This window comes from Achroia grisella, unplaced genomic scaffold, assembly GCF_030625045.1.
Source record: "Achroia grisella isolate CSIRO2021 unplaced genomic scaffold, CSIRO_AGI_Agris_v1 utg848, whole genome shotgun sequence".
Taxonomy (NCBI): domain Eukaryota; kingdom Metazoa; phylum Arthropoda; class Insecta; order Lepidoptera; family Pyralidae; genus Achroia; species Achroia grisella.
Genome location: NW_026713041.1, coordinates 370,792 through 584,749, shown reverse-complemented (window position 1 = coordinate 584,749; position 213,958 = coordinate 370,792). Strand labels below are relative to the sequence as shown.

General features: G+C 32.8%; 13 protein-coding genes and 1 pseudogene across 16 annotated transcripts; 7 read left to right on the top strand and 7 right to left on the bottom strand.

Moving 5' to 3' along the window:
* The first annotated feature begins 214 nt into the window (after positions 1-214).
* LOC131852391 (BAG family molecular chaperone regulator 2-like) lies at positions 215-3,480 on the top strand. Its single transcript, XM_059203067.1, has 3 exons — positions 215-356; positions 1,466-1,578; positions 2,547-3,480. Exons 1-3 carry the CDS (start codon positions 242-244, stop codon positions 2,796-2,798), a joined length of 480 nt encoding a protein of 159 aa, XP_059059050.1. The 5' UTR covers positions 215-241; the 3' UTR covers positions 2,799-3,480.
* Positions 3,481-6,460: 2,980 nt separating this feature from the next.
* On the bottom strand, positions 6,461-35,154 carry LOC131852387 (ras-related protein Rab-23). Its single transcript, XM_059203063.1, has 6 exons — positions 34,945-35,154; positions 13,852-14,055; positions 11,813-11,975; positions 8,613-8,692; positions 7,380-7,552; positions 6,461-6,659 (listed from the first exon to the last, which is right to left on the bottom strand). Exons 2-6 carry the CDS (start codon positions 14,004-14,006, stop codon positions 6,550-6,552), a joined length of 681 nt encoding a protein of 226 aa, XP_059059046.1. The 5' UTR covers positions 14,007-14,055; positions 34,945-35,154; the 3' UTR covers positions 6,461-6,549.
* Positions 9,624-10,869, bottom strand: LOC131852388 (uncharacterized). Its single transcript, XM_059203064.1, has one exon. The coding sequence runs from the start codon at positions 10,346-10,348 to the stop codon at positions 9,776-9,778; it is 573 nt and encodes a 190-aa protein (XP_059059047.1). The 5' UTR covers positions 10,349-10,869; the 3' UTR covers positions 9,624-9,775.
* Positions 35,155-36,548: 1,394 nt separating the features above from the next.
* LOC131852370 (ubiquitin carboxyl-terminal hydrolase 14) lies at positions 36,549-48,562 on the top strand. The gene is made up of 11 exons (XM_059203043.1): positions 36,549-36,696; positions 38,053-38,231; positions 38,831-38,938; positions 39,343-39,457; positions 40,397-40,673; positions 44,413-44,569; positions 45,022-45,087; positions 45,615-45,797; positions 46,256-46,367; positions 47,066-47,245; positions 47,934-48,562. The coding sequence occupies exons 1-11, from the start codon at positions 36,681-36,683 to the stop codon at positions 48,062-48,064; spliced, it is 1,524 nt and encodes a 507-aa protein (XP_059059026.1). The 5' UTR covers positions 36,549-36,680; the 3' UTR covers positions 48,065-48,562.
* A 1,675-nt stretch (positions 48,563-50,237) lies between these two features.
* On the top strand, positions 50,238-60,744 carry LOC131852383 (protein sneaky-like). Its single transcript, XM_059203058.1, has 12 exons — positions 50,238-50,856; positions 51,227-51,346; positions 51,588-51,759; positions 53,146-53,286; positions 53,691-53,943; positions 54,882-55,004; positions 55,601-55,852; positions 57,321-57,536; positions 58,063-58,271; positions 58,537-58,641; positions 59,181-59,338; positions 59,711-60,744. The coding sequence occupies exons 1-12, from the start codon at positions 50,625-50,627 to the stop codon at positions 59,878-59,880; spliced, it is 2,151 nt and encodes a 716-aa protein (XP_059059041.1). The 5' UTR covers positions 50,238-50,624; the 3' UTR covers positions 59,881-60,744.
* Positions 60,745-61,134: 390 nt separating this feature from the next.
* Positions 61,135-65,970, bottom strand: LOC131852405 (uncharacterized). The gene is made up of 5 exons (XM_059203082.1): positions 65,848-65,970; positions 64,909-65,018; positions 63,625-63,770; positions 62,509-62,623; positions 61,135-61,269 (listed from the first exon to the last, which is right to left on the bottom strand). Exons 1-5 carry the CDS (start codon positions 65,954-65,956, stop codon positions 61,135-61,137), a joined length of 615 nt encoding a protein of 204 aa, XP_059059065.1. The 5' UTR covers positions 65,957-65,970.
* A 1,271-nt stretch (positions 65,971-67,241) lies between these two features.
* Positions 67,242-87,311, bottom strand: LOC131852389 (protein wech). The gene is made up of 2 exons (XM_059203065.1): positions 86,977-87,311; positions 67,242-74,497 (listed from the first exon to the last, which is right to left on the bottom strand). The coding sequence occupies exon 2, from the start codon at positions 74,467-74,469 to the stop codon at positions 72,118-72,120; it is 2,352 nt and encodes a 783-aa protein (XP_059059048.1). The 5' UTR covers positions 74,470-74,497; positions 86,977-87,311; the 3' UTR covers positions 67,242-72,117.
* A 356-nt stretch (positions 87,312-87,667) lies between these two features.
* Positions 87,668-99,126, top strand: LOC131852377 (DNA replication licensing factor MCM4). Its single transcript, XM_059203053.1, has 17 exons — positions 87,668-87,942; positions 88,833-88,949; positions 89,590-89,753; positions 90,281-90,448; positions 90,805-90,903; positions 91,147-91,279; positions 91,660-91,902; positions 92,350-92,578; positions 93,125-93,319; positions 94,005-94,181; positions 94,418-94,505; positions 94,965-95,125; positions 95,750-95,873; positions 96,516-96,622; positions 97,457-97,591; positions 98,228-98,438; positions 98,951-99,126. The coding sequence occupies exons 1-17, from the start codon at positions 87,810-87,812 to the stop codon at positions 99,044-99,046; spliced, it is 2,580 nt and encodes an 859-aa protein (XP_059059036.1). The 5' UTR covers positions 87,668-87,809; the 3' UTR covers positions 99,047-99,126.
* Positions 99,127-102,001: 2,875 nt separating this feature from the next.
* On the bottom strand, positions 102,002-131,986 carry LOC131852376 ((Lyso)-N-acylphosphatidylethanolamine lipase). Of its 4 annotated transcripts, XM_059203049.1 has the most exons (9): positions 131,794-131,986; positions 131,562-131,665; positions 130,334-130,381; positions 123,422-123,498; positions 111,428-111,634; positions 106,216-106,390; positions 105,478-105,750; positions 103,272-103,458; positions 102,002-102,520 (listed from the first exon to the last, which is right to left on the bottom strand). In XM_059203049.1, exons 2-9 carry the CDS (start codon positions 131,642-131,644, stop codon positions 102,359-102,361), a joined length of 1,212 nt encoding a protein of 403 aa, XP_059059032.1. In that variant the 5' UTR covers positions 131,645-131,665; positions 131,794-131,986; the 3' UTR covers positions 102,002-102,358. The 4 variants fall into 4 exon arrangements, with proteins under 4 accessions (XP_059059032.1, XP_059059033.1, XP_059059035.1 ...); XM_059203050.1 differs by lacking the exon at positions 130,334-130,381; XM_059203052.1 differs by lacking the exon at positions 131,794-131,986 and having other exon boundaries at positions 130,334-130,376; positions 131,562-131,579.
* A 482-nt stretch (positions 131,987-132,468) lies between these two features.
* LOC131852379 (Bardet-Biedl syndrome 2 protein homolog) lies at positions 132,469-142,006 on the top strand. The gene is made up of 11 exons (XM_059203055.1): positions 132,469-132,597; positions 133,355-133,532; positions 133,875-134,104; positions 134,900-135,082; positions 135,826-136,030; positions 136,787-137,034; positions 138,095-138,280; positions 139,117-139,497; positions 141,255-141,418; positions 141,492-141,640; positions 141,906-142,006. The coding sequence occupies exons 1-11, from the start codon at positions 132,469-132,471 to the stop codon at positions 142,004-142,006; spliced, it is 2,154 nt and encodes a 717-aa protein (XP_059059038.1).
* On the bottom strand, positions 139,737-140,891 carry LOC131852380 (SUMO-activating enzyme subunit 1). Its single transcript, XM_059203056.1, has one exon. It carries the CDS (start codon positions 140,795-140,797, stop codon positions 139,778-139,780), a length of 1,020 nt encoding a protein of 339 aa, XP_059059039.1. The 5' UTR covers positions 140,798-140,891; the 3' UTR covers positions 139,737-139,777.
* A 247-nt stretch (positions 142,007-142,253) lies between the features above and the next one.
* Positions 142,254-147,581, bottom strand: LOC131852384 (origin recognition complex subunit 1). The gene is made up of 9 exons (XM_059203059.1): positions 147,473-147,581; positions 147,161-147,401; positions 146,057-146,984; positions 145,611-145,707; positions 145,056-145,228; positions 144,593-144,690; positions 143,596-143,858; positions 142,917-143,115; positions 142,254-142,551 (listed from the first exon to the last, which is right to left on the bottom strand). The coding sequence occupies exons 1-9, from the start codon at positions 147,568-147,570 to the stop codon at positions 142,294-142,296; spliced, it is 2,355 nt and encodes a 784-aa protein (XP_059059042.1). The 5' UTR covers positions 147,571-147,581; the 3' UTR covers positions 142,254-142,293.
* Positions 147,582-148,025: 444 nt separating this feature from the next.
* LOC131852400 (protein AATF) lies at positions 148,026-150,226 on the top strand. The gene is made up of 2 exons (XM_059203075.1): positions 148,026-148,966; positions 149,332-150,226. Exons 1-2 carry the CDS (start codon positions 148,116-148,118, stop codon positions 150,218-150,220), a joined length of 1,740 nt encoding a protein of 579 aa, XP_059059058.1. The 5' UTR covers positions 148,026-148,115; the 3' UTR covers positions 150,221-150,226.
* Positions 150,227-181,989: 31,763 nt separating this feature from the next.
* Positions 181,990-182,731, top strand: LOC131852394 (uncharacterized; annotated as a pseudogene).
* Positions 182,732-213,958: the final 31,227 nt, after the last annotated feature.

The following is a 213,958-nucleotide window of genomic DNA, read 5'->3' as shown; positions in this document are numbered from 1 at the left end:
AATTATATATCTATTAATCGCTGTCTTTTATAGAATATATACTGAAACGGAAAATTCGAACGCGTTTCGTTAGGACAGTATATTTATAATGTGTTTCACTAAGAATATTCGTGCTAAAGCAAGCAGATGTAAATGTCTGGCCGGGTGGTGACGGATGGAATCTTCCAAAATGGAAAGTAATAAGAATGCTAAATGTGAAAGTACTTCGCACAGACTGATAGCTGTTCTGGACCAAGTGGAGATGCGTCTAGAGCGACTGCGACGTGACACAGTGCGCATCGAGGAAGAAAGGGACTCCCTACTCTTCACATTGGACAGTGTCAAGCATTCAGACCTGCTAAACGATGTCAGCGAATGTAAGTTTCCATTTAAATAATTCTTCTCTAAAGTTCTCAATATCAGTTAGATTTCAGTTAGATTATCAGTTCAGAAGAAGACTGAACACTCGTCTGCGTGGGTACATAAGTCTCACCTATTTCTGCCGCCAAGCAGCTTCATTTATAAGCTGTATTTCTGTAGGACAGTGTAGATTAAGCAGTGAAACATGAAATAAGAGGCATTACATCTTAGTCTTCTGGAATGGCAACGCACATGTGGTATCAGTGGTGTTGTTGACATGTTAACACGATGATCGTAGCGTTGTTCATGCATATAAGCAACGGTTACTGCTTACCTTCAAGTTTACCGTCAGCTTATTCGCAATGCTAACGGTCTTATTCTAATATTCTTAACGGTAATAAAAAAGAAAATTATAGTACTATCTGTATACCGTGCATAAATGAAATCAGGTAAAAATATTCCCTGTGATAATTTAGAATTAGATCTCATGAGTATATAATGTATATGTATGTAAAATTTTATTCGAATTCATCTAACACTTAGCATGAAAAAATATCAAATTATTATTTTACAAAATTTCTCGACTAGTAATTTACTAAATCATATAAAATTAGAAAGAATAAAATCGTACCGTGTGCTAGAAGTCTCTAAATTTATCAGTGTTTCTCTACAATATTATGAATGTATTAAACATATAAACCTTCCTCTTGATCACTTTATATTTTAAAAAAATCACTTCAAAATCTGTTACGTAGTTTTAAAGTTTTAAGTATACATGTGGACGGACAGACAGCGACAGCGACTTTGTTTTATACTATGTAGTGATATGTAAACATTAAATTCTTTATCACAGGGAAATCTTATCAAAATAACAATTCCAGTAATTTTTAAACATTATCTTCATATTGTGTTTTCCTACAATCTAGTACAGTGCATTAGTCACAGAGATTGTACGTGGATTTCAAATTAAAATTCGAAACAAATTAAATACAATTAATATTATTTAAATTTGAATATATTCCTTTTTATTTATTACTAGCTACCCGCCCCTGCTTCGGGCGGACGTAAATGTATTATATAATAAACATAATAAAGATAATATGTAATTAAATATATTTGTTTATAGGCGACAAGGATGAAATAATGCAATACGCAGAACGGATCCTGGCGCGGGCGATGACCGTCGAGGTAGCAGTGAGGACCGACCGGGATTCGCAGCAGGAGGAGGCACTGCATCAGGTAATATTCAAGATAATTAATATATATTATACTATTTATTTTATTGTACAGGCCGATCGTCCCTGGAACTCCTTCACGCTCGATTCAATGAGTATTTGCAGAATATAAAAATCTTTTCAAATCCCATTACCGCTCCTCTGTAATTCCAACTATACATAAATTTCTTCTTGTTCTCTATCAATATGAACAAAATAGCATGTCTGTAATATGTCTATATGTATATTATTATTTTCTTTATTTTGATAGCCTTGGTGGTTTAGTGGTTTAGTTTTATTTCCTATGGTCGCGAATTCAATTCCTCGCACGGTATCAACATTAGTAATCATGAGTATATTTATTATTGTTTGTATCAGTCTGGGCGTTTTCTATATATATTATGTATGTATTTTTTTTTAAGTATCTATCTATTTATATCAGTAGTCTAGTAACCATAACACAAGCACTGCTTAGCTTGGTACTAGATGACGCTGTGGGAATTGTCTAGAGATATCATTATTATTATATTATTTTTAAATAGCACATATTTGTCAATGCCCAATGTCAATTCTCTGTATATAATTACACTTCTCTACCAGATTATCTGTAATTGCTTTGAGCGATAAGACCGTCTTTTGTATTAGTTAATGTAAATGAATTATTATAAATATTTATTGAATGTAGTGCATTAGAGAGTATAAATAAATAATAAATAAATATAAAAATACTATAATAATCTAGAAGAAAGAACTACGGTTTTGCGGTTGACATGTCATCTCGACAATTGACATGTCTCTGACTATCCCGTTTGATATAATTGTCGTGACGGCACTGAGGTCTTATAGTATTCAGTATATAGTAGTATCTTTAATTTAATAAATTTTAATGACAATAAAGTAAACAATTCGATAACATCAAAGTCTTCTGCGAGAGAGAGTAATTTCGATATTTGTATTCAAGTTAGTAATATATTATGTTAACTGTGCTTTCAGGTAAACATATACATAGATCAACTGGTAGTGTCCGTACAAGAAGATGCAGTGGTTGCACACACGCGTTGTCAGATGTATATAAATGCGTGCTCCTCACAGCCGGACCCCAGTACCGGTACCGACAAGAACTTCGAGACCGCCATCCTGGGCTGCACGCTGGACGACCAGAAACGTGTAAAGAAACGTCTGCAGGGCCTCCAAGATTATTTCGCCAAATTGAAGTTACTACGTGTTAGTGAGTCGAGGACTTGATTCGTAACAAGCTTGTCAATATGTTGCAAATAGCCTAATTTTCTCATCAAAATTATATTATAAATATTTGGCTATAAGTTTCATTCAGTGGTAAATTATAAGTGATAATGTTAGTGTAAGAGAATGTATTATTTGTGTGTGTGTACTTTCTATTCAATAACGAGGCGGCCACCATACTCGCTCATTCGTAACACACACACACAGACACACACACACACACACATTGCGTACACATTCATAAACCCATACCCCACACAAACAAAATATTAAATAAAAAGCAATATATATTAATTATAAGTAAATGACTATTAAATTTAGATAAATGAATATTAGATATAAATAAATGAATACTAATAATAAATAAATATTTAATATCGTTTAAAGCATGCAAGTTTTCCATCAACGTTTTATTCTTGAACTAAATAATTGATGTAAGGTAATTAATCGACTATATATATCTTGTTTTAAGCTTGTATGGTGGACATGTCTCTGTTTGGTGTTCTCTCAGTTCCATGACAGTGGTTACTAACTTTAACAATTGTGGTAGCTAAAGATAAACCATTATAGTAATTCTATGGATTTATATACCTTTATTCATAAAAATAAAAAAAACGTGGACTTACTATTTTCATATGTTCTTAGGTGATTCTGGCTTCATTTAATAATATATTCCTGGGTTAATAATATATTTTTTAAATTACTAAATACATATAATGTAAGTTTATTAATAGTGTTTCTAGTGATAATGCACTTTTGTTTGTCAAAGTTTCTAATTACTTCGTTATTCGTCCACCTTGTCATACAGGATTAATCATAAAGCCTGTATACCAAGCCGGCAGTCAGAACAGATTTAACTGATATCACATTCACTAAGAAAATAAGTCAATCGGAAAAGAATACTTACTCATCTCATAGATAAACTATTTAAAACTAGTGATTGAAAATATATAGGTAGGTATTATTAAAATTTAAATAAATAAAATAAGCCGATTATTGTTTTTAAAGTTACCAATTACAAAGTATAATACTTTGCCAATATATAATTGAATCTGGTCATAGAATATATTTATTAAACATTGAGGTCTATATACTATAGACATCATATTTGAATTAATTCCATCTTTATTTTAAAAGAATTGTGGAATATATATAAAAACATTATAAAGGAAATTATTTTCCTGCAAATAAAGTGCCTATTAAATCTCGTGTCTGGAGGTTATATCATGAATAGCAGTATAAGCTTGTTAAATTCACTCTTAGTTTGAATTTCTTTTAAAAAATATATTTTAAATACTCTCAGTCTCATAATGGATGACTAGAATAATATAAGTATGACAGTAGAGTGATATCCATCCTTACTTTCCATAACTATCCATGTACTTTCGATGTGAACAATTCCTAATGCACGCAAACTAGAAAATCTATATAATGTTTGTTACATAAAAATATCTATGTTTGAAATAACTATGTAAATTACATGTTACGAGCTACAAAATGTACGTGTATTAAAAAAAATATCTTTTGTTTTATTTTAATAAGACTTGAATTTCAATGATTTTACTCATATTTTATAGGTAGGTATCAATAAATTAATATTTTTTTAAAATTTTAAGTTGAATATTTAAAATGCTTAATTTATAAATACGATATATTAATTATGCTTTTATTACATTAATTAGAACCTAAAATCTCAAGACGATTTCTTATATAGAAATTCTACTTTTTTAAATGTCTGCCGTTTTTAAAATCACGCTATTATGGACGCACGGGGTATGGAAGGTCCATTTTAGTTTGTAACTTTTCTGAAAGATCTTGTCGACAGTTTCAGTTATGATTTTATTGAAATTTGTTGAAGTATTTTTTTTGATATAAATTAATGGCTAATGTATGTTTGTCTTTTTGTTACTCTTTAATCATTACATAGTAAAAAATAAAGTTGCTATCGCTGTCTGTATGCCCTATGTATGCTTAATATAATCTTTAAAGTTTAATAGAGTGACTCTAGAGGAAGGTTTGTATATATAATACATGTACAGCCGGGCTAGCTTAAAATTATAAATTTGGTAAAATCTTGATTGAAGAGGAGTATAGATATAGATTTTTGTTAATTCCAAAATATTGAAAACGTTTTTATGCGATTCAAAAAAAGTCAAGTTTAAAAAATAATTTATTTATTTATAATAAATGGATTATTCTACATTATATTTACATAACTTCGTTGTTATGATCATTTCACATGTTACATAATAATGACTAAAATATTATAATATCAGTTGGTCGTGTTATCACCAACACCACTGATTTATTTTATGAACTCAAAATAACTTCAATGATATTAGTGGGCAAATTAATATATAATTAAAATATATACCGCACCCGCTTGGTACTGTTTTTACCATTAAGTGGTATAATAGAAACTGAGGTAATTTACATGTTTATATTGATAAATTTACCTTGAAAGAAATACAATTCAAATATGTGAAGGAGAATGGTATGTCCTATAAACAATTTTTGTAAATAGAATATATATTGTTAGTTACTAAATTGATTGCACTTTGCATATTATAATATACACTAGCTTTTGTCCGCGGCTTTCATCATGTTGTTTATCCCAATTTCCAGATGTCCTTTTTTAATCATAGATTTATTTAGGGACTTTTATCATAATATGATAATGCCAGTCCCAAGATGCTCCTTCTAACGGGTTGATTTACGGACATTAAAATAATGAAAAATCTTTAGATTATCATGTATTTAGATACATGACATTGTATTGCGTAGTTTTCCATCTTTCTATACCTTTAACATCATACACTAGCACCATATTCTGTGCCCAATGAAAGATTACTATAGATTATTTTTCACAAAACTGGATTAGATTCAAATCTGGATAAAATAGATATCGAAATTAGATTTCAAAGTATATAGTATGTAGACCTGCTGATCTACTAGATATACACAGAAATGTGTCTATAACAAATAGCTCTATGACTGCATGGAGCGAACGCAAACCGCGTCAGTATGTCGCATCTATTTCACAGATGGCACTCGTCTTTCTTCCTTCTTATTATTTATAATCGGTTAAATTTGTTCAGTGTTTGTATACATTTAACTAATTATAATATTAAGTCGTATCCCCTGCATTATTAAGATAAATAACCCATGATATGTCATACGTAAAGTTTAGTCAGAAATTTACCAGAGCTTGTACTATAGCCACTAAGCAACTGATAGAAATCATAATATAGTGTCCGATTCGAATTCGAGAGCTTCGTAAATAATGTTATTTATGAAACCTCAACCAACTATATCGTCTATTAGATCCAATTATTACTAAAGGCGATCCTATCGGCTTCAAAAAAGGCTATGCTTGTGGCGGATGTGATTTATAATTATATTGAACATCTTAAATGTCATTGAATTCCGATTATATACTCATGTATGAGCGCAGTTGCCTTTCCTTTTAAGGATCAACAGAACCAAAAAAAATATATACCCATACTTGGACAAAAGTGAATATGTGCAGTAGATACCTTCACTTATTTAAAAAAATCCATCGACTACAGTATACAGCGAGCGTCACATTAAAAAATGTCTTATAACACTTCATTAAAACACATTGCAATTAAATAAATGTTTAGCACAGCACTGTCCGCACATTCACATTTTGCAATCAAAATGTAGCTTTATTAACTACGTTATTAAAGGCCACTGTTCCGTGACATGGTAATTTGATGTGGATGGCGATCAATCATAGTATCCTGCAAGCATTTTTGAGCACGTTTTTCTTCTTGCCGCCCGGTCTATGCTTCACAGGTCTCAGGAGTATGGTCCCATTGCTGTTTTGGTTTGTGAATGTGCCTACAAATAGTAATAATATTAGAAAGTTAGTTTGACAACAAATTCTAATTCTATACATGTAATAATCGCTATTACGGGAGATATATGAGAAATACTATTGTTAGGGGATTTTATCAATGTTTGTGCGAAATATTCTCAGAAACGGATTAACTAATTTGGGACCAGTTTTGACTAATGTACTATGCTAAGCTTCATTTAAAATATAGAGTTTATTCTAATTATTTCCAATCGGTTTACAAAGAAAAATTAAAGGTTTTGTATACCTTTAATTTGTCGCGGTCTGAGCTAGTTTTTTTTTATAAAAATGAAATGACCCTGGACAGTTCATACAGCGCCGTCTAGTCCCAAGCTAAGCAGATATTGTGTTATGAGTACTAGACAGCTGATATAAATTAGTTAATAATATGGTTAATCAGATCTTAACATGTATAGTTTTATTATGAGTTCTTATCTCAACATACCACATAAAAATATTCATAAGATACAATGACAACGTCAGTATTTGTTTCGTATAATATTTTAAGGTCCATTACATGTATTCTAGTAAATAAATATATAATTTTTGGAATTATTTATAGGTACTTTACTATTTCTTTTGTAGTTTAATTGAGGATTGACTACATAAGTCCAATAAGACCGTATGCATACACAAGCCTAATAAGTTCAAGTGGCATATTCCATGTATATATAACTATATTCTATATATAAAAAAATATGTACCAATGACAGGCGAAACGCACGGTGGTGCAATTTCATCGGAGTCCTCCCGACGCATATCCGCCAGGCACCTTGCGGCGAGCGCGCGGAATACCGCGCCCACATTCACATCTTCTTTCACAGATGCCCTCATCAGGCGGCAGCCGAGCGCACGCGCCACCAGCTCCGCCTCATCACTAAGAATACAACGGACATGAAGAATTGTTCGACATGATGTCCACTGATACCTTTTATAATTGCACAGCTTGCCATCGACAAAGTAGAATTTAGTCAAAAGGTAATAAGTATTAAATTGTGTATTGGATAATTGTACTATAAGTACTCGTAGTTTCGTACATACTGTTATGGGAAACATATACTAGTAATATCTGTAATAATTATAATTGTAACCTTCAGTGAGTAAACAAACAGATAAACCATTCGTATTATCGTTTATTGTAATATCTAAAAAACATAAGTATGAACTTTTATCTAATGTAAATAATAAAGAAATTCAAAGACCAATCATTCCACATTCACTAGTAAATTGTACCTATATCAAAATTCAATTTGATATACATAGATACAATATACTAGTGAAAGGAGATAGGCTATCATTTGCGAAATAGTGATAGTCCATCTATAGACTCTTCTCGTCAATATCTATTTGTATGTATGGTTTAATGTAATATTATATTATCTGTGGTGTCTATAAAAAAAATATACTTGTGACCAACATACCAGCATATTTATGGTATTTGTTTGTGTATATTTTCCTTTTAGTGCAAATCCATTTCATCAATTTTATGGATTGATATTATTGAATGGTATCGAAATTAAACTAAATAATATACACACCCAGTAATTAACAACTAATAATTATTTTTATGTATTTCTCAAGCAGGATAATCACGAAATAGGAAATGAGATAAGTGTTAATTCTAAATGAGTAATGGGTAACGTTATTTTCGCTAACAAGAATAAAAATTGTATACAAAGGTTCATATATATATATATAAAATACAGAACGTTTTAATTAATTGTTCATACCCAATAAATAGAAATTTAATAAGCAAAATGGATATTAATACACACACATATATAGGTATACATTGATATAATATATTTAACTTAAAGCAAGTACCTATATTTTTTTAATACCTAAACGTCAGCATATAATTTTCAGTAGGTATATTTCCAACACTAAATTTAATCCTAATTATTAAATGTTTTTTTAAATAAAATATATATACTTACGGTCCCACGACGCATTGATCCATCAAGTCTATTTTATTTTGAACTATTATAGTTGGAATCTCCCCACATTCGTTCTCCACCTGAAAAAATAATTTACTTGAAGAGATGCAATATTCAGAATAATAATAAATCATGCAGATAGTCAATTATGATACGTTAATTTTGTCTATGGCTATTAGTATCTAGTAGTTTTTTTACATATTATTATACCGTGTTACATACATTTTATAATAAGTTAGCTATTGATGTAGGTATCTCTATAAATAATATACAAATTTCCTAGAGCTGTGTTCTTTTATAATGTGAGATATAGCTTAAATATTACAGGTACAGTGTTATAAGAACCTTCTATTCATCAATTCATGAAATATCTCGAGCGTTGCAATGTACCTATTATAATGAGATTAGCTTTATACACTAGACGTAATATTCAATATTGTTAAATAAATATTAAATCACCCTGAACAATTAATACAGCGCCATCTAGCCAGGGTAAGCAGAGATTGTGTTATGGGTACTAAACAACTGATATAAATACTTAGATATTTTTTTTGGAAATACATATATTATATACATATAATACACCCAGACCTATACAACCACCAATTCCATGATTTTAAATGCTTGCACGGAAACCGCTAGACCACCGAGGCCATATTTAGCAAATAAATAATTTGATTCCATTAAATTAATTTATGTACTTCTAAGATTTGGGATGATCATATTAGATTTATTGGGATGAGCCATGACATTAGTTTTAAAAAATAAGTTCTGAGCTTCTTTAAAAATGATGATACTTCCATATAACCTTTCGTCTCCCTTACAACCAATTTTTCACATTAAAACGTAGCCCATATCCTTTCTCAGGGTCTAGACTATTTGTGTAACAAATTTCATTTAAATCGGGTAGTTAGTTGTGAAAGTGCGACAGACAGAGTTATTTTTGCATTTATAATATTAGCAAGGATGAATTTTAAATACTATATATACATTTAATAATTATATTGCCTCTATTTTATTAGTACAGCACTGTTGACCATATAAGGCCTTAATAATTTCACCGGGCACCATTTATTGCCTCTTTTATTTTAATTTGTTAAGGGAATTACAAAATCAAACATTATTGTTTAAAAGTAGATGGTATATATTACACAAGGTATAATTCAAAACGGTCTTAAGTTGCAATCTGATCCCCCTTCACGGCCTGCCATGAAATCCGTACTCTTCACGATTGACTGCACTTCCATTGCTGAAGGTAAAGTACTAGACAACAGCATTCCACGCCCTGCGGCTGAACAGTTGATACCTAGCACGTAGTTATCATTCAGCCTGATAAAAATATATCTTGAGATACGATGGCAGGACAAATACATATATTTCACTTCTTCGTTTCCATAATAAAGCAGTGTAACATTCTTCCCAAAAGTATTCACGTATTTCGCTTGTACCACTGAAGTGTTTGATGGCAATGTGTTGTTGCATCCGCTTAGTGCATTTTCAATGTCATATTGATTTAGTATCTTGAAGTTATACAGCGCACAGCTATCTCTATCTCTTTGCATCGGAGGCCAGTAATAAACTGCATAATGTTTACCTTCCAGATCAGCTAAATTGAAATTATCTCTGGTTTTGTAGTAGTCTATACAGTGTTCAACATTCCCGAACGTTCTAGCACTATTTGGTCCATATATTAAGACAACGTAAAACAATAAACTGACACTTCTCTTCTCCGGCATTATGCGAAAGTATTGTTTATTCGTTAATTGTTATATTGTCCAAATACACTCGTATATAACACAAAATAATAGAAACAGTGTAAAACAAGATAACGTTCGTTTATTATGTTTTAAATGTGTGTGCGATCACTGCGTATTCGGATACATATGTGGTCGAAATCGGAGTCACGACCTTTTGCATATCATAATTACCTACTGTTTCAATACTATCGCATCACGGAAATATAATATTGGAACGCATTAAGCTAAGTTCGCATAAAATTGCATTCTGTATAAATATAGCATAAATGCTAGAATATTTACAAAATGAATGAATCTCATCCTATATTTTTACCTATGTCTAATTAAACGTTGATAGAACATATGCGTATATTAATAGGTACTAATTGCTAAACCAACTATAAATTTGAAAAAAAAAATTGTTTGTCGAGCAAATTTAAGCCACAAGCATATAAATAATTTTATTTCTATACAACGACCATAGACGTGTCTCGGTCATTCACTGTAGAATATTTGATAAGGTTGTATACCTACAGGTATTATTAGTAATCTGTCCCGGGTTCACCCCACAGCTTTGTGAGTTTTATATATTTCAGCATAATATATAGTGTATGTTACTCTGGAATAATATGCCTTTCAACTACTTAAATTTATCAAAAAAGTGTCATGTAGTCAAGTAGTTACACTTATTTGATAATTCAAGATCGCGAAACGCGAAATAAGATCACGATTTTACTTTCCTTTTAAGAAAATCTGTACATATTCTTATAAGAAACAGTAAGTAAGAATAGTAGTCTGAATTAGTAGATATCACAGAATACATTCGAATACTTTCTTGATGAGAAACAATAATTATTGATGAGATAGAATAAAATATTTTTTTATGTTACATAATCACAATAAACTGTGTTTTTTTTTATACCACGTAGGTGGCAAACAAGCATAAGGCCAATCTGAAACGGTTACCGTAGCCTATGGACGCCTGAATCACCAAGGATGTCACATGCACGTTGCCGACCCTTAAGAAACCTTAATATATCCTTCTTGAAAAAAAAAATAGTGTAGAAACGGTAGACCACCGAGCTAGGCCACGGTGTATGTTGTATAAAAATATTATTTTATCTCTTAAAATTATTCTTAACTCTTATTTGACGGCCTCGGTGATCGAGTGTTTTTTACACAGCTTTACTTCCGATGGTTTTGGGTTCGATTCCTCGCACGGTACAAACATTTGTATTCTTGTATACCGTATTATGTATGTATTAAAAAAAAAACAGTATATATATCAGTTGTCTAGTACTCACAATATAAGCTCTGCTTCGTTCCATTGGCATTATTCCATATTAGCCCATAGATAAATTGACTACATATTTTTAATTTTCTATGCATGCTACCGGTATACAGTATACCATAAGATATACTGTATACCAGTAGCATGCATACCACAAGATATATTGAAAATACCTTAAGTTTCCATGAGTGTAGGGCCAAGAACGAATCTCGATCCGTGGTAGAAAAGGCTAGCACGCACGCATGCGCACCCCTGTAGTACGCCTTGGTGATTGCATCGAACTCCTCCTGTCCCGCCGTGTCCCACAGCATCAGTCGCACTTCCTCAGCGTCTATTCTGGAAATCATAAGTAAGTTATTTAAGTTTGAGTTCCACTTTTTTCTGAGGAAATTTAATCCATATCTACTAATATTTTCTGGAATGATAAACAAGTTATTTAAAACTGAGTTAAAAACAATTCTGTTGAAATTGAATCCATACCTACTGTATTTTAAATTCAAAAGGTGGACGCCTTGATTATTAGCTTTTCACGACTAAATAAATGAACGGATTTTAATAAAATATTACGTGTTGCGTGTAAAGTAAAGAGACGGCAAGTAACTCATGTTTTGTTAGATTTTTCTAATGGAACAATACACTTGGCTGCGTTAACGGTTTACGCTGAAAGAGCACCAGGGAGGATGATAAGATGAACGTAAAATAAAGCCCATCGTAACAAATTCACCACGAACTTATCGTGTGATATCCAGGGGGAATCGCGTGGAAGTCAATCTGACATGGTACATTGGCAATGGGAAACTACTAACAACGGGAATACTAGCAATGGGATTAACAGTTCATGTTACTAACAAACCCCTTACTGTTATTTGGATTTTTTTATTGATGTTAATAGAATGATGCAACGTTAACGGTTTACGCTGGCGGAGCATCTGTGGAGGATTATTAGATGCGCATGAGGTCAGGTCTTTTAGCCCATTGTGTTAAATTCACTAGAAATTTAACACAATGGTTTCCAGGGGAACCGTGTGGAGGTCAACCTGACTTGGTACATTGTTAGCAATGGGGTTATTAGTTCACATCAATAACAATCGCTTCTCCTATTAGTTGGATTCAAATATAATATGTAAAATGAGCTACACAATTAACTATCGATTTCCTATGCAATTCCAACGGGTAATCGATATTATGACGGGCTCCTGTAGGATTTGGTTTTCGGCGCATTCTCTAAGTTCTTTCATGGATTTGGAGTGCCCTCTGCACTCGCACCCATTTTCATCCGGTACGGTGTAAAAGCCAGTTACAAAAATCACCATTAGAATACTTGGAAAAAAATAAACGCAGAACACAGGGCAGGGCAGGACAGTGCTCTATCCGCTGGTATTTAATTTTTATTTCATTTATTTTACTTTTTCTGTAAGCCCATTGCGATGTGAAACATATATTTGTCTAGATTATTAGGGTGATGTGGTGCGGCAGTGAAATTATATAGAATTCTGTACGGAAACGTATTGCGGAGAGGGTTTTGAAAAATGATCCATTGTATCCAGTACATACTAATTTCAACAAAATACCAGTATTAATTTCAAGAACATAACTGATTAATGATAGCTAATCAACATTTACCTTTTTCTATGTGAAGTACAATCTGTTTGACATTCTCAGTATAATAAAAAATACTTGTTTGGCCAAACTTTGTGCAACTACTTATTTATAAAAAAAACTAGTTACGTAGGTAGGTATGTAGATGTACCTAAATATTTTTGTGTGCCTGTCGCAAATATGTGCAACAAATATCAAGCGAGTATTTACTTTTTCATAAATTGTTGATTTTAGCTATTAAATCATATAGGTATTTTCTGTGAGATTTTTCTTTGTTGCTTCCAGTATATTGTAAAACGGCTTATAAAGTATTGTATGGCAGTAAAATTACAAGGAAGAAAATTGTATTCAAATTTAGTTTTGCTTTATATTTTAAACGTTATTTCATGAGCAATTATTGTTGTGATAATATGCAATTGCCTTCACATATTAAACAGTTAGAAGTTTAATTCATATTCATGTATATTTTTAGTAATAAGTATAAGTAGAATAAGTACAGGAGCCAAAAAACTATCTGTCATTGGTGAATTAAGAATTTATCTATCTATCAATCAAATAAATTTATTTTAAAACTAAAACAGGCGGTAAAATTTCTATATATAAGTGTACTTACTCAATTTGACGTTCAAGGAAGTCAACGCCTATAGTCTTTTTATAGTCTCTGGTAAAGGTCCCACGGCAGTAGCGCTGAATCATGCTGGACTTGCCAACTCCACCGTCCCCCACGATCACCACCTTCAGCGCCACCTCCAATTCCTCCTCGCGCATCCTCGCACCATTAGCGACGTCCACAACATTAGTCCTCACTATACAGATCCTGTAAAAAATATCTATATACAGACTGTGAGGCTCAAATCATTACTATTCTACTAGTGTACAACATAGCTTGAGAAGGTATTGTTAATAATTGTCAATTCTTAGTGAATTCACCACGATCAGCTAACTGGCCTAACTTCACGGTGCCCTTTCACTTGTGCCCCGCCAGCGAATACTGTTAGCGAAGGCGGGTGCACCATTCAACTATCACCATTAAAAAACAGTTTGTATATAAGATGACCGCCCCGTCGTTCATCATCATCATCATCATCATCTCTCATACCGTCGTTCACGTGTATGTACGTCAATAAAAAGAAGTAACGAATAAGGTTAGTATGATTCATTATTATTTTTTATGCAATCCATATTAAATAGAGTAGATACTGTACTTGACAATAAATGCATTTGATAAATTAAACCCTTAATGAGATTAATTTCTGAACTATATACTGACAACATTAGAATTACGTTTATTAAAAACTATTTATTATATACGTATATCTTGAGCTACGTTTATATACTGTGAAATTGAGAGAAGATAAGATAAAGTTATTATTCCTCGAAGAGATCTTAAAACCTGTTTTGTTATGAGACAGCTGGTTTCTTGAAAATCTTGCGTTTGTTAAAATACCGAATAATTATTTACGCCGATTAGAATATAGACAACATTTAGTTAATGGCCATGAATTATTGAATGTAATAAATTGGTAATAGCTATCGTGTTTGTTTGTGTAATGCTCAATTAAAATTGAAATATTATCTTCGACTTTGTTATATACCGAGGTAGACTGTACTGAGCCGGGTTTTTTTTTATAATGGATGATAATTGAATGGTGCACCTACCTGCTATGATGATGTAGACTTGCGGGGATCTAGTGGAGGATGATAAGATGAGTATGATGTCAGGTCAGTTAGCCCATCGTAGCAAATTCACAAGGAATTTAATATGATGGTTTCCAAGAGGAGCCGCTTGGAGGTCAACATGACATGGTACATTGTTAGCAATGAGTTTATTAATGCCCATTACTAACAATTCCCTTCTCCCCTACAAAGTACGTGGGTACGTCTGTCATCTGTCTCACCTATTTCACCCGTCAAGAAGCTTATTTTGTAATGTATGTTTCGGTTGAAAGGTGAGATAGGGCTGTATAATTATAGTGTACATGGACATCACCACCACTTCGCAGAATATAGTGACATTAATGAAAAAAGTGAAACTGTTTAAAAGTATAGGCCACGGTTACCACTTACCATCAGGTGGGCCGTCTGTTTACTTGCTATTTCAGTTGCATAACAAAGTATGAAGAGGATCCTTGGTAGACATAGAACCTTTAGGTTTATATTCAATTTTTCATATTCAACAACATTAACTTTTTAATTTAATATTTTCCATGTGTAACTATGGCTTGATTTTTGGTCAAACGTGCAATAAATGTGTCATAGTCCCCCATGCTCTCCTAACTTGTTTATACAATGTTTATCAGCCTTATCTCTTACAGTTTAGCGTTAGTAAGTTGAAAACAACCATACACATTGTTTAATAGTCTCGGACACTCGCGGGGGCCCTTAGCGATGGGAAATTCATGGCCAAATTTTTACGTAATAATTATAGACCAATGACCGAAACGTTCCCATGAAGTAGCGAATACATCTACCTGGTAGTAAGTAATAAGTCATAAGCGTGTAAAAATTGTGGTCACTTGTGTATAGAAATGAAATGAAACTGCTTTCAATCTGTCGCTCGGTAACATTAATATTAATGACTTACAACGCGACGCGGCGTATCTATAATTTTAGGGTTCCGAAGCAAATGGTAAAAGCAAACTATCCTAAAAATATTATAAACGCGAAAGTTTGTTATTATATAATTATTATTTACGCGTTTCTCGTTGTATATGTTTGTTACTCTTTCACGCAAAAACTACTCAACAAGTTTTGAAGAAATTTTACAGTAATGTAGCTTAGATATACATTGGAATATTTAAATTTAACGCGGGTGAAATCGCGGGCAACAGCTAATATAATATATACGTTCGTTCAACCATAGGTCACAGTGGTGTATTATTATTATAATATTATTATAATATATATTTGATATTTTTATTATAATAGTATTACTATTATAAAAAAAATATCAATGACATGTGAAACAAAAATAATAAACTAAATATTTTATTGATCTATAAAAGAGGTTTAGTAATATATGTTTATTACTGGAGTGCAAAGAATTCATTGACACATTCCAAAGCCGGTTTTTTAATATAAAGCGTAGTATCAGAAAAAATGATTGAAATAAACAGGTCTGTTTATCTTTATCTCAAAATTTTATTTATTCAAATAATTTAACTTCTGTGGTTGATTAAATAACAATTTGGACTAACAAAATCATTTATAATTAGAAATATATTTCTTATAATATACATTACATAAGTTGACTGTATTTAGTCTTATGACTAATTATTGTTCTAATTTAAATAAGACTAATTAGAGTTAATAAATAGAACTCTCTTTTGTACCAAATGTGTATATATCACAAAGAACATAATATAGCAATGTGGTAATTACAAATAGAGATGTATGGTAAACATAAACGTGCATATATTATTTGTACGGAATCCTCGTTGTGGTAATCCAACTTCCATTGACCGGTTTTATTATTAAACATCTGTGATCAAATATGAAGAGTCGAAGTTAACAGTGAAGATTTTTCATTATATATTATCGCTATCGATTGATGTGAGAAAGTTTCGTTTCTAGTTAATAATGCGGTCTATTACGTAGTGCGAGCAATAAGTAACAATGACTGAATAGTTTTTTAAGTATTTGTCGGTGACCCATGGCTCATCAGTAATCATTGTTATAGGGTCTTCATTAGAAAAGAGGAACGGAATACATAATAATAATTTAGACGAAGCGGAATTATAGCTAATAATATAAGTACTTTTTAATAATATAAGTAAGTTTGGAATGTGGTGGTAGACTAAAAAATGTAGATAGATATAAGTGAATTAACTTAGTATAAAAGTAATGTACATTATTATACACCAATTACTTTTATGCTAAGTATATTCACTTAATTAAACTATTTTTAACCATTTACAAATTATTACTACCGACACATATTAAAATTATAGACATAAGTATTTTATAAAATATAAAAAAATAATAATATCTAAATTAATGAAGTTTCAGTAAAACTACAGATAAGATATTATTACACAGTAAAACTTAATTCGTAGTAATTACTCACGTCTTATATAATTAAAAACTTAAAACACTAAATTATTCTATTTGTATTTCAAAAACTTCACATTACCGGCAGCCCTACAGTTTGGGTGGTACCTCTTCACAATGATAAAGATTTTACTTTCGTCGCGTTTCTCTGTGTTCGAATGTGGACTCGCCTCGAATTCCGTAGCGTCATCTCACCACATCGTGTATTGCAATCATGTCAACATCTATTGAGATATGAGATTTTTAATCTTTGTTTCCTTAAATGTTCGTGGTATGTACCTACCTACTCACACCGTGAAAATTGTGAAAGTGTTTTGTTTAATTTTGCTTTTTACGAAGTAGTGGTCATCCATTTGGAACTAAGCAAGCAAGTTTATACTGACTTTAGATTTTTTTAATAACTCTCAGTTACTAAGCGTAGTTTTTCCAAAATTTATAAGTTTAGTATGAGATATCTTTATTAATAGCGAACATTTTAATAATGTGGTCTAGGTACTTAATAGATAGACATTCATATCACTATAGTAACTTATCAATTCACACCACCATCCAAGCCAAAGGGCGCTTGTACTACATTTAACTACTAAAAAAATACATACATAAATATCAGATCAATACAATCATACTCATGAATACATAAATTTTAATCCAAAATAAAGATCAAAATAATTATTTGCTTTGAAGAACCAACTACTGGCGGGAAAATGATTCTGAAGTGGTTTCAGATATCTTAGTATACTTTTGAGCAGTATGCTTTATCTATGGAAGAAAGGGCAATGTAACTCTCTTAATGTAATCTTAAATACAGAGAGGTACTCAGTCGTCCGGAGAAGCTGTAAAGGCCAGCTACAGTCAACCGGAGAAGACTTTACTACGACTTTTATCTCTATTAAAATGGCAGTCTTTGGGATAAATTTGAATTCAGAAGCAGTTAACATTTTCTTAGGCTGAAATGGAGATGGCAATACTTTATTATAATGCACGCATATGTCTATAAATGTCTATGTCTTAAAAGTTCAAACTATTTTCAAATAGTCTATGAAGATTATTAGTCCCTCCGAGAAAATGAACAAGACTTTCTTCGCTTGTTAACTCTATATCGCTAACGGCTATGACCAAATGACGAATAGTGCTTTCCAACATTGACATATAGCATTTGCTGGCAAGAAAGTGTGTCGAATAATAAAACTTGACTAAAATATGATTTGACTAGATGTTGTGTGTAAGTAATTACCTGTAATCTGGAGGATTTATATACCGTTTGTCTTATACGGCGGTCTAAGTGGCATATTTTTCACTTGGAATTTCGTCTTAGCGCAAGTTGCGAGTGATACTGAGTGAATTCTGTCTATTTACATACTGTCCATACTATTCAAAAGTAGTTATATTAAGATTATCTTTTACTATTTGTACATACTTTACATGAAATTTTTAATATCCGATTCATATTGATCATAGTTTTATCATCAATAAGTAATTGGTATATTTGGTTTGTTCAACACATAGTCCGAAGTTAAGCAAAGTTAGTGTTATGGGTACTAGACAACTGATGTAAGTACAATTTTTTTTAAATAGATACAGTATACAAACAATCATACTCATGAATACAGATGTGTTTGCACCGTGCGAGCAATTGAACCCGCGACCATCGGAAGGTAAGGCGAGGTGCGAGGCGAGGCTACTAGACCAACGAGCCCATCAATATTAAATTACATACATGGTCCCACTATAGTAATAGATAGCTATGTATTGATATGCGGGTCTAATCAGGTACTTGGATATTTGTACGATAGAGTCGGCCTGTCGTTCTCTGTTGTAAAAATCTGTTCAAATTCTCTACAATGCATAATATCAAAAAGCGTATGACAATAAAATATTATTTATTTATTTTGTTCATATTACCTAAACAGTAATGATTTATATCCGGAAAGTAGTAATATGTAATACATACCTTTATAGGTACATTAATCATTATCATTGCATTGCCTTTATCTAATTATTTGGTTGGTTTCATAAAAAAATATTATTTCCATTTTTCTGCAATTTATAGCACACTCGTCTAGAATATACTTATGCAAATTTTGTGCAATATATCAATCCGTGATTTATGTTGAATAATAAGAAACTATTATACAACACCTATAATAATTGAGTTGTCACAGTCTAAAAAAATAACCATTTGAAAGCTATTTCTTGCATAAGCTATACGTTAAATTCAAGTTCAAATGTTGTAGTAAGTTGTACAGAAATATCGACCTTAAAATATTATCTTATATATAAAATTCTCGTGTCACTAAGTTAGTTACCATACTCCTCCGAAGCGACTTTGACCGATTTTTATGAAATCTTATGTGCATATTTAGTAGGTTTGAAAATCGACTACTATATATTCATAACTCTAACTGATAAGGGTTGTCCACTCATAACATTTTCTTTTTCATTTTTTTATAATATAGTATTGAAAAATATATACAACCCTAAATTAAAATAGCGATTTTAATTTATATGGCAAAACAATGTTTGCCGGAACAGTTAGTATTCTATAAAAATCAAAGATGTATCAGTCTATCATGTAACTTTAATAATATAAAAATGAGAAAAATAAGTAAGTACATAATGAATATTGAATAATTGAAATATTAATAGTAAATCAGTAGAGTAATATATCTTATTGCCACCGGTATTTTATGGAGACATCACATTCTCTTCATAAAATACTATATGGTTGTAAAGTGAAGAATTTTAATTTACTACATCAGAAACTTCACAGTTCGCTTCAAATTTGTTCATAAGGTTGAATTTCGTGTAACATCGGTAGGTGACATGAGTTCCTTTATGATTAACAGAGCGAAGCCAGAGCATGCCAGTTGATAGAATGCAATACGCTTTAATTGTAAATCAGAATAAAATCCAGTTGAATAGAATTAGGTATGTACATTATTAGTTATCAGAAAGTATTAAAAAACAATTTGATTGATTGCGATAAGATGTAATATAACCTTATGTTACAGCCTATGCAGGTGGGTAGAGTCGCTCAATTACGGTCTACTCAAATCTTATTTAAATGACTGGTACAGTTACTGGGGTATTGAATAACAGGTTCAGCTTCTTATACCTAATATTAAACGTTATAACGAAGTCTCAAATATTTGGAGCGACCAATATAATGGCGGAAAAAACAGTTTGTTATCACGTACACAGTGCAATAAAAACAGTAGGTACAAATAATACCATATAAGTACTTAGGTAGTCTAATTCGACTTGTAAAACCTGTATATTTAAATGTATATTACTATTACTACTAATCACATACTACGCTTCGTAATTCATACATTGTTTACTGTAATTTGTATACGTACATTTATCGAAAATCTGTATTTAAAATTGCTAAATGATATTTACAATAAATACTATGAAAAATTTCATAGGATTTATCCATAGGTAACATATTAAATGCGAGTTATTAATATAAATTATTAAATTCTAAAATTTTGTTCTTAAGGAACCGAATGAAAACCTCCAGAATTATACCTACATTATTTTTGCACAAATTATTTTGTAATTACTACTTACTTTATGAAATTAAATTAATTTAATAATTAAACACTCACTTAATTTACATTCAACAATGAGATCTTGCTAATATACTTAATTACATTGAGATTTTGCGAGATTTAGATCTGAAACACTTTTAGCTGACTTTAACAAGGAGATTCTTAATTCGACCGTATTTCTTATGTAGAATGGATTACTCCGCCGTTGGTTTTAATATATTTATAATGAATGTATTCAATTATTTAACCTATTAATCAATAGGGTAAAAAATTGAATACTTGATATTAATTATAATAGGTTAGGTACAGCTTCGGAGTGTAAATCTACATACTGACATATATAGCCCCTTTTGTTAAGATATCTATATTTTGCAATTACATTATTTTATTTGATTCGGCTACATAGACCATATTACAAATACCTTATAGACTAATATACAAAAGGAATAATAATAAAATATAAATTCAAAATGTATCTATGGTTCCGGCAATGACGACGGCAATCTGCCACGCTAGCCCCGATACACTACCCCCTTCGGCCAGTAGTCCTGCTTCATGAAGGTGGACAGCATGTTGTTGGGGACCCGAGTATACGAGGTGTTTAATAGTGAAATATTTAGTTTACATGCGTCTTCTGTTATATAGTAAATCCTTTTGTATGTAATTGGAAGTGTAAACAAACTGACAGCCTACTACTAATGGTAAGTGGTGTTGTTTATATACATGACAAGCACCACGAAGATCACGTTAGCATGGGTTGCCATTCTGGAGGACTAAGAAGTTATGCCTCTATATCTTGTACTTTCACTGTCTTAACTTCAACTGGTACAGCTTATAAAGCAAGCTGCTTGACGGCTGAAATAGCTGACACCGAAGTACCCCTTACGCTGACGATTTTTTTCTCAGTCATCGTCTGTTAAATTCAGGCAATTTCGTACACGATGAGTGAATTCATCTACATAGATAGGTAAAATTTCATCAAGCAATATACATTAGCAAATACATAATCAGAGTTCATAAAATTGTAATAAAGGTACATTAATATGAAAATAAATGTAACAAAAGGTAAGAAAATTACTGTTCATGCAATTTCAATACTCATTTAAAAACTAATATGTTTTGCTAAATGTTTCGACTGCACATTGTTGCATGCAAACCAATTATTAGTAAGTTATGACATATAACTAATTGATTTTTATGTACTTATATAATAATAAACATGTAATAAATTGCAGTTCTTTTTGTAATGTTTAGCAATTTAAATATTGGAATTGCTGTCTTTGATTGAACAGTGTTGTACCCATAAAAATGCAATTGCAAAATCAATTAAAATCTTAGACTATTATATTTATAAAAGTATATTGTACCTATATAAAACTCGGAACATTTGATATAATAACAATATTGTAATAGCTCAGCACAATTCACACAACCCCATCTACTCCCAAATTAAGCAGAACTTGTGTTATATATATTAAACAACTGATACAAATACATAGATACAATTTTATGTTTCTTAATACATACAAAACACACCTATACAACAATTATACTCGTGAATACAAATGTTAGTACCATGCAAGGAATAGAAGCCACGACCGTCAGGACGGAAGTTAGGCGGTGTGCTAAAGACCACCTGCTAGACCACCGAGGCCGTCAGATATACGAGTAATAGAATAAAAATAAAATTAGATATTGTTTTCATTACATATATTATTACTTAGTACTATCACAGATAACATAATAACTATTCTCTTCATATTTTATTAGTACACAAGATTCTACAAACCAATTAAAAAAATAAGTGTTTTTTTTTCTTTATATAAGTGAGATTAACATTATAAGATTTATCCAAGTTGGCTGTTGCTCTATCAAAGTTTATTGGCATCAATCTTGTCTAATTGCTGGATAGACTGGTTTAGTTCGCCGCGAACTATATCTGCCATGAAATACCTTGGCGTACGATGTAATTAATGCGTCTAAAGCAGATAAGTGCGATAAATCGGTATTTTTGAGCAATTTTAAATTGATAGCAATATTACTTTTAGATTTTTTTATCGTATACCTCATGAGTTATCTCTGATACTATTAAAATTATGTAGCTTAGTATCAAAAGAAAAGCATCTTCCAAGAAATAGACATCGTAATGTTTTAATAATATCATTTATAATTATGTGCATTCTACTGACATACCTACCATAAACCGTAAAAATATAACAAAAATTTAACTTTTAATATCTATTTACAACGAAAGTCCTAAATAGTAATATTGTATATTGAAAGTGAACCTTTTTATTTAAAATAACACATATTAAAAATATTCATAAATTGGTTGCTATTGTTGTATAAATATAGTACAATATAAACAAATAGTTAGGCACTTTTAGACATTTATTTTATATTAAAATCAACACATAAGACAAAAAATTCTGCGTGGCCTCACCAAAAAAAATATCATCAAAATCTTTGCCTCATCTATGTGTACCTGCTACAAAATGAAATTTATTGTAATATTATGAGAGAGAGTGAGTATTAAAACAATTTGATGAGGTATTTTTACCCAGGAAAAACTATTTTTTTTACACGATTTTTTATAAAGAAAGTAGACTCCGTAATCACTGCACCGATTTGAGAAATTCTTTTAAAGTTTAAAAGTTACATTATTTTAGAGTAATGTGGGCTATATATTATGTTAATATATCTCACGATTAATGCAAAACTGCAAAAAACATCTAAAATCAAAATTGCTAATATTCGAATATCTACTCTGAAATTTTGTGTTTAAGGTTCTCTAGTTCCATAAATTTATATATTTTCTATTTAATGCAGTATAATGTTAAGTGTAACAGTGTACAAAAGTCACAAAGTTATAAACAAGTGGGGTAAGCCGGGACGGACTATTGGTCAATAAAGAGATTCGTGTCGACTGATTTAATAGGCGTATTGAGCAGCTATTAGCTGTCGTTCACCGGTAAAGTGATATCCATCGAAGCAATGATCGGAAGTCAGCGATGAACCCAGAGAGAGCCATTGTTTGCTACGCGGAACGTCGTGTATCTGTTTACATAACCGCATTAACTAGTACGAGTCGTATTCTTGTGCATTTATGATTCTTTGATATCATTGATATCAATTACAGATGACTAAATTTTGGATACTTCAAAATATAATTGTCTTATTTTTTGTACTAATGTCGTAGGTCAAAGTAGTAATAGAGTTTAGATCACGAATTTATTAAATTCGTAATCTAAAATCTAAACCTAACTTTGTCAATACTAATCAGGTAAATGTATAAATTGTGACAATATTGCAGAATTCTTAAAAAGAAACCATTCAAAGATAATTTAAGTTTATTTAACATTAAAATGATCACTAGATAATATTTTAAAGTCACTATTACTGTTAGTTAAATCTCATACAGGTACGGCATTGATGCAAGAATTTACAGATAACTCGTAATAAAACTGCATTGGCTGTAGACGACAGCATTATTTGCGGAAGACTTTAATAATATTAACAGAAATCCCAATGATCTCAATACACAAGGAATATATTTATCAAAGATGAAGATAAGTTTTATTATCGACTTTACTGTTAGCTATATAAGCACCTACAATACAACGTTAGTGTAAGACAATGCACGAGATCTGACCTCGGCTCGACACTTCCGCACCGTAATAATGTTTTGTTTTATTGTGATACATTTGTTGACTGACAAATTTAATTGACCTTCGGAATCATTTATGCACTCTGTATGTATCCAATTAACGAAAATTTATAAAAAAGGTAATATTACAGATAAGATAATATTACACAGAACAGAAACTGATAAAATATTATTATGTTGAGAGATTTTAAATGCTATTCTTATTTCTAAATGCATGTTTACTTTAAAAAAAAAAAAAAAAAAAAGGGAATTGTAGGTAATTATGCATTATTATAAAATATATTATAAAGTAAATGTCGGGTAGGCTGAATCAACAATAAAGGCAGAGAGATTCAGACTATCTACTCTGAAATTTTGTGTTTAAGCTTCTCTGTGCTGTAGTATCTATGTAATGATGATAATCATCATTACATAGTATAAAATGAAGTCGCTGTCGTTGTCTGTCTTAAAACTACGTAACGGATGTTGAAGCGTTTTTTTTTAACAGATAGAGGAATAGTATATAATAATACATATGGGTGTATATGTAAAGCGAAGCCGGGGTGAGTATAGAAAAACAATATACATATTAGGGATTTAGGGTACGAAAATCCCACTTGTCAATGCACCCATCCGAATTTGAGAAAACTCGGATTGAATTAATTGTGCATTGCATTCGTTATTGTGCATTGTTCGTTGCATGCTATTACGATAGGCATATTTGATATAGGTTGGTTTAAATTTGGATTTGCCGCGTTAGGTAAATGACCTTTAAGAATAGTCCAATTTCGAGATATTCTAGATTCAAGATTATTTATTTGTAAAACATGCGTGATTACATAAGTAGATGATATACATACAAGGAATTTGTCCGACATGTTTAGCCTAGATGGCATACAATATATTTAAATGCTACAATAAAATATTTTATTGTATTCAGTTTCGGAAAATGCAACACAAACGTCTCAAACTAATGCCCAAGTATTATATTTATTTATAAAGGGAGCTATTATATGGATATATGTAGATTGTAGTAGTTGTTATATAAATCTATGTTTTCTCTTATTTGTTTAAGTAGTAGTTTGAACACTATTAATTCTATTGTCAAAGACTATACTTTGATGCGTGTGTATGTCAAATATAGTGTGTGTTTTATTGATTTAATCAATTGTTTATGTTCAATTAATAAAAAAAATATTAGCATTCTGCATTCCTCTATATAAATGATAAGATCCCTCCGCGCCATTTTCTAAAAAAGATTTTGGTTCACGTATTCATTATGTAGATTTACAGGTACAGAAGCAATTATGTTACTGACAACTAGGTGACACTCAGCCATATGTGCGTTGATTAGCTGTGAAAATCTAAGTATGCAAGGATGACATTAGTGGTATGGTGTGAAGGCACGCAAATGGTCATTCAACTTGATAATAACGGAATGTGAGCCCGACGCCGCAGACTGTTCCCTGCCATCACCCGATCGTACGCACATAATTGTTATAATTTTATTATTATCAGCCCCACCGTCGTCAACGCAAGAACCATCAACCGGCAACCGTCGCGGACAAATGTTTGTTGATCAATTCGATCAATGTACATTTTAGTTGTTAAACAATAGACAGTATTTAGATTATTAGATTAGACTTTTAATTGCTAGCTGTATACTGCGGCTCTACCATCGTGAAATCCAGACCACGATACTCACTGATATATGTAATATATTTGTCTATAGATGAAAGATGATAAAAAAAAATATATTTTTTGGTGAGTTTATATCATACAAGAAATGAGATTCTTCCTTTTTATAATATATGTTTAGAAAAATAAAATTCCTAGGCGTAAATTTATGACTTATTAATTCAATTCGTTAAAAAGTTCAAAATATTTTGTATTTAAATATATTACACTCATTTTTATAGAAGTATGTTGGATTATTCTGTTTAGTCTTATTCATGAGTTATTTTTTACATTTACTATTTAGTTAATACATAATTACTATTTTAATATAATACATATATTTAAATATTATTTGACACAATCATATTAACCAGATTATTATCGAAGTTATCTTTGCAGCAAAATATTATTTAACTGATAGAATGGCACAAATTCTGTCATTCATTACGCTCTGCCGACTTTTATAACTGGCACAACATGTTTATGAATGGTTCGCGTCCTTGCTGTTGCCAACAAGAAAATAACAACTGAAGTATTACATCAGATCGTATTAGCTAATATCTAACTCATAATTTATAATATTGTCGCTTTATTATAGTCTTTAATATAAAACCACAGAATGCATGTAAATTTCATTGTTATCATATATTTTTTTATTATTCATTTTTTTTCCCGGATCTTTCCCTTCCAGTCTTTTTCCTTTATTTTTTTTTGCTTACAAGTTTATTTATCTTATTTGGACTTCTTTTTTCATAGTTAGTAGTAAATAGTGTTACTAGCTGTCCAGTCTCACGGAACGAAAAGTGCGCAAAGCACTTCAAATCCGCTGAAGAACTTATGAAGCAACTGAAACCCAACTCCTGCTTGACCGAAACGACGTTAGTCTGAGAACAAAGCTACGGATTCTGACTTCTAGGGAATATGACAGGAGATTCTTCAGAGAGACAACGCTTATAAAAGTTTATATGTATGTATATAATTATAGAAAGAAATATGATATACTAAATTTCTTTTCATGTGAAATTCACCATAACCAACACAGATGATAAATAAATACTAATGTCACTGCAGCAATTATTATAAAGTTGCTTTTCCTCTAACTAGTAAATCACAGTCGTAGGTTTGGCGTCAGTGCAGTTAAATACTAGGTTTATATACCCTTGCATACTAAAAATAAGAAACCAATGAAGGTACACACTATTTACAAAAAGCCGTTAACCTGTTACATTACAAAGTCTTTTAAATGCATGAAATTTTTCCACATACAGCGAAGACCGTGTCGCCATATATTGGAAGCTATTAAAATCTGTAATTACAATAAGTTTATAAGTGCACTACATTGTCTTTCGCTCTGACATTTACCATAAAAAGTAGATTTAATTTCTGAATTTAAAATCTGATTATTAAAATGTTAGACCTTTGAATTCTAAAGTACTAGTTTACCTACTATACTAACTAAAAAAGAAATATATCATGTTTTATACATGATATATTTCTTTTTCCTATTTATTTACAATCAGATTTATTATTATACCTACTTTCACACGATAAATGCTATCTTTAAAATTGAACCATAGTTTTGGCGGTGGGAAAAATTCATAGAAGTCTTTAACATCGTATGTACTTATATGTACCAATATACATTTCCATGGGTTTGGAGCACTTTTACAAGTCACCTACAATTTCGTCCGGTGATGCATAAAGGCCAGCGGCACGAACAGTATTAGAATAGTTCGAAAAGAAACTATGTAACGGAGTCAAACTATTCGCATGACAAATGTAAGCGTACGAGAAAGAACCGTCATTTGTTTTTTCTGTTCACGATTATATGTGTTGCGGCGCCGAGTTAAGCTTGCAAAATATCTCTCTAAACGGGAAAGCTAAGTTAATGTGCATCGGTGCATTACTGGTATCGGTTCCGGGACTAGTCAATAGTAAGAACTTTCATTTAAGCACAGTTGTATATAAGTACGTAGAAAAAAGTATGATGATAGTGATGATGAAATCCAGTTATATAGCTGGTAAAGATGGCTTTTAATAAAGTGAAACTAGTACTTACTACTAAAACGATAAAGGTTAGTTGTGCATGCTTCCCACCACCTTTGTAAAGGGGTTGGGGTTGGTGCGTTCAAAGATGGGGCATACTCTACACCAGTGAAGGTAATAGGATGCGGATGAAGTCATATCAGGTAATTCATCAGGAATTAGCCACGATGGTTTTGATCTGACTGAGTACTTATCACAACAATAATCCCATCGTATCCTTTTCGTATAGTAACAGATGTAACATCAATTTTAAATAGACACTATTAAACAGTGTCTAAATTAAAAAAAAAATATCCTCCTTTTAAAACTTGCGAAAAAAAATATTTTAACAAAATAACCTCAATAATAAAATTACACGGTAAGAGTCAATCGTCGGGTACGACAGGTGCTTGAGAGCATCTGCCGCGCCGTCGTGATCGGATCTTTGCTTACATCCAAGACGCGACGACCATGTCAGGCACGTGTGTAAACTAACTAACTATTGACTTAACTAACCACAGAAAGAATTTATTATACTAATATATTATAATATACTTATTTTTATAGATATGTTTTCTATTTATTAAGAAATTCAGTGTAGAAAGGTAACAGGGAATGAAGAACATTAGAAAACATCTTTAAATATGATAGGATTGAGAAGACGTTTGATATCATTATTTGACTTAAATAAGAACATCAAATCCCATGACTTAATATTTTTATTTGACTCAATAGAATAAATAACATTATTAAAATTTAGATTCACTTAATAAAGTTCTATTTCAGGTTGTAAACTTCTATATATAAGAAATTTCTCTAATTTCAACAGGAATAACGGAAAATAACAGATTCCGCGTGGGCGAAGCCGCCTGCGGTAAATAGCTTATTAGCAATAAATATTATTATAATTGGTTAAATAGATTCAAACATAACTGCTATGCTACAGACTTTATAATGTATCTAATTAGTATTTAATATACATTAAATCATTCATAGTTACTTTCATATATGTAAATTTATTATGTGATCATACATAGCTGTGAAATGTAGATGTATTTTATACAAACAGTAGGTAAAGAATATTAGATCTTATTATATGATAGTATTTCAGATAGGTAACAAATTTTAGTTTTTTTAAAGTCCCTTTATTAAGCTGAGATTCACACGAACACACAAGAGTTGCCCCACTTTTACTCAATGCCCAATAAATATGAGAATCGACTAATGTTCCACGCGTTTTCCGTGTTTCTAAACTGTTTCAGTGTATTTCCGTATACGTAACTCCGTCACTAAGATACGATTTTATTAAATCCGCCAATAGTGGTATGTGATTACGTAAACCAATTTACTGGTTAGAAGTTTTTATGTAACGATATGATTTAATTAAGGTTTCAAGGTGTTCAATAAAGAAATATGATGTTAGGAAGGATTAATAAGTTAGACTAGATATTGCTATACTATAGAAAATTTAGATATATAGTTACTTTTTGACTTAAAGTAGTATTTTATAAAGAAGTTTACAACTTTTCTCCTCTCGAGTTTGGAAAGAGAACATCAAATTAATTGTTGGGATCCATAAATTCTTATAGAACGATATATAACAGGAATTCTCTTTACTTTTAGTTTCTCAAATTATCTAATATACTAACTGAACAGTCATGATTCCCAGTATTGAACAAAATATTCCAAATGCAAAAAGCAAAAAAGTGTTCCGCGTATTATATGCGATCTGCGGAATGTAAATAATTTTGCAGTGAAATCTAGAGGTGGCGGCAGGTGCCACTTCGAGGCCCACTTCAGTCGATAAACAGGTTGCTTTCAACCACTCTATAGCGGGAAATAATAAGAACGTACTTCTATTTTCGAGTTTTAACTTGTTCAAGGAATTAAAGTAAAATTAGAAATAGGGCGACGCGCGTTGAAGTCTTTTGTATGCGTAGTGCTTTAGCTTTTTTAATCGTTCATTTATTTTGAGGCTTAAGTAAATATGAAGTATGAGGGGTTTAAAAAAAATAATAGCGTAATACTTAATATAATATTAATTTATATGTATATAATACTAACACCTAATACTAAAAGCGAAAATCTCTCTGTCTTTTTGGTTTACTTTTCACGTATAACCGCTGAATGGGTCTTAATGATTTTTTTATGAGAATAGATTTTATCACGAGACCATTACCTTGCATATATATGAATAGGCTATCTTTGAACTTAAAAATAAAAATAATCCATACGGCTTGAAATAGAGGATGAACTTTTGTGCAAAGTCGTGGGAAAGCTAGTAAAGCGACAGTGACTACAATATTGCAAACCCAATGTACTCAGTTTTACGGTAAACATAAAACTATTTAAACATTACATAAATCCATTTAAATGAGAGTGGTACAAGCCGATCCCATGGTGACTTACGATGCAAAATTGACGTCATTGCGTGTCTTATGATGTGTAAGTGCTCTTAAGTGCCATTCACGTCTGTCGGCGCCGGTTATTGCTTTCCATCACGTGGGCCAGCTTGTTTGCCATTCGTAAGCCATACAAAAGAAAGTATGATAAATTATTATTTGATCTGAACAAGTGGAGATGTGTGGGCGCTGCGCGCCGACGCGCCTGCGCATGAACCGTGACACGGTTCGCTGTGGACAACGACCCACCGGGAGACTGCCGAATTTAGACTATTAGTCCAGTTACACACCCACCGAATTATGTTCCATATATTTTATACTATGATGGTAGCAAACGAGCATACGGCTTATCTGATGGTAAACGGTTACCGCAGCCTATGGACGCCTGAAACACGACCATTAAGAAATCTTAATATACGCTTCTTAAAAAAATCCACGTTGTATCATAGTAGGTATAACACAAAGTCGCTGCCGCTTTCTGTCCCTATGTGTATCTTTAAAAGTACGCAGCGGATTTTGAAGCGGTTTTTTAATAGATACGAGTAATTTAAGAGGAAGGTTTATATGTATAATACATGTACAGTGTACACCCGTGCGAAGCCGGGGCGAGTAGCTAGTCTCGGAATAAAATTATTTTTATATTTATATATATATTACTTGATAACTATACATTTAGTAGTATAGTTAGTTATAGAACATATAGCTACAATATACTTATTGTATTTATAATATTAGGTATGTATGAACACTGGCAGTGTTTCCAGTATACGAGTAGGTAATTGTTACATTTTATTTTTTCTATGCCTCATCGTTTGTGAATTAGGTTTTTCATTTTAAACCTCTACATGACTTGCTTATTAATTACTTTGGACATATCTGATTCAGCTATTCATACATTATTTTAAATCACACATTCAGTTAGTTAATTTAATATCAATAGTTGCCATGTTAAATTATTTTTATATTAAATGAATATCGATGGAAAGAATAAGGGTAAAATCAAAACCAGTAGGTATGTGCCTGGGTTTACATACGGTCGTTATACTGCTTCAATAATTTCGACCAACGGATCGCAACGCCCATATATTTAAAATTTAATTATGACATGTAAAAAATAAACATTTCATTGATATGTATGTAATATATGATATAAACTTATGGCTCTTTCTGTTTTTTTAATATTTTATAATCTGATTACTTTATCTATGCCTATATTCCGATTTGTTCACAGGTATATCGTTTTAAATAATACTCACAGATATATAATTTAAGAATTTGTTAAATATATACCGTACTTCAAATGTGACAAAACAACTATTGAACTTCTGAAGAATTTAATAACCAATCGATTGAAAAAATAATAATATCGAGAAAAAACATTACATCACGTAGTTAAATAAATCATCTGTATCTGCATTAAATTAAAAAGTTAAATATATAACAAATTCAAGACATACAATAATAAATATTGATAAGCACGTTTCAATTTCATAGTAACGCCATTTTACGATCGATTGATCGTATCGATACGTATGTTTGAGAAAATATTGTTACTATCATGATGGAATTTGTAATAAGTTAGCTACAAAGAATCGCTTCTAAAGATATTTGTTTATATGGGTCCTAAATCATTCATAAATGTAGTCTTAGAGATGAAATGAGTTGAATGAGAAAATATGTAGGTCCTGGGAAAGAAGCACTAAACTTAAAACATCTTTATGCATATAGATCTTGATATAAATATTATTAGTCAGTTGTTAGCTTGATAGTTTTTTCTTAATACCCAAATGTACCGACAGTTCACAATGTAGTTGAATCAGAAAAGAACTGACAAGAAACTCATTAACGGTTCAACTTTAAATCATGACATAACAAGTAGGTATAACCTACACATTTTAACACTTTTAATGCTTCTCACATAAATGTAATCTAATAACTAAAAACGTTAAAGATATTACTATGACTAACAACTAATAAGTGTTTACATGATAGTGCATGTTATTAGTATTTGAGGAAGAAGTGAAGAGTCGTCCGCCGGAACCGGCCAGCGATGTCTAAGGAATGAGACCCGTAATGAAAGTGAGACAAATATGTTATGAAAAAGTGGTTTGGCACAATCATCTTTGCTTACATCTTAGGAAACCAACTACAATACAAATTAGATGTATATAGAAAATAACATTTCATATTTTCACACTCTACCAAAAAAGACTAACTGTCTTATGGTTATAAAAAATAACGACTGGCAATAAACATGACGCCTTCCATATTGTATATGACCGCGAATCGAAGTGAAGTAACTACAATACTAAACTTGAAAGTAAAAATAATGCTATAGATTTGTTGGTCCGCCGGCGAAATGGTCGCAACCCACATACAATGTTACAGTTTTAATACCACGATCGAGATACTCCATAAAATATGTTTCACATTATAAAAACATGTTTAATTAGCATTCTTTCTACTTTAAGTAGCAGTGTTATGAATAATTTTGACAAGTAAATTTTGAGAGAAGTTTTGAAAGTGAATTAGCTCATTTGTAGAAATGTACGTAATTTTCTTTTGTACAATTGTATACTTTTCTTGTATGATTTATTGTTTTCACCTAGATTACTCGATGTCGCGAATAGAAGTCGATGTGAAAAATAGAAGTCATCTGTCATAAAAACGGTAAGCATTCGTTAGTTATCACGATGGATGTGTTTTAATAAGTGAGAAAGTATCAGATGAAGTTAATTACAGTTTCATGGCGACTAAAAACCTGTTGATTACGGAACTGGTTGGGGAGGAAACGAACTGTTGACTGGAGCAGGTGCCACGTGTGGATACAAACGACCTTCAGAATAACCACTTTAAATACTATTTTGCAAATGAACTCAGTACGCAGATAAAAAATGTGCGAGATATTTACGACTATTAATTAATATGATCTAGATGCAGTATACGTAGAAAGTTTTTTATATTATTTTTTACTTACAATTTTTTGTTACTACGATTAGTTTTTTGTTAGTGTTACTTATAATGTGTATTATAATATTATAACTGAAAACCATAGACAAGGTAAAATTATATAGTAGAATAAACTTCACTAACTGGTAGAGTTCTAGCCAACATTATTTAACTAATGAAAAACCTATTATTATATTACTTACTTTTTTTATAATTACACTTTTATTATTATAATTATATTACTTTTTTTAAAGTACAAAGAGTAATTAATATTTTTATTCTTAAGTTAAATTACTTTTACAGTAAACTGGAATTACTTTATGATTCTCAATCAGTAATGTAGTTAGTTTTTATTTCAACTTACTATTGTTATTTTAAATTTATTATTGCATGTAGCTTTAGAATCATGCAATCAATTACTTTATTTAAACATTCCTATCAAAACTTTTCGCCTTATAAATGTTTGAAATATGCAAATGTAATTATTTTATTCTATACACCAAGAGCTAAAAATAACAGGTTAGCGTTATTATAAATATAGGTAAGTTGTTACAATATCTTGAAGATTTGCCCCGGTGTCATTATCGTCAGGTAGATGAATCCTTAGCCCACCATTATGAATTCCTTACGCGATGACGACCGCGTCGCAGCAAAAACTCTCGGAAAACAACATCAGCTTTGCAAATACTGTTCCAAGTGGTTTGTATTCAAAGGGCGTAAGTAAATACACCAGTTGGATTTGTCCACTTTAGATTCGTGACCTCGAAGAGACCGATAAATATGTACCTACTAATTCCTCTTGTTTTTTTCCTTCATGTGCGTATGAAATATTTGCCGTATATGAAATACATAGGTGAATACTTACTTTTTACTTTGTTATACAAGCTTCTAATAAATATTTAATCATGAGATAGCGAGATATTTAGATAAATTCGATAAACCAAAATTTCATATTTGTTCTATACTTTGGTTTGATTCGGGGAAAGTGAAAGAATTTTCGCCGACAGTCCAAAAATAAAACATATTACTTTAATGCCTGTACCAAGTAAATTTTATCTCAAAATAGGAACATATTAAAATATTTTTAAATGCATTTATTTTCAAGTAGCATTAGAATCGCGAAATGAATATTTAAGTAGGTAATATCTAATTAGAACAAGTTTTATATCGTTCATTTATTATGTAAATAAACGAATCCTATATTTAACTAGTTTTATAGCTACTTAACGGGTTTGAATACCTATTTAGTATATGCAAAATAGATGGTTTACATAGTTGATGAGTTTTACAATATAATTGTAAGACGCTACAGGACGACCGGTGTGAAATTATGTTTATGGATGAAGATTATTGATCATAACTTTCAACTGAATTACTAGAAACCACAAGCTCGATGAACTTACAGCGAGCTTCGGAAGTCCAACAGCAGGTTGTAATGTCATCCCTTATGAAGATATAGTAACATCAGATGTATTGACACTTGATTGATACACCCCGATCACTACACTGGCACGCACTTAAGGAGATTTAATATATCGTCGTTAGAAAGTAGCGCGTTCACAACGATCGGCGTATGGACACAATGGAGTGTTCTGAGAGACTGGTAGGTTTGAGACATAGAGGTGGTGTCGGCAGACGCGGCGCTTGCGCAGGCTTCGAGTTCATCGAACGTATACTTACCGCGGGGAGACGCGTTGGACACATGAGAAAATGCTATCGAATCCTTTGGAAAATTTGATTTACGATTACACGAGGAATTGCATATCAGAAAAATAATAACACTAAGATTACACTCATGAGTAGATACAGTTTTTTGTATATTGTCGTTTATTATGGGATTTGATACTTTATTCTAGATTCGACTCCGTTGCACTCTTGTGCAACGATCTATTCAGGAAAATACCTAACTAACCAGCTTACCTTATCATCACCAGCTAGCCTTAGTGGGGACAAGTTTTTTAAATCTCACATACTCATCGCTGGGATCTCACAAACTGAATAGATGATATAATAGATCTATGGAGGAAGGAGTCATGTGATAGTAATTAAGTTAAATTAAATTTTTAAGTAAGTTATCCGAACTGCCTCGTCGTCCCAATAGGTAGTCCAAGTGTAAGGGGATCATCTCAGTAGGTATTATAAATAAGATAGGTACATACACTATGATAGAATGAAAGTTGTGCCAGCGCTAATGACAGGTTGGCACAACACTTCTGAAAGTTGAGAGGATGGGTATAAAATAGGGTCAGTTAGCCCACTATGACATGTTCTCATAGTAGTCTGAACTTGGCCAGCGATTAAACGCTACAGAGACATTTTGATGAAGATATTTTTATGTTTTCGGCGTTATTATAGTGGTGTCAAATTTTTCACCTATATTTTTAAATTTCTATCAGTTATACCTTCTTCTTTTCTAAGGAGACATTGCTAGCAATAAACCTTTTATCATTAATAATTCCCTAACCCCGTTAAATATTTTAGAGACAGCATGCGTTCAATAAACGCTAATGTTTGTTTCTGTAAATCTTGGTATAAGTGGTCTGAGTTTATTTGCTGCGTAAAAAATTTAGGGTTTCTTCCTTCCGCGTATTGCTGTTTGCTTATTTTCCTCAGTAATACCTATCTGCAGATATCTCTAAATTCTCATAAGGCAGATTACATTAAAAAATCATAAACCATCTGGTGATTGAAAACACCGATAACAATCCAAATTAAAGAAAGACGGTAGTAATAAAATAGTTTTGTTTTCTGTCACGTTAGATTTATACATTTTCAACAAACTGTAACATGTTATGACCATATATACTTATAAAAAGAACAAAATAAGTAATTATAAATTGACATTAAGTAATTAGGGATCCCTTTTTCTTACGTTTACTGTAGAATTTGCGATTAATTAAAGAAAAATGTCATTTGTATTAAGTAATGACGTTTATTTACCGAAGTCTGAAGTTTCTGACATCATTCAATCCTGTGTCATAAACTGTCATGCTGTGTCATGTCATTGTCATGAATCTGTCTGTCTGTTTGTCATTTAGTCCCACGGATGCATATCGTGACTTTCAATTTCAAAACTTTATAATTTTCTATTTAATTTACTCAAGTAAGTCGTCAAGTGGTAATTTGGAGATCGCCAAATATGCCGAAAGTTTCAGGTGAGTTATTCAGAATATCACATTTATGACTTGGCTAATTTACAAATTTCTTAGGTTATATTTGTTTTTTTAAATGTCAACGAATTATTTTCAAGCTACAATATCTAAATTCTTAAATACATTATGCATGTTAATGTAACTATAAGTTTACAATTAAATTAATTACCAAATTCCACAACTCAATATTTGCTACGTCATGGCGATACCTTGTAGGAAAATACGACCTCATACACCGGCATTGTAAGATTTTTCCATAAATTGACACTGAATCAACTGGATCAAGGTCCTAATATAGTTAGAAATATATGGAAATGTTTTTTGTAACTTAATAAGAGTTGAGCTTGAGTTGCTACATCCAAGATCTGTCTTTAAATATTTAAATAGAATGATGTATTTTCCATGAAACATTAAATATATATATATAATTTTTTAAAACTTGCTCATTCTTAGGCTGGTATGGTAAATGTAAAATTATTCACAAAGTCAAATTCAGTAAAGAAAGAATCCTTGTCATAGTTAGCAATTAATTCAACCTTTGTATGATTTTTTAGAATCATAGTGGTGAAATTTGAAATTTGAAATTTGAACCCATTTCTGATGAAATCTTGATGAACTCACCATGAGTTCATCAAGATTTCATCAGAAATGGGTTCTAAGTGGATTAGAAGTTGAGGCAGACAATGAGTCTATTCTAATATTATCAGTCATCAGTGTTGTATTTTCCTAGATAACAACAATGATAATAAATATTGCTAATTAGCTATCATGTCATTATATGGAAAATATGAATCATGGAATATAAGAATAATATCCTAATCTCTTGCTTCTGTCAAAATTTTTGCTTTATATTGTAGTATTATTGCAACTATTAAGGTCTTATCAAAATCTAAAAAGACAAGTAATATGTGATGTGTAATTAAACAAAATAATTTACAGATTTAAGTCAAAGTATAACATAGAAATGTATATTTGAGTACATATTATCAACTTTTTTTTTGAAGAGTTTCGAATTGTGAAGACAATAAATGGAAAAATATATAATATGAGAATACTACCTAAGACTATGGCTGCATGGGCTGAATCATTTTGCCTTTCCCTGAGATGTGAAAAACTGAACCAACAAAAAGTCAAAAAATAAATAAATTTATATATTTAGTTACAGTTTCTATATATTAACAGTTGTTAGAAGAACAAAGAAATATTGAGGAGTTTTAACTAAAATTATGTTACGATAATCAGTAGTTATTATATTTTATAAGATATAGATTAATTATTTTTAGAAAATGAATATGATAGGTACTTTATATGTATAGATTTTTGTTTACTTGTATTAACAATTGTTTTTATCTTAAACAGTAAAAGTAAAGTGGGGCAAGGAGACATACCCTGGCGTGGAAGTGAATACTGAGGATGATCCTGTTGTGTTTAAAGCACAGATATTTGCTCTAACGGGGGTGCAACCTGAGAGGCAGAAAGTGGTGTGTAAAGGTGTCACATTGAGAGATGATTCATGGGCAAACTTCAAATTGACTAATGTAAGTCATATCTCTATACAATAAGGGAGATTTTTTAAAATACTTCTAAACTATTATTATTCTATAACTTTGCTTTTGAATTGGATTATATTCTGTAGCTTTCTGCCCATAGCATTCAGAATAATAATATTTTCATATATTTCTTTTATACAAACCGTCATTCAATCAAATTCATTACAAAATAAAACATGTAACTTGGACAATATTCTTCGTATTTAGCCTTTCTCATCTGGGCCGTTGTGCCTGTAGAGCCAAGACCACTAAAGTAACCAGCCAAACTCCTCCATGAAACACCTATTGTAAACATACACTATAAATTAAACCTTACCACAACACATTAGAGAAAACTGCATGTAAATTGGTTGACTGTCTGAGATTAGCACTCACAAACACACAAATAAAAATTGTAACAATCGGGTTTTCGATCTATTATATTATTATAATGCTCTAGTTAGTTTTTCTCCTGCATTTTTCATTTACAGGCAATGATCAGTTACATTTTAATATATATAAATGAATTTTAAAACTGTCAATCATAAAAAAAATAATCACTTAGTTGTATTGTTGACTATTGTTTTACTTAATTATGTATGTTATAGAATGCATTAGTGCTAGTAATGGGGAGCAAAGAGGAGGATGTACCTGCTGCTCCCGTGGAGAAGACCAAGTTTGTGGAGGACATGAATGAGTCTGAATTGGCTACTGCCGTAAGTTACTTTCATATAACAATTTAACAATAATTATTTTTTAGAGGAATAGACTAGCCTAAGTATTCTGTTCAAATATTTTTCATTAGAAAAGTACATATGTTGAAAATAATGTTTATTTTCAACTTATGTACTTTTCTAATTTACACTTTCATAATTATTAGAATTATGTCAGATAAATATTTTCTTAATATTATAAATTTGAGTTACATACTCTTTCTTCTTAGTATGTTATAGTGTAAAAATAAGTATTTATTATATATGTATGTATCTTATGTAGTAAATATTGTATATTAGGAGTATCTCTAAACTTCTAAAAAGAATGTAGACACATCTGGGTCTATTGTATATAAAATGTAATTTATTTATATATTTGAATTATTATTGTATCATTATTGTTCCAGTTGGATATGCCAGAGGGACTAATCAATTTAGGAAACACATGTTATATGAATGCAACAGTTCAATGTCTCAAGACTGTTCCCGAATTGAGGAATGCATTGATTAGTTATGACAAATGTGAGTAATTAGTAAGAGTTGCCATAAGTAAATTTTACTGAGCATAGGATAATTGATACTAAATTAGTTTTGGATAAAAAAAGGTAAAATACACATCCTATTATAAAATATAATGCATGTATTCAGCAACAGTTGCAAATGGGAACTTTATGTGTATGCACACAATAGTTAGATTCTCCCTAGACATTAATCAACACTTGTGTGAACCACGGGCTCACATCGTCTTCTGTAACCCTTAACCAATTTAATGAATAGTTGAGTGTCTAAGAGATAATTTGAGAATCCTAGACTTCTTCAATTCAGTATAAGTCTAATATTTTTCCAGTTTACTAACTCTTGGGCCCATAGTTAACTAGGAGTGTATTTTGCCTCTGTCCATACTTATGGATGATAATGGAATGGTGCACCCGCCTGCGCTAACGGTTTACGCTAGCGGGGCACCAGTGGAGAATGATAAGATGAGCACCAGATCAGGTCATTTAGCCTGTGGTATATTTACCATGAATTTATCAGAATGGTATCCAGGAGCAACTGCGAGGAGATTGACTAAAATGATACATTGGTAGCAGTGGGGTTACTAGTCAATCCTCTTCGCCCTTTAAGAGTGTATTTGGACTCAAATTAAATTAAAATTAATTGATTCATGTAGGACATTTTAGTTTAAGTTTTTTGTATTAATATTTTTTTGCTACACCCACTTTAATATACAGATTCAATTGAAAGAACTGGCAAGAAATTCAACTCATATTTTCTCTCTACTCTTTACTCTTTCTTATTTTTAAAAGCCAATTTAATTACTTCGTAAACTTATGTATGTATCTACGTCTAATATTAAATCGTGCATGAACAACTAATGCTAAGACTATCCATGCTGCGAAACGGAAGATGTGTAAGCTATGTAATTGTATGAAGTTGGTAATATTTTATGTAATATGGCAGCGTCCGGCGGCGGCACGGCGGGCGAGCTGACGACGGCGCTGAGCGAGACGATGGTGGCGCTAGAGGGCGGTGGAGCGGGCGCGTGTGCGGGCGCGGCTGCCAGACTGCTACGGGCGCTGCATGCGACCGCGCCGCGGTTCGCGGAGCGTGCTGCCGGCGGCGGGCTCGCTCAGCAGGACGCGTCTGAGTGCTGGGCGGAGATCGTGCGCGCGCTGCAGCAGCGGTTGCCGGCCGGGCCCGTCGCAGCGCCCATCGACGCTGCTGCCGTCAGTGACAGGTTAGTTCACCCTCACACGTACACAGGACAACGAACACGACATATACACTTGTTCATATATGTACATCCAGATTATTACTCTTATAGACGAGTCCCTCACAGTCACAGGGTAAGTCACAAGTCACAAGGAAACAATTTACGCTTGTTCATGCATACTGATAATTACTTATAATTGAGAAGTGGTTTTACAATGTGTCTCATAATCTAAATTATTACTTAATAGATTTATATTATCTATATATTAATACGTACAGCAAAAACTTTGTACCCCTTTTTGCGAAAATTGCGCGGATATTGAGGTATATGGAATTTCCCATACTTATAGTTTATATAGAGAAGGAGTGCAGAAATATATTTTTTTAAGTAATGCATAAAAATACATTAAAGGATTAAAAAATCATTACGCAGACTACCTGTATTTACCTATACCACAGATAACATAATATTACATACCCCATCCCATACAAGAAAATGGTTCCTTCCTAACTCGGGCTATTCTTCGGGCTATTTTATTTCGCCACCGTAGCCGCTAGATGTCTCTAGATCTGAAGCAGTTCGGATTACTAGTGGGTGCTTAGTAACAAAGCATGAAAATAGATGGCAGTCAATTCAGTCTACATGACATCTGTTTTGCAAAGATATGTATATAATAGATATGTAGGTAACTGTATCGTGTACCTCATTAGGGACGATTCAAGATTCAATGTAAATGTGTAGGTATAATATCGTTAGCCGACACTCTGCAGATATGGCTTATGTGCCAATGTATATACCTATTATGTTATGGTTTATTTTACATTCCATGCCTATTTTTTTGATATGTTGTAACGCGTCTGCGCTATACGTATAGCCCAATTTTGATACTTTTATACTCGTACGTATCAAAATCGGGCTATATGATTTTTTATTTCAATCGTTATGTGTAAGAGACTGGTTTTAGCTACAATTAATTTACTGGTATATACCTCATGTATTCTACGATGTACCCCTCTTTTTCCTAATGAGAATTCCGCTATATCTTATATATAAATTTTGTATCACAGTGTTAGTTGCCATATTTCTCCCACATTTTGATGAAATTTGATATGTATACTTGCCAGGTCTGAGGTAGGGTTGTTATCTATTTTTTATACCCCTAAGTCATAGGGGTGGCCTACCCCGAAAAAATATTGTTTTGTATTATGGACATTTTTTTATTTATTTATAATGTTACATTGAAAATACATACACGCCTAAATTTTCACCCGTCTTTCACCAACCCCTATTTTTAATAGCGATATTCTTACAAATATTATAAATGCTAAAGTAACTTAGTCTACTACGCCAAAACTACTGAACTGATTTAATTGAAATTTGGTAGACAGATAATGTAGACCCTGAGAAAGGCTACTTTTTAATGCGAAAAAGTATTGAAAGGGGAAATGAAAGGCTATATGAGGATATCGTAATTTTTAAAGTCAGATCTTGTAAGATTAAGTGAACAGGGTTGGTCTAGGTTTTTCATTATTAGAAATGTGTAACGGGGTAACACGTTATTTAGTGCGAAATTGTGTATATTACAATAAAATTTAACGAGAAAATATTATAATGATGTCACTGGGACACTCATTGCCTTACTACTATATCGTCCGTTAGTCGCGAACTTTCTGGAAACACGAGAGGCGCGCTCCTATTGGTTAGTAGATGAGGTAGACGAGTCTCACGGCGCCGCAGTGTAAGTAATTACTATACATACGTAGTATACATATGGGTGTTACAAATGTTTTTATTACGAGTAATATTACTCTGTTATCTAAAGCAAGTAATGTGTGCTTATTTTGAACTTGATAACAGCTAAAGATATTGAAAGATATACGAGTAATTCAGTACTCGTATATCTTTCAATATCTTTAGCGGTATAAACCAGGTTATGTACTACTACTAGTATTGTTAGTGAGGGATAAAGTTGATGAACAAAAATAAAACAATATTCGTATTAAAAATATATTCATCTAATATTTTTGGCATTATTTTTAAGTTTCTTCCAAATACAAGGGGTCTGACATGGGGTGTTATGTACCTACATTAAAAGATACTTTTTGAAATGTACGAAATGTATGTACCTACATTAAAAGATAATTTTTGACATGTATGAAATGTATGTACCTACATTAAAATATAATTTTTGAAATGTATGAGATGTATGAAAGAAATGTATGTACCTACATAAAAAGTTCATTTTTGAAATGTATGAAATAAATGTATGTATGTACCTACATAAAAATATAATTTTTTAAATGTATGAGATGTATGAAAGAAATGTATGTACGTACATAAAAAGTTCATTTTTGAAATGTATGAAATGTATGAAAGAAATGTATGTACCTACATTAAAAGATAATTTTTGACATGTATGAAATGTATGTACCTACATTAAAATATAATTTTTGAAATGTATGAGATGTATGAAAGAAATGTATGTACCTACAAGTTCATTTTTGAAATGTATGAAATGTATGTACCTACATTAAAAGATAATTTTTGACATGTATGAAATGTATGAAAGAAATGTGTGTACCTACATTAAAAGATATTTTTTGACATGTATGAAAAGTATGTACCTACATTAAAATATAATTTTTGAAATGTATGCACCGTACAATAACAATACACGTTAAACATCATACCACAGAGTCATACGCAAGTTAAAAACAAACTGCTATGATATATTAATGAGAAAGGAAAATCAACTTTATGGTATTCGAGTTAGGGTCGATTTCTCTCTTTTTTTTAAATACTATTTTAATCTTACCAGTTGCCAGTATTCGAAGACAGCTACGATTCGTACTCGATATTTTAAATTATTATGTAATCGATTATTCAGTACAAATGTAAATAACCAACGACACTAATAATGTACTACTATATTCCGTTCTTTGAAACGGAACACTGCTATAATACATAATAATGAAAATTTACTGTTCACAACGACTCATTAAAAGCATCATCGAATAATGCGCTGTAATAAAATCCTGTTATCGATTATTCAAGAAATCGATAATACATGTATTTATTTTTAATATGACAACACTTCATACATAAGTATTATTGGAAATAGTATTACTTGCTTGTTCGGCTATTTTTAATTTACTTAAAAATTTTTTATATGTTTAATTTACAATAATAATATATTAAGTGCTTATTATTGGAAAATATAAAAAAGACATTTAATTAGGCCGATACAAATGACGACAATGCCATCTATGAAAGCATTTTGAAAACATTGAGCCCCATATTAGCACTGATTAAAGTGTAATTAAGTACTGGAAAATAACAAAATGAGTAAATATATGAAAATTACTTTTCTAAACGCATTATTTCATTTTAACATGTATATATAACTTTTTAAAAATTGATTAAACATTTTTGAAAACACAGTTCTGTTTTTTAAAACGTTTGCAAAACTATGAAGAATTCCATCGATACCAATCACGCCATCTATATGCAACTTTTAGCAATAATAATGGCTACTTCCTCATTGAGTGCCACTGCCTATACCTACCTGATACAAACACACAGAAATATGGTATTTGACAATAAAACATTTTAACATTTTACATTGAACGATAACATTATGATTCATTTAAATTAATTATGGTCAAATTTCGACCATTAGTTTTCTTTAAGTCCGCCATCATTAACATGTCCTATTATGTAATAACTGATAATATTAAAGTTTGATTTTGATCTTTTTTTTCAGAACATCTGTTATAGAGCAATACTTTGGTGGAACATTAGATGTTCAATTAGTATGCTCGGAAGCTGAAGAGCCTCCTACTCGCAACACAGAATCTTTCCTACAATTATCCTGCTTTATCTCCCAAGATGTCAAATATCTACAATCTGGTCTGAGATCGGTAAGTAAATATTCTTATTAAATAACAAATTATAGGACTTATTACACACTAATATTATCTAGTGTCATATTTAATACTAATATTATCTAGTATATGGTCTAGTCTACTAGACCATTGATTTCCTACCCTGTTAATACCTAAGAGTTCAAATCTGTCTTGTCTAGTCTGAAAATTATATTTTTGACTGCCCTTTTTCAATGAGGGAATCACTAATATCAGCCTCATGTTCATCTTATCCTCTACCTTTGGTGGCCCGCCAGCGTAATACACCATTTATTAATAATTATAATGTGCCTCTTGCAATTTTATTTTATATATTTAATCGAATTAGGTGTTATTTTGCGGAAGTCCATTTCACTACTTGATGGATTTCTATTATTTTATTTTAATTTCACGTGTGACTTTATTTGCAATTAGAAGTGATATATGTACAAAAATGATTTTCTTCACAGAAAATGTCAGAACAAATCACGAAGTTGTCGCAAACATTGGGACGCGATGCTATTTATACAAAAACTGTAAGTATTTATATGACTTTTTATATATTTTTACCACTATGTATAATTGTAGAAATTGGGTTGAAGATGTAAATCAGTATTTTGATATCTGAACAGTCTACCACACTGAGCTTATAACATTTTTGTATTGCTGTGGTTCACACATAATAATATAAACTTCTTAATATTATATCGAAATATGTATTGTCCGCATTTGTGTAAGTGTACTTCAGTATATTTTTTGTTAATCAAATAAAGGATTTGTCTCTATATAAAGTATTTTATATCTTTGTAATTATTAGGTGATAATTAATCTTTTTAATTAACAAAGTTGCAGTTCCATGTGAATATAAACATGTGTAATGTTTATATTCACATGGAACTGCAACTTAAATAAAAAGTTTAGAGATTCTTGTCAATCCTTTTCAGCTCACACTTCACATCAGAATAGCAGTAACTTTGACTTATCCTAATTATCTGTACTCTATGTATACTCGTATATATGTTTATGAAACATACACGTAAAAATATATTTGATTTGATTTCAGAGTAAAATCAGTCGGCTGCCCGCATATCTCACTGTGCAGTTTGTTCGCTTCTACTACAAGGAAAAGGAATCTATCAACGCTAAGATCTTAAAGGACGTAAAGTTCCCCCTCGACTTGGACGTATACGAACTATGTTCGCCGGAACTTCAGGAGAGGCTTGCACCAATGAGGGCGAAATTTAAGGTAAGTGAATATGAATTACTAAGGGTCAATTAAGACAAATAGAGCGACTATGAAAATGTGTAAATCAGTGATAATGTAAAAAAAGAGTGTACGCACTTTTTATCTCTATTACTTGACATATCTCTATGATTTAGAAACTCAGAGCGCTGTCGAACGTAATCGTTAATTATACCAATTTCAGCTTTATGCTTCCATGTAACTTAAGTCCATTTTGAAACAACGTAGTATTCTCCCCGCATTTTCTCCTTAGATTTTCTGTCTAACTTTGAATTTTAATTGGAATGTTAAAATAATAATAATAACCCTGCACAATTTACACAATGCCATCTAGATCTAAGTTAGAGGAATGGAAACCGCGACTAGCGAAAGTAAAGCTGTGTGCTACACTGCTAGACCACCAAGGCCGTCAAATTTTGATATTATGTTAACATTCTACAGTGAATTTCCTAACTTTACAGGAATTGGATGATGCTACCGTAGAGTCGTCACTAAATGCTAGAAATAAAAACCATGGCGACAGTAAAAAGGTGATTAAAAAGAAGACAGTTGTGCCATATTGGTTTGATAATGGTGAGATTTAATTCATTTCCACAAAACTATAATACATATGTTATTAAGTAAACAACTATGATATGTGAACAACAAACAACACAAGCATTATAGACCAGAGAAATTTCATACACTACAGTTTTCATGACCATAGGTGGAGCTAAAATTGAAAAAGAGGAATTCTTGTATAAGTATAAAAGATGTATGAAAAAATTCTGCACAAATGTCTACATTTTTTTATATATGTTTTTGACTGTAGAAATTTGTTAATTACGTCTATAGACTATTTATTCATATCAGAGAAAGAGTTTATGAAAATTTTCTTCATCATGTTTTCGGATGTACCCAGAATCATGCATTAACTATTTATGCAAGCTCGCACTACTCCTTGCATAAATAGTTAATGCACGATTCTGGGTTTTTTGTTTTATTTATTTAACTTCTATGCATATTATACATATCACAGATATAACACTATGCATTATTTTCTACTAGTCGACCATAGATAGTGAAGAGAATAATGGTTGGTGGTGCAATATATAAGTTCATAAAACTAGAGCTGGGATAAAGGAGTTTGACTACTCACTATAGTACATTGTATTGTGTTTATTATTAATTAGGAAAACTGTAATACTGAGAAAATGTGCAACAAATTCAGATAATAAATAAAATTATTTATTGATTATTATTAACAACACCTTCCCCGTCGCCTGTTACAGATGTGGGCAGCAACAACAGTGGTTACTACCGTCTGCAGGCGGTGTTGACGCACCGCGGGCGGTCGTCATCTTCGGGGCACTATGTGGCGTGGGTGGCGCGCGGAGACTCCTGGCTGCGCTGCGACGACGACACCGTCACCCCCGTCTCCGAGGAGGAGGTGCTCAAGCTCAGTGGTGGAGGTCAGTACCAACTTAAGAGCAATTTCAGTGCTGTAAGATTCTACAATTGAATGGTTATGGCGTTAACCAGTGAGGCACCAGTGGAGGATTATAGATTACAATTTAAATTTAAATTAACTGGGATGCCTGCAGGAAGGATGATCTGACATAGTATATTGCAGCATTTAAGTATCTCTGTACATCCCAAAGGTTGACTGGGAGAGGATGCTATAGCATTAAGTCCACCTTTTGTACCAATTTTAGTGGTCAATAAGGCAAATAAATCTTTCTTTATTTCTACCCCTTTCCTAGCCATTATGCGCGCTCCTACTTAACCTCATCATTAAAAAACTAAGCTATCTTCTTTTTACTCAAGTTCGGGTTCCAGGTTATAAACGGAGGCAATCCTTTTCAGACCCGATCAAAATAAGTCACAAAAATTAACTACGACTCGTTTAAGGGGAACCGCATAAAAGTAGATTTGATAAAAGTAAAAGTTATGAATTGCTGTTCATTATATATTTATCTATCTAGCCGCCATCCTTTTACATAATCTATAACAGGCTTTAGAATATTATTAAAGTGACATTACTATAGGTTAAAGAAAAATATGTATGGTGCTTGTCGAAATATTTGCATATTTATTTACTTTATGAAAACACAAGTGACTTAAATATGAATTTAAATTGTATTTATATCGTTAATACAGGCGACTGGCACTGCGCCTACCTACTGTTATACGGACCCAGGATCCTGGAGTTACCTGAACAGGAGGAAGAACCCATGGTGACGGAGGTGACCGACGACACCGCCGGAAACCCCCCCACAGCGCTCGCGTAAATACCGAGCACTCTCTCACAAGGCTGACTCGATGCTTCTCGATGTTATAAATTTCCCCGTGCGACTACTCTCTAAAGAATTTGATAGTTATTGATAATACCAAAGACTTGCATATACATCAGGTGACATGAATGAGAAGAAAATTTTTGAAGAAATTTATTGATAGAAAAAGTTATTAGAAACGGGTTTACACTTACAATTAAAATTTTATACATATATTAATACGTGAAGCAAAAATTTTCGCACCCTTTGCAATGCAATAAAAAAATATGCATAAAAATTAAATTCATAAATAATTACACGACTGATAACAAAACATCAATGTCAATATTTTTAATTGTCAAATCAGCTAATCGAGAGGTGTTTCTGTGCTGTTATGAAATAATGTTTAAACTTATACTTTAATTTATTATGGTCTAATTTCGGGCACTTGGCGACCACTAGTATAATTATTCATATGGTTGTAATAGTCTGAACACCGTAGACTTTATATAAAGTTGTCTACATCGGCACTGTTGTCTCATATCTCTTTCCGTTATCAATCAGCTTTGTAATAACTTGTCCAGACTGCAGGGTGAGAGATGGTAGTGAAATTTAATAGCGCATTAGACCTCGGTAATTGCAACCAACGAGAGGTACCCCGGACTTCATATGTTGAATGTAAACGTCCTGTTATATATAGGCAATTTATACCACTTTATGTATCGAATAACCCATTCGATCAACTATACATTATAGTTGTATAAAGAAATAATGCGCAATATTTGTAGTAATATATTTAGAACATTATTTAAACCCAAGTGAGGAAATAAAACCATTAAAATAATTTATTTCCACATCGTTTATAATTGTGAATTTATTTAATATACCGTTATACATGTCTACCTTTTGTGCATATAGAAGTTTTTAGGTAAAACACATTTAACGAAATGCAGAATAAACTTAATAACAAAAATGTATAATTTTGCTAGGTATTTTGAAAGTACTATCGTACAAAAGTGTACTAATTATTGTACTATGTTCTTTATCGTTATAATATCAATCTGATACCTCTTCATAGCACAATTTGTTTACTTTAATAGTATAATAGCACAAATATATGCAGATGTAATCTGCAGAGAACATATCTCTCTAAGTAACTAGATACTTAATTTTTAGTCTTTTTACTTTAATCCAAAAATTCTATTTGACAGCAATAATGGCGTAATTTGACAAGTCTGATAAATTCCAAGAATCAATAGTAATAATAATATTTATTGATCATGCATAACTATATATTATATATAATATAATATTCAGTACTTACTAACGTCTAAACTAGATTAGATAATAAAAGATACGGATACAAACAGGATTTTAGTTACAAATTTGGCCAATAATTATGTTTCAGATTGAGTTGTATCTAGTTACACAAAATTAAAATTACTGTTAGAAAAAATATAAATTTGGAATAAAGTGTTAATGTTTTTCGTTGACATTGTTATATTTTATAATTTGGGTCGCACGGGGGACTACGATCGTTAATTTATTCTTGTAAATTGGCATTTTAAATGCTACTGTTGTTTTCTTAGAGCGCTTTAATTTAACTCTTTCAATAAAATATCTAAGTTCTCTATACAAGACGTATTGAATTTTATAAGACTAATTATACTAAACAATGATCGATACATAAACTGATTGATTATAAACTGACTTCTTTGTTTTAATGTACCTCATTTTTTATAGCTAGAATAACTTATTTTTCTTTAGGTTTTACAACTGTATTTGTCTGAAAGAACACCTGACGGCATATAAACTATTAGACATACATTTATATAACGTTTATATTCTGAGTTTATACGCATGTATAAAACTTGAATTTATAAAAAAGCTAATTACATTTTCCAATATATGCGATATGTATTTTGGTATCTTAACTAAAAGACATCGATGATTTGATTTAAAACATAATTCGGTAGAAATACGAAAGTTAAGTTAAAGTCTGATATATAATTGCATTTAAGTTATCTCAATAAATATCTACGGGTGTCTTTTAAAAACTCTAGATATATAGTAAAAGCACGTTAGCCCCCTACAGTCGTTACTTTTGACAATCTTCCTAATATCCTTGTCAGATACAAAAAACATGTATTATAGTAAATGAAATAAACACCATGCTCATTATCATAAAAGTGTAAAAGTACTATCAGCTGTTTTCTTAATAGTATATATATGTTTATTCGTTAGAAAGCTTATATCATCTATTAAGTGATGATAGTGTGTATTTAAACAAAATAAATAAAAATGTTATCTGTGCCCATAGACTGCATTATATAGGTACTTAATATCTTTTTATGTGCTATTTCATATTTCTTTTCATTAAAAGATCTAATAAGAATAATATAGTACTTGACAGACTACGTCAAAACGATTGTTTATTGCGTTAATAAATTTATTATTTACTTACTAACTCTATTATGACTCTATAAATGCCGAATATCCATATAAAATAATAAATAAAAGTCCATTAATCTTATTTATCGGTTTAATATCCGCTTGCAAGTTCTATTTATTTTATGAAATGAGTATATTCGCACTGTTGTATATCAATTTAAAAGGATGCCTTCATATATTTTGTCGGCCCATACATAAGATAATAAGTGAAATTCGTGATAAACAATGCATAAGACATACTTTGAGTTTCATAGGTGGATTCATGTTAGCTCAGTTTTATTATCTGTACATGCTGAAAAGGATTCCTCTACCCTATTATTTTGAGATTTGTTTGTCCTTATTAATAAGCGTTTTGTTGGGTTAGTTATTAAATATATATTTTAAAGATATACTTAACTTATAAGCACTACTTTGAAATTATTAATTGTACTAAGCATAAAATATTAGCAATATTATAGTCTATGATCTTTTTTTTTGTAATTGAAACATGTCGAATTCGACACCGGCCCTTAATTATGTAATGATACTATTACCAATTCTCAATTGTAATATTATGATTGATGGGTCGCTCTTTTCATTGAAATTTAGTGTTTCAGAGATGCAGATACGAGCTAAGATGTATAATTCGCAATTGCAATAGTTAAATGGTTCATACATATCTATTAAATACATTTTAATACTTTATTTTATTAATAAAAGTTACTATAGTTTCTTACGTATCTATTATAGGAATAGGTAATACGATTTCGACACAACTACGATGCATATCTCTGCTTACTTTTCCAATGTACTGCGGAAAGCCCGGACGTGGAGTATTAAAAGCTATTGTCCTCACTTATGTGGTTGCTGGTAAGTAACTTCGTATATATATCTTAGTACCTATATTATATGTACTGTTATAGTTTTGGTTCGACAAAAGATTTGAAAAGGTTTTACTAGAGTCATAAGTTATTCCTAGGCAGTCCTTTATTTTAATTTGTACTAGAGATGCTATATACTTTTTGCCTAATTTATGCAATATTTATATATTTATTTTAAATCGTCGCTCTCTTTTTCAGTAAATCTGATTAATTTGAAATTGTTTCCCTAGGACCAATAACTAATATGGGATTGAACGCGAAAGAAGTGGTACGAGTATTTGCGTGTTCTACACAGCTTTCATACAATTTGTCTAGAACGAAACACGCTCTCATATCCAAACCGTTACGGAACGCTATGATTGATTTGCAAAGCGATATAAACCAAATGAAGGATGCAATAAGGTTTCTTTGTGTTAATTGTTTTTGTTACAGTAAATATTTAAAATCAATACAGGTCGAGACGTGATAAAAAAGACTAATCTTTCAACATAATGAATATTGGTAGAGCCATTAAAAAGCCGAAAGTCACGTCGGGATAAATAAGTTAGTAGGGGCAGTATTTATATTCGGTGTACAAAGTAGTATATATATTATAATAAAAGTAAATTGCAGACATACAAAATTATGTAGAATAGTGCAAAACAATTAAAAATAAATAGCACAACAAGTTAGTATGTCTGCAGAAGAAGACTTTTTGTAGTCTTTTATTTTCCCGCGCAAACGTAATGCGCCACAGATACAAAATATTGTACGGCATACAGTCGCAGTAAGATGACGTGTGCGTCATGGCTGCATGAGATGTTAATATTAGTATTAACATCTTAGGCATGAGTATTAATAAAAGTAAAATATAATTAACAAACCTTACCTCATTTTCTCATATAATAATTATATATGTACATGTTTTCTCGAGATACATGCATCGAGTTTTTCAATAAGGGTATATTAAAGTTTCTTAGGGGTCGGTAACGCGCACGTGACTCCCCTGGTGTTTCAGGCGTCTATAGGCTACGATAACCATTTACCATCAGATAGGCAGTGTGCTTATATGCCAACGTCATAGTATATAAATATTTATATATTTATTATTGTATGAGTATATATATATACTCACACAATAATAATTGTCCAAAATTACAAGCATATCCGATATGCTACGTCAAAAAAATGTTCATACAAGGTTGATCCCGTTCCCTCACTCGGCCTATAAGAAAGTTGCCTGTAACAATCGCCGCGCCGTTCAATATATCTCTATACCGAAATTAATCATAATCGATTCAGCAGTTAAAGCGTGAAAGCGTAACAAGCAAATTCACTTTCGCATTTATAATATTAGCTGGTTTTGCTCACAACACATTTCATGATTACGGGTCTCCGAAACAAGTAGGTATTTTAGTACCGAATAATAATAAAATTGAAATGTCTGTTTGTAATTTTAGATTTACAGATTTTTACTAAATGCATATGAATGTACATATTGTATATGGTATTTACATTAAAAATATAATTTAGAATTTTTGTTCTTACTAATTTCTGGTGTATACACTGTACTTACAACAATATAGTTTAAAAAAAATCTCTGTCTAAGAAGAAACTTACTAATCTCTGAAATGACTATTTTGACTGGGCTTTCACTCGTACAAACCTAATATGTAAAATAAGAAAGTTACTTAGGCCACTTTTATTTTAGACAATTTTATTTAATTTCTTATAGAAAAGCTTAATATAACTTGGACGAAGTCGCGGGTAACAGTTAGTACTTTATTAAATGGGTCATATTTATTTCAGGTCCGTTAAAAATGTAATAGATCCAATTGAAACTGAAATCGAAGGCACCAATGAACTCTCCAAAAGTCGTGAACAAAATGATATGGTTGATGATTTCTTTAGATATAAGCGTCGTTCTGAACATATTGATAATAAGTATCTGTAGGTATTAAATTTTACTTTTGGATCTCGAGGTTTTTTAATTCGTTGAAAGGTTCGTTGGTAGGTCGTTGACGACCTCGGTGGTCTAGCGGTTTAGGACATCGCTTTATCTCCGATGGTTGCGGGTTCGATTCCTCGTACGGTGCAAATGTTTTCAAACGTTTGTATTCATGAGTATGGTTGTTTGTAGCGGTCTGGGTATTTTCTGTATATATTAACTTAGTATTTACAAAAATAATATATATATATATATATATATGTGTGTATTTATATCAGTTGTCTAGTAATCATAACACTAGCTGTGCTTAGCTTGGGAGTAGATGGCACTGTGTCCTGAAATATTATAATATTAGACAGAGTCATATTAGTGGTACTGTGGTCCTGTGATATATCATTACCTACAGATATATGAAAAACGAGCAAGATTCGGAAATATACCTAAAAGATTATCTCAAAAAGCTGGAATACCGATGTGAAAATCAAATTTCACGAGCAGCTGCTGTATGTTCTAATGCCTTTGTGACTGTACACAACATGTGTTACGAATCCGCCCCGCCGTATGCTGCGTGGTCTCTATGCTGGCCGATGAAGCTTCAATATATTTGTAACATCAAAAGTATTCTACAAGAATTTGATATTTGTAATAGTAGGAAACAGGTAAAAATGTTAAATAATAATAATTAAAGTAAGGTATATTACTGATAAGGTAAAATAATATTAAGCTAGTCTAGCTGTACTCGCGACTTTGTCCGCGTGGAATTTAACAAAAAGTTAATTGATAATTTTTCTAAAATAAAAGTAGCCTAAGATACTCCTTATTACGTCAGCTACCTGCAAATAAAAAAACTACCTGTCAAAATCGGTCCAGCCATTTCATAGATTAGCCGTAACAAACAAACAGACAAAAATTGTAAAATAAAAATATTTTGTTGTATGTACCGTACATATATTCATATGCATGTAGTAAAAAAACTGTTATTTCAATATTACAAACAGACTCTTCAATTTTATTTATATCTATAGGTAAGGAAAGCGGCTAAAATATCCTACATGAATAAATGATGATTGATTTGAAGGTACATGTTATCTCAGATGATAGTCCTAGTCAACTCTCTACATCGTGGGTGAATGATATACCCACATTTCGCTGTGTATATTTTGTTAGCAATGACGTCGCTAGTCCTCACTACTAACAATGTCCTTCCCTCTAAATCGGAGTTAATTTTATCTATGGTAGTGAAATGTTGAATCCACCTGGGATAATGGTATACGCTGACCTATCATACCAGTGGAGTTTGATAAGATAAATGTTTGTTCAGGTCATTTAGGACATCGTAACAAATTTGCCCGGAATTAATCATTATGATTTCCAGAGAATTTACTTGATATGGTACATTGTTAGTAATGGGGACACAAAGCATTACTAACAATCCTTTTCCCTGAAATTAAGGTAACAGGCCTGGAATTTAATATCCAGAGCTAGTTATAATTATTTAAAAAAAAACCATTCCCCTTCAAGTCGGGTAGTAATCTGGTTACGATGCTCTTAATCTTTAATCTAGAATATAGATTAAATGACGAATAATAATTTTTAGATTGATCCTGGACTAGGAGAAGGTTATGTATATTTAAAAAAATCTAAAAAAGTATTGACAGATTTAAAGGAAATCAATTTGCAATATAAAATGCCAAATTTTCAGGAGTTGTTCGATATACAGGTAGATAAATTACTTCTAATAACTTTGTAATTTCATTTAACTGTTTGTACTTATATTTCAGTATTTTATTCATTTACCTGGCTTTTGTTTGTTGAAAATAATGAAATTGTGATCAAGCTTACGCTAATGATTGACTAGGTCTACGCTGGTGCGGAAAGATGAACTCTTTCTCACTAATAATGAAGAATGAAACAATGAGGGGAACGAAATGGTACAACAGCATAATTATAAATAAAAGAATATACTGTTGTGTATGCCACTATACTCCTAAGACGCTGCACCGTTTTTGATAATTTCTTTATGACGACTAAACCTGTAGGTATCACTAATATACATCCGTGCGAAGCCGGGGCGAGTAGCTAGTAGTTATATAAAAATATGTATTATTTTTACGTATATCCCAAGGCAATACCTTTTTTGCGTATTGCGTTTTTTGCGTATGTTGTTCAGTTTGTACTTATATTGTATATTGTATAGTTTTGTGTTTACTTTATATCTTTTTATTTATATTACTGTACCTTGTATGTGTGTGTTAACACCAATAAAAGATTTATCTATTATAGTAACATTGTACTATTATACCGATATGGTCTTAGGATGCCGCAGAAACTGGAGAACAAGTCATGCATGCTTTCGAGGAAAAAAACATAGTAATGCGGACCGCGATCGTTATAGTTAATATATGCATGGCACTTTTATTTCTTCGAATCTACATGGCTGCTGTGACGTATCACGATATGTACTTGACCGAAGTAGAATACGATAACATTTATATCACTAGTTACTTCAAAACCATCGATGCAAGGCGAAGAAAGAAGAAGCAATGCACGCTATTGCCTTTGAAGAAGGTAAATATTTCAATAATATGCAATGCATTCAACAGTAACTTTAGAGTTTTCGTTAATTACTTTCCTTTTATATTATAATAATAATATTTCGGGACAATTCACACAACGTCATGTAGTCTCAAGCTAAGCAGTGCTTGGTTTATGTATGTACTGAACAACTGATTTATTCATAGATATATTTTTTGTAAATGTACCCATATATATACGTAATATACATAGAAAACACCCAGACCCATACAAACAATCATACTCTTGAATAGAACTGTTTGTTCGTGCAAGGAAACGAACCTGCCAACATTGGAAGTAAGGCGGACTACTATAAACCGGTAGTCCACCAATGCCGTCATATTTATCATGCAACAATCCACCTTTGTTTTTTTTCTTTCAAATATTAATCTATGTCCATATGCTCGAAATTTGCTGGCGTTATGTGCATAGAAACTTAAAAGCGAGATTTGCTCTATTAGCTTATGGTATGTGTTGAACTTGCCTTGTATTTTAATCTGTGGCTACGGGTCGTGGGGCGTCTAACACAGTGGCGTAGCGTTGGGGCTGCTGAGCCATAGCCCCGGGCGGCATGCCAGAGGAGCGGCAAGCATCAAGATCTTATTTAAGTAAAACTTAAACTGTACGGATAAAACCTATACTATTTTTTATCCGTACAGTTTCAGTTTTACTTATTATTAATTGATAAAAATTAAAGTATATAATTAAGCTACTTCATTTGAAACTTTTTGACATATAATTACATTAAGGGGCAGCGAATTTTCCGTCGCCGCCAGGTGGGAAAGACAACTCTACACCAGTGCTCTACAATACGTTTTTAGATAGATAGATAGAATAAGCTTTATTTGCATTATAGAAAGGTAGACGATAGGTACAATTAATGGTTAAAATAAATATAGGTACGTGTATAAATACCATAAGGCGGCTTTATTCTAAGTAAAAACATGTGGCCTTATTGCTGAAAGCATGTTGTTGCATAAAAATATTAAATTATTAATATTTACTCTTTGGTACATAAAATAATTTAATAGAGAAATGCTTATATTATGTAAGTAGGTGAGGTAAATTATGGTAGATACGTCCAGTAGACATAAAAAAACAAAAGATCTAACTTAAATTTAATTTAGATATCATCATCATCATCAACATCTGCTTCTTCCTTATCCCATTTATTTGAGGTCGGCGTAATAATTTAGATATATTTTACTATATACAATTCAGTAAGTAAAATGTTAGGTACACTTATTTATTAGTCTGTCCATTAGAGGTATGAACCAATGCGTCTCTGAACTCGCACGCAAAACAAGAGTTGTTACAAGGACACAGTTAGCGTTTTACAAATTAATATGAAATTAACAATATTCCAACTGAAACAGTCGAACTAGAATATCGAAATTGGGACACTGCTCACTATATGATTGGTATTATGCGTTATTCATCTGCTAATCCTTTACTATTTTAGATGGAAAGGTATAAATATGTAGATGTTCACTCATTCTCATACGTACCGACTGAACGGCACATTCTTATTACTCACATTCTAAAGGTGATGTTGGAAGTAATCACAGCCACCACATTTGTGATGCTGGATAGACTTTTCTACGAAGCATTGGACGTGGTAAGACAACACGCCGAAATAGAAACCAACTTGCAAGGGACACGTGATTTGGAAATAAAGGTAAGAGAATTTTATTTTCTTTTTATCAAGTGGTTTCGCTGAAAATCAGCGCAGTGACAAGCTGCGGTACCAGGTAAGTGGAGACCCTTTCAGATTATTGCGCAATATTAGTTTTTATGCTCTTTTATATTTTCCATTCTGTATTATGCTACGATGAATAAATGTTCTTTATTATTAGTATCATATTATTATTGTTTAAACTGTAAATAGATATAAATAGTTTTAGCGCGGTAGACTTTGTTTAAAGTCGTCTTTACGGTACGGTACGGTCGTCTTTACGCTACGGTTTTAATAAATATTTATTTATTTATTAAAACCGTTCCGCGCATATATCCTTAATTACAATCAATTAAAACTGCATAAAATTCAATAATTTATGAAAAAATGAAAAAACCCATCACCTATGTCGCAAGCATGGGGGGAACTGTTCCCAGGATTCCGTGTCTGTTCCGACGTGTTGGGACAGTTGATGACATTGTTATAATCTATTTGAAATATTGGTTAATCAAAATATGCTATTGTGTAGGTGGAAGGTACAGGTACATTGGCGTCAATGGTACAGAAGATACTTGATAATTTGAACGAAAGAAGTCCCACTCAGTATTCTATCAACACCAGTCAGTGTCTACCGCGACCACGGCTCATGCCGGCTTCATATTTTATCAAGATATATGGTGGATACCTGTGGATTATTATACTGCTGTATTTGAATCCATATACGGTTCGATTGAGGAGGTATATTTTACATTTAATTGTAAGTCTTTGTTTGCCTCAGACGTTAAAGCAAACATAATAATGATAAGGATAGACATCCAAGCTCTGTTCTTAATTTTAAGTAATTGGATGAATGCAAAGATTATATGTTCCTTTACTAAAAGTTATGAATATATTAAACTATGATGTAGATATAACAAGAAATATTAAATAATAACCAAGTAAGCATCCTGTCTATACTCGATAAGAATCAACAAAACTAAATAATCTAAGTTTTGGTGTTCAGGCTAATTTGTAGCTACTTTTACCCGAGACGTGAGAAGCAACGCATATTGCATCTCTACAATGACATTCTAAAGAATCGCCTGAAGATGCAAAAAACTTTACGAAGGTGATATATTTTTTAACATTTTCCAAATAATGGCCTATAGGTATATGATTATTATTTACTATATCTACATATAATTATACTTTGACTGTTTAGTTACTTACCTAGGTGTATATGACAAGAAATCATCGCAGCGTCTAAACTAATGGCTAAAAGAGTATATTATATATATTATACATTATATATATTGATTATAAATCTTGTATATAAAAAAAATGTACTTATGTCAATTTATATTCCTCTTTGATTATGTCATACCGGTCACTATCCAAATTATTCTGATACTAGTATCAGAATAGATAATTTGTATTGTTCGCCCTCAGCCTGATTATAAGAAAATTGTATCCTTCGCTGGTATAACACTTCCTTCCGATGCAAATATTTGAATTCATGAGTATAATTGTTCGTATTAGTCTAGATGTTATCACTTACATTATGTATGTACCTACCAAAACAATGTATTTAAGTATTTCTGTCAGTTGTCCAGTACCTGGCCGATCACATTGTTTGTCATTCTGATTACATTAAAAGAACATTTGTAGAAAAGCGGTGCAGGCAGTCCGTGCGCATTATCTATCAGGAGAGAATTTGTTAAGTATGAGAATGAAGTTTCCCCGGCTTTTGGGTTGGCTGAGTGTATTACCAGCGGCCAGAATGACCTGCCTCATTTGCGGGGAAACCGAACCTCGGAATAATACAGGTAAGTACTAATATACCTACTATAGGAGGGGGCAGGGAGGTTTATCTAACACTAGCATTTTCGCGACTTAGTCTGCATTTTCTTTCAAACAAAAGGTTCCACCCTGATGTGATATACTCTCTCCATTTTAATTTTCATTCAGATATTTAGTTGAGAAAATGTAACAAACAGAGAGACAGACACACATTCGTATTTATATTACCTATAAGTGGCTGCGTTGAAACTGGTTGTGCCACGGTATCGCACTTGCTTGAAATTTAGCATATATGGTATATTAATGTAAAAGCTTCATTAAAATTCGTTATCCATACTCACAAAATTCCGCGTTTGTAATTTTAGTAAAAAGTATAGCCTAGTATGAACTTATTGCAGGGAATCATCAAGGCGAGTTATGGCACTCGTGTATAGTACCGAAGTGTCCATTTGTTTATTGTGTGGAGTGTTGGCGAGAAGTAGGAGCTCGATGCCTCGCTTGTGACCCGAGCTTGGCAGAACTCAGCGACATCGATTCTTTGAGCGAGGAAGAAATGCCAAGATTTTAAAATTTAAATGTAGTAATGAGTATACGGCCCATATTGTGGTAAACGTTACCATAGCCTATGGAACGAAATGAACGCCTGAAACATCAGGAGGATCATGTGCGCGTTGCCGACCCTTAAAAAATTTCAATATCCTTTCCGCTGGTAGGTTGCTTTTTTTTAATGGTTTATAATGGAAAGGTGCACTCGCCTGCACTAACGGTATACGTTGGCGGGACATCAGTGGAGGACGATACAACGGGAATAAGGTCAGGTCAGTTAGCCCATCATGGTGAAATTACCAGGAATTAACTACGATGGTTTCCAGGGGGAATCGCGTGATCGACCTGAGATGGTACATTGCAAGAAGTGGGGTCACTAGTCCCCATAACAGACAACCCTTCCTGTCAAACAACTTACCTTTTAAGCTGAGTTTGTTTTAGTTTTAAGGTCTAAGTATGGTATGGCAAGGTACGGATGCCCGACATACTCAGGAATAGTAACACATTATACGTGATGCTGTTTATATGTAGGAGACGGTGCTATCAAGGGCACGCTGACCACCAGAATCTCCTGTGTACAAAACCTCTTCGAAACGCCTCTTTTTTATCGTCAACTAGTGTGAAGTTTATAACCAAAGGAGTTAATTTATCTTAGAAGACCTGTACCTACTTGTTGTTGACTTACAGTTGAGTCACTCGACTATAACGAATATTTGTTGTTATGTACCAAAAATTACGTTAATAATTGGCGCTGCCATTTCATCTGGCGTCCCTATTGCCTTGGCGCCTATGTGGGCCGCACTTCGCACAAAGGGGCGGCACGACTCTGCCTATCCGCCATTACGGAAATGAAACTAACTGCCATTCCTCTTAAAAAAAAACTAAAAGTCCGAATTATCTTTTTCTAAAACTTTTTACGTCTCGTATACCTACATAAGTTGTATTGATGAATAGTTGTAATTTGCTTTTAAAATAAATACTTAAAATTTTTTCTACAAAATTAAAACTGTTCTATAATAAATTATTATTATTATTCATAGTTAGTATTGCCATCTTGGTACCACTTTTTGTTGTACCACTTTCTTTTCTCCTGTACCCAAAGGTTTTCTGGAACTGATTGCTTATGAGATAATCACCATCTTTAGTATCTTATTACTTCTATTTATATTCTTTATCATTTACTTCTGGTGCAGTAAAGGATAAATAAATAAATAAAATCACTACATTCACAACAAATAAAATTTAATTTTATATTAATATAATTTTATTGTATAGTTTAAAACAATCCATACTCTAACTGTTCACCGACTGTTAAATTACTAACGAACTGTATGTTCTCTGCAACCTCATTACACAGTAAAGCCAATCCCGATATCTGGCCATTTTCTTGCGGGCTGAAGTTGTATACAAGCTGAAATATATTTTTTATGTAACAGAAATAGCAAACAAGCTGCCGGCAAGCAAAACTAATGTTATTGTAGCTTTAAGATTGGTTGTATATTATTTTTAAAGAGTTAATTATTGATCGTCACATTTATTACATATTATTTTCATACTGTTATATGTTTAAAAAGACTTATTTGTCTGTGTAACGCTAAAAAACATGTTTGTGTACCCTTAGGTGTATATCTATTTTTATTGACTTTGTTATACTTAAATAAAGAAGAATTAAATAAATAAAAAAAAACAAGCTGCGAGGTCATCTGATGGTAACTGGCGACAGTTGCTTTTAAACTTGATGTTTAAATAACTTTAATACACTTAATTTCAAAGTACATCTAACGGACTTCTACAAGTCAACCGTGGGTAGAGAGAATAATTGTTGGCGGTATAAATATAATATAATATAATAATAAATGATATACTGGACAATACACATACACATTATGTGTTCCATCAGAGTGGTAACTCACGCGTTGTTATGCTGCAGGACTAAGTCGCCTCTTGTGAATAACTTACAAGATGTACCTATCCATACATAGGTGCATACATCTAAGCTAAGGAATAATAATATGTATGGGATTACGCAATGAATACGTCATACATTGTTTTTTCTGAAACATTTGCGACCAGTCCCAGGACTATAAGCGAATATATTCTGTGATGATAACCCAGAGCTCCAGGATATGAAGGCGTTTTAGTCGTCTTACATGCTGATCTATAGTCAGTTGTCGAGCAAGTTTGTTAGGGTGATGGATCAACCGTTCCTTAAATTTGGCTGCCAAACTCCGGAACGTCATACATATTGACGCGTTATTGGTTGTAAGTTGATTGTTAGTAATCTGAACAAATAACTGTTAGGTTGACCTCGACGCTTTGCCCTGGCAACTATCTCGGTAAATTCCTAGTGAATTTGCGACTATGGTCTAACTGACCGGCCTTTAGGCACATCTTATTATCTCCCACCGGTGTCCACCAGCGTACCTAATGCGTAAGCGCACGAAGATGCACCCTAGCATTTATTCTTTAAGTATTTTATTTATAATTTTATTGTGCATTTGTATCGTTGTTTCTAATACTTCATGTATTAGAAACAACGAAACAAATCCATTACAATTCATTAAAAAATATATACGAGTAGGTATGCATAGAGGCGACCATTACCGCTTACAATTAGGTAGAACGTCAAACAGATATATTGGAGACAAACCGATAAAAACTCATCGTAAGTAATCCACCCGTCGTTGTCACTATCGGCCTCAGTGAATTTCTCTTTGCGAATCTCCATGGCAGTGTCGTCACCCAAACTTTCCAGAACTGCACAACTTTGTAACATTTCCATATAAATAGAGTCGTATTAATTTGATAACAAATCAGTGAAGTTCACTCATGTATAATAATAGGATTGTTATATTCTAATTTTGTTCTGAGAACCGAAAAGTGAATAATAAAACGGTATAAAGAAGTGTCTTTTTTTGTATATTTTGTTTTCACAGATTTTGTTGTGACATGTGAAATAAATGTATTATTGATACTCTACACACACACATACTCCTAAGAATTAATTATCATATTCAAAGGTCATATTTCGTACAGCTCCAACTAGTTCCAAACTAAGAGCTTTTAATAGTAAAAGCTCTTAGTTTGGAACTAGTTAGTACTTATAGAAGTACTACATATAATAAAAATACTTACATACAAACATAACAACCAACATGGTGAAGAGGGTATTGTTAGTCAACCATGACTCATACATAAATATATGTAATAAATGTTCGTATTGTGCAAAGGTGGGATATCTGATGTACCTATATATAGTTTCATCAAAATCCGTTCACTAGTTTTTGCGTGAAAGAGCAACAAACATCCATCCATACTCACAAACTTTCCCGTTTATAATATTAATACAATGTGACAAATGTGAAAATGTGTCTTTAGTTTTGTTACCTTTTCAAAACTATACGGCTGAACTTAATGAAATTTAACGTGAATATAGGACGAATATAGATGCCCCTCCGATCTACCATCTGTCCTGTTCAAACGGTGATCGAAATTACGACGCCCTGAACCGAGGTTCGAGCCCGTAGCGGTGCCTAACTGAACTAACTGAAGTCGTATCCGTTAGGCAGAAGTTGGTATTCAGCCGCTCCATAAGTCCTTCCGTTGGTTTAGAGTGCCACCTGCGGACGAGTGCCTGCTATTGTTCGGCGACGCTGTAAAGGCAAGCTGCGGCGAGCGTTAGAAAAGTTCGTGGACATAGACTATATTTTCTCCTAAAAAAAGCAGAAGGCCAAAGGCTAGTTATTGAAATTAATACAGTACTAACAAGTCATCAAAACCAAGCATCCCATTAGAATAATTGTCAAACAGAAGGAATAGACTGTGGAGATTTGCAATGGTCACTTCGTTCCACCCTGGGAAACGCTTCACCACCTTTTGCACGCTCCATCTTCTATCGTGGTCTTTCATTTCCTGTAATTTGAATCGACGTCTATTTATGGTTCCAAATGATTTATGTAGTAATTTTTCATTATTTCTTATTTTGAAAACGTTGAAATAATTACTATTTAAATTTATAATATGCCTAAATACAAAAGTAGGTATCTATGTTTGACTCTTCGTTACCTTTTTAAGACTAATCAAACGGTTGAACAGATTTTTAATATTAGGTGAAGATAGATAATCGACAAAATATCTATTATTATATTTTTTTACACATATTACATTATGGTGCACTATTTCGGCATTTCTTTTGTTATTAAATAATATCAAGTAGGTACGTACTTACAAACGCCGGTTGCGTTTGTAAGTACGTACTCGTTGCCTGTACATGGAAGACACATGATATAATCTATTATTTAGAGACCTTAAAATACTTTGGGTATTTGAACCCAAAATAAGGATTGTAAGAATTTTTGCCTGTTCGTGAACAAACGCAAACGCATGAAACCGAGTACCTAATGTCCAGAAAGGATTAACTGTTTCGCATAGCTTTCTCTAATGTATTGTGATAAACATGAACTAAAATTTAGTTTTTATTTAGTATACAATATGTTTACAAGTACTTAACATGGCCACGATGATAATCATTAAAATTTATAACATTCCAGTCAAAGGTAATACTTGAACAGTGAGTAGTGCTTGCAATTAAGCCGTGTTCAGAATTATGATTAGCATGTAAGTATATATTGTACATATACAATTAATACCTAAGCTATTAGTAATTTATTATTGTTATCTGTGCTTGTCTCGCCAAATAGGCCATCTCCATCTCCGTCTTTTGCCGCAATATTGTAAAAATGTTATTAGGACTGCTTACATGTGTGATTTACTATTTACATACAGGAGGGCGTTTATTGGTATGGGGGTTAGTACTTTTTAGCAATATAAAGAATAGGGCATAGTTACTTGCATATTCACTAGTTGTGACCCGCGAATTTGTATATTTTTGTAAGATACGCTCTCATACAATCTATAACCACAGACTCTCAGTTACAATTATCACGTAATAGACACTCATTCCCAGTTATTTACACCTTCTATAGATTGGAGCTAGACCGGAACATCAGGTAAGTAAGAAGCAGACTCCAGACTCTAGATAGGTACTTACTTGATTGTGCTGGCGTTGTTCTGCTAATCTTTTGTAAAATTGGTCTACCAGCATGTCATAGTCGGTCATGGGGAGTTTCCGTACATCAGATGGTTTCTTAAGAGGCTCACCTATCACAGGATAGAGCGAGAAGTTACAGTTAATTAGAATTACCTAATGAAATTTCAAATTTCTATTTATTGCTTTTATTTCGACATAGAGGCCCGCCGCTTGCTTATTCGGTATATGTACATATATCTTTACGAGTTTTGTTTATATTTATCTATAACCTAATGTATGTGTAGCATATATTGCTTTATAATACTGTACATTTCAAAGTAAAAGAATGTCTCAAATTCGTGGAGGTGTTTCCAAGTTTACTTCCGTCATAACAAAATCCGCCCTCTTTATTTTATATCTACTAAGTACCTACAGATTTCTTATCGTTGGTATCTATATTGTGTTTAGTCATAATCGCCTCTAAATCTTCACATTACAACGGAATACTACTTTTACACATGCGTAAAAGTAGCGAAACACCACAGGGATTACCTTTTTGTGGTTTGAACCTGTCGAATATTTTTGATCATACTCTATGGACTGAACACAAAATAAATGCAACTTTATGTGTTGCTATTTCTGAGAAGTTACAATGTCTCACTGCAATTACTCTATGATTTTTATATACCTACCTACTAAAATTGAAGTGAGTTTGATTCCATAGTCACACTCGAAGTCAATTTATTTATAATTTTTTGTCATCTATGCACATTTTTTATTTACATCTTTATCATTTATCAATATTTCATGTTATTTCAGCTAACTTCTTCATTTGAGAAGAATAGAAAAGAAGCTTAACGGGTGTGGCGATTCTACGTAGTAAGTGTAATTAATATTTCACTAGTTAATCTTCTGTTGAGCACTGATAGAACAATGTAGGTAAAAAAATTGTCATAGTACCAGTAGCCGTAAAATCTTCTTGTCTATAGAAGCATATAGGTTTCCTTTTTACCGGATATTCAAAGAAGCGAGCCAAACCGGAGAATATACTACTAAATTGGTGCCCCATTAGTTAAAATTTGTATTTACCTTCTGTCAATAATTATCTTTATTATTTTAAAATACGTATAAATCTGGTAGGCAAAGAGAATGGGTCATACTGCCTAGTTAATATGAATCCAAATATATGTCCATTTTAATGTTAGTTTATTTATAAACTCTTTTCAACGTATAAATGTCTAGAAAGGTTTTGGCCTAGGCGAGTTTTACTTAAAACGAAAAAGTTTGTGTAGAAGGGTGGATGTTTTTTATTATTATTATCAAGCAAAAACTAAACTACAAAAAGGCCAGATATTAAGTAAATTTGGTACACAGATAGTGCCTAAATTATAGGTAGAATACTTTAAATTTTTTGACTTAAATTCACGGGAAAACGCCACACCAAACAATTAGTAAAGGATAAAATTGTGCATGCTCGCATATATTACCTTCCTTCCTTAGACTTCCTTTAAAGCACAAGAAATTAAATACCAAAGAAAAATCCGAAATCTTCAGTAAATATACTTACGTTTTAAGTATTTGGGACCAAGTAGAGGGTAGAGATAATGAAACACCTAATACGGTAGGTATTAGGTATTTGTCAGTTCAATAACATTGATAAATACAAAAGCCGTTTGTTTTGTTTTAAGTTCCCATATAAGGGAAGTAGATTTCTCATTTAGTTGTAAAAAATGGTGTACGTCATTGGTATATCTGCTACTCTAGTTTCTAAGAACCACAGATAACATAATATTACTGAACTGCTATTCTCAGTGCCCACTGTTACTATAGCTATATTTTTATTTAAAAAGAAACTTAATATAGTTTGCTGAAGTGTACAAAGCAAGTTTGAATGTTGAAACTCAGAAATTCAGACTATTGGTCTCATTGCTAACAATGTACCTACTATGGCAGGTAGATCTCCATATCCCTTCTATTAAACATTGCGGTTAATCCCCAGGCTATTGTGAATGGCTGGCCCGGTTCATGCACAGGCGGGTACATTATCATTTCTCCAAAAAACTTTTGCATGATATAAATAAACTATACTATGTATCAACATGTATTTTACATCATGCTTAACTCGAGACAGCCTAATTAACTCAAGTCAGATACTTTACGGGATAGGCAGAGAGAATCGAATGCCAAGCTTGTAACTTTAATTAACATATTATTGTTATTATACATCTTCGTTTTTTTAATATTACTTTTTATTAATTCTGATATTTAAGGACATTGGAAGGGCAGAGGATTTAAATAAAAGTCCATTTTTTATCAATCATTTGATTAATTTTCCATACAAAATTCCATTAAAATTTTCAAAAATTTTATGACATTATATAGCGTCATACACAATTGATAAGATTATAAGAATCAAAGTAACTATTACCGAAGGGGTAAAAATAATGTAAATGAAATATGGTAGGTAGTAAATTATTCTAAATTAAAATATAGGAACATTTATAAAATTTCAGTCTTCTTTCAACAATATTAGAGAAGAATAATAACGTAAGATATAGAATGATAATATAATAAAAGAAAAAGACCGTTGTCCACTATTGAAAGCATCGCCCAACGTTTCCGTTATGGACTGCGCTAATTAAATTCACTTCATTTAAATCATTAAAAGTAAAGAGTATCATATTCGATAGAATCTCTGGACGCTTTAATGTTCTAATCTATATAATCTTATGAAAAGACTAATATTGTTAGTAGACAACTGACTCGTAAATCGGTGATCTGACCACCAGCACATTAATACCAATCAGTCTTAAATACATTACAAGTGAGGTAGATGCGGTTATTTAACTTGAACACAACTAACCACCGTCTGGGCGTCGCGTCACGGCGTCCGAATCTCACGTCGGTGTCCGTGCGCATCGCGACGCCCGAGGTGCGTGTACAAAAATACTACTTATCTCAATTACATATGATATTGATTTCATTCATCCCCCTTTGCCGCGCGATTGTACGACGTTAGAAAAGGGGCGGGCACGAGAAGCTCCGCGTATTGCGAGTAGGAAAAGGGAGATGAACGAATTTTATTACCCTAAATCTAACACAACACAAGCGCCTAGATAACGTTACAAAAATAGCATAAAAATGGTTCAATACAATTTTGCTAAAATCTCATATCGTACAGCTTTGTCTCGCACTATACAATTATCGAATTAGGTCTCAAATTGTGCGGTCACACTCAAGTTGCAAATACAATTTCTGTGTACAAAACAACTGCTGAAATGTTATCTTATTCGCAATCCAAGTGTCGCCGAATACTTTTAAATATTAAAATTCGTAAAAAAAATTATCAATCACGTATAAAATGTTATTAAGTTCTCAATTTTATTGTACCTATCACAAAACCACAATTTTACTGCTAGCAACTAGCAGGGCTCACAATGTTCACATAAATCGTTAGGACGATCAAATCTTTTCTTCATTTCGTGGTCGTATCAAAAATTTTAATGAAACATTCCAGATCCACCTTTTGAAAGTGGCTAAATGTTATAAAACTGCCGAAGTGAAGAAAAAAGTTAACTGTTGTGCATTAATTGTATTTTATAGGTGCGTAGTACTTACCTACACTTAACAGCGAGATTATATACAGAAATACTATAATCTATATAAAGTAACATTTTTGATACCACCACAAAATCGGAGAAAGTAACAAAAAATTTAATAACATAACTAAACCATACGAAATAAAATGTGATATTAAAATTAAGTAATGCTTCAGCAGCTTTCAGCTAAGTTTCACAAAATAGTGCCCACTATTGACCTCAGGTCTCTCTTCAATTTCATAAACCATAGACACTCGATGAAATGCTAAAATCTACAACATTGATCTATGGATATAAAAATATTTAAAACAGATGGCTACAAATGGCTCATCGTCGGTAACATTGTCTTATTTTATCACTTCATCAAAATGGTCTGAAAATTCGATACTGAGGCAGCAGATAAATATTCTGGGTTTTTTAATTACGCAAGACTGGATAACATTCTTAGAGTGTAACCATCTATACATAATCAAAATGACGGAGTTTGCCTGGCAAATCCAATAAACTGAGTGTATTCACTCAATTACATTGTAGAGCAGTAATATATTTCACAAATAAATGAGATTCGTTGTTAGCAGAAAACAAGTTTTGTTGGATTCGAGATTTAAACCTACTTTTGAAGATTAATTACTTAAAACTGCATTTTATGCAACATAATTATTAAAAAAATAACGTAATACTTTAATAATGGCACTGAACAAAAAGGAAAAGTTAATTCCATTATATTATTACTGGAAATCAAAATATAATAATTTATCATAGAAATTTGATTGTTTGCCGTCTAGATGCAAAGCTGTATTTCTTCGAAAGAGCTCTCACAGACTGCACGGATTTTGTTCCGCATCGCAGGAGTACACTAGCGGTAAATGGTGTTTGCAATATGCGGTTATTTCGTAATAAATTTTAATGAAAAATAATTTATTTTATCTTTGCATTAATTAAACCTATCTTATAAGACGCGACAGCCACACAACGATATTCAAAAGTCAAACTCAGCAATGATACACTAATATCGACCAACCTACACTACTGCGAACCTGCGACCACGTACAAATATTCTGAGTGCTTATAGCTCTTATGCGTAAGTGTAAGAACTTCAAACAACAATTTTCCCATCTTACTTAAATTCAGACTCTTCAATACAGTCAATATTATCTACATATAGTCAGTTCCTTTGTTATTTCTAATCATACGTCCTTCGGTCACTAGAAAATTTTTGTTTGAAGTGGCCAGTGTTCATACTATAGTATACCACTTAAATCGTATTTTCCTCGTCTCAAGTCCCTTAAACTAGTGTTACCCTAAGTACAAAATGTGAAAAACGTTAGTCTAAAGAAATTGCTACTTATCGATCATATTATGCATTAATTATTACTTAGATATTGGGTGAACGATATAGGCATTCTAGCGCGCAACGTACGCGCATATGATAGTTGTTATTAACTAGAGAACTAGTTCTATGTAATATTAGATGTAACCTTAAGTTTAGATATAATATAGAGTGGCGACTAATAAGCTATAACAATACTAGGGAGCATGCCCACAGAGAGCTGTGTATAGAACGAACACGAGTGACCAAGGAATTAGTCACGATCGTTTCGAGATGTGTTGGCGCCGTGAACAAATCTTTATTGCGTGTCACAAAAGGTATAATATCAGACTACATGTTGTATGGCCGGGTCGGGGTTCAATATAATAATAATTGTATGGTGTGCTTACTCCCTTTACTGTACCACGTCGGTGTCGTGTCTAGCAATTCACCGCACTAGGGCATAAAAACCGTGGTTAACAAAAACTGTTGGGAATGTACATCGACCACTAACACCGAGGGAAGTCAGTGCACCTAGCTAGCTATAGTTCCACAATAAAAAAACACTACGTTAATAGGCATGCAACTAAACTTAATTATAGTCTAAAGTGAACACATATTGACTGAACACATAGTAGGTATTGGATATCGAATAAAATCGATACACATATATTTCGATACATTTGAAATATAGATTACTTAGTATATAAAATTTAAGAAAGAAATTTTCCTACAATATTTGAACTAATACGAAAGTTTCGATTGTAAACACGCGATAACATTAACTAATTAAAATAATCAATATGTAGAAGAATATCTCTAAATTAGCTAATGTATAACTGCAAAATATTACGTACCTATTATGATTAATTTCATTTTATTTAAATAGAATAACGAAGAAGTCAATTCATTTAGCTAAGTGAATATAAGTGATGGCATACATAATAGCGAGTTAGCCATATTAATTAGATTATATTAATATAGATCTGTGATTGAGAAGATTCTGTAACTATGTATATATTTACTACATAACATTAAAATAATACGTCTAGACAGATCGAATTATTTCTACCGATATAATTTTAACGAAATAAAAAAAAATCAATTTGCACATGAAAATAAAAATATCACGTCTCTTAATACAAAATAAATTATGACAAAATCTCGTCACAGCTTCATAGAGCCCTATTAATTTGCAGAAACGAATATAATTTCTAATTTTGGTAATAATAAATCGCATCAAAAGAAGACGTCAGTTCTAGCGACATTGTCCGCTGCCGCCTACGCCGGTCGCAATCGACATCTTTAAGACAGTCTTCTAAAGTCAGTCTTAAAGTTTTATTGCATTAATTTCTTTTGCTCATTCACACTACTCACACCCGAATACCAATCCCACGAACAAGAACCAGTCTCTATATTATAATTCGAGCAAAATAATTCAACCAATATTTATCCAGCCAATTAATTAAATACAGCATACACGCGCCAACAACGCTACAATAAAATATCAGTACTTTCCTAAATTAATATTCAAAATAACTTATACAAATACATATCAACGTCTGTGCATTAACCAATATAAAAACGCAAAATGTAACATTTTGGAAAAATACTTTTCAAGTCATATTATTTTTAATTTATATCTCACATAAAACATCTTTTACATCACAAGGTGATATTTTCATAACTTTACTTCATTATGTTTAATATTGATTTTTAATTGTAAGAGAAATAGGATTGATTTTAGTTATTATTATGATATAACCCGTCAGTTTTAGTAGGCATTAGAATGCCACTTGTTCTTGTTTTGATTACTATCTTTACAGTTTTTCGTATATCGTTTCATACAGACTTGTATCGTTGTGCATGTACAAGATTGTACTTCTAATATGGCCTCCTTTCAGAGTTTTTCCAATATAGACAACTGGGTCCGAACTTTATTCGATATTTATATTTGAAACTAGACTAACAATTTGATAGTGTCAACTACCGATAAATATTGCTACTGTAAATTATTATGACGCAAGTAAACACTTCAAACATAGTTTGGCCCTTAAAGACTAGTCGAATACGGAAACAAAACTCGATTACTATGGTAACGCAACTCATAATAAGGTTTAAGGAGAATTGTTTTTGATTTGCGCATGACTTGCTGAGCAAATACTAACTCTCCGCCCAAGCTATGCTCGAATGGGTTCTTTTCGAAAGTTAATAATATAAAATTGGCACATTATCAAAGAAATCACAACATAAAAAAAAGAAAACATAATAAATTTTGATAGACCTTAGGTCCATGAGCTTAGTCTGTCTTAATATTATTATTCAATATACCTTAATGTATTGCTTGCCGTGGGAAGAGATGTCGCGAGCAGTGTCAGGCAGCGTTTCGAACAATACCACTAGATATCCTTCAGGAGTAAGCGCCACGTCGCTCGGCCGGTCCTTGTCATCAAGACCAGGGCTCTTTAAATCAACAGCCCATAAAATGCGCAACTCTGATGTAAACACGAGCACGCGATGGTTTTTTGAGTCAGCCACTATAATACGTCCGTCGTCATCAGTTACTATGCCCGAGGGGCGGTTAAGTTCACCGATACCGGAACCTTCACGTCCTACACAATGTAAAACCTTGGAAAGAGTTGGATCTACCATAAGTAAACGATGATTCTCGAAATCAGACACTATAATATTTCCTGACGTAGTAAAACACACGCCCCTCGGGGTTGTCGGTCCTTTTAACATCTTAGCTGGATTGGCTCCCTCGAAAACGAATTTGGTTATGTAAGTGCCATCGCTGGTAAATAATTGTATGCGATGATTTCGTGTATCGGTCACTACTATATTGCCCAGTGTGTTCACTGCTACGTCCCAAGGATATTGAAACTGACCGCATTCTTTGCCAAAGGATCCAAACTTTAGAATAAAATTGCCAGAAGACGTAAATACTTGAACACGGTGATTATCTTTGTCTATAACTATTATACGACCATATGTGTCAGTAGTAATACCAGCTGGTAAATCAAATTCCCCGGGGCCAGTCCCTTTAGAACCAAACATAGTTTTGAACTCTCCTCGAGAATTAAATATTTGTATGCGATTGTTTCGTCGATCTGCAACTATTATGTTGCCTTCTCTATCTACACATAATCCCCACGGTCTTGACACTTGGCCTTCGTCTTGGCCCTCACGACCGAAAGAGAACATAGGAACACCAGAAACTGGGCTTCTTGTTGGTCTCACTGTTACTGACATCCAATATCCAGGTATAGCTTGACCGATACCACGAGCGGGATTGGAATCCATTGCTATACTAGATGTAATGCTATGGTCGTAATAGTTAGTAGATCTTGTAGGATTGCTAGTATAATCAGGTAAAGATCTTAGACTACTTGTTCCGGAGATATTGTAAGTTAATGGAGTATAAGACTGAGCTGATTGTAAAGATTGAAGTGATAACAATGACTGTCTAGACTGAACCGACGACGCGGTGTTGATGTTGTGTGTCGAACTTGCTGGTATTGGTTGTACATCACATTGTCTTTTCAGTTGATCTACTAAATCATAATTAGGAGGTACAAACATAATTCTTTCTTCGGTGACATACATATTTTTGAACATGCAAGAAAAATAATCCACTTGAGCTCTACCTTTCTCTTTAGCCATAAATAAATCAATCCCTTCTGAATCCATGCTACGCACTAGAGTTTCGTTCGTGTGTGCTAAACCAGCAAGTATACCACGAAGTGTGTTCATGTGATCAGATAGCTCGTTCATTTTCGCCTGACGCATTTTCTCTACTTTATCCAATAAATATTTTTCACGATCTTCAATAGCTTGTGCATAACAACGCATTGCCTTTCGAATTTTCATATTTGCCTCCGCAGTCTCCTTTTCGTATGCTTTGGACATAGCTACGGCACGATCTATAGCAGTTTTAATAGCTTTAGTACCTGTTTTAGTGTCTTCTATAGCTCTAAAAACTCCTACACGACACATGTCTAGTGCGCCTTTTATTGGAGTATAACAATGGTCTTTATGGACCCACAAGGTACATTCTTGGCAAATGAAAATAATACACGCTTCACAATAATATCTGACTTGATCACAATGAAGCTCACAATACATAACTTCTTTCTCATTGGTGACAGAGTTGGGTCTAACACCGATTGGAGATATTTGGTGTATAGGCAGCAAAGTGTGCTCTCTTAGCTGACAGTCAGAAGTTACTTTATGACAGCATTCATGGCAGAACAAATCATTGCATTCTAAACAACGTGTAGTGGGCGTACGCTCTTCACAACGAAAACAAGTGATGGATACAGAGGAAGATGTGCCGGGTGAACCGCTCGAGTTATCCTCTTTGGTATGATTCTGATTATTGTTAGAATTTGAGTTGTACTCACGACCTATAGTGCCGATAGGGTTCTGAAGGGAGCTGCAGGATGGTAACGCCCATATATCGTAAGGTACTGTAGATGAGGCAGAGGTCGACGCAACCGATTGAAGGCTGGAGGGTTTATTCATATTTTCCAGGAGATTGCAAAGTATGTGCGTCATCGCAAGTGGATCCTCTTGCTCGTTGGAGCTATGGCTGGATGTTGCGCTGGTGGCTGTCGCCGATGTGGAAGGCAAACTCGATGCCAGCGACTGCGTCAGATTTGCGAATGACGTCATTTTGTCTCACTCGTCACGACATTAGATCCTGCAACAAATTATTATTATATGTTAGATTATATGTATCGATATATCTATATTATTTATTGTGGTCTTGTGGTGATTTACAAGAAGTTATAATACACTTGCGTCTTTCAATCATAATTTAAATCGTACATAAGAAATTTACTGAGGATTTCTAATCTCATGGCCCAGGCAGCTGCCTATTCAAGACGCAACTGGTGTCAACTCGGTTACAGTACAGTATTGATATTAATATTTAATGTTAACTATCTAACAATTGGTAGTAGAGAATAAACAACAATATTTTTATACTACCGACTCTGGCAGAAAATCAGATTGCCTATGAATATGATTATTTCTTATTAGTGGTGATAAGAACACGAATATCGTTCATTCATAGTACTCGGAATTTATAATTAATAAGAAATTAATGATTTGCTACCCAATTTGAAACACAAAACTGCACGCTTGTGGTTTTGCTTTTTACTTGTCGTACTATTGTATCCAGTAAGGAAGCAAAATGTATGGAGTGGTATGGAGACGGCTCCAACTATTATACCATATAATGAAGAAGAAATAATGAAGATGGTATTCTCATATATTCACTGTAATATCAGACGTATTGGGTCATATACCTATATAGCAACATATACCTACTAAGGCAACTCGATCACGTCAAATATATTCACCGTCCTTTGTTACTAATATTAATATATTAATCTGTACATTATATTACAGTACTTAGAACTATTCATAAAAATAACCATCATAATAGAGTTTTTATGCTAACAATGACAAACACAAAAGAAAGAGCCAAACAGATGCAGTTACTTAAGTGATTACTTACATTCGGAAGTTTATTGTTATAAACATAGATAAAATATTTGTTTATGAGAATTCGTCCGCGATGACAAAAATAAATACAGAGCAATGCTTGTACTATATATTAATAATTAAAATAACAATAGTAGACATGGCCTATTTTCAATTAATAAGAAATATAGACATACTTTAGGTATGTTTCTAAGATTTCAATAGCCTATATGTTGTCTTACCTTATTATTTTTTTATTTCATCGTAATACATGAAAGGACAACACAGGAATGGATAAACAAACGGTTTTAGCATCGTCACGACATTACGATTTTAATACATATATAAATAAAGAAGATGAGAACATTTGTTTTATTAATTACTAGCAGACCCGTCGCATGCATCAAACTTACTTGACATTTATCATTTTATTTCGCTCATTTAGGTAATATCTTTTTAAATTATACCCTATGTGCTATTCAGATGTATAAGACATATCACTGTAAAAGATTCATCAAAATCTGTTCAGTAGCTTTTGGATGAAAGAGTAACAGACAAACTTTAAATTATAGCCTATGCGTTATTCAGATGTATAAGCTATATTACTGTAAAGATTCATTAAAATCTGTTCAGCAGTTTTTATACGTGAAAGAGTAACAAACAAATTTTCGCGTCTATATTATTAGTAAGGTCTCTCGTCGGGTTAAACGCTTCAAGCTTCATGAAATTGAATATACTCCAAGTAGTGGAAAGACATGGGCTACTTTCTATCCCGGTCAATCAATAGCGACCACGCGATGCCGCTAATAAAAACGAGTAAGTATTTCTATAAACTATAGTTATATATTATATTTACTTTTGCATGTTTCACTAAGCATTATTATACCAAAAAAATGATGTATATAAATAAGAAATAGAAGTCAGAGTTTACATGATACATAGTATTAAACGATATAATAATAACTAGTAAAAATCACAGGATCTTACACTTTTTATTTTTAATGAGTTCCCAATATGTTAAACTATTGCAATACATAAAGATTGAGCAAATTAATACAAATAATTTCTAATTACTATTAGTGCAAACAATTGTGTTTATAATAAAATATTTATCTATATAACCTATGTATCGTTTGGTCCTGGTACGTTGTCTTGTTGGTTATAATATTTTCATTATGTCATTTAATTAACTATTTTGTATTATAAATATTTAAACGTTTGTGTAATTTTCTAAATAATATTTAACTATTTATTTTAATTTATTTTTCAATTTATTTAATATTGATACCTATTCTAATGGTAATTATATAAAATACAATATAATATTTAATAAGTCAACTGTGTATACTGAATATAATAACGATTTATTTTATCCGAACTTATCTATATAATAATAATTATATATGTTTAAGAACGTCTCTGTTAAAACTATTTTAGAATTTTATGTTATTATTATTTTGTACAATATATTTACAGAACTATATTTGCGCTTTATTTTCAATAATTTAATAAATTTATATTAAATGTAATTTAATAAAATTAAAAAAAACATACACATAATTATAATATTATAATCAAATAACTACGACATACTTAATGTGGTATTAAAAATATAACATTATGAATCTGTTGACTAAACGGTAAACAAAATAGAGTAAAAAGTTAGGACTTACCTACAGAGTAAATTATACATTAGGCATAGTGCCAAAGCACTTCGTGGAGTTAATATGTCTCTGACAGCTCCAGTAGCAAACAGCAAACGCACTATGTTTGTTAACTAATTATGAAATGATACAAACAAAAATGGAACCGAAACGTGATGCGTACGTGCATCGGCGACGCGAACTAGTGACTGCACAGTGGAATAACTGAATTTTCATTACTGCAGTTTGCAAAAAATCTATCCCAAAATCTTTTGTGCGCCCCTACCTACTACCCCAATACGTAGGTAGCGGTTCTAGAGCAAGACGCATATATAACAAGTGACGAGTGTGAGACAGAGAAATGTAATATCTCGCATTCCAATTTTTTCCATAATATAGATAAGGTTTGCTATGATTAGGGTTGCCAACAATCCTGTTTACTATTTCGATTAATTGTCCGTGTCAAAGTGCATGTGATTAAATAATTGCTGATTAAGTCATCAAAACAAATGTGTAAACATGATTTTGTCGACATTTTAACCTTTTATAAAATTGTTTATAATATGGTATAGATTTTAGTAGGTATGAATGAATTTTACTGAATCCTATCTATATATAAATACAAGTATTTCAATATTGTTTATACTACATACACACGCGATTAAACTAATATTATATATTGGAAAGTATCGCCGATAGTTTATTTAATTTCTTTTTACGACTATCACGAGGACGTACGTCCCTTTAGAATTATTTATATTGTAAAAACAATAAACCAGGCAAAATTGTAGTTACTTTTATACTTCGTATAGTCGGAAAACTAAATATATATATAATATAAACTACATAAACATTAAAAAAAAGTAGAAATGTGTGAAGAATATAATCCTGGACTCACTCATATAATTCTCTCACTCGGAGATATTAATCGTGCGAAGCTGATGTGGACTGCTAGTATGCAGAGGTCAAAAGAGTTATGACAAAACTATCAAATAATTATAACACTATCAACAAAACACAATAGAAACTACAATTACAGGGGTGTCAACCCTAGCCCAGTTGAAATCATTATTGAGTAGCATAATTCCACATTTCACGGGCGGATGTGCGACGGAGATGCAAGATGGAGTGGATGCATCATGCAAGAGGGATAAAAGTAGTGTTTCCATTTATCGAGATTCTGTATTTCGGGAGCAGGGATGCCATTGTACAGAAATCCTCGTACAAGTTCAAGATTTTTGGTCTTGGGCCGTGGACATCATTTTGGTTCAAGTTTGTATGAGATTTTGACCATTTAAAGTCCGTCAAAATGTGAAGATGTATACAAAAAGTTGATGTTGGAGAGCCAAATTGAGTCCAATAGACGAGAATTTATAACTTTTTGGAACAAGGTAAAATGATTGACTGTTGGCAACCCTGTTGGGAAGACGCAGCGGACGCGACGCTGCCGCATGCGGTGCTCGTGACCTTGGAAGGCGAGTGCGCTTGAGGCAGGTCCGGAGTCCTAAGTCGTAGCCCAACGCCGCCATCTTGCTATTAGACGCGCCCCCGCCCTGCTCGCTTCGAGGGTGCCAAAAATCGATGCTATCCCTTGTTGTCCCTTATATCCTATCCTACAAAGGGCGGTACACAAACACTACAATATAAATACATATAACTTTATACTTTTAATATAAAAATGTTCAGAGCTAAATATATTTTAGGTATTTTGTTAGAAAAGATTTTTTTAAATAGCTTTCCTTATTTTACATGTTTATTTATGTTGCTGCACTAATTTAATTAAAATGATGATGCTAATGATACTGAATGACATAATATATATTAATTAAACGGTATTAATAAACCCGTCCTGTTATTAAAGAATGTATATTAGGTACCTAATAGTTTGTTTTAAATTATTGTTGTTATTGATTTAATTTTTAAATTCTTTAAATAGGCTACAACTTCGTGATGTATTTTTATTATAGCCGTATACAAAATTTTCTTGAATGGGCTATAAAACATGCTTTCTTCGTACTGTGATGAGCACAATCATCTGCTAATTCTTCAAGCTTTATATCTGCATAGAATATTAAGAAAGTAAAGAATATCTTTAACTTCTTAATATTGTATGCAGTATGGCAGTTTGTATTACAAAATCATAAACACGTAAAGTAATAAACCTAACTTTTGTTTGAAGGAACATCTTTTTTTTCTTCCTAGAGCTCTTTTTTGTGAATGGGCAGTTCCTTTCACATTTTTTTAGACCGAATCTACATTCAGAATACAGCAACACAAATACAAAATATTATTCAAAAGCTTAATTGTATTTTTAAAATACTATTATAACTATTATTTCTAAAGCAAGGAGCGTTAACATCAAACCTCTTATACTAGTTTGACTTTGCTGTAATCGTATGAGTTCAGTAGTTGCCAGTGTTACTCATGTATTATCTATAGGTGCATTCAGAACCTAAATAAATAATGAGTATCAACGAAGCGCCCCATTGTAAGTAAACTAAGTAACTGTAGGCCAAAGACCTCTGGACAGTGAAATTGGAATGATCGATAATATAACTACGGCTGTCATACGCTTAGTAATTCAAAATACTGATAGGATTTACACTACAATGTAGATATTTCATCCTTAGGTTTATATACATCTATACTGTTTTTATTACGTGCATATGAACATAAATACGGCACTCACTCCAAAATAACATTTCTTACAATTGTTGTCCGTCTGGTTGTTCCGGCTAATCTATGAAATGGTTGAACCGATTTTGACGGGACTTTTTTTGGCAGGTAGCTGATGTAATAAGGAGTAATTTGGGCTACTTTTATTTTAGACAAATGAAGTTAAATACTAATATTATAAAGAGTAAAAATTACCAAGTGACAGCCAATTCTTTAGTTTGCGTTTGAACAATGTATGAGATCTCAGTTCTCTAATCTCTCTTGGAAGATCGTTGTACTCTTTGATAAGTCTAATCGAATGTGAGGGATAATCTATGGATCTACTGAACTAATTTATTAAATTCTTTTATTGTTGGGTATCCCATTTATGAAAGAAGGATATAGGCTATATAACATCACGCTATGATCAATAGGAGCGGAGCTGCAATAAGAAATGTTGTAGAGACAGAGAAAATGTGACGCAAGCGAAGTTGCGGTGTTAGTACCTAAGTAATAAATGCTTTGTACGTTTTTTAACAGAGAAATGTACAGTACACTTTTTATGTGAGATACGACACAATAGATTTGCGAAGGTCGGATAGTATGGTGCAGTAGTGAGACGGGTAGGACCTGCCAACACCCATCCCTGTTGTATTGAAACCAATGGCCCTAAAACTTTAACTGCTCTTTATATATATTTTTGTAATGAAGTTGCTTATCGACCATATGAATGAGAAACAATGAGATCAATGACACTATCCTCTTAATTTAATAATCTATATCATATAAATAAAATTAGAGTGTCTGTTTGCAATATTGAAATAATCGTTTTTTACTACATGCATATTAATATAAATATGATAAATATGTACCGTACATACACCAAAATAACATTTTTTACAAATTTTGTCCGTTTATTCCGGTTAATCTCTGAAATGACTGTACCGATTTTAACGAGACTATTATTGGCAGCTGATATAATAAGGAGTCATTTAGGCCACTTTTATTTTAGAAAAATAAAGTTATATTCCACACGGACGAAGTCGCGGGAACAGCTAGTATAGAATAAATTGAGATACTTCACGCATCTTAGGTGCGTATAAATCTAAAAAACACATCTATGGTTTAGACAAAAGGTAGGTATGTTTTTTAGACTTTATAGGATAATCGTATTTAATAATATAAATTATAATACAGTAGCAAACCACCACGCACACCCGTGCTCACATTGTGTCTGACGACGGTCGTATAAAAAAACAAAAAACAAATATATATAAAACCTTTTCTTAAGTTATAGGTACATACACACAAATGACTAATGCTTGTTTTATACATATAAACTTGTTTTTAAATTATAGGTACAGTTATTTAGGTGTTCGTCGTCGCTATTTGATACTGTTGACACTGTTATTTATGGAAGAACTTATTAATATTATCAATAAAATATTAATTAATGGGAAGAACAACAGGAGAAGAATAAAAAGCGCGCCAGGAAACTGCAAAGGTAAGTAAAAGTAAGGTCAAGGACCGGTCGCCCCTCGAATGTGCAGCTGGAAGGAAAATGAAAAGAATGAGAAGAATTGATCGTATGCCGAATATGCAGCCCATCCGGGGTACTATCAATTACGGTCATTCTTCTTCTAGCTGCACATTCGAAGGGCGATCGGACCTCGACCGCGTAACTGTGATTACAAGAATATTCAGAATTACAGCAGACATGGAAATACAATAATAAAGATTGGCCAAGAATACATATGTATAAAACTTCCGCAAAACATTCTCGAAATGATACTCATAATCGTATCAAAATCGTGGCGTGGTCAGAAGTAATCTGAGAAAGAGACAGACAATAATAATAAGACACCCTAGACAATTCAACGCCATCTAGTCTCAACTTAAGCAGAGCTCGTTTTATATGTACTAGACAACGTATATAAATACATAGATAATTTTTTTTTGTATATTATATCATACATAGGAAACATACACTCTTCAACACCCAACACAACATTCTCATGAATGCAAATGTGTATCGTGCGAGGAGTCGAACCCGTGACCATAGGAAGTAAAGTGGTATGCTATACCACTGGACCACATAAGCCGTCGACGATAAAACAGCTTTATTTAGACTATTTATAGAAGTATTCCGATATCAATACCCTCACTTCTAATTTTACATCATGTTGAGTACCACTGTAAAATTACAAGCAGAGATATAACTAGAGAAATATCTCTACCTGCGACCGAACAATCCGTAGGATTTTTGCCTCCATAAACGGTTTCCTTGAAATCACTCGTTACATTACATCGCTTTGTCTCCTACGTACACCCTTTGTCAATACCGGCATTTGTTAATGCAAAAACTAACAAAAGATAAATTTCTACGGAAATACTATTTCTATAGTAGGAATAATAATATAGATACAAAGTAGGCTTATAGTTCGTAACCATAAAATATTTTAAGTAAATACCTAATATGCTGTAATTTTTGTGGAATGACATTGAATTTCCTTTGTCTATTGTTTTTTTTTCTATAAGAGAGCCTGCGTTATCAATATTTCTTTGTCAGGCAGCAATAGTGGACTCGGCAGAGAGAAGTATTCTTATCTGCATTATCGTTTACTAATTACACTTGTAGTTCTACCTTTGGAGATACTCTATTGTTATTTCAACTTGGTTTTTGTCATTGTTTCGTTCGAGGAAGCCAAATGCGCCCATCATGATTTAAAAATAAACAAACATTCTATATGTGGATGACGTCCCGTCCGAGTCTCTCAGTATAATTTGGAAAGTCAAAGTCAGTAAGCACAGTCGGCTACCTCTAGCTGAGTGTACTTATTGATTTTAATTTTTTTTTTTTATTTTCTTTTAACCTTTAACACAAAGATCTAAGATTGTAGCGTCTAAATGTAACGTTGACCACATTTGTTAAAAAGACTACCAGGCAAGTTTCTTGTTCATTCTTTCTACGCTGAATCTGCTATCCATAGGAGCGGTAGAATAAAAATAACGACAATTTAAAAGATATTATTGCTATTAATAATATGACTCTGTAATGTTGGTACACTACACTTTGCGAACCAAAACATGGTGTAGATACAGTAAGTTGTTTTTTACTCAAATTATAACGGTATAGTTTTTATGTCAGAATAATGACAAACAATTATACGGGTCCTCTGATGGTAAATGTGACAATAGACGTATGAAAACGAAGAGTTTTATGTGTGCGTTGCGGACTCACAGAAACCATAATAAGTATTTTTTTATTTTTTGTGGATCTATTCATGTGTGTATATTATGAAATTATTATATGGGCATATAACTAGAAAAAGTAATTATAAGTACAAGTACTGACCTAGTGAAGAAAAAAGAATATATAAGACTTAAGATAATAATGAATACTTGTATCGTTATTTTTTTTTAATAATATTAGAACTACTCTAGAAGTTATTTTTCCAACTATTAAGACTTTAATAATGGAACACTAAAAACTGTTCAGATTTCACAAACATGGGCTTGTATTTAAAATCTATAAAGGAACCGTCTCTATGACTAAAGTGGTAATAAAATAAAAATATATCCGAATATAGACGAATAATATATAAATATATAAAATATAAATAGAATAGTAATATCTATTGTTCATGTCCCGTAAACAATTAGCAAGTTTATTTCCGTCATATATAGGTATATGACGATGTTGTGACTGTTACTGGAATTGTAAATATGTAATAACAAAACCAAAACAAAAAACTGTAATATTGAGAAACTCCGCCCTTAGAAGTGGATACAAATTAATATCTAAAACACGGAGTGTCGAGGCAGTTAACCTATCTAACTCGATGTAGATATAGAAATCATTACGGCAGTATTCGAGGGGTCTGAGCAGCGGAGTTCTGCGCATGCGAGAAAATCGCTGTCGACCGATAGATACCTTTACTGTTACTTTACTTATGATAGCATAATAATAACGCAATCTTGTTTTACATTAAAAAAAACTACTGCATAAACATAGATCTAGCATAGGCTTGCAACGCCGCCTGCGTTACCACGGTTACCTGGGATCAAATTTCTGTGTCACTATTCCAAATGCTCATAATTCTCATATTATACGTACTATATAGGTACTACGTGAAGCAAATTTCGTACCTCTTTTTACGAATATTACACGAAGTATGAAATTTATAACAGTTAGTTATAGAGTCTATATAAAGGAGTGTAGAAAACTAATACTTTTTTATAATATTGATAAAAAAAATACATAATTTTAATTAAAAACATCACACAATACCATGATTTTAATCAATAAATACACACTACCGACGCGTTCTGACTTCGCACGGATGTATTACAAATCTTTGAATTTCTCGGCCTGTTCTATACTATAACACGCGTGTATTATATATACACTTTCCTCTTGAATAATGCTATCAAAACTGTATTAAAATCCGTTTTGTAATTTAAAAGATACAAGGGAACAGACGGCGGTCACGATTTTATTTCATACTATATAAAAAAGTAGCACTAGCATCCAAAAGTAACCAAAAAATAAAATAAACATACTCATTTCGCATTTGCATTTCATACTATTATTAAAAAAAATGTTTGTCTATTTGTTACTATTTTACAACTAAACAGCTGAAAGATTCAACTTTGTCATTATTTACATGTAGTATTATAGAAATAAAGGGATATATTAACTTATAATTAAATAAAATTGAAGTCTGTAATTTCAAATTATTAACTATACTCTAAATGCATATAAGTATTTAAGCAGTATCATATAAAAATTATCTAAAAATAAGTAATTTGCAGTATTAAAAAAAAAATAGTAACAAGTACGTCATAACTATATGGTAATTACGTCAAGAAAATATAAAAAAAATGACTGTCAGTCTATGTGTGTCCGCGTGTGTGCGATCGCTAATATTATAAGAAGTTTAGGAATATTATTTATATTAATAAAAAAGGTAAATTCCACGCAACGAAGTCACGGGTAACAGCTACTAGTGATAAATAATGCGGTAATATACTGTGATTTTATTAATTTCACAAATTGAGTCATGATATTACTTTTTATAATTCATGTTTACTAAAATAATTATATTTTTACGTATTTATAAGTTACTCTGATTATGTTACTTTTAATGAAAAGGAAAATTTTATTAAAAAATTATACTATATAAATATAAACATGAGCTAAGTTGTTCTCAATTTGACCATGTAATACAAATAGTACTTTTTTTATATGAAGTAATGAACAAAAAATACAATACCCCATAACTATCTCGAATATTGAATTAGTGAATTAATACAGTAGGTGGGAGGATCTTGTTAGTGACATAGATTGCTGACCGATTGAGAACTGATCATTTGCTATCAATTACCATCTCAGCTTGTCCCCGTGGAAACAATCACAATTAATTTCTAATGATTTTGCCACAATGGTCTAACTGATGTGACATATTTTTCATCTTATCATCCTCCCCATTACTGGTACCCCATAAGCCATTAAGACAAGCAAGAGCATAATTTTTTTTGTAATTCTCAGTAATGTTTTTGTTTTGTCTGTTTTAATGGTTTATGTTAATTTTATATTATGTTGATTATAATTATGTGTGTCCTGTGTTTAAGCATCAACCTAATAGATACCATTTCATTTCATTTGATATCATCCATTAAAAAAAAGATATAGTACTTCAGTAAAATCACTTCCCCTCCTCCACAAGCACATATTCATAGATTTGTATTTTAAAGTTATATAAAAATTATATAGTTTAGATAAATTTCTCGTAATTTTCTCAAAAAATATTATTATAAAATTTATAATCATTTTTAAAGTTTTAAATGTAAGTTTGTTGTTTTATTACCTGTGTCTGGGCAATGCCATCAGGGCTTATCAATAATGCAGTATTCAGATACAGTACCTACTTGTATTTTGTGTATAACAACATAATGAAGAAACATAACTTTTTTTTCTACAATTAAAAAAAAACTATTTTTGTACATTACGTTTTTATAGATATAGAAAAAAAACATTAGAGAGAACAAAAGAAATTATGATCTTATCCAAAATACAAGTACTTAAACAAGTGGAAATGGTCAGGGCATATATAATATACCATCACCACTGTACCGAAACAGCCACCATGAGATAGGAAGAGAGTGATGGCATTGCATTATGTTCAGAAGGAAAACAAGGCCAAGTAAATAAGGAAAAGGAAGATATTGATGAACAACAATGAAAAAAAGTTGACCACTACAAAAAATCTTATGTTAATATTATAAATGTGAAAGTTTGTGAGTTTTATTATCATGCAATAACTACTCAACGGACTTTGATGAAACTTTACAGTAATATAACTTATACAGCAGAATAACTATAGAAGCTATAAATTTCATGCCGATGAAAACTAAAGTGAGACAAAGTACTTATAACTAAATGCACATTCTAGTCATTAATCAATATAATGTGATATATATAGCAGCATATAAAATATGTTCTAAATTTATATATATAGATATATATTTTGCAGTTTACCATAAACACATAATAATAAATTTACTTCATTCCATAAAGAAACTAATTTTTATTATCATAATTTGATATCATAGGCAGTTAAGAATAATGGTTATAAAAATATAAGTTATTAATATGTGTGAAAAGGTAAGTAACAGATGTCACAGGCACAGTGATTTGCTTGCCATCTCTTTTCTCTTGTTCAATCAAAGGACAAAGATCATTTTCACCAACAAAAACAATTGTAACAATAAAGAAAAAGGACAATTTACTCAAATTGCAGATTGTTTATTAAAAAATATGTATATGTATTATAATATAATAAAATAGTCACTAAGTCAAGAAATAGACCACAGCATTTGTTGTCTTCATTAATACATACAAAAATTTTCTTAAGCTATCATAGCTTAAGAAGTTTTTTGTAAGTACAGTAATGTTAATACTTAGATATTACCAAATAATTTTACTTAGGTAACAATTAAAAATTATTTTACTTAGGTAACTTATAAAATGTCTTTTAATTTTTTTATTTACAGTCTGTTGCTTTTGTTTATTACATATTTACCCATAACTTGATTCATAATTATTCACATATCTATTCCAATCAAAATACTAGTTGCATTCTTGGGCTAGTGCTATATTTATTAAGTAAAAACTAAATTCCAATTGGAGCAATTACATTTAAATATTACTACACAAACAATTGCATTTAAAAATAACTCCATGTGAGAAATAAATATACTCAAATTGAAAATAGTAAGATATATCTTAAAGTTGAGTGACTTGTAATGTATTGTTTTCCAAGCTACACAATGGTATTTATAAATATGGAGATTAATGAATCATTATAGTGTATACATATATCATACTCACCAGTAAATAACTTGAATCCTTGTAGTAATATCTTTAAATTCACTGGTTACCGTTAATTATTTACACTAGCTATATATTTTAAGGAATAGTTTAAGGAGTATACTCTACTACTTTCGTCCAATCAAAATATAATTACACAAGTTGCCTGACGATGCAGGTAGATTGCACAAAGATAGCTTTTCTTTTGGTGCAGTGACCAAGTTCGCGAGTCCTAATTAGACTCAAACAATATTAATACACTAACACCATATACCGCTGACAATCTCATTTCAATATATTCCGCAATAATCACTTTCTTAGAATTATTTTAACACAAAATAACACTGAAAACATCAGCGGTGAATGAACGATCAATGATTAAAAAAAATTTACGTCACTAAAGCTGCCCATTGTAAACAATCGATTTGTAATACGTATGAACAATCAATCGATTTAAGTAGTAAACTTAAACATTGTAAAAGTCACTTATCATGATTACCGTACAGGTACAGCAATTTTACTGAAATTATGTAGCAATTCTATCCTTTGTAATAAAAAAAAATTACGTTATAATATTCTAAGAACATTCTCGATTTCCTAAATCCTTAAAAATCGAAAGTACTCTGGGCTGTACAGACTGATTACCATTGCTTAGAAAAAAAAAAATGGAACGACTGAGAAAATAAGGCAAATGCCAAAGCAGTCACCGGCTGTCAAATTTCGCGCGCTAATGCTACCAAAATATACTTACAATACAATTAACAAACTCCTAACTTTGAAAATATATATATTATTTTCTACGTTTAGTGCTATTAACTGATTGTATCTGTATCTGTTAAGTGTATCAAATTACTATGTCAACTCCATCTAAACGCCCTTCTTCACGAGCATCTTCAGAATCTCGGACTCCTTCAAGGAGGACACGTTCGTCACAACAGCTTATTGTCCCAGAAACTCCGCAACAGTCCACAGGAACACCTTCGAAAAGTAAATTAATTTAAATTTTGAATTAATACTATTTCCAGGTATAATGTAAATACAATCTACGGCTTTTAAAATGAAGATCATTGCAAACACCAAAAAAAAGTTTGAACGATCATCTAACGTATTTTTACAAAATATGATTCTTTGAAGTACTTTGTGTAATATCATTGAATGAGTTTTATTGTTTCTATTTGAATATAAATTTATCTACATGATAATAATCATGTAGAATTGATTTTATGTATGAAAATATAACCTAGTTTGGACAGATATGAAGTCTCGTTAGTAGATAGCATTATGAAAGATGTTGTGTTTTATCTTATTTTAAACCCTGTTGCAATGTTGAATACAAATCACAGTACAATATGCACATATTTTCACTAATTGTTTATTTATGTTGCATTGTTTATTTATTTTAAAAATGTTATCTTTCAAATTATGGTTCATTGCTTTATCCCATAGGTGGACATTGATTTATTAAACTTAGGAATGAACATAGAGTGAATGTATCTATTTGTTTTTATTCTGTTATCAATAGTTTTGGCAGTATATGTGATGAAAGACATGGCAAATTTTTTTACACTTTGAATTTTTAAGTCTTATTTTTTATATTTACTCAGGAAATTCAGGTGAAAGAATTATTGAAATTTGTTCAATTGTGTTCAATAACTGTAGAGAGAGATTGTGTTATATACTTTTCTGTAGGTTTATAAAATAATTAGTTTAAAATTATTCATATAATGATTTGGTCAATACAAAAATGCGATTACTTTACTTCTAAATTATCATATGAAATATCATATAAAAATTATAGTGTATTTTTTTAAGCTTAATTATGCTGCAAATGTTGTAGTTATAGAAAAACGAAATGAAAAATATTATTTTATTTCCAGATGGAACTCCGGGCACACCTAGAGGTACACCTGGCACACCCAGGGGGACACCTCGCACACCTGGTGTGCAGGTACCTGGCACATCACCAGCTCGTGCCTTAGCATCAAGTCCCATTGGTAATTTTTTTTATATTATGGTAGTGGCAATCAAGCATACGGCCCATTATATAGTAAATGATTACCGTAGCCTATAAATGCCTACACAATGCCTATACAAACACCAGGGATATCATGTATGCATTGCTAACCCTTAAGAAACCTTAAAATACCCTTCTTAAAATAATTTTAAAATTACAGTTAATTATAAGTATTATACACAGCATCATCTATTCCTAAGCTTTTTACTTTAATATTAAATTTAAGAAGAATATAATAATTGTTAATATAAAAAAAAAGAAACCAACAAAATGAAAAAATCATACTAATATATGAATGTAAAAGTGTTATTGATTGTTTGGTTATTACCTTTTAACATCTAAAGGGCTGCAATATTAATGAAATTTGATTTGTAGATGGTATCATAGACTCATTTCCATCTCAAATAAATGCCGGTAAGAACAACCAATACTTATATAATGTGTACATTTACAATTTATCTAAGAGCTGTATGTGATTAAAGAAAATTCATCATTATTATTCTTCTTTTCATTTGATACCTTTTGACAGTTTTGGGGTCGCTATAGGTATAGGAAATATGACTGACCTTGGCTAAAATATTAAATTAACTTAATAATATTTAATGCCTTAATTTTTTCAGGCACTGATATTGACATGAGCTCTCCATTAAATTACGGTACACCAAGCTCTTTGAGTACACCCCGGTCTCTCATGAGAGGTGTCATGACACCAGCTCGGCAAAGGGCTGACCTACGTGGCCATAATGTTGGTAGAAATGTACCAGCCCCGACACCAACCAGACAAGTATGTTATTTATTTAAGTTAAATAAATAGACCTATATATATATTGTACATGCATACATTTAAATTAGGTGGAGAGCACATTAATTCTGAATAACAGGTAGAACATGCAGCCTTTTTTGATATATTGATATAAATGTCTTAAATTAAAACATGTTGATATGTGCTTATGATATTAAATATAAAATCCCTCCTTACTACCCTTTTAAACTGGGGAATATTAATTATGGATATGCCTTCACCCCAGGGATTTTACAAGTGGGTATTCAGTTGGTATCAGTCTCGAGCACAATGGTGAAAGCTTGCATGAGTGGCCCCCCTCATATCATCATCATCACAACTGCTGCAAAGAAGTTTTACCACTTTCTCTGCTTCCGAACACTCTGGAATACAAATAACCCCCATTTCACACAATTTCAAGACTTTTTGTGTCAATGTCAGACTGTAATGGCTTAGTACTCTATCAAGATTAGAAAAACACTATTCAAACTAGAGATCATAAAAAATACGTAACATATACTAAATTATAGGCGGAGCAAGGAACCGCAGATGCAACCTCAGGAGAGCCTCAACTCGTTGTATGGGGTACCGATGTAGCAATTACGGAGTGTCGCGAGAAGTTCATCAAGTTTATCCAGCGATTTGTTGAACCTACTGCAGTTACAAATGAACCATTGTATGAACAAAAATTAGAAGAAGTAAGTCATATTCATTTGTAACCGTATCTCAATTTTTAAGCATCCAAGTTCCCATGAAAATGTTACTAATTTTTTTCTTACTAGATATTCACACTAAACGAAACTTATTTTTGTTTTCCTTATTAATTTTTCAGGCTATGTGCTTTAGGTTATGCTTTTAAGCTATGAGGAAGTCAGGCAGACAAGTCTTCTCATTAGTAAAAAAAATACTAAAATGTAAATTAAATATTTATTTTTAATTAGGCATTATACATGCCACTTGTTTTATTAAAACGGATTTTTATACATAAATTGTAATTATTCCTTCTTTTATGTTTTATAGGATTGATGTTTATTTATTAATTTATTTATGCCAGATACATACACTGGAGGAGCCCTTCCTGGATGTCGACTGTGAACATGTGAAAACGTTTGATGTCAAGCTCCATCGGCAGCTTGTTTCTTACCCACAAGAGGTAATTACATTTTCACCTGCACAAAATATATCTTTTTGTTATAAAATATACTCAACTAATATATAATAATAATAGACTAAACTAACTTTTAACAACTTTTACATTTTTATAAATGGTAGTAATCTGATAGGCATTATAGCACTCACCCATAAAAACTGTCAGTATCATTACTATGAAAGAGGTAGTAGAGGTATATTTCGACTCTATTACTGAGATATTTTATAAAATCTCTATTGTTTTTAGGTGGTTCCAGCTTTTGATGCAGCTGTGAATGAACTGTTCTTTGAAAAGTACCCAGCAGCCGTATTGGAGCACCAGATACAAGTTCGTCCCTTCAATGCACCACAGCGGCATATGAGGGACCTTAACCCAGAAGGTATACTAAACTAATGACGCATATTACATAATAACATTATTTGTAAATACAAACTTCAAAGTAACTAATAATTTCAACCGTGTTTTATTGTCATTGAATAAAAACATGAGTGTATACACTGTGGTACACTTTGAACACAACTTTAACCCTAAGTTTTAAATACATACGTAAACATAGCCAACATAACAAATTTTATTTTGATATTAATACAGTGCAGGGCAACCGAAATAAGGAGTTACATTGCAGTCACGTAATAATGTGTATATAGACGACATTTACTATCAATGTTTCCTTGTTTTCTATACCAGTTATAAAAACTACTACATACATATTGTTACAGTTTATTATAAAGTATTTAAAAAATCTCTATATTGTTATAGACATCGACCAGCTGGTGACCATCTCAGGCATGGTGATTCGTACGTCAAACATAGTGCCAGAGATGCGCGAGGCGTTCTTTAAGTGTGCGGTATGTGGCGCGGGAGCCGCAGCCGAGCTGCAACGCGGCCGCGTACCGGAGCCGGCGCATTGTTCCCACTGCAACACTGCTCACTGCTTCCAGCTTATACACAACCGCTCGCACTTCAGCGACAAGCAACTTGTCAAATTGCAGGAGTCGCCCGGTAATTAGTTTCTTTTGACTTTATTCTCTTTACATTCTCAATATTGCATACTAGTGATATTGTAACACTGTAATCATTGTATCCCTTCTGGCTTTCCCGCATTACGAATGTGTCGTGTAGGGGAGAAAGTGGAGTGTTAGTAATGTGGACTAATGACTCCATTGCTAGCAATGCATGGTGCATGTTGACATGATCAGGTTGACCTCGATGCGGGGAACCACATCGAGGTTCCAGGAGGAATCCTGGAAACCATTATTATAAATTCCTGGTAAATTTGTCACGATGGGCTGACTAATTTGACCTCATGTTCATCATATCGTCTACCACTGGTGCCCGCATAAACGGGAGCCCAGGTGGGAGCACCATATCATTATTAACCATTAAAAGAAATGTGTTGTATAAACGCAGCTATTACTAATATATCTTTCCCCCTATGTGGTGTCATAGACGACATGCCCGCGGGCCGTACACCGGCGACTGTGAGCGTGCTGAGTCACGGCGCGCTGGTGGAGGCAGCTGGCGCGGGCGAGCGCGTGGCCGTCACGGGTGTATTCCGCGCCGCGCCCGCAGCCGTACACCCGCGTCGAGCCACGCTGCGTGCACTGCATCGTACACACCTCGATGCATTGCATTACCGCCGCGCTGCGCCCGACCGTCTACACGAGATTCAGGACGGGTGAGTACCATCCCGATACACATGCCTCATGACACACTGCATCACATGCCCTACAATGACGATTTAGTACTCTTCCGATACACTTTATTCTTCCTGCCGCATAGTTAAAATTTTATGCCACCAATTCGTCATTTCAAATATGTTTTGTTAAATATGATAATGCTTATGTTGAAACAATTCCAATTGTTTTAACATCGAGTAATCTGACAAAGTCTATAGTCGGAGTTGCGAGTTTAACGTTTTTTTTTGGTAGCAGGGCTCAGTTTCGTTGATACTAGAAACCCGTTCTTCCGTTCCCGTTCCATTTCTTCTTCCCTGGGAAAAGGCGCGAATAGACATACGCAAGTCCGATCTTACAGTTGTCACTGAGTCAAGGCGTAACATGAAGGGGCAGCTGTTATGTCTTAGATCAATATTGTACCATGCCTACTCACATAGTAGTAGCCATAATACTTTTAAAAAGACATCCAGGACGATGATTTAGTTTAATAGATCATAATCTAAATTATACATTTTTTTAAAGCATGATTTATTTTATTTATTTAGTAAAGAACACCACTTCCCACCGGAACGCGTAGAACTGTTCAAGGCTCTAGCAGCACAGCCGGATAGTTATGAGCGACTCGCGCGAGCTATAGCCCCATCCATTTACGAAAACCTTGATATCAAGAAGGGGGTGTTGCTGCAACTGCTTGGTGGGACTAAGAAGAACTTTAATGCTGCTGGCAGGACACATTTCAGGTAAATTAAAAAAGAACTAAAATGACAGTTCATTTATACCAGAAGGAGATAGTCATTCACAGAGTCATTGTCAACTGTCGATGTTATGGTGAATGCAACACTTGACATGCCCACATTTACATAAATCAAATCAAATGAAAAATGATAAAATTATTAAAGCATTTTAGCAGGTTAAAACTTTAAAGTTTTTTGTTTTAATATTTTTTTCCTTAATATTGTATATTTGTATCCAACATGGCAGGGCTGATCCTACCACCATCTCTCAGATTAATTTGCTTATATATTGGTGTTTCAAAGGAGCATCTCTGAAATATAAATTAGCAGTAAGATTCTGGTGTTAGTCAGCCCTCCGATCGACCCCTGTCCAATTGAAACGGGAATCGAAATTACGACTGCCTGATCCGAGGTTTGAAACGCTAGCGGTGCTCTCAGACTAAAGTCCTGGGTTCGGAGCTGGGTTGGAGCGTCCGGTGAAGCTGTAAAGGATAGCTGCGGTCAAAAGTATTAGAAAAGTCCGGGAAAAAAATGCGAGTTAGTCAGATTTGAATTCAGCAACTTTGGGTTCAAGTCCGTATATATAATAGTAAAGCACTAGGTCATAGGGTTGTAACATTACTATATTACTTAATACATAATAGTACTATAATATAGTTTACACGTACAATCGTGATCAATTCCTCATCAGATCAGAGATCAACATCCTGCTGTGTGGAGATCCCGGCACTAGCAAGTCACAGCTGCTACGCTGGGTACACGGGCTGGTACCGCGTGCCCAGTATACTTCCGGTCGTGGTTCCTCGGCCGTCGGTCTCACCGCCTACGTCACCAAGGACCCGGACACACGCCAGCTAGTTCTGCAAACGTTAGTATTATAAATATACAAACATATATAAACGTACATTGATCCAATCACACATTCACGTACAAGCACTATGCTCAGGTTCACTCACAGTAGGCAATATCGGTATAGGCTGAGGCCTTTTGTCTGTTCACATTGAAGAGAAATATGGTTTAAAAAAAAAACAATAGACATAGTTCTTGATAATTTTCTAATGATGTTGTAATCAAATTTATCATAACTTTTTTAACTTGTTACAGAGGAGCCCTCGTTCTAGCTGATAATGGAATATGCTGCATTGATGAATTTGACAAGATGAATGACTCAACTCGCAGTGTTCTGCACGAAGTTAGTGTTATAATTTTTAGTTACAATTTCTCATACTTGTATCTTTCTTATCCTTGTATTTTTTTTTTAATATTTATTCAAGAGTGCTCAGGTTTGACTATATTTATAGATATTTTTTAATTATTACTGTTAATTTAAAATATTTAGGATCGCGTTGCCGATCCATATGACATCCTTGGTGTTTCAGGCGTCTATTCTATCTATATTCTTTAACATTGTAACTACATTCTGTACTATTATTGCATAGTATCTTTATAGTCTTTATATAAAAGTATATAAAGACTAGTTGGAGAGCAAAAGAAGTCAGCCACCATCATATCTTTGCCTGTAGTGTGAAATATATGAATTAAAAATTAGGAACGAATTGTGTTATTTACGAAAATAAAATGATTTCGTGGAAACATCGCATATACCGCATAGCAATAGTTTAAGTATGTTTTTTTTCTTTTGTGGAAATAGGTAATGGAACAACAAACCCTATCTATCGCAAAAGCAGGCATCATCTGCCAATTGAACGCGCGCACCTCAATATTAGCGGCCGCTAACCCAGCTGAATCTCAATGGAATAAGAATAAGACTATAGTAGAAAATGTACAACTACCACATACGCTTATGTCCAGGTAAATATATTTGTAATCTATAAACTACCAAACGCAATATGTTTTTTTACGTAATAATTAGGTTGATATTAGGCTTCCTTTCTATTCCAATTACGTAATAAGTACCGCATTAGTAAACTGAACCTGTTAATGGAAAAATAAAAATAAAAAAATTATTAAAATACAAATGTACACATGTTGGGCCTCCCATATTGGATTTGATTATTATAAGTATAAAATTTATTCAAATTCAAAAATCATTTATTCATGTAGGACATTTTAGCCGCTTATGAACGTAAAATTTTTTGTATTATAATTTTTTATTATTTATTATAGCGTAAGTGAAAATTTTGGGTTATATAAAAGGTTAAAAACAAAATATTTTTTAGTTTCACATACCCTTACTCTTATATGGGTATCTCCGAAACCGAACTTTCGGTCGGACACTAAAAAATAGATTATCCTATTCTCGGACCTACCAAGTATACATATAAAATTTTATCAAAATTCTGTAGTTTAGAATTCCATCGCGGACCAACAAAGTGACACGAAATTTTTATATATTAAGATATATAATTGTTGTCTTGTTGTGAATGTGACGATTATATTGCATTGCCCAATAAAGTAATATGAAATGTATTTTAGATTTGACCTCATATTCTTGGTATTGGACCCGCAAGACGAGGTGTTCGACAGGCGATTGGCATCGCATCTTGTGTCATTGTATTTCCAAGATGCTACTAATTCCCAGGACGACCAGGAAGTCGTGGTAAGATTTTATAATCTTAACGATTAAAAACTCAACTAATAAGCTTAAGGTATGCGGGACCTACTTGGACAGATTCCAAAGTCCATCATTAATGATTTACATCCGAGCAAATCTGATTTTATCGGAATTTTGCAATTGTCCTAAAACAAGTGTTCCGTAAGAATAGTATTTCTATTTCTCTTTATTTTCTTTGCTAACTTAGTAAGGAACTTTCGATGTAGGTAGTTTTATAATCAGCCGTCTCAAGGTAAACTAGAGCTGTGCTAAATCGGGCTAATTTAGCAGCCAATCAGACTACAGTCACAAGTATAAATGTGAAATAAGCAATGAAAATAGTTACACTTTTTAAGTAATCTTTAGACTTAAAAAGTGGTGTAAAAGAAATAACACTCGCAAATCAGTGTAAAACCAACATTCGTTTCTTTTATGTTTTATTATACGTTAATTATACGTTACGCGAGCTTGCGCTTTTAGTATTGGCTGGCGATGTACCAGTGGAGAGACAAAACAGTAATTATGAAGGTCAGCATAGCCAAGTTCGAAAATCCCAAGGAATTAACACAATGGCTTCCAAAGGGGACTGACGTGTTCCTTGTTCCTATTACTATTACCTTCCCTAACCCCAAACATTTATTTTTACAGGATATGGCACTTATGCGGGACTACATTGCGTTCGCGAAAGAGCACGTACAACCGACGCTAAGTGAAGCGGCGCAACAAAGATTGATAGACGCATATGTCGATATGAGGTAATGCTAAAATTAAATGTTTTCCGTTACAAAACGTTGATATTCTTTAGAGGACTAAAGAATATCAACGTCTTCTAACGGATCATGAATAATGTCACGCACTCGAGGTTGAGAGCTTCAATCTTTGTAGTCTTACTTAGAGATGGAAATTGAAATCGAAACCCCTTTATTAATTGGAAGGAGAAGTCACAAGCTTCATGTAAAAAAATATGAAATCTAGCAGGATTGTCATCCCTGTGAAAGAGATCTTAATTTTTGTGTAATGACGTTTGAATTTTAGTGTAAAAATTACGAAATTTCAACTATTAAAATGTGAGGAGAAGGGGTCTAAGATTAGTAAAATAATTTAAGGTTTGAGTGAAAAATAATTACTGACATGTTAATAAAAATACTGGTATTTTATAAAATATCGTATAAGATTGAAGCTCTAACTTTCCACTAATATACTTAACAAGTTAATCTACTAAAGAGATAATCTGACCACAAGTTCATTATTTTTTATTACCTCTCCTTGACTTCCTATAATTTTTATCTAAATCTATTTAGCGTTATGATTATAAATGTAATAAATTTAATACATATTTATAATTACTATATCTATGGTAATAATAAGAGATTTATGTCTTACTAACTACTCGCCCCAGCTTCGCACGGGTGTACATGTTATTACATATAAACTTTTTTTGTGGAATCATTTTATCTATTACTAAAAACTGCATTAAAAGCAAGTGGACTGAAACGCCTTCTTCTTGGTATTTCTGACTGCATCTTGTTTTTTTTTTTCTTATCTTATTCAAGTTCAAATTTTTTAGTTGTTAAAACTCATATTGACAGACGTGTCGGTAGCGGCCGCGGTCAGATATCCGCATATCCTCGTCAATTGGAGTCCCTCATCCGGCTGGCTGAAGCTCATGCGAGAGTGCGACTTTCTTCTGTAGTGGAAATATTAGACGTGGACGAAGCGGCAAGGTCAGCACTTTTTAACAAATTTGCAAAAAAGTATATGTGATGAAACCACAGCTATTTTACTATGTTAGATATAGAATGTTCCCATTTTTTACATATAATAAATTAAGGTAAATATATCATATTTTCACACTAGAATCTAACACTGAATTTTATGTTAATATAACGAAAATTATAATATATACAATGTTCTATTTGTCGTTTGTTATCAATATGAAAATTATTTTAACAAGTTTATATATAAGTATATATTGTTATTTGAAATATAATTTAGGGCCATAATTTTTAATTTTTGACATATATTTTAATATGTTATTGTCATAGTTTTAGTCTGTAGTTAACAAAGTAACAGAAAATGTCCTATACAAATAAATGCTTCTGACTTTCCTTAAATGCTAAAAGAAGAGTTCTATAAAAATATCAACGTTAGTCTCTTTAAGGCTAACTCAAAACCTACTGGTCAGATCTTGATCAAAATTATATCAAACCACATATGAAACACCAGTATTCAAACCAAATTGCTCATATAGAAAAAGTTACAAATAGAGGAGTTATTTATTTGAATTCTGTTGAAAATTAGCTTGAATGGAAATAACATTAAGCTTTATTTTGCTTTACATCTGACCATTTGAAATACAGACTCCACCGTGAAGCCTTGAAGCAGTCTGCCACAGATCCAGCTTCAGGCCGCATCGACGTCGGCATCCTCACTACAGGGCTGGGCGCAGCCGCACGCCGACGTCGCGCTGACTTAGTGGCTGCACTGAAAGAACACATCCAGCCATACTCCAAACCCCATACCATTACACATTCCAAGTTGCTGCAAGAAATCAACACTAATGCTCAACTTGTAAGTAATACATTCTATCGAATAAGTGTAGCAAACAAGCTGAAGGCCAACCTGAAAAGTCTACCGTCGTTTATCCCTACATACTTCAAACTCAACATTAACTTGACATTGTCTGGTAGAATCCGCGGATACTCTTCATGCATTGCCATTTCTGATAGGTTTTTTTTTGACTACTCTGTTTTTGGCAGCAGCTGGTCTTTTCAGCTTCACCGGACAATAGGAGGCGAGTGCAAATGCCTGTTGGCCTGAAGGCCAACTCCCACTTATCAGAGGGTACCGCCAGGGGTAGAGATAGGTGAAAGAAGAGACTGCACAGTCCGCAGTCTGTATTCTAAACATGTACAATCACACATCACATGACGACAACTTTTTCACAATTAAGTGATGTGCAGATAGATTCTACTACTAGGAAAGGATATGGGCTGCCTTTTCTCTAAAAAACAGAAGTCATGAATATCAGCTAATAAAAATATAAATGCTAATCGGATTAAAAAGGAATCATTTGTTTACAGACGGTGTCACGAGAGCAATTGGACGAGGCGCTAAGAGATCTGCAGGACGAGGGGAAGGTCGTCATTGTGAGCCACACCCATCTCAGACTCTGTTAACTATTATAAATCGTCTTGTTAAAATAGTATATAAGCTTCGAAATTGAATCAATGATATTATTTTTTAAATAAAATTAAGTTTACCATAAATTTGTGTTTCCGTTGATCTAAACCTGTACAATAAATTCACAATTGTGTAGTATTTACCAACAGGATCGAATCATGATGAAAAATCAATCAAAACATGGTGCTGGTTGAAACTTGCATTTTTAAAAATGAAATAATGAATGCCCTCGAGTATTCACTCTAATATTTTATCATTGATAAGCATAGTAGTAATATCAGTTCTTGTCATGGAGTCTCTGGTCCCTAGACTATCTGGTTATAAAGAAAATTCAGTTTCTCAGTTTAATAAATTAAGTTTATTTACATTTAGTGTATAAAAAGCCTGTGGCAGCATAACAATACAACATATAATTTACCTTCCTTAATATGTCATACAACACATTACTGCTTTATAGGCCAATCATATAACTATGCCAAATTTAAATGCACAGGATTTCACACCGTGTATTTCTTAAAGCTACGTTTTTATTTAGAGGGGTTCTAATCAAATGAGGTATGGGTTTCAGGATGTTAACATTTTTACCTGATAAGAATTATTAAAATAGAAATATAGTAATATTATGGAATGGATGTACATGATGGGAATAAAAGGAGAAGACATTATTAAATTGTAGTTCGATTACTAACCATCATTTCCATACGTCAATAGTTTCTTTATCGTATCAAACCTATTTTAAATTGTGGCTATCTTAGAATACTACATTTAAGGCACACTCAATATAACGATAACAATTAAAACAACAGAAATTTGCGGACAATTATCTTGTTACAAAATAATATAACTTATATCATAATGAAGCTAAAGTTTTCAACCTTTACTTGAAACAAGAAACTAACTTCTTAGCATTCCATGGATTAACCGTGCGGGTGCCGGGTTCATCGTGTGGCAGAAAGGGAAACTCCGAGCAGTTCCCGGGATAATTAGACAGCCAGAAATTTACTATAAATATTTTCTAAAGGAATAACTACTATAGCAAATCTAACGTCTTAAAGTTTACGAAAAAAACAATCAAAATATTCAATGTACAATATACAATTGCAGTAGGAATCTTTTAAAATATGAAGTTTCTATATAATTATAACAATAATTTGTAAATAAAATGCTATTCAATATATTTTAATTTTTATATAGGTAGTATATGTAGGTACAAGTTAATATTTTTGGGAATCAGGTACGGAGTTATTAGTAATATCGAAGCAATATAGTTCTACAGTCTACAAGGTCTGGTGAGTCAGCATAAATATGAAATGATTGCTTTTACAACATATGTACCCTTAATTACTGCGAAATGGACGTCGTATCTATGCTCAATATAAATAGAGCAACCTTTTATCGTGTTGTCAAAACTACTGTAACAAAACGAACAAAGGTATTAATTTTTATAGTTTTATTGTGTTTGTAAATTATAATCTTCACAATTTAGATATCATTTCACTAGGCAGTATTGTGTATTTACATTGACGAACTATAGATTCAGCATCCATTTAGTGGTAATGGGCTCAATAAGACGACTTGTATCTAGATCCATAAAAAAAATAATAATAACAAAATTGTAATAAAAACAGTGAATTAATCAGAATTCCAACAAAAAAAAATTCTTTATGGCGGGGTCTATAATATTTATGTATACATAGATAACAAATTATAGGTTGTCAGTTATGTTATAGACTTCTACTTTGGAATGTCAACATTTTGGCAATTTTATATATTTATCACATAATTTTCACAGAATAAAAAACGTGAAAACACGTCAACTTATACTTGATGCGCTGTATTTATTGTAATATACACAAATTGTATCCACAGAACAAATATTAATAAAAGAAATTTTATGAAGCCGGAAGTTTTGTGTTAATATCTTTGGCATTTAATTTATTTTTCCTAACAAGCCAGTCTGTAATAGATATAGCGTGTACATATATTAAATATATATATAGTTGATAGGATACATATATAGAAATTCCAAAACAAAACCTTATTATAATGTAAATTCATATTGTAGGCTTGGTAAAAGTGTAATGTTTTTTTTTATTCTGTGGTTATATCTTTTGTGATCAGGACCTATAGTTTGAAGTAATTTGCAAGTGCGATCGTGTACCATTATATTATTTTTGGTATATCTTAATAGTGGTTATTCAGACATTATAGAAAATGTTCAAAAATGTATACATAATGATCCGCCGTCGTACAAACCAATTGTTTCAAATTTGTGACTCTAATTTGTGATATACATATGAATGTGAAAGTTGATACATGAAATAAATTTTCTACAAACCACATACACAATCTCTCTTATAAAAACGTCATGTTTAAATAAATTCATTTCAGTTATTGATAATGTTTCTGACTACCTCATCTGTGATAATAGCCGTGAACATACATAATATTTTCTTTCTAACCATTTTCGTAATTTAGTAGTGACCAAATTTAATTCTAGTATGGTTTTTTATGAATTAAGCTGAATATATAATAGTTACAAAAAATATTGGAAGAAAAGTGAGGTTAAGTTTAGTATACGGGAGTTTTATAGATGGCACAATATAATTTATTTACTATTTACTTATATAGTCATTAATACTTTAAATTAGGACATTGGTAGGCACTCGTGTTGGTACTCATATAAAATACATAACTTAAAATTTAGAATATTCCAAAGTGGTCCAAATCCCAAATGTATAAGATTTCCGCTTTATAGCATTGTTGCGAACTATTTTTACGCATATTTTCTTCTTTGTCTGTTTCTTAGAATAGTTTTGTTTTACATTTTGTCAAATTATTAGTAGAATAACGAACAAGAACACGACGTGACCGATAGAGCAGTTAATACAACGCTTAGTAAGAGTTGTCTCCGCTCTTACGAGAACTAAAACAAAATTGCATCTATGCATATGCAAACAAAACCTTCAACATGAATTATATATTGTATAGTTTGTACAACTTGTAAATATATCTATAGTGCTAAAAAATTAGTTGCACTGCTTCAAACTTATTTTATTTTGGCGTGGAAGCTTAAATTGCTATTTCACTTCGATTTCCACTTCTGCCATATAATCCTGTACATTTTATACCAGAATATAAAAACAAAACAATAACTATTAAAAATAGAAACAAAAAAGACTATATATATATATAAATATAGCTGGCAGCAAATACCAAAGCGAATTGTGATTGTTTACAAACCATTAGAAGATAGAGCACAAGTCAATTCACAATAATAACATACTAACTACGACCTGCAACAACTATCAAGAATTAGCAGCGTCCGAGTCCTCTGTCCTGTTTACCGGTACCAATGCTTTCTCCAATTCCGGTTTCCTATCATCCGCTTTCTGGCACGCCTCTAGGACGTATTTGTTGAATAAGTCCGGTTTATCTAGGTATACGTGATGGCCGGCGCCATTTATACCCTGTAGAAAAATAAAACAATCTATTTATTATATATATTTTTTTATCAAAACACGTTCTATGTTATCGAAGTGAAACCATACTATCATTATCGGGTATTGTATACATAATTATTAATATTAAAATTGGGACATACGTTCGATTTTAATACTCATTACTAATATCTAAAATATCCTTACTTTTCTCAATAATTGTGGTGTAATTTCAAAAGTTTCTACCAACATACTTTCATTGACGAAATATTTTCTCAAATACTTAGTCACTTGTTAAAATAACCATGATTCTAAACTTCGGTTTGATTTGGTTAGGTTCGGGCGTTAGTTATTTGTTTTGACTGACCTGACTTTATGTTATCATCCTATACTGGTATTCTGTTATGCGTTACGCCGATAAAGCAGACGAGAGCATGATATCACCCGTAAAAATATAACAATATATCCAAATGAATTCAATCAAAATATCTTTATTCACGTAGATCTATTATAATAACGTCAGCTCGGTGTGTTTTCGACATACAAAGAACTGACAAAAAACTGAGCTCTTATTCTTTTCAATTGAACTTGTACATTGGAGACACAGATTCATTTTAAATTCAATTAGAGAGAATATAGTGAGCACTCCTACTATATGGACAAAATAACATTTATATCTATTCACACAAAAAAAAAAACAATCATTGTAATCCAACACGGCACATCGAGGCAGTGTACCTAAAATTCTAGTTCGTTGCCAGATTATACTAGACCTTATTACCTGGACATAAGTCTTGTCAGACTGGCGATATTCGCTGAGCAACTGCCCAGTGGAGTTATCTACCCATGATCTCGAGCCATAGAGCACGGTGATCGGAAGATTAGGGTCTAACTTGTCGAATCGCTTCACCATGGGATTTTTCGCCCAGCCAAACCCTTGCATCAATGTATGAAAGGCGCTTTCTCCGCTGTAAAAAATGAAATAAATAAATAACACTGGGATATCTAGTCTCACGGCAAGCATAGTTTATTTTATAATCCGGCGGGACTGACTGTCCCGTATACTAACCGTGCTCAGTTTTTTATTATTAAATCACGCAACGTTCGTACCTCTAATTTAATAAAAAGGGAGTTCACCGTTTTTAATTACTATTATAATTGTATTGATTTTTCTAAATATAATTAAAATTATAAACCAATAAAAATATGTTTAAGATATAAAAATAAAGAATATCACTATATAATTTTGTTTTTTATTTGTCACAAGTAAACTAAATTCCAAAAAAATCTGGCAAATGTTAGAGTAAATACGAACAAAGAAAGTGTTGCTTGACTTCATTGACTGCAATATGTTTTAATGTTAATTCCTTATAGCACATTACGTCGCTTATAATACATTACGGTACGGATGTGCGTGGATTCGTGCGGCTAGCTATTTGAGTTATACAGTTATTAATAGGTTACTCTTATTGATTTTCTATTTTGTTTGTATTCAAGTTCGGCATGAGAGTAAAGAAGGATCAGAAAGAGTATTTTATGAATAAAAATTAATAATATTATATACTAAAGAGGTTCGGGTGGCCAAAGGTCCCTAACTAATTGTCGAATACGCAAAAATTACCTTCAATACGAGCTAAAATAAACATGCACGTTGTTATCAGGGTCAATGTAGTCCTTTTTATTAAAAAAAATCTGATTCGACAAATTCTCTTTCGTTAAACAGAGTAAGATGTGAAAATACTAAGATTTTAAAATGCTTTTCACCATTTTTGCAACATTTTTAATTAATAATAACCCTAGACAATTCTTACAGGGCCATCTAGTCCCAAGCAGAGCTTGTGATATGGGTACTACACAACTGATATTAATACACAGGGACATTTTTTTGTAAATATATACATAAATATACATACAAATAATCATCCTCATGAATATAAGTAATTGTATGTCCGAGGAATCGAACTTGCGAACATCGGAGGCTAAGCGCTAGACCAACGAAGCCGTCAGATTAAATAAATAAATAAATAATTAATTCTACATTTATTCTTTACGTACATAATTATAGATCTATATTATATTTTGGGCCGATATATATATAAAAACTCAACTGATTTCCTACTTTTAAATTTAATTATGACAATCATCGATTTCGTAAAATTTTTATATATAAAATAGAAAATCATTTATTCAAATAAACTTAATTTAAGCTTTTGAATAGTCATAACACTTTTTTTATTATTTATCACAAGAAGAACTAGCAAGAAACTTGTGCGTTGCTCTTTTAGATAATCCTTTTAAGTTCACATTTACAAGTCGAAACATGTGAATACAAACTCATCGAATATATATTTTCAATATATATTTTCTTCATTAACAGACATACCCGTTGTAAATTATGTATAAAATATATTCTTAGGTATTTATATTGATTGTTATAACAGCTATATTATCTATACTTAAAATAGATTTGTGACGGTATCAATATTTAATTACATAAGTGCTAAGCAATTACAGCACAGAACAATGGCACAAATGATATTGAATACTTATTATACAACGGGACGATCTTCGAAACGTATAATATGAGACTGTAAATAATATTGCATCCTATTTTTCAATACGTACATATAATATAAGTTAGTGTAAAGCGCTTTTGCTGTAGACAAACTACCAAACAGTTTTTCTGTTTAATAATTCTATTTTTGTATTAAATAGGATTTTTTTTATACGTGAAGATAAAATTTTACGAAATTTGCGCGGACATAGGATTATGAAATTCCGCACACGTATGGTTTAGATAGAGAACGTGTGCAGAATGCTAAAATTAATCATACACATAGAATTTGAACCATAGAACCATAATTTATATAAATATGATCGACTAGTACTTAATATTGCTGTTATAATCGGTTTTTTGTGGCCTTAACTGATGGTTTTAAATAGATATTAGGTTATAAAATAAATAAAAAAATATGATTATAAAATACCTTGGCGTCTGCGAGTTGCATTGGTAGATGTATTCCGGTATAATCGTTTCAGCGTCTTTAATATACTTGGTATACTTCCTAGAGATGTCTGGGCGGGTCTTGCTGACCAGCCACTTGCCGGCCGGGCCCGCGGCGCGGACCGCCCACAGAGGGTTGAACGGCTGCACGACGGTGGCCACGGCGCGTACCCAAAATGGTACTTGGTACTTCTCGTATACATTTGACGGTTTCTCGTTGAAGCCCCACGGATCGGCGAGGATTAAGTGTCGCACTCTATATTGGAGAATAAAAAGAAATACAAACTTCCGACTCTTTGCACTTTACAATTATTGTAGGGATCAATTTTTTTAAACATAAATTATTTCTATATTACTTACTGATAACGCTTACTTTAGGCAAAATATATTTTCATGACACTGATTACAGTCTTTGGGTAATACATTAACAGACAAACCGTAGAAGTACTGTAACAGACAATATATTCAAAACTGCATTCTACTATATTCTCACTGTTATACACCTAATATGGGTTTGTAGTACTGGAATGTCATATTTCAATATTTCAAATAAATAAATGTTTAAAGAAGAAAAAAATATCTTTTACATCAGAATTACACATAAGCTACTAATTTCACGCGGGTAGCTGTACCCGTAGTCATCCATAAAATAATAGACAGGGACTGTGGTACCGTGCGCATTTTTAATCTATCTCTGGAATTTAATACTTTTTAATGTTACCTTTCCGGGTACTTCATAGAATAAGCAGTCGCCAAGTAGCCGCCTAGACTGTGTCCCAGTAGGATCATCTCCTCGAGCTTCACCTCCCGGCGCCATTCCTCCACCGACTCCACCCATTGCGCCTCGGCCTTCTCCGCATCATCCGAGAATTTCGGACGGGAGCTTCGGCCGAAACCTATATGATTTTAGTTATATAAATATACATAAAATATTTTTTTAAACTTATCTTGTTTATTTGAAAATGGAATGGAACACAAGGTGATCTATTCTGTGAGTCTATTCTGGAGCCTAAAATCAATTTCGATTTCAATCAAATTAATTTGTATACTGTTCTTTTAAAATGTAATCAAGACAAAACCGAATTATAATAATCCGTTTAGTATGGATATTTAAAACCTATAATTGTTTTAAATGATACGTTTATTTGAAAATGGAATGGCAAACAAGTTGATGGACGCACATGCGGGTCTATTCTATAATCTAATCGCAATTCGGATTTCAAATAATTTTTTATACTGTTTTTTATATGTAACCAAGACAAAACTGAATAAATTCAATTTTTTTCGGTTTAATACGGATATTCAATAGTCACGTTTTACGCAAAAAATAGTAAAACATATTATTATATTCACTAATAGCACAGATAACATAATATTACATACAGATACCCCGTCCCATACAAGAAAATGGTTCCTTCCTAACTCGGGCTATTCTTCGGGCTATTTTATTTCGCCACCGTAGCCGCTAGATGTCGCTAGATCTGAAGCAGTTCGGATTACTAGTGGGTGCTTGCAAAGCATGAAAATAGATGGCAGTGAATTCAGTCTACATGACATCTGTTTTGCAAAGATATGTATATAATAGATATGTAGGTAACTGTATCGTGTACCTCATTAGGGACGATTCAAGATTCAATGTAAATGTGTAGGTATAATATCGTTAGCCGACACTCTGCAGATATGGCTTATGTGCCAATGTATATACCTATTATGTTATGGTTTATTTTACATTCCATGCCTATTTTTTTGATATGTTGTAACGCGTCTGCGCTACGTATAGCCCGATTTTGATACTTTTATACTCGTACGTATCAAAATCGGGCTAATTTCAATCGTTATGTGTAATCGACTGGTTTTAGCTACAATTAATTTACTGGTATATACCTCATGTATTCTACGATGTACCCCTCTTTTCCCTAATGAGAATTCCGCTATATCTTATATATAAATTTTGTATCACAGTGTTAGTTGCCATATTTCTCCCACATTTTGATGAAATTTGATATGTACACTTGCCAGGTCTGAGGTAGGGTTGTTATCTATTTTTTATACCCCTAAGTCATAGGGGTGGCCTACCCCGAAAAAATATTTTTTTGTTTACATTGAAAATACATACACGCCTAAATTTTCACCCGTCTTTCACCAACCCCTATTTTTAATAGCGATATTCTTACAAATATTATAAATGCTAAAGTAACTCAGTCTGTCTGTTTGTCTCGCTTTCACGCCAAAACTACTGAACTGATTTAATTGAAATTTGGTAGACAGATAATGTAGACCCTGAGAAAGGCTACTTTTTAATGCGAAAAAGTATTGAAAGGGGAAATGAAAGGCTATATGAGGATATCGTAATTTTTAAAGTCAGATCTTGTAAGATTAAGTGAACAGGGTTGGTCTAGGTTTTTCATTATTAGAAATGTGTAACGGGGTAACACGTTATTTAGTGCAAAATTGTGTATATTACAATAAAATTTAACGAGAAAATATTATAATGATGTCACTGGGACACTCATTGCCTTACTACTATATCGTCCGTTAGTCGCGAACTTTCTGGAAACACGAGAGGCGCGCTCCTATTGGTTAGTAGATGAGGTAGACGAGTCTCACGGCGCCGCAGCGTAAGTACTTACTATACATACGTAGTATACATATGGGTGTTACAAATGTTTTTATTACGAGTAATATTACTCTGTTATCTAAGCAAGTAATGTGTGCTTATTTTGAATTTGATACCATTCTGAATTACTCGTATATCTTTCAATATCTTTAGCGGTATAAACCAGGTTATGTACTACTACTAGTATTGTTAGTGAGGGATAAAGTTGATGAACAAAAATAAAACAATATTCGTATTAAAAATATATTCATCTAATATTTTTGGCATTATTTTTAAGTTTCTTCCAAATACAAGGGGTCTGACATGGGGTGTTATGTACCTACATTAGAAGATAATTTACCTACATTAGAAGATAATTTTTGACATGTATGAAATGTATGTACCTACATAAAAAGTTCATTTTTGAAATGTATGAAAGAAATGTATGTACCTACATTAAAAGATAATTTTTGACATGTATGAAATGTATGAAAGAAATGTGTGTACCTACATTAAAAGATAATTTTTGACATGTATGAAATGTATGAAAGAAATGTAGTACCTACATTAAAATATAATTTTTTAAATGTATGAAAGTAATGTATGTACCTACATTAAAAGATAATTTTTGACATGTATGAAATGTATGTACCTACATAAAAAGTTCATTTTTTAAATGTATGAAATGTATGAAAGAAATGTATGTATGTACCTACATTAAAATATAATTTTTTAAATGTATGAGATGTATGAAAGAAATGTATGTACCTACATAAAAAGTTCATTTTTGAAATGTATGAAATGTATGAAAGAAATGTATGTACCTACATTAAAAGATAATTTTTGACATGTATGAAATGTATGTACCTACAAGTTCATTTTTGAAATGTATGAAATGTATGAAAGAAATACCTACATTAAAATATAATTTTTTAAATGTATGAGATGTATGAAAGAAATGTATGTACCTACATAAAAAGATCATTTTTGAAATGTATGAAATGTATGAAAGAAATGTATGTACCTACATTAAAAGATAATTTTTGACATGCATGAAATGTGTGTACCTACATTAAAAGATAATTTTTGACATGTATGAAATGTATGTACCTACATTAAAATATAATTTTTGAAATGTATGCACCGTACAATAACAATACACGTTAAACATCATACCACAGAGTCATACGCAAGTTAAAAACAAACTGCTATGATATATTAATGAGAAAGGAAAATCAACTTTATGGTATTCGAGTTAGGGTCGATTTCTCTCTTTTTTTTAAATACTATTTTAATCTTACCAGTTGCCAGTATTCGAAGACAGCTACGATTCGTACTCGATATTTTAAATTATTATGTAATCGATTATTCAGTACAAATGTAAATAACCAACGACACTAATAATGTACTACTATATTCCGTTCTTTGAAACGGAACACTGCTATAATACATAATAATGAAAATTTACTGTTCACAACGACTCATTAAAAGCATCATCGAATAATGCGCTGTAATAAAATCCTGTTATCGATTATTAAAAAAAATCGATAATACATGTATTTATTTTTAATATGACAACACTTCATACATAAGTATTATTGAAATAGTATTACTTGCTTGTTCGGCTATTTTTAATTTACTTAAAATTTTTTTATATGTTTAATTTACAATAATAATATATTAAGTGCTTATTATTGGAAAATATAAAAAAGACATTTAATTAGGCCGATACAAATGACGACAATGCCATCTATGAAAGCATTTTGAAAACATTGAGCCCCATATTAGCACTGATTAAAGTGTAATTAAGTACTGGAAAATAACAAAATGAGTAAATATATGAAAATTACTTTTCTAAACGCATTATTTCATTTTAACATGTATATATAACTTTTTAAAAATTGATTAAACATTTTTGAAAACACAGTTTTGTTTTTTAAAACGTTTGCAAAACTATGAAGAATTCCATCGATACCAATCACGCCATCTATATGCAACTTTTAGCAATAATAATGGCTACTTCCTCATTGAGTGCCACTGCTAATAGTGACCCGGGCAGACGTTGTCATTTCCAAAATTGCAACATCGCCTACCGGGTGCAATTGTTGTTATCAACATATCCAGGAACCCATTGAAATATACACACAAAATTCAACTAAGTTTAAGAGAAATTAGGTGATAAACATACATACAAAAGAATCATATATATATATAAGATATTACAGCAGCATATGAATCACAGAATCCTATAAATATTGCATGTAATGTACTTACATCAATGACTTTGACAGCCGCTTTTATCATTGAATATTCATAATGACTGTGCACAAATGTACATAAACAAAACTTTTGATTGAATAAATATAGAAATGTTAGACAAATAAACCATTAAGTGACATACCTATATTATACGAGTATAATGATCATCTGCCTCTACCTGATCCCATTTATTTGGGGTCGGCGTAATATGTTTTTCTCTTCCATTCTTTACTCCCTTTCTTACCATATCTTCTTTCACACAGTCCATAGTCCATTAGTCCATAAAATATAGTAAATCAATGTTGTTTTTGTAACTAAACGTTAAATATAAGTAAAAAAATAATAATATCTAAATACTCCTTTGAATTGCGATATAATTATGTACCAATAAAGCTGTAAACACTGTAATTAAAACTAGCTATGATGTAACAGTGTTACGCTGTGAAACTTCTAGACGGTTGATATTCTAAGAAACAACATGTGTGTTATAAAAAACTGTAACGACTGTATGTAATCTTAGATGAAGTAGTCGATTAAATACAATCAAATAGATACAGTCAAAATAAAATATAAAATGACAATCACTTTTCGAATTGTTTAAAAAAAGTAACAGTGTAATCCTACGTTATAAATTTGGATGTTTGTTATAGAGATGACACAAATATTCGTCTTCTATTCGGTTTTTGGGCCAATATTGTATACTTTTGGCAGATTAATATTATGCGTTGGTTTCATAATTTGAATACCCAATTATGAACTAAAAATATTGGATGTGGTTAATGTAAAAATTATCATCTTTTTGTGATAGGAAAGAGTTCTTTGCGATATTTGAAATCGGTATTTAACAAAATCACTATTCTCCATAAGACCTTCCGTTAATTTGGTGTGGCATCTGCACTCGCCCAATTTAAGTTCGGCGACGCTGTAAAGGCCAGCGGCTGCAAACAGCATTAGATAAAAAAAGCACCAAACCACTTCCGGCTTTGAATGAAATTTGAAAACATATCGACTCACATCACATTAATACAAAACAAGAGAGATAAGAGAATGAGACACAGCCTGTATAACTAAAACTCACCCAAAACGTCAATAGCATAGACAGGCCTGTTCGCGGAGAGAGCGTCAAGATTTGGACACCAGAGCGCGACACCAGCGCCCATGCCATGCAGCAACACCAGTGGAGTCTTCGGCGACTCGACGTTCAGTGATATAGTCCATATTTTATCACTCTGTCCCACAACCGATCCAATATCCACGTAGAAACTCTTGTATACTGTGTTAAGACCTGCAAAAAAGTGGAGGGTTCAATTTACAAACTTATACAAGTTTTTTATAATTGCTTTATATTAATCGGGTAGTAAACGTATTCCGTATTTATACGTTACGAATCCCAATTCACGTTTTTCATATGACAGAAATATTGCGAGATTGTTTCACATTTGATAAATTCCTAATATTTAAGACATATTTGGTTTTAGCTGTGCTCACAATTTCGACAGTAGACGAATAAGATTGAAAATCGTGATGAAATAATACCTAATTAAAAACTTGCTTTCAGTCATTGTCTACAATGAAGGGATAAACAACGGATGCAAGAGTTAATCAATCAATGCTAGAAATAAACCAGATATTTACTTTCAGTGATTCATATGAACCTATCTACATAATTCTAAAATAATTTGTTACAATTGTGAGACCACATGGTGGTATAATACGTGCCCGCGATTTCATACGCATGAAATTTATAGCGTTATTCTGATTTACAGCGCTATTTTATTGTAAAGTGTCCTCAAAATCCAGTTCACTAGGTTTTGCGTGAAGAAGTAATAAACATCAATCCATTCATCTATACTCACAAACTATAGTAATTATATTAAAAAGATCATTAATCTAATATTACAAATGCGAAACTGCATCTGTCTGTCCGTTACCTTAAACGAGTAAAGGGCTGAATGGGTCATAATAAAATTTCAAGTGATTGATTATCGAGGACGGATACAAGCTATCTTTAATGTCAAAAAAACGAAATCGCGGGTAAGATGATACTCGAGAACGTAGTAAAACATATTATTATCAATAAATAATACTACACGAACACTTGGTTCTTATCCAGTACAATTTCATTGTACACATTTATTCCGGTTACTAATTGCCGTATTATAAATACCTTATAGAATAATATACATATGTAATGTATGTAAGAATACAAATAAATATTTATGTGGTCACGGCACTAACGAGTGCAATCTGCCACAATAGTGCCGATAAATCATCATCTATCGGCCAGTAGGTAGTTCTCCTTCATAAAGCTGGGCATCATGTTGGTGGACCTAGGACCCGGTAAAAAAAAATACCGTAGTGTTATTATTTAAATGTACGAAATCTCCGCAAATTGATGTTTTTGTAACGTTCTTCCTTAATTCAAATATGCCAGTCACGTTCAGATTCGTCATTCGGCGACGTAGTAACGTTACATTAGTCAGAGTGCCCTTGAATGTTGTAATCCAGGGCCGTCCAAACATGTTACGATCTCGGTTAATTAAAAAAAAGTCTAAAATAAGTTGAAGGGCCGCGGAATCATAAATATATGTATTCCGACTGAAAAATAAAACTTTGGGACGCGAAATATCCATATATTTATTCTTTGGCGTAGTTTAAGGATTCGCAAAAAATCAGGATGACTCTTGTTAGGTATAAATATAAATAGGTATAAATTCATTTATGTATGTGGTAATCAAAGTAAAATACTGTGCATCCAGGATGTGAATTAATATTACAAACCCGAAAGTGTTTGTTATTTTGTCTTATCCATTATGATTCTAGTAATAAATGGCTGAACGAATGTAAATAAAATTATACGTGTAGATGTTCCACGACTTTTATAAAATGAAATTTCGTATTTGTGCCAGATCAAACCGCATGCAGTCTACGGTCCTTACTTTAGACAGCTCTGTTGTAATTCATACTTGTTAAAGTATACGCGAACATTTATGTCCATAGATCGTTTTAGCTATTTCTTAAACTACACTTATTTTTTTTATAAACTCCTTTATTAAATGAAATAAACTGATTTTACAACTCTTGCATCTAGAGAAAAATACGTTTTCAGTAAATACGTAACGTGTTAGTTATTTAATAGTAAAAAATTAAACTCCTGCAATAATTGTACTCACGCGAATCCGGTGCATGCCGCTATATTGTTACATATTCAAGGATCTCCGGGATCGTTGTACATCGATAGTATATGTTATATGATGACGCATATTAACAATTATCTAAATACAATCTTATCAATCGAATCCATTATATACAATATACATTATGTTATTACGTCATTCGACAATATACGGAGGCGCGCAGTGAATAATTGGAAGTAATATAAATTTAATGGAATTGCGTTGAAATCAGTGAAAATGTAAGTTATTGTAAAACACAAATAAAATACATAAAAATCTAACATCCCATTATCGTGCCAATCTATGAAAATCAGCTGTAAAAAAATTATTTTTGGATACGAAATAAAATTGCAAATTTAATTTAATAAATATGTAGAAATTAATGGATCAGTAGAATAAGATAACATACTGCCCGCCCAAATAATGGGATAAAAACTTGTCAACGATGATATTGAACAATATGTTCAATAAAAAATAATTAGAAAAATTACTACAGTAATATTATAGAGTGCAATTTGCCAAGTATTGTGGTAACGAAAGTATCGTATCCGTGAGAACCCCCGGTAGGCCTTCATATGCTCTGTCGGCATCTTGCTGATTTTGCAAATTACGCAATTCAGGCCAAAAGGTTCTATATTAGTGCTAGCACAAATAATAATAATAATCCTGAATAGTTCATACAGCTCCATCTAGTTCCAAACTAAACAGAGCTTGTGTCATGTTTATTAGACACTTATAGAAATAATTAAATATATGTTTCTTACAAAATATATGTTACATACATATAGAAAACATAGAAAATATAAACAATCATAGTGTGTAATACAAATGTGTGTATGGTCCGAGGTATGGAATCTGCAACCATGGGATGTAAAGCGGTATGCTAAGCCGTTAAAAGACGTGCCGTTCGTAGATTACACCGTGTAGTAACACTTCGAGAAATTGTAAATTATTTTTATCATATAAACTCTTGCAGTTAGATAATTACATATATTATAGTAGATAGGTAAATACATTTATCAAAAAAGTTTCTTCCGTCTAATATCATGTTGTAAATGATAATATTATAAGAAAACAATATTGTAAATAAACGAACAAACCAAATTGTTAGGGTGAGAGTGGATAAGCTATTAATGGTAGTAGTGTCGTGTCAGGTCTACGTAATGAGCTACCCTTTAAAAACACGATGCCGTAACTAACCTGACTAACGGTCCTAGGATATAATTTTAGGAGGTATATACTTATCCAGTATTGCCTGCTTAGTGCTTACCCCAAAAACAGCTGATCATTATAATAATAAAGTGTTTATATTATACTGAAATTGAAGTGGTCTAAATACATAATTAAGAGTGGCAATATGTAGTTTGTGTGTTAGCAGTCCAGTGTGATTTTGAGTGCTAACACCGCTAACTAGCGCGCCGAGATTGTATTCAAAATGTACATTTTTTTATAAGACAAGCATTTACAATTTTATTTTATTTAATTAATTTATTTTTCCTTTAAAGTTTTAAATTTACACAGAATATATATAACTTTAAAAGTATTTAGATAATGATTAAGACGGCGTGGTTAATTTAATTGACTTATATAAAACGAGGCAATTCTAGGTTCTAATTTTGAAAAATGTTATGTTTCTATTTAATCGACGGATTGTGTAAATTATTTTTTAAATAATTGCCAGTATTCTGTGAACATATTTGGGAGTATAAATTTAAATACGAGAAAATTATTGAAAGCTATAGGTTTTAGAATTCTATTCAGACAGTCATTCCGGGTCTATTTAAGGCACAAAATATAATAAATGCATAAACGAAATTTTTTTGTCAAATCAACTTTTAAGTTAAAGCAGTAAATAATATTTCCCAAAATTTGTAACCCAATAATCATAATTGCTATTCCAGCTATTACTCAAGGGCATCATACTCAATGTGCTCATGCTACCGTTCAAGTCTACAGATAAGGTCAGTAAGAAAATAATCACTGCGATTTCTACTATTCAACAGGTGGAATGTTGCTATTACTGAGTAATCGCTACTTTACTTTTTTTATTTTAAGTCATTAAATTTTTTTTATTTAATTAAGAACGTAAAGCATTTATACCTAAGTTTTACAAATTACATTTTTAAATACATTGTCAAGAATCTGTAACTCTCTAAAGAAAATATTATTATCCTATTTATTTTAGACAAATAAAAAGTATGATACAGCTACAGATTACATAATAGTACGATGTCATTGTGGAGATTCACAATGTAGGAAATGACTAATAAAGGACCCCTCTAATACGAAGCAGGGTCAGGTGATGTTGTTACTATTATGTTAATACTACTTAGGTACTCAATGTCACATTAATTATAATATTTTTTTTGTAATATTATATTGATATTTATTTAAGATTTACAGTACTGTACGGGTATCTATTCCCCGTACTTGTTTGTAAGGTTGCGGGTGCAGGTGGAAACAAGAAAGACAAGTGTAATTATCCTCTCGAGCAGAGTTCGGTGGTCTGTACTAGCGATGGAAGCGGAATGAATTGTGCCGCGTTCGGCACCTATATTTATACTCCGCCCGCTCGCACCGTGTCACGTACTAGGTAACGATTGTGTTACGCACATAGGTGCGAGCGGGACGGAGAGCGCGAAAGACCACCTCTACTCGCTCCTTTATTTATTAATTTAAACTTTACATACAATGCAATTATATTTAATTCTACCTATTAGGGAATTGAAACTACTACAATTATAAATTTTATTAAGCTAACAATAATCAAATATTTACAATAGTCGCGAACATATCTCCCGCCGCAGCTAAGCTGTATTTAATTCGAGTTCGCGTTGTTCGATTGGCAGGATTACTAATTTCTTCGTAGGCCGCCGAAGTATCCCCTTGTTAGTGCGCACGTCGACCGCCCGTATTTCACCATCCGGTCCCGGATACGTAGCCACCACCACGCCGCGCGGCCAGGAGTTCCGAGGCAGGTTGCCGTCCGCCACCAACACCAAGTCTTCTAACTTGATGACTCCGTGTGTAGCTCGGGGCTCCCGCCGGTGTTGTAGCTGGGGTAAATATTCTGTTACCCAGCGCCTCCAGAAGCAGTCAGCGAGCCACTGACTGGCGCGCCACTCCTTTCTGCCCGCCGTATCGCCCTCAGCGAAAGCTCCCGGCAGTGGTACGCGGGACGGACCTCCCAATAGGAAGTGGTTGGGGGTGAGTGCGTCCTCGTCGTCTGCTGATGTCGACACGTGGGTGAGAGGTCGACTGTTGAGGGTGTGTTCTACTTCCACCAGCAGGGTGAGGAGGACTTCTTCTTTCGGGGCTCGTTCATGCAGCGTCGCGGCCAGCGCGGTTTTTACGCTGCGCACTAGTCGTTCCCAGGCGCCGCCCATGAAGGGAGCGCTCGGTGGTATGTAGCGCCAGCGTATAAAGCGCACCGACGACTCTTCTTCCATGGCTTCAGCGGCTGCTTTCTTCATCTCGAGGTCGGCACCCTTGAGGTTGGTGCCTTGGTCCGACCACAGCTCCGTGGGGCACCCGCGGCGGCTTATAAAGCGCCGCAGAGCCATTACTGCGGAGTCGGTGCTGAGGCTGCCGGCGATCTCCAGGTGCACAGCCCTCGTGGTGAGACATGTGAACAGCACGCCGTACCGCTTCTGATGCGTGCGACCCACCGTCACTGTCATCGGCCCGAAGTAGTCTAGGCCGGTGAAGGTGAACGGCCGTTGATGATGTGCCAGCCTGCTGCGTGGGTGGTTGCCCGTTGATGGTTGTGCTGGTGCTGCTTTCCTGATGCGGCACGTTTGGCATCTCTTCAGTTCACTACGAACGGCATGTCGTAGGCGCAACACCCACATGTGTTGACGCACCTCGTTCGCAGTGGTTTCGAAGCCCCCGTGATGAAGTTTTCTGTGCACCCATGCTATGTACAGGCGTACCCATACATGTTGACCGTCGACTATGGGTGGTTCCCGTTGCTCCGCGGACAGATCGGCGGCAGCCGACACCCTTGAGCGGAGTCGCAGCACATTGTCTTCGTCGATAAAAATGGACAACTGTATAAGTCGACTACTCGACGACAGTTGTTTATTGCGTCGCAACGCCGCTATATCGATGCTGAATGCCTCTTCCTGTATTGAGCGGATCCATAGCCTACGGGCGCGTTCTAAGTAGTGTGTATCTATGGGTATATAACACACAGGCGTACGTACGTTTTTTCTTTTCGACGGTCCTGGTTTTCTTATCTTGTTGCTTCGCCACGTGGGATCGTCTTCATGTTTTTTGTTTCTCTTGTGGGTAGCGACGGCGCAGTGTTGCTTGAGTGGTCGTAACTTATCTATAAATTGCAATACGCGGGCCGTACTGCGGACGATCTTCATCCAGTCGGAGAATCGCGCGGGATCGGGCAACGCTCGAGATAATCGTGTTGCATCTTGTATTGTGTGGGCGCGCTCTTCGCTTGTATTTTCCGTATGGTGGGAATCGCCTTCATGAGGCCACTCTTCTTCTGGTCGATATAGAAACTGCGGCCCCCGGAACCATCTGTGTGTTGAAGTGAAATGGTGTGGTACGTCGCGTGTGGCATCATCCGCGACGTTGTCGGCCGTCGGCACCCATCTCCACTCGTTCGTTTTCGTATCTTCCATAATTTCAGCGACTCGGTGAGCGACGAAGGGCTTGAATGCACGCGGCCCGGTGCGTAACCAAGACAGTACGGTACGCGAATCCGACCAGTAGACACGACGGGCAGGTTTCAGATCGTGTTCTTCGACAGCCGTGCGTGACAGGCGGCTCCCTAGTACGGCCGCTTGCAGCTCCAGACGTGGTATAGTGGTGACCTTGTTCAAAGGGGCCACTCTTCCCTTGGCTGCGATGAGTGACACACGTACCTCGCCGGTCACGCATACGGCCCGCCAGTATACGACACAGGCGTATGCATCTGAGCTCGCGTCGACGAATGTGTGAAGCTCCGTCGTATGTGCCGTCGCCACACCGGGGTAACACCGTGGTATTACCAAGTGGGGTAACTGCTGTGCGTGCGATATCCAGCTCCGCCACGCTGCTGCTTCCCGTTCTTGCAGTTCGGTGTCCCAGCCGATACCCGTGCGCCACGTTTCTTGTAATATCTTCTTGGCTTGTATTGTGACGGGTGTGGCCAGGCCCAATGGGTCGAACAGCGACATAACGGCGCGGAGGGCTTCTCTCTTCGTTGGGGTGCGTTCGCCTCGTATGATGTGTAACGGAAGTTTGTTCCCGTTGAAGTTGAACCCGAGACTGTCTTCCTCAGGCCGCCACACCATTCCCAGTATCTTCTCAGCGTCGAGTTGCACCATGTTCTCTTCATTTCTATGTGAGAACTCTTCTCGTACATGGCGCGAGTTCGATGCCCAGCGCTGAAGATAGTAGTTCGCCCGGCTGTGGATGTAGGCGACCTCGCTTGAGACTCGTACGGCTTGCTCTTCAGTGTCGAAGCTAGCGAGGTAGTCGTCAACATAGTGATTGACAACCACCGCTGCAGCCGCCTCCGGGAACTCTTCTTTATGTAGTTCGGCGTTCTTGTTCTTCACGTATATCGCCGTGCATGGCGACGAAGTGGCCCCGAAGATGACGCTCTTCATCCTATATTCGACAGCTGGACCCTGGCGTCGATCTCCTCTCCATAGAAACCGTTGCATGTCTCGGTCTTCTTCTCGTATTGTGACACGCATGAACATATCCTTGATGTCCGCTGTGACCGCCACACGGCGCTGTCGGAACCTCATGAGGACCCCAGGTAGTGATTGGAGTAGGTCGGGTCCCGACAGCAGCATGTCGTTGAGACTAATGCCCCTTGTCTTGGCGGCGGCGTCGTGCACGATGCGCAGCTTGTCCGGTTTCTGTGGGTTGATGACAGCGAAGTGTGGCAGGTACCATACTCGTTCAGTCTTCACCGGTGGGGCGATTTCTGCATATCCCCTTTCTAACAGCGTGGTAATTTGCTGTTTATATCTGTTCTTCATGTCTTCATTCTTGTCGAGTTTTTTCTCAATTAACTCGAGGCGTCGCATTGCTGAGTCGTAGTTAGCCGGCGGCGTTGCGTTATCGCGTTTCCATAGCAACGCGGTCTCGTAGCCTCCCGCCGGTAACGGGCGAGTTTTTTCTTGCAATATTTTCAGCGCGCGTTGTTCCTCTTCATTGTATGAGCGCTTCGGTGTGACGCCCAGTGATTCGAGAGCGAAGTGTTCTTTCATTAATCGCTCTATGGATTCTTCATTTTCTTGCCCGTCGACTAAGTGACTGATTCTGTGCACTTGCTGTCTCGCTCTCGCCGCTCCCGTGCCGTGCAACACCCAACCCAGGTCGGTGAGTGATGCGACCGGTTGTGTCTTATTGCCTCTTCTGACTTCATGTGCGAGCAGCAAATGCCAGTTGTCTTGACCCAGCAGAACCGTCGGTTGACCTTCTTCATATGTCAGCTGATCTATTATATCGTACAAGTGTGGACAGTCTTCTATTGCGCTGCGTGATACTGTTTGTGGAGATAACAGTAGTTTCTTCATGGTTCGCGCAGACACGGCATGATCTTCCGATCTTCGTCCCCGTATTGTGAAGTGGACAAGCTTCGATTCATCGGCGTTTATGCGTGTCCCGGCCACGGCCTCTATGTAGAAGGGTGCGGGAGGACCAGTGGCGCCGATTTGCTTCGCTGTTGCTTCTTCGATGATGGTGCACGTTGCGCCGTCGTCCAGGAGTGCGTATGTATCGCACGTTCCTTTGGGACCGATCACTTGTATCGGCACTATCTTGAGGAATGCGATCTTCTTATCTTCTCTCGCAGACGCGACGACTGCGGCTGCTTTATCATCGGAGGGCTCGCTGTCCTTCTTCTCTATGGTGTCGACGTGCAGGAGTGGGTGATGTAGGTGTGTACACCCACCAACGTTGCATCTCTTCGTCTTGCAGTTGTGACGAAATCTTTTTATCCTCAGGCAACGGAAACATAGCCTGTGTTTTTTTGCTATCTCCCATCTTGCTTGTGGCTCGGCGTTCTTCACAGTGATGCAATCGGGTGGTGCGTGTCCCTCCCTGTTGCACGTCGGACACGGCGGTGAAGTCGGTTTCTCCTGCGTGATGTATGTTTTCACGCTTCTCTTCGTTGCTGGCTCCCGCCGGTCTTCATTTACTATTATTTCGGCGGGTGCGAAGTCACCGCACCTGGCTGCGGTGATTTGCAGGAACTTGGAGAGCGTTATCAGGTCCGGTTGATCAGCTGGCTGTTCTGCTACGAAGTCGTAGTATTTGAATCGTAGCGCAGAAGGCATCTTCTCCGTGATGGATCTTGTCACTTCTTCGTTGTACAAATAGTGGTTCTTCTTCAGGGCTTGAATTGTTGCAGTGACATTGGCTATTCTGGATGCGAATAGACAGATGTCCTTGGGGTTGTCTGACAGCCGCGGCAGCGCACGAAGTTTATTCATCTCGGCCATCACGAGTGCTCCTGGACGGCCGAACCTCGTAGCAAGTAATTGTATTACTTCTGCTGCAGACGTATCCCCAACGAAAAGACAGTGTGCAGCCTCTTTGGCCGCACCCTTTAAACACCGACGTAATCTACCCAAGTTTTCTTGCTCGGTCAGCTGCCCCGCAGACTCTTCGTAGGCCATCTTCCAGGGCAGCCATTCGCTTGACGCGCCGTTGAAGGGTGGTAGTTCTGTGACTCGCGGCACTGTGGAGGGCTGAATTGCGCGAGCTGCCATAGTCATTGCAGTCGCCAATTCCTTATAGTCGATGCCCCCTTTCAGTGAATCCTCTTCTTTCTTCGTTGGCATCATCGGTGCTATGGAGTCTTCCCTCGGACCGTTGTGGCTTGCATGGTCCCGTCGGAATGCGTCGCTGCACGGCTGCGGCTGCGGCGCTTTCGTTCCCTCTCCGGCGGGTATCGATGAGATATTAATCCCCTGATGCAAGTCGGCGGTCGTCCTCTCTGTGTGCGGCTCCATTGTGAGTGCCAATGTGCTCGTCCGGCGAATCCAGTCCGTAGTCCTCTCTCTTCTTAATGTGGCGGCGTCCTCTTCATTTTCGTCCTCCTCTTCGTCGTCCGTGTCTGCCTCCAATGCTGCGACGCGTGCGGCGGCCAGTTCTACCTCCTTGCGTAGCAATTCTTCTCGGGCTTTAGCCAATTCTTTCTTCTTTTTTGAAGCTGTGGTGCGCGGCGCCCTTGGAATTGTTGTGGTAGTCTCCGCAGAAGTCTCCGCGGAAGTCTCCGTGGTAGCAGTAGGTTCCGAGGACGTGTACGTCGTGGTGGTCGACGTAGTGGCGGCAGCAGGCGACGTAGTGGCGGCGACGGTCGGTGTAGCGGCGACAGGCGACGTGACGGCGGCGGTGTTTTCTTCGTTTGATTGAGCTTCCATGGCTGTTCTTTGGCTTCTTGTTGTTGGCATCTGTGATCTTGATCTCTGTGCAGTCTTGCTTTCTTCTTCCAACAATCCGGCTTCTCGAAGGACCAGATGGTCTTGCTTTCTTCTTCCAACAATCCGGCTTCTCGAAGGACCAGATGGTCTTGCTTTCTTCTTCCAACAATCCGGCTTCTCGAAGGACCAGATGGTCTTGCTTTCTTCTTCCAACAATCCGGCTTCTCGAAGGACCAGATGTACGGGTATCTATTCCCCGTACTTGTTTGTAAGGTTGCGGGTGCAGGTGGAAACAAGAAAGACAAGTGTAATTATCCTCTCGAGCAGAGTTCGGTGGTCTGTACTAGCGATGGAAGCGGAATGAATTGTGCCGCGTTCGGCACCTATATTTATACTCCGCCCGCTCGCACCGTGTCACGTACTAGGTAACGATTGTGTTACGCACATAGGTGCGAGCGGGACGGAGAGCGCGAAAGACCACCTCTACTCGCTCCTTTATTTATTAATTTAAACTTTACATACAATGCAATTATATTTAATTCTACCTATTAGGGAATTGAAACTACTACAATTATAAATTTTATTAAGCTAACAATAATCAAATATTTACAATAGTCGCGAATAATACGCACATACCGCGGACTTAACACTCTATTGATGTTAAGTAGAAATGGTATTATATATAGATGTATAGATATAAATATGAGGATCAGACAAATAATTAGTATTTAATTAGTTGTTGTAGGATTACTTTTCTTTATGAGCAATCTTATCGTTCATTTTTAGATTTGTAATTTAGTGATTTTACGCTAAAATGTATATTGTGACGGCCTTGGAAGACCAATTATTTAGCTATTCATGGTAAATGTCCAGTCCATAACAACGGACATTATTCAAATGCCTTTATTTACAATTATATCTACGTGTTCTATATCCATATCATACTACCAAACATGACATATCAAATAATTAATATCTCACTGCAGATAAATGGTAATTTAGAATATATTCTATAGATAATGGATGATGGCAATTACCATCATCATCCATTGGCATATGATAGATAGTATATAATAATTTTAAACCACATTCTGGCAGATAAAGCCTCGGTAGCAATAGAAAAACTCATTCAAACAAATTCAAACGATTGTAAACTTATTTCACGCTTATTTACAATTGTATAATATTATTATTTCGGGAATTCGTAAATATATTAATTTGTTATTTGGTATAAAATATTTTTTTACCGACATATGTATGTTACAACGTGGAATTGAAAAAGTTTTAGTCTAGTATATGAATTATTTATATGTACTTAATATTATAGAGAGAAGGGATTTTGTCATGAGGAAACCTCAGTTTGGAACCACTACACCGATTTTATAAACACTATCACGGCGTGGTATGAATGGTTGGAATATATATATACAACAATGACATATGTAATTAAAATTAATGAAGCGGGTGAAGCCGGGTCGGGCCAATAGTTATATAAGTATATAAAAAACTTACATGATAGTATTTTCTTTTCGATGTTCCGTAGCATGGTATCCGACTGGCGAGTCCAGCTGAACCATCCTCCAGTCCAGCTAAAAATAATTAAAACATTAGGGTGTGTTCACAACAACGTATAATCAGCCACCGACTATTTCCGCTGTTTACTAATTTTCCATGCATCAGGTGTTTAACACATTAATGAAAAAATAACTACAACCAAGTAACTAAAGTTTCATGTTATTTATACGTTTATTGTAAGTATATTTATGTATAATTTAGACAAATACGTATTTTATTCACCAATTCCAAACACACAATATACTTAATTTTTTTATGTCTAATTTTAAATGTATAATTCCGATAAAAGTTACGTTAGACTATTCTATTATATACTATTAATTGTCCATTAATTACGATCTAAAATTAAAAACTAAAAACAAAATTTAAGACTGAACTTATTACAGACTTGTAACATTTTTAAATCAGAATTAAGGAAATGATTTTCGAATGATATAATTTCGGGTATTTGGATACATCACAGAAGGAATTATAAATACGAGGAGCAAAACATCTCGATTAGTTGTTCGTAAGATTTTCGAGTTTATAACCATTAGTCGGCAGCTGACTATATGGTAATGTGAACGCGGCCTTATATGTAAATTTCATTGTATGTATTTTGTGTGAACATAAATGTCACCATATTTAGTAGCAATATTCTAATTCTAAATGCAAATTAATACTAACATGAAAATGTATTGACAGCTTGAGCAATATTAATATTAATGTTAGTGAATACTTATTATGAGTTATATTTTTTTTCAGTTTGTAAGATATTGCTTTCTTACTAATATTACGAACATGTTGATTCTCGTGTCCCCGTGTGAATTTTGTACTACATACATACGTCACATAAATAATTTAATAATTTAAAAAAAACAAGGTAAAGGTAAAATCATAGCTGCTAAAATATTCCCAAATTAATATAATAAAAAATTGTTTATAATGATTAGTTTGATTATTTATTCCCCATTATATTATTTTCGGGATTCATCCCAAATGGCGCCAGTATGGTAAATAGGTTAATGGCTTGACCTATAATAATGGTTATAGATTAACCTCCCTATTCACAAAAACGTCTTATAAACCTATTTTAACCAAAACTGTGTTCTCCTTTTCTTACAAAATATCACATTTTATCATTTTTTCAAATGTTCCTTCATTTGAAAAAATGATAATGAAAAACGTGATATTTTTAATAGGATTGTAGGTACTTATTGTTCTTAAGAATACATAGAATACAATGTTAATATTTTCATCGAGAAGATAAATATAATATATCAGTCAGTCTTACACCAACAAATATGTGGGAAATTGTTAGGATATAAAATATATCTACTTATTAAACTACCAACCAATCAACAGGATTGATGGTATTGAATTCTGTCTTATGGACTTGACAGAAGTCAAGATGGCATTATTATGCGCATATAAATTGATGAGTAATGTCTACACTACATAGAAAATATTACAGTTCTTAATATCTAGATTAAGCATATGATTCAATGTGCAAAGATCAGAAAAATGTGATTAGTAAATTGATAACAAATTTATGTTATTAAGGACATTCATATTGTGTGTATTCTCTAGGTAGATCATTATATCTATTTATACATTGAATTCCTATACATAATGTATGTCTATCACTTGTCTAATATCATTAATTATGTGATTAGACATATTGTGAGTTGTATTTTTTTTAATATATGAATATTTTTCAATGCCATTCATCTAATTCATACAATTGTACCTTATCTTTAAGGATAAATTATAACAATGTATTGTACTGTTAATAAATAAATTATTTAAAATAGATATCAGAAATTAGCAAAAGTGTCTGCTTCTCTGTATGTTTCTAAGCTACCTTTTCATAATAACTATACTATTAACTCTGCCATTGTCGGTCCCAAGCCCGGATGAGAAAAGAGGAGGGTCGGTTGAGAACGACGAAAACAAAGTCAACCGTAAAATTCGTCAACGCCGAGCCGCAGGCGGCGGTTAATTAACCTGTTTAGGGCAACAGCGGACCTAGGGGAGTTAAATGCCCCCTAAAAATAGCTGCAATACTACCCTGGGAAAGTAGTATGAGTGTCTTCTCCCAACCCCCCTCTTAAATGGAAATGTCAAATAATGAGAGCAATTGTACGTCATGCGATCCGGCTAACCCCCGGCGCTCTCCGGTACCCGGGCCGGAGGGTGTGAAATTAGTTACCGAAGACTTAATGGAAGTAGGCGACCAGGCTTCCATTACAGTGAATACTACTGGCAGCAAAAAACTTATTCAGCAGGCCTTTCACCGCAGTCTGTTTATTACCAGACCTAGAAGTCATTCTTTGGGAAGCAAATCTCCAGAATGTTCACACACCGTGGAAGAACCACCAAGAGAATCGCCAAGCCCTCGAGGCCCACCTTCATGGCAAAGAGTACCAGGTACTAGAAATCTGAAACGGAAAAAAATCAGTGATTCCCCAGAGAGCTTAGCCACCAGCAACATGTTCAGCCAATTACCAATCGACTTAACAGAAGAACCCATTACAATTGAGAAACCCGCAAAAACAAAATCTAGCAAGCCTCCTCCGATAATACTGTATGGTATAGAAGATGTCAATAAATTAACTGAACTCGTGGAATCTGTTGCTAATAAAAATGCATTCACATATCGGATTTCAAACAGAAACCAACTAAGAATTAACACCCTGGATATGGAAGCTTACAAAAAAATCATCAGTAAATTTCGTGAAAATGGTCTAATTGGTCATACATTTAACAAAAAGGAAGAACGGCTCTGTCGTATTGTCATTCGGAATCTTCATCACACAACACCCAAAAGTGAGATAAAGGAAGAAATTGAAAAAACTGGAAACAGTGTTGTTGGGGAAATCATTAACTCCAGATATGGTCCAGAGAAGAAACCTACGTCAACATTCTTTGTGAATCTCTTGCCTAGTGTAAACAACAAAGCCGCTAAAGAAATCAAGTATATCTACCACCAGTCTGTAATCATTGAGGATCCCAGGAAGAAAAGTTCAATTGTACAGTGTCAACGATGCCAGCAATATGGGCACACAAAGAATTACTGCATGAGACCTTACCGTTGTGTAAAATGTGCACAGGCGCATAAAACCTCAGACTGTCCAAAACGCGATAGAAACACACCAGCCGAATGTGCGCTGTGCCAAGGGTCTCATCCCGCAAACTACAAAGGTTGTGAGGTGTACAAGGAAATACTTGCCAGAAAAACTAACAAGTACGGTCACAGAAGAGCTGTTAGAAGTCTCGCGATCCAAGATCAAAATTCTTGTAAAAATACTGCCCAACAATCTTCATCTACGCAGAAAGAAAATGAACCACTCTCCTACGCCCAAGCTACTAGAAACGTATCAGATAAACAGAAACCGATTTCAGCGACCAAAGAAAATAGCACACCTAATGTAAACAAAAACCTAACTGTACTAGAAACTTTACTCACCAAACAAAACGAGAAATTCGACTTAATCTTACAACAAATGGGTACTCTAATGAGTCTCATGACCACACTCATAACCAAACTACAAGGGTAACAGGCCTTGGACTAAGATTAGCGACTTGGAACATAAACGGACTTTCACCAAATAAAGATGAGCTCGAGATACTAATGGCCGAGCACAAACTAGATGCTGTCCTAATATCTGAAGCACACTGCACAGACAAAACTAACGTCAAAATCAAAGGTTTCCAGATATATACTACAAACCACCCAGATGGTACGGGACATGCAGGATCAGCTATAATTATTCGGAATACTATAAAGCATGATCTACTACCTGAATATAAAACTGAACAGATCCAGGCTACTACAGTCGCAATACAGGACAGATGTGGATACCTTAATGTCTCTGCTGTATACTGTCCACCAAAACATCGTATGGACACCGACTTGTTCTCTCGCTTCTTCTCAAGTCTAGGAAATCGTTTTATAGCAGGAGGTGATTGGAACTCTAAACATGTTCATTGGGGCTCCAGACTAATAACGACTAGAGGGAGACAATTAAAGCTGTGTATGGACAAAAATAAGCTAAGCTCAATTTTACCACTAGAACCAACCTACTGGCCTGTTGATCACAATCGGATCCCGGACATACTCGACTTTTTCATAACAAAAGGACTCTCCAAAGAATACATGAAAGTTGAGTCGTGTATTGATGGATCATCTGACCATACTCCGGTTTTACTAACCATCAGCTCAACTATTATTGAATTTGAGACACCTGCAAGATTGTACAATCAATGTACTGATTGGTCCTCCTTCAGAGAATACATAGAAGAACACCTCAATGTAAATGTTAGACTCAAAGAAGCGGAGGAAATTGAATCAGCAGTAATACAATTTACCAATCTCATCCAAGTCGCTGCATGGAAATGCACACCTTCTACCGAACGTAGGTATCAACCTACTAATGTGCAATTGGATATAAAGATCATGATTCAAGAGAAACGCAGACTACGAAGAAATTGGCAGCTGAGCCGTCATCCACAAGATAAGGCCATCCTCAACAAAGCCATCGTTGAATTAAAGGAAGCCATAAAGAATGTCAATGATCTTACACTGCAAGCAAAGTTGGAGTCTCTAACTGCCACTAAAGCTACAAACTATTCGCTCTGGAAGGCCACCCGATGCTGCGACAGACCTAACGTACCAAAATTCCCAATAAAAAAGGACGTAGACTGGGCCAGAACAAGCCAAGATAAAGCGGATTTATTTGCAGACCATCTAACAAGCGTCTTTAAACCAAATGAAACATCAGACAACACTTCAGAAGAATACGTTGACGCAATCCTGAAACAAGACCTTCAATTGGACTTGCCCCTAGACCTATATCGCCCGCCGAGGTCATAAAAACCATCAGTCGGCTAGACAGTAAAAAGGCGCCAGGATACGACCTCATCACTAAAGAAGTGCTATCAGAACTACCGAGAAAAGCTATTGTTTTTATTACTACCATCTTTAACTCTATGCTGCGAATAGGGTATTTCCCAAGCGCGTGGAAGGTCTCGGAGGTAATCATGATTTATAAGGCCGGAAAACCAGTAACTGACAAAACATCATACCGACCTATCAGCCTGTTACCTACACTATCCAAGATACTGGAGAAAATGTTACTACGGAGAATTATGCCAAGCCTCTTAGAAGGCAAAGTGATACCAGACCACCAATTTGGCTTCAGAGAGCGGCATGGCACAGTAGAACAAGCCCACAGAGTATGCGACGCCATAAGAACATCTCTTGAACAAATAGAATACTGTTCTTCAGCGTTCTTAGATATCCAGCAGGCGTTTGACACGGTCTGGCACAAAGGCCTGCTATGTAAGATCAAGCAGAGTATTTCCCACTCATACTTCTCATTATTAAAATCTTACCTAGAAGATCGAATATTTTATGTGAAAGAAGGTGACGCCACTTCTAATTTTAAAGAACTCAATGCTGGGGTACCACAAGGATCTGTTCTTGGGCCAATGCTCTATACTTTGTACACTGCTGATCTACCACTTACTCCTGGGACAATCACGGCTACATTTGCAGACGATACCGCCATACTGGCAAGTAATAAAGATCCCAGACTGGCATCGGAGAACCTCCAGAAAGGCCTCAATAAGTTGAATGAATGGCTCCAAAAATGGAAAATAAGGGTTAGCGCTGCAAAGTCTGTCCAGGTGACATTCACTCTCAAAAAAGAAGACTGCCCACCTGTTATGTTAGGCCAATCTACTCTACCTCACAGTGACCATGTAAGATACCTTGGCTTCCACATTGATCGTAGACTAACCTGGAGATATCACATCAATCGCAAAAAGCAAGAGCTACAGCTAAAGTACAATAGTCTATATTGGATGCTAGGAAGGAACTCTAGACTGTCCATGGACAACAAACTCCTCATTTATAAAGTTATTTTGAAGCCTGTTTGGACGTATGGTCTGCAACTATGGGGCAGCGCAAGTGATTCCAACATAAATATTCTCCAGCGCCAACAAAACAAAATCTTAAGAACCATTGCACAAATACCATGGTACATAACCAACACTGAAGTCCATGATCACCTTCAAATAAGAACAGTGAAGGAGGAAATTCGGAATTTGGCAGCCAAATATAAAGAACGGTTGATTCATCACCCCAACAAACTTGCTCGACAACTCACCATAGTACAGCATGTGAGACGACTAAAACGCCATCATATCCTGGAGCTAGAAGATCGGCAGTAGCTCTGGGATGCAGATGAGTAAGGTTTCCAATGGGAAGCCGCTCTACATGATAGCATCACAGAACATATTCGCTTATAGTCCTGGGACTGATCGCAAATGTACTCGGAGAAAAAAAAAAAAAAAAAACCTCTTCATAATAATCAGCTAAATGGAACTTAATGAAATTGATAGGTGTGAAGATAGAATATATCATGACATGACTTAATATAGAATATCATTGATTTTATTAGCTAATGTCTACATGTTATAAGAAATTAATGGAATGTTTTTAAATTAAGACTAACTAAAAAAATCTCTAATATCTATGAGAATTATAAAACAAAACAAATACAATAGAAGCACTAATATGAAAGTATGTGTCAAATATTTGCTTTAGTTTTTACATTAAAGAACAATTACCATTTTAATGGCGTAGAATCAGTGTGTGATTTAATGAATAGTGACTTATATTTTAACTTAAACAATTTCACCAAAAATATTTTTTAAAGAATGACATTGCAACATATTTTATATCCAAATAACTGTAACTGTAAATAAGGTCAAAGCATGGTAAATAATTTATATAAGCAGTCTAAAACATGCAAAGGAGATCTATATGAAGCAACTATAGACATTAACTGGAATAATCCTTACTTCCACACAAAGGAAAATATAGTTCCAATCCATGTCCTGCATACTATACTGAAATTTGAAATACATGTTAATGATTTAATGATTATGAGATTGTCGTAATGAATATAATTATATGGGACACAACATACATTAGTTGTAATTCAAAACCATTGCTTATTCTAAATAGATATAATACTTCAACCATTGAAAAATATATAGGTTGGTTACAGATTTATTGAAGAATTTAAAAGTTATTTTGTCTATAATTCAAATTGAAATTCAAAATATCATTATTTCTGTAGGTCTGTTACAGACTCTTATGATATATCTAATATACCGTCAGTTTGGAATGATTTACAGAGATGAAAAGCAATGATAAGAAACTCAGCTTGTATTCTTTTCAAATAAATTGTATATGTTTACAATAATACAGAATAATTTTTAAATTCAAATTTGGGAGAATAGAGTGACCACCAGCATATATTATTTAAATAAATCTATGGTATTATAATATTATACCAATATTACTAGAATTGAACATAAGAATATTCTCGATTATACTCTGTCAATCCCATATAATGGTATGAAAGCAAGGCAATGATAGTTCTTATTATTGAAAAAGTTTTAGACAGAAATCAAAGCTGAAAAATATTACATATCCTTAATTTGGATAACATTACAATGTAATATTACATGTAATTTCATTTTGTTTTTGAATTGACTACAAATACAGAGAAGTCTCTTTAGTAATCTATACATGCATTTGTGATGTATGACTACAGGCCAGTAAATGATTCTTGCTCTTCCAAATTTTCTTTTAAAAGTATTCTATAAAAAAAAAACACACAGATGTCTTGTTTATAAACCAATACATGCAAAAAAAAAACTAAGGGCCACAGCAAACTATAACTTGCTTGATATATCCCATGGGTGTTTGCACTAATATCTGAAACATATCAGATTGCATTGTAATAAATTATGACAATAATATTATTATTATAAGATTCTCTTTCTATGATTGCTTATATTAATAAAACCTTAAAGTCCTTAAATTGATCCAATTTAAAAGTTATTAAACAATTCCATTAAAAATAAGGATATCACTTATAATATTCCAGTGCAACTATCACTATTATAATTTATATGCATGATGATGATGATTATGGTATGATTTGTGGAGACAAAATAATACTTTGGTGTAACTAAGACTTATTTAATAATATAATATAGTACTCAATTGTGAAATTACCTCAATGTGCTGATAATGACATGACAAATGAGTGGCAAAATATATTTAGTCCAAATGTAATATGGCTCAAAGAATTTTGGCATAACAGACAGTGTGCAGAGAACCTATAATGAAAATTTAAATTAAATGATAATATTTATCATTACTATACGCTAACCGGAAGCAGAGCAATACACTATGATAAAGCAATTGCGCAATGATATTTGAAAAAAGAATCGCAACATTTTTATACCTGGATTCAGTAGTGTGAAGATTTAATTCACTACCCATTTGGTCACAAGTCCGTATTTCAATATAAACATATCACTATCACGAGAAACATATAATAACTGCAGTAAGCTAAATTATGTTCGTGTTATTTATTCGAATGCGTAAAACTGTCTGAAAAAATATGACAAGAAAATATCAGTAGAAGAAAAACTGTAGGCAGGACGGACGGCAAATTTCAAATCGTTGCCTTGACTTTGACAATTTGACATTGACGCTTTGTCGTTGACAGTTTACCACTACGTTCCTATTCAGATTTTCTTGATCACTTATTTAAACTAACTAGAGAAATATTAATTTTAAACATTTAGTTATTTACTTAAAATAAGGGTGATCGTAAATAGTGGTCGTAATAAATCATAAATAATATTCTGTAATCCTTTAAACATGCACATAGTATTGAGTTAGGACGCGAAATTAACCGTGGTACTGTCTGACTGATAATATTACAAACTAAACATATAGAAATGCTACGCATGATATTTGCAATTACTTAGGTATTTTATATATGTAAGCCTATAATATCAAATAGAGAATATGTTCTATAATTTATGGTAGCTTCCAGTAACTATGGCAATGATGAAATTAAATATACAAACAACAAATAAAAAATAAACAATTGCATAAAGACAATAACAATATGCAAGTGTCTACAGTTCAGCCAGTATTTAAATTAGAATTAAATCATAAAGTTACACCGAATGTTGTTACAATAGCAAAGTATGATGGCACACATCCTTGTCTTACTGCATCAGCTGGATATGATAAAGTATGTTTTCCAAATACATATTAAGTTACCCATAAATGATTTAGGACACAGTGATCTGGTAGTTTACTACCCTGACTTAAACTGAAAGGTCTTGCGTTCTATTCAGGTTGTCACCAAAAAAATTGTGTGTCAATTTAAATTACTTACCTAGTTTGCGGTGTTGACAACACCGTTAACAAACTAAATTATTCCGTGAGACGGTACTACGCTGGTCGTCTGACACGTTATATTCAAATGACAAATATACCCAGTGAAATGTCAAGTGTTGCATTTTCCACGACGGCTACAGGTGGCATTGCCCCTGACCACTCCAGGGGGGCTAACTGTCGTGAACATTTTTTTTCTTGGTGGGGAAACAAGCATACAGCTCATCTGATGGAAACGGGTACTGTAGCCAATGAACACCTGAAATACCAGGGGTATCGCGAGCGCGTTGCCGACCCTTAAAAATCCTTAATATAACCTTCTTGAAAGACCTCAGCAGGTAGCTCATTCCAAAATCTAAGTATATCTACGCGGGAGGAAGCTCCTTTGAAACCGCACTGTCTGGAACTGGAACCAAAATGGTGACACCACTTCGTATGGGTACATTCGTATGGGAATGAAGTCCCTGCCGATGGCAACCGGTGCGACCATAAAAGGTTGCCGTAGACATCACGTGGAACAATACCTAACAATTATATCTATTATTTACAAAATTTAATGCACTTTAAAACCACAACATGATGTGTAGTTTCTTTTTGATATGATACAATAGATTATAATACACCACCCTCATGGCGGCATCGCAAGTGGACGGGCTCAACGCTCAGAAGCTCATGGAGAGGTTTCTGAACTGAACCTCAGTCAGGCTGTCATCGCAGTAGCCGCGGGGCCCATCAAACCAGACTGTGGAAGGGACATGCTTCTCATTGGATCCCCTACTCAGATATTAGGTAACTAAATTATTATATTATTTTACGGCCTCGGTAGTCCAGAGGTTTAGCACTAGCGCTGGTCGTGGGTTTGATTTTTCGCACGGTACAAAGATTTGTGTTCATTAGTATGATTGTTTGTACTGGTCTGTGTGCTGACTATGTTCGTATTTAGAAAAAATATATACATATGTATTTATTTAAACCTGAATACACAAATACAATATATAAATCTACATATGGCGAGCGTTTTCTACCAGTCAACCATAGGGCAAACTGAGAAATCCATAAGCAAGCGCATTATGGACTAGATGGCGCTGTGTGGATTATCCAGGGTTATTATATTTATTTTAACAATTGCAGCATACGATGTAAATGAAAATACGGATCTCTTCTTCAAAGAGGCTCCAGATGGCGTGAACGTCATCATCACAGGGAACTTTGCTAAATATAACGAGACGCTGGTGATCGTTGGTGGAAATAGCTCCGTGCAAGGTCTCGATGGCCAAGGAAATGAATTGTTTTGGAATGTTGTTGGGGGCAAAGTGTATGATATGATCGCTTTCGACTTCGACAAGGATGGAGAGAACGAGGTTTGAAAATTAATAATAAACGTTATCTTTACATAGTATAAAACACCGCCACCGTCAATGCCACTGTCTATTCGCTTACATTAAACTACGCAACAGATTTTAATGCAGTTTTTAGCAATAGATAGATTTATTCAAGTGGATAGTTTGTGTGTATAATACATGCGCGTACAGAAGCGGCTGAGAAAATCAAACATTTGTAAAGATTCGCGTCGGTGCGATACCGCTAGTTATATATAAAATATAATGTGAAATGCTTTACACCAAGTTATTTATTACTTATTGCAACTTATTACAACGTTAAAAATTACGGTCAAGAGGTAGCGATTTCAAGTCTGACCGTCACCAAAAAACAACTTGAAGAACAATGAGGTTCCTACCTATTATACTAAGAAACCACTTCACCCATTTTAAGGATAAATTATAACATTGTATTGTACTGTTAATAAATAAATAAATAAAATTAGATATTAGAAATGCAAAAGTGTCTGTCTCTCTGTCTGTTTCTAAGCTACCTTTTCATAATAATCAGCTAAACGGAACTTAATGAAATTGATAGATGTGAAGATAAAATGTATCATGACAATGGACATAGACTCAATATAGAATATTCATAGATTTCATTATCTACTATCTACTTGTTACAAGAAATTAATGTAATGTTTTTAAATTAAGACTAACTAAAAAAATTCTCTAATATCTATGAGATTTCTACATATTTTACTACGAAATCACTTCACCCATGATGTAGGTGTTATAAATGTATGGCGCTTGAAGAAACTTAAAATATGGTTTCAGCTCATAATAGGCTGTGACGATTCATTCATCAGGGTGCTGAAAAATAATCAGTTCATTGTGGAACTGGCGGAGACAGGTCCAGTCGTATGCTTGTCCGCAGTGTCGGACGTTAGATTTGCGTATGCTTTGGCGAATGGGACCATTGGTATTTATGAAGAAGGAATACGTTTGTGGAGAGTCAAGGTATAACCACCACTACTTCTTTTTTATGGATGATACAACGCGCCCACGTTAACGGTATACACTGGCGAAGGATGATAAGATGGGCAGAGTCATGATAATTACGATGGATTCATGGAACCGCGTTAAAACCTTTCGTTGGTTAATCCATACTGATTAGCCCATCCAAGTCAGGTTTGACTTGATACTTTGCTAGTAATAGGGCTAGCAATAGTCCACATTACTAATAATATCGTTTTGGCTAATCAATACTGCTACAGAAACTACCACTTTGACTTGATGCGAAATTAAGATAAAAAAGTTAAGGATATGAGGGCTATCCGTATCTAAAGTTACGCCAACTTTACTCATTTTACTGCCCCCCTCCCCCCTCCTCCTTCGATCTCAATTTTCATTGTTTCTTAAGAAAGTTGGTGACTAGAAGATGTACGTGATGTGTAAATTGAGAATGAGCCTATATGATGGCTTCGGTGGTTTAGCGGTATATCACATCGCTATACTTCCTATGGTTATAGGTATAATTCCTTGCACGGTACAAACATTTGTATCCATGATTGTTTATAAGGATATTTTATATGATATTATGTATGAATTTACAAAAAAAAAACACAAGATCTACTTAGTTTTGGGACTAGATACTGCTGTGTAATTTGTACTTGTTGTTATTATATTACACGACCATGACGTTGCTTAGTTTATTAATAAGTGTGATCAAATATACTCGTTTATATTTATCAATGTTTTAGTCAAAGCAAAATGCACTCTCACTACGATGGTCAGGGGACTCGCTGGCCTGTTGTTGGGGCAACGGTCGCATTGACTGGCGTGAAGGAAACACGGGGAAGGTACTTCGACGCGTTCAAATGAGAATGAATGCAGCAGCAATGCTTCTTGCAGATTATCGTTCTGTTGGTGCCCCCGATTTGGTCTGCATATCTGATAGGGGCGAAGGTATCTTTTTGTTGTTCACTAAATGACACAATAGGCTTCCTGTCGTTTCGTATCACGTGATAACTACTCTTTATGTACCTACTTCATCCAGGATAGTGATTTAAGTCTATAGTTTTAATCTAACTGTACCGCGCAACTTAGTCTGTATCACACTTCTTTGACATATATAATTTAATATGGGCGATTTTAAATTTAGGTACATAATGTATTTTTTAATTATATTCTGATGTATAAGCTATATTACTGTAAAGCTTTATCAAAACTCGTGCAGTAGTTTTTGCGTGAAAGAGTAACAAACATCTATCCACCATACTACATTTTTTTTGTTTTTATTATAATATTAGTAAGAAGTAAGACTAACTAAGTATATCCAGTGTCGTTGCTCGCGTAACTTGGTAAAAACAATATCATGTGTTAATCTAGAATATGATTTATGTGTGTGCCAAAATTAACACCGCACATAGCACTACTTCCGATGGACGCAGGTTCTATTCTCATACGATAGAAACTCTTGTATTCATAAGTATGAGAGTTTGGATATTTTATATACATATCATATGTATATATAGTATATGTATATGGTAAAAACATAATACATATAATATGTGTTATGTTTTTACAAAAAAATGAATTTAAGTATAGTACAACTAATTGGGGCTGTTACTTGGTACCTATAGTATAAGCTGCTTATTTTAGGACTAGATGCCGCTGTATACATTGTCCTGGGTAAATATAATTATTCTTTTATTTCATCAGTTTTGGGTTTCTCTCCGTATCAAGAAAATGCCGGTTTCAATGCAACATCAAAGAAGATGCCAACGGAAGAAGACAGGATGGCCATTACTGAGTTATTCAATAAGAAACAAGCATTATTAGTTGAACTTCAGCATTATGAAGCCAATGCTGCTAGCAGCTCGTTAAGCCTGGAGAGTCCTGACCGTCCTATGAGTGCAATGCCAACTAACACGCGCTTGCAGGTCGCCGTTAGCGCAGTACCTGATGAGGTAAATAGAGCTCGTGTACCTACTTAAAGAAATTGTCCATTCCTGGGATATACAAAAATTTATATTAATGAGTATGTTTTTTTTTGCACAGGTTTGAACATTAAAATAAATTAGTAGATATAAATAAATATTTCAATATGGGATAAGGAAGAAGCAGATGAAATAAATATTTCAGTATGTCAATAGTATTTACTAACAAAAATAAACATTGGTACCTAACTGCTAGTGCATTTACCAACCGACTTAAAAAAATCTAGTCATAATTGATTATATCTGATATAGATAGGTACCTACTATATCAATATTTAGTCTGTAGTACAGATATAGATTAAACTGGGATATTTATCAGATTCTCAAACTGGGTTATAAAACTGATGGTGTTTAGAGATTAATAAAACAAACGTGTTTCTATACTTGGTCACACTGAGAATATAAAACTCTAAAATCCATTTTAGTGATGCAGAGTTTCTGTCGTTGTAGTTCTTGCCATTTTCCATGATTATTCATCAATCTCTTTAGCAGGGATGTTATGGATATGAAATTTCAGATACGGATAGGTTTCGGATATAGTAATGATTACTATACTGGATACGAATACGGATGCGGATATGAAATTATTTCGGATTATTTCGTTAGTTTCGGATAATTTCGGTTACGGATATTAATTTTTTTAGCAATTTCAAAAGTAAAATACAAATACCTAACTAATACAATGGCTACAGAACGTGTCGCAATTAGGCTCCGCCCCTATCCGGTACTATTATATCAGATTCGGTTACAATTTACAGATATTTTTTCATATCGGATACGTTAACATCCCTCTTTAGTTTTTGATACGAGACGACTCCAGCTTTTTTCTCGATCTGGTGGATTTAAAACCCTCTTGTCGTTGGAGTTCTTTCCATTTTACTTCAATCTCTGTAGTTGTTGATATGACACGACATCAACTTTTTCCTCGATCAGCTTGATATAGCAGAGTTAAAACTACGCTATTTTAATTTGTAAAATCATTTGGTTTTCTTAAAAGTAAACTAGGTGAATGTGTTTTGATATGATGCAGGGAAATTTGAATTTAGCAATATCTACTAATAATGAGACGATTGTCCGCGCGGCGTTAATTCTGGCGGAGGGTGTATTCAATACTGGGGAGATGTTGGCGCGACATCCGCTACCTGCTCATCTTCGATCCATTCTGCATGTACCACTGAAGCCTCCAAGAGATGTACCAGTTGATGTGCATATAAAGGTAAAATAATAAATGTTTATATATATAATATGTTTATATGCTTAGTGATACTGGTGATACTTACTGACTTACCTACCAACATACGGTGAAAAATAATAAGTTCTGATTTTGCTGAAAAACAAAAACCACATCTCTTTCGTGTTGAAAAGACTGACAAAAACACCCCCTATCATCTTAGATTCAAATATACCTACATTTTTAGTTTTTATTTAATTTTGTAAGTAATCCTTTTTAAGTTTGTTATTGTCAAATTTTTTTAGTTTGTAATCTTGTTTGGTTATTGTCAATTTTTATGCTTACTTTGTTAGTAGTAGTTTAGAACTTGACTTAATGTGCCATCGTCGTCGTCGGTCTCTTATTGTATTAATTTACTGGTAAAGGCTATAACAGAATAGCAGAGATGTTGGACTCACTGCCCCCAGAGTTATAGACCGTTTTGTCTACTTCATTACTTTTAAATTTTATTATTGTATATGGGCAACAATTGTACTAGTTTTTGAGACAAATAAAGATGATTATTATTATTATTATAATACCACGAAATATATCATGTTTTGTATTTATCACAACATTCACATTTGACAATGCTTCAGAGTCCCTCTCCTATCTAAGAAATGAGTCCTAAAGGTATATTGTTATTAATCAATATCAGTTGGTAAGTAATATAATAATGATACAAAGTACCTAAATGTTTCAACAGTTTTTCTCATCTCCAGGTTTTATAAAAGTAAAAGTATATTATGTTCAGTTCCTTAAGGGTGAAGGAAAAGATTATTTTTATCTTATTACTATTAGTACATATTGCAATTAATTTTTACTTTTTGTATCCATTTTAGGCACTAGTTGGTTATGGAGATAGTGAACAGTTCCATATATTTGAACTTACAAAACAACTGCCAAGATTTTCTATGTACACCCTAGCTCCTCCATCATTAGCAAACACAAAACATGGTAGCAATGTTACATTCCGCATTACTGAGAGAGTTCAAAGGATCTGTATTTGGTTGAACCAGAACTTCCTTCTAGAGCAGGAAATTGAACTAGAATCAGAAGAGACAAAAGAACTTCACATAAGTTTCATTTGTTTGAGAGATAGGACTCGGTTGGAAATGGATTTCAAAGCAGATGGGCAGGTCAAGTTTAGTACAACTGATATACGACTTGCTGGTGATCTTGTACAGAGCTTGGCCATTTATTTAAACTTATCTGACTTACAGGTAATAATGATAATTATATCTATTCACCTACTTCCCCTATGCTGTAGTAAAGAGTATATTATGTGTTCGTCTAGAATTTGTATTTATATGTGTACCAAATTTCATATGAATCCATCCAGTATTTATTGTATGAACTAATAAAAACATCCATTTTAGTATTTGTTACCTTGCTTAAGTAATATATAGTTGTATAGGTGGTTTAGTACAATGAAACTCGATATTTATAGTTAAATAATTGCTATTTATCTTATAAACTTCTTATAACCTACACAGATCAACTTCACTGACCATAAAGTTCTACAAAACCGACACACTTAACAGGGTTAAAGAAAAACATATTATTGTGTGGTGGTTCCCGTTGGCTCACGGCTTTCACAACTTCCTGGCCAATAACTCCTCCCACCACAGCAGCAGCTCCCGATACAGTGCCAAATACATCCGTCAACAATGCATCACTCACAAAACCTACAGGAAGTGCTAATTCTTTGACAAGTTCATCACGCATACGCAACAATATTTCGGTGTCGTTTTTCCTTTTTGCTGGATCAGGGTTGCGGTTATACTCGTCTCTGAAGCGCAGCAGAACTTTCATAACAAAGTAGGATGGGTCTCCGCGACGTAACCGCGAACGCAATTCTGGCTTCGTCCAGTCCGCAGACAAAGCATTTTGCAAGGGCACATAGATCGCTCGGCGTTTCACTGTGATAGTAACTGTTTCTCGGGCATTTTTCTCTGTGTCGTCAGGCCCACGTTTCACGGCCTTATGCTGCACTATTTCTTCTGAATACTCATGATCAACGAGATCCGCAAACATGTACCCATACATACCCCAGACATCGCCGCAAAGGAATTTCTTATTGCTGTCACGGCATACATTGTTAATACGTTCCAATTGTTCTTGCTTTAAACCAGTTGCACATACAATGTCAAATGTAGTAAAATACTCATCGGGTAACTCATCCACGGATTTGTTTTCTGAAGTGACGTCCACCATAGGGTTTAATGCCCTCGCTCTCTGTAGTGACGCCTCGGCTCTGTTTTCGCCTACTTTATCAGGAGGTGCTAAAAATTGAGAGTAAAGGTCGATTTCTTTTAATTTCTCGTTGTCTAAGAGGCAAACACTTTTGACTCCTGACAAAATTATGTTCTTAGCGGTTTCAGCACCAAGACCTGATAGACCGATGATTAATACTTTTGATGCACGTAATCTTTTTTGAGACTCCAAACCCCACAGACGTATTTGGCGATCATATTGCTCTGCCTCGGCCTCAGATAGTTCTACTTCATTATTTTCAACCATTTTCAAAGAATTTTATGATATAAAGTTAGTTTTTCAGTTTATTTCAATGACGCTTAATTGTGACAGTAGACGCCGGGCAGATGGCAGATGACAGACACACGTGCCGCCATTTTGATTAGACTTGTTCTACTTTAAATAATCCTACTATAATCGACTTTAAAATTATCGATTTCGATTTTATTTTGATAATTCTCATATTGACATTCAGTATATTTTATAAAATGTAATTTTTTTAAGATGACATAATTTAATTGTATTTTTTTATTATATATATTCAATATTTTTAATTTTCTGTTGGGTACACGGTTACTTTGACATTGAATGAGTATTCGTTGGTATGCCGAAAGATTATTTTTTAATTTAGCGGGAATTTTCAATATTTAAAAACTTTAGGTAGTATTGGAAATATAGATATATGAATATTTCTAAAAATAATTAAGAGTATTATAATTTTCAGTCGGTCGCTCATTTCCCGGAAGCTGAAAAGAAACTTCGTGTAGAAATGGAGAATGTTTCAGAAATAGGGGAAATGCGATCTCGATTAGCCGCTGAGACAGCGGAGCGCGCACAATTAGTTACTGCATTGTTACCTGCAGCACAAGATGCAGCGGCGTACGATTTGTAAGTTGTACCATAAAGGCTTTTATATAAAACAATATTGTGGATTTATTTGTAATAATTATAAAATTTTTAGAAAAGAAATGCTGAATCGATATAAAGAAGTAATCATGTTGAATGAGGAACTATTAACAGGGTGTCATATACGTAGAGCAACTCAAGAGCAAGCAGTTACTTCGCTTAAGAATCTTCATACTATTTTACAACAAGCAACTCGATTACGAGGTAAGCAATTAACTAAATACATAGTGAAAAAAAAATATAGATCAGAATCTTACAATCAAAACAGTTTAACTGAACAGATGGGACATCTGCTTTATTTTGCTGTGTAAATTGATTAACAATTATTTAGTATGTTACACGTAATGCTTTCTCGTAATAATTATAATCGCTGGTTTTAACCATGTCTGTAATGAGAATTGTATACAGAACCTTCCATATTTGTACCATAGATATTAAGTATTTGTACAGAACTCATTATTTTTTATAGTGGGAAAATACAGTAAAGCGGTTGTGTCGGCGAGCAGAAAAGCTGTTAAGGAAAACAATATAGAAGCTTTAATTAAAATAATTCAAGTAGGGGATTCCTGAATACACACTAAATGGTTATGAAAATAATGTGTCTATAAATTATTTATTGCATCAGTCAAATTTGTTAAATAATATTAAATTTTAGTCCATTTTTGTTTATGATTAATTTTCACCTAGCTATTCTTAAAAATTAATTCCATTAATTTAATGTTGAAAATTACAAACTATTCATATAATGTTTGATAACAAAATTACACGAATGTGTTAATTTAAGAGATTTTACAATTTAAAAAAATTAACAAATTTTAAATTAAAAATAATATACAATTGGAATACCTTTGAACATTTTACACAACAATTTGTCGGGTAGCGTAATGTACATCATCGGCACTAACATTTAAAAGTAATCTGGGCTCGGATGGTTTTGGTTCTAATAATAATAAGCGTATAGCAGCGAGTCGAGAACATATCGTCTGCGCTTGCGACGGGGTTGGTGCGCGTATGCTGGAGGCTGATTTATACGGTCGTCCATCTAATGCTACGATAGCTGCGGCAGTATGAAGAGCACGGGAGAGCGTCGTTTCATCTGAGCCAGTTCTTTCCACCTAAAATGAATGAAAATATATAAGCAAATCTTAGGAAATCATAGCAATGAATGGCGTTGATAGGCTACGGTAACCATTTACCTAAACAGAGTTTGTGTTATGGCTACTAGAGAACTGATATAAATATTTAGATAATGTTTTTAAACAGATTAAGCACTCTGCAAAACCACTAGACTACTGAGGCCATCATAGGTCATCAGTAAGTATAAGTTTTATACTTACTGATGACCTATGATGGCCTAGTATAGCCTAGATGGTAAAGGATTTGTGTCTATACATTAATTATATTTTTATACAACTTATTCATGTTATACTTATGTTTGTAAAATAACAGAAAATCAGTACAGATTTCAGCAAGTACAAACCTCTGCTGCTACAGCCCTCAACATAAGCCTCTCGGCCGGTGAACAATTCTTAATGGCTCTGACAGCAGCGCTAGAGGCAGCATCGCCTAACGCCTGCTGCACCTCCTTCAGTCCAGCGCCTTCAGGTCCGGCCAACTCTATAGCTCGTGAGCACAATGCGAGCGCACGACGGGCGTCGCCTGAAACTGCCGCTACTTTTCTGCAATAAAAAAACAAAAGTTTTAGTACAATTTGGAATATCAAACAAGTTGTTGATTCAATGTGGGCTTAAAAAAGCAACCTACGCGTTATTGCTTAATGGTTTGAAGTAAATCTAATCTAACATCATATTTTCAAATACAGGGGCCCTCAGCAGAGTGGATAATATTGCCATGCTATGTTTAATAATGCCAGTGTGTAGAGAAGGAGCTCAAGACATGAAAATTATAAAATGTGAAAATAATATTCTTTTACATAAAGATCAGTCTAAATGATCAATTATCATGTTTCCCACAAAAAAGAAACACTACAGATACACAAACGCCAAATATAATCACCCTAATAGAATAAGAGCTCTGTAGACAGTCAATTGACTTAAGTTTTATTGTTTGTAAGACAGGTTCTTGACAAACGGTAAGTACCATAATAATAATCAATTAAACCTCTATTGAATTTAAAAACTATTGAGTATAACTTTTACCTTGCAATTAACTGAATAGCATCAGGTGTGACATTAGCACCAGCCAGTCTGATTGCCACTATCTTCTGCAACTGGCTGTGCGTGTATGGAGGGAATGTGAGGCGGGTGAGACCGAGACGGGAAGCGACACGGGCTGCAAGGGCTCGCTCCGGTAGGTCCATAGTGTTGGCGACCGCTAATACAGTCAGCAAGGCTGAATTATGTGCTGCCCACTCCATGATGCTGTACAGGACGTCTTGACGCCGTGTGCAGAGGGCATCCAACTATAATTATATAAAAACAACAATATAATAAACTCAAGACAAGATCGGAGACTAGCATGTATACACGAATGTAAAGTCTATGTTCTTGAAGCTAAGCAGAGAGGACAGAAATGAAATGAAATTCCTTTCACACATTTAGTCGTTTTACGATATTTACGAAAATGATGTCCTTATCCATATAATTAAGTACAGAATAGGAATGTATCATTTGTATCATTAGGTATACATGCTTTATATAAGTAAAAATAATCTTAAATATAAAAATATAATATTATAATAAAAATAAAATTGGAGTGTCTGTTTGTAATATTGAGATAACCGTTTTTTACTAGGTATATGCATATGAATATAAATACGGTACATACACCAAAATAACATTTTTTACAATTTTTCTCTGTCTGTCTGTTTGTTCTAGCTAATCTCTGAAATGGCTAGACCGATTTTGTCGGGACTTTTTTTGGCAGGTAGCTGATGTAATAAGGGGTAACTTAGACTACTTTTATTTTAGAAAATTAAAATTACGCGGACGAAGTCGTGGGTACAGCTAGTAGTTAATAAATCTATATCCTTAATAATATCATGATCATCATGAACTTAGTTATCAAGAAATTTTACCCAGTAAGAAGCCCATGTACATGTTTCTACTAGGAGTGTGCAAATAAGAATAATAACAATAAAGGTATAGTAACTGTATAATATATATAATGAAAAAGTTAATTGTAAAACCTTGTTACCTCATCAACTAGTAATACTGTAGGTGTCCTTCTGGGGCCAGGGTTTGTAAACCGTTTTTCTAATAGGGAACAAGCCTGTTCCCACACAACAGATTTTCCTGAAATACAAATTGGTATAAATGTAAAACCAATAATAAAGACATTTTCTTAGGTATAGTTGAATGATGGGACTCTTAAGATTTATATAAATCGGGTTACATGTACATCGGTACATGTTTCGTTCGTGAATTCAAACAGATAAAGCTTTATATGTTTGAATTCATGATCTGCTTTAGATAGTGTAAAGTTCCTGAATCATCATACTTTGGTTTTGTAGTGTGTATTTTGGATGACAAGTGTATGGGTGTGAAAATGCGACAAATGTTATGGGAACCTTGGGAGTGGGTATAGTATGTACTATAAGCATTCCTAAAATATTCTTACATTCTCATATATTTATATTTTTAATACATTATAAATGTACCTGTTAGTTGTTTGTAAATCTGCACATATGCTTGCCTTGGTTCAGCTATCCTCATTCCATTGACTTCTACCAACTGGAAATCGGGAAGGTCTACTTCATCCTTGAGGATCTTTAAAGCTGAACAGACTGTTGCAGTTTTCCCAGTCCCTGGTACTCCTGATATGTACATACACCTAAAGAGAAAATGCTTTTTAAAACAGTATAATACAGACATTATAACTTGTTAACATCATGAATGCTTTTCCTAGCCTTGTGGGCGAATAATTAGCAGTAGATAATAAAATATATAGAGAAGTAATAAAAGTCATGGTCATCAGTAATTTAAACATTTTATAACTTGCTATGATGATATCATGTGAACTTAGTAGGTAATAACTATGACAAGTTAATTCCTAGTAAATTCTTCACTAACTGATGTCTTTAACATCCACATGTGCCCACAGTTGGTGCTAGTGGATGCACCAATTTGGTAAAATACAATAGTTCCAAACTTTACTTGCTTCATAACAACATCTGCTCCTTCTCTATTCAATATTTATTTGAGATTATACTTACCCACTTGTACCATCCAAAAGTTTATTACGCACAAATGATAATATTTCATCCATTTGACTCTCTCTGCCAGGTAGAGAATTATTATCTTTGATAAGTTCTGAAAATAAGTAGGATAATTTACAATATGTAGAGAGTAGAAATATAATTAGATAAATTTAAAATAAATAATAATTATATTATGACATGACTTTTTCCTATAAAGTAAAATTATTACAGGAAAAAGTCATGTTACCTATAAGTCCATTCCACAAGATTTGATCCTAAATATAAATGCACCAAGTTGCTTGGTATAGATCTCATTTGTCAAGTTGATAGGTATTTTATTTAGTAACAATAACATTTTCACATAAGAAAGATATTACTGTTTTGTAGATAAATATAGTCACAGGAAATACTGCAATGCAGTCAACTCTCAGAAATCATGCGAATAATAATAATTTTTATACCATTAATATTTTCCACTGAATGCATTCTGGAATGTAAAGATGGTGTAAGATTAGTTGTCTTTCTAACACTTCGTTTTGGAGTTTGGGATGGTGTAGCCCTTGTAGCTCTCGGTGTTCTTGGAGTTTTTGGGGTCTTTGGCATAGGTTTAAAGTCATCATCATCATCATCAACATTTATATTTCGTGATGACTTCCTTGGTGTATGTTTAACAGGAGATACTTCTAGTTCTTCATAATTTATTGGATTCTTTGTTACTCTGCCTGATCGAGTAGAATAAGTCTCCCTTTCAACATCTTCAAATACCAACATCTTCTTAGGTGTGACTTCAGCTGTCCTAGATATGGACTGCTTCCTCTTTGGTGTTGTTGGTACATGTTGTCTTATGATCAATGTTGGCAGTTCATCATCAGAGTTTTCTTGTAATTCCATAGACAGTAATTCCTCTAAGTTATTCTTGTTTACCTTTTTCGAACTCTTTGGTGTTTCTATACTGGTTTTCTTTGGTGTTCCCTTTTGTGTTGATTTTTTAGGTGAACTTTTTTCAGTCTTATCAGCTAAAATGGCTCTTTTAAGAAGTAACTTGGTGCCATCTGTGGCTGATACACTCCAGTTCTTTTGTTCAGAAAGAGATACTCTGCTCATTCTTTTAACCAAGCTGCTTGGAGTTCGAGGGGTTCTAGGTTTTGGGCTATCAGTCTTCATGGGTGTACGTAGTAGCTCAAGTGCTCTTCTTTCCTCTTCCATGACAGGTTCTAATTGGACTTTTTTCTTACTAATAGCCATGATTCTATAACGACAAATGTAAGTGTATGGAGCTAGTTTCAGATCATCATCAATGTCCTTTGAAAGTTTAAATATTATTGCACATTTTTTGAAGAAAGTTTCAATTGATACATCTGTATCAAAAGGACGATGATCCTCTATAACCTGGAACAAAGTAATGGTCAATTCAATTTTGATGTAACACATGAAAAGCAGGTGAACTCCTAAGATCTTTGTTTAAAAATAATGTTAATATGTGATTGGACAGACAAAGAGTAATACTTATAGAGCATACAAAGTTCCCCAATATGATATTTTAGGTAAATACTAAAGTTACTAACCTCTCTGTCGTGGAAGGAAATTGGTTCTGTATTGTTGAAGCATGAAGATGGTAGGTCACTTGGTTTCGAATACCATTTGACTTTAGCTCTAAATGGATCTTTATTATTTGATCTATCTTCGTATAACGATAATATTTGGGCAGAATCACAGCCTTCTTCTGTATCTGGTTCTGCAGCATCAGCATTGGACACCAAAACATAATCTCCGATTTGAGCTACTATATTTTCAAACTGAAACTTCCTATAACAAATTTACTAAATGTAATTAAGCAAAACAATAGATTTTATGTAGTTGTTTTGAAATTTACTTACTGGTAGTGATAAAAAGAGTTTGATATACTCTGCGGATCTGGTATTTCTTCACTTAGCCACTTTACGGCTTTAGGTTTTGGAATAGCTTTCCTGGGCATTTTTATATTTGTTACTTTATTGGAGAAGGATAATAAAATGATTAATTTGAAGAATAGTATAATAAATAATTCTTAAATATGGAACTAAATTAAGTTTTGTTTTTCGTTCGGATACTATTTGACAAAATTTACAAATGATTGTTCATGTGTCATTTTTCGCGCCAAAACTTTCCAGTAAAGTCGATGTTAATGTGACGTCACATATATAATTTAAACAAAGAAATTAGAGAAACCTAACTTAGTTAGCACTTGTTCATGAGTATTTTATGAACTAAATATAATAAACATGACGACTATTTAAGTACACCCTAATTCGTAAGTGAGTATGAAATGATCCCAAGAAATATAGTGATAATTTGCTTAGTTTCAGCGGTATAGACGTGTCGAGTCAGTGAAATTAAGCTTTCATATCATTGTCAAATTACTGTCAGTTACATCAATCCGTCAAAGTTTTTTTGTTGTTCTGTCATAAACAGGAGCATGCTTTAAATATCTTGATGTTTTTTGGTTAACTTTAATAAATAACATACAATAATAACATAAAGATGAAGTTTAAACAAAAGAGTGACCTCTTTTCAAAGGCTACATTATCAGAAAAAATAGCAGATGCATTGACAGTGAAACCTATAGCTGATATCGAAGATGATCAAGTATTTGGTACCAAACCACGTACTGTTACACGAGCTGATTTTAGTTCAGATAGTGAAGACGAAGCAGCAATCAGTGATTTTCGAAAAAGGAACGTTAATTTATTAAGTGACATTAGTAAAAAATATGAGGGCAAAATTGTATCGAGGAAAGAACACGAGCAGGCAACAGAAAGTTCTGGAAGTGAAGATAGTGGCGACTTCAACGAAAAACAAACTGCCAATAATGGACAAATCACAGATTCTGAAAGTGACAACTATGAGAATATAAAAGAAAAGAAATCTGATATTGAAGACTCTGACACTGATAACAATATTCAAATAAGTAAAAAATTAAAAGATAGTGCTGATTCTGGTGAAGATGTTTCGGATGATGATTACGAAAGTGATGACGATGATTATAGTATATCCAAGTATCAAAAGTCAAAATCTCAAGATTCTGGTGAGGATAATGATGGTAGCGATGAAGAAGATGGTTATGATATTAGCCAAATGGAAGAGCCACCTAAAGAGGAGTTTGAACATGTAAAAAAGCAGAATGTATCAGAAGAAGCAAAGAAAGGTGCAAGTGTAAGAAATCAGCTTTTAATTTGGGAAGGACTGCTAGAGATGAGAATCCATCTACAGAGATGTGTAAACACAGCTAACCAGATGCCTTTGCCGGACACTTTTGAGGAGTTAAAAGTAAATAAGGATTATGTTGATGATGTAAATGCTACAAAAACAAATATATCTGCTGTATTAGATAAGTATGATAATTATACTAGTACATATTTTTTCTGTATTTTAATTCATGTTTAAAGTACATTTATTATAATTTTAATTTTTTAAAATTATGAGTTATTAAAAAATTATGTTATGAGATCTTAAAAAGTTCACATTGCGAGTACTGACACAGATAAAATGGTCACATTGTATATAAAACTGACCCTTAGTTCCCTGAAATCTATTCTATTTTGTATAGATATAGTTTTTATTTTTAATTTTACTCATTTTCTATTATGGTTCGGTGCTTTTCTTTAAGAAAATATTAATGATAAAATGTTAATTCTATAGTAATAGAAACTACCTTTATCTTGATATAATTTTTAATTAATATGTATGTTCCTTACAGGTTTATTAACTTACAAAATATGTTATTTATGAAATACCCTGAGACTAAATGTTTATTGAAAAGTAAGGAGTCACATGAACTCAAGACAGAGAACAAAGCAGATAGTGATGAAGAAATACCAAGTGACACTGATAATGAAGAAATACCTTCAGACACAGATGCAGAAGATACTCCTGTCATAGGCGACACCAAGCCTTCAAAGAAGAATAACATCATTGTATCAAAGAAACGAAAGCTAGATGATTATGAAAAAGAAATAGCTACATCTCATAAATCTTTCAAATCATTTAGAGATACTACAATCCAGAAATGGAATGATAAAACAAGGTTAGCAACTGCAACTAGTATTAAAAATGCACCAACAAATACTATCTTACAGCAAATATCATATATTCTATCAGATAGGGAAAAATTGATTAAGAGAACACAGTTAAAAAGGTCAGAATATGATATTGTTGGTTATAAGAGACCTGAAGATGTGGAAAATACAGAGGAAAATGGAGAACATAATGTGATAAAAAATAGGAAAGATGTTGATGAATATATACCTGAAATATTTGATGATAGTGATTTCTATCATCAGTTACTTAGGGAATTGATTGAATGTAAATCAGCAGATATATCTGATCCTGTACAGTTGAGTAGACAATGGATAGCACTCCAACAAATGAGGAGCAAAATGAAAAGGAAAGTGGATACTAAAGCAACAAAAGGAAGAAAGATTAAATATGTAGTTCATAATCAACTAGTGAATTATATGGCACCAGAGAAATGTAACACATGGACTGATGAAGCTACTAATGAATTATACAGTTCATTGTTTGGCAAAATGTTTGAACACAACAATACAAGTCATAATGTTGATTTACAAAATGTTATGTTGAAATAAATTTATAGCAATATTATTGTTTATTATTTGAAGTTCTATCTATTTATTTATTATACATATAAATCATGGAGAAGGAATTCTAGTAAAAACCGTATCAATGAGCTTGTGTTATGGGTACCTACTAGATAACTGATATATATACTATTTTGTAAATAGACACATAATGTACCTAGATAACACCCAGACAGACACAAGCAACCCTACTCATGAATACAAATATTTGCACTGTGCGAGGAATCTAACCCGAAGACAATATCTGTCATGAAAACCTTCCTTGCCAAATAAGGCGTGGAGGGAGGGGGGAGATTGAAAGTAATGGGGATATTAGCCCCATTTTTAGTATGTAATAATATGCTATCTGTGCTATTACCAATCATATACCGGTTTTCCTTCACGCAGTTGCCCTAGAAACCATTCTGGTAAATTTTTGGTGAATTTGCCACGATGGGCAAACTGACTGACTTTATACTCATATCATCCTACACGATGCCTCACCAGCATATATCGTTAGCGCACGCATCTGCATTATTATCCCTGTAAAATAAACATCTTCCTGGTTGTTGTTGCATATAATTATAAAAGTTCGTCATAAAAACAAAGTAATGGCAAGTTCTAGGGTTCACTATAATGGTAGTGAACTTTTCTTACTTATCCTACTTTTGCAGAATTTTCCTTGTTTACTTGTTAAAAGCAGGTGCTTTGTCTAATTAGTCATTCTCGGACTTATATTATAACATTCTACTATATCCGCAACCTGTTATCTGTTTTCAATGACCTGGCCATCCAAGTGGTATAGGTTATCTGTAATAGCAAATAAACAAGACTATTCAGGACTATATCTGTCACTTGTGACACTTAATTTTTGTAATTCCATAAACACTGAATTAATTAAGTAGTGTAGGTTTTATATTCTCGATTTAATTGGCTGTTCGCTGAGTATTTTTTTATTGAGGTTATATGCTGAGATGTGTGCGTGAGTTCTTTAGCCCACACACGTGATTTACTTATGTTTACCTAATTATGCCAACATGTTACAATGTGCAATTAAAAACATTGAAACTGATAATGTAACGTTACTACCTTTATCGACACTTTATGGACTTGGACCTGAAGACATCGGAATTTTATATTTCGGTTATTTAGGTAAATACAAATATTTGGTAATATGAAAAATCAAGTAGGTATAGGTAATACATAGGAACATACGTACGTATTCTTACCATTACCGGTATATACCTATGATATATTACGAATTACCAAATCAGGTAAATTACTCCATTGATCTTGGCAAATTCACCAGAAATTTATCATGATCGTTTCCAGGGGGAACCTCCCTACACATATTGTACTTACATTGCTAGCAATGGGGTAATTAATCGACATGAATAACAGTTCCCTTTACCTGGTACCTATCTAACGCAATTTGTGATTACAGTCGTCAATGTACAGCTACAGCTGTAAAAGTTTCTTTTTGTGTCTTTGTTTAGTCTTAACAATTCAACGTACCCTCATAAAACTTGGCATACACGTAGTTTTCGGAACGAGGAGCTTTAACTGTGTTAGGCTGTATTTTATCCCGGTGAGTAGTTACGTATACCGGTCTATATACTTAACCTAATCACGTAAACTATGTGGTAGCTACGCTAAGTTAAAGTAAAGTAAAATTTAATTAGTATCTACTATGTCTAATAATATCAAACTAAACAGAGTTTGTGTTATGGGACATGGGTTGTACTAGAAAAGTGACGTAAATTACTTATATGTATTTTTCTTGTCAATACATACATAATATACATAGAAAACAGACCGATTGAGACATAAACAATCGTATTTATGAATACAAATATTTGTACCGTGCGAGGAATCGAACCCGCGACCATCGGAAATAAGGCGGTGTGCTAAACCGCTAGACCACCGAGGTCGTATATATACATAGAAAACTTAGCCATGCCAAACTGCTAGCGTTATTGTATTCATGCCAATGCAAGGAACGGTGTTGAGTGCATAATGGCTTACTTTTTAATGTTCTATCACAATTGATACCACAGATATCCCATGGAGACTATTGCAGGCATCTATATTAGGCTGATTGTAATTGTATAAAAAAATTGCAATACTTAAAATAGCATCAGATGACATGTAATCCATATTAGTATTGTAAAAAATAGCCACTGTAATTGTATAAAAAAATTGCTACTTCTATACGTACCATAAAATCTGTCAGCATCATGACATGACATACAGCTAAGTATTGTCGGCAGGTTCCTTTACAATATAAATGTCGCTAGACATAATAATAATTCTAATAATACACAGCTGTGTTCACTATCTTCATAATTAAAACGTGATAATGATAGGACGTCCCTGGGGCATATAAAATTCTTGGACTTTGTATGAAGCATTAGAAATCAACAGTATCTCCGCATATAGGTACTTTCTGACCTCTTGCTCTGAGACGTGGGCAGGTTTAACGAAAATAATCCTATTGTTTCCTTACCTATGATATTTGACTGTTACTCTTTTTATTTACCAAGGTAGACATTATAATTATAGTTTAACAAGCGACCTGGCCTAACTTCGCACGGATGCATTACAATCTTTCAATTTCTCGGCTTGTTTTATACTATAACATGCATGTAGATATTACCTCTACATATAAACCTTCCTCTTGAATAACTGTATCTAAAAACTGTAATTTAAAGCAGTTTTCAGCATTAAATAGAGGGGTTTTAATCTAATGCGTAATTTAAAAGATATAAGTAAACAGACAGCGTCGGCGACTTTGTTTCATACTATGTAAAGGTTATTGTTGCCGTCTGTGTAGACTTAACGACGTTTGTTTCTGCGTTAATTAGTTTTTTAAGCTTGTCTGAAACTCATTGCAGTATAATTACAGAACATGCAGGAGGCATGAAGCTATGTAGGCTTATGAATGGCAACATATGGGGTACAATAGTGGTCACGTGGACATGTTTTTTTATTGATGATAATGTGATGCACCCACCTGCGCTAAAGGTTTACGGTAGCGGGGCAACAGTAGAGGATGATAAGATGAGCATGAGGTCTGTTAGCCCATCTGAAATGAAAATTTACCATGATGATTTCCAGGGGGAACCGCGTTAAGGTTAACCTGACATGGTATAGTGTTAGCAATGGAGTTTTTAGCCCACATTACTAACAATCTCCTTCCCCCACGTGGACATGTGGCGGGCGTCACACAGCGACGCGATGACTGTGGTGCTGTTCATATAATATAGGAGACAATTGTCACTTTGGGTAACAAAGGCTTAAACCGACAACTAGTTTGCGATTTCAGTTAAAAGAAAAAAAATATTCTGACATTTGCGAACTAAATTTACTAACTTTTTACAAGAGATAATTTGTATTAATTTGTAGTGTAGCTGAATTTGTATCCCCAATTTTGTAGAGACACCCCTTATCTGACATTTATAAATATTCTTATCAGGTGTCCGTAAAGTTTTGTCATACGAGGCGTGGCAAATAAGCGCACAGCCTACCCAATAGAGAGTGTAAAGTGCCTTAAATATATTATTATAATGATAGGAACAAGGAAAAAAAGATTATATTATACGAAAATATAACAATTAGGTAGAATTATTTATGGTGTATATTTATATAAAATTAAAGTAAAGCCGAATAATTATATTTTATTTTTATTCTATTTCTTACTTACAAAAATGTACTGGTAAAAATTAAAGATATTTTTACTTTGGTTCTGGCAATATCTATCAGTATAAGATTTTAAGATAGATATTTCTGGAATCTTCCAAATGTCAAGCACTAATAATTAATGTTGAGGTCCCGAAAGAGAATGATCAATTCACGCTTTCTGACGTATTTGAATGTATACGTGAGGATTTTAAAACTGTTGAAGCTGGAGGTAGGTCTGATTAAATGTCATGTGACAACAGTAAATTCCAAGTTAACATCGTTAAGTGTTATGTTTACAGAACTCTTTACCAAGTAACACAATTGGCGACAACTAGGTATCCCGGGGATGTAGCAATTGTAAGGTACAAGAGACAAGCAGGGTAGATATTTGTTGACTCATTTGTATTTACAACAGTTTTTACAATAAAGGAAGTTTTTTTTTCAATGGCAACCTAAACAGATTTATAGCAAAATTTTATGACGTCTTCAGCGCATTCAGTCGGATTGTTTGTATTCCTTTGTGCAAGACTGCAATTTTAGTTTAGTTAGCTATATTAGTTTAAGTATGAATCTATTATGATGTTTTATTTTATACTTGATATACTTTAGAAATTGTCTTTTGTGTAATATATAAATAAAATAAATAAAATGTGTTTTGTAATAAAAGCTTTAAATATTGCCTACATTCATATAATGATACTAGCTGTGCCTGCGGTTTCACCTGCGTAAAATTATGCCTATGTGTTATTCTGATGTACAAGTTCTATTATTGAAAAGTTCATTTTAAATCCATTCAATAGTTTGCGTGAAAGAGTAACAAACATCCATCCATCAATATATCTTTGCAAACTCATAAACTTTCGAGTTTATAATATTAAATAAGATAATCGAAAAACAATTTATAATTACATATAATTAGAAAATTTCAATTATGATTATAAGATTATTTTGCTTATATGTTTAAAACTGTTAAAATGCAATATATCCGTAGAGATATTTTTTATTCACATGTACCTAAATTCTGTCTTCATTATCTGATACTTTAATGTTATATCATGCGAGAAGATAAGCAAAGACAGATTACGATTTCTCTATAAAAATCGCTTTCAGTTCAATATATGGAGCAAACTTGTGATCTTAGATAACATCTGGGCGGGCGGGCGGAACGACGCCGCGACGCGCGGCTCGGCCAGTAGCGAGAACGCGGGCAGACAATACAAACGTAATCATTCATACTGTTGAATATACTATCAAATTCGTAAACGCGAGTGTCTAAACCACAGAACACCAATATCCGTCTAAACAATCGAATTACAGATATACTACTAAAGTGATGTGTAATTGAGTGATTCTCAAGTGTTGTGTGACAAAAGAGTATGGATGTAACAACTTTTTGGTAAGTGACATACATAATTTCAATACTTTTTTAATATTCATAAATTATGGCGCAGATATTTTAATAAAGTATAATTCTTGTAGATGCAATTACATTTTTGTATATGTATTATTAGTATTTATTTGGTACAGTAGTCGTAAAAATATAATTATAATGAGAGCTTTGTTATATTAATACAACTTGCATATTGGATATACAATTATTATAATGATTAAATATAAAAGCAAATTTAATGATAATTTATTGACGTTATTTAATGAATAAATAACAGAGAACGATGGAAATATGTCGCTTGCTTGTTTGTTTCTTTATGTATGTAAAAATATTCAGTCATTGGAAAGGAGATATTGATAATATTAAAGTCTGAAATATTAAACCTGTATTTGTTTAAAAAAATAATGAATCGTTTTAATTTGGTAAGACATAAATTAAATAGGTTTTATTGTGTTGTTTATACCAAACACAAATAGTGAGATAATAAAAAAATATTTTCATACTTTACTATTTAAGTTATCGTAGTAAAAAGTACACGAAATGGTAATTTGTTGTTTGTGCATCTCTGCGAACCTAGTTAAATCAAAAAAACTGATAAGCGAGAAGTTATCAATATGACTAGGTTAAAGGTTACCTTGAAGAGCTACTGCGTTTCTCACGAAAATTATAACAACATATTACCATACATTTAATAATTAACTTTATTTTATTACATTTCTTAAATTTAATTATTATTTTATTACAATGTTACTAATGTCAGGTGTAATGTACTGTAACTTTTAACATGTCGAACATTTTAGCTCTATTAATTTTTTATATTATTTTTGTAGGAAGTAAAAGTCAAAGTCAGATAGTGTATGCAAAGTTAAAGGCGTTTGGTGTTTCCTTCTGTTTATCCTATAAAATTTGGCCTGAATATCAATTGTTGATTATATAGGATAGTTATATAAAATTAGAAAAAGAAAAAGAAATATATATAAATAAGTATATATATATATATACATAGACCTAAAATATATACTTAAATCAAAAAAACTTGTATCAAAAAATATATATTAATTTGACTTACCAAACATTATGTAAGTGTTTATTTAATTATTAAATTAAGTGTTTATTAAATTAATTACTTTTTAAATAGTTTATATATTATGTATTTGAATAATAGGTATTTTTGTTATTTTTTTTTAAATTACAATAAAAATAGTAATATTGACATTAATCATTCGAATTCGATTTTGGTATCTATTATGTATATCCACAGAATTTTCCTAATTGACAATACTGCAATAATGCGCCAATAGGCTTTATATACTTTTAATATTTTACAACATATTGATTATAATGAAGTTATATTAATTACTGTATCGATTTATACAAGTAAAGAATCGAATACTCCTTGAACTTCAAAAGATACCTTATTAAAAGCTTGCGAATATAATTTTCCGAGTAATTTCCTACGATTAATTCCAAAAGCGGGGATTATGTATATAGAGGAATTAACCACCGCGAGGATTGTCGATGACACAGTTCATAAATATTCTAATTACAAAATTGTCTATATACCAGCGAGTTGGAGGTTCCAGCTTCTAGTCAAAGTAATCTATGTACCTACATTTCTATCACAGTATTGATATTCTAAGTATTTGATAATGCAATTATTTAGTAGTTTAACAGTTAATTGGGATTGAGATATACTTAGGTAGGTAATAGAGATGATCTTGAAACAGTAGTTCAATAAAATTCACTGATAAGAGAGAACGAAACGGTAATTTGAAAATCTTTTACCAAAGAGAAATAGCAATTTTTGTTACTTTTTTTAATTGTAATAATATTTAATTTGCATGAAAGCGGATTGGAACAAAAACAAAATTGAAGTTCCATTATAATGTTGCGTAGTGTATTAGATTAGTAAGCGGATTATATTAGATTTAGACTAGAACTAGAGACATTTATAAATTAACTTTAATAAAGTTTAAGGCTTTTTGGATAATTAAATGTGTTTCTAAGAACATACATAGTTATTATATTGTAAGTAGGTATTGGCAAAAATATTGACACACTACGAGTACGTACGTTTGTTTACGTTAACAACCATCAAAGAAGCTTAAAATTTCTTTTGTATTTTGCAAACTGAAATTCCGATCTATTATTTTCATGTATTGGATCCAACCGTAATATTAATAATAGATTTATAGCAAACATCACTAACTTACAGAATACAGATATAGAGATGATCAACAACATGGATCAACAAACTGTACTCTTCAAGATTTGCTTTTTTTTTTATAAAGGTTATACGTTTATACCTTAGGGAAGTATTTATCTTCTAGATTATCTACTGGTTATGGATCTAAAATTTCTCTGTCATTTGGAAGATGAATTTTGAAAAAAGGGCATACATACCTACTAAATATCGAAAATAAGCAATGTGTTTGAGTCTCATCAAGGTCCGTGAATGTGAACGTTGTAGTCAATTGTAAATTACATTACAATTACATATTTTTATAATAATTTCGATATAATCAGCGGTGTAAGGAATAATGAAGAGAACAGAAACAAAAGACAATCGTAATCTTGAGAACACTGCGTTCGCGAAAATAATGAAATAATTTATTAAAGAGGTTTTAATAATGCTTTTTGTTGGAGTTTCCAATACGATGCACTGAGATGAAGTTGGCATAGGACGCTTTTTATAAGGCGACCTAGAAATGTAGAATAGAATAGAATAGAATACAAATATAGGTATATCTTTAGAAATAAGGAATTTATAAAGTGTGAAGAAAATAAAAAAACGACACTTTTTAGCTACAAAAATAAATAAAAGTAGAGGTGGGCAGTGACCCACTGTGAAAGATCTATTTCCTTGATAAGTTGCTATGGTGATCTATTGGACGCGGTAAAAATCCTTACATTAAACAAGATATAGTTGGTTTGGAGATATTTAGTTGAGTGAGAATAATCTTTTTGTATATCACCTAGCGCTGCGATTAATTTCGCTAAATCTATTTAATAAAATTATTTTATACTAACTAATTTTCTAAAATAAATTTCAATATAAAATATAGCCTATATGCATAAGTTATATTATTGTAAAGTTTCATTAAAATCCTTTAAATAGTTTTCTAAAGAGTAACAAACATCCAAACTTAGAAACTTTCGCATTATAATAATATAGCTACCCAACATGGCTTCACACGGGTGTACATGTATTATAAACTTTCCTCTTGAATCACTTTATCTATTAAAAAAAACAAAATACGTTCCGTAGTTTTAAAGATTCAAGCATACATAGGGACAGACAGCGATAGCGACTTTGTTTTATACTATGTAATAATGATGATGAAGATTAAGATAAACTCGTAGTTAAAAGTAGTTGGGGTGGGTATTCATTGCACTAGGGTTCGATTGCCTCAGCGCTCTCAGCCTGAAGTCGTTTCCTTTAGCCAAGCTTCTTTTACACGATGAGCATGAGGTCAGGTCAGTTAGCCCATCGTGGTAAATTCATCAGGAATTTATCACGATGGAATCACGTGGAGTTCAAGCTGACATGGTACATTATTAGCAATGGAGATATTAATACACATTACTAACAATCCCCTTCCCGTTCTACACGAATTTGGGATGCAGGAGATAAAGAGGCGCACTACATTTTCGTTCGTCTAAAATATTACAATAGTTTTAGGGTTTGTTTTAGAACTATACCAAGCAAAATGTTTTTGCGGATGATGATTTAATCTGTTTGAATTTCGTTGTCGCGTCGAAAGTGTCGAAACAATTATAGAGAATAATCAAAGAATCCACAATAGTTAATTCCACCTGAAAATCCATATAAATTTAGGTATTTAAAATCTTATTAATCTTCTTAATTATATTTTACAAATATATGTAAGATCTATTTCGGGTATATATAATGAACCATCATCATTTTTCGGTCTCTAAAAATATTTTCTTTATAAAACACAGGGGATTAGCCTCGTAAAATTGTGTTTCTTAAATCAATCCATTACAACAACCGATATTGTCCCTAGCTAGTTAGCTATACAGCTAGATTTTTTAATTTGAAATGTTAAACATATTTTGTTGTATTTTTAATACAATCGAATTTATTTTATTAAATATGTTTTGTTTCTTGTTCATCACTAAAATTCAATAATTCTTTGGATAAAGTTTTTCGATCATCGCGCTTTTAACATTAGTAAGATGTAGATAGTAATCTTAATAGCTCTTCCTTTTTATAATATAATACTAAGTATTTATAATGATCGAATATACCGAAGACGCTGAATCTTTTGTGGAAAATTATGAGACATTGTAGAAGTCTGTATGGGTGGGGACAAAGGTTTTGTCTGATCTCTTTCAGCCGCCAAACAGCTTGCTCTAAAAACTGTGTTTCGGTTGTAGGATTATATAAGGCAGTGAAATTATAGAATAAGACATTTGACGGCCTCGGTAGTCTAGTGCGTTGACACGACGATGCGGACGCTTTACTTCCGATGATCGTTGGTTCGATTCCTCGTATGGTACAAACATTAGTTTATGCATTATTGATTGTTTGTATCAGTAGGAGTGTTTTGCTATATATATTATATTATGTATGTATTGACACAAAAAAACTATTTCAACATTTCTATTAGTCGTCTAGCACCCATAAGAGAAGCTCTGCTTAGCTCGGGACTAGATGGCGTATTATTTCTTAAGGCTTCAAGTGTGTTGATCGTCCTATCCTATTATTCGGCGCCGAATAATAGGTAGATATACCTGTATCACTGTATGACTATTGTTAAATAAACAAATCAATTTTATGCTTATTATGCTTACTATGTCAGCCCAACACTGTGATATTGTAATCCAATTGTTTTTAAAGAAATAAACATTTATGATATCGTGATATCCGTAATGCTGTTCATATGTATAGGCGACGGTTTCCATATATGTGAGATCTCTTGTCTGTTTTTCAATTATAAAAAAAAAAATAAGGGAAATTATTAACAGACCATCAATTTAATAACACCATATATGTACTTTAGTAAACCACTATTGAAGTTTCAGACTTTCAAAGGGATGTTCTACTTTGTGTAAACACAAACAAGGGCTGTAATTTGGGTTGGATAATTAATGTATTCTAAATTAAACAACATTTAAAGCAGGTATTTGGAAAGTGTGTTCCATTGAGATTTAGGACGCAAGGCATCACCCGGGATTTACTTTAAATTAAAAACTAAAAAAGAGCAAAACATAATCTAATTATATTACCACGGTATAAAAAATATTTGGACGAGAAACGTGTATGAAAGAATTTAGTATTATAATATTGAAATGAAAATAATGTATTTTAATTTGAGTGAATTTACTAACAATGTTATTTAAGTAGGTACTAAATATAAGTAAGTTTTATTTTATCTATAGTTTTAATTTTTTTCATAGAGCGTATATCATAAAATATTTAATGATTGGAACAGGATCCGTAGCTAGAATGAACTTAGAATCGTTGGTTTAATGAATATTATAATGAAGTGTACATGTACATTGGCAATATAACTTTCACTATGAAATAATTAATGCCGACCAAGTAAAACTCAATTTTCCTAAACAGACTAAACCTAATGTTTTAGGTTTTTGTGACATCATCATATGTCCTATGATGATCTCACAAACATGTTACATTGTAAATCTTAGGATTAGATTTTAAGGGTACATCGGAGGGTAAGTTGGATAGGAACTTAGAAAAGAATTTCAGTTTCATCACATTAATATTTGTTTGTAGCTCTTTCATGCTGTAACAGCTTAACGAAGAAACAATAAATTTGCCACAAACAGAGCATTAGGATTGTAAAAGGACATGAGCTACTGTCTATCCACATCTATCGTATGTCTATCATCGTCAACACGGAAACACGGAAAAAGTTATTAGTAAATAAAAAATATTAGTAAATATTTTTTTATTTACTTTATATCAATGGGCATTAATAGTCGTAGATATATGTATAATAGGAAATATCGTAATATTGATAACGTAATATTGGTAAATAACCAATGAATCGAACTTTAAACAGAAACTATATATATCAATGAGAGTTTCTCTATTGTGGTTTGGAATTCTTAGAAGTGGTTGTTTATTTACTTTTGTTTCATAATCTTATTAAATTTACAATACTCTTTTACATTGTCTCGTTATATAATTTATCTCATAGACATGATATAAAAGCACTATGTTTATTATTTTTTTAATGTATTTGAAATTATAAACGAGACCAACTGATGGTAAGTGGTAACCGTCCCCTATGTACATGAACATGACTACTAGAACTACGGACGTTATCATATGACGCTCATGATAATCACTCATGCGTTGCCATTTCAGAGGACGTCATGCCTCTTGTCCTTTTCATAAAATTAGAGTAACAAACAATTTGAAGGCCTAACTAATGGTAAACAGTAACCGTCGTCTATATCTATACATCTATACATATAAATAAAATTGGAGTGTCTGTTTGTAATATTGAAATAACAGTTTTTTACTACATGCATATGAATATAAATCTATCTGTCTGACTGTCTGTTTGTTACGGCTAATCTCTGAAATGGCTAGACCGATTTTGTCGGGACTTTTTTATAGGTATCTGATGTAATAAGGGGTAACTTAGACTACTTTTATCTTAGAAAAATAAAGTTAAATTTCACGACGAAGTCGCGGGAATAATTAGTAATATATATAAAAATCACTATACCATCACATTATTATGTGATACCCAGATGATACCCACGTTATGATGCGTTGTTATTCCAGATGACTAAGTCGTAATGTTTGCTGTAATCACTGCTTTATCTATTAACCAAAACCCATTTATATATACGAAATAAGCTATCGGCGGCTATATATATATATGAGGTATCTACAAAATCTATTGTTTTATTGTGTTTGATATGAATATTTGTATGTGGCAAATAAATATATTTTTCTTGCTTTTTTTTCTTTTAAATTTGAAAACATCATTCATCCAGGTATCAAAGTTTGTTTATAAAAATCGTAGCTACTCGCCCTAGGGTCTACCGACAGTTCGTAACTTTGTAAGTTTTGTATATATTTAAATAATGTTTAACTTTTAGAACAGCAAAAGAAAATCTAGAAGTCGTTGTTGTTCCATGTCTACTTTCCTTAGGAAAAAAATACGTCTCTATTTTTATTATACAAAAATTTCGTGTCAGTTGTTTGTCCGTGATGGAAACTAATGTACTGGTATTGTTAAAGTTTATATATACATATATATATATGTATATACCTATATATATATATATATATCATAGGTCTGAGAACATGTTGTTATATATTTTTATACTCCTAAATGATATGGGAGGCCAACCACAATTTTTTTTTTTCATTGTTTCGACATTTTTTTTATGATTCAGCATTAAAAATACATACAACGTTAAATTTTTACCCTTCTGCTATCAAACTTTATTTTTAATAGAGATATTAATTTATATAGCCAAACAACGTTAGCAGGGACATCTAGTATTAGTATACATATATTTCATAATTTCTATTCGTAGTACCATAGATAAGATAATATTACATGTAGTACAAACCCTAGTCTACGTGGCATAATGTAGGTAATATGATCGAAGATTGTTATTGTAATTTAAAAAATATAAGATAGAACTTTTGTTCATTTGTATTAGATACTTTATGCCTTTATTAATAAAGTTGAAAACAAGTATACACGAGTTCTCTCTTTCGTTGCAAAATATTTTGTTATGTTATTTTCATTTTGAATACTGACATTGTACCTCGATGAAAGGTAATTTTCAAGTACATGAATAAAAGGTTCATAAAGTTCAGAATAAAAGCAATATTCGAGTTCTGTCTTTAGCTGCAAAATGTTTTGTGATGTTGTTTATCATTTATTTTTAAGATTGACGGAGCGTCTTGATGAAGGGACGAAGGGTTGTCATATGATTTTCTCAGATAAGTACCTACAGTAGATGAGTATCTAGTATATTTGTATCTCTGATTTAAAATATTACGTATTGGTATCACCATTTTTAATTTGGGATGTCATTTCTCTTTAACACCTTCTCTCACAGAATGTAAGTAATGGAAATGCAACCACAGACTATACCTTATATAATAGTAGAGTATAAAAAAAATTCAAACGTATGTTTTTAAAAATCATATTACGTGTTTCTAAGAAGAAAAATTGATATTATTATTTTTACTGGTTAGCAGAAACAAGCTGACATCTTACTTTAAGGTAATTAGAACCAACGCCTATCGACTTTACTGGAGTGATACACGTGCACAGCTTGCGTTACCACTTCTAGGTCATAAGGATCTTGCTTATGTTAAAGATGCACTGATGTTTATCTGCCAGATACTTAAGGTTTCCAATTACATAAGAAAACATTCATTATTATTAAAACCACACATAAGATAAAAAAAGTTGAAAATAGGCTTGTAGAATTAAAGTTGCATTAATGTTAAATTAATTTGACTCTGTGACCATTTGTCAATTTGTCGTTGACAATACATCGTCGGATTTAATATATCTACATACATATGTATATAGGAGTCTTATAATCCGTATTATCTAGTTTGCAGATCCCCGGAAGGGTAGTCCGCCCAGGGATCTGTCCCTTTCGTCATATTTTGATCAGATTTACAATACAACAGACACGCATACTATACTCATATACGTACATTATATATTTACTTATTGGCTCACATTGTAATTAATATCAATTGTTCGATATTCCTTAAACCAAATCAGTCTGAAATATATATCAGTTATTCGTTTCTTCGTATACTAAATAATAAACGTTATTTTTGATTACTCTGACTGTGTAGAAGATTTAAAAAGAATTGAAATTACTTCGAAATTCAAAATTATGTACATTTGTTTATACCACAGAATATTACACCATTTGTTCATACATAATATGTATCATCAGTGTTGCGGACTCTATGGTTCAATGATGGCCACATATACTAAGAAATTTATTTTTCTAAATACTTAGTACCTATCTTTTTATAATCAGTCGTATTTTATTGATCCGTGTAAGCTAATCCGGCTAAATTTAAATATAGCCAGTACATTATAAAATTTATTTTTTGCGAAATACACTAGTATTAAAATATGTGTGATTCGATAAGATGCAATAGTTTCTTTTTAAAAGAGCAACACGCTAGTTTCTTGCTCGTGAGATAGCTTTGCGAATGAACGATAGATTAAAAAAAATATGATGACAAAATATTCAAAAGTACTTCAATGTAAGTTTATTTGAATAAATATTTTTTTTATTTTATTCTATTCTAAATTACATAAGAAAATATGCACTTGTATTATAAAGATGTCTTTCTTTAATATCAACTCAAGGGTACAAGAAACCACATAGATACATACCCGTGTCTGTGGTTTCTGTTAGAAATTATATTTGATAGAAATAGGTGACGTAAGTACATGACCTCAATGTATATGAAAACAAAGCGTGACTGACACTATCTACATTGATGTTACAAAAGCTATTTATCGATAGCAAAACTCTTCCTCCACCATAATCTAATTTGCAATGAAATTTTAATCGATCTTAATACTTTTAATATGGGAATATTGACACCGAATAAATCAAATTATATTTATTCTGTTTTAATTAGTATCCACTGATCTTAAAATAAAATACCCACTTTTATTCATTATTACCTTTATTTTGTGTGGTTCATGAACGGTTAAAAACTTTTTTTACTAAATTAAACGTTTAACTAAATTAACTAATAAGTTATATTACTCGTTTGTTTGGTTAAATTTTTAAAACTAAACTGCTGAAAGGATACTAATAATATTTGAAGAGAAAATAGATTTTAATACAAGGACGATCATAGGCTGTATTTTGTCTTAAAAAAGCAGACATAGTCGAGGGTAATAGACAGGTCTAGGTTATATATAGAAAGGATGGATATATCGACTTACGTAAAAATTTCACTCGATCAATGATATACAATCAGGAGATAAGTTTGCATGTAATAAGCTGATAAACAGCTTACCTAACGCCGCTCATTAACTAAGTACGTACTTAACACACTTATCTTCCTTTCTATTTTAATTTATATGGTGTCATCAGTCAAAGCTATAATGGTTACTAAGGATCAGCCGGCTGAAGTGGCAGTGAGACCGCCATATGGCTCGATGAACTGATAATCAATAGCAATAACTGCTTTTTTTTGTGACTACTCTAATGCTGTTGGCCGCAACTGACCTTTACAGCTTCACCGGACAATAGGGGGCGAGTGCAGATGGCACTTCAAACCCGCGGAAGGACTTTTGGAGCGACGGACATTTGAAGTCCAAGTTCCGTCTGACGAATATAACATTAGTCTGAGGGCACCGCCAGGGGTCTACTCGCTAGGGTAGGAATTATATAACTGGAATGACAAACAAGAGGACCCACCTGATTGTAATCTATATACATGAACAGCATATCGCATCATCCTCTGATAGCTGTGGTATCACTCTTACGTTGCCATTTCGAAGCATAGCCGGCGCCCGCGCGTCGGTTGTAGTACCTACCTAAATTCTTAAGATTTTTAGGTTTCGGTTATTAAGAAAAGGTCTGTCACAAATAATAAATCGTAAACTGTGTTTAGACTAATTGTAAGACAAAAGAAAAAAAATTGTTCGTTGTGAGTGTCCGAGACCCATTTTGCTCTATGCCCGTAACATATGCTATTCTTGGTACTAGGCTCATATTAACTGGAAATAAGATACTCCGTACTCCGTAATTTCCCTACTGATAAATAAATTTTATAGTGTCATTGCTATATACATATTTAGATACGGTAAAGATTCCGAACTTATGTAAATGTAAAAGTGACTCTGAAATTAGGCTCACATCTGTCGTGTACAGAATATTATAATATTCTGGAAGATTACAAGAGCCCTGGTATGTTCTTAAACTTTTCGGCTGCGATAATACTGAACTTTCAAAAGAACACACATTTAGTTACACTTTAGTAATATCTACGTGTTTTTGTACTATTGGTTATACTTTCAAATCATTGGGGCCATTGGACTCCCTAAAATAAGGTTGAGCGCAGTGATGGCTGGCTCATCGTAATACTCGTGAACGAGTGCTGCTTGTAGGAACTGGTCTGTTCTAATCACTACGACTGTTTTATCCTATTGTGTACTTAATATCTGATCTTAATAAATTAGTGCTAGTCGGAGGTTTGTATTCGCACATTTCGGATTGGAAATGTAAAGTTACAATGATTATTTAAAAGAACAACACGCAAATTTCTTCACGTTCTTCTTGTCACCTTGTCTTGGCTTTCCGAACGAGCGGTAGATTAAAATAATGATAACTGTGACTATTCAAAAGTGCTTAAATTGTGTTTAATAAATGATTTTCTATTCTATTCTAAATGCTACTATCAAATAGTGACAATTCATATATATTGTAGCGGTGTTACGTTAGTTAGTTAGTTAATTTCTGTTCTACATATTTTATCATATACCTACATATTATATGTTATATATACTGTCATATAGTGACAAATGACGTATTTACTGAAGGATTCGAATGGAAAAGTATTTCTCTTTGCAATGTTTATTTAAATGTTATTTTTCGATCACGTTGTGTTAATATTATGGTACGATTTTTTGAAAACTAATTTCTTCTCACTGAGGATTGTTTTCTTATGGATACGGTATTTTTTAATAAATAGATATGCAATTATACACCTGTTTGCACTAAAGGTTTTACTGCTGGTCTAGTAGCAGTGGGCGATCACATAACAAGAAAGTAAGCTTATCTCATCGTGGCGAATTCATTAGAAATTAACCATGATAATTTTCTCTCCAGAGAAACAATTAAAACATTTGTTGTATCAAATCGCGGCTGAAGTATACAAGTCTTTTAATATTTAATTGAAAAACTTTTAACTTTACTTGATATGAAACGACATTTATTGCTTAAATATAACATTACAGAGATGATTTCACAGAATTAACATATATTAGTTCTACATATTAGTCATTTCTGACATACAATGAGAAATTAAACACATATAAAAGAATAAATAAACTACGATAATTTCCAATTCTGGTTTATCTTTGGCGTATGATATATTTCTGATACGCATGAAAATTATGCATTATCTGCAATGGAATCCCTCATTATTATTTGCAATGAAAATTCTTCGTGGAGTATTAATAACCCCTTCGCCTAGAACTATGATAGAATGATTTTCTATTCTATTCAATAGAAAATCATTTATCAAATAAACTTAGTGATTAAGAGTAAATCAATTGAGTTATTATAGCAGTCCCTACAAGCAGCACTTGTTCACGAGTATGACAGATGAGCCAGCCATCATCGCTCGACCATATTTTAGGGAGCTCAATGATAGTGCCTCCGTACCCGATTTCTGTTTTATTATGTAATATTAAGTTATCTTTGATTTTATATATCTAATTTCAGTTTTATAATCTTGCCTGCACGTCCATTAAGCTAAATACCTTTGCAGACGAGTTTTTTTTACAAAGATTCCCTTTGCTGATTTTGTAACGTTATACTTTGTTTACAAACAAGTTTTGCGTCAGGAGTGATAGATGTTAGCTGAAGTAAATATACATGAAAATAATATTTTTTAAAGAGCTTTTATCATATTTTGATATATCAACTCTATTAGCACTTTCGCGTTCTTACAAAATGTGCTGAAATATTTTTTTAATTATTTACCATTTTTAATACTATTTACTATATTACATTTATTGCTTAATTGTACCTTTACAGAGATGGTTCAACATAATTAACATATATTAGTTCAACACTATATGATATGCAATAGACAACATTTGCCATTTATCAGTTGCAATAATTTAACATAAAACTTTAAAAGTAAGTATATCTATCCCGGTAATACGATCTATTTTTACGTCAATTTAACATCCGTTCAGCCGTTTAAGATAAGGTAAATATATAGTAGATATTCGTAAATCAGCATGAATATCTCACTGTCCATATTTAAAACGTAATATTACGTTTTAAGTATAAAACGTTAGGTAATATTATTTATAAAGTTACCTGCAAATGTAATAAATAACATCTATCTTTTGTAGACAATCAGATAATTATCGAGTTAAACAGAATCTATTTATTTCGTTCTGTGGGTGAATACATCCTAGTGTATACATTTCGATCGGTATCTTTAAATCTTATCTTAATATATGTATAAACGCGAGAGTTTGGATAGCTGTTTGTTACTCTTTCACGCAAAAACTACTGAACAGATTTTGATGAAACTTAACAATAATATAACTTATACATCAGAATATAACATAAGATAAATTTCACGCGGGTAAAACCGCGTGCTTATATATATTTGAATTCAGTACAGGGATGACTGTACCGCCGTATTTTTTTTCAATTTTATTTATTTAATTAATAATAACAATATTTTTGAACTTGAACTCGCGATCGCTTGGGTGTAATTCAGGATAGTAAGCCACGACGTAGTAAATGCCACGACGCTGAGAGAAGCGGTGCATATGAATATTAACAAGTAGAGATGGGAGAGATTTAGTGTGTAGTCATTTTTTACTCTAATCTGCATAATAATGTACATTCGTATTATGTTTTGAATAATGTAACATTTCTGACCCTTGTTACTCAAGTGATGAGGGTTGAAAGCTGGTATTTTATCTCAGTCATGAACTTTTATTCACTTGCTTAGTTCTACATTTAAAATATCCATATATTTACATGAAGTCGCATTCGCTGTCTGTTCGTTTAGATCTTTTAAACGCAACGGTTTTTAATACATTATTTAGCAATAGTTAGAGTGATTTAAGAGGTATGTTGTAGGCTGATATTATAAATACATTATAATATGAGCCTAGTTGCCTGAAATAAATAAAATATGTATAATACATGTAGACCCGACTAGTTAATCTTATTATTATCCTATCACTACAAAATTTTTGAAAAGTTCTATTGAAATTTAACGTACATACAGATTTATTGTTTTTATTATTACATACAGATTATATCCTGAGGGCGGATGCAGACTAACTTTTATCTGAAAAAAGAGAACATACATGTCATTATATACATATATAAACATACAGATTTATTATTTTTTTGATTTTGAATCTGTTATAGATTATTATAGTAAACGATATGTTTAAACCCTTAGGAGGCGGAAAAAGTAAAAATAAATTAGAATGAACCGTGAATTGCGTACGCGAATGCCTGGCATTTTTTTAAAATTTAATGTAGAGTGAAACCGAGAAAATAGCTAATGCGTTTATAAAGAGAAAGGACAGACGTGGTTATTGAATCTGATTGGGGAGGCGGCTTGTATAAATTTATTATTACGTATAAGGTTAATAAAATGCCGACGAATGTGATAGATATAATCATATTGATAGATATAATATATATCTATAACTTAATTATATTCGTTAATACTATATTTATACTTTTATAATAATAGTTTAGAAATAATATTTACATATACACGTAATATATATATATTTCTATAATGGCTGATAGCTGTATGGTGCACCCGCCTGCGCTGATGGTTTACACTGGCGGGGCACAGCGGAGGATGATAAGAGGAATATGAGGTACGAAGATTTTCCACACATTAAAAAAAATGGTCAGTCAGCCCGTCGCGGCGTCGTGGTAAATTCACTAGGAATTTATCAAATCTAATGAGAGCATGTCTGTTATATACCAACTTAATTACAGAATGTCCTATATAGGACAGCCTCTTGGGTTTAGCGGTTTTGACACCGTCTTACTTCCGAAGGTCTCAGGTTCGATTCTTCGCACGGTACAAACATTTGTATTCATTAGTATGATTATTTGTATTGGTCTGATTGGATTCTGTGTAAACCATCTATGTATAAATTTACAAAAAATGTGTCTATGTATTTATATCAGTTGTCAAGTACCTATAACATAAGCTCGAATAGCTTGGGTCAAGATAGCGCTGTGTGAATTATCCTGAGATATTATTATTATTTTCCGCAATTTAATTATTTTTGCATCCCACTGGTTCCACTAGAAACAGTATTTGGGCATTACAAACAAAGCTGAGTGGTTATCGTTTTGGACGCAACTGTATTCATTATGAAATTATATTTATATCAACTAATTTCCTGTTTATATAGAGATATTTGCTTTGTAACTGTGTGCGTCAAATAAATATTTTTCCTTCTTTCACTGGAATGCCGGCCCCTCTACCCCACTGGGCACACTGCGCACGTGCCCAGGGCCCCGCGATGGATTTGGGCCCCATAGTCTAGTCTAGTCCCTACTCCATTAAAAAACGATAACCGATAGCTACTCTACTGTAGCCTGTAAACCAGTCTTATCAAATGCTTACCGACTATGATCAATGTGTTCGTTTTTGTTAATTTAAAAAAAAAATGAATGACATAACTATTTTTTAAAAATATTTTTGCCTCGTTTGTTTTGAAGGTAGGGCATCTCCATATACATCTCTAAAGAGTTCAAATGACTTTGTATATTCTATCAAAATAGTGCTTTATTACTAGGTCATAGGGGCCCCACTATCCTACGTGCCCTTTAATAGTTGAAAGACGGCTCTGCTGGAATGGGAAATAAACAGTAGCGCCCAGTTGTATCCGTGGATATGTAATTAGTTTCTTTTGAAACCAAGAGACTAAGTGCATTATAGACGTAGTTTTTATTTACCTACAATTTATCTATGAGACAACTGGGATCAAAGGTGAGAGTACATATAAAAGCACATTTACACACTAGTGGCAAGTTTGAAATAAATAAGAAATGAGTCATTTAACTAAAAGATTAACTAGCATCCGGCTACTATTACGCATTATTTTCCCTATGAAGATGGAATATTACAACAAAGGTCTCTCTTTTTATTAATCTAATTTAAATAAAATAAATAATAAATTTTATTTCATCTCCACAAATTACATAATTTCAGTTTTATTATATAAATGCCAAACAATAAAAAATCACAAATATAATTTGTGGGAAATCTGGAGCCCAAACTAAGCCATAGCCTTTAGAGACCAGATTTTCCCGTCATATAAATTTGTTATACATCTAGTTTTAAGTTAAATTAATATTTTATTATAAATGAGCGTGCACGACATTAGTTGTTCATGCACGGGATTTCCATTTAATGTTAAACATTTGGCTCTCAAAAGCGGCTAAAATGTCCAACTTGAATAAATCATTTTTGATTTGATTTTATTATGATTTAGGTAGCAGGTACCTATAGCCATATTAATCTAAAGTGTACTATTATAAATGTAAATGTATGTCTGTAGGAATCTTTATGAAATTTAACATAAAGGTAAAATGTATTACGAAAACGAATATAAAAATATAAAAAAAATTCGCGATATCGTCTAAAAATAAAATCAATCAACAAAATCAATACAAGTTACAGTATTACAGAGAAATCATAAAAACTAACTAAAAGTCTTTAAAAACAAGTATATATTCCTATTTCAGTTTGGAAATAGACAATTAATTTTACTAATATAATAAACGTGAAAGTTTGTGAGTGTTGATGGATGGATGGATTTTTGTTACAGTATCTAATATAACTTATACATCAGAATAACACATAGGCCATAATTTAAAAAGATATCATGTGAATTAGACGAAATATAATGATGAATGTTAAGCAAGTGTGATGCAGACGAAGTTGCGCGGGCCGGCTAGTACGTTACATTTACAAAAAAAAACTATTAATAATCAAAATATTACATGTGTTCATGTAATATTTACGAATAATAAAAATATATATCAGTTTTCTGAACCTATAACCCGTGTTTTTATACGGTAATCCGGAGTATAGAGCAATAATATTTATAATAAGCTGTACGCTCATTAAATCTTTATTGATTTATCTATAGTTACTACTTCCTCATGTTGAATAACACATTACTAAAGCTATATATAAATATATTGTGAAGGGAGAGGAGATTTTAAAATAAATTTCGGAATTAAATTTATTTCACTGTTTAAAAGCCATATTATTACAGAGTAACATATTATGTTTTAATTTAATAATACTAAATTTTTTATAGAAATTATATACACATTTTTGCCTACATATGTAGCTTTAATGAAACCATTTGAAGTCATTAAGGTACAATGATGTATTTTTTACATTCTATGGTGTTGTTTATCTTCGCATTTTATCATAGACAAGGGCTGGTTGCAATCTGCTGTTAGGAGAGGGACGAGAGGGTTCGATTCCTCCCGATTATAAAAAAATGTATTCATTGATGGATATATGAATAATATTTATGTATTTACAATAAATGTATTTAATTATTTGTATTAGTTGTTTAGTATAAACAATCTAAGCTCTGCTTATTTTTAGGACTGGAAAGCGCTGTGTGAAATTAAATTTTATTGTTTTTAAATATAAAATTATTATTGCTTTAATGATGGTAAATATATTTTATATAACTAGCTACTCGCTCCGACTTTGCACTGGTGTATATGTATTATACATAAAAACCGTCCTCTAGAAACGTTCTATCAGTTGCTAAAAACTGCATGTGGCTTCCACTGTCTATTCACTTAGAACTTTCTTTATTTTATACTATGTAAAGATATCTAGGGACAAACAGACCAATCGATTCAGCAATTACCGATTGACACATGATTACATACTAAATTTTGTGTATGTATACAGTACAACAATATTTTTGAAAGGGAACTTCAACAATGAAGCTAATGTGATTCTATTTTTATCTGTTTATTTGTGCACGCATAACGTATAAACGACGGAACTAATTTTGATTGCACCTGTCCGTTATAATAAGTGAGAATTTTTTTTTACATTTCCTGTTTAATTATTTAGTATTTTTCTCCAAGTTCCTCACTAATAATCATCTAATTAACAGACTATAAGTAACTGACGGATGTTCTGAAAAAAGTATTTAATTCTGTTTCACGCAAATGCGTCTGCATCTTTTGAAATAAAAGACTAACAGAAACATTTTCACATTTATAATACTAGTTCTGGATACAATGTTTAAACCGACTATTTACCGTAGTAATACTATTTAAAAATAATATATACAATTGTAAAGAACTGTGAAACAAATTATAACATATGCTAACCACAGTTAAAGATCTATACTAACAACAGTTAAAAATACCATGTGTCCGTCTTCGTAACACAGTCCATTTTCATGTAAAATTTCAATAAGATTTTTTCAGTCGTCTTGTCGTAAAGATATAACAAACAGACAGACATACTTTTTTGAAAGTCAAACTTGGATGGATATAAAGTGTGAGCGTTCAAGGTAAAAGTGGATGGACTATGTGAAACATGATATGCACAAAAGAAGAGTAAGTAAGCTGAGATATGATCGTTGATAGCCACCAGTGGATGAAAACAACATGAGTCGACCCCGCATTATGGGGCAAGGTAATGGATAAAACAGTCGGAGGTATTGTGTTACCATGATAATAGAATTTCGTTTTACGTAATCTTCAGATGCCAGTAATCCGAAACCTAATAAATTCTTATGAAATGTAATTGTATACTTCACTTAAAAATGGATTTTAAAATCCGAGATTCCATCCAAAAATACTTTACCTTCAATAAGCGTGCCTGACACGTAATGTACGCATAATTCCTTAGTGTTTTAGCCAGTTATTTTTATACTAATATATATATATATTATATATATTTGTCAATTATCATTTATGCCAAAATTAATGGAATTTTTAAAAAATGTTTGTTTTGTCTATGGTGACACTATATTATATATTTGTGACTGTTAAATCATTGACTGTTTCAACTAAACATTTTAAAGCATATGGTATAAAAACCTGGTTTTGAGATAATTTTGTCCCGTGTCCGTTTTACCTGGTGTACTCGTATAAATAAGTACTTTATTTCTGTTAAAATTTTACATCTTATATTTAGAATTTAATTAAGAATAAAACGATGTTCGATTTGAAAACTGTTCAAGAATGAGCTGTATTATTAGAGAAGATTTAATCTTTAATAAATTAGTTGATGAATGTTTCATAACTCAATATAGGAACGAACTTAAAGTGTCAAAGAGAGACAAGTTGTTCAAAAGCTGGAAAAGTTATAATTCTGCAATATCGTAGCGAATCATCTATACCTACTGTTATTAAAGAGATACAAACTTCTGGTTCATTATTAGAAGTATTTTGTTAGAATTATTACAAGGAAATAGAAATAGAAATAATGTTTATTCAAATAAACTCAATATACCTAAGTACTAATAATGTACCTAAGCAATAGTAATATTTTTTTATTCTACCACTCATTCGGAACGCAAACTCATAAGATGATAGAACAAGAAACTTTTAAATAAATAAGTTAAGTAAATACACATTAACAAGACAATCGCGATAATCAACATAGAAACAACTACTCACTCATTCTTTGTGCAATTAGATAATATTTTCAGCACTAAAAATTTAACAATGAAAGTGTTTCATAAGACATTTGAATTTTCATGCCCATAAAATTTATTACTAACTTAAGGTGATGCAATGTGAAAAAAAAATTATGAATTTGCAAAATATATTAAGATCCTCCAAAGCAAATACTATATTTATATTCCGTGACTATATATAATGTTATTATAATGCGTTATGTGGTGTAGTGATATGTATAAAAAACTTAAAGATAATATGTAATTATTGATGTTTTTTTGGCGCATTTATAGCATGGTGCGTATTCGACTGTGCGGCAACTGACTTATTATTATTAATAGATATTAATAAATAGTATTATTTATTGTTCATAACATAATCATTGTGAAAGATTGAGTTCATGATGAGAAGAAAATTAACAAAGACTATGAAATGATTGATTCATTTCATCAATCAAATGTTTGTTTACCTAATAGAGCTTACCTTTTAGCTAAACAAACATTTGATTCTTAAAAATATCACTAATTGAAAATAGTAATGTAATGTATAAAAGTAACAGATTTGATAGATAAAATGATTTATTTTATATCTAATTTACACGATGTTTACAGTCTATGTCCTGGAAAACTCTTGTCGGGGCTTCTCTGCAGGCATTTATCGACCCTTGAAGGTTTAACTATATATATACAAATTTATATATACAGTTACCACATCTAGTAATAGTGATTATTTTACCTTCCTTGTATGATAGTATTGATGGGGCAGACCCATACGATCTGACCCATTATTTTTATTTCCAACACATATTTTCTTTCTTCTGTCGTACATTTATCGATATACATTCTGATATAACTTTTTAAATAAATAGTAAACCTCCCGAATGTACTACGAAATTTTCATACAGTCTGTATTTTATATGAAATTATAAGAAAGCGCCCGCAGCTTCGGTGCCATGTATTCGGAAATTATTCTTATCATAAAAACCTTTCAATTTTATAGAAAATACAACGAACTGCTTTGTAACTGTTGTTAAACAGTAAAACTTCTCGTTTGTTAGAAACAAAACATTGCAGATTGTTACCTTTTTATTTTTTATACATTTTAATGGCATGAGCTGTGGACCTGATTAACAATATCTTAGATAAATATTACAAAAAAAATGATTCTATGACTAGACTAGATTACTACTAGACTAGACTAGACTAGACTAGCGCTACTTTGTCTATGTACTACATGACATTTATCGTTATATGCCGTCCAATTTATATAATATCTTTCTTACATTATAGCCTTTATATTATTCTGATGTTGGTATAAGCAATAATACTGTAAAGTTTCATTAAAATCTGTTCAGTAGTTTTTGCGTGAAAGAGTAACAAACATCTAGCCACACATACCGTCTTCATAGAATCCATATCCATAGAATTTCAATGTACCTACGCAGTACAGGGTACCATGGAAGTCACATGTTAACGTGATGTTCTTGATTCTCTTGTTTTGTATAGATGAAAGTAATCACTTATACAATTAGGTGGAGTATTAGCTTGTTATGGATGAGAATAAATTTAGGGTTTTTTTTTCTAGTTGCATGTGTTAGCACGTAGCTGTACTGTGTATACCTATTTTTCGGAATACCTTAATGCTGCTGGCCTTTACAGCTTCACCGGACGATAGGGAATGAATGCAGATGGCACTCCAACCCTGCGGAAGGACTTATGTAACAGCTGAAGGCCAACTCCCGGCTGACGGATACGACTTTAGTCTGAGGGCACCGCTAGGGGTTTAAAACTCGGTATGCACATCGAAAATCATTGAATATATGTAGTTATATAGATATATATTATATAAATATAATCCCCACACAAAAATATAGATAGACACAAAGCATTCTAAGTATACCACCTGCAACTTTAGTGTAAACAATATCAATAATAACTTTACTTCGAATGATGTTTAAACCTAACCAGTGTTACTGGTTAGGTTTAATTTGGAAAATTCCATATATATCGACCTACAGTAAAATCCTTGAAATTATTTTACTGTAGGTCGTGATTGAGGTTATTTTAAGGACAGTTCCAGTAAGCTTGGGCAGTGGCTTCACTGCTTTACACTTGGTACGATACAAGTCTTCAGTTACAGCCTTTTCCCCTGAGCTTACAAAGTTGGATTGTTATTATTTATCAGACAGCCTCGGTGGTCTAACGGTTTAGCTCACTGTCTTACTTCCGATGGTCGCAGATTCAATTCCTCGCAAGATACAAACGTTTTGTATTCATGAGTATGATTGTTTGTGTCAGTCAGGGTTTTTTGTGTACATTATGTATTAATTTAAAAAAAAAATGTATCTATGTGTATTTACATACATCAGTGGTCTAGTTTGTATTACACTGCTTAGCTTGGGACTAGATGGCGCTGAGTGAATTGTCCTGAGATATTATAAAATATTATTATTATTAATTAACTACTATTCCAATATGTATGATTAATACAATAATTTCATGTAAAATATAACACAAACTAAAATACGATTTTGAAACTGCTGTTTTCATATGACTAGTCGACTAATATAAGGATCGATATCAGTAATTTTTTAATTAAAAAAATACGTCCCTAGAGCCCTATATTCTTGATGACAACGGCGTCATACTTTCGTACCTCTTAATTTCATTATTATACCTTAACCTTTTAATTTAGAATACAGCTTGCATAGGAAGGTTACGCAGACGACTTTGTTTTTATACAATATTCGCCCTGTGCTAAAATCAAACTTTGTTAATTAAATTTCTCGTAATTATACATTTATAGGCTCGATTACTGTACTAGCATTGAATATTAATACAGACACGCGCAGATACAAAATGAGCAATGATTTCTCTGATCCCAAAATTACTCTTAATGAGTCTAGATAGTCTTATCTTTCCTAGAAATCAATTTCTATATGCGTAAAGATCTCATAGTTCAACTATTTAAAAGATTATCTCTTCAAATTCAACGTGAACAACAAAATAAAAAAAAACACATATAATGTGCCTACAAGGTTATTTATATTACACATTGTTCTTATTTTGTATAATTTATGACTATAGGTAATATGTTAACATAAATAATATTTACTAAATAAAAATATATTATGATTGTTACATGTCTACTTTTTTGGAACAGACATACACAGACAGAAGTATTTATAATAGTAGTGTGTATTTATATTATAGAAGTTACTGTAATCATTTATAATAATTCTTTTAAGTAATAAACTTAAGCATAAAGACCATAAAAGTAGAACAGTAATTTACATATTACACAGATAAGTACTAATGTAGGAATTAATTAAAGCTTAAATTACATTACCGACCGTGTTCATATCGATTCCAGTAAGTTACTTGTAGTTGGATACAGAATGTACAGACTTATATACTTATGTATATTACAAGTTACATAAGACGATTACGCTGTCATTCTATGTTATAGCATAAATAACATAATATTACATAGTTATAGTATCTGTGGTTGCCAAATTAGGCTTGAATTGAGACTAATTTCTCCTTAATTGTATGTAATTTGTTGTATATATATATACAATGACATCAAGGATTGAGGTTATAATTGTGTCAGTCAACGCAGTGTATAGATACTGTTATAAATATTACGTGTACTTAAAGTTGGATAATTATATATGTATAAATTTATATACATATAATCATGAGTATGATTGTTTGTATTGATCTAGGTGTTTTTTATGTATATATATTTACAAAAAAAGTATTTGTGTATTTATATCTATAGTCTAGTACGTACCTATATCATAAGGTCTGCTTAGCTTGGGACTAGATAGCCCTGTGTGAATTATCCAAGGATATTATTATAACAATTAACTTTGTTAGAAACTGTATGTATATATATATACAGTTTCTTCTATTCTTACCTTCCTACTTCTACTAAGAAAACTACACTGTAAGTTATGTTTCGCGTTAGTGTAAAATTGAAATTATAGAGTACTATTTTGAAATTATTATTTATGCTCATAGTCAAATAAAGGTAAGCAAAATACGCAAATCAACCATAAGAGATTCATACCATAAGAGATTGGCAGATTGTATGGGGGAATTTTCAGAATGTATCATTTCATCATGTCCTTAACACCCTGAATGAAACCAGAAAGAACAGCCAGCTAATTTATGAAGCCACTCGTTTTTCTAAATGTTTCTTTCGTAAAAAGTTTCCTTCTTGAAATGTCCACAATTCTATAATTGACACTTTTATTTAACAAAAGAAATGTGTAATCAAATTTTGTCATCTTTCCCTAATGGAAATTTAATTCATTCGTTTCGTATTAAATTATCCATTAGAAGGAGATTGCCTTAAGTCAGCATTTTGCTGCCATCACAATTATTTTAATTATATAATTCTAGTATTTTCTGCAACAAAATAGATATTTATTTACTTTGAAACAATTTATAACATTGGTTATAGGGAGATCAATTGATTGACAGTTAAATTTCTTATAAATAAAGATTCTGTGATTTCTTATCAATACAAATATTATATTCTTATATCTTCTTATAGATGTCTAAGTGGTCTACCGTTTTAGCACACCGTCTTACTTTCGATGGTTGCGGGTTCGATTCCTCGCACGAAAAAAACATCGCATTCATGAGTATGATTGTTTGTATCCGTCTGGACGTTTTCTATGTAAAACATGAATGTATTTATGTATATATAGATATTTTATAGATGAAGATTTTAAATAAAAAAATACATTCACAATAATCGAGAATGTCTTTGTCATCATCCTAAATAGAATGAATAGAATGAACTTAGCATACATAGATATGTTTACAATTATATTAAAATAATATATTATTATAAAATTATTATAGTAACAGATGAGAAGTATTCTCAGATTAGATTAAGATCTTCTATGAAACGTTACACCTTCTCAATTTAGATACTTTTAAAGTTAGGAAACTAAGAGAGTTAGTGAAGCGAAGCATTAAAATTAAACTTTGGCAATTTGGCAACTCGGTGTTATTTTTCCAGTCCAAGTTATTGAAATTGAATTTATTATATAGTATTTTCCGCTCTAGTACATTAGTAATTCAAATATACTCAGCGAAATGATAAAATCAGATACACTCAGTGGGCATGTCAGATTTTGCGGTCACTACTGCATAGACAGCTGCCAGCTTCTGACAGCGATAATAGTGGTGAAGATATTGTATTATAAAAATATAATTTGTAGAGAAAATTAGATATTAAAACAACACAACTCCGTATATGCTGATTAATTTATTGTATACTTCTTTTATATTTGTTTACGTCACATTTACATCTTCCAATTTACATATCTTTTTCAAATTATAGTCTATCTTATACTGATGTATACGATATATTACCGGAAAGTTTGATTAAATTTCCATTCAGTATCCGTTCAGTAGTTTGTGCTTGAAAGAACAACAAACATTCTTCCATACATAATCAGAAACTTAATAATATAAAGGAATATTTGTAAGGAAGAAAAGGTTTGAGTGTCAAATTCGTAAATATAATAATAATACTTAAGAAATTGACACCAAAGACTTTCTATCAATTCAAAATTATTAAATTAAGGTTTGAGGAAACATCGATTTGTTAATAATAATTTACATTAATTGAAGTAACAGCTACAAAGGTCCTTCCTGACACAATGGAATGCTATAAAACAAAGAGGCAATTAAAAGATGATGTTTCATTAGATAGACTATTTAATCAACCTTCGACATTTAAAGGAATGCAATAAAAATGTAAGCTTTGTTTATTTATTTGTATATTCCTGTTGTTTATATTATTGTTGTTCATCTTGTTTGTATTATTGTTATTACTTTAAAATTGATCTTCATGACTTCTAAATCTATATTTAATATCTTTTAAACGCTTATTTTACCATTGAGTTATTGGCAGAGAACGATTTAAATATAGTACAAATATCACGGCTATGATTTATTAAACAAAAATATAGATATGCGATCCGAATGGTTTGAGAAAATGTTTTTCATATTACAATTGCTGCGTTTATGTAAATATTATGAACGATTTATTATACTAGGTTGACGTGCAGACAGCAGATTTAGACGTCTTCCTAATTTTTTTGGTATTATGTACTTCTTAGCTGACCCGCGTAATTTCCTCTGCATTACTTACATTTACTTGACATATGTTACTAAATTACAGCAAATTTACATATTATCTTTTTAAATTATGGCCTATGTGTTATTCTGATGTATAAGCTATATTACTGTATACTTGTATAAAAATTCGTTGAGTAGTTTTTGCGTGAAAGAGTGACAAATATCCATTCATCCACCCGTAAACTTTGGCGTTTATAAAATTAGTAATTCTGTAAAGTTAGTGTCCCTCTCATTCTGTAAAGTTAGACATGATTAGGACAATACAATGGTATTATTATTTTTGGTCGTTAGTTGTGGATAAATGAAATATAACATACTTATAAGCTGTGCCCGTGGTTTCACCTGCGTATTTTAGCCTATGTGTTAATGTATTATCAGAATCTACATCAGAATGTATTAGCTATATTACTGTAAAGTTTCAATAAAATCCATTCAGTAGGTTTTGCATGTAAGAATATTAAAAATACATCTAGCCGTCTAAAAATCATACTCACTAACTAAATATACTTATAATTTTCATAAGATTAAGAATGTCTCATAACAGGTTACCTACGCAGCCTTATCAAAAAATGTTTCATATATTCTATTGGTCATAGCATGATGTTATTGACCTATAGTCTTTCTCAATAAATAGGCTATCCAATATTTAAATAAATTTTGAATTGGCAAACAAACGTACTCTTCAGCTTTATAATATGTATTGTATAGTCTGTATAGACTTCTGTCATATCTTACATTCATCTAAATATTATCCCTTTGATGTTTACATTAAATAGAATTAAGCAAGCGTACTAGATGTAATAATAAATGTTAAAATTTCTATGAAATAATTTGAACTGTCGTTGAATTGATTTTCATAATGCTAAATTGTAAAATGGGGTTTGTTAGACTACGTGATAACCTTCTCACTGGCAGAGATTATGTCTCGCCCTATTATTAGTTTAAAAGTAAACATATTTTGATTGTTTAAAAAATATACTGATTAATCTAATCTAGTCTCAAAGTTTGTAAGGCTTGTGGTATAAGTAGTAGACAACTGTTACATACGTACCATTCGTACAAGTAAGTGTTGCTCCATATATTTGTGTTAAAAATAAATAGATATGTCCACAAAAAGTATTGAAGTAGTTATTCGTGAGCTAACTAAGACTGTGCTTTCACTGGAGAATAAAGTATCTTCATTGGAAAATGTGATTACAGAACAAAATAACTTAATTAAAAATTTAATCAGTGATCGAAAAATTACATCTAAAACCAGTGTAAATGATAGTGAGGGTAATCCTACATCGCAAGTGTATCTGCGGCCAATCCGTGAAGCTCGTATACGTGCGTCATCGGCGATCGCCACTGCAACTAAAAAGGTGACAGCTAGAAGCAACGCAACAACGACGTCATCGGGCGTGCCCCCTACTCCGTGTCCGTCGTCGGGTCCGGACCGTAATCGTGAAGCTGTTATTACACAGACGGAAAACATTGAAGCAACCGGCGGTAATAAGAATGGATCGACGACCGCGTACTCGACGGTCGCTTGTAAATGTAACTCGTGGTACAGGCAATCTGACTGATACTACGCTATCCGCTGCAGAGCGAAAATCATATTTACATTTATATTATGTGAAGATCGGTACTACAGCAGAACAAGTTATTGAGTACCTCAGAACAATTTGTCCGGGAGATAATTGTTTCGCAGAGGCATTAAATTCGAGAGGTGATTATGCTTCATTTAAGTTATCTGTACCTACAAAACATCTAGACCAGTATTTAGCACCTGAGAACTGGGTGGAAGATGTCTACATAAAACCTTGGCGCAATGGATTTCGTCAGAAAAGAGAACAAACAGTTTAAGCATAAATATATCTCAATATTTTATTAAAATGTTAGAGGACTTCGTTCAAAATTAAATATTTGTAAGCTATCAATTCTCAGTGAATCAGCTGATATATATGCACTAACGGAAACATTTTTAAATAGTAGTATTTATGACGCCGAGTTGTTCCCGAATGGGTACATCGTTATACGCCGTGATCGCATAAATGATGCTGGCTGGGGAGGAGTTTTATTAGCAGTACGTTCGCAATACAAAGTTGAACAAATAACCAATATTGGTGGGTACACAGAGGATATTGAAGTAGTAATAGCATTAGTGAAATTTAAATCAAAATCAATTGTTTTTTGTGTTGTCTATATACCACCTAATTCAAATGATGAGAAATATTTTAATACATTTTTAGTTTTAGAGAATACGATGATAAAATATTCAAAATCAGATGTAGTAATACTTGGAGATTTTAATTTAAATTCATGTAGCCAAAATGTTATTCTGCAGTATGGTTACTTAGTTGCTTTTTGTAAATTAAATCAATACAATGTGATTAAAAATAAATATGGTAACACGCTAGATTTGGTATTGAGCAATCTGGGCAGTGACAGTGTATTAATGTATGAAGATGTAAAACCTTTGGTGCCGGCTGACGCGCACCATCCACCACTCGGTGTTCACATTACCATCTCACATCCGAGGGCTGCGTACGTTTCTTATTCATCAGTTACCGCACCTCCGTTGTCACAGTATTCAGTGACAGAATGGAACTTTCGAAAAGCGGACTTAAATTCACTATATGAATCGATAACATATTGGAATGAGATACGTATTTGTAGCGATGTTAATGAAGCATTACGCTGTTTTTATTACAAATTTTATACTTGCTGTTTAGAAGCGAATGTACCTATTAAAAAAAATTATTACAATTCTAAATATCATTATCCGGATTGGTATACAAAAGAAATTATAGAAAATATAAAAAAAAAGTATTATAATTTAAAACAATATAAAAAATATAATAAACAATATAATAGAGAAATGTTTAAATTTTATAGGCAACGTACGAAACAATTAATAGATATAGCTTACAATAATTATATAACGCAAACTGAGCTAAATATAAAGAAGGATCCAAAAAGTTTTTGGAACTAAGGTATAATAGGCGGTGCGAGGACCAATATGAATATGAGGGGCAATTGGTATCCGGAACAGACGCTGTTAATGCATTTGCAAATTATTTTAAATCTAGTTTTTTAAACAATCAGCCAGTTTTATCTTCCAAAGTAACTGAAGGTAAACCAGATTCTCAAAACTCGGCTCGAATTGCTATTGACAATATTACATTAGTTGACCTACGGCGCGCGATAAAACGATTAAAGGAAACTTCTGCTGGACCTGATGGCATCCCACCTTTTATACTTAGAGACTGCATAGGAGTATTGGAGGAATCTATTCTATACATAATAAACTTAGCTGTCCGTACAGGTACCTTTCCAGAGTTATGGAAAACATCTAGGGTTACACCAATACCTAAAAGTGGGTGTAAATCTCAAATTGCTAACCATAGGCCTGTCGCTATACTTTGTGCTTTAGCAAAATTATTCGAGTCCATATTGAATCTCCTCATATCCGCACAAATCCAGTCTCAATTTACAAATTGTCAACATGGATTTAGGACTGGAAGGTCGACAACTACCAATCTTATAAATTTTGTAGATTACACGGTGACAGGCATGGATTATAGTGGTCAAGTGGATGCGGCATACTTTGATTTTAAAAAAGCATTTGATCGCGTCCATAATGACGTATTATTAAAAAAGTTTTCTGATGTATACCTGATCTTCTAAAATTATTCGTTAGCTATTTCACTGGTCGTTCACAGTATGTACAACTAAAAGGATATAAATCCGTCTCCTATGAAATCAGTTCTGGGGTAAGCCAAGGCAGTAATTTGGGTCCGCTGCAATTTCTAATCATGATCAATGACTTGCCAGATGTTGTCAGTAGCGCTGAATGTCTAATGTTTGCGGATGATCTGAAGTTATTTCTGTCCATAGGAAGTAAGGAGGATTGTGTAACCCTCCAAAATGATATTGACAAGGTAGTAGCTTGGGCTAACTGTAATCATTTGGAATTCAACGTTTCTAAGTGCAAAACAATGACATTCACACGGTGTCGTACTCCTTATGTATATTCTTATAATATATCAGGGACGCCGCTTGAACGTGTGTCAGAAATACGTGACTTAGGATTGACGCTTGATATATATCGTTCAATACTCATATAATTGCCATCTGCAATCGTGCATATAAGTCTTTAGGATTCGTAATGAGACAGTCGAGCCAACTCAGAGACAGAGGTGCAATTATTGTTTTGTATTATTCATTTGTACGTAGCATTCTAGAATTCAATTCAATTATTTGGGACCCACACGAAACAAAGTATAGCGTAATGTTAGAACGAGTTCAGAGAAAATTTGCTCGATACTTATACAATAATCTGTATGGCTATTATCCCTTTTTATACCCGTCACTATTTGTGTGCGGTATGGTAGGTATGAATACGTTAGAGGTAAGGCGAAAGTGTAATCTGATGGTGCACTATTATATGCTGCTGAATGGGAGAATAGATAATCCGACAACCCTAAGTCGTTGTTCTTTATATGCCCCAGAGCGGTACCTGCGACTACGCACGTGTCGATTACTATCGGCACCACATGTTCGCACATGCACTGCCCAGTTTGCTCCTACTTATCATTAATAGCTTGGTTTCGGAAATCGATATTTTTCACGACAATATTAATAAGTTTATTGAGTGTTGTTTGTTGTTTTTTATGTAATTACATTATTCGTTATGTTATATTATTGGCTGACTACACGCTTTGGTATATCTGTAAGTGTGGTGAGTACCTTATCTTAAATAAATAAATAAATAAATAAATAAATAAACAACTGACATAAATACTTAGGAATTTTAGCTTTTTTAAATACATACGTAATATATATAGATCACCCAGATAGATAAAACCAATTATATTTATGAATACATTTATTTGCACTGTACGAGGAATCGAACCCGCAACCATCGGAAATAAAACGGTGTGCTAATCCACTAGAGCATCAAGGCCTTATGTAAATAACTTGATTTTTGTTTACAGTGACAAGTTAGATTAGTAGCTATCTAATTAGGTTAAATATTAATTTTGAGGCAACTTTCACTCGCCGATAGCTCATGTTTTAAGGAGTTACTTAGTAGTTTTTTAGACTGAGGTACAGTACCTCAGTCTTACCATCTAAGCTTGCTTGCTTTCTTTGTAAACTGTGTTTCAGCTGTAGGGTAAGAAAAGGGCATTGAAATTACCGGAAAAGAGGCATGACATATTCGACTCTCGGATGAGCAGTAACACAAGGGTCACATTATAGCGCTGACGATGTTATCTGATTGAACAAAGATTGAGTGCGTAGCGGTTTTTATGTTGATTGTTGCATGTCTAATCCTTAATAATGTATATCTACTTATAACAACATTTACTTAAAGTGTAACACATGTTGCTTGCTCATACTTCTTATGTGATGAGTCTACGTTCCGAATGAATGGTGAAATAAAAAAATGTGACTATTCAAAAGTGTTTATATTAAATTTATTTGAATAATGATTATTCCTATTTCTATTTCTAAAGTATGTCCGTAGTGTGATGTACATATAGGTTACCACTTACCATCAGGAGCTCCATCCAATTACAATAAAAAATAATATATGCTGATGGTTTATATACCTTATAGACGATGGTTGAAGCGTTTCAACTTCAACTTTCTAGATAGAAAAAAATATCTGAATGTTACAAATATTCACATTCACAAATATTAGGTCACATTATAAACAATAAGAAATAACAAGGAGTTTCTATTCAATAAGTAGACTGTATTGTTAAAATATCATTAAAGGCTTCTTAGTTTAATTACGAGAATTTGAGTAGAGTTTCGGAACGCAAAATTGTAATATTATATACTTACTATAGAATTCGACGTCATACGTTGGATATATTACCATAATTATATATCTGTAGTTATTGTTGAAATTTGAACGTAAAATAATTCAAGCATAATTCACGTCATATCACATAGATTTTGTTTTTTATATGTTAACGAAAATTCGAGATAATTGCGCAAAATATATTCTATACATAATACATTGAGTTTTTTTGTTTTGCCCCGAACTTCGTTGTTTAGCTTTTTGTATTAATATTTCATATATTTATAAAATTTTTATTATATATTTAATAATTTATAGTTAGTCATCTATAACATTCATAAAATCTATATTATTTGTTATTCAATCACGTATTAGATTATGTATTAGAAATTTGATGTACATAATATGAATACGGAAATATAACGTTAATCAAACAAGTTTAACTACATGAAAGGCATACTTATTGTATCATAAATTATGATGATCATAACAACTCCATCCGTCCCACTGCAGGGGCTAGGTTTCTACTCATACGCGGAGGATTTGCGATATGTTTTATTATATAAGATTTCATAGCGAGCCTTCCTTCATTTTCAATGTTATATGTACTATTCCCTAGTTGCCTCATCGACATCCTGAGTAATACGAGTCGTGACATACTGTGATAGTCAGTCATTACACAGAGAATTATTTATATGTATATTCTGTTGCTGTACAACAAAAAATATTTAAATATGTATATCAGAGAGGCACGAATAAAAAGGCAACTGATGCCACAGGCATATAAATATGTAGATAAAAACCTAATGGATTGTTAAAAAAGTAAAAACAAGGATCAGAACACAGATCTATTTCGAAGCGTCTTACTTTTGAAGTTGAAAACAGTGATGTAATTTCTATAAGCATATCTTGACCCATAGCATTCCCTAACTTAAAAGTCAGTGACATTTTTCACTGAAAATTAAATAAATGCTAGCCGAATTAGATAGCTAATGATAATTAGATACCTAAACAAAGAACGCCATTTATCGGTCTGTTGAATAAATTAATGTTAATTATACATTATACTACTTTGAAATCGTCGTAGCTTAGTGATTCAATACAGTGGCTTAGACATCCAAAGGTCGTTAATTCGATTTACCCGACAAACAATTGTACGATAGAGTTAATAAATATAAATATATTTAGTGGTGGAAAATCTGATCTCAACCAAGACGAGGCGGTTTTTCTAGTTCGCTTAAAATTATTGTTGTCGCATATGAGATTTGTTTAGACAAGGAACAGTTTTTTCCATAGAAAATAAAATAATACTTTTAAGCCTCAAATATAATTATGTTTTATTATAATCCACAAAAAAAAAAAGAAAGAATTAAAAGATCTCTTATTTGCGACAATCAAATATCAAAAATGTCAAAAGGACAGTCGCATTTGTTACCCATAGTTGCTAACAGTTCGTTCTAATATGATACAGCGCGTATAATAAATTAATAAAGTGAATTATATTGGCTCAATGTGGCATGAAGGTCGGGCGGTCAGCGTCGTGTTAAGAGGGCTCATACGGTAGGTAACGGACATTAATAATAATTGTACATTATGGTATGTAGCAACTCAAACTTTTTATTTATGTTCCGAAAGCAGAGAGAAGTCTATTATAAGAAAATAAGGAAAAAGTAAATAGGTAACAATAGGTAGGCACTAATTGAAATCAATGATTTAGTCTACCTTTCATAAGAAAAGAAGAAAAAAGTAAATACATCCAAATCCAATGGAGATCGAAAATACGACGACTTGAGCTGAGATTGGAAGCTGTAAAGGCAAACTTCACCGGTTTTGGTAACATGACTGTCTTCGTCATATTACGTGACCATACCACCTTAACCTTTTCTCGGTGAGTTTGTCTTCGATAGGGCGAATCTTCAAGCTGCCATGAATGTGTGGAATGGAAATGGAAAACCGCACTCTGAAAGTGACATATTCTAATTAAAAAATTATTTATTCAAGTAGGACCTATTAGTCATTTATGCAAGTATATTTTTTTGTAATGTAATAATAGTTCAGTCTACAGATGAATGATCTGCTCCGCAAGAAAAACATAAGTTTATTTATTTCACTAGGAATTGCGTATCCATGTGATTAAACTCCCCTCCGATCGATCCCCCGTCCAATTGAAACGGGGATCGATATTGACATATGTAGAGTGTTTCCCATAAAGTCGTATCGTGAATTATTAAGTCGTTAGAGTAGTACGAAAAAAAATTTTTTGATTAAACTGGATAATATTCTTCTCAATCACAAAAGGATATATGTAGGTATTTCACAATTTTCAGGATGAATTATTAAGTCGTTAGAGTATGAAATCGAAAATATAAAGTAAATATAATAAACCCGTTTTCATTTATATAATTTTAAATTATATAGCTCGACCAAACCAAATATATGTTCATATGTATATTTCAAAAGCATAAACAACTAGATATGGTAATTTTAATATATCTGTCAAAATAAATTATTAAAATGACCTGTCTATAATACGTGCGAAAATTTAATGGGTTTTCCGTGGAATACTAATAAATTTGGTTATCCTTTTTATTAGAGTGTAGAATCTGTACGAATTAGGTTATCCTTTTTATAAGGGTTTTACATTAATACTAAGTCGACTTATTTAAATCTTTTTTCGTTACTAACTTCAAAAAAGGAGCTGTGGCTATATTTTTTACGTGTGTTCAACGAAATAGTCGTCATTTGTGGACTGATTTGCTAAAATTATATTTGTGTTTCAAAGGGTTATCCTCCGGAAGTGGTTGTATTATCACAAAATGTGGATTAGGTAAAGTACTCCTAGGGTAATTTAATTTAGTTGTTCTGGTATTTATATAAGAGATTTATTACATGTCGTTGTTAACGATTAAAGTTGTTTTTTCTTCGCTTGGAATTAGCCAATCATCTAATAACTCTTGATATGCACGTTCTGTAACTTATATTACAGAATTTGTGGTCAAAATTAGCATATATACGTACCTACCACGTACATTTGGTTTCACTTTAAATGATACCATTTAAACAGATTAATGTACTAATTCTGGAACCCTTTGTATAATTGTAATAGAACTTTACATACAGATTATTTAATTGTATATCTAATTATAAACTTGGAAAACTTTTACTTTAGGTGAGATGGGCAACAGTACGTTGTTTACATTGATATTACAAAGTGGAAACATTAAATTTTTGGTCTGTAATGGATACCTATAATTATAATATGCTTTACATATAAATAAATATTTCATGCTTTTTTTATTAGCAAATCGCTGTATTATATAAAAAAAATGTATCCTTATATTAATTGTAAAGGATACTATAACCACTATAAGGTACTTATTAGACGTCTTATTATTTTGTAGTCATATGAATTGTAAAATACCATGCACGAGCCTAATAGGTTCAAGTGGCATTTTAATGTAACTATATTGTAAAATATGTATTTTTCCTAACGAAATAAATAATAGTAATTTTGTGCCTTCAATATTATACTTTATTATCAAAACGTTAAAAGCTAACAAGACTCTTGTAATTTATTGCCGATGGAAGCAGGCATTCATCAGGGTCAGAAATTGTACCGAGATGATTATCACCTCACCACTGTAGCGTTATACATGAAGAGATGAGGTGTCGCTACAGAAATAGATAAATAGCCCTGGACTATTATGGGATAGGCGACGATTTTTCATCAGGTGTGTTGTCTACATATCTGTAAATTCAAGTTGTGTAAAAAACTGACACTAAACAAATTTTGTATATTTTTTTAATTTACAATATTATGTTTTCCTAAATTTGTGTTATTGTTTAAGCTCCTTATTCTTTATAATGTTTCTCTTAAACTTTTCCTTAAAGGATTAATAGCTTACCATTATTTTAGAAGACACCAAGCGAATTCAATATAAATAATTGCGTCAAACAAGAAAAGAAATTTCAACTTATTCCCAGGAGTTAATAGGACTCAGTTTCAAGTAAAAGAATATAAATTTATTTATAAATTGTAAATGTTTGAAAATAAATAAACTGTAAAAGCATATACATCGTGTAATATTTTACAAAATATATTTACTAATACCACAGATAACATAATATTATATACTTATATGATTGAATTTCCTTCTGTATATCTATATTTCGCTAGGCTAAACACAGATATGGAATACGCTAAAACGAAACGAAAATATAATAGTATAATCTTGAAATTTGGTATGAATACATGCACCGGATGTTGGATTGGAAGTCGGAATAGATTTGAGATTGAACATCGGCCCGATTGTCAGGACGAATGACTAGAAATAGAAACGGGGCTTTGAATAAAAATTGGATTAGAACCGAACAATACAATAATATTTACTCTATATATATAATTTGTATAACCTATAAAGGTTATAACTGGTAACTCATAGGACCAATTTGTGAATGTTTGCAAAAGGCACGTTCCGACATAGATTAATTTTGACTGTAATAATATTCAGCAATTCTAACTAGCAACGAACACTTGAGTTGTTATCAAAAATTTATATATGTAACGTGTGTGTAATGTGACCTTATAAAATATTATATATTTTTCTTCCAATTACGTGATTCATTTTTCAGGAAAGCCTTATATGAATATATTGAAAATTTGCTAAAATGTGGTCACAGATCAATAAGGTATACAGAAAGGTGGAATAGGTTACGTTTCATCTTTTGACTCTTACAATAATTGGCTCCTGAGCTGAATAAGATTTCGTATTGTGAGAACTAGGAATTAAACAAAACTATTCAAAAGGAAAGTCTGTTTATAAAAAGCTTCCAAAATTCGAGAAATAAATATACATAAATGTGTGTATATAACATACGTCTTTAATACGTTCTTGAAATTGATCTTGATTTTGTTCATAATAAATCTTTTCTCCTTAATTTGTCCGATGTCAATTGTATTCTTTCTGCTATTTGCAGTGGAGATAATTCCAACAGCTTAAGAATATAAATTCTGTCGGTCCTACTATTCTTACCTATATATGTATATAATATTATGACTGATTTATTTTTTTACTCAAGTAATTATTAATTTATTTGTCCACTTTACTATTTGGAGTTTGTATTCACACAAATTCTTAAAAATTAATTTCTGAACAATTTTATTTAAAAGAACAACATGCAAGTTTCTGTCCCGTTCTTCTTGTGATGTTTCTGCAATGTTTTCGAGTGAGTGGTAGAATAAAAAAAATATGACTATTCAGTAGTGCTTATATTAATTTTATTTGACTATAAATTATTTCTATGGTATACTAACCTCCGACTTTTATTTATTATGTAAAAACAATTATTTCTATTTACCCCGACTTGTATTTGTACATTTGTAAATATGAACTTTGATCGTTTAAACTAGTAAGATACAGTTTAAACTAATGGGAAATTAATGTAACTAGAACTAGTTACTTAGTACAGAACAAGTAAGGCGAACTCGAAAGGAGTAAAGTCTCACACCGCATAACATACTCGAATGTGAGGTTTGTGGCTCAGAGATTCGGAGTGACTCTCGTCTTGCGAGAGTAATATAGCGACAATAAAATTTAATATACAAGAAGTATTATATTAAATATTATTGGTATACGCACAATTTCGACAAACGACATTAATATAAATATACACTCGCAAGTATACGCATAATATAAATAGATCATATAATTATATATATAAATAAAATAGAAGTGTCTGTTTGTAATTTTAAATGCTCATGAAAGTTCGAACATATGCAGTACCTACCTACATAAAAAAATGTTGTATGTCCTTTTGTCTATTTGTACTAGCTAATCCATGAAATGGCGAAACAGATTTTGACTGAACTTTCACTTGCAGATAGCTAATGTCATAAGAAATAACTTAGGCTACTTTTAATTTAAAAAAATTATTTATTTTAATAAACAAAAAGTTTTATTCTTCACAGACCATCCACTCGGACGAAATCTCAGATAACAGCTAGTATTATATAAGATTGAACGTAAACTGTGCTTTTAGAATTTGTTTATTTAGTTGGAATGGCAAACAAATTTTATACCTAATAGGAAATGGTAACAATCGCCATTCGCCAATAAATAATACTACGGATATTAAGTTATAACTAGACGACACGTCTTATGCGTTACCATTCCAAAGAACTAAAATTTCACATTCTTACCCAACCCCTTTTTAACGCCCTCCTAACACTCTCCCGTGCTCTCCCTTGCGGCCAACATTTTGCAATATACATATAATTTAAGAACAATTTGTCCAATTAGTTTTGCTGTTAATTATTGTGGCTTTATTGTTATATTTTTATTTTCAAACTAGTTGTGCCCGCGTGAAATTTATAGACTTTATGTTATTCTGATGTATAAGCTATATTACTGTAAAGTTTCAACAAAATCCGTTCAGTAGTTTTTGCGCGAAAGAGTAACAAACATTCATCCATACTCACAAATTTTCGGGTTTATAATATTAATAATATCTAATATTCATTGAATACAAACAATTAACTTGACGTCCGTCTGTCAGTGGTCAAGTTGTTAAAGGTGCGTCAAAAACGATGACTTGTGTATTCATTTGCCCAGTTCGAATTTGCCGTTCCCAGAACTTGCCGCCCGGGGCACGGCCCGCGTGTTGACCCCCTCCCCTCCTCCCCCTAGAACCGGGGCTGCTCATATCTCATAATTTTACTGTTGAAACACATTATAAGAAGCAAGTTGCTTGTCGGCTGAAATAGGTGACTCTTTACCTACACGGCTTTTTGCAGAGTGTACCTTGGTAAATTTCTATTTTCGGTAAATTTCAATTTCCTTCCTTGATACACGTAAGGTCATGTCAGTTGTCGCTCCCAAAGCGACAGACCGAATACCAAAAATGTTGTTGAACACCTCCGCCACATTCCATTCCAACGTTGGTATTTACTATATTAAAATTCTTAGAATTATAGTTCACGTTTGTATCAAATTATCTACTCCTATAGGTAAATAAAACATTTGTTTGTTAATTCTCAAAGAGAATATGTATTTAACGCAGTTAATCACGGTATAATTTTATTAATAAATGCTATCCGAATATACTTACTATGTGTTAATAATAAAGATATTGATAAAATCTTTATTCAGGCTTTTGTTATTATAAATTATATACAGCCAAATAAAGGTATAGAAAATATAAAAAATAACAAAAGAATAATATTTTTGGTTTTGTCTATTACTTGCAAGCTAAGTTCTTCATTTAAACGATTGACAAAGCACTGCATTACTGTGAAGCTAAGTTTGCCAGTAAGTTTTAATTTTTAAGAATAAGTGAGAAAGAACAGAAGTATTTGTGATCTACTTTAAAAGTAAGTTTGAATATAAAAATCTCCATTATACACATTATATTGGAAAAACTTATAACTACAACAATAATAATTGTCAAAGTTTCTGCATTAAACCCCTCTGCCATAGGCGTGTCGAGAATATTTAATAATAAACACATAAGATACCGGGTACCTATCAATTAAGAAATATAATATCAACATTCTACAATCTTTGAAAAAAAAAAAGCAATCTGAATCTAAAATTAAAACTCAATAAAAACTCAAATATCGTAAATAGTATAAAAATAAACAAGGAAAGCTATAAGGATAAATGTTAGCATTTTTATCGATGTAGATCGATGTAAGTTTACAAAGAGTAGCCTATATTCTAATCTTATACCCAATATATCTACTTAATTGAGTATCTTTTCACATTTTTGGTCGTAAATCAATATATTGTAATAATTGAGGCCATCCTACATATTTGGAAAGACTATGTAATATTGTGTTATCTGTGGTAAGACCCACACAAACCCCGGAGAAAGCTAAGGCTGTTTTATACAACGAATTTAATCATACGTGCATGACCTTACACTTCCCCATTATTTCATGTATATTGCTGCATGTTTTTGTCTCACGAATTTAATCAGTCAGAAAATTAAAATCATTGTACGTACGATTCAGTATCTACTCAAACAATAGTCGTTTAATATGTACATTAGTATATTGTATTTAAACATAAAACAGTATGTCATTGGACATACTGTTTTATGTTTAAATGTTATGTTATTAATATAATTATATGTAATATAATTATATGTTTAAATACAAGTCGAAATAATGGCGTATTCACTTTTAAAAATCTGATACCAAACTATACAATTGTCTAATCTTGCGTCAAATGGGGATAAAGATTACAATTTAATTTATTTACTGGAACATGTGTACATAATTGTCTTCAAACTATAATTATTCCAAATAGGTATGGCCTGCCGTTTTCGGCGTCTAAAAATTACAATAATATTTCGAATTACATTATTAATCTAATAATTACAGTATGATACTGAGTCTAAGTAAAACATATTATTTTTATTACAATCCATTATTATCATTTGTGCAATAATAGTGTATACACCGTACTGAGCTATATTGGTGTACCCGTATATATCCTTACGCAAGACATTCTGTAAATATTAGTGACAATCTGAGACACGGACAGACGAAGACAGCGTTATTAGTTTATATGGTTAGAGATTGTATCAACCTAATAAAAAACTTGATGAAAATGGTTTTGCGAAGATATTATGTAATATGCACACAAAAAATAAACTTAACTTTTTTAACTCGGTTCTTAATATGCAGCTAAACAAGCCATCTTGGATCCAAGCATCCCTACCCATCCGTTATGGTGGTTTAGGGATTCGCAAAATTTCCTCTGTCGCTTTACCAGCTTTCCTATCTTCTGTCCATAGTTCAGCAATTCTCATAAGTAAAATTTTAAGGGCATGCCCTTCAAACTTTGAGATTGCCGGCTTGGAAGAAGCTAGGAACGCTTTCTTAATTGCATACCCAGGTCAAAATTTTCCAATATCTCCAAATTCACAGCGGAGCTGGGACGACATAAGTTGTACATTGATATACGATAACCTTTTGAGCTGTAGTACAGGTTCGGTGCGTGCTAGGCTTTTGGCCGTGGGTGCGCCTGAGGCCGGCTACTGGCTTCACGCGTACCCTTCGTCAAATACAGGAACATTTCTTGAGCCTGACACGCTCCGAATAGCAACCTGTCTACGGCTTGGGGTTCCGGTCTGCGCTCCTCACAAATGTCCCTGTGGCAGTGATGTCGACAAACTAGGACATCACGGACTGTCATGCCAAAAAAGTGCGGGCCGTTTCTCGAGACATGCCGCACTTAACGATATCATACGCCGGTCCCTTGCCACTGTCAACGTACCAAGTCTACTTGAGCCGACTGGTATTGCAAGAGACGATGGTAAGAGACCGGACGGTATGAGTTTGATTCCATGGAAGATGGGCCGGGTGCTGGTATGGGATGCAACCTGTGCAGACACGCTGGCCCCATCCCATCTACATGGAACCAACAACAGAGCTGGTGCGGCATGTGAAGCGGCTGAAAAAGCCAAAATATGTAAATACAGGGGTCTAGGCTCCGAATATGAATTTGTTCCATTCGGTGTCGAGACCCTTGGTCCGTGGGGTCCTAGCGCTATAAGACTCTTCAAAGAAATAACGAAAAGGTTAGTCGACATCACAGAAGACCGAAGAGCTGGCAGCTACCTTGGACAAAGAATTAGTCTAGCTATTCAAAGAGGGAACGCTGCCAGTATCTTCGGAACGTTGCCTAAAGGGACCCCTTTTAATAATATATTTTAGTTATCATATTCTATTTTTTTTTTTTAAGCTTTTTATTTTAGTTCTTAGTTGTACAATTAGGTTATGTAAATACTAGTTATATAATAATATGTATAATAAAAATAAACTAGAATGGAGACGACATTCTTGGGGATTAAGGTTAATAAAATACACGTATGTATATGTATATTAGTACCCAAAGGATTATACATATACAATATTTTATATGTTTTCAGAATTAGAAGGTTACCATAGCATTATTTCAAAATGTATCTACTTCGGAATTAAAAACCAGAGACGAACACTGAAAATTACATTGTCTAATATATCCCTCTAATATTGGTCCTTTGAATAAAGCCTTATTCAACTTACTCCCTTTTTTTATTTTTTAATGGTTAACAAGCTGACCGTAACCTAAAGGTAATTTGTACCTGGCTACATACCTGAACAGCATCACAAACATCATGTTATCATGTAACGTGATATTATACTTATGCGTTGCCAAGGCAAGCCAACCATCCGGATCTACAGACGACTTTTCAACAAAGTCTACCTACACCTATATATTTATAATATAATTGTCGATAAATCTGATATAGTAAGGTTAATACATATTCACTTATATTTCTAGTAATAAGTTAGTAGTATGAGTACAGCCAACAGAATATCAGCGCTGCAGATTCATTTGTAGCTTTATGCCTAGATGGTTGCCTTTTATCTTTGAGGCACATAGAGTCACCTCGATTTTTTTACTAGATTATGTATTTTTTCTATACTTCCTGTATGCTATATATATTCGTAATTAGTATATAAAGAATTTATATATCTATCTATCAAAGTACTGTGTATGTCATTTATATACATCACTTGTTGTATACCGAGGTTTCGTTTGCAGTTTAATATAAAAGAAACAACGATGGCCTTCTTCTTACGACTCGCAGCTTCTCATAATATCATAGGCCTTACTTCTTTCACTGTAATATAAAAAGTATTGGTAGTGGTATGGATAACTATCAGAAGTGCATATTCCGGGGTGGGGTGTCAATATTTTTGTAATTGAAATTGAAAGAATTAGCTATATGTTAACATTGCACTACATCTTTACTATAACAACATTGCACTTTACTTTACATTACTACACTTTTAATCCTGAATGTCTTAATATTATATTTAATACCATAATAACTCACGAAATGGACTAATCAAAGAAAAAAGGTTTTCCAAATCTACCAGAATTACCATTCATTAGTGCTTTGAAACAAACAAACTCGTCAGCTTTATATAATTGTCATAGATTAGACGCCGTTGCGGCAGATAAGTGTAGTAAGATTTCAAAATAACAACCCTGTTATTGCTCATATTTACGCAGACGATGATAGTATGACTCATTTGTAACATGTTTTCCTTATAATGTTATAATACTCTCTCTACACTCTAACGGAATGATTTATTATAATCAAATTATTGTTATAATTAACTAAATCATGTTTACGGTTTCACACGTGCAAATATCGAATACGCAATCTACCTAGATTTTCTGTAGAGACTACTAGTTGAAGTTATTGGAAATTTCAACAAAAATAATTATTAAAACCTCTTTAGTAATTTACTTCATAATTTATATAGTTCATAATTTTCAAATAGAGAACGCTGTGTTCTCAAGTTTACGATTGTCTTTTGTTTCTGTTCTCTTCAATATTTGTTACACCGTTGATTGTATAGGCAGTACATTAAAAATATATAATTATAATTTAATTTACAATTGGGTGTTTTTTAATTGTTTTTAACGATTACATTTACGCACCTCGTTAAGATTAAAAATGGAGCATAAAGTTTTTTTTTTTAAATCTCTAAGGCTCTTTTTGAATTCGACAATGAGTACGCAAGAAGTTTATTTCATAGCCTATAATCAGTAATGGTAATCATTAGATGATTGAGGCGTTTTAACAGGAATAATTAAATTAAATTATTCATGTTCAATAGTGTCAGGGAGACTATTTACCATAGAAACTAAGAGGTCTCGCCTTGGAAACTATGGTTGTTAATTTCTTGTGAATTTACCACAATTGATAGACACAATGTTGCAACTTCATCCTATAATTATCCACTAGTACCCCACCAGAACGACGACGAACACTATACGTTAGAACTGAGTGTTGCCTCAAACTAACTAAAGCACTTAAGCTTTACTTCAATTTGAGTACCTGATATTAAATAAAGCTAGAGAATTGCGCTGTAGCTGTGCTTTATGAACACGAACAAAATCAATTGTGTTAATATTTATGTAACGTAAAATTTGACTTTCTCCATCACATCATGTCAATCGCTTTCCGTTTTTTAACCAACGGTTAGCTGATAAACTGAACTGAAACATTTCAAATTAGACTTTAAAGTTAATAATTCAGAGTGGATGTTCCAATGTTTGTATTATTTTAATTATTCCAGTATTCTGCTAGGTTTGTGATATCATATTTAGTCAAATACATGAATAAAAATATACGAACATCTGGGACTAATCCCACAAATAATTCTTTGTGACATTTTATATTGAATATTATTTATACTCGTATTTCCTTAGTTTCCAAAATATTATTCGACAAATATTCTAAGAAGATCAAAAATCGAAATTACTAAAATATAAAGAGGTTTCTTTTTGATTTTTTCTTTTTGATTTGATTTTAAAAAAATTGGTCCATGAAGTATTCATACTAAGCAAAATACATGAGTAATGTATGTTATATAGAAAACAGACTAATATAAACCAAGCCACAAATGCAAATGTTTGTATTGAGATGGAAACGAATCCACTACGATTGGAAGATAAGGCAGTATGTTAAAGCACTGTTGTATCATTAATTTTATTTATTTATTATACATTATATTAATATTTACCGATTTGTTAAGTGGTTATTACTTTTAGATTATAAGGTTCTAATCTATAATTATTTCTTTTATTGTTTATAACTATTCGTATGAATACAGTAATATTAACGTAAATATTTCTATAAGTTGTTTAGTATTCATAACATGCTCTACTTAGTTTGGGACTAGATGGTGCTGTGTGAATTGTCCATTATATATATACAGTGGTACTTAAATGAAGGTAACATATAATTTACCGTTCCAGGAAGTTAAATAATGAAAAGGTACATAGAATCAATTTGATTTTGTAAATTACATTAACCTCTGTACGCCGTAACCGCATGCCTTTAACGCCAGTGATTAATTAATTTAACCAAGTCTAAATACTGGTTTAACCTTAGTTAATTGTATGCTTAACTATATTACACAGAATGCGAAATATTTAGTGCATGACTTGATTTCTATAGTTCAAATACATTAGGTTCATGGTTTTACATGGCCAGTGGGAGATTTAATAGCTACAGGTAATGTTTGAAATGTTGAAACAGATACAGAAAATAATTAAAATAGTACATTTACTTAAACTGATACAAAAGATGGTCTTATCGTAAAATAATCTCTTCCAGACTGCCTTTGTGAGAGAATATAATAAAAGGGTAGGTGATGAATGTAATGAATATAAATATATATGTACAAAGATAAAGACATTAATTATTAATATAAATATAATAAAGTAACAATATAGACTTTATTGCACAGATGTTTAGAAAGAATAAAGAAGGTTTTAGTTTTTGAATGTAAATGAATTATTTCTATAGAAAATATTTCACATTTACATAAACTGATACAAGGATGGTCTTATCGTAAAGTAATCTCTTCCAGGCTGCCTTTAGTTGGAGAATATAATAAAAGGGTATATAGACTTTAATGCACAGATTTCTAAGAAGGTCTTAGTTATTATAGGTATTGAGATTTTTTCCTGTGAGGCGACATTGTATCCGACATTTTTCCATCTGCGACCTCTAACATACATTATCTTGACATCTGTAGGTCACAACTGTCCAGTTAGTGAAATGATACTGTGGTGTAAATATTTACAGCCCTGTTGTAATAATAACCTAACTAGGAAGACTTTCGTCTGCTTAAGTAGCTCTGTCATCAATATTTTTAGATTAATATAGATTTTAGATGGTATTGAATTGCATCTATGGTTTTGAACAGTAGATATAGAAAACGTATAGGTATTCCAATAGACACATAATGTAGAAGTTTTTATGATGTGACGACTTCGGAGGACTTGCAGTTTAGCACAAGCCTTGCTTCCGATGGTCGCGGGTTCAATTTCTTGCACGGCACAAACATTTGTATTCATTAATATGACTACTTGTATCGGTCTGGGTATTTTCTATGTAATATATGTATAAATATATATTATATATTTTCGAAAAGATATATATCTACGTTAAATACATAGATATATATCTTTTAAATTATCTAGTATCCATAACATAAGCTTTAGGTAGCTTAACTTGGGACTAGATGGCGTTGTGTGAATTGTCCTGAGATTATTATTATTATTATCGGTATTCGCAAAGCAACTCAATACCGTTATAATTTTTTATTTAGAATAACTATTACATTAATGATTAAAAATCATCATCTCTGTTTCTATAGGCTGTATTCTGTAGTGACCATAAAATTAGCAATTATCTTTATCTATAATTGAATGACCGATTTATCACGGTCTATAGAGACTATAAATTTCAATGGAACTCAGTTTTGCACTATTTTTTGAAGCCCAGCCACTGTGAAGTTTACGTAGCATAAAACAAATAATTTATTACAATATTGGTTCGTTTACACAAAATATCAAATTCTTATGTTGCTAGTATATAATTCAAAATCTAATTTACGTGAAAAGGCACATTCCATGTATGATCGGAATTGGTTTCAAAAGACGACGGATCATTGGATTTGTTTCAAATTACCTACTCTAACAGCCTTTTAAATAAGCTTTTGTGGGTGACGCATCTATTGTAACATATTGTATGTATAAATAATCGTCTATGTAATATAATCCATTATTTATTATCGCAAATTGTGCTTTAATAAAATAATACATATTATCATACTACAAAAACTAATAATACATATTATATACTTACTAGTTGAGTCTAAGATATAATGCGTGTATACATTATTTTGTAAACGCCAGCCAAGCGATTATAATCAAACGAAAACAATAAATAATACATCTGTACAACGTCATTCAAGTATTATTTTGATTTGATTAATAAAATATTTAGCAGTATTTATTAACAAACTTTTTGAAAGTATATTTCTCAAATTTCTTTAGTCAATGTGTTGACTTAAATTCAACATATTTTAAAACTTCATTCTAATTAACTTCATACAGGCATTTTTACTTGAAACCTTAATAAATAAATAGACATACAGTAAGATTTTCACCTTATCACAATTTTATTATATTTTAATTTTTAAGAATAAATAATACGGTTGTCGAGCGTAAAAACTTTATTTTCCACCTTTAATACTTATTTGCAATCTGCATTACGATTCATCATCATAACGTGATCCTGCTGTAGGTGTGTAGATGTGTGTTAGTGTGGATCTTATAGTTACATCATGACAGACTATGGGTTTTATGTTGTTTTTAAGATTAGTCCAACTATTTTCAGACATACATTTCCGTTTATAATATCCCCCACGCTTTCGTCTGGTTTTTTTAGATACAAAATACCACATGTATGTTCGAACTCGTGATACCATCGTGATCCGTTCAGTCGTAAATGATAAATACCAGATAGAAGGGCACACTTTCACAATTAAAATATATTGTAGTCACAATATCTTAGAAAGATAATTGTACCTAAATATTAAAAGTCATTATAATTTCGGCCATTTTCGGTTGGCTGTAAGATTCACCCGTATTTGGGTGCACGATATCTGTAGATTGACCTCGTTCGTTTATTACCTACACAAGCGATATTTACATCCTGGTATATAACAAATACATTATAAGATCACTTAGTTATTAACTAAATAGAGTAATAAATATTAATATTGGCTGATACGCTTAAAAAACAAACGACACACGCGCGTCGAAAATATTTTGTATCGCTCGGTCGTTATCTGTTTCGGGAAGGTCGGAGTAACTCACCCCAGATATAACTAAATTACAATTGATATGGAATAACTATATAATATACAGACCAATTAATCATAACACTCATTAACAATTATAGGTATTCTAAGAAACAAGGTGTAAACAATAATGATATCGTTCCAAACAAAACTAATTGACATTTAGATGTAGGAAAACTCCTACATGTTTCAGTGTTAATGATGAGCTCTCTACTACATGCTTTAACCTGATACCTGACTCAGGAAATAGGTATAATACGCTAAAGGTAAATATGTAACAGTAAATTGAATTGTCAGCCTGTATCCCTTTCAGACCAATTTGCCACGTAGGTACATAAATAAAATATAACAGTGTCAAATAATTAATAATAAAAAAATAACCGTGAAAAAAAGAAGTAAGAAAAATCTAATCAAAAAAAAAAAATATTGGGTCGTTTATGCGAGTCATGTTTTTTTTTATTAATATTTTTTGCCAACTGTCAATGTACACATATAGAATTTATTCTATACAAAAAACGACATAACATGATAGTGAGTTCCTAAAACAGCCAACGGCTTTTTAAGGAAATAGCAAAAAGGTTAGGCGATATTACAGAATACAGAAGAGCTGGCAGCTATCACAGCAGCTCGGACAAAGAATTAGTCTAGCCTTTCAAAGAGGGAACGCTGCCAGTATCTTCAGAACCTTGCCTAAAGGGACTCCTTTGAATAATATAAATATTATATTATATTTTTTAAGGTTTTTAGTTTTAGGTTAATTGTCGTATTTTATATATTTTATATATTTTTTGTTATTTTTTTATAAATAAAGTGTTCCTATTACTGTTATAGTTAATACTGTCTTAATAAAGTATATCAAACAGCCTATAAGAAGTCGTATTAGATGGTATATGTATGCCAGTTAGATGGATTTATCGTTAAGAATAAACGTAATTAATCTAAAAAAGGTCAGATCTGAAGGGGATACGTATTAAATTTTAACTTTTCAACGCATCAATTTTGTACACAACTGTAAATAAGTAATAATAAGACTAATAAAAACCAGCTCGAAGATATAAATCGTTAAATATCTATGTCTAAATAGAATTCTAATTTCAGTTGATTTTAACAACAACTCAGCTAGATTTTTTTCTATTAAAAGTTATGTTGTTCATTATAATGGTTAAATTGATTAAGTTAATTTTATATTTAAATAATATTTTATTACTCCCACTCTCGGGCACGCAATACGTCTGCGTGGCCGCATGTTTTATTGAATCATTGATAAAAATTAACCTATGTACTTATACAATAAAAATACTATGTGTATGCCAAAGTCCGTGATGATTGGACCAGCCATTCAGGCGTTACTAACAAACACTTTCATGTTTATGTTATTAGTAAGGATAAGGATTTAATGTCGATGATGTCATAGACAATGATTAACGTTTTCCATTAAGTGAACTATCACCTAAACCACAGATAAGGGAATATTTCTAATACAAAGATATGTTAATTAAGTACGCCATTATTTGTTGGCCTACCTTATTGTTTGGGCCAATGAAAACTAGCCTTCATACTGATAACTTTCCGCATGCCAAATACTATTTTTATACAATTACATGAGGATTGGTTGGGTTATTTAGAAGATTGTTTATACACTGGAGTTGTCTCTATACATAGATAAATTCTTTACTCATCAATTATAATAATCAGACACTGAAAAAATAAATTGTACTAATTAGAAAAATGGAGGTGCCTTTATGTGCCACAAATATGAAGAGGTAACGAACTTACCATAAAGTTATAGATAAATCTGTAGTAATGAAATTCTGTTGAGAATCCTATAATTAAAAAAAGAATATGACTCGTATATATTAAACTTCGACCGCTTTAATATGTGAAAGCAACTACAAATTATGGTACAATATGCTCAGCATTAGGAACATCATGGTGTCATGTTATATAACGGTGACTGCGAACAGATAATACGTATATTACGCATTTCAAAAGAAGCAGATGATGATGATGATCATGCCATGGTGTCCATACGTACCCAATACGTACCCAAAAATACCCGTAAATTCACAATCTTATTCTCATCCTTCAACCGAAACACAGACAAGCAAGCAGCTCGGCCAAGCGATGATGGAACGCCATTATATATCTTATGTGGTTGTAGCCCACATATGCATAAACGAAATATCTCCTTTGGAAAGTATTCCTCCTTCAACTCTAGTCCCTAACGGGTCTAGGCAGCAAAATTCTAAAAAAAGGTGAGCCCCATAGATCTCGTAAGGTCGCAGTGCTACAGGTTTAAAACACCTGACAACATCCCAAACACAATCAGTAACCAAAAGCTACTTGACAATTGAAATAGCTGAGACTAAAGTAGCCACACAGACGAGTTTATAGAAAGACCTCAGTAACAAATAAACTAGCTTATACCAGTGCAGATAAAATTAGTCTGTCTAATATATATCCCTATTTACATGTGACAAAAAACAGGATTACGCTGAATTTGCAATTTCCCGTTATCATGGGAATTGTCAAAATATCTTTCTTGGCGGATGCCGACGTCATAATGAGGAAATTCAGTGGAAATTTTTAGGTAAATATAAGCTTAATGTATTTTATAATATTGTGTAGCTTCTGGTAAGAGGTCCTTAAATTAACAATTGGTTGTGGAGATTTTACAATAGCATTTCTTTTTGTAGTTAGGTATTTTTTAATTCTTCATACAAATTTTTATTACAACGTTAAACCTTTGAAAAAATTGATAGCAAAGTAGCAGTATTCTTGTATCTATGTTGAGTAATTTATCAATCTGTCTGTCTGTCCACAAATCTGATTATCTCAATTTTGAAGTGAAATTGAGATAATCAGATTAATCCTAAATTACCTTACCAATTTACTTAGAAATTGAAGGAGATCTAATTTGAAAGGAAGACATGAACAGTAACGAGTAGCGATAGCATAATAATGAACAAATGTGTCGGTTCTTATTTGAATTTGTAAATGGCAACACTACGGTGGCAACAAAAGATTCCAGAAAATACTTCGTTTTACATTATACATGTTTTACGTATAAACCTTATTTTATGTAGTACATAATGGATGTAAGGCAGCATTATGAAAGCTATAGGTAACCAACTAGTGACATAATCACAATGAAATGCTTATCTTACTAATATTATATACTGTAGTCACTTTTTTTATTGTATAGGTAATTATCATTGCAGACTAGCAAAAGACCCACTGCAAACCAATGGAGTGCAACCGTTGCATATATATATACATGAGAGCAGCATAGCTTTGTGATTTATGACAGTCATGCACCATTCCTCAGGACTCCGATGTCATGCTTCCATGTCCCGATTTTATTTACTGCCACTTTCCGCAAGGTGGTTTGTTGTTTTCCAATCTTACCAGTACATGGTGAAATGCCATACGCATTGTACTCACAATCAGCGTGTTTTTCACGACGACTGATCTTGCGATATGCTACGTCGCAGATATTAACGATGTCTATAGACTTACATGACATGAGGACATTGTGACCCCCTGAAGGTTACGGTATGTCATCGTCCCTTGGAATTCGCCACAACAACTATAATTGTTTTCACGCGTCCAACACACCGTCAAGATTGACAACTGATAAGATATCATAGTGACGATAGTTGGATGATTGGAATGTCCAGGACATGGATTAAGGGCAACTGTCACATTGTCTATGGTTTCGTATTTGGTAGTTCCTAATTCAAAATACGAATCACGCAGATAAACACATAGGTATATATACACATATCAATAAAAAACAACATGCCGATAAAGTCAAATCAGTTACTCCACCGCGGCAAACTGACCAAAAAGTAACAACTATAGTTTCCAGAGGGTTAGTAATGAGGACTAGTGGCGCCATTACTAGTAATGTAGGTTACATTAGTTAGGTTAATATTTACATGATCACCCCTGGAAACAACGTGCCCTTCATTGGTGCCCTACTAGGGTATAGCGTTACAGTTTTTCAACACACTCTCATGAAGTGGATTTAATTTCATCGGTTTTATTATTTATCAAATTTCGAACTATCCGCCGCGCCGTGCCGCGACGCGCCATAACATAGCGCGTTGATTTATAAAAGTAAAACGGCGGGAAAGCAACAGTGTGCATCACAGCACAGTTCTGTAGTTGAGTTTATTTAAAATCAAGTGTGTTAAAAAACGGCTTACGATATACATGCGTATATTACACATTCATATTATGATAAAGGTTCCTAAATAAATGTAAGAATAAAAAAAACACGCACACGGCTCTATTACGCCTTGTGTGTTATAACTATCATAACGTACTAATATCGTCATATATTATTACAGTGTTGCTGTAAAAGGAAGAAAAAAATAACTTCAATTTCCAAGGGGGGTCTCGTGGAGGTCGACCGTCATGTCTACAAGTTAACAAGTTTCATAAGTCATTAGAAATTATATGAATTTAAATTCCATGTGACATTTACTACTACTAAAAAGACTTCACGAATTTCCCAAAGCAACAGAAGACTACGAGTTTGTACAAATAAAGTCACGGGATACGCTAGTCATTGTTAATAGGGAACCCGATTATGATAATGCACTGCTATTAAAGTTTGCTGTTCAAATTTGACATTCATGAAATAACTGGGAATTAGTATTCTTCACTGATGCTCTCAACAACGTGCGACGACAGTAAATTAAGTTATGTCGTAACTGTTGTGGTTGCTATCAGGGGCTTAACTATTGACGTCCCTGATGATTTGGAACAAATTTAAATTGACAGGTTAGCGATTTCTTGTTTGACCTGCTTGAACGTTGCGAACCGTACTATTTCAACTATCCATAGGCTAATCTATTTTACTAGCTGTTTGGCACTTTTTATTTGGCAGTTTTGCAATACGTCGCTGATTTAGTCATCGTACATCCTTCTAGCGCTTCCCTATGTCCATTTGCATACTCATCTTGATCTAGATGATCTAATGGTTTAGCGCATCGCCTTACATTCTGATCGTCGCGGGATCGATGTACAAACATTTGTATTCATTAATATGATTGGTTGTATGGGTCTGGATGTTTTCTATCTTATGAATAATTATATCAATTGTCTAGTACCCATAACACAAGTTCTACTTGGGACTAAGGTTTCAGTGACTTTATGAAACATCGTTCTCAGTTCGGTAGTATTTGCGTTAATTCTTTAAATACATTATATATGTAGATGGAGTCAGAGTAGTATTTTATATATCTGAATAAAAGTACTTAGTTGTTTACATTTTCTTCAATTCTCGAGTAAATGGCGCCGTCTATCCGATAGAATGCGTTAACTGTCACATAATATGTTTGTCCGTAGACTGGCGACACTAAAAGTACACCTACCCAAGTCCTTGCCGTCTTACAATGACTTCTTACTGGAGCATTTTTGAAAACAACAATGTCTCTGATATCGACTAATTAAGGATTATAGTTCTTTTTTATATTACGCAGGTCACAAACAAGCTTATGGGCCTAGTAGCCTGAAATAAATAAACACGGCCCATATCATTAAACGGTTATGGACGCCTGAAACACGCGGGAGGAAGCTCCTTTGAAATCGCATATTAAAAAATATAGCATATTTTACCCGGTATTTGAATCCAAAATAGCCATATAGAGTCACTTTGAACCGAAAGTGACTCCATTCATAAATTTATTCCAAGTCATGGTCATGTAGCGAATATATATTCGTCATCTCTTAGATTAGTTTGGTCGTTTATTATTGGTGTTTCCATTACCAGAAAATTACTCAGCTGTATAAATTGATTGATTGATGTCAAGTTACTCCAAGTTCATTTCACCTTGTTTAATGACCTTTAGTTTTTTGAAAATAAATATATATAATTAAATACACTTCTCGCAAAAATTAAGGAACAGAAAAAAAAATTCAACAGGCTCTATTTCAGTGAAAAATGGTCGTACAGAAAAAAAATAAGCTAACTAAAAAATAAGCTAAAAAATCTGAAAACTAGAATTTTCAAGCTTCAAGAGCTTGAAAAATCTAGTTTTCAGATTTTTTGGGTAAAACTTTATAAGAGCTCCGGTTTTCATGCAATCCTGAGATGAAGCACGAAAAAATTTATTTTACATTATTAACATTTCACTGTCGGAAAAAAATGATTTCTTGATATTTTAAGAGATTACGTCAAGTTAAGGGACAAAAACCTTGTTCCTCTAATTTTTCAAAATATTGATCGATTTGTCGAAAGAAACCGTTGAATCGATTTTAAGAGGCTCTGTACATTGAGCTATAGAATTTCTCTCCACCCTTAGCTTTCCCGGCCATATCAGTGAAGAAACAGTCAATAAAATGATAGAGGTGAGCTAAAATTTTTTCTCTATTAACTTATAACTGTATTTTAAAGGAAACTTTCTACTGATAATGAAATACGCTGTCCATTCGCAGTGCGACCAGTAGTTACAGAGATATCGGTAGTTGAATGAAAAAGGACTCTCTGAGATATCGAATTTTGAATGCGAAGGGCATTCAAAATTCGATATCTCAGAGAACACCCATAAAAAAGGATTTTTTTCATGCATTGGCGTAGCTCAAAAATTTTTTCCATGGCTATAGAGTAAAACCAAAACGTAAAAAAATTATAATTTTTTTTTGTGCTGCATCTCAGATTTCAAAAAACCACTCAAGAATGAATATTGTAAAAATCTGAAAAATAATTTATATTAATGATTTACTATAGGTATTTTTCTGTACGACCATTTTTCATTAAAATAGAGCCTCTATTTTAATGAAAAATGAAAAAAAATAACCTTTTGAAGGTTGAAAATTCTAGTTTTCAGATTTTCATGGTTTGGTTGAAAATCACCCAAAAATTTGGAATTTTTTTCTATTCCCTTAATTTTTGCGATTAGTATATATATTATAATATATTATATTATAAACGTCCAGGTCGAATTTGGACTTATTTTAGCTGAACAAGTTGTTTCAGATAGATAGATATATACATTGGTCGAATACTTTGAGAGTAATGTTTCGGACCATCAGTATATGCGTGGCCAAATGCCAGTAGAGATCAAATTTATGTAAAGAGAGCCGAATGCCAAGGGCTTATATCCATAAATAAACTGTTGATTCATACAATTTCATAACATCCACACTGATTATATTATATTTATACTGCCCTCTCAATAGAATTATTGGCTTTTGTAAAATTAATATCGTATATTGTACGTTTTTATATCATTGTATGTTTTTATAATATTTGTTTGTTACAAAATAAAAACCGAAGTTATCTGCGAGGGTACTTCTTTCTTACACATAAAACAGAGAGGAATAAGAATAAGGTTTTCTACCGCTAAGCAGCATATTTAGGAAAGTGTGTTCTAGTTTTATATATGATAAATGCCAATGACATTTCCAAGTACTGAGCTACGATATCTTAGTCCTCAGGAATGATATAATGAATACACATGAGGCACATAACTAATGTCTATATACTGTAAAGCAACTAATATCAACTTTTACAGTAGTCAGATTTTCTTTAAACTAATTTGTTTTAGAAATATGCAGAACTAAATAACTCGATCTCCACCAAAAAAAGAATCTTCTTTAGCATTTTCGTATTAACAATCCAAGACAGTATAAGAATTGGAAAAAATGTGCACGACATTAGAATTACAATGACTACAGAATAACGAAAAAATGCCTTCCTATTTACTGTAATAATAAAGGAAACCGAGTAGAGCGGAAAGTAAAAATTTACGACAAAATTTCAATTGACAATATTGCTATTGCTCTTGGGTGTGAAGAGACGCAAGATCTCTGAATAGAGATAGAACGAACACTGGAAAATATCTACATCGTAATTTGATTTCATGGACTCACTCCTCTTAAGCGGAATTCAATATTCGCATATGTAATAATAAAATAAATAAATAATCCTAGACAATTAACACAGCGCCATCTAGTCCCATGGCAAGCAGAGCTTATGTTACGGGTAGTAGACAACTGATATAAATACTTAGGTTTTTTAACTACATAATTTTTTTGTAACTACATACATATTATACATTGAAAAGACCCAGATCGATACAAACAACCATACTCATGAATACAACTGTTTGCACCGTACGAAAAATCGAACCCGTAACAATCGTAAGTAATGTGATGTGCTAAATAAATAGAGCACCGAGACCAACAAACCTATTAATATATACCTATTAACATCTTAATCATCGTAATATAATATGCCTTCTCGTTTTAACACTACTAAGTATATTAGGAGCGACCTACTTCTACTTATTATGTTATGTGATTTTCATAGAGTTGTTATGTTCAAACGACGTCTCGTTTATTACTTTCTCGTCAGGTCAGCCGTCAGCTAAATTTCCATTCCCGAGCATTGGTAGTATAATAGTTTAACAAAGAAGTTTATTAAACAATTAATAGCTATATTAAGCAATTAAAATTATATGGATCTATTGTTCAAAACAACCGGCATACTAAGTTATCTTAACTAACGTTATAAATGCAATGTTTGTTAATTTGTGTTGTGTAATTGTAACTGCAATGTTTAACAAGTTGACAGCGCACCTGACGGTAAGTGGTAATCGTCCCTTATACATAAACAGCACCAGAGCATCACGATATAAAGTTACACCCGTATTGCCACTCATTTTTATAATAATAATAATAATATCTCAGGACAATTTACATAGCACCATCTACTCCCAAGTTAACCTAGCTATGTGTTATGGGTACTAAATAGACAACTGATAGTAAAACGTAGTTTTTTGTAAGCACATACATATGATACATAGAAACATCCAGAATGATACAAATAGAAACAAATGTTTATACCAAGTGAGGAATCGAAGTTATATAGAGGTTATTTTGATTATAAAAAATGATGATAATTTCCTGCCTTCAACCAAAACACATCTTACGAAGCGATAGTATTCTGAAATTTATATAGAGGTACCCATACAAAATTTGTCATCATTTTTGTCATTATTTTTATTCACATTGTAACCAGGACGCACGCCGTTACTTAAAGAAATTTTGTAAACTGTACTATATTTTTTGTGTTTCTGATGAACAAAATTAGGGAATGAACGAGTCCATGTAGACCCCTTGCCTGGAGCTTTCCAAGCTTTTGTGTATTATATTAAAATAACTAAACTTCCTATTAATATTTATAATAATGTTTGCTTCTAGCTAAAAAAATTCAATAAATATTTAGTTCATCGAATAAAGATAGATAACTATAGAATATACGTGTAATCTAGAAAAAATTGAAACACAAAATGTTCAAAACATGAAAATAGGAATATAATGTAAATAAAAAAATATTAAGAAGGGCACAAAGGGGGACTTATCTCAAAAGAAATATCTTCCAGCCAACGAATAGTTACAATAGAAGTTTTTTAGGAGTAGGTCTAAATATAAAATGTTTTTTTCGAAACAAACATTTATGTTTCTTTACTAACTTTTTTGCACAAAGAAAGTATATCTACCCTTTGAATAACTATTACAGTTACTGACACAATTCATATAGACGAAATGATCTCAATGTATAATATTACAAATAAGTGGAATCACTTAGTTATTAACTTCTTTTTAAGAAATGAAAAGACTGACGTTCTACATATATACATAAATACCACTATAGACTTCGCGTTATCATATGACATCCTCGATACCACTCATGCGTTGTCGTACTAGAAGACTAAGATGTCATACTTCTTATCCTGTAATTTCACTGCCATATCTCATCCTACAACCGAAATATAGCTCTCAAAGCAAGCTGTTTGGCGGCTGAAATAGGTGAGACATAACCATTGTCTACAGTCACAGACTTTAACAAAGTTTATTAACTTTTTAAGAAATGGAAAGATTGACGTTTTATATATAATAATGAGATCTACCTACTAGGTAGATCTCATTTTGTTATGACATCCTCGATACCAATAATTTTCAACAAGATTTTCAGCCCATCTTCGTTATATAGATTTCAATCATTATACTATACTACAATAGATAGATATGTATGGTAGATATAATGATATTATAAACGGAATTTCCTTCAACTGAAGTACGCAAACAGCTTACAAATCAAGTGGTTTGGTGGCTGATATAGATGAGATAGAGTTATCCATGCAGACGAATGTTCTCAAAGTCTACCTCGTTACAAATAATATAAAAATGTTCTGCCTAGTTCTTTAAATGGATCAATACGTAATACTTAATAGTCATTAAAAATATATGGTCTAATTGAGAATAGATTAATATTGTTTATGTTGTATAATAGTTTTACTGAATGTAAGATATTTATGATCGAATTTCAACCTCTGGACGACCGCTAGTAATTATATTTATGTCAAAAATATCAAGTAGCTATGCAATAATACAGCACAAATAGCAACACTTTCTGACAGTCATTTAATATAATAATGGAGTATGTTGTTTGCCTCCTTATATGTAACAAGATCATTGGAATATTAATTTCTGTACAACGTAAATTTTACGGAATTTAACATTTTCTGCTGGTTACACAATACCCGCGGGCAATATAAGGTAACTCAAACATCGGGAGCAAATTTAAAAAAAAATTTGGAACTGTTTTGCAAGATCATATTAAATATAAAATAATTTTAATTTTGTTCATATTTTGGCCGTTATTTATTTGGTTTACACAATATTCTCTTAGTTATTTACTTACAGTAACATTTTGAAGTTCTAGCTACTTTGTATTAGGTACTGAAATATAGAAAATGTAACCACATTTTCTTCGCAATCTCTCAGAATAAAAAATCTTATTTCTTACTAATATTATAAACGCGAAAGTCTGTGAGTGGATGGATGAAAGTTTGTTACTCTTTCACGTTTTTTATTAATGCTTCCTTGTATGTTGTCTCATAAAATATTAAAACTTCATTACATAATTTTTAAATAGAGTAGTACTCTGTGTTTTCAAGAGTTCTCTTATGATTTCTCTTTATATTTGTTCCACCGCTTATTGTATCGGAATTATAATAAAAATATATAATTCGATACAATTTAATTTACAATTTGGTGTTGTAATTTATAGATTGGTTTCAACGATCATACCCACGCATCTCGTTGAAATACACACACTTTCCGATTCCATCCCATTCAGGTATCGTATTGGTATCCGGAATCGAAATTTTATTACGATTCGATATAATCCTATGCGATATTAATATCGGATTATGGGTGCAAAGGGATTTGTAATGTCTACAAAAGACTCTACTGCTAGCAATGAAGCATGTTAGGTTGATCGCCACGCAGTTCCAACTGGAAACTATCATCATGGTCATAAAATCCACGATGGACAAACTGACAAAACCTTGTACACATCTTAACATATATGCTTTACCAAACAGTTAGCGCAGAAGGCGGTAGCATTCCATTATCATCATCATTACATAGTATAGTATAAAATAAAGCCACTGTCGCTGTCTGTCCCTATGTATGCTTAAATCTTTAAAACGGATTTTGAAGCGGTTTTTTTAATAGCGAGAGTTATTCA

Excerpts from the sequence above, each read along its gene's own strand:
- LOC131852391 (XM_059203067.1), top strand. The coding sequence starts at position 242 with ATGCGTCTAGAGCGACTGCGACGTGACACAGTGCGCATCGAGGAAGAA. Across the intron at positions 357-1,465 it reads GCTAAACGATGTCAGCGAAT|GCGACAAGGATGAAATAATG; the intron begins GTAAGTTTCCAT and ends ATTTGTTTATAG. Across the intron at positions 1,579-2,546 it reads AGGAGGAGGCACTGCATCAG|GTAAACATATACATAGATCA; the intron begins GTAATATTCAAG and ends CTGTGCTTTCAG.
- LOC131852388 (XM_059203064.1), bottom strand. The coding sequence starts at position 10,348 with ATGCCGGAGAAGAGAAGTGTCAGTTTATTGTTTTACGTTGTCTTAATA.
- LOC131852387 (XM_059203063.1), bottom strand. The coding sequence starts at position 14,006 with ATGCGCGAGGAGGAATTGGAGGTGGCGCTGAAGGTGGTGATCGTGGGG. Across the intron at positions 7,553-8,612 it reads GATCAATGCGTCGTGGGACC|TGATGAGGCGGAGCTGGTGG; the intron begins GTAAGTATATAT and ends TTGTATTCTTAG. Across the intron at positions 6,660-7,379 it reads GTGCGTTTCGCCTGTCATTG|GCACATTCACAAACCAAAAC; the intron begins GTACATATTTTT and ends TACTATTTGTAG.
- LOC131852370 (XM_059203043.1), top strand. Across the intron at positions 40,674-44,412 it reads GCTGCTGCCGTCAGTGACAG|AACATCTGTTATAGAGCAAT; the intron begins GTTAGTTCACCC and ends CTTTTTTTTCAG. Across the intron at positions 46,368-47,065 it reads GCCATATTGGTTTGATAATG|ATGTGGGCAGCAACAACAGT; the intron begins GTGAGATTTAAT and ends CGCCTGTTACAG.
- LOC131852383 (XM_059203058.1), top strand. The coding sequence starts at position 50,625 with ATGAGTATATTCGCACTGTTGTATATCAATTTAAAAGGATGCCTTCAT. Across the intron at positions 55,853-57,320 it reads CGCTATTGCCTTTGAAGAAG|ATGGAAAGGTATAAATATGT; the intron begins GTAAATATTTCA and ends TTACTATTTTAG. Across the intron at positions 58,642-59,180 it reads ATGCAAAAAACTTTACGAAG|AAAAGCGGTGCAGGCAGTCC; the intron begins GTGATATATTTT and ends GAACATTTGTAG.
- LOC131852405 (XM_059203082.1), bottom strand. The coding sequence starts at position 65,956 with ATGGGGCACCAATTTAGTAGTATATTCTCCGGTTTGGCTCGCTTCTTT. Across the intron at positions 65,019-65,847 it reads AGAAGATTTTACGGCTACTG|GTGAGCCTCTTAAGAAACCA; the intron begins GTACTATGACAA and ends ATCCTGTGATAG. Across the intron at positions 62,624-63,624 it reads ATGCTTGGTTTTGATGACTT|TTGTGCAGTTCTGGAAAGTT; the intron begins GTTAGTACTGTA and ends AATGTTACAAAG.
- LOC131852389 (XM_059203065.1), bottom strand. The coding sequence starts at position 74,469 with ATGACGTCATTCGCAAATCTGACGCAGTCGCTGGCATCGAGTTTGCCT.
- LOC131852377 (XM_059203053.1), top strand. The coding sequence starts at position 87,810 with ATGTCAACTCCATCTAAACGCCCTTCTTCACGAGCATCTTCAGAATCT. Across the intron at positions 87,943-88,832 it reads CACAGGAACACCTTCGAAAA|ATGGAACTCCGGGCACACCT; the intron begins GTAAATTAATTT and ends TTTTATTTCCAG. Across the intron at positions 93,320-94,004 it reads GCTGGCAGGACACATTTCAG|ATCAGAGATCAACATCCTGC; the intron begins GTAAATTAAAAA and ends ATTCCTCATCAG.
- LOC131852376 (XM_059203049.1), bottom strand. The coding sequence starts at position 131,644 with ATGCCAAAATTCTTTGAGCCATATTACATTTGGACTAAATATATTTTG. Across the intron at positions 130,382-131,561 it reads GTCATTATCAGCACATTGAG|TATAGTATGCAGGACATGGA; the intron begins GTAATTTCACAA and ends TTCAAATTTCAG. Across the intron at positions 123,499-130,333 it reads ATATTTTCCTTTGTGTGGAA|CTGGACTGGAGGATGGTTCA; the intron begins GTAAGGATTATT and ends AATTATTTTTAG.
- LOC131852379 (XM_059203055.1), top strand. The coding sequence starts at position 132,469 with ATGCAAGTGTCTACAGTTCAGCCAGTATTTAAATTAGAATTAAATCAT. Across the intron at positions 135,083-135,825 it reads TACGTTTGTGGAGAGTCAAG|TCAAAGCAAAATGCACTCTC; the intron begins GTATAACCACCA and ends TCAATGTTTTAG. Across the intron at positions 139,498-141,254 it reads TAAACTTATCTGACTTACAG|TCGGTCGCTCATTTCCCGGA; the intron begins GTAATAATGATA and ends TATAATTTTCAG.
- LOC131852380 (XM_059203056.1), bottom strand. The coding sequence starts at position 140,797 with ATGGTTGAAAATAATGAAGTAGAACTATCTGAGGCCGAGGCAGAGCAA.
- LOC131852384 (XM_059203059.1), bottom strand. The coding sequence starts at position 147,570 with ATGCCCAGGAAAGCTATTCCAAAACCTAAAGCCGTAAAGTGGCTAAGT. Across the intron at positions 147,402-147,472 it reads AACTCTTTTTATCACTACCA|GAAGTTTCAGTTTGAAAATA; the intron begins GTAAGTAAATTT and ends AATTTGTTATAG. Across the intron at positions 145,229-145,610 it reads CTTTTGGATGGTACAAGTGG|GTGTATGTACATATCAGGAG; the intron begins GTAAGTATAATC and ends TTTTCTCTTTAG.
- LOC131852400 (XM_059203075.1), top strand. The coding sequence starts at position 148,116 with ATGAAGTTTAAACAAAAGAGTGACCTCTTTTCAAAGGCTACATTATCA. Across the intron at positions 148,967-149,331 it reads ATATCTGCTGTATTAGATAA|GTTTATTAACTTACAAAATA; the intron begins GTATGATAATTA and ends TGTTCCTTACAG.